This window comes from Macaca nemestrina, chromosome 4 (genome assembly GCF_043159975.1).
Source record: "Macaca nemestrina isolate mMacNem1 chromosome 4, mMacNem.hap1, whole genome shotgun sequence".
Classification (NCBI taxonomy): domain Eukaryota; kingdom Metazoa; phylum Chordata; class Mammalia; order Primates; family Cercopithecidae; genus Macaca; species Macaca nemestrina.
The window spans coordinates 167,411,541-167,655,333 of NC_092128.1; the positions used below are offsets into that span (position 1 = coordinate 167,411,541).

The 243,793-nt window shown below is 35.7% G+C and overlaps 4 long non-coding RNA genes across 8 annotated transcripts; 2 read left to right on the top strand and 2 right to left on the bottom strand.

Moving 5' to 3' along the window:
* Positions 1–92,927: 92,927 nt before the first annotated feature.
* On the bottom strand, positions 92,928–173,040 carry LOC105472823 (uncharacterized). The gene is made up of 5 exons (XR_011621762.1): positions 172,984–173,040; positions 169,201–169,299; positions 139,236–139,386; positions 95,001–95,189; positions 92,928–93,042 (listed from the first exon to the last, which is right to left on the bottom strand). It is a non-coding gene; the product is annotated as an uncharacterized lncRNA (long non-coding RNA).
* A 2,662-nt stretch (positions 173,041–175,702) lies between these two features.
* On the top strand, positions 175,703–187,821 carry LOC105472824 (uncharacterized). 2 transcript variants are annotated; one of them, XR_981836.3, is made up of 3 exons: positions 175,703–175,875; positions 186,387–186,626; positions 187,635–187,821. It is a non-coding gene; the product is annotated as an uncharacterized lncRNA (long non-coding RNA). The 2 variants fall into 2 exon arrangements; XR_981835.3 differs by lacking the exon at positions 175,703–175,875 and adding an exon at positions 177,560–178,133.
* A 9,304-nt stretch (positions 187,822–197,125) lies between these two features.
* Positions 197,126–221,820, bottom strand: LOC105472826 (uncharacterized). Its single transcript, XR_981843.2, has 4 exons — positions 221,719–221,820; positions 210,444–210,494; positions 200,372–200,422; positions 197,126–198,103 (listed from the first exon to the last, which is right to left on the bottom strand). It is a non-coding gene; the product is annotated as an uncharacterized lncRNA (long non-coding RNA).
* LOC105472825 (uncharacterized) lies at positions 198,704–232,127 on the top strand. 4 transcript variants are annotated; one of them, XR_011621764.1, is made up of 6 exons: positions 198,704–199,003; positions 200,333–200,424; positions 201,432–201,564; positions 205,813–205,882; positions 230,364–230,657; positions 231,866–232,127. It is a non-coding gene; the product is annotated as an uncharacterized lncRNA (long non-coding RNA). The 4 variants fall into 4 exon arrangements; XR_011621763.1 differs by lacking the exon at positions 205,813–205,882; XR_011621765.1 differs by lacking the exons at positions 201,432–201,564; positions 205,813–205,882.
* Positions 232,128–243,793: the final 11,666 nt, after the last annotated feature.

Here is a 243,793-nt window from a genome sequence, read left to right on the forward strand (position 1 = left end):
GTTTACAATAGCAAAATAACATTTTTGTGACAATTGCAATGACTTTTTGTGAATTCTGCCTGTACCTTATATCTGGGAACTATGTACCAACATGGAAATGTAGAGAAACCCAACAATTTTCTTAGAAAGACAGACCTATTCCTGTGACAGTGAAGGTCACACATAGTCTCAGGCCTGTTGAACATCTGAAAAGCAGAGATTTTAAAGAGAGATTGCTTTTTTCCCCCTGTGTAGCATTTTGAAATCTTTCTAAGTGAGGAAAAAATATGACAGGCACAGAAGTGATTTCAAAAAAAAAATGGTGGCGTAGGCAGCTCTAAGCTCCTTTTCTCAGAACTAAAACATTTAAAAAACAATGAAAAACCGTCAGAACCAACTTTGTCAGAACTCTGAAAAACAGCCAAAGATTTATAGCAACCAAGTGAACACTGAATCAACAAAAAGGCAACTTTAAAATGAGAGAGAGGATCTGTGGCATTGTTACTTGCTCTTGTCACACCTCTTCCCCAGTTTGGTGACAGTCCTAGTCCTGAAAACAATTGTCCATGTTGCTAGGGTGCCGTCGTGGTCCTTGGATTCAGATAGAAAAAAAAAAAAAAAAAAAAAAAAACATGCCTTATTCATAAATTATCGTGTAAATCTGTTCTTACCTACCTGGAGACAAGCTGAAGGACTAAGAAAATGTGCTCATCGCTGTTTCACTGAACTCACCTAAGGCCAGAAAAGTAAGCATTTTTTTTGAAAACATTGGTGAATGACAAACCACAGATATCTGGGGCAAAAAATCATGGCTGAGATACACATACAACAGAATTCCTAAAACCAGAGAGGAAAACCTGCTAGACCGTTCTTTGGGAAATGAGGGTGTTCAAAGTCACCTGTGTGGAAGGGGGACCTTAGAAAGCTATACACATGATGAGGACAAGATGCATGATCAAAAAGTTTTGCAAAGATCAGGGACTCTCACATTTGGCCAATCTCTAGATTCAGTGCAAATCTGGCGAAAAGTGTTGAAGGAGAGATGCAGCATGAAATCCATTGGCAAAAAGTAAGAGATACAAGTTTTGTTAGTTTGTTTTCTAGCTCCTAGTGTTCATAGAAATGTATATTGAAACACTACATGAATACAGTTACAGAACAAAGGCTTCAGTAACCAACACACAGCAATGAATACAATCTCTGCAAAATAGATGGGAAAAGTTACTAGACAAATAGATTAGGAAAGCCTTCAAAATAAAAACAAACAAAAAACACACCCTGGGAAAAGCAAAGAACCTGATTTCCAGAGTTACCGTATTTTAATATTCAAATGTGCTGTTTTCAACAAATAACCACAGGGAATACAAAAACACAAAACTATGTGTCATTTAATGGAACAAAGTAAATCAACACGAGCATTAGATTAAATAGACAGATTAAATAGACATTAGATTAAATAGACAGAGATTGTCTTGGTCCATTTTGTGCTGCTGTAACAGAATACCTGAAACTGGGTAATTTATAAACTCTAGAAATGTATTTTTCAAAGTTATGGAGGCTAGGAAGTCTAAGATCAAGTCACCGGCTGGTTAATTATCTGATGAGGGTCCTGTCCTTGCTTCCAAGATGGCACCTGTAATGCTTCATCTTCTAAAGGAGAGGAATGTTATGTCTTCATGTGGCAGAAGATAGAAGACTGAATTCCCTCATTATATAAGAGCACCTAGGCCTGGGTGCGGTGGCTCACACCTGTAATCCCAGCACTTTGGGAGGCTGAGGCAGGCGGATCACGAGGTCAAGAGGTCACCTGACCAACAAGGTGAAACACTGTCTCACAAAAATTAGCTGGGCGTGGTGGTGGGCACCTGTAGTCCCAGCTACTCGAGAGGCTGAGGGAGGAGAATCGCTTGAACCCGGGAGGTGGAGGTTGCAGTGAGCCGAGAAGGCATCACTGCACTCCAGCCTAACAACAGAGCAAGACTCCGTTTCAAAAAATAAATAAATAACAATAAAAATAAATAAATAAGGGCACCTAATCCCGTTCATGAAGGTGGAGCTTTCTTGACTCAATCACCTCTCAAGGCCATACCTCCCAATACTGTTGGATGGAGGATTATCTTTCAACATGAATTTTGGAGGTGACAAAAACATTCAAACCATAGCGCTCTGTCCCTAGGCCCCCCAAATTCAGGTCCTTCTCAAATAAAAAATACATTCTTTTCATCCCAAATGTTAACTCACTTTTGTACCAACATAAAAGTCTAAAATATAGAATCTCATGTAAATCAGATATTGATGACTTATTTTATAAGATTGTATAAGATTTATCTTGAGGCAAATTCCCTCTACAACTGAGAAGCCTGTGAAAATAAATTACGTGCCTCTAAACTTCAGTGGTGGAACAGGCACAGGATAGATTTTCCCATTACAAAATGGAAAACCAGAAAAGAAGAACGGGACAATAGATCTCAAATAAGCCAAAAACCCAACAGGGCAATCAAAATTAAATCTTTAGGTTTGTGAATAATGTTTGACTCCATGGCTTACCTCCTCAACACACTGGGCTACGAATTGAGTCTCCAAGGTCCAAAAGCATACAACTTTCATGACTTTGTTAGGCATAGCCCACAGCGCAGCTCTTGTGTGCTGGAGTTGGGTGCCTGTGGCTCTTTATGAGTGGCATTGCATGCTGGTGGCTCCATAGTCACTGGATACTGGGGACATCCCATCCACCAAGACACTACTAGATATAGGTTTAGTGGACACTTGCTGCAGTGGCTCTGCCCCTGTGGCAGGTCTATTCCTGAACCTCAAGGCTCTCTGAGGCATACTTTGAAATGTACGTTGAGGCAGCCTGCCTCCACAGCTCCTGTACTCTGCATTCCTGCAAAATTAGCACCATATGGACTCTGCCAATGTTAATGGCTCTACCTTCTACAGGTGCAGCTCTTGACTCACTCGGGCCTACTTGAGACATAGCTAGGATAGTTAAGGAGCACTGTGTAGGAATGTGGGGAGCAGAGATTTGAGATGGCCATGGATGTGATAGGAAGAGTATCCTTAAAGATCTTCAAGATGTGTTCAAATCATTCTCCTAATGTCTTGATAAGTAGCAAGTAGCTTCCTTCTGTCCACATTAATCTCCTTACCAAACAGGCACTTGGCCACCCCCTTTCTTTTCCCTCTGAAACATGCTTTTATATTCTTTACATAGCCTGGCTGAGAATTTTCCATATCTGTATGTTAAGCATTCCTTTTCATTACAAAGGTTATCTTTAAATCCTTTCTCTCTTCTCAAATTTTACTATAAGCAGTTAAGAGAAGCCACACAGCATTCTAAATACTTTGCAGTTTAGAGATTTCTTCTGGTCAATATCCTAGTTCACTGTCCCTAAGTTCTGCTTTCCACAAAGTCCTAGGATATGGATATAATTCAGCAAAGTACTTTGCCATTTTGTAACAAGGATGGTCTTTCATCCAGCTTCTAATGATATATTCTTCATTTCCATATAAGACCACATCAGAATGGCCTTTACTGTCCATATTTCCCACAAGATTTTATTTACAACTACTTAAACAAAATCTAAGAATGATTCAGTCTCTATTTGAAGTTTTCTCTTTTCTATGCCCTCATCAGAATCACCCTTCATTTTCCATTTATGGCAAAACAAGCTTCTCAAGAATTCACTTCAAAACTTTTCTAAGTTCTACTTATTACCCAGTTCAAAAGCTGCTTTAACATTTTTAGGTATTTGTTATAGCAGCACCTCACTTCTCTGGTATCAATTTTTTCTTAGTCAATTTTATGCTGATATATGAAAATACCTGACACTGGATAATTTATGAAAAACAGAAATTTATTTATCACAATCTGGCAGTTGGGATGTCCAATACGAAGGCTCTGGCAGGATTCTTGTTTGGTGAGTGTTCAGTCTCAGCTTCCAAGATTGCACCTTGAATGCTGCATCCATGGATGGGAAGAGCACTGTGTCTTCACATGGCAGAAGGTGGAAGGGCAAAAGAAGAATAAAGAATAAGAATAAACTCCTCCCCATCAACTCCCTTCACACTTGTTATAAAGGTCCCTACTCCCTTTTATAAGGGCAGAACCTCTAGACTCAATCAACTTTAAATGGTCACATCTGCCAATAATGTCACCTTGGAGGTGGTTTCAACATAAATTTTGGAGGTGAAAATGCATTGTAACTATAGGAAATATATTACAATAACTTTAAAATGTGTTCAAAGAGTTATATAAAGCATGGTCGAAGGATTAAAAGAAATAAGGGAAGCGTGGTATAAACACAATGACTATATGAAAGACATAGAAATCACAAAAAGGAACAAAACAAAAATTCTGGTAATAAAATATAATTACTTAAATAAAATTTTATTAGAGGGGTACAAAAGCAGATTTGAACAAACACAAATCTTCAAATTAATCTTGAGTTGATTGAATATAAAAACATTTGAATTTTGAGAGCAGAAAAAAAGAATAAAATTGAACAGAACCTAAGGAACTGTGAAACACTATCTAGTAGAACGAGACACACACTACCAGAGTTCCTGAAAGTAAATCAAGAGATAAAAAGAAAGAATATTTAAAGAAACAATGACAAAAACCTCCAAAATTTGTTGAAAGACATAAACTTACAAATCTAAGAAATTCAATAAACTCCAAGTAGGAAATAACTCACATAGACACATACTGAGACTTATTATAATCACTCCATTGAATGACAAAGATGAAAGAAACGTCTTGAAAAGAGCAATAAAGAAGTGACTCACCCTTTATAAGGGAATCTCAATAGAACGAACAGTTTCTCTTCAGAAACTATGGGAGTAGAAGAAGTAGTAGGGCATATTTAAAGTATTTAAAGAAAAAAAATTAAGTAAATGAGAAAGACCTTTATCAGATAAACAAAAGACAAAAAGGTTTATAACTACTAGACCTGCACTATAAGAAATATTAAAGGGAGTTAATATGAAGTTCGGATGAAAGAACCCTTGACAGTAACTTGAAGTCACTTGAAGAAACAAAAATCTCCAGTAAAGGTAATTGTATCGGCAAACATAAAATCCAGTATTATAAAATTTTTGTTTGGTCACTCCACTTTTTTATGTCCTACATAATTTCAAAACTAAATATATAAAAGTAATTATAAATATATATTATTGAGCAAAAAAATATTAACATGTAATTTCTGATAACAACAACATAAAGGATAAGGAGACAGAACTGTGTAAAGTTAGAGTTTTTTTATGTTATTGAAACTTATAAATGTAACGTTTAGTGCAATCCCCATGGTAATCACAAAGGCAACTTCTAAAATATATACAGTAAAGGAAATCAGAAGGATATTGTGATAGACAATTTCTTGTGTCAATTTGACTAGACTATGGAGTGCACAGATACTTTGTGAAACATTATTCTAGGTGTTTCTGTGAGGGTGTTTGGATGAGACTGACATTTAAATTGATAGACTGAGTGAAGCAGATTGCACTCCCTAATGTGGCTGTGCCTCATCCAATCAGTTGAATGTTTGAATAAAGTAAAAAGGCTGACCCTCCACTGGGTAACAGAGAATTCCTCTTTCCTAATCGTATTGACTCTTCCTTAATCTGAGCCTTCCAGACTTTGGACTGGTAGAGCCTGACAATAAGCCTCAAGATCCTCAACTCTTATCAATGAAGTAGGTCCCAGTAGTAAAAGTTGAAAATAAATTTGGCATCTGCTTTAATTGATTAAATAGCAAAATAAAGATGGACACTAATTCACTAATTCTCTTCTCTATTCAATAAGACTATATATATATATATATGTATATACATACACATTTTTTTTTTTTTGATGTAGGGTTTCACTTTGTCACCCAGACTGGAGTGCAGCAGTGTGAACACAGCACACTGCAGCCTCAACCTCCCAAACTGAAGCAATCCTTCTGCCTTGGCACCTCAAGTAGCTGGAACCACAGGTGTGCAACACTATGACCAGCTGACTTTTCTATTTTTCTGAAGAGATGGGTTTTCCCATGTTTCCCAGGCTCCAATTCCTGGGCTCAAGCAATCCGCCCATCTCAGCCTCCCAATGTGGTCGGATTACAGGCATAAGCCACCACGCTGGGCTGAGGACCAAATATGCATTTCATTGTCAAGAAGAGTAGATTTTCCACAGTCTTCCTTTAGTATCATGAAAAAGAGAACCAATTCCAGTGTTCTAGAAGTACAGTTCTGAATTTCTGGTGTACATAAAAAAGTTAATTCCTTAAGTATCAGAAATAATTACCTGTGGTAGTAACATTTTTATATATTTCGGCTAATTTAGTAATGCTATTTTTATCCTGAATGTTCACAATTCAATGTGTTATAATTTTATTCTAAATTTATAAAAGTTTTGGGTCTCTGTGTGTGTGCGTGTGTGTGAATGTGTGTGCATGTGTGTGCAGGTGCACATTATTGACGTCTAATGTGAAGATATTTCAAAAATAAAGCAAGTAAAAGTAGCATAAGTTCTGTGTTTTTCATTTTGTGGACACTAGAATATCAGAATTTATAATATTTTTCTCTGTGATGCCTTTCTTAAGAAATGCATCAACATTGGTTGCTCCACTGCATATGCAAACAGATATATAAAGTCACTTCAAAAAGAGGCTTAAAAATGTCAGAATTTTAATGTGAAGTTGAGAGTGTTAGAGAAAAGTCAGTTTGGTATAAACTCTAGGTTTTCTCTCACATTTGAATATCGTCCTATCTTTCATTCAGGTTAACTTCCTACATCACACTACATGGTACAGCCTGACAACATGCCTCAAAATCCTCTACTTTTACCAATGGAATAGGTCCCAGTTGTAACAATTGAAAATAAATTTGGCATTTGATTGAATTTCTCTTCATTTAAAATTAGATTACATAATAACTATTTTTGAGGCAACTTACCTTATATTTTCTGAGATGCTTGTGTTGCTTTAGCTGAAAGTCTGGGGAGAAAAATAGGCAGATAGGAGTGTGATAATGAAGGAGATATTGGGATCCTGTTGGATCAGAGACCATACAGAAAACAAAATAACTGAAATAAATATACCAGAATTCTTCTTAAGTATATATTTGCTAATCTTTTCAAATCACTATGAGTCTTTGTTTGTTATGGATGAAAAAGGGTATTTTGTGGAATTAAGTTTTGATATTGTGTTTCTTTTTCCTCTTATATCAGTTAGAGGCTTATGCACTCCTTTCTGTAGGAAGAGTACTCTGGAAGAGAAGATCAATTAATATGTAAATTTTTGCAGGTGGTATTGATTGGAACAATATTTTATACGAAATATAAAGTTGTCATTCCATTACAAGTTAGAATATGCTGCTTTTCTTTAAAATATGAAATATGTTTTAAAATGAAGACAAGGATGAGGTAGCATCATATTGAGATGGCATTATCTGCAGATTTTCCTATAAATCTATAGATCATGCTTCAACTCTATGCATTTAACACATTCCAGTGCTCCCTTTATATTTAAATGATGGAGAAAAATCACAGATTTCTACTGATGCATTGTGTTTTTTTTTTGAAAGAAATAAATTTGAAAAATAACTGGCTTGCAATGCATACAATTTTATGTAAAAACCTTATTTAATCCATCAAATAGAATATTTTCAGCTGGAACAAAAATAGTTCCTTCTTAAGCTCCTAAAGATGCCACCTTAAAAATTATTCAGGTAAGAGTGATATGTGAGAAACTTCACTCTTTGACAATTTATCAGAACAACTGATTATGTACTTACGCATGCATAAATATACTTTCTATACACATTTAACCTAACCTGATAACTTTTAACCCATAAACCAATTAAATTAAATCATTCCAAAGTGATCTTACATTGCTCGTGTTATAATAAGCAAGTTTTTCCTAGCATAACTATTTTTCAAAATTTTGATTGCATAGAGACTCGAAGTAAATAACAATATAATCCATAATAAAACGTATCTAAAACATAAAGTCCAAAGTTGACTTGCTCTGTATTTGTTGATTTTCATGTATTCATTGCACTCCTTGTTATTGATAATGGTGTGGCATTATTCAGACACAAGTAGTTTCACTTAATGGATTCACTGATAAATATCCGAGTGATTTCATTAGTGATTTATGCTATTTAAATCACTCAGATATTTATCAGAGAATCCACTAATAATTGTATAATTATTGGATCATAAATTTTGCTAAAATACAAAGTTTTTTATCATCTTTTATTCCTTTCATTCATTCTCTCATTTATTCAACAAATAGTGACTTGGTGCTTCCTATGTGTCAGCATCGCTCTGGACTCTGATTCTAGCAGTGAGGCAAATACACAATTGTTCTTAGAACTTCTATTTTTAGTGATAATGGACAAATATTAAACCAAGTAAATATTCTAACTACTTTTAAGTTTTCAAATACTTCAGAACTAAGGCAGGGAAGGAGAAAAGGTTTCCAAAAGTTGCAGACTCTAATATTAAGTAGCGTTATAAGAGAATATCTACTAAGAAGATAATATTTAATCAAAAAACAAGGAAAAATGGTAGTAATGTTGTGTTCTAGGACAAGAATGTTGAAAGTATATAAAAAAGAAAGTGCAAAGTTTCAGGGCTGAGGTCATATCTTTCCATTATGGCTTCAACAGAAGAGCAAGAGAGAGAATAGTAGGATATAAGTAAGAAAACTAATGCAGGGTCAAATTATGCTGGACATTTCAGGCCTCCATATAGTTTGTATGTTGCCATTAAACATATTGCAAAAAAAAGTAAATTACTTTTAATGGCAAAAACCGCGATTGCTTCTGCACCAACCTAATACAAGGGCGATGAAATTTATTGGTTGTTGCTATAATCATTAATGCCTTTAACAGAGAAAATGATAGACTCAAATCAGCCAATTGTTAATTGAATGCGTGGTAGGAAAGTTACAATACATCCATGGAATTATTTAAAGAGACCATAATTTCCTGGAAGTGGAATGTAATTGATGCTGATGCTCTGGCCCAAGATCTGATTATAAGAGGAGCAGAATTTCAAATTGAACTGTTTTCTCAGCAAGTCAAAATCAGGGTCATAAAGGGAAAGGACAGGACCCAGAGACTGTCCTGGGTCCTGAGATAAGTGATTCAGGAACATTAAAGGACCAGATCTCCTCGAGCCCTCTAAGCCTGAAGAAGTGGTTCACTTTTCCTTTTTAGACTGTAACAGACCCCTGGAGAATTTCCACTGGACTCCCCTGAGGCAGATATTTTGCAGAAGAAAACTTCCCTCCATGAGATCTTCTCCCACATTCCCTCTTGGCAACTTAACCAGAAGATATGGTTAAGTTCATTTCTGTGGGCTTTAGAACTTCTGGACCTTATACATGAGAAAAGAGATCATTCATGGTTGGAGTCACCAGACCTGGTTAATATGTGCCAAAAGGAAACAGAAAAAGCAGTCCTGGTGGCCACATCTTGCAATTACTAGACCAGAATATAAAGCTGGATGAGAGAGACTTTGATGATATGAAGTATTAGGGTTTAAAAGGAACACCAAACTCAGTGGATTTCAAGAGCATCTGACATCAGTCCCAGTATGCCTTAGGCATGGCTCTTGGAAGCACTACGGATCACATTACATAGTGTCAAGTTTCCAGACCTGCCCTGATAGACTGTTGTGGAACCAATATAAAGGCTGAGGCACTGGACAAGCTGGAGTGACTGTGCACTTCATGATTCCCAATAATATTAGTTTCAGTAAGTTTATAAAGATTGCACTTTTTACAGGCTTAACTAGTGGCTGTTGTCCATAGACCAAGAAGGATTAGCAAGTAATGATGTTATGAAACAAATGTTGAAGATGATATACAGTTCTAGAGGAGCAAAGGAAAGGTGGTAGCATGTAATCAGTACAGAGAGATAAGGATCAACATAATTTCCATGCCAGTTATCAGCAACTCAACAACTAAGGAACTCTATTATGTAGGAATCTAAGACAATGGATAAGCTATCATCACAGTTTTTAGGGGAACTATAGAAAGGCTGCCAATAAGGATTTTTGTATGTGTACATATATATTCAGAAAGCAGCTAATGTGGAGAAGCAGAAGGTCAATGTCAGCCACTCCAGTGGAAATTTCAATCACTCATCTACTTTCCAAGCCTGAACCAACTTTCAGACTGAGAGTCCAACGATTAAAGCAGAAGTTGTGTTTTTCGGAGAAATGACCTGATGCCAGAGCAAATATATACTGTAAAGATAATTTTCTTCCTCCACTCACAAAGAATCTATAGGTACATATGGAAAAGGGAGCACCCACATTTTTTGTATAGTGTGTGAATTGAAGGAAAGTCAACTTTTACCATAGCCTCCCTTCAAGAGTAGGTACGTATGAAAATCAGGTAATACATTTAGTTTAACCACAAATTCATTTCACAGTGGATCCAAGGAGTCCATATATGCACAATAAAACTTTACTTCCTGAATTCATAATCTAGATGTACATACATAGTAACCGGCAGTAGACTCACTCTAGCTCCTTGCAATGTGAATGAATAATAATTGTCATAGGAAAGGTCAAGGAAAAGACTGAAAAATTCTTTAAACCGCAGCCAAGAGACTTCATAAGAGCAATATTGCCTTCCAGATATAATAGGAGAGATCAGTGCCATTTTAAAAAACCTAAAAAGTTGCAGAGGCACAGTTTCTACTGTATTGTCATTTAAGTCACTTGCTTGGCCATATAAAAATCAAATACGTGATGACAGATTGCAGTGAACTACAGGACACATACCCAAATGGCAGTCAAATACAAAGCTGTTCTGACAAGTGTGATATTGCTGGAGTGGGTAGACTTGGGTATGTGATACTTGTTCATTTTTATTTTTAGTTGCAGAATTTTAATTAGATACTTTTTATAAATTTAAGTTTTTGATTGAAAATAATATATTTTCTTAAACATAAAACACAGTATGTTTGTTTTACAGGTGACAGTGTTTCTCAAGTTTATAGTGATTAAATTTGGTTATCCACTGAGTTCTAGGAAAGTCTTGAATTTTAATAGTTTTAGACAGAAAGTTTCAAAGGCTTCTTTACTGTCAATAAGCTCTTCAGCTTGCATAAAAATAAAAACTAATAAAGGATTCCATTTCCATTTGTTATGTCTCACAATTTGTATTTTCTTGGATCTAGATAAAATGTTTTAAAATCTAACAAAACCCGTTACATAAATTAACACATAACATTTTTTCTAACTTTGCTTGTCAAGAAAATCTTATAAACAATGTGTAAATAAAATATAATGTACTAATTTCTGGAATTGATATCCTGAAAATATTAGCTGAAATTAACTGGAAATAAATGTGCAAAGTTCCATGCATTACAAAAAGAAACATGTTTAGATGAAATTAACTAGGTTGTTATAAATACTATCTTCAAAATTATTGTTAACCCTACTAAAGGTTATGAAATATTTTTATTAAAATTTATTCAATCATTTGCCAAAGTAATAACCAAAGTAATTGTCATACACAAAATATAGAATTTACATAATTAAATATTCAAAATATGAAAATGAAACATTAACTGCAAATTGCATAGCATTCTTTCATTTATTTAACCTCCCTGATCAAAGCAAGCTCATTCATATTTGTCACGCAATTGTTCTTGACTTTTTTTGAACTTGGTTAAAATGACATTTTAATGAAATAATGTGGGTATAAAATGGAAAACAGTAATTAAAGGCTTTTCTTCAATTATACATTATTAGTGCCTAGTTTTTCCTTCACTTAATGTTTACCTTTCCAAGGCTAAGACCAGAAGACATCTGGAGATTCTAAGGAGAGTGCTAGATCTGTCAAATATTTCAATATACACAGCTCCCATTCTTCTTTTTCCAATAACCTAGTGTAATTTCAGTAAAATAAAATTAATAGTACTCAATGATAGACATTTTAAGCCTACTGGGGTGTGTGTGTATGTCTGTGTGTGTGTGTGCGCGTGCATTTTGAGTCTTCTTTTAGAGAAAGGAGAGGTAAGAGTTGGTTTATGCTGTGTTTGGTCATGTGCTTACTTAATACATTTTGTTTGAAACAACAGCCAAATAAATAGATAAATTAATTAAAATAACTTCAGCTAAATTGTCACACAAACTATATATATAAAGTTAAAACATGCATCAACATTCTATTCTCTTTTAGGTATTTATGAAGAATAAGCACTCTGTCTCATGGCACATTTTTGGGAAAAAAATAAAAAAGAATTTTAGTTTTCTAAATTCTGAGCTTCAAATTCCTGCCCCTGTGCACAACTACATTATTCCAAAGAAAAACATCTGAAATATTATATATTGTTAGGTCATTATTGATTTAATGATGGCACTGGTCAAGACGTAAAGAGCATTCTGTAAACTAGCGCACACAGCTCACAGCTTTCGATGTATTTTTTAAAATAATATCTGTTTTCGTTTCTTTCTTTCTGAGACAGAGTCCTACTTTGTCACCCAGGCTGGAGTGCAGTGGTGTGATTATGGCTCACTGCAGCCTCGACATCCCAGGCTCAAGCAATTCTCCTGCCCCAGCCTCCCGAGTATCCGAAACTACAGACATGCGCCACCATGCCTGGCTAATTTTCCTGTTTTTGTTTTTGTAGAGATGGAGTTTCGCCATGTTGCCTAGGCTGGTCTTTCGCTCCTGGGCTCAAGCCATCTGCTGGCTTCATCCTCCCAAAGTGCTGGGACTATAGGCTTAAGCCACTGTGGCCTGTCTATCTCTTTTCTTACTCTGAGCAGAAAACAAGAAAGCAACCGTGGCAAGGTCTGTGACATGGTAAACAAGTGCCGACGGTAAACTTAGACATATCGAGATAATCTGTATTCTAATGCTCCAGAAGCTCCATTGTTTTTATCCTGGCCCTGCCCCAATCTTGATGCTCCCTTTTATTCTGGACTCTTCTCTGGAATGAATAGATATATTTATGGAGTTTTTGTCAAAGTTCTTGTCAACTATATTTTATGATAAAAAATTGCATTAAATTTTCTGTAAGGTATGCAGATACAGCTAAACATAACAAAACTGTACATTTTAAAGTTGAATTGATCCCTGCTAAGCTACATTGCATCTGTTTCTGTTTCTTTTCATTCTTATTTGAAGAAGCGGTGACTGAGGAAGAAATATTTCATTGTTGTGGTAGTTCCTTGAACACTAGCTTCTTATATTACTTGTAATATGTCAGTCCTAGAGCCATTTTTCTGCACGGGAGTTGGCTTCATACACATTTATAATGGCAGCAGGAAGCCTGAGTGTGGATGCTGAACTACATACCACTTCCCAGCAAAGAAGGGAATACAACCACAAGAGGAATCTTCTTGACAAAACAAATGCTTCACATTGAAGTTATTTAAGATGTAGATTTAATTTCCATGGGGAAAGGCTGTATCGACATCAACAGCAGAATTTCAACCTGAAATGATGCAGAAATTCACTGCAAGCCAAAATCTGAAAAAGAAAATGTGTAGGTCCTTAGTGAGTTATATTTTGCTTTTAGATAAAGATAAAAAGAACCCATGAACTTTTTAATGAATGTAAAAAGTTGAATTCACATTAATGTCATACTTTGGAAGACCTTGGGTATACTTTCAAGTTGGATAAATTATTGTTTTGATTCATTTAAGAATTAGCCTCTGGATATTTCCAAACCTGTGTTCTTTCTAATGTCATTCAAATAATGTGTAGTAGTTTTCATACAGTCCTGGTTTAGAGGTGGTTGTCTAATTTCTTAGTGGCTTTTCCTGAATGTTTTTATATCGAAAGCTACTGAAAAATGTATTTTATGCATTACAACAAAGCTAAACTTTAGTAATGACCCTGAAAATAGTTGTAGAGTGAATTTAAACATTTGAGAAATATTTTAAGGAAGCAACAGCAGAATAAATAAATAGTACAAAATATTTTTGATGTGAAATTCAATATTACTCTATATATGTATGGTATCTATCTATCAATACTCTCATGAAACTGCCTATCAAAACAAAAAGGACATAGCTCATACATTACAAGAATCAGTGAAAAAGATAGAATTGTTGAGCCCAGTTAAAAGTCTGTAAGTTAATATTTGAGAATAAAACATTTCTTGAAAATCATATTGAAATATTTTTTGGATGAAGGTTTCTTAGTCTTAGAATATATATACTCTAAAAAGCAAATAGATGTTTAAAAACTGTATTAGTTTCCAAGCACACTAAGGTGTTTCTGAAGAAATATAAAAAATTTTATTATGACATAGATTTATTTTGAGTTAGCATATTATAGAGTGAACTGGAAGAGGGAGTAAAATTATAGAGTAAAGGGATGTTCATATGTAATGCGTAATGTTTTCCACACTAGTTATTGCAACTTGTTATGGGCTGAATATTTGTACCCTCCAAAAGTCATATGTTGAAATCTTAACTCCCAATATGATGTATTAGGAGGGAGGGCTTTCAGAGGTAATTAGATCATGAGGGCTGAGCCATCTTATACAACATTGGTGTCCTTATAGAAGGAATCCCAGAGAGCTCTCTCATTTGCTTTCTGCTTTGAGAGTACCTAATAAAAAGGCAGACATTTGAAAACCAAAAAGCAAGTCCTCATCAGAGCTCCATTATTTGGCACTCTGATTTAGATTTTCACGCTCTAGAACTGTGGAAAGTAAATTCTTGTTGTTTATAAATCATTCAATTTATGGCTTACAACAACCCAAACTGATTAACTTAACAAAGAAGATAATTCTCTTATCATATTTGATGCATAATGAAAACAGAGAGTTGAGAAAAAATCCAAAATAAATGACGATTTGTGTGTATTGATCTGTATGATGATGAACAAAAATATAACTCTGATATGTACACTGCAATGCCATATACATAGTTCAGAATCATGGACAGTCATTGAAAGGATGAATTATCAGAAAGGTAGAAATCTGAACAGTGAAAGAGAAAAAGATATATAAATATATATATGAGGAAATCCAAAGGGAATAAACATGAGTTAAAACAAAACAAAGTATATGTATCAGTCCATTTTCACATTGCTGTGAAGAAATGCCTGAGACTGGGTAATTTATAAAGAAAAGATGCTTAATTGACTCACAGTGCCGCATGGCTGGGGAAGCCTCAGGAAACTTACAATTACGGTGGAAGGCATCCCTTCACAGGGCAGCAGGAGAGAGAATGAGTGCAAGTAGGGGCAATACCAGATACTTATAAAATCATCAGATCTCCTGAAACTCACTTACCATCATGAGAACAGCATGGTGGAAACTGCTCCATGATAAATTACCTGGCCCTACCCTTGACCTGTGAGGATTATGGGGATTATAGTTTAAGACGAGATTTGGGTGGTTGCACAAAGCCTAACCATATCAGTATAATAAATAACAACAACAAAAAAGAACGATATCTCCTGGTTATAGAAATATGCCTAAAGTGTCAAAGGACTGACTGGTGCAAATACAGTAGATTGATGACATGAATAATGCACATGAGAAGGCAAGGGATCAAGGACCACCAACACAAAAAAATATATTCTGAATCTACTCTGTCAGATCATCATTTTTGTTGTTGCTGTGAGCAGCCTATAGCTAAATCTGCAAACAAAGAAAACCACTGACCACATTTTTTATGCCTAGCCTTGATTTTCAGGTCATCTTCCTTTGTTTATTCACCCATCCATGGCATAAATATTTGTTGATGTTTCATCTTGCATCCATTCTTGTAAGTGTCAGTCAATTAATGTCAATAAGGAGTTAGAGTAAAAATTACTTTTTAGTGAAGGAGACAAACATTAAAATCCCATGTGTTATAAGCAACTGCAGGCAAATGCGCACGGTGCCACCAAACGAACACAAAGGAAAGGTATATGAAGTCCCAGAGAAGCAAGAGCATTTTTTCATAATATTTACTTTTAATTGAGTTTTGAAAAAGAAGTAAAGGCATGATAAATTTAGCTTACTAGGTATATAAAGGTTAACATTTATTCTATGTAACCAGCCATTTATAAAATACGTTTATAATGTCATGTCAGGAAACCACAATGATGTCTATAAGATATAATTTAATTTTAGCGTAACATTCAGTAAGCTCTAGGTATATGTTTACATTACTTAGGCAGATACCCTGTCCATTTATAAAGGCATTTTTATTGTGTGATATGAAATTGCACATTAAGCATACACACAGAGACATACAAACACGTACACATGGGAAAATTTACTTGCCAAAAAATTTTAATCTAGATAGTAATATTTTGCTATTAGCCTATTCTTATAATATTCTCAGATATAAACAGAAAACGTAAGGTTATTTGAAGTTAGCAAATAATTTGAAGTATTAAAACAATAGTAAACTAAGACATGATGAGAAAGAAGCCAAAGACAAAATGTATGTAAAGAATGATTTGGAAATAGTGACTGCTGAAACTGAAAGCCAAATACATTAAACCCTTACTATTTTAAAATATCACATTTAAATATGACTTTCTTTTTAATTTGAATTAACTATGGAAGGAAGATTAGAAGAATGATCAAGAAATATTTTCTGGGCTTTCCAAAAAATGACAAACGACATATTTGGCAGAATGTCAAGTGTCTTATAAATATCACCATGTCTTCTCAAAAAAGTAAAGAAAATTAGTAAAACAACTAATGAACTCTGAAAAAAAAAATCACCAAACACAGCATTGCCATGAAAGAATGTTTCAAGATAATTTAATCAATTGGTATATTGGATTCAGTCTGATAGGATCACAAGGTAAAGATTGCAACACCTAGGCAGTCAGATTTTTTTTTTTTTTTTTTTTTTTTTTTTTTTTGAGACAGAGTCTCGCTCTGTCGCCCGGGCTGGAGTGCAGTGGCCGGATCTCAGCTCACTGCAAGCTCCGCCTCCCGGGTTCACGCCATTCTCCTGCCTCAGCCTCCCGAGTAGCTGGGACTACAGGCGCCCACCACCGCGCCCGGCTAATTTTTTTTTTGTATTTTTTAGTAGAGACGGGGTTTCACCGTGTTAACCAGGATGGTCTCGATCTCCTGACCTCGTGATCCGCCCGTCTCGGCCTCCCAAAGTGCTGGGATTACAGGCTTGAGCCACCGCACCCGGCCACGGCAGTCAGATTTTATAGGTTAATTTGACAGGGAGAATATCTCTTAAAAGATAACCAACCAACCCTGTGTTGTTGGGTGCACCATATTAATAAAGAATGAGCCTTGAAGCCGTTTGCCCTTAAAAGATTCATGTGACCAGCAATTGTCAGAATTTCATAGATTATAGAAATCTCCCTTCCCAATGACCTTGATATCAGTGGAGGTCATAGTGATGGTGACTCACATTTTGTTTTGTTTTGTCATTCAATAATTGTGAACCAAGATTTTCAGTGTTCTATGCTCAGAAAGCCTGGACCAGGCAGAAATATGATACTATTCACGAAGAATAGTTTTCAAAAGGTAGCATGAAACTGGCACCAACTGCATTTGTTGGAAGTTTCTTAGATGTTTTATTCTATGTGAAAACACAAACACACACCTTACAGAGAAGAATGTTTGAAGTCCTATCTGGTTTCAATCACGCTCTGCTCCATTCATACTTCTAAATAACAACCTTCTTCCCCGCTACCCACAAAAGAAATTTGTATGTATGCCCAAATTCAGTATGTACTTATTTTTGTTCCTCATCAATCTTTGAGCCCTATGCAGTATTAAACACACTTGACTATCCAACCTAAAACCACGATACTCTCTGCACTTAACCTACAAGAAATTGCACTCTCTTGGTTTTACTTATACAGATGGAATTGGACTATTTCAGTGTATGTTACTGATTTGTTCTTCCATACCTGGCATCTCCAATCGGAAGTTCCTGTGTGTTCTTGGGATCTACTTTACTTCAAGGTCCAAACAGTTTCCCGAGGAGATTTCCTCCTTGCCAGTGACTACATCCTTCTAAGAATAGATGTTCTGCTAATGTATTTCTTCTGAGTGTTATACATAACTCAATCTATACCAATTATCTATCTATCTATCTATCTAGTCATTTCCAGAGACAGAACAAATTAGATATAGACATATTTATAAATACACAGATTTATTTTTTATTTATTTTATTTTATTTTCATTTTTTTTGAGACGGAGTCTCGCTCTGTCACCCAGGCTGGAGTGCAGTGGCGCGATCTCGGCTCAGTGCAAGCTCCGCCTCCCGGGTTCCCGCCATTCTCCTGCCTCAGCCTCCCGAGTAGCTGGGAGTACAGGCGCCGCCACCACGCCCGGCTAATTTTTTCTATTTTTAGTAGAGACGGGTTTTCACCGTGTTAGCCAGGATGGTCTCCATCTCCTGACCTCGTGACCCGCCCACCTCTGTCTCCCAAAGTGCTGGGATTACTGGCGTGAGCCATCGCGCCCGGCCAGGAGATTTATTATGGAAATTATATCAGATGGTTATGGAGGCTACAAAGTCCCACAATTGGTTGTCTGCAAGCTGGAGAAACAGAGAAGTTGGTGTGGCTCAGTCCAAGCCTGAAGTTCTCAGAACCATGAAAGACAATGGAGTAGCTCTTATTTTGAGGCCAAAAGCCTGAGAAACTGGAGAGTGAGGGGTTGCTGGTCCATGTCCCAGAGTCCAAAGTTCAGAGAACCTAGAGATCAGATGTCCAAAGTCAGGAGAAGAAAGGTGTCCCAGCTCCAGAAGAGAGAGAGAATTTGCCTTTTCTCTGCCTTTTTGTTATTTCTGGGCCTTCAGTTGATTGACTGGTGCTCACTCACATCGCCTGAAGGCCAATCTTGCTTATTCAGCACACTGATTCAAATTCCAGTCTCCCCTGGTGACACCTTCATGTACAGACTTGGAAAAAATGCTTTATCAACTCTGGGTATCCCTCAATCCAGCCAAGTTGACAGTTCTAATTAACCATTTTGCTATCTCTCTACAAACTGAAAGTCAAATACTGAGTTCTTCATCTTCCTCTGTGTTCTCACTCAGTCTTTCCAATCTCATTATATGATACCACTATTTATTTGGGTGCTCTAAACAAAAATCAGAACATTATGTTTCGTTCCTCCTTCTTTCTTAATCCTCACATCCAAACTATCACTAAATGTTGTTTCCAATGTTACCTCCTCCCTATCTTTATTTCCAAAATCATCGTAGTATCATCACTTACCTGAAATACTGGAATAGCTTCCTAAATATTTTACCTGCTGTATTAGTCTGTTCTCACATTGCTAATTAAGACATACCTGACAGTGGGTAATTTATAAAGGAAAGAAGTTTAATGGACTCACAGTTCCACATGTCTGGGGAGGCCTCACAATGATGGTAGAAGGCAAAGGAGGAGCAAAGGGATGTCTTACACGGCGGCAGGCATTGAGGACGTGTGCAGGGGAAGTGCCCTTTATGGAACCATCAGTTCTCCCGAGACATATGCACTATCAGGAGAACAGCACAGAGACAAAACCATCCCCATGATTGGGTTACCTCCCACCAGGTCCCTCCCAAAACACGTGGGGATTATGAGAGCTACAATTCAAGATGAGATTTGGGTGGGGACACCACTAAACCACATCATTTGCTACCAGCTTGCTGCAAGGATGTTACTTTCTCTTTCATCTAAAATACTTTAATCACACTAGACTTCAAGTTCCTTTAATGAAATAACAATTCCTCTTTGAAGACATTTACACATTATTTATTCAATGAGAAAACTCTCCTTGGCATACTTTGCCCATCTAACTTATGCTCATTTTTAAAGCATCAACTTAATCAATTATTCCTTAGCAGAAACTGAAGTGGCCCCAGTGAGATACTCTTCTCAGCAACAGTTCACCTATATTGTCCACTGCCTCAGAGCTGTGGTTTGATAGTTGATTTTGCTAACTGAATATAATAGAAGTGACACTGCATGGCCCTTGAGGTGAGATAATAAGAAGTCTTACAGATTCCTACCTGGTCTTTTAATGTGCTCTGTGGATCCACTTACTATAATCTAAAGGAGCATATGAAACCTCAGGAAGAAGCTCACATGAAGAGGAAAAAAATATTCTGATCAAAAGCCTCGTTGAGCTTACAATTAAAAAACAGCCTTACCCATTAGGGATGTGAGGGAGCAATATTGGAAAACACTCCAATCCCAGCTGGGATCTTCCTGCTGACATTATGTTGAGAAGCAATAAGTTTATTTCTAACAAGCATTACCCAATCTGAGAATCATAAGCACAAGAAATGATTGTTATTTTAAGCATTGGAGTCATTGGAGCATTTGTTTTAGAAAATTATTTAAACAGTAGTTAAAAAACAAAAAAAAATTTAAAAAAACAAGAATAATCTCAAACACACTTTTTTTTTTTTTTTTTTTTTTGAGACAGGGTCTTGCTCTGTCACCTAGGCTGGAGTGCAGTGGTGCAATCTTGGCTCACTGCAGCCTTGACCACCTGGGCTCCAGCAATTCTTCCTCAGCTTCCAGAGAGCTAGGACTACAAGCGTAAACCACAATACCTGCATTTTTTTTTAAATATAGAGACAGATCACTTTGTTGCCCATGCTGGTCTCAAATTTTGGGGCTCAAGCAATTGTCCCACCTCAACCTCCCATGGTGGGATTACAGGTGTGCACCACAATGCCCAATTCTAATATACTTATTTCATAGCAACATATACTTATCTGTCATAGAACTTTTTAAAGATTAAAATGTGTACTTTTATGTGAACATGATTAGGACATGGATATTTTTTGGAGAGGAAGGAATTATTCAGCTTACCACAATAGGGTCTGTATTTCATTGGAAAAGTAATTAAGAAATTCTTTAAAATTCTGGCTGCATATGGTGGCTCATGCCTGTAATCCCAGCACCTTGGGAGGCCGAGGTGGGCGGATCACCTGTGGTCAGGAGTTTGAGACCAGCCTGGTCAACATGGTGGAACCTCTCTCTAATAAAAATTTAAAAAACACTAGCCAAGTGTGGTGGCGGGCGCCTGTAGTGCCAGCTACTTGGGAGGCTGGGGCGAAAGAATTGCTTGAACCTGGAAGGGGGATGTTGCAGTGAGCCAAGATCACTCCACTGAACTACAGCATGGACGACAGAGAAACACTCCATAAAAAAATATATATATTCTTTAAAATTCTATCTATTACCAAGAAGTCTTGCTGTACCTGCAACACTCAGTACTCAGGAAATATCAAGGGATGGATAGCACATTTGAAATGATACTTGCAAACCTATTTGAGAAACACTGGTTTTCAAGGTCAAAGGCTTTGCTTTGAGTTCTCATGGCCAATATGTCCACTCCATCAGAAACAAACATTCCCATAGGATCGCATTACTAAGTATACTCTGCATCTGGACTTCTCACTCCCTAACCTTGATTCTGCTCTTTAAATAGTCTGATAAAGCCAAATAATATAGAAATGTGTTGCTCTATGCCTACATTTATCAACAATAGGTTCTGTGGCCTTTTTCAAATATAAAACTAAAAACACTCTGCATGATTTTCAGCCCAGAGATCCAGTTTACTAGAAACAACAGCCTGTAAGGATGCTCTTGAGGCTCATTGGAGGGACCTTACTGTTAACCACAAACACTCAGAAAACTCCACTAAATTTATGTTTCCCAATTAAAACTTCACCTATTTACCTCCAAGATTTCCCTGCTGATGGTAGATCTAAAATGCAGATTTCTTCAGGTATTCCCAGAAGTACAAGTCATAACTAGGGAAAAACCTCTTCCAAGTAACTCAGAAAGTAGGAGATTATTAGAAATGAACATTTTCTGCCCAAGATCTTCAGATAGAGACAGATATGCGGGTATTTACTGATAATTAGATTCTCCTTTGTTTCTTTATCCTCTTTTCTATGTTCATTTTTCCATCTTTCTATTCATTTAATGTTTTTGAGGGTTACATTGATACTCTTAAGAGCTTTACCCTTAAACTTGTTACTTTGTATATCAGGGGGATATGCTGTATTAAATAGACCTACTAATATCAAAGCTGTTTTTCTGACAGACTTTTTATCGGGATCGAATATGTTCTCTTTGATGATTTCAGGTTGGAAAGAATCTTGGCTTAAAGACATTATTCAAAACTTTCTAATAATTCTAATTTTCATTCTTGTTGTATTCATAGGGCTTTTTAAAGTTCACTTTCTCCAGCATCTTAAAGTATTCCATATAACAACTCTTTTGATAACTTATGGAAATTCAACTACAATGAGTACAAGTCATGAGAAGTGTGATGGCAGCTTTCACCAATAAATCTGAAAGTTCAATTGACCCTAGTGGTACAGATTTGAAGGAATTAACAATATTTGTCAAATGATAAGACTCAATCCCTTCTCTGATCAAAAGGAGTTATTGTAGGAAACTCTGGAAGACTGAAAAATTACCACTTGGCCACCTACCTGCTTCCTCTTGACTTTGGTCCACACAGCTCATCCTCCCACTCTGATATTTGCATAATCTTAACCTCTAACCCAATCTTCTTGCTAAAACTATATTACCCAAACAAACAGCAGTTAAAGCCCAAAATAATTCTTTCTTCTGAGACCCATATTTTACCAAACATTCCCCCAAAGTAGTTTAACATCTGCTGAAACCATTGGCAAAGCCCCAAGAACATTTTAACCACCCTCTCCCAAGTTAGTACACACCTTTGAGGTATTTTGCAAGCTGCATTATTCTGAAAAAAGGGCTTACAGTTAATGACTTGTCAGTTTCTTTTTTTCCATGAATCTCAACTTTTACAGCCTTAAAGAGCACACATGACACACAACTAAACGAGGACATTATCTTTTATTGTGTGTCTAGACTGAAAATAATTTTTAATTAAACTGTTTCAGATGTTTGAGGATGAGTAATAGAAAATTTGTATGTTTAACTTGAATAACTAAATATATCTAATAAATTCACATTTCTTTCCATTAATATAAATCAGGAGCAATTTAGGGCAAGCACAAAACTAACCACAAATTTAGTAATAAGAAAAGTTCACTTTTTTTAACTGAGCTTTTGCTGTGAGTTGGGTCCTACGCTATCTGAACATACAATTTCTCATTTAATTACCTTAATGCAAAGTATCACAGGGTCATTTTTCCCCAAAGTGATAAAAATGCCATGATGACAATTTGCACTAAGCATGTTTGCAAACATTTGCTTGGCATTTTAGCCAACATGGCATTTGTATAGTGTCATTGTATTGGTTTGTATCAATATGTGCTGAGAGATCTGGCAAGATGGCCGAATAGGAACAGCTCCAGTCCACAGCTCCCAGCCAGGCCAACGCAGAAGGCTGGTGATCTCTGCATTTGGCACTGAGGTACCCAATTCATCTCACTGGGACTGGCTAGAGAGTGGGTGCAGCCCATGGAAGGCAAGCATATGCAGGGTGCGGTGTCACCTCACCCAGGATGTGTAAGGGATTGGGAAACTCCCTCCGCAAGCCAGGGGAAGCCATGAGGGAATGTGCCTTGAGAGACAGTGCTATCTGGCCCAGATACTACACTTTTCCAATGGTTTCTGCAACCCACAGACCAGGAGATTCCCTTGGGTGCCTACACCACCAGGGCCCTGGGCTTCAGGCGCAAAACTGGGCCGCCATATGGACAGACACTGTGCTAGCTGCAGGAGTTTTGTTTTTTTTTTTTTTTTGTATCGCAGTGGCACCTGGAATGCCAATGATACAGAACCATTCACCCCCTGGAAGACCTAGAAGAAATGGACAAATTCCTGGAGGGTGTATGTACACCCTCCCAAGACTAAACCAGGAAGAAGTCAAATCCCTGAATAGACCAGTAACAAGTTCTGAAATTGAGACAGAAATTAATAGCCTACCAATGAAAAAAAGACCAGGACCAGACAGATTCACAGCTGAATTCTCCCAGAGGTACAAAGAGGAGCCTGTATCATTCCTTTTGAAATTTTTCAAACAATAGAAAAAGAGAGACTCCTTCCTAACTCATTTTATGAGGCCAGCACAATCCTGAGACCACAACCTGACAGAGACACACACAAAAAAAGAAAATTTTAGGCCAATATCCATAATGAACATTGATGTGAAAATCCTCAATAAAATATTGGCAAAACAAATCCAGTAGCACAAAGCTTATCCACCACGATCAAGTTGGTTTCATACCTGTGATGCAAGGCTGGTTCGACGTATGAAAATCAATAAACATAATCCATCACATAAACAGAATCAATGACAAAAACAACATGATTATCACAATAGATGCAGAAAAGGCCTTCGATAAAATTCAACACTCCTTCATGCTAAACAAACTCAGTAAACTAGGTATTGAAGGGATGTATCTCAAAATAATAAGAGCTATTTATGACAGACACACAGCCAATATCATACTGAATGCACAAAAGCTAGAAGCATTTCTTTTGAAAACTGGCACCAGACAAGTATGGCTTCTCTTACTACTCCTATTCAACACTGTATTGGAAATTCTGGCCAGGGCAATCAGGAAAGAGAAAGAAATAAAGGATATTCAAATAGGAAAAGAGGAAGTCAAATTGTATCTGTTTGCAGATGACATGATTGTATATTTAGAAAACAACATCATCTGAAAACCCCTTAAGCTGATAAGCATCTTAAGCAAAGTTTCCGGATACAAAATCAATGTGCAAAAATCACAAGCATTCTTATACACCAATAATAGATAAACAGAGAGCCAAGTCATGAATGAACTCTCATTCACAGTTGCTACAAAGAGAATAAAATACCTAGGAATACAACTTACAAGGAATGTGAAGGACCTCTTCAAGGAGAGCTACAAACCACTGCTCAAGGAAATAAGAGAGGATACAAACAAATGGAAAAACATTCCATGCTCATGGATAGGAAGAATCAATATCGTGAAAATGGCCGTACGGTCCAAAGTAATTTATAGATTCAATGCTATTCACCTGAAGCTACTATTGACTTTCTTCACAGAATTAAAAAAAACTACTTTAAATTTTATACGGAACCAAAATGAGCCTGTATAGCCAAGACAATCCTAAGCAAAATAACAAAGTTGGAGGCATTATGCTACCTGACTTTAAACTATACTACAAGTCTACATTAACCAAAATTGCATGGTCCTGGTACCAAAACAGATATATAGACCAATGGAACAGAACAGATGCCTCAGATATAACACCACACATATATAACCATCTGATATTTGACAAACCTGACACAAACGAACAATTGGGAAAGGATTCCCTATTTAATAAATGGTGTTGGGGAAACTGGCTAGCCATATGCAAAAAACTAAAGCTGGACCCCTTCCTTACACCTTATACAAAAATTAACTCAAGATGGATTAAAGACTTAAATGTAAGACCTAAAACCATAAAAGCCCTAGAAGAAAACCTAGGCAATACCATTCAGGACATAGGCATGGGCAAAGGCTTCATGTCTAAAACACAAAAAGCAATGACAACTAAAGCCAAAATTGACAAATGAGATCTAATGAAACTAAAGAGTTTCTGCACAGCAAAAGAAACTAGCATCAGAGTGAACAGGCAACCTAGAGAATGGGAAAAAATGTTTGGAATCTACCCAACTGACAAAGGGCTAGTATCCAGAATCTACAAGGAACTTAAACAAATTTACAAGAATAAAACAACCCCATCAAAAAGTGGGCAAACGATATAAACAGACACTTCTGAAAAGAAGACATTCATACAGCCAGCAGACATAAGAAAAAACGCTCATCATCACTGGTCATTAGAGAAATGCAAATCAAAACCATGATGAGATGCCATCTCATGCCAGTTAGAATGGCGATCAATAAAAAGTCAGAAAACAACCAGATGCTGGAGAGGATGTGGAGAAACAGGAATGCTTTTATACTTTTGCTGGGAGTGTAAATTAGTTCAACCATTGTGAAAGACAGTGTGGCAAGCCCTCAAGGATCTGGAACCAGAAATACCATTTAACCTATACCCAAAGATTATAAATCATTCTACTATAAAGACACACTCACACATATGTTTATTGCAGCATTATTTACAATAGCAAAGACTTGGAGCCAACCCAAATGCCCATCAATAATAGACTGGATAAAGAAAATGTGGCACATATACAGCATGGAATACTATACAGCCATAAAAAAGGATGAGTTCATGTCCTTTGCAGGGACATGGATGAAGCTGGAAACCATCATTCTCAGCAAACTAACACAGGAACAGAAAACCAAATACTGCAAATTCTCACTCATAAGTGGGAGTTGAACAATGAGAACACATGGACACAGGGAGGGGAACATCACACACTGGGGCCTGTTGAGGGGTGGGGGCTAACGGGAGGGAGAGCATTAGGACAAATACCTAACATAGACAACAGGTTGATGGGTGCAACAAACCACCATGGCACATGTATACCTATGTTACAAACCTTCGTGTTCTGCTCATGTATCGCAGAATTTAAAGTGTATTAAAAAAATATGTCAAGTGCTTATTATCAGAATGTTAACAGAAAATATAGACAGAAAAAATAACTTTGTGTATATAGTCTGTCATAAACAGTGCAGTCACCAAATTTTAGTCATACTGTGCTCTTAAATCATATCTGATGTTTCTAAATGTTTGGAGTATTGTGCTTCTTTTAAACAAATATCCACATACAAATGTTGAGATAGCCTGCAGCCTTTAAGTTGCAAAAAGGTGCTCTAAGTGGAAATTGTGTATAATTTTAAGATAACTAAGCAGTATACCTAGACAATAAAACAAGACAATTTCAGTAGCATAAGTCTTAGTGGCAGGTATTATAAATTACTTAAAAATTATATTCACTTTTAAAGAAACACTGATGAATTCACTAATAAGGGAAATATTTTACACATTTTTTTAAACATACTGTTAAACAGACACTATTGTAATGCTATAATGATATGCTATAATGATATCCTAGTAGGCGGCACATATTACACACCATTTACCGTGACAAGGAGCATGAGAGCCTTTGTATAACTGGCTACAGGAGGATAAAGTGGCAAATCGTAGCAACACTGAAGCATGAATGTAGCCTAATTAACAAAACTGAAGCTTCTACACTCATGCTGTCCTTACACGTGTCTTCATTCACTTGCACGGTCTATGCCTTTGTGTTCAGTAGAATGTTGCTTCTCATTGGCATGCTGCAGTGTTTCTTGTCTACCTACTACATCTTGCGTGATATCTTAAGGTGCTGTGCATGCAATTATCTTTTGCTTAGTAGTATTCTAATTAAAATCTACCATTTAACTGAGCTTCTTCTATTAAAAGCATGTAGAAATCTCCCAGGTCTGGAATCACATTTAGAAACATATTTCTTAATTTCTTATAGTTATGCGTGTAATTCCATTTATTTCAGCAAAATCCTAGCTAAATTCTTTTCCACAATTTTTAATACCCAAGGATATTAACTTACATTGGAGAGTAATACAGAAGAAAACAAATGAGGCTTACCTTTCTCGATGATAGGCAAAGTACTCATCTCTGAATACTTTGGTTAGCCTCTCCGTCTTCAAAATATGCATCAACCTTTCTCTTCTCTCTCCATTCAATAGAATGAAAAACTGTTTAGTTTTATATAGTTGCACTGTTGTAAGTCATACAAATAATATTATCTATATGAAATAGTGAAAGATCAGTTGATAGAACATCTTAAGTCCTGTTGTTTAATGACTGAAACCCGTTTAAATCTTCTGTGGCATAATTTGCTCTTTGAATCATGAGAGAGTGATTGATTACTTTTGGAATGTTACTGAATCTGAAGTTTATTTGATTCAATTTATCTTCATCTCTTATCAAGGAACAAATCTGAAGCACAATATATTTATGTGTTTGAATACCATAAAGCCAAAATAAAGTCTCATTAACCAATTCTTTCAGTGGCGTTGTCACTGATTTTTGTTTATGAGTTTCAGTAAAGGAGCCTAAACAACAATGCCAGGTCTCTAGATATGTGGCATGATATAATAAAGTCACGTGAGTTATTCTTATTCCACAATATCTTATCTACAACATGTAATGATGAACAAAATTCAATATATTGAACACACCTATGTATATATAAAATTCACTACATATGTACATGATATATTCAAGCATAAACAGATGCACTGAGTTATTATTGATGACAGTAAAATGAACACATTTAAATTGTTCAGTGTAATAATTCTGATATCTGTATACACTAATGGCACTATGATTATAATCAAAACAATAAGTATACCTTAACTTCAAAAGCTTTCTGTGATCCTTAAAGTCCTCTCTGTTGTTTATTTTTCAAGGTAGTGGTTCAATACAACTTAAAAAATAAAAAAGATATGAAATACAGAAGAATAATTGAAATATATTTTCACCAGAGCCCATAACTGATCATTGTATCTTTCCTCCACCACCCATTACAGCACCTCAGGCGATGAGGTTGCTTGATTGATGGGGTAATCAAGAAGAGCCTCACCCTGAGGGAGATGAGGCACTAATTTTCTTGCCCTATTGAGGTTTTCATTATTGCAATTGCTAATTTATTGTTATAACTTGGCAGAGAATCAACAATAAAATCCCTGTGCTCTAGACATATTTCATTTTGTAGCAGGAAGTGTAACTCCTTTGATTAACTTTTTTTTTTTTTTTTTTTTTTGCTTTTGCCTGTTATTCTGTGGTCATGAGAATTCCAAAGTTGACCATGAGGCAGTCTTAGCTTCTCATTTCATGGAAACCCTACTTTCACATGGTAAAACCATCCCTGCCTAGGAATAAGAGCTCTAGTGGAAATTGACTCACATAATTATGGAAGCTGTGAAGTTCCATGATACGAATTCTGCAAGCTAGAGTATCAGGAAAGCTGGTGGTATAATTGAGTCTGGTTCTGAATACCTGAGAACCAGGGAAACCAACAAAGAAAAATCACAATCTGAGGCCAAAGGCCTGAAAAATAGGGAAGTGAGGAGTGTCACTGGTGTAAGTCCTAAAGTACTAAGCCCAAGTACCAGGGGTGCTGATGTCCAAGGGCAGGAGAAGATGGATGCTCCAGCTCAAGGAGACAGAGAGATTAAGACCTTGCCTTCCTCCACTTCTTTGGTTCTACTTAAACCCTTCATAAATTGAATGATGTCTGAGTTAATTGGTGAGGGCTGATCTTTCTTACTCAGTGTATTGATTCAAAAGCTAATCTCTTCTGGAAGCACTCTCACAGACACATGCAGAAATAGCATTTTATTAGCTGTCTGGGCATCCTTCAACCCAATCAAGTTGACACATAAAATTAACCATCAAAGAGAAGGAGAAGAAAGCTTGAGGGACACGGGAAGATTATGATAAGAAGGACAAATGCCAGTGCTTAGCAGTGAGTTATTGATAACAGCTTCGTGGCTGCTGCAGAAAAGTTGTATTGGAAATGGCTCCAAGTATATGGTGCCCTACTTACCCTATTATCTTCCAGATACCTTTTCAAGTAAGAAGATATGAGCAGAACCCTTTACAATTTTGCTCTTCTTTCTTTCTTTCAAAAGCATTTAACCCTGTGATTCTGTTTTCTCTTTGACTTAATTCAAATTATAACTGCTAGATATTTTCATTATTAAGAATGTGAGTTTAAAATATTTTCCTAATTTTGATAAAGGTATTGTTTCTCATTTGATCCATTATTTTCTTTTCTTTTTTTTTTAAATTTATTTATTATTATACTTTAAGTTGTAGGGTACATGTGCATAACGTGCAGGTTTGTTACATATGTATACTTGTGCCATGTTGGTGTGCTGCACCCATCAACTCATCATTTACATCAGGTATAACACCCAATGCAATCCCTCCCCCCTCCGCCCTCCCCATGATAGGCCCCGGTGTGTGATGTTCCCCTTCCTGAGTCCAAGTGATCTCATTGTTCAGTTCCCACCTATGAGTGAGAACATGCGGTGTTTGGTTTTCTGTTCTTGTGATAGTTTGCTAAGAATGATGGTTTCCAGCTGCATCCATGTCCCTACAAAGGACACAAACTCATCCTTTTTGATGGCTGCATAGTATTCCATGGTGTATATGTGCCACATTTTCTTAATCCAATCTGTCACTGATGGACATTTGGGTTGATTCCAAGTCTTTGCTATTGTGAATAGTGCCGCAATAAACATACATGTGCATGTGTCTTTATAGCAGCATGATTTATAATCCTTTGGGTATATACCCAGTAATGGGATGGCTGGGTCATATGGTACATCTAGTTCTAGATCCTTGAGGAATCGCCATACTGTTATCCATAATGGTTGAACTAGTTTACAATCCCACCAATAGTGTAAAAGTGTTCCTATTTCTCCACATCCTCTCCAGCACCTGTTGTTTCCTGACTTTTGAATGATCGCCATTCTAACTGGTGTGAGATGGTATCTCATTGTGGTTTTGATTTGCATTTCTCTGATGGCCAGTGATGATGAGCATTTTTTCATGTGTCTGTTGGCTGTATGAATGTCTTCTTTTGAGAAATGTCTGTTCATATCCTTTGCCCACTTTTTGATGGGGTTGTTTGTTTTTTTCTTGTAAATTTGTTTGAGTTCTTTGTAGGTTCTGGATATTAGCCCTTTGTCAGATGAGTAGACTGCAAAAATTTTCTCCCATTCTGTAGGTTGCCTGTTCACTCTGATGGTAGTTTCTTTTGCTGTGCAGAAGCTCTTTAGTTTAATGAGATCCCATTTGTCAATTTTGGCTTTTGCTGCCGTTGCTTTTGGTGTTTTAGACATGAAGTCTTTGCCCATGCCTATGTCCTGAATGGTACTACCTAGGTTTTCCTCTAGGATTCTTATGGTATTAGGTCTAACATTTAAGTCTCTAATCCATCTTGAATTAATTTTCGTATAAGGAGTAAGGAAAGGATCCAGTTTCAGCTTTCTACTTATGACTAGCCAATTTTCCCAGCACCATCTATTAAATAGGGAATCCTTTCCCCATTTCTTATTTCTCTCAGGTTTGTCAAAGATCAGATGGCTGTAGATGTGTGGTATTATTTCTGAGGACTCTGTTCTGTTCCATTGGTCTATGTCTCTGTTTTGGTACCAGTACCATGATGTTTTGGTTACTGTAGCCTTGTAGTATAGTTTGAAGTCAGGTAGCGTGATGCCTCCAGCTTTGTTCTTTTGACTTAGGATTGCCTTGGAGATGCAGGCTCTTTTTTGGTTCCATATGAACTTTAAAGCAGTTTTTTCCAATTCTGTGAAGAAACTCATTGGTAGCTTGATGGGGATGGCATTGAATCTATAAATTACCTTGGGCAGTATGGCCATTTTCACGATATTGATTCTTCCTATTCATGAGCATGGTATGTTCTTCCATTTGTTTGTGTCCTCTTTGATTTCACTGAGCAGTGGTTTGTAGTTCTCCTTGAAGAGGTCCTTTACATCCCTTGTAAGTTGGATTCCTAGGTATTTTATTCTCTTTGAAGCAATTGTGAATGGAAGTTCATTCCTGATTTGGCTCTCTGTTTGTCTGTTACTGGTGTATAAGAATGCTTGTGATTTTTGCACATTAATTTTGTATCCTGAGACTTTGCTGAAGTTGCTTATCAGCTTAAGGAGATTTTGGGCTGAGACAATGGGGTTTTCTAAATATACAATCATGTCATCTGCAAACAGGGACAATTTGACTTCTTCTTTTCCTAACTGAATACCCTTGATTTCTTTCTCTTGCCTAATTGCCCTAGCCAGAACTTCCAAAACTATGTTGAAAAGGAGTGGTGAGAGAGGGCATCCCTGCCTTGTGCCAGTTTTCAAAGGGAATTTTTCCAGTTTTTGCCCATTCGGTATGATATTGGCTGTGGGTTTGTCATAAATAGCTCTTATTATTTTGAGGTACGTTCCATCAATACCGAATTTATTGAGCGTTTTTAGCATGAAGGGCTGTTGAATTTTGTCAAAAGCCTTTTCTGCATCTATTGAGATCATCATGTGGTTCTTGTCTTTGGTTCTGTTTATATGCTGGATTATGTTTATTGATTTGCGAATGTTGAACCAGCCTTGCATCCCAGGGATGAAGCCCACTTGATCATGGTGGATAAGCTTTTTGATGTGTTGCTGAATCCAGTTTGCCAGTATTTTATTGGGATTTTTGCATCGATGTTCATCAGGGATATTGGTCTAAAATTCTCTTTTTTTGTTGTGTCTCTGCCAGGCTTTGGTATCAGGATGATGTTGGCCTCATAAAATGAGTTAGGGAGGATTCCCTCTTTTCCTATTGATTGGAATAGTTTCAGAAGGAATGGTACCGACTCCTCCTTGTACCTCTGGTAGAATTCAGCTGTGAATCCATCTGGTCCTGGACTTTTTTTGGTTGGTAGGCTATTAATTATTGCCTCAATTTCAGAGCCTGCTATTGGTCTATTCAGGGATTCAACTTCTTCCTGGTTTAGTCTTGGAAGAGTATAAGTGTCCAGGAAATTATCCATTTCTTCTAGATTTTCCAGTTTATTTGCGTAGAGGTGTTTATAGTATTCTCTGATGGTAGTTTGTATTTCTGTGGGGTCGGTGGTGATATCCCCTTTATCATTTTTAATTGCGTCGATTTGATTCTTCTCTCTTTTCTTCTTTATTAGTCTGGCTAGTGGTCTGTCGATTTTGTTGATCTTTTCAAAAAACCAACTCCTGGATTCATTGATTTTTTGGAGGGTTTTTTGTGTCTCTATCTCCTTCAGTTCTGCTCTGATCTTAGTTATTTCTTGCCTTCTGCTAGCTTTTGAATGTGTTTGCTCTTGCTTCTCTAGTTCTTTTAATTGCGATGTTAGAGTGTCAATTTTAGATCTTTCCTGCTTTCTCTTGTGGGCATTTAGTGCTATAAATTTCCCTCTACACACTGCTTTAAATGTGTCCCAGAGATTCTGGTATGTTGTATCTTTGTTCTCATTGGTTTCAAAGAACATCTTTATTTCTGCCTTCATTTCGTGATGTACCCAGTAGTCATTCAGGAGCAGGTTGTTCAGTTTCCATGTAGTTGAGCGGTTTTGATTGAGTTTCTTAGTCCTGAGTTCTAGTTTGATTGCACTGTGGTCTGAGAGACAGTTTGTTATAATTTCTGTTCTTGTACATTTGCTGAGGAGTGCTTTACTTCCAATTACGTGGTCGATTTTGGAGTAAGTACGATGTGGTGCTGAGAAGAATGTATATTCTGTTGATTTGGGGTGGAGAGCTCTATAGATGTCTATTAGGTCTGCTTGCTGCAGAGATGAGTTCAATTCCTGGATATCCTTGTTAACTTTCTGTCTCGTTGATCTGTCTAATGTTGACAGTGGAGTGTTGAAGTCTCCCATTACTATTGTATGGGAGTCTAAGTCTCTTTGTAAGTCTCTAAGGACTTGCTTTATGAATCTGGGTGCTCCTGTATTGGGTGCATATATATTTAGGATAGTTAGCTCTTCCTGTTGAATTGATCCCTTTACCATTATGTAATGGCCTTCTTTGTCTCTTTTGATCTTTGATGGTTTAAAGTCTGTTTTATCAGAGACTAGTATTGCAACCCCCGCTTTTTTTTGTTCTCCATTTGCTTGGTAAATCTTCCTCCATCCCTTTATTTTGAGCCTATGTATGTCTCTGCGTGTGAGATGGGTCTCCTGAATACAGCAGACTGATGGGTCTTGACTCTTTATCCAGTTTGCCAGTCTGTGTCTTTTAATTGGAGCATTTAGTCCATTTACATTTAAGGTTAAGATTGTTATGTGTGAACTTGATCCTGCCATTATGATATTAACTGGTTATTTTGCTCGTTAGTTGATGCAGTTTCTTCCTAGCCTCGATGGTCTTTACATTTTGGCATGTTTTTGCAATGGCTGGTACCGGTTGTTCCTTTCCATGTTTAGTGCTTCCTTCAGGGTCTCTTGTAAGGCAGGCCTAGTGGTGACAAAATCTCTAAGCATTTGCTTATCTGTAAAGGATTTTATTTCTCCTTCACTTATGAAACTTAGTTTGGCTGGATATGAAATTCTGGGTTTAAAATTCTTTTCTTTAAGAATGTTGAATATTGGCCCCCACTCTCTTCTGGCTTGGAGAGTTTCTGCCGAGAGATCTGCTGTTAGTCTGATGGGCTTCCCTTTGTGGGTAACCCGACCTTTCTCTCTGGCTGCCCTTAAGATTTTTTCCTTCATTTCAACTTTGGTGAATCTGGCAATTATGTGTCTTGGAGTTGCTCTTCTCGAGGAGTATCTTTGTGGTGTTCTCTGTATTTCCTGGATTTGAATGTTGGCCTGCCCTACTAGGTTGGGGAAGTTCTCCTGGATGATATCCTGAAGAGTGTTTTCCAACTTGGTTCCATTTTCCCCCTCACTTTCAGGCACCCCAATCAGACGTAGATTTGGTCTTTTTACATAATCCCATACTTCTTGCAGGCTTTGTTCATTTCTTTTTCTTCTTTTTTCTTTTGGTTTCTCTTCTCGCTTCATTTCATTCATTTGATCCTCAATCGCTGACACTCTTTCTTCCAGTTGATCGAGTCGGTTACTGAAGCTTGTGCATTTGTCACGTATTTCTCGTTTCATGGTTTTCATCTCTTTCATTTCGTTTAGGACCTTCTCTGCATTAATTACTCTAGCCATCAATTCTTCCACTTTTTTTTCAAGATTTTTAGTTTCTTTACGCTGGGTACGTAATTCCTCCTTTAGCTCTGAGAAATTTGATGGACTGAAGCCTTCTTCTCTCATCTCGTCAAAGTCATTCTCCGTCCAGCTTTGATCCGTTGCTGGCGATGAGCTGCGCTCCTTTGCCGGGGGAGATGCGCTCTTATTTTTGGAATTTCCAGCTTTTCTGCCCTGCTTTTTCCCCATCTTTGTGGTTTTATCTGCCTCTGGTCTTTGATGATGGTGATGTACTGATGGGGTTTTGGTGTAGGTGTCCTTCCTGTTTGATAGTTTTCCTTCTAACAGTCAGGACCCTCAGCTGTAGGTCTGTTGGAGATTGCTTGAGGTCCATTCCAGACCCTGTTTGCCTGGGTATCAGCAGCAGAGGCTGCAGAAGATAGAATATTTCTGAACAGCGAGTGTACCTGTCTGATTCTTGCTTTGGAAGCTTCCTCTCAGGGGTGTACTCCACCCTGTGAGGTGTGGGGTGTCAGACTGCCCCTAGTGGGGGATGTCTCCCAGTTAGGCTACTCAGGGGTCAGGGACCCACTTGAGCAGGGAGTCTGTCCCTTCTCAGATCTCAACCTCCGTGTTGGGAGATCCACTGCTCTCTTCAAAGCTGTCAGACAGAGTCGTTTGCGTCTGCAGAGGCTTCTGCTGTGTTTGTTATTGTTTACTGTGCCCTGTCCCCAGAGGTGGAGTCTACAGAGACAGGCAGGTTTCCTTGAGCTGCTGTGAGCTCCACCCAGTTCGAGCTTCCCAGCGGCTTTGTTTACCTACTTAAGCCTCATCAATGGCGGGTGCCCCTCCCCCAGCCTCGCTGCTGCCTGCCGGTAGATCACAGACTGCTGTGCTAGCAATGAGGGAGGCTCCGTGGGCGTGGGACCCTCCCGGCCAGGTGTGGGATATGATCTCCTGGTGTGCCTGTTTGCTTAAAGCGCAGCCGAGCAGCACCGATCGTCTGGCACTCCCCAGTGAGATGAACCCAGTACCTCAGTTGAAAATGCAGAAATCACCGGTCTTCTGTGTCGCTCGCGCTGGGAGTTGGAGACTGGAGCTGTTCTTATTCGGCCATCTTGCTCTGCCCCCCTGATCCATTATTTTCATTGTTTAAGTTAATTTAAGTATAAAATAAGGGTGTGATTCCAGTTAAATAATTTGGTTGAATCCAACACTCAATCATAGTATACACAAACTAGTTAAATAAGAAGGATGACCTATGAATGACTAAGGCAATGAAAGTTAATTTACAGATAATTGTTATTAACAAAATATTCAATAATTTTAATTTTGTGAAGAAGTAATATTTATAAGTTATATAAACTTCATTCTACATAGGCATCAAATCTTAATTTATTTTTTAAAAGTCTGGACTAATTAAATTTTGTGTTTTGTAATGAATTAGACATCTTAAAATATTTTCAATTGAAAGAGCTATATAGAAGTGTAATAATTAAATGCAGAAGTAACTATTAACTATTTTATGATATAATCCTGCAAGAATTTCCTGTTTCTTGAGAAATTATTGCACCTAAAACTAAGAAGTTGAATTAAATATTTTTAAAAGTTGAATATCAATAATTACTATAATTGAGATTTCCATATACTCGATTTTATACAATATAGTTTTTTTTTCTTACTTGTAAGTAGAAATGCATTTAACTTTAACCATCCCAGGCATCCAATTTGGTTTCTTTTTATTAGAATTTCTTATTTTCTTTTTTAGCAATGAACACTCTAGGGTTAGGCATTTGCCTTAATTAGAGCATTTTAAATATGTAAATCCTGAGTAAAAACAAGCAAGATGTTAAAGCAAGATGCTTACAACAAATTTCAATAACCCCAAAATATCTCAGATATACAATAGACTATATTATAATCTAGAGTATACTAATAGGAGAGAAATTATGCTTCATTTCCCTAATTAATTGCATTACATTGATACAAAATGCCAAACACTAAATAGTAAATATTAAGACAGCATTTTTAAGTAGTTTAAAGTAATTTAAACTTAATTAAATGGGAATGACATTCAATGAACACAATTATTCTGTTCATTGTGACATTTAAATGGTAACATTCACTATAAAAGTAATAAGTTAGATGAATATTTTCCAACTAAATTATGTTTTTAAATTTTAAATAGGCCTATAAGCATTCAAAATGAAGGTTATATTTGTAATTATCCATTTCAATGTATTTGTTTTATTTTTTCCTCATTTTTGAAAATGAGTGGTATGTTCTCACATTTGTTACAACAATCTGAAAATAAATACTTTTAAATTATTTGAATAGATATAAATTTTATCTTTGCACTTGCTGAACGCATTGTATCATTCAATTTAACTCTCTAAATCTTATAACAAAGATATGTAAAGTAAGGACACTCAACAGATTTCCTAAATACAAATTACAAATGTAATTCATGTTAATTCACAAATATTAATTCATGTTAAATTAAAAATTCAGAAATTATAAAATTATTTTATCCTACAAAAAAATTCTACATAATAAAATAATAACCTGCATTGAGTTATTGTTTTTACTCCTAATATTCCTTCTAAATAAGCCGAACCCAAGCATAGTAAGGGACCCAGAGAAAAACATAAAGGTCGGGTGCAAACAACTAAAGTGAGTCTCCAGGATAAAAATTTCCAGATATTCCCAACACAAAGTGCTTCCCAGGCTGTAATGCCAACTGCTATGTGCTGAATTATTCCCACCTTTCAAATTCATATGTTAGTCCTAACCCTTAGGACCTCGGAATGTGACTGTATTTGGAGATAGGGTCTTCAATTAGGTAACTAAGTTAAAACGAGGTTATTAGTATAAGCCTTCATTCAATAGGACTGGTGTCCTTATAAGAAGAGAAAAATAGGACACAGACTGATACAGAGAGAAGATCATATGAAGAAAAGAAGGAGACAGCCATCTTACAGCCAAGGAGGGAGGTCTCAGTGGAAATAAACCTTGCTGACACCTTGATCTTAGGCTTCTAGCCTACAGAACTGTGAAAAAATAAACTTCTGTTGTTTAAGCTACTTAATCGGTGATACTTTGTTAAGAAAGCCCGAGAAAACTAATACAATAATGCATAAAAAACTAGATAATATAGACAATTGACTACAGTGTTATCTATAAGGAATCCAGCCAAAGTCAGAGGGGTAATACCAGGATACTCCATCCTCAGAAACTACCAGGTAGGATGATTTGAATCCAGCTCTACGTAATTGAAATGTGTTCACTAATGAAATAAATATTATATATTATTTATATACACCTACATTATACACACACACAAGCACACATGTAGCAAATACATAATTTTATATACAAAAGTAATACATACCTATACATTTATATGTTTTGTTTATATTTCATTTATATTTTTCAAATACATATTAAAATACAAACTTCCTTTTTTTACCCAATTCCACATTCTCTTTATTTTTTTTCACAGGATCTTGATGATTTCTAATATTTCCCCTGAATTTATTGGCTTTAAATATTCTATCACTATGAACCAACCTTGATACTTTTCTCCCTTCCATTTCAATAATCATCCTTATAAGCAATTCTGCCATCTCAATACTTTTCTGTTTTTTTCTTTTCTTATATCAGCATTTTGAATTATCTAAACATTACTGGTTTTCCACAAACTGTGATGTAAGCTTTCTTCTTTTCTCTCTTTTTACATTTCTTTTAAAAAGGATATCTACTTTAAAATTTTAACAGTATAATTTTCCCTCAGCTCTTCATTTTAATCAAACACTGCAAGATAACACTTCTAAGAGTGAATCCTACATTTTTAAGCAAAACTATTTTTGAAAATATAAAATATCATCCATTTTTATTCAGACTTTAAGTTCACGGCCAATGGAACCATTTTTTTTTTTTCATATTTGACTACTGTAGATGAATATGTGAGAAAAACCTGAAGCCAGGGTCAAAAACAGTTATCCAATATGGCAGAAGTTTGGAGATAAACTGAAGAACGAAAGCTAAGATTTCCTGAGACAGACAGGACTGTTTATCACTGAAGATGAATACAGTGTTAAAATATCCTAGGAGAAACAGGCATTTGGAAAATATTTTATCTTTAACTGTTCAGTATTTTGATGCATACATAGGACCCAAATACACAGACAAGTAATTAGTCATGAGTGAAACAGGGATCTTTGAAATTCATCATTGTACTGAATAGGTGGAAGACATTTAAAATTGTTTAGAGACACTCAACTACTGCATCCTGTGACACACGAGTTTGTGACTGTTTTTGTGTTTCAAATTGATTTTAATTTCAATTCTTATGTGGAAACTTAGTGCATAAAAACATTAATTCTCTCCATAAGGAATAGTTAGTGAAGAATACTCTTAAAACATCTACTGTTTTCTAAACAATGCCTTAAGCTCAGTATTATAGTCATCAATGGAAGTACTTATATAATTTCAATTTTTTTTCTTAAAAATAAGCAGAAATAGTATGATTCCAAAATCAACTTTGTTCTGCCATTAAATGTCTGATTGTTAATTAGTACCATTTAACTGTGACTTGGTGTATGTTCTGTTTGTATCTGCAGTCAAATAATTTAATTATCTTCTAAATACTTGTGGGTTTTTTTTTACTACAAATTCTAATGCATAAAATGTAATTTTTTTATTATACTTTAAGTTCTAGGGTACATGTGCATAACGTGCAGGTTTGTTACATATGTATACTTGTGCCATGTTGGTGTGCTGCACCCATCAATTCGTCAGCACCCATCAACTCGTCATTTACATCAGGTTTAACTCCCAATGCAATCCTTCCCCCCTCATCCCTCCCCGTGATAGGCCCCGGTGTGTGATGTTCCCCTTCCCGAGTCCAAGTGATCTCATTGTTCAGTTCCCACCTATGAGTGAGAACATGCGGTGTTTGGTTTTCTGTTCTTGCGATAGTTTGCTGAGAATGATGGTTTCCAGCTGCATCCATGTCCCTACAAAGGACACAAACTCATCCTTTTTGATGGCTGCATAGTATTCCATGGTGTATATGTGCCACATTTTCTTAATCCAGTCTGTCACTGATGGACATTTGGGTTGATTCCAAGTCTTTGCTATTGTGAATAGTGCCGCAATAAACATACGTGTGCATGTGTCTTTATAGCAGCATGATTTATAATCCTTTGGGTATATACCCAGTAATGGGATGGCTGGGTTATATGGTACTTCTAGTTGTAGATCCTTGAGGAATCGCCATACTGTTTTCCATAATGGTTGAACTAGTTTACAATCCCACCAACAGTGTAAAAGCGTTCCTATTTCTCCACATCCTCTCCAGCACCTGTTGTTTCCTGACTTTTGAATGATCGCCATTCTAACTGGTGTGAGATGGTATCTCATTGTGGTTTTGAATCAAATAAAATGTAATTTTGCTTGAGAAAGTTTGTAATAAACTGGAATATATTCATAATCCTAGAAGAACTAAAAGACCTTTTAAAAAACATTCTATTAATACTAATTATAAAATGCTTACCTTTAAAAACATGGAAATTTGAAATTACTTTTGCAAAAGTTATTATTGTTAAAGGAAGCAAATTTTTCAGGTAATTTAGTCCCCTTGACAAGGATCATTATCACATCATTTAAAGTAGAAAAAATTATCTAAGCCTTTTAAAATAAAACAATTACTTGCTATTTTTACTAAAACATTGTGCTGTCATGATACCATATACCAGTTCCATATTCCAAATATATAAAAATGATATTTAAGTTTGCTGTGCCTATCATTAAAGCACTTTTGCTTCACTCTATTTCACTTCTTTCAGTCTGTAAGAAGCTTTAGTTATGCTCAGCATATGTGTAAATCAAGTTTGGAATAATTATTCATGTCTTTTTTTAATTCTCTACTAAACATTATATATGTTATATTGCTTCATACACCATACACACAACACATGTAGCATGGGCAATTTTCTTACTTGTAGCCCTTGTGAAGACTGATGCAAATCAAACTCCCAACCCATACTACGGTTAAATGCTTCCCATTGAAACCAACTGGGAGTAGAGCACAAACAATAATGTCACTGCTTTACATTTGTGTCTCATTTCTCATCTACTTTGTTCTGCCACAAACACATTCCTGTTAAGCCAACCAATCAAGAGCTACAGGAAAAAAAGTATAATTTATTTATTACAGGCACCCACCAAGCATCCTCCTCACCCTTTAAAACAAATAACTTTGAACAAAATATGTATACACTAATGATCCACTGCCTAGACATTAAACATAGTGTCTTATAATTAAATATTCTCCTTGATGTTTTTCATGAAATCTGAGCGAGGACAAATATCTTGACGAAGGCTACTGATCATAGCATCAATTATGTGCCTTACTGCATGACAAGTTGGTCTGTTATAAAATTATTTCTACTGAAATCAACTGCTTAAATGACCTTACCTCCAAGACAGTTCTGCCATTTATGTAAAACTATTTATATCTAAAAATTCCAATTGGGATCGAAAATAGCAATTTAACTGGATTGTCTCCCTTTCATTCTTTAAAATACTCTAGTGTCATCATGAAAATTACAATTACGTTTAAGCCATTTTTATTATCACTATCTTTTTTAGTAAGTAGTGACAAATCGAAAGCACTCACAGGAAATTGAAATGCTGAAATGAATTGAAAAGAGTAAGCCAAGGCATTTTAAGAAAATGCTAACACAGAGGGAAATAAATCCCTTTTCTAAAAGAAGGATAGTGAATAAATTACATTGCCTTCATATTGGCTTTCAGATTGGCTTTTTAGCCTCCCACATACCCTTTTAGAGAATATAGCATATAAAATTCAGCTGCATTTCTTTTTATCATTTTAATTTGAGCAACAATAACTGCTAGTCATTATTATTTTAATTTTAGTAAAATTAACCATTATGTTTCCTCAAGATAAAGTGGCAGTAAATTACTAGAATAGTCTTCCTTTCATGATGAAATTACTCTATTTAATTGTTTAGGTTTAAAAGTTCATCATCTTTATCAAAGGGTCTCTTGTAGTAAAAGTTAAAGCAGACCTTAATTACTAATTAATCTTTTCTGTGATTATGAAAAAATGCTGTCATTCATATTTAAATTATAGTTACTTAATGAAAACATTAAGATTTTAATTCTGATTCTTTTTGGCTTGAGGTCAGAACAAAATATCTGTGGAGTGGAGAGAATATGACAATTTTCGAGCTATATTTGTGGCATGACCTCTCATTATTCTCAATATAAAATAATCATGCCATTATCTTCTCACTTTATGTAATATTGAAATAACTCATTGATAAACAAATGTAAAATAAACCTTATGACCTCAAATCTCATACTTATTATTTGTGTTAAATTTATCTTATGGTCAAAATTCCCTTAAAACCTCTCCTCTATTGCAAAGGCTTTGAAAGGTGTTGATTTCTCCACGCCAACCTATAGGACAAATGATCCAGGTTTGGATTCATTGATGGATAATTGGACCAATCAGAATCCTCACTATTAACAATCTATTCTTATCGGTAAGTTTTATGAGCCTCCGCTTATCATATGGAACTAGCTTTTTGCAGTAGATGAACATGAGAAAAAGGGACAAAGAGAGGCTGTTGGATGTGAGAAAAAAAATGAAGATTAAAAACTCTGACAATATTGCCAAAGCTCTGTATCTAATCGTTTCTGAAACTAATTTATATATTTGTTATATTAGAATTGTATTGTGTTATTTATTATTATTTTATATTTATGCCTGAAACGTTTAATAGCCTGATAGCATTTAACATCATCTATATTAGATTTTACTGTTTGCTTTGCAAATGATTTTGCTATGTTGAATGTCTTCTCTAAAAGTCATGTTAAAGCTTAATTGTCATTGTAACAGTGTTAAGAAGCATGACCTTTAAGAAGTCATTTAGTCATAAGGCTCTGCCCTCATAAATGGATTAATGCTGTCATGCGGGAGTGAGTTCCTGATGAAAGGCAGGAGGCAGAGGGCTAGGGGAAAAGGCCATGGTTCTCAAGTCCCCTTCAAAATTCATATTAAAACTTAATTGACATCATAACAGTGTTGACAGGTGGTACCTTTAAGAGATGATTAAGTCATGAAGGCTCTGCCCTATAAATGGATGAATGTGATATCACCGAAGTGGATTAGTTATGTCAGGAGTGAGTTACTTTTGAAAGGATGAAGTGCGTTTGCTTGCCTTCTGCTATGAGAAGCCACAGCATGAAGGCCCTTTCAAGACTCCAACACCTTCATATTAGACTTTCCATCCTCTAAAACTGTGAGAAATAAATTCATTTTCTTTATAAATCACCCAGTCTATGGTATTCTGTTATGGCAGCAGAAAACAAATTAGAACAGATATAAACAAAACTACAAAAATTTATAATTTTCAATTCAAACAGTGAAATTGTTCATGGATGGTGATACTTGACATAGGCTTTTTCAAGTGACAGACCCTATAAACATGAACATAGTTGATTCAACATAAGAACTAAGATGGACAGCCTTTCTTTATCAAGAGGAATTGTTGAAAATCCTTTTTGTACTGAAGATAAGCCACTAATTAAACTGCTATTTTCTGGGCTTTGGGAGTCATAGTTAGGTAAACAAGACTTAAGGAACTATGGTAGAGAACTGTGAATGTTGATGTGGGCTGGCTACTTCTTGTGGTCTTCAGTACTATGAAAAAGAAAGAATCCCATAGTCCAACTATGAAAATAGTCAGGTAAACAGTTGAAATTCATTTTAATATGTGTCATAGAGGTACATTTCTGAACATTAATGGTGAGAATTCTGCTTCTCACTGTGTTATTCCTACTCCCCTTTTCATTCGTTTCAACTCTTAATACAACAGGAAGGATAAAATGTGATTATTGTTTCCGTGCCCTTAAAATTTAAGACAGAAAGCAACTCTATTCTTATACATATAAAAGAATAGCATTATTAAGTATTTTTTCCAATTCACAAGATAAATACAATTCAATGACTGTATAACCAGATATCAGAAACACAAAAGTTTAAATAAAAGTTCTTCAGTGGAAAACAAAAATAGTATTACACTGTGTATTTTTAGAATCCAAGAACTGACTTCAGTATTGACATATTTGTGGCTTAATACTTCCTAAATTTTATCTCAGTAACATCTCTCATTGAATTCTGGCAGAATATAACAGTATGAATGGACATCAAGATCATAGGTCCTTTTCGTAATGAAGTGATGAATTGCCTTATCTCTTTTTACTTCCTTCTTCAGTATATCACTTTCAGTAAATGTTGAAGACTGTAATAAATTGACATCGTATTTCCAAACTCTCTTCTTTATACCAAAGGTCATTTTGTTATGAGTTTGCTAGTAATTTCCAATAAGAGGCTATCGTCTAGATAATACTTAAAGTAAAATTTGTCACAGAGCTTTATTGGAGGTTGAATTAATGTTAATTATGCACAAAATACATGGCAGCTTTGAAGTGCACTTTAAAAAAATTAAGAATTGCATTATTTAAGGCATGAGTTTATTGTAATTAAGTATATATTTTAATTTAATATTAAATATTCTGTGCAGCCATAAAAAAGGAACGTGATCATATCCTTTGCAGGGACATGGATGGAGCTGGAAGCCAATATCCTCAGCAAGTTAACATAGGAACAGGAAACCAAACACTGCATGTTCTCACTTGTAAGTGGGAGCTGAAGAATGGGAATACAAGGAGGTGAACTACACACACTGGGACTTGTCAGGGAGGCAGAGGGAGGGAGAACAACAGAATAAAGAGCTAATGCATGCTTAATACTTAAGTAATGGGTTGATAGGTGTGGTAAACCACCACGGCACATGTATAATTATGTAACAAACCTGAACGTCCTGCACATGTATCCTGGAACTTAAAATAGAATTAAATTAAATTTTAAAACAATTCTGAAGTATATAAGTAATACACAGTTTAACTGGATCACACCTGAAGTTTTAAAAAAGTTTGAGACAACAGTGAATACTGAATTATCCTTAGAAAATGAGAATAACTATCTAAAATATATAATAAAAAGTTAGCAAACTTGCATAAAATTACAGGTTTGTGGCCGGGCGCGGTGGCTCATGCCTGTAATCCCAGCACTTTGGGAGGCCGAGGTGGATGGATCATGAGGTCAGGAGATCGAGACCATCCTGGCTAACACGGTGAAACCCCGTCTCTGCTAAAAATACAGAAAATTAGCCGGGCGTGGTGGTGGGCGCCTGTAGTCCCAGCTACTCGGGAGGCTGAGGCAGGAGAATGGCTGGAACCCGGGAGGCGGAGCTTGCAGTGAGCCGAGATCGCGCGGCTGCACTCCAGCCTGGGAGACAGCGAGACTCCTTAAAAAAAAAAAAAAAAAAAAAAAAAAAAAAAAAAAAATGACAGGTTTGTACATTTAGCAAATCCATTTACACAAGTAGTAGTTGCTGTCTCTCTCCCAGCCACTCCAAACCAGCAAGGCCTTAATACAAGAATGAGAATGAGCCTCTAAAAACAAGCAAGGATTTTAATCTTGACTCCATCACGAAACAGCTGTATGAACATGGGCAAGCTGCTTTACTTCTGCAGCTTTGTCGGAATAATGGTAATATAATTAGGAAGAATAAATGAGATAGATCATATAAAGCCAGTTTTACTTTTTGCCTTTGCCTTTGCCTAATATATACCCTTACATATTTGCTGTTCCAGTTTCTAATATGGTCATTATTATAGTTACTGTTATAAACATATACCCGTTACTACACAAACCTACATACATTCCAGTGATATACCATTGATTTTCAATTTCGGTAAAGGTACGTTTATTAAATATATGATTTCATGAAGCCACATGCAGTTTATGGATTGTTTACTAATATTACTCTGTTAGTTAAGGTTTAATGCCCTTTTCAAACTTACATGTTCAAAACCAGAAACATTTGTAAATATATGTGAAATAATGTATAAGGAAAAAGACTTAAAATGTGTTTGGAATCCTGACTTTACCACTTCCTAGCTATGTGAGCTTAAGCAATCACCTGAATTCTTTGAGCTTGGGGCACTCTATACCTACACCTGAGTGTAGAGATGACAGGCATTCCTTGTTTGTTTGTTTGTTTTCAGAAACCCTGTTTAGATAAGTAATCTGAGTGCTTCAAACCCAGCATGGGTACCACATTGTGGCCGCCCGGTCTTGCACTGTTTTATGCATGAAATGGCATACTAGTCATTGATAGTGATCAGTTTGCCAGGCTGCCCTCCTGAAATCAGGGACCAGTCATCAGGCCCTGGGATACCCCTAGAGGTATGAATCTCAAAGCCTATGAGAGCATCTGAGATGTGTTGAGAGAGGATGTGCGGGAGTCAGAGTGCCTTCGAAGGAGAGACATGGAGACTGGAGACTGGGCCCGAATAGGAGTCAGCCTGGGCTCGGGACTCTCTACCCACAAAATACCCTGGTCTCCAACTCTGTCAGGTACCAAAAAGGACTTTCAATAGTTTACAAGAAGACACTTATAAATACGAAACTCTGTGAGGCTTGCGGCCCAAAGTAGGAATCTTACTTTCTCAGGTATGTGATCAGTAATGCTCCTCAGCTATAAAATGATAAATTAGTATCTCATTGGATAGTACAAAATTGTGGGTTTTAAAGATGCTGTCTGCATAATGCTCAACACAGCTCTTGACATACAGCTGTATAGTGATAAGAAGAAATAGTTTCAAAGCATGCAGCTATTTCCAGAATCAAAAGTAGAAGCCAAACCACAAGTTCACAGTTCTTGCATATGATCTCTTGCTGGACTGTAGCTCTGTACTGATTTATTTATAAAGAGCTCTAATGGCTGAAAACTCCCCATGGACTCTGTCAATACCCAAATACATTTTTTTTTTTTTTTTTTGAGACGGAGTCTCGCTCTACCGCCCAGGCTGGAGTGCAGTGGCCGGATCTCAGCTCACTGCAAGCTCCGCCTCCCAGGTTCACGCCATTCTCCTGCCTCAGCCTCCCGAGTAGCTGGGACTACAGGCGTCTGCCACCTCGCCCTGCTAGTTTTTTGTATTTTTTAGTAGAGACGGGGTTTCCCCGTGTTAGCCAGGATGGTCTCGATCTCCTGACCTCGTGATCCGCCCGTCTCGGCCTCCCAAAGTGCTGGGATTACAGGCTTGAGCCACCGCGCCCAGCCCCAAATACATTTTTTAAATAAACTCCAAATATTTTTCTGAAAAAAAAAAAAAAAAAAAACTTGAGAATTTGGAAATTGTAAGTCATTAGTTCTTGAACTGAATGTGTACCCAAATCATCTGAAGAGATGGTTAAAACATAGATTGTTAAGACTTAATTCCAGATTAAGTCTTAATCTGGAATTCTTTTCTGTAGGTGGGACTGAAATTTCTAACAAATCATTAAGTGATTCTGATCCTGCTGGTACAGGAATCACAGTTTTATGAATTATTCTGATGATTGTACCATGACCCTGAACTGTCTTTTCTGTTTGTTAGGTCAAGTCTAAATTTATATTCTATTCAAGGAATTCAGGGAAGGCATATGCCCACGTAGCAGACCTCCAAAATGTTTTAGAAGGTAATCGTCTCTGGCCCATGCCCATCATCATTCTTATTTTATTGCTTTTATTTCCAGTATATATTTGTTGTTATGTAACATTTCACGCATACAAAACAAATGTGACCATTATTCCTCTTTCTTAAATTAGATGGACTGTAAAAAGGGCATGATAGTTGAAGGAGATCAATTGATCAGGAGAATATGACTCCTAAATTTATCAATACAACTCACTGCTATGGGAGTTCTGATTTGCTGACCTTTCTCTCATAACTTCAATTATATTATGATCATTATTATTCTATGCCCCTTTATTAATTTTGTGATATAGTTTGGATAGTGTCCACTCCCAAATTTCATGTTGAATCATAATCCACAGAATTGAAGGTGGTGCTTTGGGAGATGATTGAATCATGGAGGTGGGTTTCTTATGAATGGTTTAGCACCATTCTTTTGGTGCTGTCCTCGTGCTAGTGAGTGACTTTCATGAGATCTGGCTATTTAAACGTGTGTAACATTTTGCTGTCTCTCTCTTGCTCCTGTTTTCGCCATGCATCATACCTGTTCTCTTTGCCTTCCACCAAGATTGGAAGCTTCCTGAGGCCTCCTCAGAAGCAGATACCACTATGCTTCCTGTACAACCTTCAAAACCATGAGCTAATAAAACTTCTTATAAGTTACCCAGTCTCAAATGTTTATTTCAATGCAAGAATGGCCTAATACATTTTGTAATCATAAGTAAATAAATATAAGTAAGACTATTACGAAATATTTTCAAAGAAAATAACTTTTCCACTAATATTGTGACAAACATTTGGGATCATAGATGTTTTTAAGCCAATATATTCCATTACTATATGTGTCATGCTAAAAACATATTTTACTTAAATGAAATAAATATGCATATGTTTCCAATCATAATATGAGATTTTTGGGGGGGTAGTTAAGTAATAAGTTGAAAATACTATAACTATTTTGTTGCGATATTTTGTATAAAAATATTTTTCTTGAGAACCTGAATAGTTGGATTATTTTAAAACAAAATAAAACAAAACCTTGGTATTTCTTATAACAAATGAAATTTGAGAGAGCATTTTATGCTGGGCATGGTGGCTCACACCTGCAATCCCAGCACTTTGGGAAGCTGAGGCAAACAGATTGCTTGCATTCAGGACTTTGACATCAGCCTGGGCAACATGACAAAACCCATCTCTACAAAAAATACAAAAATTAGCCTAGTGAGGTGGTGCGTGCCTGTGTACCAGACACTCGGGAGAAAGGCTGAGTTGGGAGGACAGCTTGAGCCCAGGAGGCTTAAGCCCAGGAGGCAGAGGTTGCAGTAAGCCCAGATCTTGCCACTGCACCCCAGTCAGTGTGACAGAATGAAACGCTGTCTTAAACAACAACAACAACAACAACAAAATAAATAAATAAATAAACTCGTTTTATTTAATAACTTTGTTACAGAATTAAAATACTCAGTGGATATTTGGGGATGCCTTTCCAATTGTCTGCTCCCTTTTACCTTCTCCCAGATCTCCAGATTCTTTTTGAGGTTCATGTAAGTCTGGAATACTGATAACCATCCATCACACACCAGCTTTGAGTATGTAGTTTACTCAGCCTAATCACCATATTTCATCCTTCTGGCTATATGAACTATATCCTGATTCTGAGAGACATGGATCTAGAGAAGCAAATAGATAACATGCTGATTATTTTAGCAGATCTGATGCCAAGGTTCATTCCGTCAACTTATAATTTCATTTCATTTCATTTATTTGCAAATATAAATATATGTACATGTAAAAAGAAGGATACAGGCCAGGTGTGGTGGTTCATGCCTGTGATCTCAGCACTCTGGGAGGCCAAGGACGGGCAGATCAATGAGGTCAAGAGATCGAGACCATCCTGGCTAACACGGTGAAACCCCGTCTCTACTAAAAATACAAAAAATTAGCCGGGCATGGTGGCAGGCGCCTGTAGTCACAGCTGCTACTCGGGGGCTGAGGCAGGAGAATGGTGTGAATCCGGGAGGTGGAGTCTGCAGTGAGTTGAGATTGCACCACTGCACTCCAGCCTGGGTGACAGAGCAAGACTCCGTCTCAAAAAAAAAAAAAAAAGAAGGCTTCAGTAAAAAGTCATGGCAATCACTTCAGTCCTTCACAGATACAATCATTATTGATAAATTTCTGTGTACATTTTGGAAATCTACTATGCATATAAACTCAACACTCTCACTTCTGTAAGTGATTAAGAAACTACATCAGGGTGAAACATTCTTATTCTTAAGATGAAGGCAGAAATAAACTAGCAGCTTGCCTTTGACTGCAGGGTACACTTACCAACCTGACATCTATAACAGTAGCCATTTCCTCTCAATTATAATTATCAATATTCATTGCTTCACTGAACAGAGTTCCCAACTAATCATGACTGACTGCAGTTAAAATACCAGTTTCTAGAATGGAAACTTAGATTGATATTTGAAATGTCAGCTTCTATTTGAAGAAATGACAGTTGACAAATACAAGTAATGCATGGAGAGTAGATGATGAAAATTACTTAAATATATACAGTAGACAAGAGATAATGACTCCTTTTGCTATTTACACTAGATAGCATTGGGAGGTGAACTAATAGAAAAGTTTTTAATTTTATTCTTATCTTCTCATGATTAATAGTGGATTCATTCTAAAGAAGCTAAGGAAGCACTTGTCAGAAAGTCCGTAGAATCATCTCTTCAAATTGACTTTGAACCTCACCAGTCATGTAATCGTGACCAAGCCACTTAAATGCATAGTTCTGTAGCATCCTTACCTACAAAATAAAACTAATCATCACTGACACAATTTCTAACTAAAAACTTGTTTGTTACTGTTTATCCTGAAATAGGTCTGTGTTTGTCTCTTCTCATATTGTGTTCGTATCCCTCACAAACTTTGAGTTGGCATCTAGCCCCTCTTCTCATTTCACGTTTTTGTGAATTCTCTGGCAGAAAAGCTCTTGACATTTTACTGGGGCATTAAACTGTGGGTGAATATGTGCTCAGGAAGAGAGGGATTTATAGATCAAAGCTGGATAATTTTTAAAATAGCTTTATTAAGACATAATTCACACAGTATACAATAAGCCCATCTAAAGTACAAAAGTTATTGTTTTTAAAAATATATTCACAGAGTTTTGTAATCATTGTCAAGATCTATTTTAGAACTGTCTTAGTCCTGTGAGGCTGCTATAACAAAATACCATAAGCAAAGTGACTTATAAACAACAGAAATGTACTTCTTACAGTTCTGCACCATTCAATATTCATACCAGAAGTGGAGGTTTCCAGTTTCCAATATCTCCATATCTGTGGGTTAGGCCATTCTTGCATTGCTATAAGTACCTGAGGCTGGGTAATTTATAAAGAAAAGAGGTTTAATTGGCTCACAATTCTGCAGGCTTTAAAGGAAGTGTAGTGTTGGCATCTGCTTGACTTCTGAGGAGGCCTCAGGGAGCTTCTACTCATGGCAGAAGGTGAAGTGGGAGCAGGCATGTCATGTGACAAAAGCAGGATCAAGAGAGAGCAACATGGGGGGTGGAAACTACCACACACTTTTTTTTTTTTTTTTTTTTTTGAGACAGTTTCCCTCTTGTCCAGGCTGGAGTGCAATGGCGCCATCTCTGCTCAGTGCAACCTCTGCCTCCTGGGTTCAAGCAATTCTCCTGCCTCAGCCTCCCGATTAGCTGGCTTTACAGGTGTATGCCACCACACCTAGCTAATTTTGTATTTTTAGTAGAGACGGGTTGTCTCCCTGTTGGGCAGGCTGGTCTCGAACTCTGACCTCAGGTGATCCACCTGCCTTGGCCTCCCAAAGTGCTGGGATTACAGGTGTGAGCCACCGCGTCCGGCACTACCACACACTTTTAAACCAACAGATCTGTTTTTTTGTTTGTTTTTTGTTTTTGTTTGTTTGTTTTTGATATGGAGTCTCACTCTATGGCTCAGGCTGGAGTGTAGTGGTAACCTCCCCCACCCTCCCCACCCCCGCGTTCAAGCGATTCTCTTGCCTCAGCCTCCTGAGTAGCTGGAATTACAGGCACCCACCACCATGCCTGGCCAATTTTTGTGTTTTCAGTGGAGACAGGGTTTCACCATGTTGGCCGGGCTGGTCTTGGAAGTCCTGACCTCAAATGATCTGCCTGCCTTGGCCTCCCAGAGTGCTGGGGTTACAGGCGTGAGCCACAGTGCCAGACTAAAGCAACAGATCTTGTATGAACTCAGTGCAAGAGCTCACTTATCACCAAGGAGACGGCCCAAGCCATTCATGAGGAATCTGTCCCCATGATCCAAACATCTCCCACTAGGCCCCGCCTCTAAGATTGGGGATTACATTTCAACATGAGATTTAGGCAGGGACATACATTCAAACTATATCAACACATTCACCAATACTTTTAATTACCTTGCTGCTCTTTAAAAAAAAAAAAAAAAAAAAATCATAGGCTCCCTCGTGGGTATGTATGAGATGAAATCTCATTGTGGTTTTAATTTACATTTCCTCATGTGTCTGGTATTGAGCATCTTTTAATGTTTTGGCTATAAATGCTTATATATCATTTGTGGAAAAATGTGTATTTAGACCCTTTGCCCATTTAAAAATATCAGATTGTTTTTTCTTTTTTCTTTTTTTTTTTTTTTTTTGAGACGGAATCTTACTCTGTTGCCAGGCTGGAGTACATACAGTATTGCAATCTTGGCTCACTGCAACCTCTGCCTCCCAGGTTCAAGCAATTCTCCTGCCTCAGCCTCCTGAGTAGCTAGGACTATAGGAACACACCATCACGCCCTGCAAATTTTTGTATTTTTCTTTTTTAGTGGAGACGGAGTTTCCCCATGTTGGCCAGGATGGTCTCGATCTCTTGGGGTTGTCTTTTTATTATTGAGTTGCAGAAATATTTTTATACAATGTGGAAAGAAGCTTCTTATCAGATAGATACATGACTTGCAAACATTTTCTCCCATTCTCTGGGGTATCTTTTCACTTTCTTGATAATGACCTTTGATGATATCCAACCTATTTTATTTTTTGTTACTGTTACTTTAGATGTCATATCTTCAAATCTATAATCTAAAAATTCATAAATATTTCACCCTATATTTTCTGCTAATAATTTTATAGATTAAGCACATATATTAATAATTTTTACTCCTTTTGAACAAAATTTTATATATGCTATATGGAACGTGCCCAACTTTGTTCTTCTACGTATGGATGTCCAAAATACTATTCTTTCCCTTATTGATTTGTCTTAGAACGCTTGTCTAAAATCAGATGACTGAAAATGTGACATTTTATTTCAGAAATCTCAATTCTGTTCCATTCATCTCTAGGTTTACCGTCTGTCAGTGAAATACTGTGTCGCTTAAAGTGGCTTTGTCCTAAGTTTCAAAATTAGGAATTGTGAGTTCTCTAATATTGTTCTTTTTCAAAATTGCTTTGGCTATTCTGAGTAGATTGAATTTCCATATACATTTTAGGATTAGTTTTAATTTTTGCAACTAAGATGACTGGAATTTTAATATGTATTTTTCAATTTAGAGATTATTTCTATTTTAACAATACTGAGTCTTTTGATCTATGAACATGGAATATTTTTCAAATTACTTAAGTCATCTTTAATATTTTTTCCACTACATATCTTAGTTTTCATAATATAAGTTTAATACTTCTTTTGTTAAATTTATTCCTAAGTGTTTAATGCTTTTTTCATTATTACAATTAAATTGTTTTAATTGCATTTTTATTGGTATTGTATAAAAGCACAATCGGTTTTTGTACACTGATTTGGTATCCTGCAACCTTGTTAAATTTATTTATTGGTTCTATCTAGTACATTCTTAAATTAACTACTTAGAATTTTCTACATACAAGATTATACCATCTACAATAGAAATAGTTTTATATCTTTTCCAATCTGAATGCCTTTTTAGATAGTCTCTTACCAGCCTCAAAAAGTTTACTTCTATTTCTAGTTTACTTAAATAGTTTTTTAAATCACAAAAGGATGTCAAAAGTTGTCAAATATTTTTTGTCTTATATGATCCCTTATATTGTACTCTTTATTTTATTGATATAATGAATTATATTAAATGATTTTCAGATACTAAACCACCCTTGCATTCTTGGAAGAAATTCAACTTGGTCGTGGTATAAAATCCTTTTTATTTATTACTAGATTGCTGGTATTTTTTTGAGTATAATTTTGTTTGTTTATATTTATAAGTAATATTGGTCTGTAGGGTTTTTTTCTTGTGATATCTTTGGTTCTGACATTAAAAGCTTCTGCAAAATTGTTCTGTTTGTAATTGACAGTGCGCTGTTAATTATTATTTTTGAGTTGCCTATTCTTCCCTTCAGTTTGTTAGGTATTTTATGCATTCAGGGGCTCTCTGAGGTGCATATGTGTTTCTAATTGCTATACCTTCAATTGTGGTGATTTTTAAATCTTTATAAAATGTTCTTCTTTATCTCTAGTATCATGCTTTTCTCTAAAGTCTATTTTATATGAAATTTGTAAAGTGACTCCAAATGTTTTAAGGTTGCTGTTTGCATGACAAATCATTTTCCATACTGCTACTTTCAATTTATTTCTTTATTTCAATATAAATTTTGCATCATATAGACAGAATATAGTTGGAGCTTTTTAATCCTCTAGTCTGACAATTTCTACATTTTGATGAGATTGTTTAATTTGTTTTCATCTACTGTTATTATATAGTTGGATTTGCCTTTGCATTTTACAGCCGTTCTATATTTTCCATATCTTTTTTTTTGCCTGTCTATTCCTCTTTAAAGCTTTCTTTTTTCCATTAAGAGAATAGCTGCTAATGTTACATGTTAATTATTTCAACAATTTTTTCACTATATTCTTGAGTTAACTTCTTAGTGGTTATACTATAACTTACAATATACTTTTTTTGAGATAGAGTCTCACTCTGTCGCCCAGGCTGGAGTGCAATGGTGCAATCTCGGCTCACTGCAAGCTCCGCCTCCTGGGTTCACCCTATTCTCCTTCCTCAGCCTCCCAAGTAGCTGGGACTACAGATGCCCGCCACCACGCCTGGCTAATTTTTTATATATTTTTCAGTAGAGACGGGGTTTCACCGTGTTAGCCAGGATGGTCTCGATCTCTTGACCTCGTGATCCGCCCACCTCTGCCTTCCAAAGTGCTGGGATTACAGGCGTGAGCCACTGTGCCTGGCCTACAATATACTTCTTAATTTAAGATAAACTACTTCAGTTTTACACTAACTTTATTCTTGTGAGACATAGAAAATGTGTTCCTCTATAGCCCTATCTTTTGTACTGTCTTTTTGTGTTATTCCTTTTACACATATTGCATCTATATATGTTATAAACCGAAAATATATTATTATAATTATTACTTTATAATTTTATATCTGCTAAAGAAGTTAAGAAATAAGAGAACAAGAACATATGCATAGTGTTTGTTATCTTAATCTTCTTATGTATTTTCTTTCTCCTCATTTGTTTCTGTGGATTTAAGTAGTCATGTGAAGTCATTTTCTTAACTCAAATGTAACTTTGCTCCCACCTGTCTTAGTTATGCTGCTATTGCCAAATATATTAACTTTTTATATGTTCTGGGCCCAGCAATACAGTTATATACATATTGTTTTATACCATTGATTTTTAAATCAGTTGAGAGAAGAAAGTGTGATAAATACCTATCTGTATAGTGTTTTGTAGTTATATAGTTGCTATGACTATTACTTGATTGTCTGGTATGAATTGAAATTACCATCTATGGTCACTTAAAGAACTTCTTTTACTATTTATTTTAGGGTATATCTGCTAGCAACAAATTCTCTCAGACCAACAAGATCCTGTGACTCTGGCCTGCTAGTCCCATCTTGGGGCAGGTGAACTCTGATTTGATGAATAAAAGCGTGGGACACGTTTAACATCTCTCACTTGTCAAATGAGGATGGTATATTCAAGAATATTGAAAGCATAGGTCCAGTGACATTTGAGCTTTTCATGAAAAACTAAAACTTTTTTTCAGTTTTTTGTTTTGTTGTTGTTGTTTTTTGGAGATGGAGTCTCGCTCTGCCGCCCAGGCTGGAGTGCAGTAGCGTGATCTCAGCTCACTGCAAGCTCCGCCTCCTGGGTTCCTGCCATTCTCCTGCCTCAGCCTCCAGAGTAGCTGGGACTACAGGTGCCGCCACCTCGCCCGGCTGATTTTTTGTATTTTTAGTGGAGACGGGGTTTCACCATGTTAGCCAGGATGGTCTCGATCTCCTGACCTTGTGATCCGCCCGCCTCGGCCTCCCAACGTGCTGGGATTACAGGCGTGAGCCACTGCGCCAGGCCTCTTTTGTTTTCACTTTTTGGAGAGACTCTGTACTCCTCTGTGTAGTCTTCAGCAGCATCAGGTTGGAAGCTAAGCGGGGAATTCCTACTTTACCCAGTGGGTAAAATTCAAGGTCACTGTCAAAACCCCGTCAATAATCCTCTTGATGAATCTTGTGTTGTTTTTAGTGATGGTGTTGGGGCTCCCACTTGGAAAACCACGGACGGGCAGCTGGTGAAGGTGCGCTGCTCAATTCCTCTCGCTGCTTCTGGGATCCATCACTGTTCCAAACATGTCAGCGTATCTACGCTCACAGACCAGACGCAAAGCACAGGACTGTTTCTGATGCAGAATCTACTACTGCTTTCCAGCTTTGTAAATCCAATCACAGACCAGACGCAAAGCACAGGACTGTTTCTGATGCAGAATCTACTACTGCTTACCAGCTTTGTAAATCCAATCACAGACCAGACGCAAAGCACAGGACTGTTTCTGATGCAGAATCTACTACTGCTTACCAGCTTTGTAAATCCAATCACAGACCAGAGGCAGAGCACAAGACTGTTTCTGATGCAGAATCTACTACTGCTTAGCAGCTTTGTAAATCCAAAAGATGAACTGTTTGTTTCCTGGAAGAATGCAGTTTGAACAGAGTGGAAAATGTATGAAACATTTGTGAAGGGTAATTTTTTGCCCTCCCTCTATGACGAAACTGGGAACATTAACATTTCAGATTCCAACTTTGAGCATAGTGGGGGGCAAAAACTTCAGGATATTAATAATTTTTATCTGGCATGTTGCGTATGAACAGAGAGAATGAAATAGAAGAGAATATTGGGGAAATGTAATCATATGTCATGCATCATAAAGCCTGCTAATAGTAGAATCTTAGAATTATAATTAAGTAGCTTTCTTCTTCTCCTCTAGCCCTCTCCTGTCCCTTGCTTCAGGATTCTAAAGCAAGAGTATATTTAGCATAGGAACTTCCTCTGAACTATGTGCTGTATGAGTTGGTGGTTTTATATATACAGATTCACCCTGACCCCTCCAAAAATGGTATCAATAGCATTAATTTTATTTTCTTAAAATCTTGTTATGACTTTTCATAAGCACAGTTGTGTTATGCTCTTAAATATATAAGATCAATTCTTAAATCATATCAAGATGTAACATAATATAGTTCTTTCGTAATAGATCCTCACTAATTTTTCACAAGTATTCTCTATTGCCCCTGCCATAAATATTTTGGCCTAAAAACAATGCACAGGTGTTGTGATGGTAAGAAGCCATGTGGGTGTTAATGTGTCTTTGCTTTCTGCAGAGAAAGAGAAAGTGCTTTCAAAATTTCAGGCTGCCAATCGATTTAGCTGGCACCTGCAGACTACACTGTCACAGTATTTTAAGAGCAGGCACGTTGCCATCATAACAGATGGTTATGCGTATTGATAGCCAAGTGATCATGTATGTACATTGGTTATGAGTGTTGGAGGCAAGCTACTCAGTTAAGAAGGTCAAATGTTAGTTTGTCCAGAGCTTCCACAATTAATATTAACAGGGATAGCTGCCTACTCATCATATCTCATTAGCTATTTCCTTATTTACTTCTTGAATAATTATAGAGATACACCAATGAGATCTTTATATTGTAATGAACAGATTACAATCCAATGGCATAGCAGATGCCCTGAATCCAGTACAGAAATAATTTCAATAGCAGAAAAATTAGAAGTGCATATATAAAGTGAATGGATATTTTGGTCATATATTTAGGTTTTTTATTTTTTATAAAAAGGGACTTGATGGGAAACATTTCTCTCCAAACTCTCTTTCAAATTTTAAACAAGGCTGTCTAGCTACCTCTTATATAAATAAAAATTGCTTATTAATTTTGCAAAGTCACTACATGGTTAAGAATCTAATTCAAAGTAGGCAATGCGTGATTCTTACCGGTCATTTTTTCCATTCACATAAGCTAACTTCAAATTACACCGGCTTAACCTGACCTCTTTCAATCTCTCAAATTTAAATATGACACTAGTATATAATTGTGTATTTATTTTGCTTCAAAAAATTTGCTAAAAATCAGGGGAAATAACAAAACAAAATAAAATACTTATTTTTCTCCTGGTTTTTAGTAGCTTGCAACCAAAGAAACTAAAACGTTTTTAGTGAAGAAAAAAAATGAATGTACAACAATGTGGTGTTGAGCTCATAAAATGAAACCACAAGTATGGTGTTTTGGCACACTTAGTGCTTTCAACTAAAGGAGACTGACCGGAAGGGCCTCAGATGCAAGAGGTTATCTCTGATCTTTTCTCATCCTCCTTTCTTCTTCCCCCATTGCTTCCTCAAGCTGGTCATAGAACTAGAACTCCTCTTCCCCAAAGCAAGCCATAAAGGCAAGAGAGGATACTTTCTGATCTGCTTCCCCTGAAAATGGGCCATAAGACCCTCATTCCAGTCGTGGCCTGCTCCATGCCTGGGGGGAAGAAGTGCCACACAAAGACGCCAAGAAGAATTCCAACAAACCGGCCTTGGTAAGTCTTCCCTAGTCTATTTCCCTTAGAGCATAGCCTTTTTGTTCAATCACATTTCTACATGGCTCTCTATTCTTCATCAAACCTACACATAAAAATACAATGTCCGAAGGCTCCCATGTCACATAAAACTTTTATTAAATAAACGTAGGCCGGACGCAGTTTCTCACACCTGTAATCCCAACACTTTGGAAAACCAACACGAACGGATCACTTGAGCTCAGGGAGACCAGCCTGGGCAACATGGTGAAACCCCATGTCTACAAAAAAAAATACAAAAATTAGCTGGTGTGGGGGCACACACCTGTAGTCCCAGCTACTCGAGAGGCTGAGGTGGGAGGATTGCTTGAACCCAGGAGGTGGAAGTTGCAGTGAGCTGAGATTGCACCACTGCACTCCAGGCTGGGCAACAAGCAAGATCCTATCTCAAAAAAAAAAAAAATTGAAAAGTTTTTAAAAATTAAAAAATAAATAAATGTGTTATGCTGTTCTCTTGTTAATGTCTTCTGTTACAAGGGTGTTGGCTCTGTACCTTAAAATGGATGAGGAAAAGGTATTACACCTTTTCACCCCCACATTGTTTTAGTGATAAACTTAATAAAAACTCGGAAAACAAGGGGAGTATGTGGACTCTCTAGAAAAGGTAGAATTTGCAAATGAAAATGGAAGAACTTTTTAATCAGATGAAGGGAAAGGGAGTATTTTCTAGGGAAGGAAAACAGCATAAAGGTCCAATGAGCTAAATGTAATATGAGTTTAAGATAAAAAGAAAACAGAAAAAACTTTACCCAAATGAACCTACACTCCTATATTTTGTTTTTTGAATGACTGAAATCTAATCAGCTTTCTAAAAGACTGGCATTTGATAGATTGCCTAATAAATCTTAGAAACAATATCTACATATGCATGGAAGGGGTTATATAAGGATATACATGTGAAAGAAGATACTAGTCTGCCTCATCAGATAAAATATGGTAATAATATTGGTTAAATAAGTTTGAATACATTATGATAGTGGTAATTACATAATAGTTGACATTTATTTGGAACAATCAGTATGCTAATTGCTTCATATGCATCATTGCACTTAATACCCATAGCAAACCTACAAGATACTCAGTATTTTAATAACAGCATGGCACAGCTTAAAGAAGTTAAACTACTGGTACAGAGCCTTACTTAAATGAAAGAATGGACTGTGGATTCAACCTTAAGATTGCTTAATTTCAATGTTCATGTTCTTAACTACTACATGAAGCTGGAGAAATAAGGACAAAATTCAAAACTAAGTAAAACAGTTTTAAACTAACAATCATGGAAGGATAGAAACTAAAGGATTGAAATATCCGAATTTTAATCATAGATCTGCCACTTTCTAACTTTGAATCTTTTCCTAGCATTGATTTTGACATTTCTAAAATAAGGGTTGTTTATTTCAGGGTCTGTTTCTTCCCTGTAAAATTCTACAATTCTTGAAGGACATCTGAGGTTGACTTTCTGAGAGTGGTATATTAGGAATTTATGTATCAGAGTTTTAGTTTATGTTATAGATTGAATTAGAGGTTACCCACTATGTGATATTACATGATGATTTCTTTAACCACTAGATTTTAAAAACTAGTTTGTAGAATGTGAAGAGGCTCACATATATATGTATGCTGATGTGAGCATAGAAGACAGGAGCTCGAAGTTGCAGAACAAACAAGAAGAAGGGATAGCTCTGTTCTGAAATGTAAGGGGGCTCAGAGGGACATCGCATTTTTTTTTTCTTTTGAGACGGAGTCTCGCTCTGTCGCCCAGGCTGGAGTGCAGTGATGCGATCTCAGCTCACTGCAACCTCGGCCTCCCAGGTTCAAGTGAGTCTCATGCCTCAGCCTCCTGAGTAGCTGAGATTACAGGTGCATGCCACCACGCCTGGCTAATTTTTTGCATCTTTAGTAGAGACAAGGTTTCACTATGTTGACCAGGCTGATCTCAAACTCCTGACCTCATGATCCCTCGAGGCCTCCCAAAGTGCTGGGATTGCAGATGTGAGCCACCACGCCTGGCCAGGAACAGGGATGTTGTATTTTTACAGAAGAGGAAAAATAAAATAAAAAAGACATTTTTACCTGGTTACCCAGAACTAGAATTCTTAATCAAATTATTGTTATTAAAAATAATGTGGCCACTACCAATGCTTATGTAATGTCATTGCAATTTTGGCTGCTCTATAAAAAGTCAGCATTATATTAAGAAGTGGAGAAACTAACAAGAGAATAGAATAGAGAGAGGCAGGCTAGGAGAAGGTTTTTCAAAATTTAAGGTGCGTAGAGGTCATGTGGGAACCTTGCTAAAGTCTATACTCTGATTCAGGAGAACTCGGGTGGGGTCTAAGATTCCGTATTTTTAAGGAGCTCCTAGGTGACCCTCATGTTGCTGCTGTTGAACCACACTTTGGGCAGCAAACTGCTAGGAGTCTACTACAGCCATCCAACACTGAGATGCGAAGGGCTTGAACAGGGTGATAGGATTAGAGTGAAGAGTTGTGGGTAAGGCTGAAAGGAAGAGGAATGATGGTGTTTTAAAAATATAAAATAAAGTTAACCTATGGTGTCAGAAATGTTTGTTTACAAGAACCCATGCAGCAAAATTATAACTCTAGATTTTAAAACACATATGTGTATTTGCTGTTTTTGAGAATGACATCCACTGAGTACAACTGAAAGTGTACATAGGAGATGGGTTTTACTCATGGTTGCACTGAATTCGAAATATCCTAAGATGATGTGGCTTGGCTCTGTGTCTCCTCCCAAATCTCATGTTCAATTATGATCTTCAGTGTTGGAGGAAAAGCCTGGTGGGAGGTGATTGGATCATGAGGGTGGATTTCCCCCTTGCTGTTCTCATGATAGTGAGTGAGTTCTCACGAGATCTGGTTGCTTTAAACGTGTGTAGCACCTTCCCCTTTATTCTCGCTGTCTCTCCTACCACCCTGTGAAATGTGCTTGCTCTCCCTTTGACCTTCGGCCATGATTGTATGTTTCTTGAGACCTCCCAGCCCTGCTTCTTATATCTTATACAGCCTGTGAAACTGAGCCATTTAAACCTCTTTTCTTTAAAATTACCCAGTCTCAAATAGTTCTTTGTAGCAGTGTGAGAACAGACTAACATATAAGGTATATTATTAAAAAAAATATATATATGAGTATGCCAATGATCTTTAGATTCCTTGGACATGAAACATGAATTTTCTGTGTGTGTCAACCAGGCCCTGTTTTTCTAGGGAGGCTCAGCACAGTCAGTTTTTTCAGCCTTCCACTTGGAATAATGTGTTTGCTCTCTATTTAGACTCACAGGCAATTTTGTTAGTTTCTGTGAGATTCCTGTCCACATTTACTTAACATTTGAATCTGCACAGCTAGTCCTGCTATTTCTTCCTAAATACTAGATCTACAATCTTGGTAACATTAACCAGGTGAAGGGGTAATATGTATTCTTAGGGATCAACAAGCTAGATTTCTATAATAATTTAACATTTAACAGGAAATAAACCATTGAATCAATGATACTATTCTTGTGCATAAAATAACTCCTCATCAAAATAACAAAATGTAACATACAATAGTTAATTCATCATCAAAAACCGATATTGTATAGTTTGGTGAACAGTCACACATTTGGGAGGACTTAAGAAACTCAGAATGATGGACATGCTGGACTTTGCATATTAAACACAAATTTTAAATAACTTTCGCCAAAATAAAACTTTATTTCTCTGCCTCAAGCAGATAATACTAATGTTTCCTAACATATAAAGTTGTTGGTGTTTACATAACATTAACTGTTGCATTACTTCTTGTCTATCTCATTTCCTTTTTCTTAGAGCACTTAGTTTAGGACACGTGTAATGTTAAATTCTTTCTGCATCCCTTTGAAATGTAAATCTTTTGAAAACCTCTTGCCAGTTTTACAACCCGGGACTGTCTTTCTCAAGGACCTGGGAGCTATTCCTTTGAAAGTCATCATCAGGGAAAAAATAGCATCCTAGCTCCCTGGCTCTGTGGGAGGGTAGGAGCTGACAGTCAGCCTAACTTGGAGCTTAACCACCTCCTTTCAAGAAGTTAGGAGAAAGTTTACCTTTCTGGTTTTTAATTAATTAATTAATTTTAAATTAAAAAATAAAAATTACATGTATGTATCATGTACAACTTGAAGTTTTTAAAATATGTATACACTGTGAATGACTAAAATGAGCTATGTTATGTTAGCATATAGATTAACATATGCATTATCTCACAAACATTTTTGTGGTGAGAAAATGCATCACAATTGCACTTGTAATCTACTCTTCTATCAACTTTCTAAAGTATGATACACTGTAATTATATAATAACTCTATATAAATATATATAAATATAGTCACTGTGTTGTAGAGTGGAGTTCTTGAAATTATTCTTCTTGTCTAACTGAAATTTTGTATCCTATAACCAATATCTCCTCACTCCAGCACCAACCCCCAAGTCCCTGGTAACCACCATTGTATTCTCTACTTTTATGAGATCAACTTTCTAGATTCTACTTATGAGAGAGATGGTGTGGCATTTGTCTATTTGTGTCTGTTTTTTTTTTTATATACTTAGCATAATGTCCTCCAAGTTCATCCATGTTGTCACAAATGATTAGATCTGCTTCTTTTTTTAAGGTTGAATAGTATTATTCCCTTGTGTACTTTTCCTTTGGGTAAAACCAATTAGCAAACATAGAGAAAACGCATTTGCAAACTCAGGAATAACTTAGTGTGCTGGATACATCTCATTGATCAACCTCCTGCCAAAGGTCCTCCAATACTTTTCCACTAGCTCAGCTCAGCATTTACAAATGCTCCCGCCTTTTGTGTTTCAGAACTGAGTATCCAGACCTGCTGTGTGCTCTCTTCCCTATTGCTGGCAATAGTGTGGGAATAATATAAATTTGTTTGCTCATCTTGTTCTATTTTTTTTAACATACCAGATAATGTGACATTAAAAAAAAATATATTCATGTAAGGTTTCTCTGATAACAAAATCTAAAGAATACAAGAGATTATATTAATTCTACATCCTGATATTGTGAATATTCTACCAATGAGACATATTTTTTCTTATAAATGATCTCTATCTGAGATATTTCTGTATTTCTTATAGATATTGTCTATTTTTGCATTTTACTAATATAGAGCGTAAACTAATACACATAAAAAGGTATGAAAGTTTAAAAAAAGATATTCTGTTTCCACTATGGATAAAAAGTAAAGTAGAGCATAAATATCAGGCTATATTTCTGGGGTCTCCATTTTATTGCATGAATCTATATGTCACTCATATGCTAATACCATACTGTCTTGGTTATTGCATTTTTTATAAGCTTCCAAATTGTGAAATGTGAGTCTTGCAGCTTTTTTCTAGTATTCCAGGATTGTTTTTCTTTTTTCTTTGAGACAGGCTCTCTCTGTCACCCAGGCTGGAGTGCAGTGGGGCAATGTCCACTCACTGCAACCTCCATCGCCCAGGTTCAAGTGATTCTTGTGCCTCAGCCTCCAAAGCAGCTGGGATTACAGGCAAGCACCACCATGCCTGGCTAATTCTTGAATCTTTAGTAGGGATGGGTTTTTGCCATGTTGGCCAGGCTGGTCTGGAACTCCTGGCCTCAAGTAATCTGCCCGCCTTGGCCTCCCAAAGTGCTGGGATTACAGGGGTGAGCCACCACACCTGGTCTCCATATGAAATTAAAGATAAGTTTCTATGAAGGCATCTGAGGTTTTGATAGAGATTAAATTGAATCAGTAATCAAGCAGAGGAATATTATCAATTTAACTATATTAAATCTCCTTTCCATGAATATGGATTTTTTTTCCATTTATTTAGGTCACCTTTAATTTATGTAAAAATTTGTTTTTAGTTTTCAGTGTGCAAGTTTTGCAATTCTGTTAAATGTGTCTTAAATACAGCAGATTCCCTTGAATAAGTTTTTCTTCATTTTCTATATGTCTTTAGGACAGTTTTCATAGACTTTGAATGTTTTTAATTTTTAATAACTTTTACCAGTTGTCATATCATTGAAAAGGGTCTGGGAACAGAATGCTGTTACTTTTTGTTTTATTTACCAAAGTTCCATCCTATAATGGATAATTTCAAAGGTCAGCAAATGCATTAAAGCTAAATTTCGTTCACAATTTGGGTCTCACAGCACTTGTGATCTCTCTACCCTCTGAAATTGCATTAGTTTAGTCAACTTTCTCTTCAGTACAGAAAGACACTCATATCATTTTCTTTTTCATGTCTGTGCCCTTTTCTGTAAATTGAAAATTCCAGAAAGTTCACTTCAAAGATACGGCTATTCATGTTCAGCCTTTCTTGATTGTTTTCCATGTAGCTCTCTTTTTCTTCCTCTTGTTCCTCTTCCTTATCTTTGTTAATTTCAATATATTTCCCAAATTACACAATCTAGTTTCAAGGGTGGTATGAATAACTTATCTTTTTGAACTATTTGAGTGTACCTGTCCAACATAATGTCTGATCACTCCCTGGAACAAATAAGGACATTCTCCTATATAACCACAATGTCACTGCCTCTTTCTGTCACAGGCTTATATTTCAGGTGACCTTGAGCCTTCAAAGAGCTCTGGGTAAGATATGTACTAAGCTGCTTATCCTTAGTGGATAATATTCTCAAACACTTCGTATATAACTAAGCAAGATAATAAAACAATGAAAGTAAACATTTAGGGCCACGTATCATAGAGAATAGTGAAAAAGATAACTCCTTGAAGAGAAAATCAGTATAAACAAAGAACATTCAAGTGAGAACATTAATTACATTGGCCTTTCCCTGTCCCATCATTGCACATTGGATGTGAGTAGGCCAAAAACATTGGTTTTGTATGATCTAACCTTACTTATCAGCCTTTTGTGGATACTACTACATACAATCCAGACTCTCTGGATTTTAATTTCAAGATCAAGCATAATTTAAACTTTGTGTTATCTCTCATGGGACAGGGTTCATGTAGTCTACATGGAGAAAGAAAGAAGAAACTTGCCCCCCCCCACCACCAACAGGTGTGACGATTAATATTGAATGTCAATTTGATTGGATTGAAACATGCAAAGTATTGTTCTGGGTGTGTGTGTGAGGGTGTTGCCAAAGGAGATTAACATTTGAGTCACTGGACTAGGAGAGGCAGACCCAACCTCAATCTGGGTGGACACCATCTAACCAGCTGCCAGTGTGGATAGGATAAAAGCATGCACAAAATGTGGAAAGACTAGACTGGCCTGAGTCTTCTGGTCTCCATCTTTCTCCTGTGCTGGATGCTTCCTGACCTCAAACATTGGACTCCAAGCACTTCAGCTTTTGAACTCTTGGACCTAAACCGGTGACTTGCCAGGGGCTCTCGGACCTTTGGCCACAGACTGAAGGCTGCGCTGTCTGCTTCCCTACTTTTGAGGTTTGGGATCTTGGACAGACTTCCTTGCTCCTCAGCTTGCAGATGGCCTACTGTGGGACTTCACCTTCTTATCATGTGAGTCAGTACTCCTTAATATATTCCCTTTCTTTCTATCTATCTCTCCCATCTATCCTATTAGTTCTATCCCTCTAGAGAACCCTAACTAAGACAACAGGAAAGGTGAATTACAGCTTAGAAACTGTACCCTGCAAATATGTCATCTGTTTTTTCACATTACTCAGCCCTTTTCCACTTAGAAGGCCAAGTGAATAGTTATGGGTTCAAGTGACATATGTTAATTTGGGAAGCCTAGAGTAATCAGCACCTATTTCTTAAACAGTTTTTTTCTCACCTTCACAATTAAAAAATGCATGTATTCCAGGTGATGCTACTACAAAATAATGGAATATTTATCAGCCTGAGTATAAGAGATTTCGTTTCTATTGCTGTGTAACATATTTCCACAAACTTCATGGCTTATAGCAACACACGTATATTTTGTTTATTTGTTATTTTGTGTATATGTTAATTTGTGGTTTTTGTTTGTTTGTTTTTTGTTGTTTTTTTTTTTTTGAGACAGAGTCTTGCTCTGTCGCCCAGGCTGGAGTGTAGTGGCCGGATCTCAGCTCACTGCAAGCTCTGCCTCCTGGGTTTACGCCATTCTCCTGCCTCAGCCTCCCGAGTAGCTGGGACTACAGGCGCCCGCCACCTCGCCCAGCTAGTTTTTTGTATTTTTTTAGTAGAGATGGGGTTTCACTGTGTTAGCCAGAATGGTCTCGATCTCCTGACCTCGTGATCCGCCCATCTCGGCCTCCCAAAGTGCTGGGATTACAGGCTTGAGCCGCTGCGCCCAGCCCATTTGTTTTATTTTTATATCATAGCATCCATAGGTGAAAAGCTTCCATTGGTCTTACCTGAGTCCTCTACTCAGTATATCACTCTGGCTATGCTGAATTTTATCACACACTTTTTCAGCATCTATTGAGATAATCATGTAGTTTTGTTCTTAATTCTACTAATATGTTATATCACATTAATTGATGTTTGCATATTGAACCATCCTTGCATCACAGGAATGAATCCCAAGGGTAAATAAATGGCCATGGTATGTGATCCTTTTAATGTGCTGTTGGAATTTGTTTTCTAAGATTTTGTTGAGGATGTTCACATCTATATACATCAGGGTTATTGGCCAATGGTTTCCTTTTCTTGTGGTACCTTGAGCTTTAGAATCAAGGAAATGCTGACCTCATAAAACAAGTTGGAAGTATTTTTTCCTCTTTAATTTTTAAGAGTTTGAGAAGGATTGCCATCAATTCTTTAAGTAGTTGGTAGAATTTATCAGTGAATTCATGCAGTCCTGGACTTTTTTTTTTTTTTAGAGATTTTTGATAACTGATTCAATTTTTATACTAATTGTAGGTATATTCATGTGTTCTATTTCTTCGGAACTTAATAGCAATCTACAGATTCAATGTAATCTCTATTAGGCTACCAATGTACCAATAACATTTTTTTCAGAAATACACACAATAATTCTAGAACTCTTATGGAACCACAACAGACCATAAGTAGTCAAATCAAAGTAGATATCCACATGCAAAAAAGAAAATAATTTAAAAAAGAAATTAGACCCTTATCTTACACCATGCATAAAAATCAACTCAAAATGGATAAAATACTTAAACATAAGATCTGGCACTGTAAAACTCCTAAAATAACACCTATGGAAAAAGCTTCTCAACACTGATCTTAGTAACGATTTCCACACACCAGAAATAAAAGAACTACTACAAATCAATTGCAAAAATCAAACAACTTGACTAAAAATTGAGCAAAGCAGTTGAATCTACATTTCTCCAAAAACATACAAATGTCCAACAGGTATATGAAATGATGCCCAACGTCACTAATCATCAGGAAATGAAAGCAAAACCACAATGAGGTATCTCCTCATTTATGTCAAGATTGTTATTATCAAAAAAGTATGGCAAGAATGTGGAGATACTGGAGCCCTGCACACTGTTGGTAGAAATGCAAAATGATGCAGCTTTTATGGAAAACAATATGGAGGTTCCTCAAAAAATGAAAAATACAACTACAATATGATACAGCAGTCCCATTTCTGTCTATTTATCTGAAACAATTGAAAGCAGTGTCTCAAAGAGATATTAGACTTTCACATTCTTTGCAGCACTACTCACAATAGCCAAGATGTAGAAACAACTTAAAATTCTCACATATGCAACAACATGGATAAACTTTGAGGACATTATACTAAGTGAAACAAGCCAGTCGTAAAAAGACAAATACTGCATGATTTCAATTCATGATTCTATAAATCTGAAATAGTCAAATTTATAGAATCGAAGACTGAAATGATGGTTGCCAGGGACTGGGGGATGGGGAAAAAGAGGAGTTATTAATCAATGGATATAATGTTCAATTAATGAAGACGAGAAATTCTAGAGATCTGTTGTACAACATTTCTATCTATAGTCCACAATATTGTAATATACAATCAGAAATTTAAGAGTGTATATCTCATGTTATGTTCTTACACAAGAAAATAAAATAAAATAAAAAGCTTTGCACTTTGATGGATTATTTTAAAGAGAGATTAAGTGATATTCTCATTTGGGTTGGGTGCTGTCAGAACAATGGGCACATTTCTTGAAGGTGCACCATATTTATTTATTTTTTTTAATTGGGATTAAAGTGAAGCTAGAGTTATCATACGTAAAGGAAATTTTGTGAGCCAGGAAAACATTTTTCATTTGTGACAGTCAGTTTGTACTAAATAATCAGTAAAATGAAGTTTGTATTTTTACTACATTGATAAGTATGGCTGACTGTCTTTTTTTTATTTTCAAAAATTGTTTACTAGTATATTTGTGGTTTATAATTACATGTATTTTATCATATAAAATAGTAAGCCAGCCATTTAATTTTATTGCTAAAATGAAAAGAAATAACAAAAATGATGACAAAAACTAAAAACTATGTTCAAAATTCAAGGAATCAAGTCAAAAATTTGTTGACTCAATTATATAAATTGAGTCATTTTTGTCATACTAAACTAAATCAGTCAACTGGCCAGTGGAAAAAGCACTCCAGACACACAGCACCTGTTCCAAGAATTAAATTTTCTCCAAGTCCAGATGCTGAAACTACCTGTCAGAACTTGAATTTTATCTAATAGCAACTGAACCAACATGTTGTGACTCCAAGGCTAGTTTTACCCACTGCTGTCACTCACAAATCAGAGCTTGCCAGTTCCCCAAAACATTACTGGTGATGATCAACTTTCTTTCGAAACAATACATAACATTTCTTTCTTTTTCTTTTTTGTTTGTTTGTTTCTTGTTTTTTTTTTGTTTGTTTGTTTACTTGTTTTTGAGACAGAATCTTGCTCTGTTGCCCACGCTGGAGTGCAATGGCGCAATCTCGGCTCACTGCAACCTCCACCTCCTAGGTTCAAGCAATTCTCCTACCTCAGCCTCCTCAGTAGCTAGGATTACAGGCATCTGCCACCACGCCCATCTAATTTTTGTATTTTTAGTAGAGACTTGGTTTCATCATGTTGGTCAGGCTGGTCTCCAACTCTTGACCTCAGGTGATCCACTCACCTCGGCCTCCCAAAGTGCTGGGATTACAGGCATTTCTCCTTTTTATAAAGCCTCCAACCTTCCTTTTGCTCCTCAGACACACCAAAGAACACCTGGTTTGTGTATATCCCAAATTGCAATTCTTTCTTTGAAGTAAAACATTAAATGTAGAGGTGTATCACAATATTTTCTTTTGACTTCAACATAGTAAAATACAAAATAAATGTTTTCTGAAATACATTTCTCTTTTTATTGTTTAAGCTCTTAAGGTGTAAGTCTTGACATACATTATATAGTTGGAAGAATATTTCAGCTGCCTATTTGTTTGATGTGCCACATGCATAAGTGACTAAAACACAGTGATACAAAACAAATAAAACACCTTCCATGCGTTAAATTAGGTAAACGAGTATTTGGAAGAAAGCTGGATAAAGTATGGTGACTTTTACAGTGTCCTTCAACTCTAACTTTGAGAAGCAGAGCACATTGTGTGGGCCTAGGTTTCTGGGGGAAGACCAGAAGGTTGAAATATATCAGGGAGCTGTCACACACATTTATCATTAGATATCCAAGCAATACAAATCTTGGTGATTATTCACTGGGGAACTTTGGGACCTTGGCCCCTTTACCCTCTCACTATAACTCTGGATTTCAATATTGAGATGACTTCATGGAATGACTTGGTATATAGGCCTGGGGTCACCTCATGAAAATTCCTCAAGTAGCCCATGTGGACAGTTCTGAATCCTACACCTTAGGTAGGAAAGGAGCTTGATCCTGCAGCAGACTGCTTACACTTGGATATTTAGTAAGACAGTGTAACATCCTTCTTTTTATAGAATACAGTGCTCAAAATTAGTTAAGTTGCTGCCATCATGGAGAATTATCAGTTTTTGTTCAGGTTAACTAAAATCATTTAGTTTTTTTTTTCCAAATTTTTTCATTAAAAAATATTTTAGGGCCAGATGCAGTGGCTTACACCTGTAATCCCATCACTTTGGGAGTCCGAGGCAGAAGGATCACTTGGGCCCAGGAGTATGTGAACAGCCTGGGCAAGATAGTGAAACACCGTCTCTACTAACAATTAGGAAAAATAATAGCCCAGTGTGATAGAGCACAACTGTAGTCCCAGCTACTAGGGAGGCTGAGGCAGGAGGATCACTTTAGCCTAGGAAGCTGAGGCTGCAGTAAGCCATGATGGGGCCATTGCACTCCAGCCTGGGTGACAGATCGAGACCCTGTCTCAAAAAAAACCTTTTTTTTTTACATGTGAAAACAGTTTTAATTTAATACTGTTAGATTTTCTCCAATAAGTATCATTTTTCATAATTTCATGTAAGTAATGAAACCATATTAGAAAGGAACAATGTTCTACCATTTACTTGAAATAAATATTTTTCTTAAAATTTTAAAATATATTGTATTTATTTCTTTGCTATCCTGGCAGATATTTTGAAAATATTTTATAGTTTATGTAAATACTATCGGTCAGATTCTGAGTACTGTGTTACCATAAAAATTTATGGTGATTTTTAAGTTAGATTAAGCCTCCCACTCCAACCCTGTGTAGGCATGTGTGATCAAGGCAGCATTTCTACTACAAAGAGGTAGAATTAGTAAATCTAATTCTTCCAAACACAGTTTATGTTAAGTGACACTTTAGATTTACTCACATCAGTTCTTTTTATTATCAATTTTGGTATGGTTATTAAGACTAGATTTTTGAATTCTAACGTTTTGTTTTTTATTTTTATTTTCTATCACCAGTATTGTGGCCTGTATCCAATCACCAAAGTCATATTAAGCAATTTTTCATTATCTATAAATGTCAAAAAAGAGACTTCTAGCCTAATTTGTGGCTAAGATTCATAAGCAACCTGCCTACTAATAAGCAATTGTGCTTTAGAAAGTGACTTTAGAGGAAATTGATTATTTATGAAAACGGACTAATGTCTGGAGCTAAAAAAAAATCCATGAAAGAGAAATAATCCATTTATATATAGCTACTCTAATAACAGAATTATTTTATAAAGAAATTATTTCTTATTTACTTGGTTATCAGTTTATTAGTAACAGAAAATGCCAACTGAATCAAACCTTTTGTGTGTGGAAGTTTATGACAAAATATAAAAAATAAATAAATAAGAGACTTTCAAACATGTAAACAATAGGAATAGCATTTCCTTTTCTGAATATTTTTAATATTTTTCACTTATTCCAAACTTAAAAAAATCCTTAATATAATTTACAGGGTCCTAAATAATTGTGTATATATCCATTATCCCCTCATGTTTGCTGGGCCATAGCCTTATAGATCATTACAACTCTTGAACGTGGTGTGCTCATTGCTGTCTCAGGATTCTGAATACTGCTACCTTAAAGTAGAAACGCCTGTCATTTTCTCCATTTGAATGACTCCCATTCATCCAATTACATTACAAATAATTATTTTAATGTCATACCCTTAGAAAAGACTTGTCTGAGGCCTTGGGCTAGTTAACTCTCCCTAATATATTTGACATTGTACTCTATTTCAAGTAATATGTATGTATTATTATGTAGTATGTATGAATAGGGCAAGATAAAAAGACAGTAAATTATTTTGGAGACCAAATAATCTGGAAAACATAAGATAAGCATCCGATAAATATTTAAGGAATTATTGATTTTGCACATTTTATTCCCACTAGTCTATGACTCTAAAACACAAGGGCAATGTCTTCCTTGTTCACTAATACAGATACCACTTCCATACCAGTATTTTACACATAGTAGGCTTTAAATTATAACTCATTGAATGAAAGAATGAAAGAAATGGGTATGTAAAACGAAGTTTCTGGTTTTCAATCTGCTAAGCAAAAATAAGAGTTTGAAAATCAAAAGAAACATAGATTACTTAATTGACCCACACACAGTATACCAAGTAATCCATTTTTAATACCTAGATCAAATTAATAGTTTTATAATAAATGAGTTATTAAAACAGTTACCCACTATTTTCTGTTTTAAAATAAAGATAAATCAGTGATATAGGTACAACATGTTACACAAATACATTGTCTTTACATGTTATATAAATGCAATCTTTTACACACCAACTGAACAAAAAAAAATTAGGCTGGTGTTAAAACATATTGAAATTCAAGTTAGAATTCCTCCACATTGCATGTTTTAAAAAATGTATTTACAATAATTCAATATTGACAGCCAACCTTAAATTGTCAAACAGGAAAATTATTTTTTGATTTGTTAAAAAAACTTTATTGTTAAATTCAAAGATGATAAATATGTATAGAATCTCTTAATCTCTATGATTAATGCAATAAATGTTTATAGCCTTTTATGTAGTTAAATAATATGTTCAAAAACAATTGACCTATGACACATTCAACATAATTTATACCATAGAATTCAAATATATGATTAAACACCGTAACTTAAGCATCTTAAAGTTTATTGATCCATTATTTTATAGCCTTGCCTTTGTCTAGGGAGATTTCATTTCAACAGCTAAAATATAGCAGTGATCATGAATTAGATGTTTACCAGAAAAACCTCTGCTCAGTTGTTCCCAGAGGATTGTTCATTTTTCCCTCATTGTGCTCTAGTTCACACACAGAGGAATTAACCAACCTGCCACACATGTCAGTAATAAGATCTGAGAGGCCCCAGAGAGAGAGAGAACCAGATTTGGAGCTAGGGACAGAAATATCTTCATCATCATTTATGACCAAAACTTCTATATTACTTTACTATCGGGGGGACTAATGATCATGAATGCTTCGGAATATTTATAAATACCACAAGGAAATGAATGTTTTTATTATATTGAGAAAAATACTTTTTAAAGTAAATTTATTTATCTTTTAATATCAGCTGTTTGTTTGCAACATGGAAAAAGTTTAGTTTTGTGTATAATGTTGTGTTGAGTATAGGTAGAGATCATAAGATGATCTCTTACAAAATAACTCTGGAAATTAAACTGTTTTAAATATGCAAAGGAAAATTAGCATATATCAGTGCAATTTCCTAGTATGTGATACGTATTAAGGTTACACTTACATAAACACCTGTTGTGAGTGTACTCCCCCATTTAATTGCTTTTAAAGGTTTATGTCTCTGCACTGAAAATAGTTCTATAGTCTTGACATTTAATTTTGTTTCTCTTTTATAAGTGTCTTATAAAAAAGAGAATCAGTCGTGTTCTTATTTTTTGTCTAAAATCTGTCCTTGTTAGACACTACAAGAAAACTACATGGATTGATTTAATTTTTGCTGTGGAGTTCTCACCTACATATATTTTTAATAAAATTTCAATGAACAAATTTATATAAACTTCATACTTCATCCATAATGTAACATCAATTTACATAATAATTCTAAATATATACAGAGAAATTAAACTGGCAGCATGAACAAATTAATCAAGAAAGTTAAAAGGTGTTCTTTCTATTAGAAAGAAACAAAAAGATGTACTTTCATCTTTTGTGTTATGTCTTAAATATCCATCTCAATCAATTCATGATAGGTTTCTAGATATGTAATCGATCTTGCCTAAACTAACACAACTTACATGTATTTTAGTCCAATACTCTATATTTTATATAATCTTTCTGCTCGGAAGGTTTTTTATTTTTTATTTTAAAGATAACTGATTAAATAAAAAATCAGCTAATGGCATTTAGAAACCTAAATCATCAGCTTAATGTCTTCCTTAATTCACATGCTTCAAAACATACAGTCTATAGGATTAACAACCTATACACAACAAATATGTAATGAGCCAAATTTCTGCCACTCAGTATAATTTACACGAGTTTTTGATTGGGAAGTAAGCTGCTCAAGAAGTGAAATTCCAACACAATAAAAGTAACCTTCGGGTCCTGATTTCAAGAACAGCCTGGCTGCAAAGATGACCTCCTGGCACAAAAGCTTCAACAACAGAGACTGTGGCCATGGCTGCATCACATCTAATGTTCGGTGAGGCAGTGGCGACCCCAACAGAGTCCAGATGGCCAATTTTTCTTCATGCTTTTGAGCATTGTACCTGGAAGACTAGCTTGAAATTGTTCTGGAAATTCAGTAGCATATGACTGTCATTTCTGGGAAATTTTCTTTCATTATTATCTTGACATTTTCTCCTCAGTTTCGTTCATCCTCTCTTTTAGTAATTCTATTAGCTGGAAGTTTGATTTTCTTGAGTGATCATCTAAGGATTTTATATCTTCACTTTTACCTACTCCTATTGAATGACTTTTGTCCCATTTTGAAGGCTTTCTGAATTTTAACTCCAAAATATCTATTTAAAAAATTGTAATTTTGAGGCCAGGCATGATGGCTTATGCCTATAATCCCAGCACCTTGGGAGGCCGAGGCAGGCCAATAGCTTGAGCCCAGGAGTTTGAGACTAGCCTGGGCAACATGGCGAAACCCCATCTCTACAAAAACTAAAATATTAGCCAGGCATGATGAGGCATAGTCCCAGCTACTTGAGGGTTTGAGGTGGAAGGACTGCTTGAGCCCAGGAGGTCCAGGTTGCAGTGAGCCATGACTGAACCAATGACTGAGCAAGACTCTGTCTCAAATAACAATAATATAATAATAAATAATAATAACAATGACATCATATTATTGATGTCATTTTCATGCATGGTATTTATCTCAGAACATCGTATTTCATACTTTTGCATATTGGTTTATGTAGTAAAATTTACATAAAATGAAATGCATGTGGTTTAACTGTACAATGTAATAAATCTAAATAAATGTGTACACCTTTGTAATCCATATTCAAATCAAGATATAAAATACTTCCAATAGACTACCACTTCCTTCCAGTCAATCCTGCATTCCAAAAGAAAAATCTGTCCCAATTCGTATCACCATGAAATGGTTTTGTCTATTTTTGAACTTTATAAAAAATAAGTCATACAATGTGTATGTTATTGGGCTTGGCTTGGTTTCCTCGATAAAATGTTTTTGAGATTTGTGTTATTTCAGTTATCAGTATGTATTGTAATTTTTTATACTACTGAGTAGTATCCATTGTACGAATCTAATACAATTTTTATCTATTTTTCCTTAAACTTTTGTGTAGTTTCCTTGTTTTTTAAAAAATAATTTTGGGGTTGGGCGTAGTGACTCACATGTATAATCCCAGCACTTTGGGAGGCCAAGGTGGATGGATTGCTTGAACTCAGCAGTTTGAGACCAGCCTGAGAAACATGGCAAAACCTCGTTTCTGCAAAAAATACAAAAATTAGCCAGGTTTGGTGACACATGCCTGTGGTCCCAGCTACTTTGGAGGCTGAGGTGGGAGGATCACTTGAACCTAGGATGTGAAGGCTGCAGTGAGCAGTGACTGTGCCATTGCACCTCAGCCTGTGTGACAGAGGGAGAGCTTGTCTCAAAAATAAAAATAAAAAATAAAATTAATTTTGAGGTGTCTCTTATGAATAAAGCTGCTGTAAATATTCCTCTACCAGTTATTATTTGGGTATTCTTTTTTATTTATCTGAAGGAAATTATTAGAAATAGAATGGTTGAGTCAGCAACTAGGTAACTGGACAATTTTTCTAAAATTGTTTAAACATTATATACTCCCATTAGCTGTGTATGACAGCTCCAAATCCCATTTATCTGCAACAGATTTGAGATAGAGATTGTAATTTTAGTCATTCCAGTGAGTGTGTAGTGATACCACTTTTTGGATTTAATTAGAGTATTCCTGAAAATTAGTGATGTGAAGTATTTTGTCTTGGTTTAGTTGTAGAGTAGTAACTAGAGGGAGGGGGATCTAGGGTGTCCTCGATTACACCTATGCAGAGTAGAGCCTCCAAAACATGGAGGTGGAAGGCAGTGAGATGGTGCGATCTTGGCTCACTGCAAACTCCGCCTCCGGCTTCAAAAGATTCTCTTGCCTCAGCCTCCCAAGTAGCTGGGATTACAGGTGCACACCATCACATTTAGCTATTTTTTATATTTTTAGTCAAGACGGATTTCATTATGTTGGCCAGGTGGGTTTTGAATGCCTGACCTCAGGCATCCACCCGCCTCAACCTCAGCCTCCTTAAGCACTGAGATTACAAGCTCAAGCCACTGCAATCAGCCTGGTTAGATTTTTTTAAAAATATAATTCTTACAAGTAAATGACTGTTTTGCTAAGGAGAGGGCCTGTCATCCTCTTCACACAGCCATTCCAGAAATCCCACATTCTCCCCTTCCTTTTTGAAGGACATCTTTTTGAGATATAAAAATCTTAGTTTATAGGATATGTTATTTTTGTGTATTTTTTCCACTAATTTGTTTGCTTTCAACATTTTAAATATGTCATTCTTTTAGTGTATGGCTCAAGTTGTTTTTTTTTTTTCTTTCTATTTATGTAATGTGGTTTGCTTATTTCCTAAAGTGTGCATACACATTTCTCTGTCTGATAGGGTAAGAGTGATTGGTGATTCACATTCCTTCTGTAAGTCAATTTGAGCTTTAATAGGTTTTGTGCATTGGTTCTTATTCCAACTCTTCACCTCCAGTGGCACCAGAACCTTTTGGTTTGAAATATTTGAATTGTGAGTGAGTTGAAGTTTTGGGTTTTTCAGTTTACAGTTGATTCAACTAAATGCCCCCAAGATGGACCACACTGTGTTTTTTTCTGCCTTCTAGCCCCTCATCCAATGCCCCATTTTAAGCAAAATTGGAAGAGACAGCAAACCGAGTGCAAATCTGGAAGTATGAACCTACCACAGCCCTCTTCTCAATTCTGCAAAGCTTGATTTTAATCTAGAATTTTTGTTGCTGAGGCTCCCCTAAATCCACTGTTATTTAACAGCTCTGAGACTTTGCTTCCTGGGTAAACCACACGTCCTTATGTCCTATGTTGTTTGAGATAAATCAATATTTGTAAAATCTAATTTAAAATATTTTAAATGACTCATTTTTAATGTGAAAGAATCAAAACAAAATTTGGCTGTATAGATTTTCTTTATGTCATTTTATTTTATTTCAATGAGATAGGGTCTTACTCTGTTGCCCAGGCTAAGTGCAGTGGCATGATCAGGGCTCACTGCAGCCTTGACTTCCTGGGTTCAAGCAACCCTCCCACTTCAGCCTCTTGAGTAGATGAAACTACCGGCATCCACTACCATGCCTGGTTAAATTTTTCTTTAAATTGTTTTGATAGAGACATGGCCTTGCTTTTTTGCCCAGGCTGTTTTTACATTATTTTAAACTCAATGTTTTGAATGTCTCTAAGTATACATACATTTTTTGTTAATATATCCATATTACAAAAGATATATGCATGGATACACATACATGCATACACACATAATCACAAAAAATGTGTGTATGTATAGTGTGTATATGTGCATGTATATATATAGTATACACACATGCATTAAAATGTATATGTATTTTAATTATACCACTGAAGAAAAGAAGTAGAGGGAAAATACATATGTATTCATTAAACATGTATACTTAGAATATATTATGGTCTTGTCTTTATTGCTAGATTAATTTTTATGTATGACTGTGTCTCACTTTCAGTTCTGAAAACCTGGAATTAACTGATTAACAATGCCAGTGCAAATATATTTTCTTACTGTATAATTATAGCTTAAAATTAGAAGTTCCATTTGTTATTTTTAAATGCAGAAATTAGAGTGTGCCAAAAGAAAATCATTAAATATCAATTCAATTAAAACAGAGATCAGTAAAGAAGAATTTCCTTATATCACAGAAATAAGGCAGTGCTGATAGAAAACATACACAGAAGAAACCCAAGTAACTCTTAATACATTAAAACAAACAAACAAGAATGTAACTCTCCTTTTGATCTTCAGATAAAAGACCCCCTTCTGTGATTGAAAGGAGAGATACATTTTTAACTAAAGTCAATTATAGATGATAATTCATCATTATAATTGAGTTTTTGATGAGAGGCAATGCATTAGTTTTCTATGGCTGCTGTAACTAATTACCACAAACTGGGGACTTAATAGAACAGAAATGTATTCTCTCTAGCCGTGGAGACTAGAAGTCTGAAATCAGTATCACCGGACCAAAACCAAAATGTCAGCGGGGCCATACTGCCTCTAGAGGATCTAGGGGTAGACCCATTTATTGCTTTTTTTTTTGTTTTAAGCAAAAGAAGGAGGATTAATGGACTTACAGTTACACGTGGCTGGGGAGGCCTCACAATCATGGAGGAAGGCAAGGAGGAGTAACTCACATCTTACATAGATGGCAGCAGGTAAAGAGAGAGCTTGTGCAGGGAAACTCCCATTTTTAAAACCATCAGATCGTGCGATTTCTTGCTCTTTTTGGCTTGTAGTGAGTACAGACATTATACTACTCTGGTATCTATCCCTGTGGTCATGTTGTCTTCTCCTCCTCTGTCTATATCAAATCTTCCTCTGCATTCCTCTTATTAGTGTAAATGTGATTGTACTTAGGACCCACCTTCATAATCAAGGATAATCTCCCCCATCTCAAAATCCTTAATTTAGTAACACCTGTAAAATCATTTTTTTCCATATAAAGTAACATTCAAAGGTCCTAGAAATTAGTATGTGAATATCTTTTGGGAGGTCATTGTTTCAATAATAATGGGTAAGAATCAATTCTAGAACATATATTGTAAAAAGGGACTATTTTTTCAAAAAACTTTGATTCACAAAGAAAGTGAATATTTTTCCTTTCTCACATGTATAACAAAAAGTGGACAATACTGAAATAAATATCAATTTTGTTTAAAAGGCTAACATGAGAACCATTCATATTTTTCACTTTTTTATGTAAATTGGAATGTTTAGATGGCAATGCTCATGCCTATTAAGATGCAATTTGAAGGAGTATATTATGATGCTATGTTGGAGAATTATGGGACTTCTTTAACACAGTGTTCCAAAGTGAACATCATTGCTATTTCGAGTTTCTATATCTTTGCTGTTGTGCTACATAGACAAGGTTGTTAATATACATTTTAATATTAATAAACTGCTTAGCTTGCATTTGTAATGGGTACAGTGTCAAGCACTGTAGTTCAGAGCACTTAAAATATCACTGATTGATTCACAAATGCTAGCCAGTTTCGGGCTTGCATGTAGTGTCTGTGTGTGCATGTAAACAAATCAGATGCCATAATTTTATTCTTTATCTTAAGTCTGGCTAGGAATCTTCCCCCTTTTAAATACTATTCTAATATGAATTGCCTGAGACTTCTCTTAGAGGAAAAAAGTACCATGTTTATTCATTACGGAACATTCTGTTTTCACATTTTGAGCTTAAGAAAAAAAGTACTAAAAATAATTTGAAAGAACACATTTGACAGGGGACTAATATCCAGAATTTACAAGAAACTCAACCAGTTCAAAAATAAAAACAATAACAATGAAAACAAATAACACCATTAAAAAATGGGCAAAGGACCTGAGGAGACATTTTTCAAACAAAGATATACTTCTTAAAAAGGCAAAACACAGCAAATTTTGGAAAGGAACTGAAATAACAGCAAAATAACAAATAATCCACTTTTTTAAATGGGCATTTGATCTGAATAGACATTTCTCAAAAGAAGACATGTAAATGACCAACGAGTATATGAAAAAATGTTCAACATCATTAACCATCAGGGAAAGGCAAATCAAAGCCACAATGAGAGATGATCTCACACCAAATAGAATGTCTATTACAAAAAAGACAAAAAATAACACATGCTGGTGATATGGTCTGGCTGTGTTCCCACTCAAATCTCATCTTGAAATCCCACATGCTGTGAGAGGGACCTGGTGGGAGGTAATTGAATCATGGGGGCAGGTCTTTCTCATGCTCTCTCTTTGCCTGCTGCCATCCATGTAAGATGTGACTTGCTCCTCCTTGCCTTCCACCACTATTGTGAGGCTTCCCCAGCCATATGGAACTGTAAGTCCAACTAAACCTCTTTGCTTTTTAAATTGCCCAGTCTCAGGTATGTCTTCATCAGCAGCATGAAAACGGACTAATACAACTGGAAAGATGTAGAGAAAAGGGAACTCTTACATACTTGTTGATGGAAATGTAAGTTAGTACAACTGTCAATAGTATGAAAATCAGTATGGAGATGCCTCAAAAGCTAAAAATAGAACTACTATATGATCTAACAATCCAACTACTGGGTATATATCCAAATGAAAGGAAATCAATATGTTGAGGAGATATCTGCACTGCCACATTAATTACAGCAATATTCACAGTAACCAGTATATGGAATCAACCTAAGTGCCTGTCAACAAATGAATAAATAAAATTGTGTGTGTATATACACATATATGCATATATATGCATATATACATATGTGCATATATATATGTATATATGTGTGTGAATACTATTCAACCATAAAAAATGAATCATGTTTTTTGCAGCAACATGAATATAGCTGGAATTTATCATATTAAGTGAAACAACTCAGAAACAGAAAAACAAATACTACATGTTCTCACTTATGAGTGAGAGCTAAATAATATGTTTACATGGATATAGAGTCTGGAATAATAGACACTGGAGACTCAGAAGGGTGGAAGTGTGAGAGGGAAGTGGATAATGGTAAATTACTTAATGGGTACAATGTTAATTATAGATACACTGAAAGACAAACATATCTATGTCACAAAATTACAGTTGTACCCCTTGACTTTATAGAAATAATAAAAAAAGAACCTGAGGTAATGGTGCATTTGAATCGGAAAGTTTACTGCAGTCAGTATAATTTCCAAAGATGAAAAGTTTAATGGAGTGTGTTTCTTCATTGTAGTGCAGTAGCTCTGTTCTTTTTTTTATTGAAACACTTAAAACCTTTCTCTACTTTGACCTAAAAAAGTACATTTAAAAGAAAAATGTAATCATTTCATTATAAATCTATGTTAGAATATACAAATCACAAATCTTAGACTGTATAATGTTGAGTTTCTGTCTCATAATGTGAACATAACATAATGTTAAACATTGTTATTTTCTAAGTGAAACATTGTCATGGCTTCAATCTAAATATATTTAATGAGAGACCACAAACAATGTATTTTGACAAGTGGTACTTAGTCTATTCCATTATAGCCATGAACAAAAAGGGAAGAATTTTAAATCCGGCTTCTCTCTAGATTGAATTGGAACAGTGATTCCAAATCATGTCAATGGCCACTTATTAACCCCAATACATGTTAAAAAATCAGATGACCAGAAAATGGAGTGTTAATGTTTGCAAACTGAATCTTGACAGGGCAATTTATAAAAAACTTATTCTCTTCTGCCTAATGTAGCTATTGGTAATGTAGAATTGAAAAAGAAACTAATTACACCTTAGGAATTAGAGGAAATAGCAAAATATCAACTTTTTATGTACATCTTTTTAAGAGTTAAATACTGCTTTCTGATTTCAATATTTTAAAGTCATTTGTAATTTTCTAATTGAAAAAGTAATATGACTTCATTATTTGTATTTTTTATTTGACAAAATTTATGATACACCTCTGAGTATCAGGTACTGTCATAGGCCCTTAATATGTCATGAACATAAATATTCATTTTCCTGAAAATTTCTTAAGTTACAGTTGATATACTCTACTAAGTGAAATAGAGAATAAACATAACAAACAAATAAACATATAACTGGCTAGATAGTGGTAATTTTAATTCAGTTTAATCAATTCAGTTGGATCCACAAACAATTTTTTGGCATTCTTGTCAGGAAGCACATTCACTAATTTAAATATGCAGAGAAAAAATACAGTCTTCAAACAATTTTAAATATTTTTATTTAATCTTATGGGACAAAAAGCATGGCAATCCTAAGATTTTGCATTACCTTCTCCAACGCAAAAAAAACAAAAACAAACAAAAAAACCAAAAAAAAAACCCACTCTTTTTCCTATGATAATGTATAAAATACATAAAATATAATTCAATTATTTTGCTAGACTTAATATTTAATATAAGAAAATGCACTGTGTGCAATGTTGAAATAAGGTTACCATGGCAACCATGTGCTTTGTGAAATACAAAAATTATTTATGTTGTAAAATTCCATAAAACATAGACCTTAATTAGAAGCTTCCCAAGAATTTCTATGTTGTGCAACTTCTTATTATTAAATTTATTTTTTATTATGATGATATACATTAAATTAGTGCCATCTCTTCAGTGTTTACAGCATTTATAGTATATTTATTCTCTAAGGAAGAACCCAAGGCACAAGAAGAAGTAAACACATTAGAAGCAATAAGTTAAAAAAAGTTTCTTTATACAGGAGTTGCTTTTATAATAATTTTTTCTATATATTTTTAGATTATTTTCTAGCACATCCATAGATAATATTAAAAAAATTAGTCATCTCAAACAACATGCCTAATATTAACACAAGTAATAGTATAATTCACTTTTAAAAAATTTAATGGAGGTAAGTAATATAACTGTGATGTAAGTCACATGAATTCATTTTACAAAATTTTATAATCTCACATAGAGGTGGCTGGTGCTTGTTGATAATTTGTAAAAATGAACTATTAAGGTTTTTATGACAGTGCTTAAAGATAATGTTTTTCTACTTAAACTGTGGAAAGACTGTCTTATTTAATAAAATAATCCAAATCTGAAGACTTCCATATATTTCCAAAACATACTTTCTTGAAAACCTCCATTACATTTCTTATAATGTGACAATTTTCTTGAAAAGGGGTGTGTTCACTCCTTTTTATGATTCTAACTACTTAAGTGGAACAGTTTTCAAAATTTTCTTTGCATTGTTAATAATTGTATGTGTATAATTTTAAATACAAGATCAGTTTCTCTCACTACTTTGACCACAGTGGCGACTAGAAAAAAATGTAAATAGATCATGACTCTAATTTGCAAAGAGTAGGCTTAACATATTCCTAGATAATTTCATGTATATTTTATTAGTAAAGTAACTTGATAATATCTTGTCTTTTTTTTTTTTTTGAGACGGAGTCTCGCTCTGTCGCCCAGGCTGGAGTGCAGTGGCGCGATCTCAGCTCACTGCAAGCGCCGCCTCCCAGGTTCATGCCATTCTCCTGTCTCAGCCTCCCGAGTAGCTGGGACTACAGGCGCACGCTACCACGCCCAGCTAATTTTTGTATTTTTAGTAGAGACTGGGTTTCGCCATATTGACCAGGATGGTCTCGATCTCTTGACTTCGTGATCTGCCCACCTCCGCCTTCCAACGTGCCGGGATTACAGGCTTGAGCCACCGCACCCGGCCCCAAATTTTTAGCATAAGCAGTTTTAGCTTTATGGACTTCAGAGGGTGGTTGTTAGATACAAAAAGTGATTAGTACAGCATGACTATAATTTTATTATTATTATTATTTTGAACACAATGGCTCTAAAATTCTCAAAATTTTAAAGCGTATCTTGTTGCTTAAGAGCACATGACATGGACTATTTGTCCTATATGCATTTAGGGCATTTATACGCAATTTTCAGGGCAACGAATACCCTCTCCTTAATCGCTTTCTGGAAACTTCTATCCCAATAAAATGGTCAATTTTTAAAAGAAGTAACAATTATTTTATAAATTGAGATTTCCTGTGAGTCGAGTTATTTTGAAATAAAAACTTAAAATTAGAATTTTAAGTGCACAGTCTTAAAAATACTAATGTACAGTTTTTAAAAGCTCTCCTATGTAAAGTTAAAAGAAAATATTTTATGTGGCATCAAAAGGTATTAGAAGCAATTTGATTTATTTTGTATTTTCATTTATTTTGTGCTTATATTTTTGTTCTGCTTTTAATGTACCATGATAATCTAACATACAAAATACTCATATCCTTATAGAGAATTCAATAGTAATAACGAAATATTTTACTAAAATTAAAAAAAAAATACAGACCAACAAGAGCCTAATCTGACCATGTTATTTTATGAATAATTCATAAATGTGGCACTTTGAGAGGTGTACTTTTCTGAAATGACAGTTATTGTTATCCTCTGACGTGGTTCATGAATGTGATCAAGGATTCATTTACTTAAGAAGCCTTTTAGAATTTACTAAAATAACAGAAACCTGCGTTATAGCTCTAAATTCATGGAACGTTTCTTCTTTTTTATTCTAGTTTTCTTGTTTTTATTCTAAGTTTATAGCAATAATTTTTCTAAATGTCACAGTGACATTATCCATCTCTCTCTAGAAGAAACTCCAGGCTCCATGAAAAAGTGCTCTGTCGATTTCTCTCATCATTGTACTCAGATGACTAACGCAATGCCAGGCAAATAGGAATAAGCAATAAATATTGTTGAATGAATGACTGAGTATTCTCATTACTGCAAACAAATTAAGTTGATTTTTCACAGAATTCTTCAGGTATGGAAATCATTCTATTTTAAGGTCAGAAACCAATCAGGAAAACAAAATCTAATAAAGTCTTAGTTATATTTCTCATTAAGGTATAAAACTCAGAAACGTGTTTTCAGTTCTACAGTTACTTCATTTTAGAATTTATTGTGATTCAAAATTTTAGCATTTGCACATTTGTACAATATTGCCTTCTGCACAATCACTGTAAATGCATTTAATTACATTCAAATCATAACATTAAAAAGTATTATATTATAAGTGTATGGTAGTATGTTAGAGAAAAAACATAATGAACTGACTGGAAATTGTTAGGAACAATGTAGATTACATTTTAACTAATCTATTATTAAAATTCGTTTTCTCTCACGATATATTGTGAAACACTGCTATGTATTTACCTTATATTGGAATTACAATTTGCTCATGATTTCAAGTCTATTATTACATGTGTTACATGAGAATATTTAAACGGTGCAATCTACCTTAATTATTTATTGTCCTGTATGCATACTGCAGAAGATCCAAAAATACTTCATTTTTTACATATGTAAAAAAATCTCTAAGTTAGATAAACAGCCATCCTGGGTAGCTTGAGGAGTGATAAAAATAAAACAATCACCTACCAACAGCAACAATAAAAGCCTATTTGTTTTTAAAGTAAATTCCAGTTTAGATAAAATAATTGAAGGGGTCGTGTCACATGGCTATGAACAATCTTGCTTTTGAAATTACTGCTGTTTTATAAAACTGAATCTATATGTGAGTAAGGACTGTTGTAACAGCTTAGATAATGGGCTCATTTAGTGATAAAATGTTTCTGTAGTTCGAATATTTAGTATTTTACATAATATCTGTTTTGTTACATAAAGGTTCCCCAGTCATTAATGTACGTACTGGACATAAACATTTCTTTCTTGGGATTATATTACTTGATTGTTATTAAGGTCTTTAGTTAATATGTGCCCTGTGAATTTGTTAATATTATCTCAAGCCATAGAGCAAGTCAGCCAAGCTAAATCCTAAGCACGATACTAAATCCTTCTCATGTTTAACCCCCATATTCAGTCATATTCCTATTTAATATTCAATATTCATTCTAGCACATTCATTATATGTCACAAATTGCTGCATGTCTCTCCATATCAACTGTGACTGCCTTAGTTAAATTTCTCATTGTTTAAACTAGATCATTCAATAATCTGATAGAGTCATACCTTACTTTATTGTGCTTTGCTTGATGTGCTTCACAGACACCATGTTTCTTTTTTACAAAATGAAGGTTTGTGGCAACTTTGTGTTAAACAAGTCTATGGGTACCAATTATTTCAATAGTACGTGTTCACATCATGGCTCTTGTGAAATTTTGGTAATTCTCCCAATAATTTAACCTTTTTAATTATTATTGCATCTATTCTGGTAATCTGTGATCAGTGATCTTTGATGCTACAATTATAATTGCTTTGGGGCGCCATGAACTGTGCCTATAAAAAACAGCAAACATAATTTATAAATGTTATATGTGTTCTGACTGCTCCACTGACCAGCCGTTCCCCAATCTCTCTCTCTTTCATCGGGCCTCTCTGTTCCCTGAGACACAACAATATTGAAACTAGACCAATTAGGCCGGGTGTAGTGGCTCACGCCTGTGATCCCAGCACTTTGGGAGGCTGAGGCGGGTGGATCACGAGGTCAGGGGTTCGAGACCAGCCTGACCAACATGGGGAAACCCTGTCTCTATTAAAAATACAAATAAATAAATAAATAAATATTAGCCTGGCGTGGTGGCGGGCGCCTGTAGTCCCAGCTACTCAGGAAGCTGAGGCAGTAGAATTACTTGATCCCTGGTGGCGGAGGTTGCAGTGAGCCGAGATCTCGCCACTGCACTCCAGCCTGGGCAACAGAGCAAGACTCTGTCTCAAAAGAAAAAGAAAGAAAGAAAGAAACTAGACCAATTAACAACCTTACAATGGCCTCTAAGTGATCAAGTGAAAGAACAGACTGGTATGTCCCTCACTTTAAATTAAAAGCTAAAAATGATTACGTGTAATGAGGACGACACATTGAAAGTCAAGATTGATGCGTGCTAGACTTTGGCCAGTTAGCAAAGTTGTCAGTGTAAAGGAAAAGTTACTGAAGGAAATTAAAAGTACTACTGCAGTAAACACATGAATAATATCAGCCTCGTTGCTAATACGGAGAAAGTTTGAGTAGTCTGGATAGATGATCAAACCACCGTAACATTCCCTTATGTCAAAGCCTAATCCAGAGCAAGGCCCTAAACCCTCTTGAATTCTGTGAAGGCTGAGAGATGGAAGGGAGCTTCAGCAGAAACGTTTGTAGCTAGATGAGATTGGTTAATAGATTTAAGAAAAGAATCTAAATTCTTTATGCAATCTCCATAACATAAAAGTACCAGGTGAACTAGTGTAGCAAGGGCTGATGTAGAAGCTCAGCACATTATCCAAAAGATAATGAAGGGGGCTACAGTTAACAATAGATTTTCAATGTGAATGAAACATTCTTCTATTGGAAGAAGATGCCATCTAGTACTGTCATAGCTAGAGCGAAGTCAATGCCTGGCTTCTAAACTTCAAAGGACAGGCTAACTTTCTAGTTAGGAGCTAATACGGAAAGAAAACAGGCACATTCCTCAAACCTGGACTCAACACAAACAGGCCCAGTACAAACACATCCCACCATATATCTCTCAACTTCCTGAGCCCAGTAAAAACACCACCTGGAAAGTCTCCGATAAGGACACAGCCGTTCGTGGTTTTACTGAAAGCACGGGAACCAATGGAAAACTGCTAAATGTATAACTTAAAATGTTAACCAATTGTAGTGCTGTAACCAAAAGAATTCCCTTGCTCCTCTGTAACTTTACGTATCCTATTTACATCGGGCTATAAAAGGCAAGCACTCGCATTGTTCGAGGCCCTCTTGTATGCTGTGGAATGGAGGGACCAAGTTCGAACTTGCAGTAAAAGATCCTTGCTGCTTGGCTTTGACTCTGGACTCTGGTGGTCTTCTTTGGGGAACAAACGGTCTGGGCATTACAATACTGCTAATTAAGTTGAAGCCAATGTTCATTTATCATTCTGAAAATCCTAGGGCCTTTAAGAGTTATGCTAAATCTGCTCTGCCTGTGCTCTACAAATGGAACAACAAAGCCTGGGTGACAGTACTCCTCTTTACAGCAATGGTTTACTGAGTATTTTAAGTCCACTGTTGAGACTTGCTGCTCAGAAATAAACAATTGCTTGCAAAATATTACTGCTTATTCACAATGCACCTATTCACTAAGGAGATACCAGGAGTTTAAGGTTGTTTTCACATCTGCTAATACAACATCCATTTTGTAGCCCATTGATCAAAGGTTAATTTCAAATCTCAAGTTTTATTATTTAAGAAATACATTTACGAGGCTATAACTGGCATAGGCAGTGATTCCTCTGTTGGCACAGTACATTGAGAAGCTTTTGAAAGGAATTCATCATACTAAATGCCTTTAAGAACATTTGTGATTCATGGAAAGAGGTCAAAATATCAACATTAATAGGAGCTGGAACAAGTTTGATTGCAACATTCCCACATGACTTTGTGGGGTTCACAACTTTAAAGGAGGAAGTAACTGCAGATTTGGTGAAAACAGCAAACCAACGAGAATTCAAAGTGGAGCATGAAAATGTAACTGCATTGCTACAATCTCATGATAAAACTTGTACAGATGAGGAGTTATTTCTTACTTTGGGTAAAATACTATCAAAAAGCACTGCATGCTACAGAGAATTTTTTATAAAAGGAAGTGTCAATTAATGCGGCAAACTTAATTGTTGTCTTGTTTTAAGAAATTTCTACAACTACCCCAGTGTTCAGCAACCATTGTCCCTATCAGTCAGCAGCCATCATCACTGAGGAAAGACTCTCCACCAGCCAAATTGTTAAGACTAACTGAAGGGTCAAATGATTGTTAGCATTTTTTAGTAATACATTATTTTTCTTTAAGATATATCCATTATTTTTGCAGACATAATGCTATTGCACACATAATAGATTATAGTATAGTGTAAATACAACTTTAATATGCACTGGGAAACCAAACATTTGTGTTACTCTGTTGCGGTATTTACTTTGTTGCAGTGGTGTGGAACAGAACCTGCAATACCTTCTGGGTATGCTTGTAATTGATTCTTCAACCTGAAGTTTGTCCTAATTCCATTCTATACTCCTCCATGCTTTCAAATTTACATGCACATACTGAAGTGCGAAATTATCATCTGAAGAGAAGAAGGACATTTAAAATCATCATCACAACAATAACAGTTGACAACCTGGCAAGATTGAGATCATTGAAATCAACGAGTTGATTGCAAAGAGGATCAAGCCAATTATAAAGCAAGTTTAGAAAGAGGAGATTGTTTTGAGTGTGTGTGTGGAGACTAACAGTTGCCTCCTAGAGGAGTAAAATAGAAAAATAAACCAGGCATGGTGGCTCACTCCTGTAATCTCAGAACTTTGGGAGGTGGAGGTGGGAGGATCACTTGAGATCAGGAGTTCAAGACTAGTCTGGACCACATAGTGAGACCTAATCTCTGCCAAAAACAAGCAAACAAACAAACAAATAAGCAGGATGTAATGGCATGTGCATGCACTTGTAGTCCCAGCTACTGGGGAGGCTGAAGTGGGAGAATCGCTTGGGTTTGAGGCTACAGTGAGTTATGATCACCACTGCACTCCAGCTTTGGTGACAGAGTGAGACTATTTCTTTAAAAAGAAAAGGAAAAATAATTCAATTTCCCAGGAAAAGACATGGATTTTTTTCTTTTAAGAAAGAGGAAGTCAGTACAACTATTGTCATACTTTAATTTCACCACTTGCTAGCAAGTATTATCTCAGGTGAGTTAATTGCCTTATTTATTTAGCTAATATATATTGAATTTCTACTATGTATCAGTCCAGACCCTGGTCTAAGATCTGGAGATTCAAAGATAGATTTCTTTAGTTTGGAGTATTTTTCTCACTTAAAATGTTTAGTTTGATTATTTCCATTAATGGAATATCAAATACTATATACTTCCCTCAAATATAGTGAGGTCAAGTCATATATGTGTATACATCTATATCTATCTATCTATCTATATACACACACACGTATATATGAATTTTTAAAATTTTCATTATACAAAAGTTGTTTTCTCCTTTCGAGTTGTTCTTTCTTTCATATGGCCAAACTATAAGATTGAATGAGGCAATCAAAACCTGTGTGCTTAAAGGATAATGGTAAGAAATCACTGTTCTTAACCCTGGCTTTTGGGGGATATGTTGGTATGTTTAAGATCTCATGAGAATGAACTGGCATAATCAACTTTAATTATCAATTTTTTGTCAGGTATCCCAGGTCTTGTAAAAGGCTTCAGTACCTAAGAAAACCAGAGGGAAAGAAGCGTGGAAACAAATGCCCTGCCCAGCTCTAATCTTGCCTCCCAGGTGAAAGGGTGGAGGGGGAAAATGATTAAAGTGCCTCGGAATCTTTTAAATATCAGTTTGTTCACCCAAATTAGAAAAATGATAAATAGGTTATTGAGACTAGATCCTTCATCTGAAAATGAACACACATTTTCTTGGAATATACCTTATTCTACAGATTAGTTAACTATTCAATCTGAGGTTACAGATTTTGTGAACATGAGGTATGGTGAAAGGGAAGAAGCAAACCAGAGCTTCAATCTAACTGGTTGTGGTTTAAATGTATGCAAATTTGATTTACTTTTGTTTAGGTGTTTTCTTTCAGTTCTTTGTAATATGTGATACAATCCTAAAAGTAATCTTTACAATCTCTCCATAGTGCCTCAAGCCTTCCCAATCAGCAGATGATCTTGTCTTCTATGTCAGATATTGTTGCAAACTTCTTAAAAAACTTTGGGATCACATGGGCCTGTATTAAAACTCCCATCTTTGGTGTTGTAATATAAGATCTAGGGCAAGTTATTTAAACCATGTGTGGCTTAATTTCCTTGTTCTCTTAACCCAAGCACAAAAAGTTCTAAAAATTATTATTTGTTCTTCCATTTGTATTTCTATATATATCTTTACATTTTCTTTTTATTATAGAAAAAAAATGTGGAGATAATTGTGGACTTGGGCAGTGGGCAGAGGCTAGAAAATCTTGAGAAACATGATGGTAAAAGCCTAGATTGCCTTAAACAGATTATTTGTAGAAATGGTTCACAAATCTTCTGAAGTGCTCAATGTGAGAAGCATAGTAAAAGTAAGTACATAAGAAAATAAATAAATGTGTGTGTGTGTGTCTGTGTGTGTGTGTGTGTGTGTGTGTAGATATAAACCGACTGTAGAAATACGAACATGAAAGTAACCACTGGTGAGGGCTAGAAGAAATGACGATCATGGTATTGGAAATTGGATGAAAGGAAATCTTTGCTATACAGTTGCAGAAACTTTGGAGAATTGGGTCTTACAGCTATGTGGAAAGGAGAAATTTTTCACAGTGAAATTGTATATTTAGCTAAAGAGACTTCCAAGCAAAGTGCTGAATGTGCAGACTGGTTTATTCTTGCTGCTTCTGTGAGAATGTGAAAGGACAGAGGTCGTTTGAGGAAAGAACTAAAAAGAAAAACAAGAAACAGAGGTTTGACAATTTGGGTAATTTTCACATTGCAAAAGACACTGTAATTAGAAAACTCACTGTCAAGAAAGTCGGCTGTGAAGAGAAAGCCAGGGTGTGGCTCTACAACCTTTTGATAATGTGTGGAAAGAATCAAAAGGCCAGAATATTCCATCACACAGAGGTTTCTCTGAAGAAATTAGACATGTGACTTACAGACCCCTCAGCCACCTAAGCAGAAACCAAGAACAGAGATGATCTTATGCAGAAATACCTGTAATGGAGCCTATTGTCCAGTGGAGTGAATCCCCAAAACACTTATTGGAAAAACAAATGGTTCTTAAGGCTGTTGTATTAGAAACATTGCCAGCTTAAGCTAGAAGGAAAAGAGAGAAGAAACAATGAAAGAAGGCTGTTGAACTCTCAAAGTTCTGTAGACGGTAAATAGGTAGGTAAAATTACTTAACTTTCATTTAAAAGGAAGGATGACTCACAGGATGGAGCATCAGACCCAAAGGCTCAGAGAAGAAGCTGAGACTTAAAGAGGATTATTTCTAGACCATGAAACCTAATGAAGTTTTCCCTGCTGGATTTTGAAAATGCGTAAGAACTATGATTCCTTCCCCCTTCCCCCATTTTCTTCTCTTTTGAAAAGAGAATGTCTATAACGGTATCCTGTGCTAGACCAAGCACTGGATTTTGGAAGACAACTTGTTTTCTAATTTTATAAATCCACAAGAAAAGAGAAATTTTGTTCCAAGATGGAACATATCCAATATCGCACATATTTCATATTTAGATAATTTACATGACGAAGTTTGAAACTTTTGAGTGAGTGAGATCTAGATGAAATTTTGCACCTATAGTTGATGTTGTAATAGGTTGAGACTTTTGAATATGTTTGGAGAGGTGAATATAGTTTCTGTGTGGGATGAATGTGACTGTTTGGAGGTCAGAAGGCTACGTGTGATAGAAAAGTGCCCCTTTCCCCCCCAAAAGATCTCCCTGTTATAATCCTTGACATTTTTTAATACGTTTACTTACATGGCAAAATGGACTTTGCAGATATGAATAAGAAAGTATCTTGAGATGGGAAGATTATCCTGGATTATCTGGGTGTGCACAGTATGATAGAAAACCCAGTGTCAACAAAAGAGGGTGGCAGAAGGATGACAATCAATAGATGTGAAGATGGAAGCAGAGATCAGAATGATAAGAGAAAGAACACAGGAGGCTAGGAATGCAAGTGACTTTTAAAATCTAGAAAAAGCAAGTACATTAATTCTTCCCTACATATTGTAGAAGAAATAAAACTGCTTACTGATTTTAAACTTCTGACCTTCAGAACTGTAAGATGATAAATATTAATATGTTTAGTTTCAATATAAAGAGTTTATAATTTGCTATAGCTGCAATAGGACACGAATACAACTTACACTAATACATGAGGTATAATTACTTATACCTCATTGTTGTGATGACAACCTGTCAATCATAAGACTACATTAGCTAAAGCATTAGTCCAAATTTGCTCACCTATACCCCAAGTGTAAAGACAGGTCTTACCCGCTCAGCGTACATTTTAATTTATAAGGCCAACCTACAACCTACCCATGAGAGAGAGCAAAAGTTAATAAGATCAGTAGTAATTACCGTAAATTTTATTAAGAAATTTCTATGAAGTTGAAATGACTAATTCCATTAAGTGAAAATTATTCTAAAAGGAATTGAGTCAAGGGTTGTCTTTTTTACCCATGTTGCAGAAAATGGATGATTATAAAGATGTCCATTTTACAAATTACTTAGGTATACTTATACATATATATACTGCATCCTGTAAGTCATTCTTCCTTTTTAATGGAAGATAGTATGTGTTCACAGTTAAATAATTTTACCTACCTATTTCTTGTCTACAGAACTTTGAGAGTTCAACAGCCTTTTTTCATTGTTTCTTCTCTCTGTTCCTTTTAGCTTAAGCTGGCAATGTTTCTGCTAAAACAACAGCCTTAATAACCATATATGTGTACATGTATACATACATAAGTATACATGTATATTTTAAATACATATATATGTATAATTGTACATAAATATTGTACAAGATATAATATTTATGTACAATTATACATACAAGTATACTTATGCATGTATACTTATACATATTACTTATGTATACTTATACATAAAATACTTGTAATATACATAAAATACTTATACATAAAATACTTGTAATATACATAAAATACTTATACATAAAATAGTTGTAATTATGTATAATACTTAATTATGTAATTATGTAAAATACTTATACAAGTATTTTATCATACATAAGTAACATATATAACATTTATTACAAAAGTATATTTTATAACAGTATAAAAGTATATTCTATAACATATTATAAAAATAATTTATACATTACATAAGTAACATATATAACACTTATACATTATATAAGTAACATGTGTGTGTTATTATATATGCTATAACATATAATAAGTGTCATATATGTTACTTATATAATGTATACATTTATAATATGTATATAACTTTTAATATGTATATAACTTTATATACAATATGTATATGACTTCATGTTTAACTATTTTATTTTGGGGATGCTAATATAAATAAATTTTTTCTCCATTTATAAGTTTTGATTAGAATGATAGGGATAAAGAAACCAACATCTTCTGTGAAAGTTTCTTTGATTAATATCCCTTTGGAATAAGAAAAAATTAATTCATATTAGAATTTCTCAGTTATTTTTAATCTATTACATCTTCATATAATATGTAATTTAATTTAAAAAAATAAGTCCCAAAGGTTTTGGAGCCAATCAGGCACATACTCAGCATCCAAATTCTTAAAAGAAAACAAAATGGTTTCATATTTCGCTGGTTGTTTAATCAGGGGAATTAGGAATGTCTGTCAAAACGACACATGCATGCATCCTCTGATCACAAAATGTAAGTTATAGGATTTTATATCAAACATACACACTATTATTAAATGCAACATTATTTGCAATAACAAAATATAGAAAATAAAATAAGAATTCATTTCTGTAAAGTATTAGTCAGGGTTCTGTGGAGACTGGAGAAACAATAGGATGTGTGTCCGTGTGTGTGTTTGTGTGTGTGTATTAAGAAACTGAGTTACATAATTATGGAGGCTAAATCCAAATCTTCAGTGTTACACAGATAGGCTAGAGACCTAGAACATCCAATGGTATAAATGAAGTCCACAGGTAGTCTGCTGGAAAATTCCCTTTCTTGGGGAAGCCCCAGTCTTTGTGTTTTGTTTACACCTTAAACTAAATGAGGCCCACCCAAATTAAGAAGGGAAATGGGTACTCAAAGTTTAGAGGTCAGGGAACCAGTGGCAGAGTCTGCCGGTTGCCGAGCCTATCTGTTCTAATTATATGCTCTGGAACCAGAGAAATAACCACAGATGGGCTCAAGGACAATTAAACCGACTGTGAGACAGACCTTAGCTGAAACTCCATTGATCACCCAAGCTCTTTAAACATGTTAACTCTGACTAGTGGACCACAGTAACATTCTGGGTCTCTTAAAATTTGTGTTAGTTCAGAGCCAGTGTCTAGGGGGCCCTGAAAGTTCTGATTAATTCCTTTTCCAAAAGGTGCAATTAACCCACAAAAAAGTCTTAGATCCCTTTGGATAAAGATAGGAGAAATAGTACAAATTTTTGGCAGTATACTGAGGTCATTCGTCCAAACAATTTGGCCTTCCGTTCATTTAAAGGGATCTGGGTCTGAAAGCTGGCTCAAGTCTGGGAATTGATTGACAGGTTGTTGTGACTCTATTTTATGATTCAGATTAGACTATTTTTCACTTGATCTAAAAATTTTCTGCCTATACAGATCAAGTAAGAATGTAGTAAGCCTCCTATTTCTTTCATTTCTAGAGGCACCATGATTAACTTACCAGAGCTCTAGGTCTGCTCAAGTCGGATTATTCTGATTGTTGCTTTGACTCTGCTTTCCATTATGGTAACAACAACTGCCATTTGCAGTTGAGAGCTACAGCTTTGCTCTTGTGACACTGGTATCCAATTACTCCAGTCACATTTACATTCCCAAATTAGTGAATGCATGTCCCACTGTAAGGTCTGACCTACAGAGAAGGACAATAACAGAGCTTTACAGTGGAGCTAGAACACCCCTCAAATATTTGTTTTTTACAATTGTAATGAAAGGTATGTTATGATGGACAAATGGGTCTTAAATAACCAAAGTGGGAAGACAGGTCTTAAATGGCAAATCCACTCTAATGTTCCAATCTCGTTAAGTCCTTGAATCTCTCCTCTCTGTTAGACCAAGGCAGATCTGGCCATTTCTCAGTTAATTACTGGGGGCTACCTTTTGATCTATGTTTTATCTAATCGACATCCCCCCAAAAAATAAAATCTGGTGGAGCCTCTTGTTAATTCCTTGAGCCGCAACACTAAATGCAGAATCTCTGGTTAGTGGGCCCATAGCAATAAGGTCGGCCTGATCCAACCGTAGGTTTCCCCCACCATTATCCCACACTCTTAATATCCACTTTCACACCTACATCCCAGATTTCTGTCTGTATCAATTAGAAAACTCAGATAGTTCTTTTGAAGTGTAGCATACTTCTTCGTACGTCATACTTTTTACCTCACTTTTAGGGCACTGCTGGAAACTGAGTCTAGGTGTAGGTGAAGGTGCAAAAGAAATGTTGAATTAAGTCTCGAGGAGAATAGCATGTCTTGCCAGGTAATAGCCTCAACAAAGGTCATTACCATTTTCTCAGGCATTGCAGAGTTAATACCCTGACATGCAGGTTAAGAGACTGCTTCTATTGGAAAAAGAAGACCAAACAAATTTTAGGGGGTAAATGTCACCTGCTTTATCACTGTCTTTCCACATGTCCCCATTCCAACTTTTAAGATCCCATTTCTTTTCTTCTTTCTTTCTTTTTTTTTTTTTTTTTTTGTCAAGATAGAGTCTCGCTCTGTAGCCCAGGCTAGAGTGAAGTGGCGTGATCTCAGATTACTGCAACCTCTGCCTCCTGAGTTCAAGCAATTTTCTTGTCTCAGCCTCCCAAGTAGCTGGGACTACCATCATGCTTGAACTCAGGAGGTAGATACAATGTACACTATTTGTGTCTTGGTTACAGTAAAAGGCCAGAGTTCATCACTGTACAATTTATTCATGTAACCAAAAACCACTCATACCCCTAAATCTATTGAATTTATTTTTTAAATTCTATTTCTTTAAAAAAAATTATGGATACCAAATAGTTTTATGAGGCACATAGGATATTTTAATACAAGTATGCAATGTATAATAATCAAATAAAGTAATTGGGATGTCTATCACCTCAAACATTTATCATCTCTCTGTGCTAGAAACATACCTCATGATATCAAAATCTGTATTAACAAGGATTCTCCAGAGAAACAGAACTAATAGGATGTGCATATATAGAAAGAGAATATAAAAAAATCTTGCTCATGGGAGTGTGAGCAAGCAAACCCAGGAGACCTAATATGCAGTTCCAAAGGCTGGCAGTTTGGAGACCCAGAAAAGCAGATGGTGCAGACAAAGTCTGAAGGTAGTGTGTTAAGAAATTGAATGACTAGGGAGATGCTAAGTTTTTTTGTTGTTCTATTCAGGCCTTTAATTGATCTGATGAGGCCCAACTACATTAAGGAGTGCAATCTGCTTTATTCAAAGTTTACTCACTAAAATGATAATCTCATATAAATACACATCCCAATTAATCACATAAAATTCACTGCCATAGGAAGAAGATGGATGCTAAAAGAGTTGGGTGAATATTTGTTGAATATTCACCCCGTATGTTGAATACAACTTGTTGAATACAAGGTCAATGTGTCTACATGTAAATTACTTCCTAAATACAAAAGAAAAGCAATGATATCAGAAAAATTTAAATTATCTCATCCAAGTGACCAGAATATAATAATACAGTAATAAATTATACTGGCTGCGTGTGGTTGCTCACTCCTGTAATCCCAGCACTTCGGGAGGCTGAGGCGGGTGGATCACCTGAGGTCAGGAGTTTGAGATCAGCCTGGTCAAAATGGTGAGACACCATCTCTACTAAAAATACAAATACAAAAAAAAAGTATATGGGCATAGTGACACATCACAGTAGCTGTAGTCCCAGCTACTCAGGAAGCTGAGGTAGGTGAATTGCTTGAACCGGGAGGTTGAGGTTGCAGTGAGCCGAGATCACGCCATTGAACTCCAACCTGGGTGACAAAGCAGGGAGCAAGACTCTGCCTCAGTAAAATAAAATAAAATAAAATAATAAATTATACTGACAATGTGTGTCACCGGATGTGACAGAAGATCATCTAGGTATTACTCCTGGTAGTTATATATAGCCTAGAGTGAATCATGGGACAAGAATCAGACAAACTCAACTACCGTCTATTATTCTTCAATAATACTGCTGAGACAATGTTGCCAAATTAAGGAATAGTACAATATATGACAAGTATGAATAAATGCAATGAAGTTTCCTGGGTTTGAGAATAGATAAGAAAATATGAATATTACAAATATTGCCTTTGGACACAAACATAAAGGGTCTTAATGAAACTGCCTTTGCAAAATTAGAACTGAGACAGTGACAGAGATCTGACCTAACCAACGCCATCTTGCCTGTAACCTCCAAGCTGTCCTTGTTCATTGCTGGACCTAGGCTGAACTAACTTTAGGAGGAACTTAGTTTACAGTGTGTAGGTTAAAACAAAGATAATAACAGCCCTCTCCCAAAACAAACTTCCTTCTTGTTGGGGGACTAGACTGCCTTTGTAGGACTAATAAATTAACCAAAAAAAAAAATAGAAATTAGGATTTAGGAGTCATGCAGCTGAAGGCTAAAAGATTCTGAACCTTCCCAAATTGTTCCTGGGAATAACATCACTTTTTTTTTTTTTTTTTTTTTTGAGATGGAGTCTGGCTCTGTCACCCAGGCTGGAGTGCAGTGGCGCAATCTAGGTTCACTGCAACCTCTGCCTCCTGGGTTCACACCATTCTCCCGCCTCAGCCTCCCCAGTAGCTGGGACTACAGGCACCCGCCACTACACCCAGCTAATTTTTATTTTTAGTAGAGACGGGGTTTCACCGTGTTAGCCAGGATGGTCTCGATCTCCTGACCTCATGGATCCGCCCGCCTCGGCCTCCCAAAGTGCTGGGATTACAGGCGTGAGCCACCGCGCCCAGCACATCATTATTTATTGCAAAGGTGAAAATCAGTGCTTGAGATATTTTGCAGGCCCTGCATTTGAGGAATCAGCTGGCACCACTTGGATGGATAAATGGGCTCATCTGGTCTTGTGTCCTCCACCCAGGAACTGACTTAAGTGCAAGACAGCTGTAATTCCCTGTAATTTCGTCTTCGACTCAGCCAATTGGCACTCCTGACTCACTGGCTGTCTCCCCCGCACCCACCAAATTATCCTTAACAACTCTGATCCTCAAATGACTGGGGAGACTGATTTGAGTAATAATAAAACTCCAGTCTCCTGCACAGCTGGCTCTGGATGAATTACTCTTTCTCTAATGCAATTTCCGTATCTTGATAAATCGGCTCTGTCTAGGCAGAAGGCAAGGTGAACCCAGTCGATGGTTACAATGGTACCTGCAATTTATTCACAAACTATTGAGCAAATAGTCATGTTAATATTTGCGGAGTAAAGGTAAAGCAAGCATGGAAAACTTAGGACAGTATGCAGGTGATCAACCCTAGGGCTTGAAAAAGAGGGTCTTAACATTTCCGCCAGCTAGACCAAATTCTAGGCAGACTTCCTCCTGCACCCAGGTCCCTGACCTCTTATCCCTTAAATGATTTATAAAAAAAAAAAATACTTGTAATTATACTTTTTTTTTTTTTTTTTTTTTTTTGCTCTTTTGAGATGTAAATCTTTTTAAAAGCCTCTTGCCAGTTTTAAAACCCAGGAATGTCTTTCTCTAGATCTGGGACCTGTCCCTTCGAAGTGTAATCATCAGGAAAAAGCAGTCCTAATTCTTAGTCCCTGCGGGAGTGTGGGCACATATCACTTCAGTGTAACTTGGAGCAAAGCTAGAAGACATTCCGTCATAAAGATAGAAGAAAATTTACTTTTTGCTGGAGTAAAGCCAATTAGCCAATACGCATGACTCGTTTACAGAAAAATAAAACACATTTGCAAATAATGCAAACATAAAGTGCTGGACATATCCCCAGGATCAACTTCCCATCTCACGTCCTCCACGACTTTTCCACTAGCTCACCCCAGAGTTTAAAAACCCTTCTCTCCTGACTTTTCCGGGAAAGACTGACACTTAGAGTGAGAGAAATCACTAGAAAGTATTCTGTGATCATAATGAGGAAATCCATTGTGAGGGCCAAGGGAGAGCTTTCTCCTTAGTCCTATGAAGATTTACTTTAAAAAAAAAAAAAAAAATCAACTCCCAAATGGCGGGTTTATACATGAAAATGCACACAGATTCTATTTGGCATGTACACACGGAAGCCTTCAGAATGAAGACCCAAACACTCAACAAGGTACAGAAATTTATATACCATCCTGAGGTTATAGAAAGAATGCAGGCTCAGAGCATGACCCAAAACAGGTTCTAGTGGTAAGGCAGTTTAAGGGAGGGAGAAAAGAAAAGGTTTGGCTAGCAAATCTCTTCTTGTTGTGTAGCCTCACGGTAGTAGCCCTCAGAGAGAATAGATGATAAATGTTTCTTTTCAGACTTTTGAAAGTGTCAAACTGTCAATCTCTCCTAGATGTGGAAAAGGCCCTGAAAAGGAAGACCTGGCTGCATTAATGGAGATTCTCTATAAGGCAAATTTTCCCCACAAAAGATACGTCTTCAAGGCCACTCTGTCTGGTGGCTCTCCAGCAGCCTTTTAAAAATATGTCAAAAAATGCATTTGGGGGTAAAACATTTTGATTTTCTTCACCATCATGATTTTAGTCTTTATTTTTGGTAGCTCACCTAGCAGCAACATCTCAACAGATTTAGACCAAAAAAATAAAAAAAGGCAGCATTTCAACAATTGCTATATATTCATATTATAACTCTGAAAAAGCAGTCGTTTGCCTCCTGGGGAAGTTTACTGACTGTATATTGTGTATTACAAAATGTTTTTATTTTTTATTTCTTTCAAGTTATTTCGAAGATATATTTTTTGTTTAATGTATTCAGTTAGCTCCTCAATTTTTCTCTTACCATATTTCCATTTCTTTTCTTTCCCCATGTATAGTTATTTTATATATTAACTTTGCCTGGAGCCTTGACCGGTGGCTAATCTATATTTTTTTAATTCAATCAATGTTTAAGAACACTGCCCCCAAGCTACTCTAACACAAAACCTTTTGATGTAATCTAATCCATAATCACCATCTGGAAAGAAATTAACAGTTCTGATAAAATTCTTAAAGAGTCAGGTGAAATTATATTGCATTGAAATTATATCAATGATCAAGAAATTTAAAATGTGATAATTGTTTTCTATTTATTCACTATTAACATTTGAGAGGATTGCTTTAGTTTGACTTTTTAGTTCTGTCTACATGAATCAGAAAGGGATAGGGTTTCTTCTTTCTTCTCTTAGAAAATATAGGAAGAAATTTAAGAAAGAGAATATCTTATATTTTAATATCAAATACTAAAATCTGGACATTCACACCATACATAGTCTGCTTTATCTTAGCTACCAGCACTTGGAGTAAAAATTTAAAAGCATTTTGACATTCTTCTCCTGGTCAGGGATTCTGTGGTAGTATTAGCCTATCAGGGGACACTGGAGCAACATAACTGTCAATCATCCCTAGTTCTGAACAATCAAATCCATTTTCACAAAAGTTAAAGAGTTACCAAGTACCCCAGAGCAGTTCCACTATTCAGCTGGCTTTTTCACTGTTCTTTTTCCATAACCCCATCTTCCCCCCATGTATTCTCATTTTGCATTTTAACTTTACCTGGCGTCCTGACCTTGGCTACTCTATAGTTCATGATCCAATCAATGTTTTAAAAAAAAGGCCCCCAAGCTAATCTAACACAAAACTTTTGGTGTGATCTAATCCATAATCACCATCTGGAAAGAAGTTAACCCTTCTGATAAATACATTAAGATTGTTCTTAAAATTTTTAAAGCTATTTAAACTTTTTTTGTGGTAATACCACAATCTACTCTATCTGCTGTCTGTCAAGAATTCAATGACTATTTATTGGTCAATAGTTTCTTTTTTGATGTAACCTAAAAATGAATACTTTTTTCCTGTGAAATGTCCCTTTCAAGAGTAGATTGCAGAACTGGCTTATTAGATGTCATTTCCTTTAAAGCAAAATTATAATAATTTTTTATATATTTATAAAGTATTTGAATGCTTTTGTATGATATGATGCAGATACTCTATTTCATTTTAAATCTCATTTCAATTACTTTTTTCAGATTAAGGCTATCAACCTGAGTGAGTATGTGTGTATGAATACATTTATGCAATGCATTTATCCCAAGTTCTTCCCTGCCTTCTTCCTTCTAAAGAAGATTTAGAATCTTGACTTCTTCAAAATCCAACTCCTAGAGGCATTCTTCTCAACTCCTATTGTAGCAGAACGAGCTGCGAGCTGCGGACAAAACCTCTCAGACACCAAGATAGTGAAGGGAGTGGCTTTAATCAGCTGGGAGCATCGGCAGGCTAGCATCTTAAAATCCGAGCTCCTCAGGTGCTCAACTTCTGTCCCTTTTAAGGGTTCACAACTCTGAGGGGGTCCGCGTGAGAGGGTCGTGATCGACTGAGCAAGCCAGGGGGTACCTGACAGGGGCTGCAAGCACCCATGGTCAGGGTGAAACAGAACGGGAGGTTTCACAATGTCCTTCCGTACAATGTCTGGAATCTATAGATAACAACAGTTGCTAGGTCAGGGGTCGAATTTTAACTACCAGGCTTAGGTCAGGCAGGCCCAGGCCTGGTTTTGGGTCTGGTTCCTTGGTTTCGGGTCTGGTTCCTGGGCACTGGGCTATCTGCCTTTAGTTTCGTTTCTCTGTCTTTTCTGAGTATAAAACAATATGAGAGGGTCTCTCTCCTCCCTCACTATAACAATAGAATAAAAATTGGGTGTAAGAGAATAGAAATGTCAATTAGGGGAAGAAGTGTTTTCTTTTATAAGACTAAATTCATTCTGAGTGCAGGATGATTACAGACAGCAAATTCCACACAGCTTGGGGTTGGGGCTGAGCAGAGGTATGCTGGAACAACCAAGGCTTTAAAGAAAAGATGACAGATGTGGGGGAAAGAAGGGCTAATTAAGAATTAGAATTTGTATGCCTTTCGTGTTTTAGGGGAAATACAAGAAAGAAATTGTTTTCTTTTGAAATTAGTTCAAGAGACATAAATTTTCCAGTAGATGTAAGCATTTGATATACACAGAGACAGACATTTTTTAAGAAGGGTGTACATCAAAAGTAAAATTCTGTGCCCTCCAACAGACTCAGTGGATCCTCCTCTTGGCCAAGGTGATCTCAAACCTGAAAAACATGTTTAGTTCACGATGGAAAGTGCCTCATTGGAACCGCTACCTTTTGGAATTTAGGCACAATTAACCAGCATTAATATTAAAAGACAGATGATGACACTGACAAAATGGATTATTTATAGTAATAAGATACCAAATTCCAATCTGACTCTGGTATAACATCCCATGACAGATAAAAGACCGTGAACAAAATCAGAGTATTTTACCCCAAAATATATTTCTTTGAAATATGTTGAAATTGCCCTGCAAAGGCATCCCTCATGTGGGAAATTGCATTCTATAGAGACTCTACTTCCCTTTCTTGGTCTTTTCTGAATCCAAGAGAGATTTAACCAAGGCTTTAACACCTTTTAAGATCCAATAAGAGAAATTTACCATTTATTCTCTCTGAAGCTCCAAGAGAGATTTAACCAAGGCTTTAACACCTTTTAAGATCCAATAAGAGAAATTTACCATTTATTCTCTCTGAAGCCGGCTACTTAAAGGCTTCATCTACATAACAACAACCTTGGCTTCTACTTAAAGGCTTCATCTACATAACAACAACCTTGGTTTCCACAACCTCTCTAATCTTAATCTAATCACATTTCTTTCTGCTGACTTCAATGAGGCAAAGCTTAATTCGTTGAACCAATTGCCAATCCAAAAGTCTTCAAACCTGCCTGTGTCCCGTAGCCCCTTTCAGTTTGAGACGTCCCCCCATTCCAGGCTGAACCAATGGATCACTTACATGTATTGATTTATGTCTACCTGTAACTCCTTTCTCTCAAAAATGTATAAAACCAAGTTGTAACCCATCCACCTCCAACACATGTTCTCAAGACCTCTTGGGACTTGAGAGGTCTGGGCCATAAGTCACTCATATGTGGCTCAGGATAAATCTCTTTAAATATTTTACAGAGTTTGACTTTTTTTTGTCAACAATGGATTTTCTAAATTAATTAATTGCTACTTTCATAAATAAAAGTTTAAATATTGAAAACTAATAACTGACTTATTTCAAGATATAAACAAGCTCATACATTCATGGAGGAATCCCTCTTGTGAGCACTGTTATTTTATGGTAGATTTGGGGTCAAGTAAAGAGAAGATGACTCACCCACTCTGAGTGGAGGACTTTATTGAATGTAAATGAGAGAATGTAAAGGAGCCAGTTCAGACAAACTTTAAGAATACGCAGGATATTTTAGGAAGAACAGAGGCAAACACACACAGAAATAGGTAGTATGAGAACATGATTCTTCTCTGCCTTGTAATCAGTGTGTTTGGGTTGTATTGTTAGGGGGAAAGGGTCCTGATCCAGATCCCAAGCCATGGTTCTTGGATCATGAGCAAGAAAGAATTCAGGACGAGTCCATAGAGTAGAGTGAATGCAAATTTATTAAGAAAGTAGAGGAATAAGACAATTGCTATTCTATAGACAGAGTAGATCCGAAGGCTGCCGGTTGCCCATTTTTGTGGTTATTTCTTGATTATATGCTAAACAAGGGGTGGATTATTCATGCCTTCCCTTTTTAGACCATATAGGGTAACTTTCTGACATTGCCATGACATCTGCAACTGTCATGGTGCTGGTGGAAGTGTAGCAGTGAGGACAACCAGAGAACACTCTCATTGCCATCTTGATTTTGGTGGGTTTTAGCCGGCTTCTTTACTGCAATCTGTTTTATCAGCAAGGTCTTTATGACCTGTATCTTGTGCTGACCTCCTATCTCATCCTGTAAGTTAGAATGCCTAATCATCTGAGACTGCAGCCCAGAAGGTTTCAACCTCATTTTACCCAACCCTTACTCAAGATATTTGTTACTCTGGTTCAAAGGTCTCTGACAGTACTAGTTTGTTTCTGTTTTTGTATTTTTTTTCTATTCGTATTGATTTTAGAATTAGTTCATAGATTTCTACAAAAAAAGTCTGCTGGGATATTGCTTGGGATTGTGTTGAAGCTATAATATATATCACATTTTGACAAATAGAGCTCTTAACAATATTATGAATTCTTATCCATAAACATATTTATTAATACTTAAATCTTTAATTTTTCTTTGTAACATTTTATTTGTAGTGTGTGATTCTTTCACACCATATGTACAATCTCTCAGTATGTATTTTATATTGTTGGTGCAGTTATAAATGCATTTTTTCAATTTCTGATTGTTCATTGCTAGTATGTAGATATATACAATGTTTGCACATTGATTATTAATTTTGATACTATGCTAGTAGGTTTCTAAAATAGAATTTCTAGGATTTCTTATATAAATGATCAAGCCGTTTGCAAGCAAAAACCATATTGATGTATATTACATCTCACAAGCTTTTCCCATTGAGATATTGGCACACCCCATTGAGTGCAGGGTCAGTATTTTCAGCCTTTAAATATATGAAACTTTTCTAATGCATTGACCAAAAGTTAACTAAATGATAATTTCTGTTTTTAAGAATCTTAAGATCTGTGGTAGTTTGTGATACAGTAATATCAGAACAGATTGAAAACAAATTGTTTTATCTGATTCCATACCGCACTCTTCAGAAGGCATGACACGATGCACATTTAAAAAATAGAGAGTTAGCTCTACTTTCTTCAAGGAAGAATATCTACATAAATTATTCAGAACTTTTTACATGGGGGATTTGTTTATTCTGACTCTCCTTATTCAACGATTTTAATGTCAGTGTGGACTTAAGGTTATTTATTTTATACTTGGTGTAACACCTGCTAATCCATCTGCTCGTAACTAAAGGCAGGCAACATATGCTTTTAATTGATTTGATAAATATATTTTAAAGAATGTCTTTAAATGTGCACTTATCATGTATGTTCTCATGATTATATTCTGGTGATGCATCCCCCCACACACATATACATAAATTCCTGATAATTAAGAAATTTACCTTTCTTGCCCTTATCTAATGAATTTTGACTTGAAATATTAAGGAGGTAAGGAAAGAAGGAGTGATGGAGAAAGATAAAGGAAGCCAACACCATAGCATTTAATTGGTCCATTAAGTAACCCATTCCTGCACCAATTTCTTAGCAAACCCAGGTGATAAATAGTTGAATTATAACTTATGAGATATATTACTTAAAACAAAAATCCGGGCCAGGCGTAGTGGCTCACGGCTGTAATCCCAGCACTTTGTGAGGCCAAGGTGGGCGGATCATGAGGTCAGGAGTTCAAGACCAGCCTGACCAACATGGTGAAACCCTGTCTCTCCTAAAAATACAAAAATTAGCCAGGCGTGGTTGCTGAAGCAGGAGAATCACTTGAACCCGGGAGGCGGAAGTTGCAACTAGCCAAGATCGCACCACTGCATTCCAGCCTGGGTGACAGAGCAAGACTCTGTCTCAAAAAAACAAAAAACAAAAACAAAAATCTCTAACCCAAATTAATCTTTTGACTTTTAAGCAAGTCAAGGTTTATCAAGCTAATAATAAATTCAACTTCAGTCATACTTGGAATTCGTTGTCCCTGTCTTTTCTAGAAATAATTAAGAATGTTATTTATATTCACACATTTATTTTTTTTTAATGGCTCTTCTGTTTCCATACATGATGGGTTTTTATGTCAAAATAAAATTACTACAAAATTTTGATATGCTAAATATAGACTCTTTATAAGCACCTGAAATTTTTAGTTCTTAGTTCTGTGTCTTTGTTTCATCGAACATTTTTAATCCGTAGTTCTGTGTCTCTGTGGATTTTGCTTAAAGTTATGTGCTTTAGATGACATCAATTACTTTTACTTTTATGTTTGTGTAAACTAAGGTTTTAGTTGTATTTAGCAGTAGTCTCTAACATTTCTCCTGCTACAAAGACAATATCTTTTTATACTCCCTGCAAGGGTCAAACGAACTCAAACTTAACTAAACTAAATTAAACAACATGGAACATAGGTTTTTTTTTTTTTTTTTTTTTTTTTTTTTTTTTATCTACCACACAATGCCTTCCTTTTAAAATAGGTCTTTTAGTGTTGTTTCTCTTTTTTTTTTTTTGTTTGAGATGGAGCCTTGCTCTGTAGCCCAGGCTGGAGTGCAGTGGTACGATCTTGGCTCACTGCAACCTCTGCCTCCCAGGTTCAGACAATTCTCCTGCCTCAGCCTCCTGAGTAGCTGGTACTACAGGCCCCCACCACCATGCCTGGCTAATTTTTGTATTCTTAGTAGAGAAGGCGTTTCACTATATTGGCCAAGTTGGTCTCGAACTCTTGACCTGGTGATCCACCCACCTCAACTTCCCAAAGTTCTGGGATTAGAGGTGTGAGCCACCGCGCCCGGCCCTCTCTTCTTTTTATAATAATATTTGCTTTTTATAGTTGGGTTAATAAAATTGAAATTCAAAATAAGAACTATTTATGTAAAACCTCACCCCTTTTTCCCTCTCTGATAACCAAGAGATTGTGTTCTCTGATAAAGTAGTAGCATGCACATTTTATCCCCAGGCTGTGTCCTCAGAGGTTTAGTGCTAATTTCTAAGGTTGCTACATAATAGGAAAGAGCACAGGACTCCCCAGCCCAGACGACCAATTATGTTATATAATATTAATACAAAAAATTAATTAGCTTACTATCCTCACCTTCAAAACTGTAGGATCTCAATTCCATCCTACTTCCCAATGTTTCCTCTTATCTCTTTGTGTTCACAAATGAGAATCTCACACACATTCTATTTTTAGATGTCTTTTGTATTCCATTTTCTTTAGGCTGTTGTGCCACTGCTTTGTACCACTCTAGTTCTGTTGTGACACTAGATGCTGCTGCCATGCTCTAGGCAAATACGGGAATAAATACCTGTTCCAAAAGAAGTACTTTCTGTGACTTAAATCTTATAGCACATTGTGTAACTTAAACCTCACTTCAAAAAAAGGGGCATCTTTCAGCCTGAGCAACATAGTGAGAACCCATTTCTAAAAAAAAAAAAAAAAAAATAGAGCAGTGGTACATGCCTGTCGTCCCAGCTGCTCAGGAGGGTGAGATGTGAGGATCGCTTGAGCCCAGTAGATCAAGGCTGCAATGAGCTATAATTGTCCCACTGCTCTCCAGCCTGGGCAAAAGAACTAGAAAAAAATAGAATGATATATTTAATTTATGCCTCCACACATAATTTTAAAAGGATCTGAGACAGTCAAGATTTGGTTTACCTGGGATAGGTGGCAAAGGCTAAGTCATGTGGCTTAAAAAAATATAGAATACATGTTTGTATCGTGTAAAAGATGTCTGAAGGGAGATGTTCCAGGGCAGATACATCCTTCTGTCTTGGTATTCTGCCATCCTGTTCTCAGCAATGACCTCATAGTCTAGATAGGCAAAGGTGACACCCTGAATTCAAGCCATCATATCCACACACAAGTTAGCAAGAGTACGATAGTGTACACGTGGACATAGAAAGTGGAATAATAGACACTGTTGACTTGGAAGGGTGGGAGAGTGGTGGGAGGAGGGATGAGAAATGTAATTTAATGGGTACCATGTACACTATTCCAGTGAGGGCGCCACTGAAAGTCCAGACTTCACCACTATATGATATATCTATATAACAAAACTTTACTTGTACCCCCTAAATATATAAAAAATATAAATACAAATGTAAAATTAAAAAGACACACACATACAAAATAAAAGCATTGAACTACACTCTTAAAAAAGAAGAAGAAGAAGAAGAAGAAGAAGAAGACAGGCCAGGCGCCTTGGCTCTGGTCTGTAATCCCAGCACTTTGGGAGGCCAAGATGGACGGATCGCGAGGTCAGGAGACCGAGACCATCCTGGCTAAGACGGTGAAACCCCGTCTCTACTAAAAAAATACAAAAAAATTAGCCGGGCGTGGTGGCGGGCACCCGTAGTCCCAGCTACTCGGGAGGCTGAGGCAGGAGAACGGCGTGAACCCGGGAGGTGGAGCTTGCAGTGAGCCGAGATCACGCCACTGCACTCCAGCCTGGGCGACAGAGTGAGACTCCATCTCAAAAAAAAAAAAAAAAAGACAAAGTGTTCAGTAAATGTTCATTCTACCATGGTGCCCACCACATTGATGCTAGGTTAGGCAGTAGAATGTGCTTTGGTCAATGGAATTGTAGTAGATGTGAAGACCAGCCTCAGATGGCCTCTGGTCTGAGCTTGGCCCCCAGAATAAATAGATGTGTAGCAGAAAACCATAATATCTAGCCCAGAGCTAGGACCAACTGAAGAACAAACACCTAAATGGGCCCAGCCCAGACGAAATGAAGTGCAGACCTCCGGTGAAAAGAAAATTTCTCCTTTTAAATATCATGAAGACTTTGAAGTTGTCAATTATAGACAGAGGTAGCTGACTAACGCAGATTATTCTGCCTCCAACAGCCTGCATAGATTTACTTCATCCAACATTACGCTGGTAATACCACCAAGTAGTAAGTTTATCCACAACCATAAACCCAAAGCAGTTCCCAAGTCCTCTCACATAAGATACATTTCACATAATTCAAATTGCAAATTTCAGAATCATCATCCACCAGGAACTTAAATTTCTTTAGGAGGATATGCATTTTACCCGCAGAAGGAACTTTAGTATACCAAATATGTACTTATAAGCCTTTATTTTATTTTCTGTGCTTTTATTCATGATCAACTTTTACACCTAATCTTTTTTTCCCTTACATTTCTAAATTTGTCTGTGCAAAGGTTCAAGTTTTGTAAACAAGATGGCCTTACAACTTGAACTGTTTACTGAACATCCTTATCTTTATTATTGTTGCTGTGTCCCTAACCAAAAAACACCACTTCCTTTACAGCTTCTTTACTATGGCTCTCTCGTTGTGTCTGTCTGCTACTGTCTATGTTATTAATGATGCTCTCTGGATGGTCAGATTAGGGATAATTAATATCTGTCTCCTTTATATGTTTTTCTGTACTTTCCACATTTTCTACAATGCATATGCTTTGCTTATTATTGAAAAAAGTTCCTAAATATTTTGGAAAACTATGCAAAAATGGTATAGCCTTCTCTATTTATTGAGGTCATAAAGTTACTATTGGAATTACTTTATTGGCATTAACAGGCAAATTGATTAAGGCTTTAAAATAGCTTTTGCTAAATCTGTCATGGCATTTTAATATTTTTAGATTAAAAAATAAAGCCCAATAGGATCAGTAAAAATTATTGGGTTTTAATTTCTAGTATCATCAAATTTGCTGAAGGCAAATTAGAACGCCAACTTAAAAAGCTGAACTTTTAAGAGTTAGTAAAAGATATATTAATTAGGAATGTTCAGTTCTTGACCCATTAATGCTATTCTTTATAAATGCATTGGGAAATATTCATTTAATACTTCAGCAGTTTTACCGTCCTTGCGATCTCATTTCTCGTTTCATGCTGAAGGGCTCTAATTTCTTCCTTGATTAAACTTTTGCTATGATAATAATGAAAAATTATTTTAATTATGAGAAAACTTCATCCATAAGGATTTGATGTCTTTCTTATTGTGATCTTTATTGCCTTTCTGGATCACTCCATCACGTTTTTGCCATATCTTAGTTAGATGTTTTCTTTTCCTGAAATGGGAATTAACATTTTTTATTTTATTTTAATTTATTTAATAAAGTACATTTATTATTTTCCCTTTTCATTAAAATCAGATGTACAATAATTTATCAATTTAGTTTATAATTAATGGCTATGCAGTGATATACAGAACCCGAAATTCAAATCACATGGTTGCAAATAAGGACGTTTGAGTTTCCTCAATCTAATGTTCAATCATATAATAAAATTGTTTGTATATCTACACAGTCATCTCCTTTTTATACATGTTATTTTGTGTCAATTGTTATAAATTAGATATGCATCTATTAGTCTGTATGAACAAGAACATTCTCAAATTAATTTTTAGTGCCCAATAAGACAGAATGTGGAAGAAAAAATCAGGACAATTTAATTCTACTATTTCCTAGCTCTTTCATTTGCTCTTTAAGCCCCGACCCTTGGCCCCTGCCTCTATTGCCAGCCTCAGTTTCTTGTTTTTCAATATAGGTATTAAGTGATAGTTACTTTAATATGGATAATTTTCCTTCCTTCCTTCCTTCCTTCTTTCCTTCCTTTTTTTTTCTTTCTTTTCTTTCTTTCTTTCTTTCTTTCTTTCTTTCTTTCTTTCTTTCTTTTCTTTCTTTCTTTCTTTTCTTTCTCTTTCTTTCTTTCTTTCTCTTTCTCTTTCTTCTTTCTCTCTCTCTTTCTTTTCTTCTTTCTCTTTCTTTCTTTCTTCTTTCTCTCTTTCTTTTTCTTTCTTCAGATCACTTGTTCAAGTTTGTTGTTCAATGTTGGGAATATCATTCTTTTTTTATTCTATACTCTCATCCATGGCTATGGCCCCAATACTATACACCAATGATTCTACATTTATATCTTGAGTGTAGACCTTTAGTTTTTCAGATACATATATGAAATTGCTTGAAGTTGTTCTTCAGTGATGCCATGAAGCCATCTTAACTCAAATGCAAGTTAACCCTCTCCCTCCCCTCTACCCTTAATATTAGTGAATGACATCACCCTCCAAATCTTGAGCAGCCTTGTAAGTTTCTCTTTCTGACGCCTATTTCAATCCATCAAATCTTTTCACAGGTGCCATCTGAAACTTAATCCACTAAGTTTTCAAAGTCTATACTTTAAACTATTGTCATCTCAAATTTGTATAAAAGGGACATTCCCCTTCAATCCATCATCTTCATTGCAGACAGAATTTTTTGATTAAAAATCAAACCAGATTATGATTTTTCCCAGCTTTAGATTACTTTGCTGGCTTTCCAGACCTCATATGCCATATAACAACTTTTTTTTTTGGTCATGGCTCCACAAACTTTGCTATATCTTCCACTGTCCACACTACACGATTATTACTCTATTGCCCTGTCTGTTCCAGATTTACTGGCCCTTTAAAATTCATATTTTACCATGCCACATCCCCTCTAGCTTCAAGTATTACCCGTAATTAACCTTTTTCTAGTTAATTTGGATTCCTTCATCAAGTCTCACCACAAATCGCTACCTTAGGGAACACAAGAGAACAGGAGAGTATGCAAGGACATGGTCGTCATAACTTTGAACTGAAATGTTAAGGAATGATATAATTTAAGTACAGCATTAATGACAGTGTAAAATTAACAATAACAATGGTCAATATTTGGAGCACACTTGTCAGGTGCTGACTTACATGCGTCAGCATGGATTATCTAGGTGATCCTTACAAAAGCCCATGAAGGCACTATAAGTAGCCTCATATTTTACAGATATTGAAAGTGCAACTTAGACATAGTAAGTAACTTGTCCAAGGTTACACAGTTAGCAGGAGGTGAAGACAAGGGGCAAATTCAAACAGCTGAATAATAGAACCTCTGTATGTATCCCACTACTATGTAGTTTCAAAATCTGGATTCCATTGCAACTCAAAAATCAAGAAAACTTGCTCTGTGTCATAAGAGCTATTTGAACTCTTGACACTGCCAAAGCTAAAATGCACTCTAAATGTTTCTTAGATCACCTCATATTTCTAAATGTCACTTCTGACTTTGATTAGGCAAACTTTTCTTGTGCAGATTTATCATCATCTTTGTGTTCTGGAATAGTAAAAATCATGTCAATTTACATCTGAGAAAAGGCATTCAATTAAAATTTAATTAGAATAACAGCATGCTCAATTTTTCTTGTAATATCTTTTGTTTAATGATGGAACAAAATGAGATATTGACAGAAAAAAATAAAGAAAGTAGTTTTGCAACTGTAAATTAAGATTAAAAATAGAAAAGACAAATATTTATATCCTCTCTTAAATGGTAGTGCTAAATCATAAAAAAAAGATGATTTAAATTGAATGTTTGTGAACAAGTTATAAAAATGCTTTCCTCAGATTATAATACATGTATACAATTAACAAACTAAACTAAAAAAAGATCCTGACCATGCATTTTTAGTACATCTCATGGAACTCATAATGTTTTTCCCTATACCCAATACAGTCTATTCAATATTCAGAGAAAGGAATCTACTGCTAATGCACTTGGGTATTGCCACAATAATATACTGACATAAAAGTATATTCTCAGCTTTTCCACTTATCACATTGTAGCCTGGTAACAAATCATATTTTGAGTAGCTCTGGTTTACTTTGTTGTGGAGTAAATCTGTTTGTGGCACAAAATTAAAGGGAGGATGGTAGTGCCTATTTACTCTGCAAATCCAGACAACTAAGACATTTTGAAAAGATTGTATGAACATAGGCTTGTATACTAAAATCTTGTAAAAAATTAAGTTGAAACCTGCAATTTTATGTGTTAGACAAGCTTCATCAATCATAACACTAGAAACAGTAGAATTATTATTCCTCTAAAAGCATCTGCTGCTCATTTAGTGATAAGGATAAGTGAGGGATTCTGACACGGTTTGAATATGGTCCCCAAAACTTCTTGTGTTGGAAACTTAATCCCCAATGCAATAGTGTTCAGAGGTGAGACCCTAAAGAGGTGATTAGGTCATGAGGGCGGAGCTCATTCTTACTCTTGATTTTACCAAGTGAGTGAGGGTAGGTTATCACAAGGGTGGGTTCCTGCTAAAAATGAGTTTAACCTTCTCCCTTTCTTGCTGTCTTTCTTGTACACGTGTGTGTGTGCTCTCTACGTCTTCTACCTTCCACCATAGGATGACACAGCAAGAAGGCCCTCACCAGATACAGGCCCCTCAACTTTGGACTTCCCAGTCTCAAGAACTGTAAGAAATAAATCTTTGTTCTTTATAAATTATCCAGTCTTAGGTATTCTGTTATAGCAGCACAAAACAGGAAAAGACACTCTCTGTAGCACTTGACAAGTTCAGTAAAGCCATGTGGTCTTAATTTCTAACAAAGTCATATTGTGCAATGGTCAAAGTGAAAAGAACAGGAGTTTATGGTTTGAAAGTAGACCGGTAGATTCACAATATACCAAAATTTTCCCTTCTCTGACATTTAGTCACAGCAACGACTCTTCAGTGTTGGGTAAATATTTAGGGTTTTGAGTCACTTTAGAGGGTCAGAGAAAGGAAATGTAGCAGTAAGAGAAGAAAATAGGGTGCTTCAAATTTTGCTAATGGGAACAAATGGGGTCACCAACAAATAATTTGGGAAAAAGTGTTATCATATTTTAATATTAATTAGTTTGATATTCTATTGACCTTTTATGTTATCAGGTAACATTCACATTACTTACTACTTACTATAGGTTGCAAATAATATTTTCTTGCATGAACCATAGGATTCAAATTCTTCAACAATTCAAGAGAGTTAGTGTTCATTTGCAACTAGAATAAATCACTTGACTTCATAAGAGTGAACAGGGAACAGACAGACACTGATGCTTATGAAGAAAAAACAGCACTATATAGAAAAACAAAAGGTATATTCCCAGGATAGCATTCTGATAGAAAGTATCTTTGAATCTCCCCATTGCAAGCGGTGAAAAACATCTTTTAAGACACATTGCAAGTAGTGCAAGTGGGAGTATATTAATTTGTTAAAAATGTTCTGTTAAGATTGTACATTTCGATGCATATACATCTTATCTCACAAAAAATAACTAGAAAGAACAATAAAACAGGGGTGGGGAATGGGTTGAAGTATAGATGAAACAAAAATGCTACGTGATTAGTAATTGCCAAGGCTGGGTGTCAGGTCTATTATACTATTTTGTTGATTTTATATATGTTTAAAACGTTCTGTTAAAAAACACTTGTATAAAAAGACAAAGTTTATCTACAACATTAGTTCTTAAGATTGTGGTTACCTTTGGGAAGAAAGAGGGAGGGAGGAAATGGTTGTCAGGGGCAGAACAGAGCTCATTCTATTTTCATCGTTGCACAAATGTATTTCCCTTGTAATAATTCATCAAATTTTACATTAATGCTTTGTGCATGTACCCCTGTATGCACATTACACATCAATAAATATTTAAATACAAATAAATTAAATTAAATCAAAATGCCAAACCATTATTTATAAATGCCTGGAATTTTAGATAATGTTAAAATATTGATTAAAATACTTTTACACATCTTCAAACATCTTTTATGGAGTTATGGGTTTTTTTGACATGAGTATTCAGTTTGACAAAGACTATAGTAAAATGACTAAGTTGATGAAATGATATATAACTGAAAAGTCTATATTTGTAGATGATTCAGATAAATTTAAATGATGGCATGTTTTGATATAGCGATATATTGAAGGTCTCACAGTCTTTGCCAAGGCTTCTTCTGTCTTCATGTCAGAACAATCTCCCAACCCCAAGCACCCCCACATGGTTTCTTGATGTACAATCAAGATGTGCTTTCATTTGTAATCCACTGCTCTTCTGCCTACCATACGTAGTTTCAAGAGATCCCCACACACCTGCCTCAGTGATCCTCCCAGAATAGAATGAGCGCCTGAGTGAGGAACTCTGGTGTATGCTGAGTTATTTGTGTATTTCTACTGAGTTTCTATATCCACCCTTGAAAAGGGCTGTGGATACAGAGTAAAGGAGGAGACACTGAAATTCCATTGTCCAGGGTTGCTTTCAGCCCCCCAAGTTTCTTGCCTTTGCCTTCATTTCTCCTGTCAGTCTTGGTAAAGAGCCCTGGGGTCTGGAGTTGTTGGGGTTTCCTTGGTTCCAGGTTATGCTTCTCTTTCTTTCTTTTTTTTTCTTTTTTTTTTTTTTTTTATTGCAGCACTATTCACAATAGTAAAGACTTGGAATCAACCCAAATGTCCATCAGTGACAGACTGGATTAAGAAAATGTGGCACATATACACCATGGAATACTATGCAGCCATAAAAAAGAATGAGTTCGTGTCCTTTGTAGAAACATGGATGCAGCTGGAAACCATCATTCTCAGCAAACTATCGCAAAAACAGAAAATCAAACACCGCATGTTCTCACTCATAGGTGGGAATTGAACAATGAGAACACTTGGACATGGGAAGGGGAACATCACACACCTGGGCCTATTGTGGGGAGCAGGGAGGGATGGCATTGGGAGTTATAACTGATGTAAATGACGAGTTGATGGGTGCTGACAAGTTGATGGGTGCAGCACACCAACATGGCACAGGTATACATATGTAACAAACCCGCACGTTGTGCACATGTACCCTAGAACTTAAAGTATATTTTTAAAAAAATGCTTCTCTTTCTTATTTGGCCCAAGGGTTATGGGAAAGGATCCCATCCCAGCACTTCACTGAGCATCTTCTGGTCCTGGCCTTGTGTTCTAAGACCTGATAGTTCTTGTACTTTCTCTGTGGGTTGAAAAGGAGGAAGGTCAGTGGGTCAGTATTATCACAGGCAGCTGCACAGTATACAGATGAAGAGATGTGTAGGGCAAGAAATAGGGAAAGAGGTGTGGAGCTTCCATGCCCTCCCTGGACATTGCAGGAAATTTCATGTTTTCAGATATGCAAGAAGCTCTCTTTTTTTCTTTTCTTTTTTGTTGTTGCTGTTGTTGTTCGAAGCAAGGTCTCCCTCTATCACCCTGGCTGGGGTGCAGTGGTGCAATCAAGACTCACCACAGCCTTGTTCTCCCGGGCTCAAGTGATCTTCCCACCTCAAGCTTTCTAGTAGCTAGGACTAAAGCTGTGTGCAACCACACCTGGCTAATTTTTAAATTTGTTGCCCAGATGCAGGTCTCACTATGTTGCCCAGGTTAGTCTTGAACTTCTGGGATCCAGATATCCACCTTCCTTGGCCTTCCAAAGTGCTGGGATTACAGGTGTGTGCCACTGTCCAGCTGCATTTTAAATAGAAGAAAGTTCTTTTTATATTTGTGTTTTAATGTTTTGAATGTGTTCAGTATTTAATTTTATATCATATTACATAGCTGTATTGTGAGAAATAATGAGAACCAAGGAATAATGCACAATTTGGGGGAAGTAATATTTCCTTTTCAGATTAATTTGTGTAATCATATAGAGTGAATAAATATTTATGTAATGGTTACAATGACAAAGAAGGTAACATTAAGAGTAACAAAATAACTTTGATTTTTTTTTTGGTCCCATTTGTCCTTTTTGGGTTTATCACCTACTTCTAAATCTCTTTGCACCATATTCAGATAATTCACTGTGAGTTCTGTTGCCCACTGTCCAAAGTTTTGTTTTTTTTTTTTGAGACAGAGTCTCACTCTGTTACCTAGCCTGGAATATAGCGGTGTGATCTTGGCTCACTGCAACTTCCACCTCCCGGGTTCAAGTGATTCTCCTGCCTCAGCCTCCTGAGTAGCTGGGACTACAGGTGCACACCACCACGCCTGGCTAATTTTTGTATTTTTAGTAGAGACGGGGTTTCACCATGTTGGCCAGGCTGGTCTCGAACTCCTGACCTCATGATTCACCTGCCTCAGCCTCCCAAAGTGTTGGGATTACAGGCGTGAGCCACAGCACCCGGCCCAAAGTTTTTTATATGTGCAATAGTCACTCATACCTTCTGCTCTCAAAATTACTGTCCTTTGAGTTTGATATAGCCAATGTTGCTTCATCATGCTACTGAAACCTATGCCATTAAGTGATGTTCTTGGAGTTGTAGCTGACCACTGTCATAGCTTTTACAAGCACTAGCTCTAGGTATATAGCTATGACAGGCCTGGGCCTGGAGTTTTGCTTTTCTGTTTTTGTTTTTTGAGACAGGGTCTGGCTCTGTCACCCTGTCACTCAGACTGGAGCAATGGCAAGATCATAGATCCTTGTAACCTTGATCTCCTGAGCTCAAGCAATCCTCCTGCCTCAGCCTGCTGAGTAGCTGGGACCATGGGCATGCTACACTATGACCAGCTGTGTTTTTTATGTTATATTTTATATGATATTTTTTATACTTTTATAGAGATAAGGTCTTGCCGTATTGCCTAGGCTTGTCTTTAACTCCTGACCTCAAGCGATAGTCCCACCTCAGCCTCCCAGAGTACTTGGATTTTTGGTGTAAAACATTAGCCCCAGCTTGAAGTGTTCTTAATACTGATGAAACCTAGCATATATTTACCAACTGGGCTCAGTTTCTTGGAATTGCAGTGTGCAGAGACTATTCTGTGTCTTGTGCTTAATAAGAAATAATCCCACTCTCCTTTAACTGTATTTCTCTTTGACCTTATTCTCAAAACAATGCTACCATTCAATCTTAAATTTTCTAAACAATTTTTTCAATTGTTGGTCTTTTATTTTCTGGAGCCCCAAACCCCAGGTTCCACCACCAAGTCAGATAAAAGTTCATTCAGGCTGGTCTTGGGAACAATTTTAGTGACATTTTTAAACTTGTTACTTCCCTCTGATGGCCAAGTTAATATTAATGAAAAAATTGGTAAGTCTTATTCACTCTTTTCTAAGATGATTTATTACCCAAGAAACATTCTCTTAAAGCTCTAGACATTTATTATCCTGTGAATTATCCATCTATTGTCAAAGAAAAAAGTATAAATACCAGTGACTGTTAGAAAAATGAAATTCCTAGGCAGTATTGAGACACAGCTGAGATGACTAAACATGAAATAATAAAAGAGGAAACATCTCCATTTTTACCAGATTTTTGTTTTATCAGCCCATCATTTTTTTTTTTAATATGAAGTACATACTTTGGTTAATCTAGATCTGAATTTTTTTTTTTTTTTTTTTTTTTTTTTTGAGACAGGGTCTCACTCTGTTTTCCAGGCTGGAGGGCAGTGGCGCCACCTCGGCTCACTGCAACCTTCACCTCCCTGGTTCAAGCAATTGCCCTGCCTTAGCCTCCTGAGTAGCGGGGATTACAGGCACAAGCCACCACACCTGGGTAATTTTTTTGTATTTTTAGTAGAGACGGGGTTTCACCGTGTTGGCCAGACTGGTCTCAAACTCCTGACCTCAGGTAATCCGCCTGCCTAGGCTTCTCAAAATGCTGTGATTACAGGCATGAGTGACTGTGCCCAGCTACCTGAAATTTTTTTCAGGTAGTTTTGACAAAGGAAAACAGAAAAAGCAGTCGAATGTTGGCAAAAGATTGCTTGAAACAATGCATCACAGAATTTAAAATATCAGATGCATAAAACATAAGAAAGCAAATTCAGTATTGTCTTGCTAGGTAAGGAGTAAGTACTTCAGTGTTTAATAAACCAGACAAATTGAGAGATTTCAGCAGAAAAGATGGAGTGTTAGGAAGATATGGTGAGATATTTATACTGAAAGTTTTACAGTTTCAAATTATGCCAAGGTTTATGGTGTACAGACAGTAACTGTCAGATGTGGATAAAAAATCATATTTGATAACTAGAATGATCACAGATGTTCAAAACTGTAGAAGGGTTCACAGAGTCCACAGAGGATACTCACATAAAACTTCTAACAAAGGCAAAGAATGTGTTAGAGCTAGAGGAAGAGATGACAGGTAAACGTCTGAGACGTTAGAGATAACCAGGACTAATCCATCTCAGAGTGTCTGTATTCACACAAGAACGTACACAAGCTCTGAAATTAATTGTCAGGGTGAGTTGAAAAGTTGAAAAGGGTTGGTTTCAGAGGACTTCTGGCAAAAGCTTCCAGCTGACTCTTTTATGTGCCTCTTGTCTAATTTCTAGGTGAAAACTATCCATAAACATAGTGGGCCTGAGAGTCACCAAGAGAATTTTGGACTTTAAGCAGAACATGATGACTCATTAATCAATTAGTGACTTAATTAAACTACTTCCCCTTATTTTAGCCAAGTATCAAATTCTGATGAGAAATTCTGAGAGATAAGGATAAATATCTTCCAGCCCAACTGTTAAATAACTGGCTTACACAATATTCTGCCCCCATAATGTGAATTTGTTGAAGTCATTTGTTAGACAAAGAGTTGAGTAAAGTTGTGTTAAAGTTGTGTCAGCTGCTAAATTCGGGAAGGTAATGCCTAGAACTTGGTGATGAAATTAACAAGGAGACATTAGGATTAACAGATGGCAGTGGACTCAAAGATGCCAGTATTTTTATGCAGGCATGTAGTCATATATTGATTCACAAGAAGTTGAGGAAAGTGACAAGAAGGCTTATTCTAACTTCCAACCTTAAAGCTTATTTCGAACCTGAATCTGCCTTTGTAAGGATTATTACAGTGAGATTAGTTTAATTGCCTGACTCCGTCTTGCTTCCGGCCTTGTAGGCCGATTGTCCTCCCTCATTCCTGGGCATAGCGCAAGCTAACCATGGAAGGAATTTAGTTTATGATTTAATGTTGAAGCAAGAATGATAATATTCCCTTCCTAAAACTGATTCTCTCCTTGTTTGGGGACTGAGACTCTTTTTGTAAGACTATTGAAAGCTACAAGGTTGGGATTACAAGAGGAGCCTGAATTCAACTAAAATGTAGATATGCAATCATCAGCTATTGCACTCCAGCTTGCTTTTCTATAACTCCTTACTGCTCAGGCGTCATGTGGCCAGAGGTCTCAAGTTTGTGACGTCTCCAGTTGCTCTTGTAGATAGCATCATTACTGTGGAAGCTAACATTGATCTTTTGAGATGTTTTTCACACTTTTGTGCTCTGGCTCACTGATTCCACCTGGATCCAGGACTCATGACTCGACTGGTTCTGTGGCCCCATCCAGAGGCTGACTCAGCCACAAGGATTGTTTTCCACAACCCTAGGACTTCATCCCCCATCAACCAGCAGCACCCATTTCCTAGCCCCCTGCTAGGCAAATTATCCATGAAAACCCTACACTCTGAGTTCTTGGGGAGATGAATTTGAAAATTAACTTCCATTCTTCTGCTTGGCTGGTTCTGTGATTATTAAACTTTATCTTTGCTGCCAAAAACCTGCTATTCTCAGTGCGTTGGCTTTTCTAAACAGTGGGCAAGATGAACCCATCAGGTAATTATACTTCCTAGTCAATCATTCATTTGTGAATGTAATACTCTCCTTACAATTATTCAAAACAAAAAAACCAGCTAAAAAATTCCCTCTTCACAAAAAATGTATGCCCTTGAGTTAGAAATCATCAAGATTATTCTAAACAGTTGCTTTATGTAGAATTGCCAATATTAAATCATGAGCTTTCAGTAAACTACTTTGTAATCTAAAACCTACTTTGATAATTGCAATTTTATAAATACAGGCAGGCAACAGTCACAAGTTTGGAAACTAAGTGGCAAATACAGTGTGCTTTATATTTGGTTACTTAAAGTATGAGCTCAATGTCTATAGCTTAATAAAATCTGAAATTTAACTTACAGTTCAAGTATACCTTCTCCATGTTATGGATGATGCACTGCTCACCAATACACTTCGCTTAAATCACAAAAGATTAGGTAATATTAATGCCATGAGACTTTCCAAATAAAGAATTTCCCATATATATGTTGATTGATAGCCATGAATTCATTCAAAGCTCAGGGAAAGGCTGAGTGATGTCAAGCAGTTGGCAACTATGCAGATTGATCAAAGTAATACCTCATTGCTCTGGAGACAATGACAGGAACTCATGTTGAATTTGACAGGTTCACTGACATTACCTCTAATAAGACCACATTTCAGAGCAGTTGTATTAGGCTACAAACTGAGCTGCTCCCTGCCAGTAGTCCTGGAACAGGAGAAATGATTCATGCTATCAGATACTGCACAGACAAGCAATGAGTATTTACTGCTTGAATGAGATAGAGTAGACATGCTTTATTTCCTCCATAATCTTCCTTGAATTGCATTTGCCCAAAACATCCCACTATTTCAAACAAATAAATACTATCCAAAGTATGTCTCCATGCTCACGGATCTTGTGGAGCTATTTGTGTCCAGGCCTTATCTGTTATGGCCCCAGAGCTTTAGCCTTTAGACCCATGACCCAAGATAGCATTGGATACTCATAATTAAGTACACAACTTAATCAAATTAATATGCTCAAATGTGTGATGTCCAAAGAAAACAGTAGACAGAATTCTGAGAACAAAGATTCCTGTGTAAATGCTGCATAGTGAAGGTTGTCATTGAGTTCAGCCTTAATTTGATGATTTGATTGGAGAAGGGGCAATAAAAGGAGCAGAATATTTCAAGCAATGGAAAATGAAACAAAATCATGAAAATATTAAAGACTGTGATGTGTTAAATGTTCTAAGTGATGCCTGCTCCCAAAGGAGTTGCTTGCAATTTAAGGCTACAAATCATATTTAGGGAGGAATAGAGCTGGATGACTCAAACAATGAGAGTTTGTTAAAGCCTTGAAAAGCAGGAGGAAAATCCTAATCTCAGCAATGCATACATTAAAAAAAAACTGTGAATATTTTTAAATTATGGTATGAAATAAGAGAAAAGCTTATTTTTAGGGAAAGTTGATCATTTAGTATTATGAAAAACCGATTGGAGATTAATGAGCCAGGAGGAGTTAAGATGACTATGACAAAGCCAGTTTGCCAGCCTGCTGCCTTTGGGTAAGTTTTTATTCCAGTCTAAGAAATTATTGGTAAAAATGGAAATTATGCAAGAGACATAAATGAAATGTCAATGAATAAGTAATGTTTGATGATCTATTTAGCAAAGAAGAGACTAATAAGGGAACTTTATTTTTATTTTCTCAAGGGGGTTTTAATTATGAAACAAGTATTAGCAAAACCTGAAATGATTTTTTTTCTTAAGTTGGAAAATGTTGAGAAACATGTTTACTTTTGTTATTGAAAGGCTGCACATGTCTTCAGCTTAAAAAGTCTATCCGGGATTTTTTTTTTTTTGTCAGATTTTTAATCTATATTTTGTACAATTTATTTCAGATCAAATATTTAATAATACTGTTTTTCTATGCTACCTTTTTGGCAAATTTAGGTATATATTGTAGAAATTCTAAAGAGAAGAGTATCATAAATCTTAATTTCTCTATCATATAGCTTCAATAATTACATATATTTTGCCTTTTTGTATATCTCCACTCAATCCTCTCTCCCTATCTTAATTATTAATATTTTAGAGGTTTTTCTAGGTGAAATTTATTAAATTAATTAATTAATTAATTAAGTAGTTTTTGAGACAGGGTCTCACTCTGTCTCGCACACTGTAGTGCAGGGTGTGATCTCAGTTCAGGTTCAAGTTATTCTTCCACCTCAACTTGCTAAGCAGTTGGGATTACAAGCATTAGCCACCGTGCCTAGATTATTTTTTTTTGGTATTTTTATTAGAGTCGGGGTTTCACCACGTTGGCCAGGCTGGTCTCGAACTCCTGGTCTCAAGTGATCTGTCCGCCTCAGCCTCCCAAAGTGCTGGGATTACGGGCGTGAGCCACCACCCCTGGCCCCAGATGAAATGTAAACATCGTATCTCTTCCATCAACTTTTAGCCTTCTATGATGATTTTTATTTATCTGGCATATTTTTATATATTATGGATAGTGAAAGAGGAGATAAGTTGTATTAAATTTTGGCAAGGAGGAAAATAAGATGTGGAACACCAGAGATTCTCTGAGGAGAAAGTCTACTGATAAATTAAGAAAACTTTAAGGTGAAAAGATGTTGTAATCAAATATCTGTATCTTTTCATTTAACATTCGTTCATTAATAAACCATCTATTTTATGTTTGGCCTTTCTGGATGACATTCATTGTGGGGTTATCTCACTCATTTTTAAACCTCAAGATCTAATGTGATTTATCTAATAGCTTCTAAATACATCTATGCTTAATGAATATATTAAAAATAGATTATACTGGGAAAATTTAAATAAAATTTAAAATCATTCTCAATTTTGGCTTCATAAATTGGTAGATCTTAGGTAAGAATGAACTTTTGTAAGTTTTAATTTATTTGTAGATGATGAAAATTAAATTCACCATAGCACTCACACACCCTTCGATGCATACTCATTTCATCTTTATCTTTGATTATGATTATTATCCCATCTTTATCTTTAACTCAAGGCTCCTTCTCAGAAATTGACTGAAAAGAATAAGTGGACACATTCTCATCATTAAAATAAGAGGAGAAATCTATTCTGTCCTGGAAAACAACTTGGGGGTTTCTTTTTAAGTAGAGACCTCTGAAGTTATCACCTAAGTTGGCAATTTTTGAAATTAGAGGTAATATATTCTCTATATTTGAAGCCAATTCTCTACATTTTAAGCCAAAGTGAGTCATTTTTGTTACATCTCAAAGTCTATAAAAATATACTTCTCACCTTTTTTCATGAAAATTTAACATGGCTTAAAAAATATTTCAATGCTTAAGCAGGCCACACATCCAGTAAGTACTCAAGATTTTACATAGAGAAAGCAAGATTATTACTATATTCTTTCAAAATCTTTTAAAGTTTCCCTGACCTAAACATTCAGAAGATTGAATAACTAAGAAGATTTGTATGTTAAAGACTGCGTTAGAACCTGAGGGAGCAGTGGAAACACTGAATGCCTTTTCATTTGATGGCAAACTAATGGGTGTTTGTTGCAGCTGGCATGTCTTCTAATGAATATCATACTGCCTCACAATTTGAGTGGCTTAAATGTTAGTTTGCAGGCTATCATCTTAAATTAGAGAAGACCTTCACATGTATCCACCACAGATTTTTTTTTTTTTCTGAACAGTGCTGCATTATAAATTAATGAAAGTAGATTTTTATTCTGTCCTTATATTGCTCTTTTTCTTAATTTGCTAGTAGTGGTAATGCTAGATTCTCTCCTAGGAATCACTGAGGTGCATAAAAGTTCTACTAGGAAAATATAATGCTACCTACCTAATTACCTCCACTAGGTCTAAACCACCAGGAGTGGCTTATGCAGGCAGCATTATATTTTATATCAACCGTCAAATAGGAACATATGAGGAGAACAATACAAGCAGTGAAGAAGGGGCTAGTCCTGGGTCTTATAGTGAACAATCAAGACTGAGGGCTGGCCGGGCGCGGTGGCTCACGCCTGTAATCCCAGCACTTTGGGAAGCCGAGGCGGGCAGATCACGAGGTCAGGAGATTGAGACCATCCTGGCTAAGACGGTGAAACCCCGTCTCTACTAAAAATACAAAAAATTAGCTGGGTGTGGTGGCGGGAGCCTGTAGTCCCAGCTACTCGGGAGGCTGAGGCAGGAGAATGGCGTGAACCCGGGAGTCGGAGCTTGCAGTGAGCCGAGATCGCACCTCTGCAATCCAGCCTGGGGCACAGAGAGAGACTCTGTCTCAAAAAAAAAAAAAAAGAAAAGAAAAAAAAAGAAAGAAAAGACTTAGAGCCATCATACAACCTCAAAGACAGAAATAGCAACAGGAAAGAAATTGAGTCCTCTGGTTACCTTGGAAATAGGCAAATACTGGCAATTTATTTTAACGATCCATAATTCTGTAAGTAGACTGGCCTGTCTTAAATTACCTAGGTAGAGGATGAATACCAGTATATTTTAGTGACATTTTGAAGAGGATGGGATAATAATCATAATCAAAGATAAAGATGAAATGAGTATGCATCGAAGGGTGTGTGAGTGCTATGGTGAATTTAATTTTCATCATCTACAAATAAATTAAAACTTACAAAAGTTCATTCTTACCTAAGATCTACCAATTTATGAAGCCAAAATTGAGAATGATTTTAAATTTTATTTAAATTTTCCCAGTATAATCTATTTTTAATATATTCATTAAGCATAGATGTATTTAGAAGCTATTAGATAAATCACATTAGATCTTGAGGTTTAAAAATGAGTGAGATAACCCCACAATGAATGTCATCCAGAAAGGCCAAACATAAAATAGATGGTTTATTAATGAACGAATGTTAAATGAAAAGATACAGATATGCCTTTGCATGAGACTGCATAGGGGAGATGTTAGCAGTGGTAAATCCATACAGGTATGCAGCAACTCAGTTCTAGTCTCCTCAAAGGAAATAATTCGTCCAACGGGCATAAGGCAGAGTGAGAGACTGAGGCAAGTTTTTGAGCAGGAGTGAGAGTTTATTTAAAAGTTGTAGAGTGGGCCGGGCACGGTGGCTCACGCCTGTAATCCCAGCACTTTGGGAGGCCGAGGCGGGCAGATCATGAGGGCAGGAGTTCGAGACCAGCCTGGCTAACACGGTGAAACCCTGTCTCTACTAAAAACACAAAAAATTAGCCAGGCGTGGTGGCGGGCACCTGTAGTCCCAGCTGCTCAGGAGGCTGAGGCAGGATAATCGCTTGAACCCGGGAGGTGGAGGTTGCAGTGAGCCGAGATCCTGCCACTGCACTCCAGGCTGGGCGACAAAGCGAGACTCTGTCTCGGAAAAAGAAAAAAAAAAGTTGTAGAGCAAAAACAAAAGGAAATAAAGTACACTTGAAAGAAGGCGAAGTGAGCAACTTTAGAGATCCAAGATCCAAATGCCTCGTCTGATCCTTGACTTGACTTGAGGTTTTATACATTGGCATCATTCTGGGGTTTGCAGTTCTTCCCCACTGATTCTTCCCTTGGAGTGGGCTGTCCACATGCACAGTGGCCTGCCAGCATTTGGGAGGGGCTCCATGCACAGTGGGTTTACTGAAGTTCTGCACATGCTCATTTCAGACGTTTTTCCCTTACCAGCCAAGCGTTCCTAGAGGAAGGTTATCTACTAGCTAAGCTCTGCCATTTTGCCTCTTAGTGCACATGCTTGAGCTCCCTCACCCAGCTCCTGCAGTCTTATCAGGAAGCGGCTAATCACCAGCTTCAGTTGCTTTCTTTTTTCTTTCTCTTTTTCTTTTTTTATTTTATTTTATTTTATTTATTTATTTTTTGACGGAGTCTGGCTCTATCGCCCAGGCTGGAGTGCAAGTGGCGCGATCTCGGCTCCCTGCAAGTTCCGCCTCCTGGGTTCACACCATTCTCCTGCCTCAGCCTCCGGAGGATGTTTCCTATCTATTGAGAGACTGCCTTTCCCTGGAGCTGGCTACGACCAATTATTATTTTAGAAGGACAATTTAACAACGGACTGACCATCACCTGACGATCACCGGACACTCCTGGAGGAGCCCTTTCCCCCGTGCTCATATCTGCCTAGCTACCTACTCTAACAGAGGGGCATATCTCAAAGTGCAGTGGGACTTGAGGGAAAGGAGACAGATGACCTGAATCACAAAGAATGGGACTCCACATTTATTGAAGTCACTGGGAATCATTTAACAGAAGAACGTGTGCATCTACAGCTAACGAAAATGTTATTTTCTTTCTCTATCCCTATCCTGATTTTATGTACTTTTGTTATTCATTGTTCTTAATATTTGGTTTCGTTTCTTTTGAGACTTACATAGGAGCTGGGTTTTACGGCTTTAAAATCTCTAAATTAACCATGGACATTTATATAAATTTATCATATGCATAAAATCTGAAGAAGAAAATTTATGTACTAATGAAAATGAATGATCTATTTAAAAAGAAAGCAAATTGAAGATGGAAATGGCTATAAAATTATTTCATTGGTCAACTGGCAAAATACTCTCAGCAATTTTTCTGACCTATGAATGTAAGCATTTTTAAGTATCATTGTACTATTATATAAATTCTACTGATATTATGCTAGCAGATTTCAAAAGCCTGTCTCTTTTTTGCCTATTATGAAGGTAGGAATAAGACGTTGTGCCAGAAATCCACAGTTGTTTCTGTAGGGAAAGAAAACAAATCTTTTTTCTCTACCCATTTTAGTTTCAAGTTCGAGGCTCTGTAATGTAGACTAACAAAATGCAGATTAACAAGAAAAATCCACCATGAAGTTTATTAGTGTGCACATTGCAGTTACACACAGGAACACTTAGTGATAAGTAGCTCAAAGGGTGATTATAATTGGAGTTTATATAGCATCTTAACGACAACAAAAAATTGTAAATTTTTAGGGAAGTGACAAGATAAAAAAAAAAAAAAACCAGGACTGAGTTTTTAGGGTAGCAAAGAGTAGAAAGGTAAATACATGGAGGAAACTAATGGAAGAAAGGGCTTGTTATGCAGGTTCTGGTAGTGCTATATCTGGGCTGATAGGGTTTAGAGTTGTCGCAGATGACTGGTGATTGGTGATTAACTTCTTTCCTTCTACATAGAGAGCAGGGGACACCTTTATAAATTTTCATCCTGCTTTTAAGCAAATGGGGGAAGGCAGACTTTTCTTGTATCTATGTCTCAATGACCTTTAGCTCAAAATAAACCTATGTCAAAGTGGTATATTTTAGGATGGCATATTCTGTTTCTCTTCACTTGAAACTATTCAATAATCAATTACAAAACCAGTTAGAAATTGAGAGTAAGTTTTCGTTATAGACCTTTCCAAATATAACAGGGCATAAATCAGCTAATAATATTTATCTGTGTTATACATTATCTGGTACAGTTAACTCTTTTTTCAGAATCCTGTTCATTCAAATAATTTATTTAGAAGTAAACAAAACTAAAAATTTCAAAGAAAAGTCAAACAAAAGAAAAGGAAGAAGAATTTTCTCCTGGGATATATAACTAAATTATTTATAAAACCATTCTCTCTAAGTCCTAGGATTCTTGAAAGACCTTGTTTTGCTTTCTTTGTTTGAAGCGAAGAGCTGGAAATAAAATCAATAGGATTACTCCTCCTCAAATTATTCTTGGAAGAGGCAAATAAGTTCTGCCCACTCTTCAGCCTTAATGAAGAATTGAAAGCATCACAAAGTAGCCAAAGTTTGAGGCATGAATCTCTAAAGAATGTTCTGGCACAGATAGTTCATATTCACAAGTTCCTATTGTACGGTTTTATTTTAAAATGGTGAAAATTATTGAAACTCAGATGATTAAACAGTCTTCAAAGCATGAGTAGCTTATACACTTTATATAACTGCTATGAACATTCCCTTGAATGCTAGTGGAGGAAGGGTTATTCACAGCTACTGTAGAAGTTTTAGAGAATCACATTCTAAGGAATGCACAAAAGAAAATTAACTGCCAGAAATATAGCCACATCTTAAGAACAATCTGACAGAAGGGAGAGTCTCCCAACAATTGATGTAGAATATCTAAAAAGGGAATAAAACTATAGGACATAGATCTTGGGAAAACAGTATTTCTCAATTAGCAAGATCCAGGGAATAGGCAGCTTCATTCTTTTATTTTAACATGAGGTCTTCTTAGCAGGCATATATTCCCAAATCAGAGACAGAGGCATTTAGCACCATTGACAGCCAAATGTTGTTAAATGTTATATTAATATAATTTATTTCCTTTAACCTGATGTCATCCCCCCCAGGCAAACTTCTGCTTAAAATGTATCTTTCATTTGCTTTCTGTAATTAAGACATTTGCTGGTTACCCTAATGGATTTTGTACTGCTCATTATAATTCAGCAAACTGATAGACAGGTTTTACATCAATTTTTGAATTTTACTAATATGAGTCAACTTTTGAGAGACTGAAACTATCTCAACAGTGCCAGAACAGTAGAGCTAAAAAAAACAAAACAAACAAAACAACAACAACAACAACAACAAAACCCACCCAGACTATGAATACTGATAACCACTTTTACATCAAACCAGACTATTCAGTAAACTTCTGCCAGGAAAAAAACAAGATCACAGTCCCCTTTCAAATCACGTTATTTACACAACGGACAAATCAAGAGGAAGGATTAGGCAGAGTATAAGTATACATTATGGCAGTCAAAAACACTCTTTATGAATGCTTTATTTCTCCCTAAAGTTAATGTATAAAGTCATACACAAAGACACACCCTCTCTCATCATCCCCATGTGATTAACGGAGATGTTCATTACAACAGTATTATCTTTTATTTTTAAAACGCAAGTAGATTATCTGATCTTTACTAAGGAAAATTGTCATAGAATAGCAGAAGGAATTTCAGTTTGATTAAAAGATGAAGCAGGTCCAAATGAATGAGAAATATATAAGAGGTAGATTGGGAAATTGGAGAGAGCAGGTTCAACTTCGTAGCTGTCAAAACCTGCCCCAGTTCTGACATAAATTTAATCATTCATAGACTAATAGAGCCATGGCTTCAAGCACTGAAAAACAGCTAAGACTTTATCCAGCTTCTAAGCTAACAAGGTAATTTTCACAGCTTCATACATGTCGGCAGAGGACACAAGACTCCTGGGTTAGACACAATGGCCTTTTTTACAGTAAAGCACAGCACGTAGCATGAGTTTCACATTCTGGTTGACTCCTGTTATCCCCAAGTCCCACTAAGCAACACAGAGCAACCCAGGTAGATCCTGCAGACAAAATAGGCTTACATTACTAATAAGAAACCGCCAATCTTTCAAAAGCAGATGCTAGCAAACGTGCTCAGCCCACGTGCCTTAAAGAAAGACGTTTTCTTTTTTATTCTGGAGGAAAAAAACTAAAAACAAAAACATCTTTCCTCTGTCCTGAAGGAAAATACCATTTCTATCCTCTAAGGCTGTTTGCTGTATGAGCGTATTTGAACATATGTAATGGGATAAATGCCATCAATGACTGTGTTTAGAAGACAAGCAGAAACACAAGACCCATTGAGATTTGTCTCTCAACTCATAGACAATGCTCATTGACCTTCATTGGAATGTAGGCATACAATTCAAGCGGAATAATAAATATGTAAGGGAGGTTCTGCAGAAAAACTTCATGTATAATGATATGTTTGCCTTCGGTGGTCTTTTTTATTTTCTATCTTCTAATATATACATATATTAAATACATATTAAATATATGTATATTCACTAAAAAACTGTGAGATATATATTTCTATATGTCTTTATATATATTTATATATATTATTTATATATATTTTATACATATATATAAAATTTGGCAATGCTATCTCTGTTTTCTTCTTAGAAAAATATTTAGAAATCAAAGTTTCAAGTCCATAGACTTCAAGTGAGTCTTCATATCGCAGGCATCAATGGCTAGTTTCATGACTCCTGTTCTTGTAAAAATACACGGAACCATGCCATCAAGGCATAATTATTAGCAAAGAGAAATAACACCATATGTGTCAAACGGATTATCACAAACTCATGCCTGCATCCAAAAAGTTATTTAACTTCAGTTTTCAGGATCTCCTGTACCTGAACATGGCTCTGTGTCATAGAGTGCCTTAACCTTGGTCTTTTTTTGTCACAAATATACAATGTTTAAGATGAGATAGTTTTGACGGCAGTTGTCAAAAATTTTGGGTCAGCTAAGATGCGATGATATTCTTCATGATGTCTACTATTCCACTACATCCCTTCTGTTTCTCTTCCCCATATCCTATGTTCTCTATTTCCAACACCATACTTTTACAGTCAAACTTATTGTTGGCTTCTTTAAAATCCAAACTCTTAAATGTCAGGGGCTGTAAAATTTGTTTGAGAAGACCTAGCTCCATAAAGTTGGGTCAGTGTTCATTAAATTCAACCTAATGATTACACAGTTTTTAAGTATAGCTGTTTTCCATAGTAACTTGAACACTTGACTAGCAGGAAGGCAAACATATTCTATTTGATTTATGTTTATTTAAACTTGACCCTTGTTTTACTTTATAATCAAAACAGTACAAGGCTAAGTTATTGTCCTTTCAATTTGTAATAGAGCAATTTTACCTACCAATATTAAACTAAGTATTTGACTGCAAAATAACAAGGAAAGATCTTTGCTTCCCTACAAACTGCAGGAGGCTGTTGGCTGAAAGCTCAGCACAAGAGAAGTTTGATAGCATTGATCACTGCCTATCCGCATATCATTCCAAGAGTCATGGTAACCAGCAACTAAAACAGTAGGGGATGTCCAAACTGTACCTTTTCTCCTACTTAACTTATCTTATTTTATGTCCCTAATAGGATATTGCAGTCATTGTGGTCCAGACGAAATCTGATGTTACTGAGGGTCTCTCTTCGTGTATCTGCAGGTGTGTTGTAACTGAGAGAAAATGGGAAGCATTTCTTGTCATTGCTCTTTTAATTGGATCTCTCTGGGTGAACTATCAGTAAGCCAAAACCATTGAAAAGTCTCAAGGCAGAATATGTATTATGAAATAGAAAACCAATGTCTTTATTGTGCAGAGTATTTTCACTAAAAACTTTGTAATTAGAAGGAACATAGTGATTATCTAATGAAGTTAACCCATTTTGTAAATATAAGGGATTAGCTCATGAACTTAATCAATTTTTAAATCTGAATTAAATGATTAATAAAATAGTTACCTCACCAAAAATTTAAAAAAAAAACAGCAAATGCCATCTGAATCCTTTACTATTCCACAAAAATTGTTTTTCTGACTTATTTCCATGAACAGTTACCTGACTGCATTAATTTTTAAGCATTAATATACTTGGACAAGATAATATACTTATATATGTTAAAAACATTAAAAAGTTAAATGGCGAAAGATCTGTTTTGGATCTATACTTTTCATTTATTCTGGTTCTATTCACATACATTAGCCAGTGTAGCAGCAGCTCACTTTACTAGTTTCCTTGTGTTTCTTCAGAATTTCTATGTAACATATTTGATGTTCCCATTCTTCTATGCTTACAATGCCTAAAGTTCTGGACACTTACACCCCTACCAAAATATGGTGGAAATGATTCCTTAATTCACAGACTGCATGTGTAAAATATATACATATATATGTATTATGTATCAGATATCAGTATATATGTGTTATGTAACACACACTCTATCTCTAACTCCCTCCAGCATATCATTTAATTGTATAGATATCTATATTTTATATAATTATTCAACAAATCTTAGATTTGTAAATGGTTTTCACTTTTTTGCTATTACTGTTTTGAACATCTTTGCACGCATATTACTTTCTTTGTGTGTACATATTAACCTTAGGGCAAATTATCACAAGTGAGGGTGGTAAATCAGTTTTAATATATTTGTAATTTGGTTTTATACTTCCAAATTGCCCTTCACATGGTCAGTTTTTGCATCACAGAGGTGTGTGTGTGTGTGTGTGTGTGTGCACGCATGTGTACATACATGTTTCAGTTTCTCATTGTATCAGCTCTAAGTTTGGGTTTAGAATGTTTCTGGATTGTTAGTTTTTGCACAGACTTTCTTGACCATACATTTCCTTTGTGAATTTCCCCATATTTCTTTATGAATTCTCCCTTATAAAGCTCCTTATAAAACCATCAGATCTCGTGAGAACTCATTCACTATCACGAAAACAGCATGGAGGTAACCACCCCCATGATTCAGTTACCTCCTACAGGGTCCCTCCCACAACATATAGGGATTACGGGAACTACAATTCAAGATGAGATTTGGGTGGACACATCAAAGCATATCACCCAGGTTTTCTGAATCAACTTTTTAAAGAAGTGTCCTTATATTCAATGCATAGTTAAGTTTGGCTTTTTGATTCAATCTGAAAATACTGTTAATTTAATGAGTTAAACCACATCATAGTGACTGAAAAGAAAGTTATAGTTAGCTTGAGTTGTGTCATATTGTTATGAATTACGTTTTCTGTTTATGTCTATCATGTAAGGTATGTTCGATTTTTCATTTGTTTGTTATTGTGTATAGTTCTTTCCTGATATCTAAGAAAGTTTAAAAGTTTGATCTAGTGGTTACATTTATAATTATAATTTTAATAATACCATTAGTTACTTTTTTAGAAGATATTTATTAAACCTTATTATAATTAATAAATACATTTTCTCTTTTTTCTTCTTCCTCATTTTTCTCTACTATATGATTTTAGTGGATTTAATTATCTTTATATACTAATAAATATGATTATATTACTTTACTTTTCAACTGTAAATATTCTTCAATTTCCTATTCTATCAGAGAAAGCAGGAAATTATTTACCCATTAGCCTTTTTTTTCCTTCACCAATAACTTTTACAGTTATATTTACACTCTTATTCTTAATTCAATGGTAATGCTTAGTTCCACGGTAACTTATTCTTAGTTCAATGGTAAATACATATGTATATTTGTGTGTGTGTGTGTATATATATATATATAAAAATATATATACACACATATATATACACACACACACACATATATATATTAAACTTACTACCAGCATTTTTGCCTTGTTTCTACAGATATTCCTTGTTTGTCTTACTTAGAATTTTAGAAATTTCTAGGAACCCGAAAAAATATATATATATATACACATATTATTTGAGGCAAAGTTGCTTTATTTGAGACGAAGTTTCACTCTTGTTGCCCAGGCTGGAGTGCAATGGCACAATCTAGGCTCACTGCAACCTCTGTCTCCCAGGTTCAAGCAATTATCTCCTGCCTCAGTCTCCCAGCTAATAGAAAAAAAATATTTTCTGTATGCTCACATTTTTAAATCACTTTTTCCCTGTGATTTATACCGGAAGAGCAGTTTATTTTGATGAAAAATTATTGACTTATACTTACTATTTTTGTGTCTTTTTTTGGTAACCGTGTCTTTGAAGAAATATGTGAGTGTATTTTATTTCAAGGGAATTTTTATGAATAATTTTAAATGATCATTTTCTGCCATTTCTGCCCTATTTTCTTCATCTGGGACTCTGTACATTCAATCTTTTTTGTCTGTCTTCTGTAGACTCTGTTTGATATTAAATGCCTGTGTTTCAGGTTACAGTACATTATATGACTAATAATCTGAGCTTTTTATTAATGTAAAACAAATTATACTTTTTTTTACATTCTGTTAGCTCTTCCTTTTTCAAGTAGTTTTATCTTGTCTTTGAATTTTTTAATTTCTGGTTTGCTATGCTCTTTCAAAGCTGTAATTTTATACATACATAAACACACACATATAATATATATTGTATAATTAATTAAATATACATTGTACACATATGTATATGTATATACACATATGTGAATTCATATACACATATAGAGCCATGTATATTCATACATGGCTATTTTCATATATATACAGATATTAATACTGAATTGTATATGGCTCTATACATATGTACGTATGTGTATGTATGTATATACACATTTATGAGTTTATTTCACATCCACAGAAATGTATATGTGTGTGTGTAGCTTACATACCTTAAACGTGTGTATATTTATACAAACACACATGCACACACTAATACTGTTTCATCTCCTCTGATACATGATAGAAATAATTTGTAAGTACACTTTGCCCCCTTTTTTCCTGAATGCCTCTCTGTGTCAGCACAGTTCAAGTTCCTTTCATATTGCTCATTAGTGACCAAGATTCAATTTGTCAGACTAGCAAAATGCGGAAGACTCCTGGAGTATGAGCAAGGGTCATGTTAACCTTCCAATCTTCACAACCTAAACACTCCTTTGTTCTCGGTTGCACAGAGATTGCTTTCAATAAACTTGGCCTGTGAGATTGATTGAGTGGCTCCATCTTCCTGCTTCTTGAACCAAAACAAATGTAGGAAGCCACTTCCGCTAGCACAATTCACCCCAGTTTCTACAGTCAGTTTTGCAAGAGAGATTGCACTCTAAAGCCTTCATCTCCAAGACCGTCTTATCAATTTTCAAATTGTGTATGTGTGTAAGCAAAGTCTTTTTCTGTAAGGGTTTCTCTTAATATCTTAGTTCTGGCAATCTTTATTTGTATTCTGCTTATTGTATTTTGTACATTGTATTAATCTTTTGATAACTGATAAATTCTACTTTTTTTGCATTGTAATAGTAACAAAACTTGGTCATGGAACATTTCTTCCCACAACCCTAACTGTATATTATTATTTAAAAAAACTTTATATTCTGTCATAATTTTAGTTTTCAGAAAAGTTGCAAAGATAATCCATAGAATTCCCAAATACTTCTCCTCATCTCCCTTAATATTAACATTTTATGTTACTATGAGAAATTTATCACGACCAAGAAATAAATATTGGAAAATTGCTATTAACAAAAGTTCAGACTTTATTAGAGCTTCACCAGTTTTTCAATGATTATGTTTTTCTATTCCAGTATCCAGTCCAGGATACCACATCTTGTCTCCATAATTTACTGTACCTTTGACATTTCCTCAGTCCTTACTTGTTTTCAAAGGCCTTGACAATTTTTAGAATCACTGGTCAGGTATTTTGAAGAAGTCTTCTAAATTTGAGTTTGAGAAATTTTTTTTCATAGACTACATTTATGGAATTTTGTGACAAATATCACAGGAAGAAAGTGCCAATTTTATCCCATCTTATCAGGTACACATTATATCAAAATGATTTAACACAGATTATGTTCCTCTCAGTCACTTGGTTAAGGCAGTGTTTGTCAGGTTTTTTCCAATATAAAGCAACCTATTTTATCCCATTACTCTACAGAAGCAAATAAGCAAGTCCAGCCTATACTCCAGAGTGGGAGGGATTATAGTCAACCCCCTGGAGGAGAAAGAATCTACACATGTTATTTGGAATTTTCTGTAAGGATCATGTATCCTTTATCTTGATTTATTCCTTAGTCAATCATATATTTATAACACTATAGACTTATAGATCTTAATTTTTTTATACTGGGTTATAATCTTATACTTCTTTATTTATTTTGTTGTTCAAATTTCTCACTCTTTTGGCATTGGGAGCTTTTCAGGTTGACTCTGGTGCCCGTTTGACATACTCTCATCCTTCTGTCTCTTGATTACTGCCTTCCCTTCTGCCATTACGGGATATGACATGTTCATTCTGTATGTTGTCTTCCCTAACTATAGATTTGACTACTTCTCATAAGCATCCTTGTTTCTTTGACTGAAAAGGTATTAGAATCAAGATCTGGTGTCCGGGTTGGACTGTTGAGCAGTTTATAAAATAGGGACAGAGGTCTGGTTCAGATGATCTTGGCTTTTCCTAGAAATCTCAGTCTTCAAAGATAAAGATTAAAAATATCCTCTTATTGGCCAGGCGCGGTGGCTCAAGCCTGTAATCCCAGCACTTAGGGAGGCCGAGACGGGCGGATCACGAGGTCAGGAGATCGAGACCGTCCTGGATAACACGGTGAAACCCCGTCTCTACTAAAAGATACAAAAAACTAGCCGGGCGAGGTGGTGGGCGTCTGTGGTCCCAGCTACTCGGGAGGCTGAGGCAGGAGAATGGCGGGAACCCGGGAGGCGGAGCTTGCAGTGAGCTGAGACCTGGCCACTGCACTCCAGCCTGGGCGACAGAGCGAGACTCCGTCTCAAAGAAAAAAAAAAATCCTCTTATTGTGGAAGTTACATTAAGTATGTTAATCTGCTTGGGCTGCCACAAGATACCATAGATATGGTGGCTTACAAAAGCAGGAATGTATTTTCTTGTAGTTCTGGAGGCTAGAAGTTCCGAGTTCAAGGTGCCAGCAGGGTTTCTCCTGAGGCCTCTCTCTTTAGTTTGCAGACTTCTTGCTATGTCCTCAGATGGACTTTCCTTTGTGTAGTCGCACATGGAGAGAGAGAGGGAGATCTCTGGTGTCCTTTCTTCTGATTAGAACACCAGTCCTACTGGATCAGGGCCCAGTATTACAACCTCCTTTAATCTTATCTCCTTAAAGATTCCATGTGTAAATGCAATCTCAGTGGGATAAGCATTCAATATATGAACTCTAGGCAACATAATTCAATCCAACATAATAGGGAGAGAAGGCAGGGAAATTCTGCGCAGAAGAGGGCAGGTCCCCAGCAAGGGCCCCACCCTCAAGCTGAAAAGCCTGGAACCATGGCCCAAAGTGAGAACTTAACAGCCCTGCTTTTATCCTTTAATCTTGTATTTTCCAAAACCACCCATGGCCCTGCCTTGCCCCCATTCTGTGCCTATAAAATCCCCGAGCTCGGCCAACATGGAGAGGGGAAGCAACTGGACATCAGAAACTACAGTCGGATGTCAGAGAGAAGCATCTTGACTTCAGAGGGACAGCTTCACAGTGTAGCTTCGAAGAGGAGCCGGACTGGTGAGGGCAGGACGTCAGGGGAAGATTACCTTCCAGTTCCATCCTCTTTTCAGCTCCCCTTCCTGCTGAGGGCCAGTTTCACTGGCAATAAAATACCCTGAAATTACCATCTTCAGTTTGTTCGTGTGACCTCATTCCTCCTGGACACTGGGCAAGAACTCAGGGGCCACAAGTGTGGGTGCTAATGGCTGTCACACTGACTCTCTCCGCTGAGCTGTTAACACTGAAGCCATCTGTGGACACCAAAGCTAAAGGGGCAATGTAACACTTCCTCTGGGGCGTCAGGGTTGGTGGACACTCTCCCCCAGACACTGCCATGGGGCCACGATGGAGTTCACTTTTGCCAGTGCCCAAAAGCGCTTGGTTTGGCTCCTGCACCTGCTCACCTGCACTCCCCACTCCCGCGAGGGATGGAGCAGCGAGTGAGTGGAGTTCACCCCTGTGGGTGCCCGTGCATTTCAGTTCTTGCCTGCGAAGGGGTCAGGGAAATATTCTGTTTCATCAACATTGGGAAAAGCATTAAAGAGTTGAAGAGCAATGCACTTTTCCATGCCCTGCAATACACCATCTACAGAGGAATTCATAACCAGGGAATTTGGCTGTTTCAGCAGCAGAAAAAACTACCAAATGATCTGAGTTGAAAATATGACTTTAACCTTTTCTTCTTGTTTTACGTCAGGCCCTTAATACATTAACCATAGTTTGACATGTATGACCAAAACCTTATTTTATATTTTTACTTTTTGAGGAAACTTACCTCTGATACATCAATGCTACTGTAGGAAATTGAAAATATGAATGAAAAATTAAACATCATCTACCACCAGGGGCCTTGAAAATACTTTGAAACACATTATCAGCCTATTTAAAGAAATTATGAAAAAAAAATCAAGTCATTTCTGTTTTCTTTGGCAAATATATTGTATTATATGTGCTCTTCAAAATACCAGTAGAAGTGCTTGCCTTTCCCTGCTACAGTTGGTAAGAAAGGCACCAAATTGAATATAAAATGTGATCACTTTTTCTTTTACTCTACTTCTTTCCACAGACTTTCCAGTAAAGTCAAAACAAACAAATACATGTTTCATTAATAATTTTATGAGTGCTTCTGTAAAATCTGATAAACATTTAGAAACAAATTAAGGGAAACGAACAAATAATGAGACCAACAGATGCACACAACAATAAAAGCAATCAACATTGATTCTAGTTTTGCATGATGGTCCTTGGTGTCTTGTCTGTGTTTTCTGATGATTAGTGCCTCAGGAAAACAATTTACAGAAATCAGTGTTGCAATTATTTTCTGTGTCTTTTTAAGGGTTGGAGACACTGCTAAAACTGTAACTGACAAAGAGATACATCTGCACATTTTACAAATCGATCAATTCTTGTGTTTTATTTAACTATTTTCAAATGCAGCGTTGTGTGAAAGCTACTGCAATAAACATTTTATTGGAAAAAATCCAAACACTTAAAATATGTGCTATATTTTAAGAAATAATTCAGTGACACATGTAAATCAACTGATTATTTTCTGTTAAAAAGTTATATACAGTATAGTATGTACTTATTCTACTAGTAGTCTTATTTTTATTACTTACTATTATTTATTAATCTATTCTTTTTTACTTAATTTATTATTGAAGACATTTAAATGTCCTAATCTATCTGCATTTACAATTGAGTATAAAGATACATCACTCAAACATAACTAAGGTATGTTGTATTTAGTTACCAATTTATCTGCTTTCCATTATAGTAGCCCTTGATGCATTGTGATTCTTGGACACTTAAAATAAGAAACACATGAGGCAAATTACATTTTGATGTTCCCAGTTGTACAGTACCGTATTTCGTGGGCTTGTACCAAATAACAAAGTACCTACCTGCTGGGATATCCTCTCCAGATAAACATGGTATCTTCCGGCCTGGCGCGGTGGCTCATGCCTGTAATCCCAGCACTTTGGGAGGCCAAGGTGGAGGATCACGAGGTCAGGAGATGGAGACCATCCTGGTTAACACGGTGAAATCCCGTCTCTAGTAAAAACAAAAGAAATTTAGCCGGGCGTGGTGACGGCGCCTGTGGTCGCAGCTACTCAGGAGGCTGAGGCGGGAGAATGGCGGGAACCCGGGAGGCGGAGCTTGCAGTGAGCCGAGATGGCGCCACTGCACTCCAGGCTGGGTGACAGAGCGAGACTCCCTCTCAAAAAACAAACAAACAAACAAACAAACAAACAAAAATTGTATCTTCTCACTCTACAGGAAAAATGGACTGAGAAAGAAAAGAAACTTTCTGTCTGAGGAATGTGATTGCCCTTTAATTATCAGGCCTAGAATGGAATTGAAATATGATAGTGTGTAACAGCAGTGGAGTCTCTCTGAGACCTTGAGCTAAATAATTACCTTGTGAAGCCACTTGTTATTGGGCTTTCAACTAAATAACACCAAGTAGTCATAAAATGCCACATATTAGACACCATAACTAATACCGAACAGTTCAACAATGTCTAGTCAACCACTAATAAATGTTATGTCTGTACACCAGTGAGAATTCCTCCCAAACAATTGTGTGTCAGCCCACTCATTGTTCCTCTTTACCTTTAAAAACCTGCTTGCAACAACTGCTGAACAGAACACTCCCCAAAGCAACTTGGAATTGTGTCCCCAGCAGCTGTGCTCAACCTTGAATCAAAGAAACTCTCTCTATAAACCTTGTCTCAGTTTCTTTCTTTAGGTCAACAAGGAAAACGATATTAACTCTGACTAGGTGATAGTCAAGTGGTCAAGAACAGCAACATTGTTGTTAAAGCAAAGTTTCCCATAGACAAATGGGTTCTTTGATTTTAAACAAACATTGATGCACTTCATAAATATGGCAATGTCTGTTCGAAAATGATAGCAATGTTTTAGAATGAAAAAAATCGACATTTTTATTCAGTAACTAATTTTCTTTCCTACTATAACACAAAATTTTAAAATTACAGGTAACAAAGCAGAATGGTATACTTGAAGTATTGAAATTTATGATTCACAGGGAGATAAAAGTAAAGCAGTAAAGCACTAAAGCATGTAATTCTATAACCCATTATCTTTAACTGAGCAGGTTAGGATTTATTTAAATAAATTATCTGTTATCTATTTTTATATTTCTCTGAACTATAATTGGGAAAATTCTCTATCAGTAATTAACTGACTTTGCAATGGGATACATCATCAATCACTCAAAAACAATTTATTAATTACCTTGCCTACCTCATACATTTGGATATATATTAAAAGTCATTAAAGTTATCATTATAACAGTTGACAACAGACGCAGATACAGGTGTCACCATTTGTATCTCTTGCTAGCTGATGTAATAAATCTCAAAACGCCAGGTGTGGTGTAATCCCAGCCCTTTGGGAGGCTGAGGCCGGTGGATCACCTGAGGTCAGGAGATCAAGATCAGCCTGACCAACATAGTGAAGCACTGTCTCTACTAAAAATACAAAAAAACTAGCTGGGCGTGGTGGTGGGCACCTGTAATCCCAGCTACTCGGCAGGCTGAAGCAGGAGAACTGCTTGAACCCAGGAGTCAGAGGTTGCAGTGATCCTAGATAACGCCATTGCATCCAGCCTGGGCAACAAGAGTGAAACTCTGTCTCAAACAAAACAAAACAAAACAAAACAAAACAAAAAATATTAAAAGACACACAGTAGGGATAGGGGAGAGGAAAATGAGTTAGAAGGCAAAAGAGATATAAAGGTTGCCACATGTTTCAGGACAAATTCCATTAGAATATCTTCAAGGCCTAGAGTCTGATTAGTAAATTAAAGGACACTTATTTATAAATGTTTATAATATGATATCTGCATATTTTCTTTCACATGAAATTTGAATTATTTTGAAAGCAAAACTCAGATAAAGTTATTTCATGCATACACTATTTAGGAAATTTGCTTTGCTTTATAGCATCTCTTTTAAAGACAGTATACTACACATTTTGAGAGACTGAATATATGTAGGACACATAATCTATCCTCAAATTTGTGAAGCTTCCAAACAAGTTGGGTAAGGTCGTGTATTTCACAATACATTACAAACTGAGTGTATGGTAAACACATGTGCTTATAATTTGTCAGACATTATCGTATACAGTTTACATCTATGCCTTTAAAATGACCTACACAAAGGGACAAAGACATGGAGTCACAAAGCTAGGATGTAAACTCAGATAAACAGCTGAGCCTGCTTTCTTAACTCAATACTATTGTTCAAAATCTACTCCAGAATAGGCATTATAATGGGAATATATAAAACATAAGGTATTTTTCATTGATCACTAGAATTATCAATGGAACCATACACAGAAAATAAGACTGGAAAGATAGTGTTTTCATAGCTATGAAAGTCAAAGAAAAGAATTTGATTTGAATCTGTCATCACTAATAAAAATTTGGGGGGGAGAAAAAATATACAAGATGATTTATTATCACATTATTGGTGTAAATTTATTCGATTAATTACATACTTGCTCATTAGCAAACTATGTATTAAATGCCTATCATATGTTCAGGCTTTGGGGTGAACCATGCAATAAAAATGAGAAACAAACAAAACACACTGGAAACTATGGAATACTAAATATAAGTAATATTGGGAATCATTTGTGCTCCTGGCACAGAGAAGAAGAAAACTGTTACGTAACCATCTTGCCCAGGATGAAGTTTACATTTATATTCATATTCTGACAGGACACATGAGTTATCTGGATCAGAAAACAGATGTTTTATTACTCCCAGCAACATAAGTAGCTAGAGTAGTATCTTGCATTGCATTGATTCTTTACACTCAAGTTTCTCATTAGATGAAAAAAAAATGAAGATATTCTCCTGTGTATGTTGTGGGTTTTGCACTACGGGGAGAAAATTTGATATTATGAGGCCTGGAGTTTATCTAGGGAATCTAGGACAGGCACATCGGCCTGTCCTCACATCTAAAGAAAGAAGGACAAAGACCTTTGAAAAAAATAATCTCTGTGAGGGAAAGAGATAATCCCTGGGTTTAATTAATCTCATAATATAAACAAATGTCTCCAAAGAAGACTGGGAAGACATCTATGGGTTTATTACCTTAGAATATGATATCAGGAGCTCCAGGATTTTTCATAGACAGAATCCCTGTGGATCTTTGGCTCAATATTAATCTGTATATGCATAGAATAGAACTATGTGGCAATGAAGGAAATACAGAACTACTATAAACTGGAAATTCTCAGCATTCACACATTGGTAGGTATTTGACTTTTCCCAGGCAGAGAAGAGAGAATATTTAGAATAAATGGAACAGGCTGGGCCCAGTAGCTTATGCCTGTAATCCCAGCACTTTGAGAGGTCAAAGCTGGTGGACTGCTTGAGTCCAAAAGTTTTGAGACCAACCTGGGCAACATGCTGAAATCCCTTCTCTACCAAAAATACAAAAATCAGCTACATGTGGCATCATTTGCCTGTGATCCCAGCTACTTGGGAGGCTGAAGCGAGAGGATCACTTGAGTCTGGGATGTTGAGGCTGCAATGAGCCATGATCACACCATTGTACTCCAGCCTAGATGACATAGCAAGACCCTGCCTCAAAAGAAAAAGAAAAAGAAGAGATTAGAATAAATGGGACGGTCAATAAGGAGGCTAAAGGGATCTAGTCTTCATAATAAAGCTAAACAATTGCTAGAATTAAAATCACCTTATAGTTCTAAGTAAAAATCAAATTGCTATGAACTGAATGTTTGTGTTCCTCCAAATTGTGCACACTGGTGCTTAAATCCCCAATGCAATGGTATTTGGAAGTGCAGCCTTTGGAAGATAATTATGTCATGAAGGTGAAGCCTTAATAAATAGACTAGTGACATTATATGATAAGACCAAACAGAAATGATCTCTCTCTCTCTCTACTCCCTGCCATGTCGAGATACAAGAAGATGGCTATGTGCAAACGAGGAATGGGGTCCTCATCAGTTACTGAGTGCCTTGATCTTGGCATTCAAATATCCAGAACTGTGAGAAATACATTTCTGTGGTTTAAGCCATCTAGTCTATGGTATTCTGTTACTGTGGCCCAAACTAAAACACAAACTGATCTGCAAGAAATTTAATCGACTGACAAGATAAACATGAACACTTCTTAAAGGAAGACAGTTAAATCTAAAAACTCAACAAAGTAACACTCATAATGTCTGGCATGGAATAAAGATTAGTTGACATGTGAAGAAGCAACAGTGTTATCCATAATTGGGAGAAAAATCTGTCAATAGAAATTGACACAGAAATGTCAGAGATGAAGGAATTAACACACAAACTCATTAAAAACTTTTTAACGCAAAGCTTTTAAGGAAACACTGAACATGATAAGAAATAAATTTAAATTATTTTAAATTTAAATTATTTTTAAATAGAAGTTTGCGATAAGAAAATAAATCATCAGAATAATTTATAAGCAGATGTACAAAGGAGAATAAAATGTTAGTAAAGTTAGAGACATAACAATAGAAATCACAGAGAAAAAAATATTTTTTTACAAATGAAAGAGCCTGATGGTATGTAAAGGAATATTATAACGCTGAGTGTAAACAGAAACTGGGAAAGAGATGGATGTCAGAAAATATTTGAATGAACAATGGCAAAACATTTCAAATTTGAGGGGAATTATAAAACCATGAAAATTATTAAATCTATGAAGCTTAAAAAACAAGCAAATACTAGAAATATATTAAAAAATCAAATCAAGACACATCAAAATCAAATTGCTGAATTCCAGTATCAGTGAGAAAATTTTATGATCATGGCTAGGAGGAAAACACATATATTCCGTGAAAAATAAATTCAAGTCAGATCAGAAACATTGTTGCAACATGTTAAAACAGAAGACAATGAAGCAGCATTTAAAAGAACAGAAGTGAAAGACTGATTCATGGAGATTGCATTGCAATTAAAATATATTTCAAAAAGGAAAGAGACAACAAGACTTTTAATAATATGGAAACACTCCTAAAACCGGACACTAGAAAACTTTCACATCAACAAGAGTAAGTTCTTCAGATGAAGAAAATAATATAAGGCAATCTATGCAGAAGGGAAACACAAAGTCAATAGTAAATAGGTAACCAAATATAAATTTTTTTTTCACAATTTTGTTTCTTTAGACAAGAAAGAAACAAATGTATTACAGGATTTTAAACAAATTTAGAAATTAAATATATAATAAAAACGTCAAAAAGGATGAAAGGGATGTTTGTATCCATTAAGTTGTATAATATTATTTGAAAGTAGATGATAATATGTTAAAGATGAAGCTGCAATCTGTAGACAAACCACTAAAATGTTATATAAAGAGATATCTCTAATAAGGCATTAGTGGATATGAAATGAAATCCTAAAGAAAATAAAACAAATGCTGGAAGAGAGTTGAAGACAGAAATATGACAGAAAATAGATTTTTTGGTAATAGATATTGGAAAATAGATTTTATGTCAGAATAGATTTTTTTTAAATGAGAGAAAGATGCCCAACTATTTATTGTCTACAAGAAGCTCACTTAAATATAAAGATTCAGACAGGCAAAAATGAAGCAATAGAGAAAAATGTACATCCTTACATTAACTTCAAGAAAACTGGAGAATCTGTATTAATTTCAGAGAAAACAACTTCAGAAAAGGAAAAATTATGAGGGATGAAGAGAGACATTGTATGACAAAATGATTAATTCTTAAAAAAACATAATTCATAATGTGATTGCACTTGAACAAAGCATCAATAATTATGATGCAAAAGCTAATTAAAAAATGGAGAAGTAGATAAAACCAGTATTGCAACTGGAGACTTCAACAGCCCTTTAGTAGTAATTGATAGACAAGCAAGCATAAAATGGGGATACAGTTAACCTGAAAAGCACTATTATCAACTTACTTTAATTGATACATTTAGAACATTCCACCACAGCAAAAGCAGAATGCACATTCTTCTGAAGTTCACCTGGAACATTAGTTAAGACAGACTAGTTTCTTGGCCATAATACACACTTTAACAATTTTTTATAAAAATAGAAGCCACACAACGTATTTTCTCAAATCTTAATGCAATTTAACTAGAAATCTATAATGAAAGCTAGCTGAAAATTCCCCAGGCATTGGAAGTTAAACAGTTAAACACTTCTAAATAATACATGGATCAAGGAAAAGGTCTCAAGATAAATTTTAAAATATTCTGAACTAAGTTAAGATAAACTACAACTTAGATTTGTGGAATGCGGCAAAATCAGTACTTTGAGGTAAAGTTAAAGCATTAAATGGCTGTATCAAAAAAGAAGAAAATCAAATAAACAGTCTAAGCTTCTGTCTAGGAAAAATAGAGAAAGAAGATAAATTTAAGCATAAAGCAAACAGAAAAATAGAATACAAATAAATTAGAGCCTGGGCTATAAATGCAGATATATATATATGTGTGTGTGTGTGTATGCGTGTGTGCACGCGCATGCGTGTGTGTTTGAGCATGGCTGGCTGTTTTTTGTCCTGACTGCAAATCTTTTCCAAGACTACGCTGTCCTGGCTATACATCAAGTCAAGTGTGGGGACAGTCCCTCCCTCATGAGGATTGTCAGGAAGAGCCTTTGTAATTGCCTTTGGTCAGGGCTTAAAACAAAACAAAACATGCAAACATAAACTTTTGGTCATATACTGGATTCCTCACAGATCTTAGAAAAAAATGAATAACCGTAAATATTCATTTTAGAAAAAATTAAGAAACCTAAAATTGATATGCTAAGAATATAACTCAAGGAGTGATCAAAATTAAAATAAAATAATCTAAAGACTGTAGGAAGAAAGATATAAGTGTAGAAGTTAATTGAAAAGAAATGGACCCAAAACATAAAATATTTGGAAACACTGAAACATGAAAAAATCTCTTGCTAAGGGTTCAGTGTTCTACTCCAATGAGTTTGTATTTTTGCAGTAACAAAAGAAGAAAAAATCACTTTAGAAATAAATACATATATGAACGTAAAACATACATACTATTAAAATATGTCCGTGAAGAAGTAGAAAATCTGGATAATCTTTTAGCTGACAAAATTTTGAAATCATTAAAAAGCTTCCCACCAAAAAAAAAAAAAAAAAAAAGATAATGCATAGATGGCTTTCTAAATGAATTTTAGCCAATACTTAAGGTCTAAGAGGTTTTTAAAAATTTTGGGGGAACACGTGGTATTTGGTTACATGAGTAAGCTCTTTAGTGGTGATTTGTGAGATTTTGGTGCACACATCACCTGAGCAGTGTACACTGAATGCATGTATTAGTCCGTTTTCATGCTGCTGATAAAGTCACGCCCAAAACTGGGTGGAAAAAGAGATTTAATTGGACTTAAGAGTTACACACGTCTGGGGAGGCCTCAGAATCATGGGGGGAGGTGAAAGCATTTCTTACATGTCAGTGGCAAGAGAGAAATGAGGAGGAAGCAACATCAGAAACCCCTGATAAACCCATCAGATCTCAAGACTTATTCACCATCATGAGAATAGCACAGGAAAGACAGGCCCCCATGATTCAATTACCTCCCCCTGGGTCCCTCTCACAACACGTGGCAATTCTGGAGATACCATTATAAGTTTAGATTTGGGTGGGGACTCAGCCAAACCATATCAACCCAATTTGTAGTCTTTTATCTGTCACCTCTCCCAACCTGTCCCCTGAGGAAAAGAAGTTATTATACAAAAAAAGATAATTGCACATGCATGTTTATAGCAGCACAATTCACAATTGTAAAAACATGGAACCAACCCAAATGCCTATTAATCAACAAATCAAAAATTGTGGTATACACATGCACACACACACACACACACACACACACACACACACAGAGGATGGAATACTACTCAGCCATAAAAAGGTCTAGAGAATTTTAAGTTCTGTAAAATGCAGTAGAGAATAAAACAAGAAGGGGAAGCCTCAACTAATTTTGTAAAACTAGTCCAACATTGTTATCAAAATAAGCCAAGAACACTATGACTTAATAAAATTACAGATCATTATCATTTAAGACCATATAATTAGATTGGACTATTTTATAGAAATAAAATATTAATGCACTTTTTAAAAAATTAGTAAGTTAATCTGATAAACAGAATATATAAAGAGCCATATGGTTATCTTAATAAATACCATATAGTTCTATAAAATCCAATATCTATCAAAATTTTAAAAATATAAAATAAATATTTTTCAATTTAGTAATAAAAGATAACAGTCTGAATCTTCTGAAAGGTATCTGTAAAACCAACAGTAAATGTCATACTGCTGAAATATTAAGAACATTGCTGTTATGATCAGATAGAAAATAAAATGCATGCTGTCACCTATTCAATATTCTTCTACGATAATTTTGTATTGTTGTAGTCATTTCAGAGGAAAGAAAATATAAATTCCATATGGATAATTAAACAAAATGTGATTTAGGAACGCAAAGTGAACTCTAATGAAATAAAATAATGTGATTAGCACAAAGTCGGAATATTGGCTTTCCTGGGGGTCAGAGAGGAAAAGAGATGTGATGATACAATCAGGAATCAAGACAGGAGATTTTAGAAACATGGTAACATTCTGCTTCCTAAATTGGGTGGTGAATATGCTAGTATGTATTTTATTGTTTTAAACTGGATATAGAAGTTATCTGTACATTTGTGTGAATAATATATTCAGTAATAAAATTTTTCATTAAACTAGGAGACAAAAATAAGTTTAAGGTTACTCAATGTCCAGTTCTGGACTTTCTTCATCTGAATTGTATTGCCTATAAATGATAATATAATTCCAATCATTATTCTCTTGCTCATCACAATATTTCATTCAAAGATAAAACCTTTTTAGATAATCCATCCTTCAATATAGCTAAAACCTGCTCTTATCTATTATACAGAACCTGACGTTTTCAGCCCAATCATAGGAGTTGAACCAACTCATTCCAGGTCAGAATTAGTGAACATTGTGTATATCCCTCTAATTACCATTTTTAAAAATCTCATTAGGGTAAATTTTTCAGAAGTCGTGAATACTGCTTTTAGAAACAATAATTTTAATTTAAATTCTGGTATGATAGGATGAAGGGGAGTGAAAATACGGTCAAAGAATATGTAAATTGCCCACAATACTATTTTAAAATTAAGTAAATGTCTTTACTAAAATGCAACAAAATCTTAAAATATCTTAATGGTATTTTTTAATATTTGGCTAGAAAAATCACTAAGCATTCTGTTGACTAGATCAGTATTTAATTTTTAACCATTTTCCAAAGACAAACATCTGTCTTAAACTTTAAGTACTGAAGTTAACATGATGTTAAAACAATTTTAGGAGAAATAATGTCTACCTTTAAAAGGTACTTAAGCATGTTCTTATAGTATTCATTATATTCAAATTAATTTATACTCAGTATATCTCAAAGATTGAAATTGAAAAACGTATGTGGATCTATATTAGTGAAGACATACTGCCCTCTTTTGAACAAAGTAAAATTTCAGGGAAACATAGTTTTTTACAAAGCAAAATCAGAGTGCATAGAAAAAATAAATGCAGAGATGATGGTAAACAAAGAAGATTACCTTTCTCATTTTATAAAGACTTTAAGAATGCTGAATTTGATTTTATTTTCTCAAACTTTTTTGTACAGTGTTTGTTTAATTTCATGATAATTCTTAAATGCATTTGAACACAGATTGCAGTTTGAAGAATATATCTATACATATGGAAACCCTTGTCTTAAAGATATCTAATGATTGTTTTAAGTAATAACTCTGATACTCCCTGCAGATTCCACCTGAAGTAATTTATTACCATTTTGTTATAGCTATTATTCACCTCTATGAATGCTTTTTTTCTTGACAAGTCTGTATCCATAGTTTAGCAAAAAGGCCAGAACAATAAACCTGTCACTGTGTGGTAAACTGTGGGTACAAGTTTATGAGATTGTCTCCATGTAGATGGTGACCTAAAATGTATTCCAGAATGTCATAACTCTATTAACTTTTTCTCTAATTTTGTAATATTTGAATATTCTCTGTTAAAAGAACAAATGTGGACATTTTATAATTTTCATGTTTTTTTAAAGAAAAACTGACACTCAGCATGACAAAGGGAGCTAAATCCTCATTCTCTATTCAATATTATTGCTATAGATGTTTTAATACCTGATTTTTTTAGTGAAAGTAGATGAACAGAGAATTTGATAGTCCTGTAATAAATAAATTTCTTGCAATCACTAGCTTAAATAGATATAGTACTCACTTAAATTAATTTTAAAGATGAATTTAATTATTTCCGTTCATTAAGCCCTGTTCTGTGATGTCAAACTGTTTCTCTGTGAAGAGTGAAAAACATAGTTTTTTCTGCCCTTTGATTTTTGACCACGCTGGTAATGGAAAGTTAGAAAAGCATATCCCTTTTTGTGGTCAAGTGTGAATGACTTACTAAGATAGTCAACAATTAAGAAGTTTCATTGGTAAATAAGAATGAAAATGAGATTTCAATGTACAATGAATCATCACTACTTCTATTGAACAATGCTGGGCACCTTCAGTTCCTGAGCAGGATGGTCAGGAGAATCATCAACGGGTTGGGCATTTCAGAAAGAAGATGGAGCGTGTGTTAGTGGAGCTGGCCAAGAAAGCAACAATCTAGTATAATTAGGAAGAGGCTTTAGAAAAGATGGGAATGGAGACAGAGTTCAAAGACACAAATAGGAGCTAGGGTAGAAATTGGTTATTTATCATGCCCTCTAGAGAAGAAGACGACTATACTTAGTGCATATTCCCTCACAATTTACCCATATCTCCAAGAAAATCAAAACAAAATAAAACTTAATATGACGATGACAACAACTACAACAAACTCTAATATCCGTAATTTAGGGCATGACCTACCCAACAAGATAAAAATAGTTCCTCCTGACAGACTAAAGACTCCAACTTTACATCAGACCCCTCACAAAATGACAATCAAAAGATTCCTAGGTTTAACTGGATATTGTGGACAAGAAGGTCAGTATTTTTCTGCAATTCTAAAAACCCCTTTTTTCCATTGACTAAGTTCTCAGTATGAGACTCTCTTTTTTTTGAAATCCAAACATAAACAGGCCCATTAGAACCTGGAGAAAGCTCTTCAACAGCCTTCTTTTCTAGTCGTCTCTACCAAAAAAAGAAGCTTTTTTTTTTTCTGTTTATACATATGTGATCTGGAATCCTTGAAACTTTAACTCAACTTCATGGGAAACATAAAAACACATTTTTTTTTTATTCTAACTCCATCTTTGACCAGATTGCAAAGGTTCATACCCCTTGCTTTAGGGCAAGAGCTGCCACTGCAAAACCTATTGATGCTCTTACGTACTTAGTCCTAGGCTCCCCATTGACTTCACAGCTCCTCATGCAGTACATATGTTATTGATACTTCTAACTGAGAAAATATTACACTTTCAAGCCAGTAGATTAATGTCTTCTCAGAATCTCTTATCCTCTCTCTTCCACATCACTATTCCTGCTATAACACCCAAAATCCTGCCACACTGGGCCTTACCGGAAGGGAATTCTCACTGTTTTCTTACTCAGGGAAGTTTCTTTATTGTACTCAAATGTATTAAAGATTCCCATTGAGAACCTTGACCTAATATTTTTTTGTTGAGGGATCATGCCTCAAAATTGAAATTGGAGGTTAACCAAAAGGATATGGTATCACTAATAAAAGTTCTCCTCTATTTTACAGTACTTTACATCAGGTAAAATCAGCCCAGATGGCAGATATTATTGCACCTACTAGGGACTATCAACTAGTCAACAGTCATAGACCAAGCCTATATACAAATCACAGATAACCTTCTCAAGTAGTACTTGGCTTTGTTATGTTTTGGAAACAGCGGATGTTACTTTCTTTTGCTGGGAACTCCATCAGAAATAGACAAGTTAAGAAACTTTAAAATTCATGTCTACTTCTTAGTGAGGGGGTTATTATAGAAGTTGAGACCAATGCAGCACATTACTGACACAAGTTGTAGTGGACAATCTCATTGTTCTCTGTTTTCTGATGTCTAACTATGGTAGCTTCTGAACTGTTAATAATATGTCATGCTATATTTGGAGGTACAGAGATAAGGCGCAAAGTAGAATAGGCTACACATTTTCTTTAAAAAAAAGTTACCTGACTCTCTACAATGGGACTTGCCATCATGGCTTGTATTGGGCAGTTGGGTTTCTTGTTCCAAATTATCTTTGAGGATCTACTTGTTATTCTCATTTTTGCCATAGTGGTCATGATGTTAGCTCATTGCTTTACATCCAGAGTCTTAAGTGCTCCTCTGTAGCTGCCCTCTTATCAGAAAATCACCATCATAATACAATCGCAAAAAGCTCAAGATCTATTGATGCAGTTGATTATGGAGACAACTGAATGATCTCAAGCAGTAAAGACCTGGATCCCTAACCTTCCATTTATTGGTAAATCTCTTACAAATGAGGGCAACAAAAAGGGAGACTGAGAGACTGAATATACAATGGGCAATTATGAAATACTGTAGGGTAATCGATCTTTGACCCACAATTTCTGCAGCAACCACCCAGGAAGGCAAAGCCTATCCTCGTTAGCAGTCAGCACAGAAGGATTAAGAACCCTTGCCAATGACTACTACCTTCCCTATTTTTATTCCACTTCCAGCTCAGAGCCAATCATAGAGAGCCAAATATGCTTTCCAAACTAATGGTATATTTCAAGTTAGCCCTCTTCAGCTTCTCCAGGCCAGAAACCTCCCATCAGAGCATTCCTGAAACTTTCTCTTGTGTCTATTATAGTGCTTTCCCACTCCTCTCCTTGCACTTGGGTCTCCACCAAAGGCAAATGATGGCAGCTGAATCCCTTGTTGCATGAAGTTATGACTCCACGGCTTTTGTGTTTCCTTATTTACATAGACTTCATTTATTGCTATATCTGCATTCAGTAGCATCTCTTTCTATTCTTCTCTCAGGATACAATTTCTTTTTTTTTAAATAAGTGTCTTATTTTCACGGATCACTCTCTTATAATTCCCTACTCATAGATAAGAGAAGTCTTCATCTATGTCCCATTTAGTATTAAGGATTCACAATTCATTATTTGATCATCAGTCACAAGAATAGTGGCTGGCTACATTATTTCTGGGGCCCAAGTTCCCACCCTCATTAACTGTGTGATCTTAGGTCAATGACAACTCGTCTATGCTTTATTTTACTTACTTATATTTATTCATCTATGCCTTATTGTGTAATGGGAATAATGACTCTATTTTCTTGATAGTCTTGAGATAATTAAATGAGATATTCTTGAGATATTAAATGAGATAATTAAATGAGATACAGAATATAACATGATTCTCTAATGCACAAAAAGCATGTAAAATACAGCTATTAAAACGCTTATAAAAAGTAGCTATTTTATTGGCTATTATTATCAAGTTTAAATATCTGACAACAGATATCTAACATTACAAGAGGTTTCTCTTCCAGCTAAAAGCATTACATTTAATCATTTCATGAATCAATTTACTTTTACTGAAAATATTAAAAAATAAACTCATATAATTCAAATACTTTCTGCTTGAATTAAGTACCTATGGGTAATGATTAAGATTTGAAAGTAGAAAACCAAAGCATTAGTTTTCTGTTGTGCTAATTACATAAAATCCCCTTGAAAACCAAGTCTAATTTACATATTGTCATTGCATCAGTGACTTCGGTTTCAATACAATGGACAACTTATTTTTTTATAATCCACCCTGTCCTGTACTTTCCCCACCTAACTAACTAATCTACAGAAAAAGTACATATCATAAAGTGCATTCTAATAATATGCATCTCACCTATCTTACCTTCAATTTTGTGTCTCTGTTCATTTTCATTTTCTGCAGTTACCAAGTACTACTTAAGAAACTTTGAAACTGTGCATACCAAAACCCTTTCAAGAACCAATTTTAGTGTTTACTAAACACTAACCTGTGGTTAGTTAATAATAACCACAGCTATACTGAACATTTCTCTTGATCATAATATCTTTTTTAAACAAGTAGAGCAAAAGTCTTATTGAAAATACTCACTGGAGGGAGACCCCCTGAAACTATTGCTACAGAATAAAAGATGAAATGCTCCTGATTATTGTAAATACAAAGTTGTATGCAGGATTGTGTCAAGACGATGCCAGGATGGACTCCCAGAATGAGCCAACAGCGTGTGATGTGCTTCCCCCTGCAGAGAGCCTATGAATGGACGTGCAGTCAGGGAGGTTTCACATCACCAAGATTCCTATTCCAGAAAAGCAGATGTTCATAGCTCTGGGTATGGAATGCGACCCTTGTGGAGAGCCTATAAACGAATGTATGAGGGGCGCCTGTTAACATGGATAACATGGGGTTATAGATGCCCTTATCTTGCCACGGCTCTTCTAGGTCTCTTTAGGGTTAAGGCATACTCCTTTCTAAGAATTTGTGATCTAATCGGTTGTCTGGTTTCACATCCTGTTTCTATTGACTGTTTGCAACCAGCTTTGGTTGCAACTGTTACTGCTGATTAATATCTTGCTAAACATAAGTTATGGATAGACTGTGTTTCTGTTTTAAGGCTTTGCTAAAAATTGCTGATGCACGCACTATATTGTAAATTCTCATCTCTGTATACTGTACTTCTGCATACCGATGTTACATTAAAGAATTACTTCATCCCCATGTGACCATCTCACCTCATAATCAAATGACCCTAAATCCCTCACTAACCTACCCCCGCCCTCACTAAACCTAATAATAAATGCTGGTATATCCAGTGCATTGACGGCATCACAGGACCAGAAGGCAGTGAATCCCCTGGACCCAGCTTTCTCTATCTCATGTGTGTCTTTTATTTCTCAACCTGCCGATCCACCTGGAAACAAAGAGTGAGCCCTGTTGCATTGTAGGCTGCTGGCCAGATTCTGCAATATAACTCACTAATTTTTAGAACTTACCATAATCTTCAGGGATGTTTGTGCATAAATTTTAAATCACATCACCATCATAGTTTCTTGACAGTTACTAAATGAAAATATGAGAGACAGGAGTATTTCTACCTTAATACATTTATTTCATTATTAAACTGGCAACTACTGTGTAGGGCTTGTTATTTGCTTCACTGCAGAGTGAAAAAGTAGTTACATTAAAGAAAAAAGAGTATACACTGAAAGTTTAGTGTATTACAGAAATGTTTGATGACTGACACCAGCAAAATCCAGGGTGACTCTATCTATACAATAAAAATAGGCACTTGCTTTATATTATCATCCCCAATAATTTTGGTTCTTATTAAGTGATACAAGAGTATGCTCCTTTCTGTTACCTGGAATCAATGGTTATTTCCAGTTGTCATCATTAGTCTTTTGAATAGAACTGTATATCATAAGTGCTTTCTCAAAAAAGAATATATTTTACATATGAATATAAAATTATACTAAATTTAAATGTAATAAGATAATATAAAAGGGCAGATGGGTCTGGGAGAAGTGGCTCACACCTGTAATCCCAGCACTTTGGGAGGCCTAGGCGGGTGGATCACCTAAAGTCAGGAATTCAAGACCAGCCTGGCCAACATGGTAAAACTCTGTCTCTACTAAAAATACAAAAAAATTAGCCAGGCATGGTGGCAGGTGCACCTGTAATCCCAGGTATGCGGGAGGCTGAGGGAGGAGATTTGCTTGAACCCGGGAGGCAGAGGTTGCCGTGTATCAAGATCATACCATTGCACTCCAGCCTGGGCAACAAGAGTGAGACTCTGTCTCAAAAAAAAAAAAAAAAGAAAAAAGAAAAAAAGACAGATGGAAGTCAGGAAATTTTACATGCAGAATTTTTTACCTAAAATTAAAAAAAATGAATGATGTCAGGATTTATATCATTTTGAATTATATCTATTTCCACTTAAGTGTATTAAATAAAAGAGAAAGATCAAAAACTTAAGCAAGGAAACACAAAATTTATATTCAGAAAGGTAAACTACAGCTATCTTTGACAATTTAACTACAAAATTTTATAATAACCACATTTTCAAAAGAGTAGGTATAATTTTATATAATACTAACATAATTTATTAGTCACGATTTATAGGCTATTAGAAGTTTGACATGGATAAGTGTACTAAAAGCATTTTGAAGTTGCTAAAATCAAAATATCATGTCCACTTTATATTTTTATCATAGTAATAAGAAAATAGGTTCTTTAGGTAATGGAAAGAAATCATAAGTGTGTTATAGGTTAAAACGAGAAAATGTATACATTGTGGATATAAGTAGGAAAGTATCTTTCCAGTATTATTTCTATTCCATAATATCTCAAAAAGTTTTGCCCAGTTATTTGAGTTTCTCTTTCATAAAACAATAAACTGGATAGTTTTATTGGTTGTTTGTTGATTTTGTTCTTATATGACTAGTAGAGAATATACTGTACTAAAAAGTTTGAGAGAGAGGCAAGCTCAATTGGAGGTTGATGTTATCGTGTAGCCTCTATTTCCAATAATTCACACAAATATTTATAATTGTTGGTGCTATAGTGCAGTCTGTATTTATTTCTAATAACTCATAAAAATATTTATAAGTATTATGTTTTCTTTCCAAGCTTGAGGAAATTATACTTTACTATTTAATTGATTAAGTGAATAAAATACAATACATAAACTTCCGTTCAAATCATGAGTTGTATGTTTGTTTAAATGCCAATAAACCAAATTATCAGACCACAATAACTCAGTAGGTAATAAATTTTTTATAACTAATGAATAACTGAAGTTTATTATAATTTTAATTTAACTGATTTACATTTGAATCATATAGATTTGTCACTTTTTAATGGGTCCTGCTGTTTTGAATAGAGCTCACTATTCTCAAAAGTTTATCTGAAAATGTCCATATTTGAATCATAGAAAAATGTAATGCTATTTTTGAAGTGTATTTAATGTGTCTGTTCATAAGCTTCGCTGAGTTAAATTGCGAATGGATTAAAAAATATTCCCTTTACATTAATTTTTGGGGGATTGTTGAGTGCAATTTTCAAAGTATTTAACTTGTGTAATTTTTTGTAGCTGTTGATTAGTGCATTTTTTATGATATCAGAAAAGTTGTTCATCGTAATATACAAACCCTGTCTTCAGCCCTGTGTCAGAAGTGCGCTTCCCCAATCAACACTAGGGATTGAACAAAATGGAGAAAGGACAAGGAAACAGAAAAAGAGATTGTTGCTCAACTGAAGACTTTAAAGGTGCGACCTTCAATAGATGAAATTAGAAACAAATTGCTATGGACTGAACTGAAAATTGCTGTCCTCCCAGAATGCATGCATTGAACCCTTAATCCCCAGTGTGGTAAGGTTTGGAGATGGGGCCATTGGAAGGTAATTGGGGGTATAAATGGGATCATAGAGGTGAAGCCCCCATCTGGGATTAGTGTTTTTATAAGGAAATGAAGAGACCAGAGTGCTCTCTCTTTGTGCCATATGAGGATACAAGAAGAAAGCCAGCTGGACCACCAGATCTGCCAGTACATTGATCTTGTATTTACCAGCCTTCCAACCTGAAAGTAATAAATGTTTGTTGTTTAAACACCCAATATATGGTATCCTGGAATAGCGCATCCAAGTGACTATGTCACAAAGAAATCAAACATATAAATCAATATTTTGATTAAAAACAAAAACAAAAATGTGAACCCTTATAATTCTGTCAAAAGTTCCATCATCACTAAATAAATGTATTTTTTCACCAATAAAAATAGGATAATTAAATTACTTTAAGACTCTAAGTCATAAACCACATTTAATTTTTGATAATATAAATCTAGAAAGCAATATATTTAGTCTAATAATTTAACTATGTCAAAATGTTATGAACTTGGATTAAAATTGAATTTAATAATACAATTTTTAAGGTAATCTGGAAAAAACTTGCACAATATTTACTTTTTGTAATTTTCTAATTTTTAAGTCAGATTAACTCTAATAAAGCTAGATATAACAGCCTAATGAATGTCAATAAAATATGACGCTGTAAATACAAGATACTGTTAACACTTAAAATAACAAATGGTAACAGTAGAATATATAGTTGCCTAGATTCATCATTTAAGTCAGATTTTAGAAAATTTGAATATCTCAAGTTCCTAAAATAAATCTTATACTTGGGATTAGCAGTAGTGATTCTAACAATCCATGCTAAATGAAAACATTATATTGTAAATAAAACCATATAATTTTGGTTTGGATAAAGGAGCTAATATTTGCACAAAATATTATTTCCTACATTAGCAACATGGAAAGAAAAACTGGAATTATGTTTTTCTAGACTAGCAGTATTGGTTAACTTGTAACAGCTTAGGTCTTAATGGGATGTTGTCAACTTCATTTAGCTGTTTTATTTTGCCATTGTTACTGGAGTCCACTACTCTTCCTGGATTTCTTCCTGTCAATTTTTTTTCATGAAAAACAAACTAAGAAATATGTGAGATATTTAAGCAAAGCACAGGATGTACCTCTTTGCACATGAACCTAATACTGTAATAATATAATTTCTCTAATGATTATTTTAATAAATCAATCATCTAGAGTTATCTATAATGAATATATTTTAGGTTTGCAAGAAGGTGATGTGTAGGGAGACCCCCTGAAACTATTGCTACGGAATAAAAGATAAAATGCTCCTGATTATAGTAAATACAAAATTGCATGCAGGATTGTGTAAAGACAATGCCAGGTTGGGCTCCCAGAATGAGCCAACAGCGTGTGATGTGCTTCCCCCTGCAGAGAGCCTATGAATGGACGTGCAGTCAGGGAGGTTTCACATCACCAAGACTCCTATTCCAGAAAAGCAGATGTTCATAGCTCTGGGAATGGAAATCGACCCTTGTGCAGGGTCTATAAATGGACGCATGGGGGCGCCTGTCCACATGGATAAGGTAGGGCTATAATTGCCCTCATCTTGCCACCGCTCTTCTAGGCCTCTTTAGGGTTAAGTCATACTCCCTTCTGAGAATTTCTGGTCTAATCCATTGTCTAGCTTCACCTCCTGTTTCTATGGATTGTTTGTAACCAGCTTTTGCTGCAACTGTTACTGCTGATTAATATCTGGATAATCATAGGTTATGGAAAGACTGTTTCTGTCTTGAGGCTCTGTTAGAAATTACTGATGCACATAATATTTTATAAATTCTTATCTCTGTATATTGTACTTCTGCATACAGATGTTATGTTAAAGAATTACTTCATCCCCATGTGACCATCTCACCTCATAATCAAATGGCCCTAAATCCCTCACTAACCTACCCCTGCCCTCACTAAACTTAATAATAAATGCTGATATATCCAGTGCATTGGCGGCACCACGGGACCAGAAGGCGGTGACGCCCCCTGGACCCAGCTTTCACTATCTTGTGTGTGTCTATTATTTCTCGACCTGCCGATCTGCCTGGGAACAAAGAGAGAGCCCCGTTGCACTGTGGGCTGCTGGCCAGATCCCACAATAGTGATGATGAACCATTATGCAACAGTGAGTATCTCACTTTAAAATTTAAAGACACTGCCTGGACAAATTTAAAATGCAAATTTCACATCCTAGGAATTTAGCTCATGGTTAGCTTTCCTGAAATAATTACTTCCAAAAGTACTGAATAACTTACTGAAATATTTTTTCCTAGGCAAGTATTATATTCTCTTTTAATTTCAAAGCATTATTATTTATGTGTTTTAAAAGCTATTTAATTTACCGAAGTTGGATTACTCACCAGCAAGCTTCTAGAAGGTGTTAAATAAACTAACGCATCTAAAGCTCTTACTGCAATGACTAGCCAATAATGACCATTCATTACACATTAGCCATTATTAAAATTACTCATTCATTTGTAATTTAAAATATTCTGAAGCCTGACTATAATAGAGCCAATTTTGCCTTCATTTTTTCCTCCACCTTCCTCCACGTACTTCTATTGCAACATTCTCAAAATGGCATCATATTCAGAGATTATTTTAAACTCTGAGATATTCATCACTTCACTTCTAAAATTGTCAGGTCTTTTATATCTCCTCTGGGTTAACAGTTAATGAAGATTCTCAGCAGGGTGTTAAGGTAGCAATTACAGCAGAAGTTTTGAGCTGCAAGAGCTGAGTTGAAAAGCAAATTCTAAGTCAATCAAATCCCTATCAAGAAAGCAAAAGCAAAGGAAAGTGTAGTTGCTACACTGGAAGGGTATCTGTAAAGAAAAGATTTAATACTGCTGGTCTTATACCCCTGGAAACCCCTATTCTCAAAAAATTTTGGCTTGCATATATATATCTATTTATATATATATTTATATATATATTTATCCATTCTTAGATTTCCTATGTATTCTGTTCTTGGGATATGATCTACTGTACTTAACATTTGAATAAGATGAGATGGGTAAGATTATTCTTTTTGTTTTAATTTTTCTAATCACTACAGTAAGTATAGTTGCCATATACAATTTGAACACGACTGAAGGTTATAAATAAAGCAGTAAAAACAGGTTGTATATTACATGCTATAGGATGATATACTTATTCCAGCTAAGAGCAAAGTCCTCTTAAAATGTATGTTTAGATTTTGCTTGTATCTAAATGTTTTACAATACTCATCAGGATCTTACAGATGAATAAGCCGACTTCCATCAGTTAAATAGCTTCCGAAAATCTGAGTGGCAAAAATACCAACGCACAAATTGTACTGATTCTAAGACTGATTTATACAATGTGAAAATTATTTTTCAAATGGAGAATAATAGAAATAACTATAAGAATAAATAATTAAAAAAGACAGCCTTCTACATAGATGCCCTCTAAAGTAGAATTTACCTTTCCCAGATGTCTCATTCACAGGCCAAATATTGGACAAGCTTTAGCATGTGAATCACTCATTGACTTAATAACATTTTTAGTTACAATTCAAATTGAAGTAGTTTAATTTTTAATAAGATAATAACAACCAGGTAACATTTTCCTTAATACAAAACGAAAGTTATGAAGACTCCGGAATGAACTACTTGATTATCTCCAGACTTGTAACTGGAGCAAACTATACAATGTAGTTTTATTGATATTTTCATTTATTTTCAAAGAAATTAATTTAACACTTAAAACTTCAATTTTTCAAATAAAAAAAGACTTTCATGATGTTGAAACTGTTTCTATGCTTTAATGTTAAAATGAGAAATACTTACATCAAATTCATATCCAAAGAGACTTTGAATAACACGTCTGAAAGGTGTTCATAAATGATGCAAAGTCATGAAGCAGCGTGCAGCAGGTGCCATTTGGGCAGGCGAAAGTTCTGGAAGTTAAGCTTTTTTTTTTTTTTTTTTTCAGATGGAGTCTCATATTGTCACCCAGGCTGGAGTATGGTGGCCCAGTCTTGGCTCACTGCAACCTCCACCTCCTGAGTTCAAGTGATTCTTCTGCCTCAGCCTCCTGAGTAGCTGGGATTGTAGGCACCTGCCACCATGCCTGGCTAATTTTTGTATTGTTAGGAAAGATGGGGTTTTGCTATGTTGGCCAGGCTGGCTTCCAATTCCTGACCTCAGGTGATCCACCCACCTCGCCCTCCCAAAGTGCTGGGATTACAGGTGAGAGCTACTGCAACCAGCCAACATTTTTCATGAATATATTAATGAACTAAACTGTAAAGTAAAATTTCCATGGCACACAGATTTGTTTGGAACTCATCCCTGCTGCTGCTTTTTCCAGATATTTATTCAAAATAGTTATATCATTTGTAATATCAGTTGGTCATTGAAAACTGCTGCATTGTACTGAATACAGGGAATATTCAGTACTCATCTATAAATTTTCCCTTAGAAGGTATAATTCATATTACATTAGATAAATTTCTAAATATTGAGAAAACTTGGCTGTTAAGATGTCATTCTTATCTATTTGTAAAATTGGATTCTTTCTCAGTATTTATTTCCTCATCTACAGGCATGGTCAACAATAACAAAACACAATCGGATTTTTAAAACTGAGCAAAAGGACTTAAATAGACATTTATCCAAAGAAGATACACAAATGACCAACAGACACATGAAAAGATGTTCAATGTCACTACTTATTAAGGTAAAGCAAATCAAAATCACAGTGAAAGCAATTTGGTGATTCCTCAAAATATTCATATGATTCAGCAATTCTACTTACGGTTACATAAGATTATTCATAATGGGCAAAAGAGTGAAACAATCCAATGGACAAAAGGTAGAAACAACCCAAGTGTCCACTGAGGAATGAATGGGTGAACAAAATGTGCTACATATAATACATTAATGTTGAACCAAATGTATTATTACACAGAGATGTTATATATTATATATATGTACATATATACATGTATTTATATTTAAATTATATAAATATATATAATTTAATATAATTTATATATAAATATTAAATTACATATGATTTATACATATAAGTTTAATATTTATATATAACTCTTCAATTTATATATAAATTGTTATATAACATATATAACAATTTATATACAAATACATGTATATATGTACATATGCATATATATACACATATATGTATTTTTTTCCTGAGACGGAGTCTTTCTCTGTCGCCCAGGCTGGAGTGCAATGACACGATCTCAGCTCACTGCAACCTTCACCTCCCGGGTTAAAGTGATTCTCCTGTCTCAGCCTCTTAAGTAGCTGGGATTACAGGCATGCACCACCACACCCAGCTAATTTTTATATTTTTAGTAGAGACGGGGTTTTACCACATTGGCCAGGCTGGTCTCGAACTCCTGACCTCAGGTGATCCTCCCACCTCGGCCTCCCAAAGTGCTGGGATTACAGGTGTGAGCCACCGCGCCTGGCCAACATACGTGATTCAGCCTTAAAAAGGTAGACAAATTCTGACACACGTGATAACATGGATGAACCCTGATGACATGCCAAGTGAAATAAACCTGTTAGAAAAGGACAAACACTGCGTGATTCCGCTTGTATGAGGTTCCTTGAGTAGTCAAATTCATAGAAACAGATAGAATGGTGGTTGCCAGAAGCTGGGAGGAGAAATACATGGGCTTAGTGTTTGACAGGTACAGAGTTTCAGTTGGGGAAAATGAAAAAGTTCTGGAGGCGGATGGCAGTAATGGTTTTACAACGATGTGCATGTACGCAATGTCACAGAATGGTACACTTAAACATTATTAAAATGGGATATTTAATTTTGTGTATATTTTAACACTGCACATACACACAGAGGCATCGACTCTGCATGACTTTAATTTACAGTATAATTTCACCCCCTCCAAAACCACAATATTTTCGGTTTTATTCTAAGAATCAGCAAAAACTATTCAGCAGGCAAATGTATTTATTTTTTCCATGAAGAAAAACTACATAAAATTATAATATGGGAATAATTGTCCTGCAAAGTCCCAAAAAGAGTCCATCCAATTGTCCTCTCTTGAAAAGGATTTCAATGAGCATTAGCATCTTTATAAACCAAAGCAATTAGTATCCGTGCGGTTTTGTCCTTTCCTCAATATGTGATTAAAGCTACATTTATATTCTTTCAGCTGGTCACATTTCTTAGTCAAATGAAATTTTTCATGTAAATGATTCTCCAACTTGAATTGGACCCACTCAAAAAAATTTTCTTGTCAGAAATGCAAATCGAACAGCATCTTAAACAGAAGCACTATCTTGGGGAAAAAAAAAAAACTCATAATGTATATTGAAATCTAAATGGCCGCCTCTTTTTACAAATAAGCTCATTCAAATGTCATTCAAATGTCTTTCAAAACTTGTTGCTTTATCTGTGAAAAAGATACCTGTGCTAGCTGGTTAACACTAGAGTTTTCCTAATGTTTTGCCCTGTCAGTATTTCCTTATCAACAAATGAACTCGTGTGATGGTAGATGCAGAACTGAAATACTGCAGTGATTATACATTACCATCTAATATAGTTTTATTTTTCTAATTTTAGCTTCATTAAAGTAATGTCACACCTAATTTTTTTTAAATATTTGACTCAAAATAAAAGGATCTGAATTCAGGAATTATTGTCCAAAAAAAGATTGTCCTAATACTAACATGACATAATGGGAACAGCAGTGGCCTGGAAGTAGAGACGTATAGATTCTTTTTGTCATAATGAGCTTTGTGGTCTTGAGAGTGGCACCCTAATATCTCACAATGGCAGTGAAACTTGTTAAATAAGAAGAAATTGAATGAAAGAGTGTAAATTTAATAGCAAGACTTTCTGGTTTTGGCACTTATAACACCTTTTAAATATAAGAACTTGAGGAAGAATCTTAAAGTCTCTCAGCCATTTTATATAATTAGGTAAAGGTGCACAGTTGAAATAGACAAATCTGACCCATTTTTTCACAGCTCGAGAGGTTATACACTATTTCTACATCAAATGTTCTAGACAGAATACCCTGTAGGAACAAGCAGGGAGAAAATATTTCTAAGCATTTTAAAGGTCTGGGTTTAATCTGTGGAATAAGATGAAGGCCTTAGTTGCACTGCCCAAAAGATGGCCCTAGCCTTGCCAGGGAAACCTTGCAGGTCAGCACTAATATTCCCTGAGATGTAATCAGAGTCGGGACTAATAAATTGCCCTAGTGCCTTACCCAGTTAAATATTACTTGAAACCCAAGGTTGGAGTTACTGTTACAATAAGCACGCAAAGAAAGAAATAAAGTCAGAGAAAGTGAAAGAAAACAAGTTTAAAGGGATGTGATGATATTTTTTCCTCACAGAGTTTATTCCCATAAAACCTACATTTCCAAGTACTATAAAGTAAATTAAACAGTGGAAAAATAAAAAAGGTCTTTCTCTAAAACTTTGTGGCAAAGCTATAAAACAATTTTAGGCCTAAGATTTCTTGCAGCTAAACCTGATGAGAGAGAGATGTCAGTCAAGGTGAACACTTTTTCTGTCTCCACTGGGAATCTGAGTGAGATAGTCAACTAATCAGGATAAAAACCAATAACCAGCAATAGGGTAGAATGATCTTATAAAAAGCTTGGTTCATTAAGGAAAGCAAATACATTTCTTGCTGTTATTTTCTTCTTTTTTAAAATTATTGTACTTTAAGTTCCGGGGTACATGTGCAGAATGTGCGTGTTTGTAACATAGGTATACACGTGCCACGGTGGTTTGCTGCACCCACCAACCGATCACCTACATTAGGTATTTCTCCTAATGCTATCCCTCCCTTACCTCCCACCACCCAACAGGCCACAGGATGTGATATTCCCCTCCCTGTGCCCATATGTTCTCATTGTTCAACTCCCATTTATAAGTGAGAACATGTGGTGTTTGATTTTCTATTCCTGTGTTAGTTTGCCAAGAATGATGGTTTCCAGCTTCATCCATGTCCCTGCAAAGGACATGAACTCATTCTTTTTCATGGCTGCATAGTATTCCAAGGTATACATGTGCCACATTTTCTTTATCCATTCTATCATTAATGGGCATTTGGGTTTGCTCCAAGTTTTTACTATTGTAAATAGTATTGCAATAAACATATGTGTGTATGTGTCTTTATAATAGAATGATTTATAATCCTTTGTGTATATACCTAGTAATGAGATTGCTGGGTCAAATGGTGTTTCTGGTTCTGGATCTTGAGGAATCACCACACTGTCTTCCACAATGGCTGAACTAATATACACTCCCACCAACAGTGTAAAAGCATTTCTATTTCTCCACATCCTCTCCAGCATCTGTTGTTACCTGACTTTTTGATGATCACCATTCTAACTGGTGCGAGATGGCATCTCATTTTGGTTTTGATTTGCATTTCTCTAATGACCAGTGATGATCAGTTTTTTTCATGTTTGTTGGCCACATAAATGTCTTCTTTTGAAAAATGTCTGCTTAGATACTTCACCTAATTTTTGATGGGTTTGTTTCTTGTGAATTTGTTTAAGTTCCTTGAAAATTCTCGATATTAGCCCTTTGTCAGATGGATAGATTGCAAAAATTTTCTCCCATTCTGTAGGTTGCCTGGTCACTTTGATGATAGTTTCTTTTGCTGTGCAGAAGCTCTTTAGTTTAATTAGATCCCATTTGTCAGTTTTGGCTTTTTTTGCCATTGCTTTTGGTGTTTTAGTTATGAAGTCTTTGCCCATGCCTATGTCCTGAATGGTATTGCCTAGGTTTTCTCCTAGGGTTTTATGGTTTTAGGTCTCACGTTTAAGTCTTTAATCCATCTTGAGTTAAATTTTGTATAAGGTGCAAGGAAGGGATCCAATTTCAATATTCTGCATATGGCTAACCTGTTTTCCTAATAGCATTTATTAAATAAGGAATCCTATCCCCATTGCTTGTGCAAAATTACCAGCTAGCATCATAATGATAGGATCAAATTCACACATAACACTATTAACCTTAAATGTAAATAATCTAAATACCCCAATTAAAAGATACAGACAGGCAAATTGGATAAAGAGCCAAGACCCATTGGTGTGCTGTATTCAGGAGACCCATCTCACGTGCAAAGATACACATAGGCTCAAAATAAAGGGATGGAGGAATATTTATCATGCAAATGGAAAGCAAAAAAAAAAAAAAAAAAAAAAAGGCAGCAGTTGCAATCCTACTCTCTGATAAAACAGACTTTAAACCAAAAAAGATCAAAAGAGACAAAGAAGACCATTACTTAATGGTAAAGGGATCAATGCAAGGAGAAGAGCTAACTATCCTAAATGTAGATGCACCCAATACAGGAGCACCCAGATTCATCAAGCAAGTTCTTAGAAACCTACAAAGAGACTTAGACTCTCACATAATAATAGTGGGAGACTTTGATACCCACTGTCAGTATTAGATCAACTTGCTGTTATTTTCTATCTGTGCTACCACTGGACGAGCTTCTTTTTTTCAGAAATAGAAATTAGAAAGTACTAACTCTTTCCACTGAGATTATGCTCAGTTCTAGGTCATGTGTCTTTTGGCCCTTTTGTCTAACACGAGAAAAGTCTGTTTTAATGCACTTGGCATCAAGTTTTCACAAAACAACATTGTGATTTCACAAATGCTTTACTAGGAAGCTAAAAATGAAGTAGTGTGATGGTATTTTATTTTAGGTCAATTCATGCAAGCATAACATTACATGGTAGACTAAAGCTTCATGAAGTCTAGTTTGATTTCTATAATCTGGATATTTAGAGCTGCTGATTTATGAAGACTGATTAGAAACCTGAATTTTAGCTATTTTCCCGTCAGGCATTTTGTGATGTACTTGTTTCTTGCAGTTGATGTTCCCTCCTTTGAGAAGTGCAGAAATAAATACCGATCAGTCAAACAGATAACCATGGGACAATGATATAGGTATTTCTCACATAGAGAACAGTGGCAATTGGGTTCCTGTCCATTACTGTGTCACAGGTTTTCTGAAATGACTTCCTATGCTGCTGTACCACCAATGACAGTTATAATTGTCTCTATTCTTTCTGAAGGAAGATGCCTGGAGGATGTGAGTTCTTTGATTAGAAGAAGCTCACAGTACTCTGTAAGATTCTAACTATAAACACAAAACATTAAAATGTTTGCCCATTATTTTCCACTATTTTCACTCCTGTTTATTGAAAACTAATGAGATAATGCATTTTCAAAGCACACTTAAATTATTGAACTTTAAAATACATAACCAAATTATCATACTCCTAAAGCAATTTTCAATCTTTTTAAAGTATAAAATAGTACCTGAAAAAACCATAATGCTTTTTTAAATTTAATTTTTATTTTTAATTAGCACATGGTATTATACATATTTATAGGGTACAGTATGATATTTCAATGCATGTTTATATAGTGTAATGGAATCCAGAAATTCTATTACTGGGTATATCCAAAGGAAATGAAATTGGTAGGTCTAGCAGACAATAGCACACCCATGTTTATTGCAGCACTATTCACAATAACCAATATATTGTATAAACTTAAATGCCCATCTAATGATGAATGGATTAAGAAAATGTCATACATATACACAATGAAATACTATTCTCCACAAAACAGATTGAAATCCTGTCATTTGCAGCAACATGGGTAAATGTGGAGGACATGAAATGAGCCAGGCACAGAAAGACAAACACTGTATCATCTCACTCATAGGTTGAATGTAACCTGTTACTTCTTAGGCAATAAATAAATGGAGATATTTTTTGACTTAAAGCTTTGTTAGAGCATCAATGTCGAGTCATTGAAAAATCTGATGGAATAGAAGGTTTAATACTAAATCTAACCTCCAGCAGATATTTAGGACAAAACACCCAGGGTCCTTGGGCTACTTTGGTCTCATAGTGAAATTATAGAGTTAACATTCTTGAAAAACGGATTTCAGATATCATGTTTCCTTTCTTTGTCTGATATAGAAAGTTATAGGCCAGGTATGGTGGCTCATGCCTGTAATCCCAGCACTTTGGGAGGCTGAGGTGGGCAGATCATGAGGTCAAGAGATTGAGACCATCCTGGCCAACACGGTGAAATCCCGTCTCCACTAAAAATACAAAAGTTAGCTGGGCGTGGTGGCTACCACCTGTAGTCCCAGCTACTCGGGAGGCTAAGACAGGAAAACTGCTTGAATCTGGGAGGCGGCAGTTGTAGTGAGCCGAGATCAGGCCACTGCACTCCGGCCTGGTGGCAGAGCAAGACTCCATCTAAAAAAAAAAAGAAAAAAGAAATAAAGAAAACTATATAGGTGGTTAAACTCTCTCATCCTGCTCGACATATTAATTAAATCCTCCTCGTCCTCATTTTATACATCAGCTATCAGTCAAGTTGGGAATGACATGGTTATGCTTTCACTATACCATGCTCATGATGACTATATGATTACTGGGTCATTTTGTAAGGGAAATTACAATCAGTAAGGGACAAAGATTCATCTTAAATAAACTCTTATGTTATTATTTCAGATATTGGTAATAAGCATTCCAAATCCGGTCATTCTGTGTTTGTGTGTGTACCATCCCCTAATATAATAGATTTCTGTTCTAATTATATAGTTAGGTATAATTTTGACAGTGTTCACCATAAAAATATATTTTTAGGTATTTTAAACTAAAATATTTATATGAATACTGTTACAGCTGGAGGAATCAGGGGGATAAATCACTTAAATCCTACAAGAAATATATAGGCATAAAGAATAGAAAGTGGGGCCGGGCGCGGTGGCTCAAGCCTGTAATCCCAGCACTTTGGGAGGCCGAGACGGGCGGATCACGAGGTCAGGAGATCGAGACCATCCTGGCTAACACGGTGAAACCCCGTCTCTACTAAAAAATACAAAAAACTAGCCGGGCGAGGTGGCGGGCGCCTGTAGTCCCAGCTACTTGGGAGGCTGAGGCAGGAGAATGGCGTAAACCCGGGAGGCGGAGCTTGCAGTGAGCTGAGATCCGGTCACTGCACTCCAGCTCGGGTGACAGAGCGAGACTCCGTCTCAAAAAAAAAAAAAAAAAAAAAAAAAAAAAGAATAGAAAGTGGGGACAATGAAGGCTACTTCCCGGCTCCTTCCAACTCCAAACAAATATTTATAAATGCATTATCATAATATATTGTAAACATCATATATGACATTATAAATAAAACGCACGTTAAAAAACATATCTATATATACAGTATACAATACATAATAAAACACAAAATTATGTGTGTGTCTTTATATATATTTATAATTCTTGATAGGACAGTGAATTTTGAGGATCTAAATTAGTGAGGTAAGGATTGTAAGCTATGAAAGGACCTACTCTACACAGAATAACAAAACATACCTTTGAGAGGCCTTGAAAGTGTTTACTTTTTATGGAATGACATTATAGTGGATTGCTCAGACTCAGAAACTGATGCGATGAGAACTTGCCCAATTATATCTAAAAAGGATAAAGAAAATTAAAGGACAAATATAAGACCTCTAGAATAGATATATTTTATAGTCTTCTTATGGCAGAAGTGGTATCAAATGCCAAAAAGTGACTGATCTTTTGAAACTTTTGTCATTTTTACTAATTTTCACTTTTAGATAAAAATTTCATAACAAAACATTTTGAACTTGACTTTGAGGAAGACAAAGTTTGTCAAAAAGCCATATATTTTGCAACTTATTTTCAATCCATGACAGAAAAATAAAAAATAATGACTGTGATATTAAATAAACTTAAGGAGAATCTTTGTGATTGTAGGTGAATATGATTCAAAATATTTAAGCCACATGTCTTCAAAAGAAGATTGTAAAATAAAAGATTTAATAAATTAATAAAGTATTAAGTAAATAAAATTCAAACAAGAATGTATTTTCAGTTTTTTTCTGTAAGAAGACAAATTAGAATTGATTAGTGTATTTTGTTGGAGGTTTATTTAACAGGTGTTGGAGTATTGGAAGAGAAATAATATGACCCAGTCCCCAAATAAATATTTTTCTATATTAAGTCTGAAATTAGCTTATCTCTGTGTTAATAATGGAATAGATAACTAGAGGTTCCTAGTTCATCAAGCATATGTAAGAAAGAGAAATCAGAAAAATTATATTTAACAACAGCATAATCACAGCAGAAACTACGCCAAATGCATTTTACTTTGGACACATTATAATTTTCTATAACCTCACTGGATGAAATCATACTCATTGTTTGTTGCTTTTTTGAAACCCCGTATGTTGAATTTGCATATGCTAATTCAATACTGAACACACATTTCTTCATAATATATAAATATGATTTCAATATTTTGAAGACAACACATATTTTTGATTAATATTGGCATTTGTCCAATGAGCTGGAAACTTGACATCTGACAAATGTGAAAACTCTATTAAGAAAAAGTAGGAAGCATGTGTGCCAACAACACACAAAATAATTTATTTAGAACTGAATATATGTTAGTCACTATAAGAAGTACCTTATCTATGGTATCACATTAATCTTCAAACAATTCCACGGTGTACTGCAAAACCCATTCTGAGAAACTAGCACTAACAAACTTGAATTCAGATGAACAATCAGGCTAAGCCCATCAACACAGTAGACTTACCCCACCACCATATTTCCTTAGATTCGTGAGAAATATAGGTCAGTCAACAACACAGCAGAGCGAGAGCTCAGGATTTACAAACCCAGTTTCAGATTCCCCAGTCACTCCTAATTTGGGATCTAAGTGAGCACAAGAAAGTGGCCAGAATGGGCATGGGTGAAATAGAGTAGTCATCCTTTCTAAGCCTTTGCTGCTTTCAAAAATCCCTAATCACTTAGTTCTCCCTTAGTTCTCCCACTGGTACTGGGCCAGTTCTTATCTTCTAGGGCAGCTGCAGCTCAACATTAGAATCTTGCAATGAAGTTCTGGTGTTTGATCCTAAGCATAGTAACATAAGCTGGATTCTTATTTATTTTGGGTCAGATATGATGATGTTCTTATAAAATAAAATCTGTAAATAAAAACATAATAATATGCAATGCAGATATTATAGAAATATTAAAGCAGTGTTTAGCACACCAAATATCAGTAAATATCATTGTGTCAACCATGCCGAGAAAAAACAGCCTTTTCCAGGTACCTTAAAGGAAGACAGGAAGTATATATCGCAGTCCTTCCAATGCAAAAGGAAAGCAAACTTTTCTTCCTCCCAACATGGGAATGGTAATAAAAAGCAAGAATCAAGTTGTTTTAATCACCTCCTATTCCAACTGTTGCCGAGTGGGACTCCTACCCTGGGTTTTTGGTGAGAGCAGAACACGTGACCACCCAACTCTGGACAGGGAGGTTGACAGCAGTTTATTAGGCACTGATAACTCACAGCCCTCTGGAGGAGGATGTCCCATGCATGCAGGACCACAGAGGACTTGTGCCCAGGAATAGAATAACAACCAGGGGCTGTGAGAGGCAGGCTTTGTAGAATCAAGAGAGTGAGATTTCCTCTGGTTTCTGCAGGAGAATGTGAAGACCTGGCTTTAGTGACGCTGTAGGCTGGCAGGGAGCCAAAAACTGCTACTTGACAATAAGCTAGAACTGTGCCTGATCACCCTGGTGAGGAGAGTCATTTGACTAGAAGACCTTATCCATGGAAGCAGAGTGGAGAGGGAAACCTGTGGTGAAGCCATCCAAAGCCTTTCCAATTTTACCAGATGTCAACACAGCACATGTATGGAGCTTTACTTTTAGACTTTACATCACACAAGTTTATGATGGCACATCTGTCCCATAATCCCATTGGACATCATGAACAGCTCTCACCATATGTGGTACAACAGAGGCTGTTGGTGGAACCAGATTATTCAAGTCATAATAATCAACTTAGCATCCAGGATCCATCTGCTTTTCTCATAAGTGAAGCATGGTTGCTGACAATTAATTTTCCTCATTGAATCATTAGTGTTATTAATAATGTTTGATATTCATTATGGAAGAGATTTTGGGCTATTCTATAGCTTCCTAATTACACATGATCAATTAAAATTGGCAAAAGATGTAAGTATTCACTATCTAACTGTAGGTCAGCTGCAGTGAAGTCCTCTATTCTAACATCTATTTCATTTATGAATCTATGTACAGATTTTTTTTCTGATTTTCTAAATTTTTGTTTTACCATAACTATTACTTTCTACCACACAATTACTACACCTTGCATTTTGACTTTCAGCCCTCTATTATTACTTCATGTCCTTCTAGAGATATTGCAGTTCATCATGCCCCAGTTTCTGATTCTCCCAACAGGCTGTGTTACCGTCCTTCTACCATTCAATTGCATTCATTTTAGAAGCTTTGGCTCCTCTGCTGAGAATCAGCAGTTATATTCTCCAACTTCTACTTAAAAATACATCTATATTTATATATTTTTTAATTGTCAAATAATAATTGCATGTCTTTATGGTATACAACATGATGTTTTGATAGATGTATACATTGTGGAATGGTTAAATCCAACTTCTCTTTTTAATATGATCTCCAGAAATTTTCAACAGAACTTTCCCTACAACTAACCGAGAATGATTTATTCAATATCCTTGCATCAGAATTTTGTCAGAACCTCTCTCTCCAAACTTTCCCTTATGCAAAGTTGCTTTTGACATATTGACATGAGGATGTGGCGGTCACTCCTGCTTCTGACATCCCTCTGCAACAGGCTCTTCACTCTACCAGCATCAGTGGTCTTTACTTGAAACTGACAAACTAACTAAACAAAGTAGGTTTCATCTAGTACCAATTTATTTATTTATTTATCTTATGAAAGCATATAGAATAGGAAGAAAAATGCATTATCCACAGCAATGGTATATTTTAATTTCTGTAATTTTCAAACAAAGTTTCCAAATGTTCCCAAATTATTAAGGTTGGGACACACATCATCAAGACGGAAACTGAGTGAGTTCCCAGAGATCAACACAGAGAACTCAAGAGACATTTTGGCTTTTGAACCTCGCTAGTTATGAAGTCTTTCAGTTATATTGACTATCTCCTGTTTTCTGATGCAGATGTATATTATTAATATGAGTGATGTATCATTTGATTAAAAAAATCGCAACAATGGGCACGTTTATAGTAACCTAGACTAGATTCTCACTTACCTTGGATCCCTTAATTAAGAGTTGAAAGAAATATTTCTTCAAGGACCTTTTTTTTTTTGGCATCTGAAAGAAAAAACATAAAAGTATCAGAAATATTTGTTAGTCACTCCCCTCCTATAACTTGCTTGGCAGTTTTTAATCTTATTTTTGTTGCTTAAGAATTTCCTAAAATAAAATTAAATATATGTATACGTTTTCCCTGAATAATTCTGTCTGAAACTCAAAAAAATCTTTCAATCTACTATTCAAATCTATTATTTGCCGAAAAGCCAATCAGAAAACACATCTTCTGGTACTTTTTTTACTCATTGCCTCTCCCCATCTGATCTACTTTCTTTCTTGATCTTTCAACACGCACATATTAGATCTATAACACCATTTGTTTTCCAATTATTTCCTCTACACAATTGCCTCTTTTTGTATTTTTTACTTCAAATTGTTTCCTTTGTTTGGTTTTCATCTCTTTATTCAGATCTCAACACTGGCCATTTCCTTAGTTCATCTACAAAAATCTCCTTCCACGATTTATTTACTTATTTATTTTTGGAGATGGAGCCTTGCTCTGTTGCCCAGGCTGGAGTACCATAGAGTAATCTTGGCTCACTGCAACCTCCACCTCTGGGGAATTCTCCTGCCTCAGCCTCCCGAGTAGCTGGGACTGCAGGCGCACACCACCATGCCTGGCTAATTTTTTGTACTTTTAGTAGAGGCGGGATTTTAACCATGTTGGCCAGGCTGCTCTCGAACTCCTGACCACGTAATTCACCCACCTCAGCCTCCCAAAGTGCTGGAAGTACAGGTGTGAGCCACTGCGCCTGGCCTTCCTTTCATGATTTATTAACCTACTCTTGACAAAATTGATCTGTTACTCCAAGAAAAGCTGAAATAGTCAGCATCTCCCTGTAATTGTGAGAGACCTAATTCTGAAGTCCATAATTCAGGATCTTTCCAGAGTCTCATGCAGAGCTTCTTGCTACATCTCCCCAGTTTCCCCTCTGGCCCAGAGAAGATAGTTTCTGCACTGATCTTCTTTTTCAAAGCTTTTCCTTATCATGAAACTCAATGAAACAGTCATCTGGCTTCAGAGACTTCCTCTGTTTGAAGCAGAAAAGTGATTAAGTGATGTGTGCTTTAAAGAGAATTTTATATCTCTCCTTTTATTTACAAAGTATAAGAACAGTGATAGATGTTGTTTGTTATTGTTGCTTATGTGCTTATTTACATCCTTGGGCCTTTTATTTTCTCTCCTTAAACATCATGTATTTACATCGAGTAAACCAGGTACCTACCTTCTGGTAGTATTGTAACATAATATTTAATTTTTAATTTATGGAATATAAAAAGAATCTCCACCAAAATCTCGATCACTAGTTGACCTAATGGATACAATTATCTTAAGAAGCTAACTTGATCAATTATTTAACCATATCATTATTTTTACAGATAACTGAGGTATGGCATTTTAATAATCAGGAAAGATACATATAATTTAATATCTATTTTGGAAAAAAGCTTTCATTTGGGTCTAAAGATCATTAAACAACAAAATGTTTAAGTTGAATTGGCACAACACAAATACACATACACGCTTCAAAAGAGATGGATGAATTTTTACAATACAGTGAAAAGAGGAACTGAACTAAGGAATATATAATGTTTTTCAGCTAAAGAAGGTTATTTGGGCCGGGCGCGGTGGCTCAAGCCTGTAATCCCAGCACTTTGGGAGGCTGAGACGGGTGGATCACGAGGTCAGGAGATCGAGACCATCCTGGCTAACACGGTGAAACCCCGTCTCTACTAAAAAATACAAAAAACTAGCCGGGCGAGGTAGTGGGCACCTGTAGTCCCAGCTACTCCGGAGGCTGAGGCAGGAGAATGGCGTAAACCCGGGAGGCGGAGTTTGCAGCGAGCTGAGATCCGGCCACTGCACCCCAGCCTGGGCGACAGAGCCAGACTCCGCCTCAAAAAAAAAAAAAAAAAAAAAGAAAGTTATTTGGTTCCTATACCCAGAAATACCCCATAGCTCTATCTGTCATGAAGGCATTTCATCTCTTACTGAGAAATCTCAAAGCAGCATGTTACATTCCCATCAAATTAAAGGAAAGATCAGAGCTTCATTGACTCAAGAGAGAATCTATACCTGGTCCATGAACTGCCATTTGTATCTTCTAGAGCATATTAAAAGAAAATAAAGATTCCAATGTGTAGACATTTCATAGATTTGTGGTTTTTGCTATAAGATATGTAGATTGTATGAGTTTTGTGTACATTGTTTAACATATGCTTTGGAACATTGCATTAATTCTGAATTTTAAAATCAGACGACATGGCAATGGATAAAACATTTATATGCCTTTAAATCATGAAGACATAGTTTCAGCTTTGTAATTTTGGTGACAAATAAGTAATAACTTTTTAAGTCAGTAAAAATATTTCACCTCTTTAGTCGGTGTTTGTGAAATAGAATGATAGAGAGAGACAGAGAGATACAGAGAGAGAGAGAGAGAGAGAGAGAGAGAGAGAGAGAGACAGGGCAGAGAGACGGAGAGGGAGTGCTGTGTTGCTGTATAACTTACTGTTTCATATATACCATCTGGGTTTCTCATAACTACCAATAGCTTCCATGGAAATTTACTTTATTGGTTAGTGATGTCAGACCACTGCAGTGTGACAGTTTTCACTCCCAAATTATTACATGACACACTAGAATTTTCACTTGTAGATGTTATAGTTTAAGTCAGTATTGATTGTTCTATCCTTTTAAAGATCAATTTCTTTTTCAATTTTTATTACAGGCTCAGGCAGTACATGTGCAAATTTGTTACAAAAGTATATTGTGTGATGCTGAGATTTAAAGTATAAACGAATCCATCTCCTAGGTAGTGAGCACAGGTAATTTTTTAGTTCTTTCCTCTCTCATTCTCTCCCCACTCTTGTTTTCCCCAGTGTTTATTGTTCTCATCTTTATGTCCATGTATAATCAATGTTTAGTTCTCACTTATAAATAAGAACATACAGTATTTGCTTTTCTGTTTCTGCATTAGTTTTTTGTTATAAATGTAATAATTATTTATTAAAACTATACTGATATACCTGTAAACATATTTTTAAGTAATTAAAGCCTTACTCTCCCCACCACACAGACTAAGAAAGAATTACTGTTAAAAGTTTGGTGAATATTTGTACAAACTTTATATAGCTAGTCACCAAGAGAACTAGAGACACAGACATAGAATGACTAGGTAGTTTTAAGACATACACACAACACACATTTGGGATATGAATAAGTTAACACTTCGGCCCATAACATGGACCATTTGAGGAGAATTTTAGGCCATTGTTGCCAACACACACAGAATGAATACCAGATGAATTAACAATTTTAAAATAGTAACCCTAATAATACAATAAAAAGTTAATAGCAGCTAACATTTATTTTCTTCTAGATATTATTGTATCGTATATGTATTAACTCATTTAATATAAACCCATTATGTTTTAAGTGCAATTATCTTGATGCCATATTTAGTAGAGAAAACTAGGACATGTTAAGTAACTGGTCTAAGTTCGTATAGCTTATAGAGGATGAAAGAATGGATTTAAGAGTGATTAAGAAGAAAGGATTTACGAATGATGATACCACAGAAAATTTGGTTCCCCTAGTTTTTGGCCCAAGGGAGAGCTTCTATGATGGCTTGCATTTCCCTTTTTGCAACATTCGTAACACTTACAGATATTTTACTATATCAGGTCAGCACCTATTGTACATATGGTCCAAACTCTGACACTCAGAACAATTTCTAACTTATTTTTGATCCCTAATAGTAAGTGAATGATTTTCTTAGTCCCCCACCCCCTGCGCCAAAATTGACTTGCTAACTTGCCAATCAAACATTCACCAGTATCTGTTCGGCTATTTATGATTACTCTTATTTTTTACTTTAAATAATGTCTTCTTTTTCTCTCATTATTTTTTTTCATAGCAATATGATTTTTCTTCACATATGAATCAGGCTTAGGAATCTTACTAATAAAATATTTACTTCATGTTAAAACTACTTTCCTTTCTTAAAATCCTTTTCGCTCTAATAACTTAAAACTTTTCCCATCACATTTTTTGGTATGTGAGCAAATGTTACATGATGTAGTGGAGTCAGTATTTGCAGCCTGTGGAGTACACCTGGGGATTGTGAAACTCACTGAATGAACTTCTGGAAGATTCCAAATCCTGCCTCACCATCCCTTAGCGTAAACTTAGTGAGATGGGGAGCTCTGGTGATCCAAGGGAAGACTTTATCCTTTAAGAGGCGGACAGTTGGTAATGGAGATCATGCTGACTTCTTTTGCTTCCATAACAAAGCCATAAGATTCAGGGCATGTGGGTGCATCCAGTGTGGCATGTACTGCCAACTTCATAAATACTGATTATTTCCCAACAGCATCAGAGAGTTGATGTTCCAGTCATGTCGTCTGGGGAGAGAACTCTGATGAAATTCCAGAAGTCCTTTGTGCTGTGTGTTCTCTTGTCCCTAATTCACCTCTTCATCAGCCTCTGCCAGTGAGGTCTCCGGATAACTGTGCCTTAGAGCTACAATTGCCTGTGGGAAACAGAAAAGGGTTATCATTGAAGGAGCATCTGTTAGAGGGGCGTTCTTGTTCTGTTTTTGTTTTCTCGGTTTCTCTATTTGGTATCCATTCCACAAGACCAACTGTATTAACTATGTCTTCTTAATTTCTACATTCTTTATGCTCTGGCATTTCGGAGCCTCAGACCCATTATAGACGCAGGGAGAGGCTGCCCCTTCCAGGGCTAGCTTATTCTTAAATATAGCAATTTTCCTACAAGCATGCCTTTCATATGCCAGCCAACCACTCTCTTTATCTCACCCTCACACACCAAGCCAGTATTCCTCTGGTCTAAATCATCCCAAGCCTAGGTGTCAGACAACTAAGGACAGCCCCTATCCCCCAGAGTCCATCAGAATGACCGAATCTAGCCAATCCTAACCCATGCACCTTGTCCTGTCCTGCCTTTTCCACGGGAACCCCAATACAGACTCCGACTAAGGCTTCCCTTTTATTCTTGCCTTCTGTCTCTGGACCATCTTGTGTCCCTCTGAAGCACGGGATGTACCCTTCCTTTGTGAAATGTAAGTAGTAAGTTCTTCTGTTAATGGAATTGGCCTCTTCATGTTGTCACTCAGTCATACTTCTATAAATTAACACCTGGGTGTAATTTTAGAATGGTTGTTTTGTGTGGCTTCCTCAGAACACTTTGCAGGGTATATTTGCTTGCTTCTAGCAACATAATACAGTCCTCGGCATTTTATTGATTTGGAATATTCAACATTGTGTTGTGGTCCTGGTATGACTAGGGCTGGACTGACTTTTCCTAAAACTTGCTATCTAATAAAGATTGCTGTTTTGGAGGAGAGTTTATATATACTAAGTTTGTAACTAATTCAAATACAATATGTCTAATGTCAAATTTTGCGCAGAAAGCTACTTCCTTAGGGTGTCCCTGGCTGTCTCCAGGGTTGCAGCATATGTGAGTTCCTCATCTGGACATTCTTATACTGTCTTCTTGGAAGGAAACCCAGCCTCCCAGCCAGAAAACTTCTCTCTTAACTGGTCTCCCTCACTTCTCCCAATGAGTTAGTCTCTGCTTCTCACCTCAATAGCCATCCCTGATGTGGAGAGCCTGGGCGTCAATTTCAAATATAACAATTACCAGACCTGACAGCAGTTAGCACAATAAAGTACAAGCACAGACTGGTACTAAATTGATGAAGGAGAAGCAAGATCAGGAGGAGACATGTATGGGCCTGTGGTTCTTCAGGAAATGTAGCTGAACTTAGTTAGTTTCAGGGTGAAAGGAAAGTGGTAGTCAATGTGAGGAAAAAATTTAGGCTAAGATTAGAAATTTGAGCAAATCAGTGTTTAAGTTAATATTTTTAAATAAGTCTCATTATTTTGAGTTCCCTAGTCCCTAGGATTGCAAAAATTTTTTGAAAGCATGAAATAGAATAGCTTGGGCTGGCCACGGTGGCTCGCGCTTGTAATTGCAGCACTTTGGGAGGCCAAAATGGGTGGATTTCTTGAGTCCAGGAGTTCCAGACCAGCCTGGGCAACATGTCGAAACCATGTCTCTAAAAAAAATACCACAAGTAGTGGAGTATGGTGGCCTGTGCTTGTAGTCCCAGCTACCAGGAAAACTGAGGGAAGAGGAACACCCAAGCCTGGGGGACACAGAGGTTACAGGGATCCCTGATGGTGTCACTGCACTCCTGCCTGGGTAAGAGACTGAGACCCTGTCTCAAAAAAAAAAAAAAAAAAAAAAGAGAGAGAGAGAATAGCTTGGACTGTATTTTTTTAATGTTAAGAAAGCACATTTTCCTTGTTTTATTGTCTCTGAGGTTTATCATCATCGAAGGACCTACTGAGACTCTGTTAAATGCATATTTGATTGAGCAGCACTGAATTTAAAAATCAGGAAAAATCTCCCTTCACTAAGAAATATCTTGTTGTCTGAGCAAAGTCAATTATGGTATATCATTCTAATTTATTTTTTACCAAGTTTATTTTTGTTTTCTTTTGGTGTTAATTATACTTCTGATCCATCCCTTTTATTTACATTTATATTTAAAATCAATGTTGCATATCATTTTAAATTGCATGTTTTACAACATCTGGTTTAATTACGCTTTCTCTCTTAGTACCGTCTTTGCTGCAGCTGTTTCTAATTCACTGCTTGCTACCAGAAGTTTATTTTGCCTTATTTCTCAATTTCATCTACATGATGTATGCAAGATTTTTTTTCACATTAGAGAAACTATTGTTTATTTATTTCATTTTTAAAATAACTAACTAATTGTGCTACAAGAAACACAGTGTTGACAAAGACCCACAGGGACAAACCAACAGTGTGTGAACTCCACACAGAGCATAGCTTTGCATGTTCAGTTCCAGAGTCTGAATTTGGCTGAGTTTCCAGCTTGCATGACATCTCCAGAGGCAGGACTCAGGGGATAGAAGGTTTAAAATTGTGGGCACAAGAGATAGTGAAAATCTTCCTCATCTAACATTTCCCAGTATCCCTCAAGGAGTCCCATAATAGCATTGAGAAATACTTTGGAAACTGACAGACATAGAGGTTTCCATCTTTAGAGGAATAATTTTTTATTTTGCTCAGTCGAAAATCTAATGCTTAAGAAGAAGCAAAGAAGTCGAACAGCAGGTTATTATCTCTTCCAGCTCCAATAAGATACAGTGTTTAAATCTTAATACAAAGTTCAGTTTTAAGCCTATGATAACTAATATGATTTTGAGATATACATAGATCACATGACCTACCACTACACTGATAAATCTAAAATTAATTAAATAAAGCACTGAGCAATACTTTCATATTTTAACTGTATATGAGAAACATATACAACAGAAGAATATTCATAAAATTGAAGCAATGGATTCTTAATGGAACAGTTTAAAAGCAGTTTCATATATTTTAAACCACCAGATATCCATGACAACACTAAAGTAATTACTGCTATACCCACTAAGTAAATGAGAAAGCTAAAATTCACAAAATATAATAGACTTGCTTCAGTTACAAATATATTAAAGATCAGAAGTGGGACTGGAATTTGAGTCTTTCTTCAATTTTAGGTTTCTTTTCTCCTACGATATATATAAAAACAAGCAAATAAACAAAAAACAGGTCAGGTGCGATGGCTCACGTCTGTAATCCCAGCACTTTGGGAGGCCGAGGTGGGTGGATCACTTGAGGTCAGGAGTTCAAGACCAGCCTGACCAACAGGGTGAAATCCCGTCTCTACTAAAAACACAAAAATTAGCCACCTGTGGTGGCACATGCCTGTAATCCCAGGTACTGGGGAGGCCAAGGCAGGAGAATTACTTGAACCTGGGAGGCAGAGGCTGCAGTGAGCTGAGATCGCACCATTGCACTCCAGCCTGGGTGAAGAAGCGAGACATTGTCTCAAAACAAACAAGCAAACAACAAACAACAAATTTCACCAGTCTAAGGTTCAGAAGATTGAGGTTATAACTTCACTCACACTCTGCATTCACATCGTCATTCACAACATACTTGAATGATGGACTGTTATTTTGCCTCTTTGGAATTTGGATCCAGAGATTTGGATGTAAGGTAAGGAATATAGGGTTGAAAATATCTCAACTTCTCTCTCTCTCTCTGTGTCTCTATCACACACACACACACACAGACACACACACACACAAACTGTATTGAGTTATGCATTAACATAAATAAGCTCCAGTGTTTTCTTTTTTAACAGTAATAGAAAATAATCTAACAATATTAATATGTTGCAAAAAACTCCACAGGGCCATGAGGACCATATACATTTAATATTTGTGGTAAAATAGCAAATACTATAATTCTGTGATAATCAAAATTCCAAAAACACATTTATTTCACCTTACCTGCCATATAGATGAATAGATTAAACCATTTATTTTATTTCAAAAAATGATAACTTCAAGAAGAGGGAAATATTTAACTGGAGATAATGAAATGTTCAAACTGGATATATTTTATTCACTTATTTTATACCAAGCCAGTAAGTGTTCAAACTTTAATAATAACTGTTGTAGAAACAGAGTTCTCAAATGCATTTTCAATTGGGATTATTTTGGTTGTAATTGATTTTTTTATATTCAACACTTTTTGTTACCATGTTTTTGTGCTGCTGGAGTTTTAATATGGATTTCAATATGAGAACAAAGTTTAGAGAAATATGGTTTTAATTGTCAGCTTATTGATGAGAAGGATGTTGAAGAAAAATAAAGCTACTCTCCTACTATATAAATATATATCTACATATGGGTATATATATATATGTGTGTGTGTGTATTTGGATGGTTAGCATATTAGAAACAATACATCCATTTATTTATCTTCACAAGTATAGAAATCCAGTTAGAACAGCAAATCATTCCACTTTAGACAGTATGAAATTCATTTTATCATTCATATAGGACCATATCTTGAGGTTTATGTTTATGAATTCTGAAGATAAATAATTCCTCTTATAAAAGTAAGAAGGAAAGTAAAAGAAATTTATCTCATAACATAATATTAAAATAGAACTAGAAAAATTTTACTTGAATACCTACAGTAATTGTTAGGGTAATTCCTTCCCAAAAGAGCTATTAATCAAATACACAATGACAAAATTGGTATTGCTTTAAAATTCTTTTGAAAATATTAAAATGAATTTTTATATCATAACCAAATAGCAAAATGTAAAAAGAAGTCAGTTTTTTTAACTGAGCCCAATTTCACTGAACTAAATACATATTTCATTTTTATATGAAATACTGGGATGATGAACATTTTAACAATTTTAGGTGTGAAAGTACTGAGAAATCTTGGTAATAAATTCTATTAAAAATTTAGGGCAAGTTTAAAGGTACAATTTATAAAAGCATCATATTTGATATTATGATTTTGTGGCTGTACAGTAGAAATGTGCCAAATGTTTATAAATAAAAATCAGATCATTTTACATTCTTTCAATATTTGACATGGGGTTATTAAAGGTTTCCATTGTTTTTAGTTTCCCTGGTTGCAAGTAGTCAAATGTTCTTGAATTAGAGCAGTTTTCAATAGAAACAAAAATTATCGTATTGATGGCTTATTTTCTTTTTTGTTTCATTTTATTTACACTCAACAAAAAATTCCGGTAGGTAGTGAACCGCAGGTCTGTTATATAGTCTCTTAGGACATTAACATTGATTAAGTGATAATATTCATGTTGATGTTTCCGAAATAAAAGCAAAATGATGGGGTGAAATTTACTAAACAGAGACAAATGTGTTAAAAGCTGCCACTGTCGTAAATATGTTTTAGGATTTATCATTTGCAATCTTACCTCTTTTTTTTTTTTTTTTTTACAGTTTCTCTGTTATTATTTTTAACTCTTTGCCTTTATACAAGCACATTGTTTACAAATTATATTCTAAACACAGGAGACAATGAAGTCATTTTGTTTTTGTGTGATTTTTTTGGGTAGTAAATAGAACTAATGCAGGAGAGACTTCAGGTAGGACTAAAATCTGAACCTGGTAGGAATATACAATATTCAAGAAATTGTCTTTGAGAGACAGACATTCAGTTTAGCCATTTTAGCACAGAGATAATATCTAAAAGCCAAGCGTCTTCATCCAAGCTGCTATGACAAAATACCTTCTCCTGGGTAGTTTATAAACAACAGAACTCTATTTCTCACCATTCTGGGGACTCAAAAGTCTAAGACCAAGGTGTAGGCACATTTGGTGTCTGGCAAAGACCCCCATTATTGCTGCATCTTCACATGGTGGAAGGCAAACAAATTCCGTTGGGTCTCTATTACAAGGGCACTAATCTCACTCGTGAGGACTCTGCCTTCAAGACTTAATCACTTCCCAAAGGCCACAGCTCTTAATACTATCACAATGGGGATTAGGTTTCAACATGATAGTTTAAGGGGCATGCAAATATTCAGACCATCGCAAGCAGCATAAATGAATGAGGCAACTGCACTGCTGTTAGATGTAGGTGTTTTGGGCTCTGATCTCTGATTAGAGCCTCCTCAACCACTTTCATATAATTCCCATTAGAAAATGATCTTGATCTTCTGGTTGTGATAATAAGCTCAGAAAAGTTCAAGAACATATTATTAGTCATGAATCATTCAACAACCTCAGGAAAGATCCATTAATGAATCTGAATTGACTGGGACTAAAACCTTTATTCCCTTTACCTTGAGCTGATTGGAAGAATAAGAAACTATTTTTAATAAATAATTGCTTTTGAGATATAGGACAGGCTTATTACAATGACACTGATGGTCCCTCATAGGACAGGCTCAGAATTGCATCAATAAATATACTGTTAAAAACACACATGCTGAATTATTTTTCCAGACCAGCAGTGTGTACATAATAGGCTGCATGGGAAATGGGTCTGCCTAACTAACTGCAGTACTGGAGCTAAGATTGTGTAGGAGTTGTGGATGGGGTTGGCCCATGATTGAAAAAACTGAACAAGGGAGCCCCCCAAAGCCTTCATTGTGATGAGGGTCACCTCTTGAAACGGAACAAAATAAGAGTATAGCAATAGATCAAAAACCAGATGATAGGAAATCAAAAGTAGGAGAGTTGTTGAGGATCACAGCATTCAGCTGCTGGGAGTGAGGGAAAAGACAAACTGAACACGTTGCTAAGATTCTAGCTTACTATACTTAATAAAAGGGAATGTCTTGAACCAAAATTACATGATAAGAAGTGCTCTTTAAGAGACGTTGATGAGAATGAGCTTACTTTCTGAGCATATAAAATAGAACATTTTCTTCTAAATCAGTCAGGATACCACAGTTAAACACATGCTGTATTCACATTGAGAATCTTGCGGAGAATTTAATGTTCAGACTACTTACAATGTGTCGGAATGTTTAGAGAAGCCACAGAGAATAGCGCAGTACTTGGAGGAATGTAGGATGGGTTAGGGCAATATTCAGAAAACAGAAATAAAGATTGTCTTATTATTATTATTATTTTTTGTCTGGCCTTGAAGTTAATTGTCAGTACTAAGTACTCGGAGGAAGAAGGCACACAAAAAGATTTAAAAGTGATATGTGCATGCATGTGTGTGTGTATGGGTGTGTATGCGCATGTGTGCATGTGTGTTCCCTATGTCCTAGGGCAGAATTTAAAATATTATGCCTTTGCTATGATTTAAATGTTTTTCACCTCCAAAACTTATGCTGAAATTTAACTGCCATTGTTACAGCAGTAAGCGGAAGGACCTTTAAGAGGTGATTAGGCCATGCATGCTCCACCCTCATGAATGGGTTAATGCAGTTATCATGGGACTGGATTCATTACAAAAACAAAAGCTTGGGCCACCTTTTTTCCTTCCCTCATTCTATCTTACTCTTCCTCCACATGAAGACACAGCAACAAGGTACCATCTAGGAAGCAGAAAGCATCCCTCACCAGGCACTGAACCTGCTGACACCTTGGTTTTGGACTTCCAAGTCTCTAGAACCACGAAAAAGAAATTTGTATTGTTTTTAAATTACTCAGACTCAAGTATTCTGTTATAGCAGCAAAAATAGACTAAGAAACCCTCTAAAAAAATGAATATTAGAAATTAGCTGCTCCAGACCATTTTTACATATAATTCTTATAGAAACATTTTATATAAATTACAAATCTTAATATGTTTACCTAGGTCTGTTCTCAATAGTTGATTTTATGTTATTTTTTGTTCTTATCTCATATGCAAATTCTCACTTAAAGGAAGCATACAAAATATACTTTTGTGTGTGTGTGCCTGTGTTTGTGCGTGTCTGTGTGTGAGGCTGTGTGTGTGTGTCTGTGTGTGTGTGTGTGTTTGGGGGAATACAAAGGTTTGAAGTTCTAGAGTTTTAACTTACAGTATAAAATGTATGGCTTACTCCTCAGAACATTCTTCTGTATTTTAATTGACTGTTTAACTTGTATATTTCCTCAATATGAACACATTATTTGTTATATTTCCTGTGTGTCTCATAGTTCCTAGAATACATTTGTCTATGTTGAGATAATTAATGAATTAATTAAATAGACGTTTATGAAGAAGATTGACCATGAGGACAAATGTGTACATACTATTAAGTAGCATGTGCAAATAAAATGGTAGACTTTTAGATTAATCAACATCATTTATCACTAAATTTACCAACATAGCTAAAGTTTAATTTTACCCAATTTTGTCAAACTCAGTTTATAAACAAGAAATTGGCATGCATTTTGTTGAGTTATCTAAAGATTTATCTTTAACTTCTAGGCATCACCCCAGTACCAACAATATGAAATTTGAAGCTTTCGTTTTTTTGAACACTTTGTAATAAAATCTAAATTCCTCCTTTAAAAATTACTGACTTGGTTATATTTCCACTCCAAAGTGCACACTTCCGTTTCAACCAGTGATTTATCTTTGTCATCTTTTAAAGTAAATATCCTTGCTTTGTGTCCTCTAATGATAACCAAGAAGCAGTAATATGTAAATAGCTATAGACATTATCTCAGGTGAAACAAATATGTGAAAGCCGTCATGCATGGATTGAACACAAACGAACCTTATACACCACTCTAGGTAATTTTTCCTGCAGGATTAGCAAAGACATAATGCAGGAAAATATCAGTAAAGAGGTTCAAGAACACTTTAGGGTGACCTCTTATCAACCAGTTCTTTGCCATTTTACGAGAACACACTCCACTCTCATCTATAATAGAACAACTATTATGGATTATAATTTGAGTGTTTCTTTTGGAATATAAATGAACGGATTCCTACCCTACTGAAATTGAATGTTGTTTTCCTCTTCTCACAGGGTGAATGTATATACGCAGCAGTTAAACAAGTCTGAAGAAAACATTTCAAGATTTTAGTCCAGGTGACATTTGTCGATGGCCTGCTAGCCTTTCATCATATGTAGCAGTGGAGCCTCTTCCTGATGTGGATCACAAATGAGGAGAACTAAGACAGTGCACTATGTGCAAGAATCAGGCCACAGGAAATCATGCCATCTGGAACTGCTAAATGGCCAGCAGAAACTTCACAGATAAGCAAGGTAATACCTTACAGAAAAAAGAAAAAAGAAACCCACAACCTCAGTAGAATGACACTTTTTAAACACTAAATAAGTATAAGGTGTAGATTATGCCTGTGCTCATGATTATGCAGTAGGTCAAGTTTCTAGAAAATATGTATGAGAAAAAATATTTGCTTCCAAAAACCTGAAGTCTTTAAGTTGTTTTTTTTTTTTTTTTTTTTTTTTTTTTTGAGACAGAGTCTCGCTCTGTCACTCAGGCTGGAGTGCAGTGGCGACAACTCGGCTCACTGCAAGCTCCGCCTCCCGGGTTCCTGCCATTCTCCTGCCTCAGCCTCCCGAATAGCTGGGACTACAGGCACCCGCCACCTCGCCCGGCTAATTTTTTGTATTTTTATTAGAGACAGTGTTTCACCGTGTTAACCAGGATGGTCTCAATCTCCTGACCTCGTGATCTACCCACGTCAGCCTCCCAAAGTGCTGGGATTACAGGTGTGAGCCACCGCCCCTGGCCTAAGTCATTTTAATTATAACAAAATCTTATTCATATATATAGAAAGGTGATTATTATTGTGATAATTTCATTGTTTTGACTTTAAAGATATAATGATAAAAATTTTATGATTTGAATTGATTATGTATAAGTTATGAGCCACATACTCTAGAGATATTTTCCCTAGGTTTTAAAACATCTTTGAAAGGTAGCTTTTATTGTCACTATATTACCAATGAGAATGTAGATCCAACATCTAGATCCAAAAGTTTGCTCGACAACAAATATAAATAACTGACAGAACAATAATTCAAACTTTGAAAAGGAACTTGCTTCCAAAAGTTTAAGTTGTATCACAATACATTATACAATCTTCATTTTTCAATATCAGACATAAATATGTCATGTATATTTTTGTCTAAATTATGTTGTATTATTTGCTTCACAAGTTCTTGTTGCCATCTGGATCATTAACATAACAGAAAACATAAGACATTTGCACAAGCAAATTATAATAGTTTTGAATTGATTTGCAGATTCAGTGATATGCTTTGGATCACCATGTAAAATAAGTCCGATGCCACCAAAAAGCAAGAGAGAAATGGAACACTAAGCTGGAATTTTCACAGGAAATTATAATTATAATCTTAAAAAACCACTGTGTACTTTTCCTTGTTCTACTGAAATATATTAACTCTAAATAAACAAACCAAACTGAATGAGACAAGAGTAAATTCTGTGATACAGATATACTACTTGATTTCCATTTGTTTATTTATTCCTTTATCTATTTTTTATTTTTATAGATGTAAGGGGTACAAGTGCAGTTTTCTTACATGGATATATTGCATACTGGTGAAGTCTGGGCTTTTAGTGTTGATTCCTATTTAAATTAAGTGTATATATTAATGATGGCACCAAAGCTCTAAGACTCAGGTAATACAACTGGCTTTTATTTATGCCATATCATCACCATCATTATCATTCATGCAAAGCACTGACATTAAGACAGATTCAGCAACAGCAAGACAAAGAACAGAATTATTTTGCCAGTGTCACATATTAATCACATATAGTGATATTGATCGCATAGTTGATGCTCAATTGGTAAGGCACAGTAAAGCGGCTATTTAGAAGATGGAGTAAAATGGGAAGACTAAAGACAGAGTGGAGGGATTGGTGGAAATATGCCCTGAAATACAACTTAAAGTAATGCCACACATCCCCAGCCTGCCAGAAAACTGCAGGTAGAAAGGAGCTGGGTTATTATCAGATTAAGGTGACGTCAACAAAAGCTCTCAAGGCAATTTTGTGTTTTGCAGTCTTTAGCTATGGAAGAAAGAGTGCTGAGAACACATTCTTTTTTGGCTCTAACTGCACAGATAGGTGGGACTCATTGTCAAAGGAAAGTGGCTATTTTATTCTCACCACAGCCAATGGAGAAAAGAATGAGACTGTGCATGGGACAAAGCCTCATAATGGAAGTTGTTCCCATCCTGATCGATCACTGTGACAAACTGTAGCGCTGGTTAACCATATAGATTTATGCCACCCACCTCCCCTACTCTAAGATGGGAGATGGTAGCGAGGGTACTGTGTCCCAGTTCTGATAATGTGTCCCCTTGATCTATATTTTTTAAGTCCTCAAAAACGATTTTAATAAAGATCTAGGTTTCAAGAACACTAGTTTATTCTACTTCTACTTTCCCCTAACTCCCATCACTTTACACACCTGAAATATTGATATTTCAGATCAATGGAGGCCAATTTTGCCCAGAGAAGACTCTAATAAAGAAAAAATAGAGGGAAATAGAAAAATTGCATTATATACCTAGCAACAATTACAGTAGTGAAGCTGTGTTTCTTTGGCATCATAGACATTTTTTTTTTAATTCTCTACCACCTCATATAAACTGTCCCTCTTCAATGCCTTGTTTTCCCATTTAAAAAATCTCTTCTATTTCTAGTATCCTTTTCTTATATCAAGCAATTTGGTCTTAGTTTCCAGGAAACCACGTGCACACATGCGCACATACAAACACACACAAAAGCATACACACATTATGGAACATTCAGATAATCTACAGTCAATCCTACTAATCAAAACTCAATCTTATGGATTTTTGGAAATCCATGAGAGAATGTAAGTAAGAAAATGTCTAAGCTACTTATTAAGCTCACATAAACAAATGGAACAGAAACTAATGTGACAGATCAGATATTGGTTTGGGATGAGGTAAACCGGATAGTATATACTTGACCTGGATTATTCTTGATTCACTATCATGCTTCGTGAAACAAAACTTGGCCTATGGTTCTACCTAAGGCAGCAGATAGTCTGGGCATAAAGAAAACATGCTACCAAAGAGAATTGCTGGAGGAGATGCTCAACATCACAAGGACTTGAGGATGATGAGACATTATCCTCCCTGATGGTAAGCCTAAATCAAAGTTTTACATACCCCTTCATAACAATACATTGCCTCAGCATTTTTCTTATTTCTGGTTGTCTATGTTTTCCTAAGATCCTAAGTACCACATATTGCATATTGTTTGCTACCTCCAATTACTATAATATGTTAATTTTACTTCTAAAAGTTTGAAACCAATAACCCCACAACCATCACTAAGAAGCTCCACAAAACAAAAAATAAAAACCCTGAACCAATTTCCTGATATTGCATAATCTCTATTCTGTATCAAAAAACATATCAGCTATTTAACCAACTGTTTTGCCAAATTTGTACACAAAAATGTTGGATAAAACAGTGAACCTATCTACCTGTATAAACTGAATCTGGAACGTAGCTACTATCTATCGTCCCTCTACAATGCAGGAGTAATAATAAAACCCAACTCCTTGGGCTTCTGAAAGGAACAAATCAATCAGTTCAAACACGGCCTACAAAAATCATAGCCATCATACATAATATTATAGTTCACATGATTTGTGTTGAAGGTCATTATTTCATGTTATAATTACTTTAGGTCTTACTTACATTTTATTAAGACTAATTAATCTATTTCTTCCATTTATCTATTACTTACACAAATACCAGTTGAATATGCCCTGTATTTCAATATTCTAAACACTGGAAATTTTACAGTGACTAAGGTAAAGATCCCACCCTCATGAAGATTACTCTCTAATTAGGGGTAAGAGATACACATTCCCAAGAAACGAAATATGTGTATTTTCTCAAGAATGATGCACATTTTTAAGAAAATAAGACAGGACAAAGGCAGAGTAAATCAGGGTTTCTTGTTAGGTAGGGTGACCTGGAAAGGGGTGTTTGATGATTTGACATTTTAGAAGAATCCTGAATATACTGAGGGAACACTGCACATGTCTGATAGAGATGGTTTCAGTGAAATCAGCAAATGCAAAGGCTGAGTCTGTTACATTCTTGACGTATCTGAGAAGAAAGTGAGCCAGTAAGGAGGAGTAAGCTGAGGTCAAGAGGCAAGACATGTTACTGCAGTTACGCTACAGCCCAATCACGTAGAACTTTGAAGAAAGTTGTAAAAAGTCTGGAGATGCATATAGTAATTTCTTTAAATGTTTCTCTTTCTTCTAAAGACATAAATTGGAGGCTATATCTGTTTTCAAATTAGTATATGCAGAATGTTAACTAATTAGAGTTAAAAGCATTTCAAATAATAGAATAAAAAAGTGATAAAACACATTTGATAATGTACTATATATTTAGAACAGATGAAATGAAGCTAATTTAAAAATATAATATGCACAGTAAATTATAATTTTATAATTTTAAAGAGAGACTAACAGTATATAAATGATTAACATTTTTATTAAAATGACATAGAACATTTAATTTTCCTTTTAATTCAATTTCATTTAATTCACATTTACTAGAGCATTCTTTGTACTCGTCACTGAGTAAGGCAAAATAATAACACTTATGTCAGTTTGTTTGAAAGAAAGTAACTTAAAACATAGAGGTGCAGTCAATGCCACAACTATATACCCCATTCAGAGACAGCACAGCTCATACAACTCATATCTTCCAAGATGCTCTTTCTCACCTACAAAAGTTGATCCTCAAATGTTCAGCTTAAAGTTCTGTAGCAGTACATATGATGTGAGAATTAGAGGGTGTGCAACGCAGATTATGCCATTTCCTGAACTTCCTGAAGTTCATGCAATGAGTATAGTAATGCTTTCAACTGGGGCTTTGAGACTGAATTTATCTTGCTTGCAGATGATTTTTTATCTGAAAGGAAATGTAATGATTCATATAATCACAAATTCTTTATATTTTTGTTGTATATATATTCATTGACATACATTTTATGAATGCATGTATACATATATATGCATGTGTGTGTGTGTATAATTAAGGGCATTTTATTGTATATGTATATATATTCATGGTAGATTCTCTGCCCATATTTTCATTTTCCAGAATTTCCAAAAGCAGTGTCTCTTTCGCTCTGTCAAGGAGATGTTTCTTACTAACAGAACCCTCAATCTTGTACGTGGGGCAGGCTAGAAGTACCAGGGAACTAATGTCCTCAGCCAGTGTTGGACAGAAGCACTGAAGTGGTTCATTTCCTTGAGATTTCTGTTCCTGATTTTGAGGCCTGTGTTTTATGCTGAGTCCCAGAGTTCCTAGGCGGAAGTAAGCTATAGAATTCCACAACTGCGACTTGCTTTATAGTTGAAGCTATGTTTTCCTTTCATCCCTTACCTGTTTAAACTCCCATTTCCCCTAGCAGTGATTCCTGTGTTCACTGCCTGAATAAACTACTCACACTTAATTCCTTGTCTTAGTATCTGCTTTAGGGTGAACTCAATCTGAGACAAATGGCATATAATATAAAATGCCTGTAAGATTTAAAAATCTGTGTCCACACTGTGTGACAGAAATCACACTCACCAGCTATGCACATGTTGCCTGGTATTTTCCATTCTCCCTTGCTGTTGGATTAAAACTGTAAACATTCTTCAGGCCAAAGGAGTATGAGTGGTAGTAATTCGTGTTTCTGTTCCAGGTCAACGCAGTTCAGAGCCAGTCAACTCTTTTCACTTTTCTCTTTCACTGTCACATCAACTTTGGAAAACAAATGTTCCACATGGCATAAAGGGGAGCCACTTGCCTATCTGAATATTTTATTATTGAGAGATACATGATTTTTCAGTGTTGGACTACTGAGGTTTTAAAATTCATTTTACACTAACACAGCCTAACATCATTATGACCATTCCAAAACTGGGTAGCAAAATGTTGCTGTCTGATGAAAAAAATTCCCCATACGTGGGATTATCTTTGTTGTTCAGGAATGAGAAATAAGAAAAATTAAAATTGTTTCCAATCCCATCTCCACTCCAGCTTTTAGTAGGTGTGTTGTGGTATGCAAGTGAGTTTACTGCCTTAATTTATAAAACATGACTACCTACATTTACAAAACATGTATATATAGTACTGTACCGATTTCAACAGCCATTTGAAAATTCAATGAGACAATTCACGTAGTGTTCTTGGTATAGTTTTGGATATATATAGTATTTCTATAGATATTAGTTATTAGGATAACTTTTTGTCTATACGTGTACCTGTAATAGATACACATACCTAATGTGTTTATGTACTTATTCTGTGAGTTGTTCGTATCCCATCATTTTATATTTCTCTCATCAACATATTCAAATTATAGATATTCCACCAACAAAAAACGTCTACCCCACCCAATTTGATTTCCCCAAATGCCAAAGGAATCTTCCTTTTGCTCATCATTACTGTTTGACCTGCTTCAGAAATGTATATATCATAGTATGCTACAAATTCGGTCTTTATCTTCCATTCAGATTTCCTGCTAATAACATAAGCTAAGAATTCCAATTAGTTGATTAAATAAAAAATTAAGGCTATTTAATGATGCTAAGCATCTATGGACTAAATGTTGCTTTGTATATAATGTATAATATACATAAGGCAATGCAGCAGGGATACACACACACACACACACACACACACACACACACACACACACAAGTATATACAGCTAGACCACCATTGACCTGACTTGAGAACATTGTTAAAAATGCACAATTTTATTTCCCATCCAGGCCAGGGCTGTTGAATCAGAATCTACACTTTAAACAAGATCTTCAGGTGACCCATATATGCGCATTATGGGTTGAGAAGCATTGGTTCATCTTACATAGCATGATGCATATTTATCCTTTGATAAACTGATCATGACAAATTCATATTTTTGTAATGAAGTCATATTTCCCAGGTGAAATTGTGAGAAGAAAAATGTGCGTGGAATTTTTAAAACTAAGTGTGTGGGGGAAAGCCTCTGAACATTCTCATCTCCAAATCTCATAAAGAATTATGGGCATTTAATTATGTTCCAAGGATATTTCTTATGGCAATAAAATATTAATTAAATTGTAAAGATTAATTATCACAAATTTCTAAATACCGGTTTTAATTAGTAGTATAACCCTGAAAAAGCATATGTTGTTTTAGATTATGCATGAGAATAAAATTGATATAGAAGAGAAGACAAGAAAGACTTTCTCATTTATAAGCAGGATACCTATTTACTAGTGCACTGGGGAAAAACTAGGCTAATATGTTTGTGATATTATGCTAACATATTGTGCACAATATGCTGTTTATTTGAGTATGCTTTCCCTATCAATTGGATAAATCAGAGTTTTGTTTTCGTTGCATAGGGAATGATTCCCATAAAAACATTTTCTGTAAAAAAGTTGAAATAGCTGATTATGCAAGACAAGTAGGATTTTGTCTGAATATAATTGTATTGGACTAAATAATATGTTCCATGTTCCATTTGCCATTCAAGCTCTAAAAATACAAAATATTGGTTTGCAGAAGTGGAAAAGTGCCTTAGAGAACAATAGGAGATGACGAAAATCATTCTGTGTGCACCAAAGAAATTTGCTCTGATTTGGACTATCCCTTCTGACACTCATTTGTAAGGTAGTCTTAAAATTGGTTTGTAGATGAACACAAACATTTTTGGAAAAACTTATGAAATTGGAAAATGTTCTTTTAATATTACAAATCAGCATGCAAATTTAACTGTATTATTAGAGATACACTTCCATTAGAATTACTTAGTTTAAAACAACCACAAATATAATTGCAACCATTGTGCTGTATCCAATAATGTAGTGTGTGACATACTAAACTATATTTTCCCACTGTGTAAACTACACCAGGGAGACTAAGAAACACTTCTGGAAGTTGTGTTCTATTAGGCCAGTTGGATATTATTTAGGAAATTAGCATCATTGTATAAAAATGATGCACTTGGGGCTTGGAAGGTCAACATAATTTTCAAAAATTAGAACTTGTTGACATTATGGCTCCAAAGTGGTCGTATTACTTCAACTACATATTATTAAGAATTTGAAAATAAGAATCTTATTTAGTGATAAGAAAAGTAAATATGCTTGGATTCAATGACCTCAATTGCTGTAAAGAAGATGGAACATATCTAATTATGTGAAGAAAATAAAATAAATGACATACAACACTAATCTTTGCACAGAAATAGATTACTATACACACTACAAGAAAACTCATTAACTCATTACTGTTTGGCCATATATGTTTAATGGAAACGTAGAATCATTTATTATTTCATCAGCGCTATCATGAGTCCTATTATAGCCCAATTCTATGCTTATTTTGTAGAGTCAGAAAATTTTTGAATATTCAAACTCTTAGAAAATTATATATTATTACAACTGCCCTATACAGACATGTAATACATGTCCGGTTTATGAATATTTTAAACATATAAAAGCTTTAATGCAGATTTAATTATCTATATTTGATAACGCAAGATAATTTGCTTAGAATGTTTAATGTAGCAGACTGCTTAAGAATCTGAAGTTATTTCTTTATATCTATGCATGCCCCCTTTTAATGTGACTTTATGATTTCACCCATAGTGGTAACGAGTTTTATGTGTTAACTTGACTGGGTCACAGGCTGCCCAGACATTTATTCAAACATTATGCTGGTTGTGTCTGTGAAGGTGTTTCTGGATAAGATTAACATTCGAAACAGTTGACTGAGTAGAGCAGATGGTTTTTCTAAATGTGAGTAGGCCTTATCCAATCAGTTGATATGAATACAACAAAAAAGGCTGGGTAAGAGAGAACTCCTTCTGCCTGACTGCCTTGAGCTGGGACATTGAGCTCTTTCTTCCTTCATACTCGAACTGAAACATTAACTCTTCTTGGTTCTCAAGCCTGCAGACTTTTGGGCTGGAACTTCCATCATCAGCTCTCCTGGTTTTCAGACCTTTAAACTCAAACTGGAACTGCCCCATCATTTCTCCTGGGTGTCCAACTTAATGACATTAGATCCTGGAACTTCTCAGCCTCCATAATTGCATAAAACAAATTCTTATAATGAATCTCAATCTCTCTCTCTCCACGTGTGTGTGTGTGTATATATATATCTTTATGTATAATATATATAATACATCAGCATTCATGATAGTGCTGATTATATATATCTTTATATATATACACACACACATGTGTGTTTGTATATTCATATCTATATACACATATATATACCTTCATATATGTGTGTGTGTGTGTGTATATATATGTATAAAAAATCCTATTGGTGTTTCTTTTTCTCTGAAGAATTCTAATACGCCCCTCTAGAAGTGAACTTGATTGACACCTTGAATCTGCATTTGATCACGGACTTACTTTGGACAATGGTACAACAGCAAATATAACACAATAAATATTTGAAAAGACTTGCACATCCGTGCTGACTCATTACCACTGGAAGCCCTCAATTATTATTTGAAGATGCCCAGGTTAGTTTGTTGGAAGATGAGACAATGTGGAAAAAAAAGAGTCATTGATGAAGGCTTGGATAACCTGTTGGAATGTTAGGCAATATAGATCAGAAAACATTCATCCTGGATAAGTTCCTCTAAACTAACCAACGTGCCGCCTGCCAGAAATAATTGAAGTCAACATTGTTCATCCAGTCATTGATCAACCAGGTGCAGCCATCCTGCCAGGCAATATAATTCTAATCATTATTGGTTAAATTGAAATGATTGATTTTTTTACATAATAGAACATTGTTTATATAAACCAATATATAAAACTGTATATATTATATACAGTATAGCAGACAACATGGGTTCCATGTTCACATTGGTTTCTGACTATACGGCCATATAAAAGTTGCATGCAAGTCTTATCTTGAAAATTTTGATATGCTTTATAATTTTTTAATATCCATATGTAGCAAAATATAACATTTATTTGATTAAAGCAATGAAACAACTCTTTTCTGCAGCTCTATTTGTTATTTACCTACAAATAATCCTACAAAATTAAAAATAATTCCACTTAAATGCCCAATATACAAATTCATTAACACTGTCAAAAATAAGATCAATATCCTTTCTGACTATAAGGCCACATAAAAATTATATACAAGTCTTACATTGAATATTTTGGCATACTGTATAATTTTTTAGCATCCATAAGAAAAATATACTGATAGAAATAACAAGAGTTTTATTTTACAATTTTTAAATATTTAAAAAAATATTTATTTTTTTAATATTTAAAAAAATACATTGCAATTTGATAGTTACTAGATATATTGGGTTTTAATTACTAAATATCTTAATTTATAAGTTGATGTTACCTAATATTTTAAGATTATAATTAATAATATAACTTACAATAAGTATACATTTCGTATGTTGCTATTTGAGTAAATGTTGTGTTGTTGTGGTGTTGTTGGCAAGACTGTAAACTAATAAATACTTTAACTTAAATCTCAGTCACTCTCTTTTTGTAATTGCCTTTGAGGGATTTCATGTGGGCTGGAATATATTCAGTGCATGAACTCATTCTCCTTCCTCACATGCTTCCAGCACGAATCACATTTTTTTCTACGCAATTTTTCTACACAGATTCATCAACGCTGGAAGAGCACATGAAACACCGGGCTCAGAGACAAATGGCTTTATTCCTCAAAATAGAGCAGACAACACGAGCTCCATGTTCACAGTGGTTTCCGACTATATGGCCAAATAAAAGTTGCATACAAGTCTTATCTTTAATATTTTGATATACCTTATAATTTTTTAGTATCCATAATAAAAATGTATTGGGAGAAATAACAATAGACTTTTATTTTACTAATTTTTTTCTGGTCCCTCCAAGACTCAGGGGGCAGTGAGGAATGTCCCAGTGAATGCCATACACAGTGGGTTTGGTCACACCCGAGGGACCCATAGCTAAGAACACCACCCAAATTTTAAAGGGGCTACTAGAAGGTCTGTTCAACCTTTGTTCCACATAGAGACAATATTTTCACTTTCCTGATCAGGAAACAAATCCCTCTCCAGCAGGAGGGTGCTGCCTCTGTTCAAAGATTGCTAATCGAAGATTCAGGATAGTTCTCTGGGTGACTTTGGACAACTCAGTTCCCCTTCCTTTTTCATTTGTAATTCTCAAGAATAACTGATATGTGCTGGGAATGCAACATCTTGAGACAGGGAAGACTGGCTGGAATAGATCAGGGTCCGTTCCAGTCCCCACTAGAACAAGAGATCCTTCAGTGTTTTACACAGCAGGTCCAGGGTCCCTCAGCTGCAGTGCAAGTGAGGCACACACAGACAAGCACAGACTAGACTTCATTTGTTCCAGACAGCTTTCCTGAGCTTTTCAGGATGGATCAGAGTGAATCCCAGGCTCTTGTTGTTCCTACAAGTGATAAACCTGCCACATGTAGCTTGTTACCTGTATGCATGTTCTGTCTCATCAAATTCAAACAAACCGGTAATCAGTGCATGGTGAACCTTCTTCAAAAAGATCCTCGGATACAGAATTCAGAAGAAAATTTGCTAATGTATTTTCATAAGACACGCAGAAATGCAAGTGATCCACGGAGAACGGTCTTCCAATGTGAAATGTCTCCCACATCCTGGGTCCCAGAATGACTGACTACATAGAACAGAATAGTGATTAAGTCATAACTACTACCAGATGTAAAACCCGATGAAGAAACAAAACTTTTTGGCAATATTGTCTAGTCTAAGCTAACTAATATTTACTTTGAGGTGGGAATTATTCATAACAATGTGGGATAATATTTATATTGGTGATAATTTTCTTCTACACATTAGAATTGCCACAGAAGTAAGAGGGACGCTGATGGATGTGAGAAATGAATCCAACATCCTGCAAGAAATCCACATGGAGAAAAAGATGGTTTGGTCTTACTATGTGCTGATGCCAGCAACCTAGTATAGAAGAGGTAACTATGTCAAGATTTAGGCTAAGGTAATATTTTTGGTTGTATTTTCTCTCTTCTCCCATTTTTTGGGGGTTAATCACAGCCTTCAATGTTAAATAAGCAAGCACAGAGTAAAGAACAAATAAAATCTTGCTTCTGCTCACAATCTAATTGTATATACTAAGTAGGAAACAATACAATCCTAAAGTTATCTAGCGTTATTTATTTTGAATATGGTTGGGTATGCAAATTTAGAGTCATTCCATTTCTATTATTGCAAAATTCTATATTGGAATGTAAGTAGAAATCAATGAAAACATGGCTCTATCAGTCTAATATATGGATTTCTCTTTCAGATCAATCTAAGATCAAGACTGAGAGGCTAAGGCCCAGCTTGAAGAGATTTAACAAAGTATGTACACACCACAAGTAACATGATGTAGAGAGAAATTCATGAGCAGTTTCCTATTAAGACGTTTCAAAGAGTTTCATCCAACTAGTAACCTCTATGTGACCTGGTGAAACTACTTACTGCTTTCTGCTGAATTCAACGAAATCTCCATAATCAGTGTCTCGAAATCGGAATCAAGGCTACTGTGAGAAAACTGGTAAATATTTATCTACTGGTGGAAAATCAAATACAAAATAATCCTCAGCTCATATTTATTTTGATTTTGTATTATGCATCAGATTTACACAGCAACTAGAAACTGGGTACATGGCAAGAAATTAAGAAACTGCCACACACACACACTCAGGAGAATTTTGTTTTTAGCACATAGAAATAAAATTAGAAAACATCTTTTTTAATTGGAAAGCTTGGTGGCTCTAGAATATTTATATACTCTGCAGCTGCAATATGGCTCATAATTCAAATTCTGTATAAAATTCCCAGGTCTCCATGAGGATTCTAGAAATTCATATAAGAAAGAGAAATGTGTTCCAGGGCAACAGAATTTTTTTCATTTTTTTACTTAGTTCTGAAGTTATATCTAAAATACACACACACAAAGTGTGTAGCTAAACGTAACTAGAAAGACTTGATATGAAGAGGCGAGCCCTGCCTTCTCCAGACAGGTTTCTCAGGAAGCTCCACATTTAACTTGCCTTCTGGCATAAGCAAATAAATCGTTAGATATGAAAATCTTGAACTATTTAATTCAAGTATATTTTTACATTAAAAAAACAAGAAGGAAAATCTCTTTAAGTAGATAGTGAAAATTTATCTGGAAAATTACATTTTCATATGGAAGGAGAAACAAATGAGTATGTGAAAATGTAATTCACAGCCTGAAGATTAGAAGAGTTAAACATTCTTTCTTTTTTAAAGACATGGATCTTGTTTTGCTGCTCAAAGCTGGAATGCAGTGGCATGATCACAGCTCAGCCACTGCGGCCTTGAACTCCTGGGCTCAAGGGATACTCCCACCTAAGCCTCCAGAGTGGCTGGGATTACAGGCATGAACCATCATGCCCAGCTAATTTTTACTTTTTGTAGAACTGGGGTCTTGCTCTGTTACCCAGGCTGGTCTCAAACTCTTGGGCTCATGCAATCCTCCCACCTCGGCCTCCCAAAACACTAGAAGAAGAGTTACTCATTCTAAAATTCTATGGAAGGATTCTCTATTAGAAACAGAAGCAGTTTTAAGGCCTGAGGAGTAAATACAAAGACAGTGTAAGAAAGAAGCTGAAGTTTCCCAGGGCTTAAGGGAATTAAATGCATTGTGTTAGGGAGCTACACGTTTATGCTTACCCCACCTTAAATTCATTTATTTAAATCTTAACTCCCTCTGTGACGGTAGTAGGGGTGATTTCAGAGGTGATTGGGTCTTGAGGGTGGAGCACGCATATTGGGATTAGTATTCTTACATTAGTACTGTTAGAAGACAGATAAGAGCTTGCTTCCACTCTCCGCTCTCTGCTTTGTGAAAATACAGCAAGAAGATGGTCATCTGTAAACCAGGAAGCAAACTCACCAGACACTGCATCTGCCAGCACTTTAATCTTGGACTTCTAGGCCTCTAGAACTGTAAGAAATAAATATTTGTTGTTTAAGCCATCCAGTCAATACTAATTTATTACAGTAGCCTGAACCGACTAGGACACGTTGTAATAGAATGGAATGAAAAAGATAAAAGGAGAGTTATATGTTTTCCTAGCTAGATTAAAGAATAGTGTCCATGAACCAGTACGATATAAATAATTGATACCAGGATGTGAGCTCTTGGAGGACAGGGGGGTTTGTTAAGTTTTGTTTGCTGTTGTAAACAGGCATTTATAGTGGCATCTGGCCAATAATGCCTATTGATGAATATCTGCTAGAGATTTGAATGCACAAATTAAATTGAAACAGAAAAAAAAGAATAACCACAAAAGATAAAAATACAAGTTTTAGTTGTAGCAGGAATTAATCTGAAGGCCTTGGATATTTGAAAGAAGCCTTTCAAAAGTGTACAAGGAGTCTGAGCAGACCTTAGAGGTGGTAGTCACTGAGAGATATTCGCAACAGAATAGGATGAGCCAAATAACATACTATTATTTTCTCATTGTCCAACAGAGTCCCTTGCATATGTTGCCTTGCAGGGTGCCTTGTATATGAGCCTGCATTTAGCATTTTCTTAAAAGACAAAATAACTTTTTAAAGGATCATTCTAAGATACTGTTTTTATTACCTGTTGCTACAAGATATAGCAGATACTCATCACTGTTTCACAAGAACCAGGTGGCACATGCACAAAGCATAATTCCAGAAAGTTTCGTTTACATGCTATTCACAAACATTTTAGCAGGGTATAGGAAAACCACAAGGAATAACGCATCAATCCAGAGTTAGAAGGATCCAAGTGTCGTCTCTCATATGTCCTAAATAGAAGGAGGCGAGTGAGCATCACCTAGACCCAGAGGAAAGTCTTGGAAACATGCCACCTAAAGGGAAGCACTAATCTTAGTTGAAAGACACCATGGGCCCCAGATGAAAAAACAAGGGAAATACTTATTTCAGCCTCCTTCTCTCTTCTGACCACTGGGCAAACACAGCTGGAATTCAGAGGGCAATACATCAATCTAATCTTGCCTGTGAAGAATTTCCCCTCACATTTGGAAGAATTCTCACCTTTAATATTTAGCCTCACGCTGGGAAAGGTGAAACAGCTTTAGGAGCCAATGGATGGTAAGGAAGCCTATAGCCCCACACTCCTCACAGTGAAGGATTGGTAATTATATGCACCATGTTTGTTTTTTTCTAAAGTGTTTGATTACATTACCTTAATAGATTGCTTATTGGCATTCTATAGAAGAGACTCATTAGTGTTTTGATTGTTTTAAAAATGTTTTGCTTTTCCATAAATCTGAATCTACTCACTTTAGAGTAGATTCAGATTTAGCATAGGCTAGTGATTGAGTCAGACTATTCATAATGAACAGAACATTACATCACATACTTTGAAAATTAAAAAATTCAACTGACACACAAGAAAATTCAAAACCTACTTCACTTTGCCCTGAGAACTTCCCTATCTTTTGTTCTTTTCTGCCTCTACACAAAGAACCCAGGAAAAAAGAACACTAGGTGCTTAACATGCACTGCCAAGTTTTATATCTTAAAAAGAGAAATTTCTTTTCCTGTAATAGGCCATTATAAATTCATATTTATGAAGTAGTTAGAATATAATTCAATTAATATGTATCATAGCCATTGGCCATTCATCTGTTCCATTCTAGTCATTCATATTTATGATCACAGAAAGTCATAGGGGTTCTATATGCAATTTGAAATTGCTCTAAAATGTAAAGGATAAAGATTGCTTGTTATTTTAAAGTGTCTGAATGATGACTGAGAGATACACTTCCTCTGGGAACCTTATCATTTCAGATTTCAGAAATCCATTAATTGTAAACTCTTAAGAATTTCCACTTCTGTAAGTAATTAAATGTAGATCAAACACTGTAAAAATTTCAACTAGGACAGAATCTAAAAGTCATCTACTTCCTATCATCATTGCTTTATCTGAGAATGATTAAGCTGAGAGCCACAGAGACCAACATCATGCAGTCAGCTATGTAGAAGCTATATCAGGAGATAATGCTGGTCTTCTAAATTTGGAGCTGGGCCTTATTCACTATCCTAGTGGTTTTCAAAATGACTAGATAATTTCTTGGGAATCTGGGAACTCCTAGTAGGGAGTTTATTAAAAAAGAGATAAAATAGCTTAGAGACGGCCAGGCGTGGTGGCTCACACCTGTAATGCCAGCACTTTGGGAGGCTGAGGCGGGCAGATCACCTGAGGTTAAGAGTTTGAGGCCAGCCTGACCAACATGGAGAAACCCTGTCTCTACTAAAAATACAACATAAGCCGGGTGTGGTGGTACATGCCTGTAATCCCAGCTACCCAGGAGGCTGAGTCAGGATAATCACTTGAACACAGGAGGCAGAGGTTGCGGTGAGCCGAGATTGCACCATTGCACTCCTGCCTGGACAACAAGAGCAAAACTCCATCTCAAAAAAAAAAAAAAAAAAAAAAAAAAAAAAGAAAAAGAAAAAAGAAAAGAAAAAAAAGCATAGAGACTCTGGGTTCTCCTGTCTTAATTCAACCAGAGTTTCTCAATATTATTCTACTTTAGAAGTAAAGTTTATGACTTTATCCATTCATTGTATTGGTATAGTTTACTATAGTTTTGAGTAGATAACATTTTTATCTAACTAGGCAACAGAAATTTATCATCTCACAGGTCTGGAGGCTAGACATTCAACATCAAGGTGTAGGCAGGTTGCTTCTCAGGACTATGAAGTTGAATATACTCAACGCCTTTTTCTGATCTTTTAATAGCAGTAGCTTCAAACATTTTTTTTTCTAATTTCAAATTTATTTTAGATTCAGGGAGTATGTGTGTAGGTCTGTTACATGGATATATTGTGTGACACTGACATTTGGGGTACAAATAAATGATCCCATGATCCAGATAATGAGTATAGTACCCAATAAGCAGTTTTTCAGTCCTTCCCTCTCCCCTCTACTGCCCCCTCTAGTAGTTTCTCATGTCTATTGTTTCCATATTTATGTCTATGTGTACCCAATGTTTATCTCCCTCTTATAAATAAGAACATACGGTATTTGATTTTCTATTCCTGCTTTAATTTGCTTAGGATGACAGCATTCAACTGCATCTATTTTGCTGCAAAGGACGTAATTTTGTTCTTTGTAATGGCTTTGTAGTATTCCATGGTGTGTGTGTGTGTATATATATATATACACACACACATATACACACACACATTTTCTTTATCCACCATCAATGGCCACCTAAATTTATTCCGTGTCTTTGCCATTGTGAATAGTACTGTGATAAACATACAAGTACGTGTCTTTTTGGTAGAATGGTTTATTTTCCTTTGGGTATATACCCAGTAATGGGATTGCTGGATCAAATGGCAATTTTAAGATCTTTGAGAATCTCGAAACTGCTTTCCATGGTAGCTGGAAATTTACATTCCCACTAGAAATGTATAAGCATTTTCTTTTCTCTGCAGCCTCACTGGTATCTGGTTTTTTTTGTTTTTGTTTTTGTTTTTTAACTTTTTATTCCTAGTCATTCTGACTCATGTAAGGTGCAATTTTGTGGTTTTAATTAGCAACGTTGAGCAATTTTTATATGTTTGCTGGCTGCTTGTCAATTTTCTCCTAATATATGATTGCTTATGTTTTTTGCCCATTGTATTTTTAAAAAAAATTTTTTTTTTTTCTGCTGCTCAGGCTGGAGTACATGGAGTGCGGTGGTGCGCTCTCGGCTCACTGCAACCTCCAGCTCCCAGGTTCAAGCGATTCTTGTACCTCAGCCTCCCGAGTAGCTGGGATTACAGGCGTGCGTCACCGTGCTTGGCCAATTTTTGTGGTTTTAACAGAGATAGGGTTTCACCATGTTGGCCAGGCTGGTCTCCCACTTCTGGCCTCAAGTGATCTGCCTACCTCGGTCTCCCAAAGTGCTGGTATTACAGGTGTGAGCCACCTCGCCTGGCCTTGCCAACTTTTCAATAAGGTTGTTTGTTTTTTGCTTGAGTTGTTTAAGCTCCTTGAAGATTCTGGATATTAGACCTTTGTCAAATGCATAGTTTGCAAATATTTTCTGCCATCCTGTAGGTTGTCTGCTTTCTGTGTTGATAGTTTCTTTTGCTGTGCAGAAGCTATTTAGTTTAATTAGCTTCTGACTGTCAATTTTCTTAATTGTTGCAATTGCTTTTGGGGACTTAGTTAAATATTTGCTAAGGCTGATATCCAGAAGAGTATTTACTAGGTTTTCTTCTAGGATTGATATAGTTTGAGTTCTAACATTTAAGTGCTTAACCCATCTCGAGTTAATTGTTGTATGTGGTGATAGGTAATTGTCCAGTTTTATTCTCCCACATATGCATAGCCAGTTGTCCCAGCACCATTTATTGAATTGGGAATCCTTTTATTATTGCTTATTTTTGTCCACTTTATCAGAGAGAAGATTTTGGTAAGTTGTAGCTTTATGTCTGGGTTCTCTATTCCGTTCCATTGGTCTATGTGTCTCTTTTTCTACTGGTACCATGCTGTTTTGGTTACTGTAGCCTTTATAGTCTGAAGTAAGGTAATGTGATGCCTCCAGCTTTGTTCTTTTTTGCCTAGCATATGAAATCTAAGCTGTGCCAGGCGATGACTCTCCCAGGTAAGTATGCCCTGTGGCACTGCAGCTGAATCAGATGATGCAGCCAACTGTGCCAAAATATTGTATAGAGATGGTGCTGGAGTCACTGCCTGGGCCAATCAAAACTACATGTAAGGAAACATTTTGAGAAAATAGTGATTCCACAAGTAACCAAAGGCAGTGATTCTGCAGAGAGAAGCATGAGAATAGAGCAAATGCACAGAGAATAGCATGAGAGAGGTGGAAGTCCCCATCAGAGACACTGATTTCTGCTTCTGCATTCAGCTGTATTTCCTGCCACTGCATACCCATGAGATTACTGGTTTATCTGATGCACGAATACCAGCTTTCTTAAGCTAAAATCTATGCAAATCTATTATGGAAAACAATAATCCTTAATTGAGGCAAGATAATTGTCTCAAGAATTAAGTATATAAATAATTTTTGAGAGGACCTTTAAAGAAAGAAGGAAAAATATGTGAATACTTGGAATAAGTAATTTCCAAGACTTAAGATGTATCTTTAGAAAAAGTTCAGGTTGAGAAGTAAGTAAAGCTGACTATTTTTTTAATTTAAAGAATATTGAACGAATGAGCTTCAGAGCAGTGAAGAAATAATACTGATGGAGGCAACAAGGGAGCCAGTCTAATCATGCAACTTACTGTAGAGACAAAATCAAGATGGAGCAAGCTGGTCAATAACTGTTGTTTTATCTAAATCTCTATGTAATTCTAATTAATTGCATTTTAATTAGGACTCTTGAATGCAAGAAGAGAAACAACATTGACTTTTCCGGGAATGTAAAGTGCAATTTAACTATTCAGGTAAAAAAACGACAGCTATAGAACTGGGCCTCAGAGGCCATCTGAAAACTCAAAAATACAGGTTCTCTTTATCTCTAGCATTTCTCTCTTAATTGCTCCGTGTGAGTGATTCTCTCTACTGGCATATTTTCACCACATGGCAAGAAATATATCTGCCAACAGTTTCCCAATTGTAAAATTCATAGTTGTAGGCACCATGAGAGAGAATGACCAGCAGATAGTCCCAAATCTAAGTCCCATGGAGGCACTCCTTGGCCCAGATTAAATCAGGTACCCATATTTGGATTAATAATCTGCTGTTAGCAGACAGAATAGCAAATTAATTGACAAGACACTCATGATCATATGTGTGGGGGACAAGGGAAATATGATAAGCAGGATAACGACCTTAAAGATATTTCTAATCTCCAGAACCTGTGAAGGGCCAAAGAGAGAATTCTAGAAGCTGAAAAGTAATATATATATATATATATATTATGTTTATAAACATATATATGTGTATATATACATACACACATATATACATACATATATATGTTTATAAACATAATATATATATGTTTTTCTTCTTAGAGTCTTCAGAAGGGAATGAGCCCTCCCAACGCCTTCATTTTAGGTCAGTGAGGCCCATTCTGCTTTCTGACTTTCAGAATTTAAGATAATAATATTTTTAAAGCCAGCCATCTTGCAGTAATCTATTAAAACAGCAATAGGAAACCAATAAAGGGAGGAAGGGAGAGACATTGTAAAGGGATGTTGGGATGACTATAACACACATCTAATATCAACCATATTATTGTGGTTGATACCGTCAGGCTCTATTGACATGCTGTATGGTTATAAAGCCTCAGAGTTAGAGATAGAAATAGAGATAGAGATAGATGACACAAAGTTGCCTCAAAAAAATCATATCTTCAAATTATAATTCTTCATGGTTCATATAATTATTATATGTTTTCTGGTTTGTTTTAAGTGCATTAAAACTTGTTTGCATATCTATATAATATTCACGTTTAAACAAAATTAGTGAAAATTTATGCATTAATTTAATTATGCATTTTTTAAAGCAGGAAAAATTATTTTGTAACATGAAGGAATCATATTTATATTGCTTCTTTGGTATTTTTAAATTTTACTATAATGTTTTTTTAAGGGTATATTTTAATGATTTCATCTGAATTTGAAATCATTACATAGACATTTCAAAGAAAATCAATGCAAAGGCATTTGTCTATTTCTATAATAATTATGTTAATGATCAAAAGAATATACTAAATAAAATATTGCATTTTTATTTCTTTTGGTGTATATTGAAAATTGATCTGTGTTTTAGAAGGAATGAAACTATCAAACATATTATGGTAGGCATGGCATAAAACTGGGAAAAAGAAAATCTTCGTTAGTTAGTTAATGGATTTTCTGTTGCTAAGCTGAAATAATCAAAAAGTCATCTAACATCAACTTGCATTCCTTCAAAAAATAAAACAGGTATGCAAATAACATTCAAAATGAGGAAGGTTGTCTTTATTAACTACAAAAATGCTAAAGTTTGTAAATTTAGAATTGGCTACTCTCTTCATCTTATGAAAAGTGATAAAAATATATAAATGAAATAGAAATAATTTTGAGGTGTTTGTTTTCACTTACTTAGAACCATAATCACAAAATCAATTCCTAGTCTTCTTGATGACATATAGATCCTGGTCTGTAATCCCTTGACTTTGGGAGGTCAAGGCAGGCGGATCACGAGGTCAGGAGATCAAGACCATCCTGGCTAATACGGTGAAATCCCGTCTGTACTAAAAAAATACAAAAAAATTAGCTGGGCATGGTGGCGGGCACCTGTAGTCCCAGCTACTCGGGAGGCTGAGGCAGGAGAATGGCGTGAACCCGGGAGGCGGAGCTTGCAGTGAGCCAAGATCATGCCACTGCACTCGCTCTGTAAAAAAAAAAAAAAAAAAAAAAAAAAAAAAAAAAAAAAAAAAAGATCCTGGTGATGATCCAGGATCCGTTAAAAAATAAAAATAAAAGATCAAGACTGCAGGGAAAAAAAAAAAAGGATCCTGGTGATCACTCATAGCACTATGGGCTGTATGAACTGCATGGACCATTTAGGGGCACAGTGAGAAGGCGGGTACTTGCAAGTCAAGGAGAGAGGACTCAGGAGAAACCAATTCTGCCAACATCTTGATCTTGAGCTTCTAACCTTCAGAACTGTGAGAAAATAAGTGTGTGATTTAAACCACCCAGTCTGTGGTATTTTATTATGGAAATGCTGGTATACTAATATAGTGGTGTTAATCACTCATGTATTAGGATGAAAAGAAAGCATTTAAAGCAATAGATGTCTCTTATTGCATCTTGTGCAATGTTCCATAGTGCAACGTCCTTAATACAATTTCTATGGAATTAGTTTAAAACAATAGTTCAACAGCACAATTAAATATTTCATGTATTTACAAGACTCTCATCATGCCAAAAACATTGAAAATGCTTAAAACATTCACTTACGGTGCAAAAAATGCAATATTTTTATGTGCATATGTTGAGAAACAATTTGGGCATGATTAAGAGCCAGTATGAATGGGACACAGGCCTGTTTCTAAAATCTCTAAAATGCGTCATGTATTTTAAAAGCTAAACAAAAAGTAATAGACATCAATGGAAAAAAAATCATTAATTTATATTATTTAAGGACAGTGAATAGGATTCTGTTATTTCTGCTCTCCTTTATCCAAAATAAGCTTGTTTTATGTGTTTAAACTTTGTATTGCTTCTGGTTTAAGTGCATTAAAACTTTAGGTTTGCATATCTATAAAGCATTCTTTAGAAGAAAACATTTAAGAACAGTAATAATTTAAAAACTACTAATGAAGTAATATATTTGCCAGCCCAATCCATGGTTTACTTATAAAAGTTTTCAAAACTGAACATTTAAAAAAAAGAGTAGGGTTCAATTTAAGCTATTTTCTTTTCAATAAAACAACAGATGCAGAAGGCAATGTCACAGTATAACACCCAAACTATTGCAACATATCATTATTGTCAAATAAAGTACCTGTAAAGTTGATATTTTAAAGGAAAAATAAATATAAATATATAAGTTTGGGTTAGTATTTTTCTTGTTTTTAGCACAATTAGCTCACTAATTTACCCTAAAACCCTTAAGATCATTTATTCACTATGCCTTGTAAGTGAAACAGCTTTTCGGTTGAGGCTTTGTCTATCTTAGTTACTGCTAGCTGTATAGATCTAATAGATTAGTGACCATACTTTGTAAATGTGAATATTTCTTCCTCTTGACATGGTTTTTGTCCAACTTGGAGTAACATAATCCATTTATTATAAGACTGGGTGCGATGGACTAAATGTTTTTGTTCTCCCAAAATTTCTGCATTAAAATTCTGAACCCCAATATGATGGTATTAGGAAGCAGAGTCTTTGGGAGGTGACTACGTCGAGAGTGGAGCTCTAGCAATTGGACGAGTGCAAAATGCCCAAGAGCTCCGTGCTGCCACGTGAGTACCCAGCGAGAAGGCCCAGTCTATGAACCAGGATGTGGCCCCTCACCAGAACCTGACCACCTTGACACCCTGATCTTGGACTTCCAGGATCCAGAACTATGAGGAGTAAATTTCTGCTGTTTATAAGCTACACAGTTTATGGTACTTTATTATAGCAGCCCCAAACTAAGACACTGAGGAAAAATATCAGATATAAAATAGTACTACCTCATTTATGATCTTCTTTTTATAAGGCACAACAACAACAAAACCCTTTTAGGAGTGACAATAGCAATTATTCAATGATCCTTACAGGAGTGAGTTAGTGATGGGAAAGCAAGGGCTTTCTAGGAATGGGTTAATGTGAAAAATCGTAACTTGCATACTTATATGTTCCTTTTTCTGAATTTATATTATGCAAGATAAGATACTGAACCTCATTAAACGAATGAATCCTTCTTTCCCATTACATTCTGAGAAAATATTCGTAATTTCCATTGACTATTTTGGAAAAATAGAATTTTGTGCACTGCTTATAGAAATATAAATTGGCACAATATTTCTAGATGACAATTTTGTGTATACTATGCAGCTAGTAAAAAATAATAAGGTAGCTCTATATATCCTGATGTGTAGTGCTGTTTTATTAAGAGAAAACAAAACAACATTTCAAAATAAAGTGTATATTGTTATGACGACACACTTCTTTAACTTGCACACACACACACACACACTATAGACATATGCTAGCCCTATGCATGGCTTTGGTTAAGACTGTCCTGGTTTATGACTGTTTTCCTAGCTTCCTATCAAGTTTTGGGATTTGCTGTAGACTGAATGTTTACTTACCCCTTAGCATTCATATATTGAAACCTAATCCACAATGTGATGATATCTGGAGGCAGAGCCTTGGAGACGTGATTAGATTATTAGAGGCCCACCTTCTTTAAAGAGATTGGTGCCCTTATAAGAGGCCCCAGAGAGCTGTTTTGCCTTTTTCAACATACAAGAATACACCAACATGATGACTGTCTATAAATCAGAAAACAGGCCCTTACCAGATGCTGAATCTGCAGTTGACTTGACCTTGGAATTTCTAGCCGCCGGGACTGTGGAAATATAAACGTCTGTTGTTTATACACCACTCGGTCTATGGTGTTTTTGTTACAGCAGTCCAAATAGACTAAGACAGGAATTTATCAGATTTCTCATTTCTAGATAAAATGTTATGATTAATCATTGCATTAGTATTGCATTAAAATAGTTGCTTTAAAATTAATAGTTGCATTTATATAAGTTGACAAGCCTCCACTTCCCACTTCTCCCATGGTTTCAGTAGTGTGTGAGATGCTTGTGAGTGACCAGAGTCCTCACTGTAACATGTGATTAAATCTGAAAGATGACTAACAATACCCTATCTTTCCACTTACCTTTTCCAAACCTAAAGTAACTAAGACGAGCATGCAGGATGTTCACTCAGAAACTCAAGTGTGCTGGTACAAAATGGACCTGACCCAGCAAATTCTAGGCACTGATGATAATGGGAGAAGTATTCAACAAATATTCAATGAGACTTCCCTTCCAGCTATTTGGTGCTCTAGCCAGCCAAGTCACTGCTTGTGTTGAGATTTTCAAGATGTATAAAATCTCCAGGCCACCAATCATAAGCTTATAGAAAAACCTTGAGAATGATACATTAAGTATTTATGAAATGTATGCTTGAAATAGAGGCTGAGTAGCCCTGCCACTGAGGGTACAGAGGATAGTCTGAACTTGCTACAGTGTTTTTGTCATATACAATGTCATGTAAATCAACTTTTTTTTGAAAAGGTAAGGAATAAGTTTAATTTTATGATAAAATTTTTCATAAGGCATAAGCCAAAAAGTTTATATTTAATAAAAAATAAAGTGCTTTCATGAAACTTCATGAAAATGATAAATATACACAGTTTGTATACAACATTTATTGGCATTTACCATCCACTGTGAAGGCTGTGATGAGATCACTACCAACATGAATAGCACAAATGCAAATGTAATGAAGAAGCTCAAGATTCTGGCTCAAAAATTTAGCAGTTATTTTAAGGACATTTAGTGCAAAGTTGCAGAAGTTACACTTGTATATTACTCACTGAAGCATGAGGATTTTTTGTAATTTTCAGATCAAATGACTGTTCTTATAAATTGTTTTTGTTTATTTTTATCCCTAATTTTTTTTTCATGTATAATAAGAGAACTGATAGCTGATATTGTGTTGTCTTCCTTGGAGAAAAATAATATCATAAACAATTGACAGCAGCTGTGCATCATGGCATCAGGTGTTTCAAGATGAAAATCGGCTAACTTTAATAATTATCTTTCCCAATCAAATAATGGAAAAATCATCAAGTTTTTGAAGTTCATTCCACCGAAGGTGAAACGTCTATAATTATTGTGAACTATATTAAATATTTTTTAACAATCCAACACTGAATGGGCAAAAGCTGGAAGCATTCCCTTTGAAAACCAGCACAAGACAAGCATGCCCTCTCTCACCACTCCTATTCAACATAGTATTGGAAGTTCTGGCCAGGACAATCAGGCAAGAGAAAACCATAAAGGTATTCAAATAGGAAGAGAGGAAGTCAAATTGTCTCTGTTTGCAGATGACATAATTGTATATTTAGAAAACACCATCACATCAGCCTAAAATCTCCTTAAGCTGATAAGCAACTTCACCAAAGTCTCAGGATACAAAATCAGTGTGCAAAAATCACAAGCATTCCTATACACCAATAATAGACAAGCAGAGAGCCAAATCATGTGTGAACTTCCATTCACAATTACTACAAAGAGAATAAAATACCTAGGATTCAACCTGCGAGGGATGTGAAGGACCTCTTCAAGGAGAACTAAAAACCACTGCACAAGGAAATGAGAGGACACAAATGGAAAAACATTCCTCCATGCTCATGGATAGGAAGAAAAAATGTCATGAAAATGGCCATACTGCCCAAAGTAAGTTACAGATTTAATGCCATTCCCATCAAGCTGCTATTTACTTTGTAGAATTACAAAAAACTGATTTAAAAATCCTATGAAACCAAAAAAGAGCCCACACAGCCAAGACAATCCTAAGCAAAAAGAACAAAGTTGAAGGCATCATGCTACCTGTCTTCAAACTATACTACAAGGCTACAGTAAGCAAAACAGCATGGTACTGGTACCAAAAGAGATATATAGACCAATGGAACATAACAGAGACCCCAGAACACACACATCTACAACCATCTGATCTTCAACAAAACTGACAAAAACAAGCAATGGGGAAAGGATTCCCTGTTTAATAAGTGGTGCTGGGAAAACTAGCTAGCCATATGCAGAAAACAGAAACTGGATCCCTTCCTTACACCTTATACAAAAATTAACTCAAGATAGATTAAAGACTTAAATGTAAAATCTAAAACCATAAAAACCCTAGAAGAAAACCTAGGAATACCATTCAGGACATGCGCATGGGCAAAGACTTCATGGCTAAAACACCAAAAGCGATTGCAACAAAGCCAAAATTGACAAATGGGATATAATTAAACTAAAGAGCTTCTGCACAGCAAAATAAACTATCATCAGAGTGAACAGGGAACCCAGAGAATGGGAGAAAATTTTTGCAATATATCCCTCTGACAAAGGTCTAATATCCAGAAACTACCAGGAACTTAAACAAATTTACAAGAAAAAAAACAGACAACCCCATCAAAAAGTGGATGAAGCATATGAACAGACACTTCTCAAAAGAAGACATTTATGCAGCCAACAAATATATGAAACAAAGCTCATCTTCACTGGTCATTAGAGAAATGCAAATCAAAACCACAGTGAGATACCATCTTATGCCAGTTAGAATGGCGATCATTAAAAAGTCAGTACACAATATATGCTGGTGAGGCTGTGGAGAAATAGGAATGCTTTTACACTGTTTTTGGGAGTGTAAATTAGTTCAACCATTGTGGAAGACAGTGTGGCAATTCCTCAAGGATCTAGAACCAGAAATATCCTTTGACCAAGCAATCTGGTACTGGGTATATACCCAAAGGATTATAAATCATTCTACTATAAAGACACATGCACACGTATGTTTATTGCAGTACTATTTACAATAGCAAAGATTTGGAACTGACCCAAATGCCCATCAATGATAGACTGGATAAAGAAAATGTGGCACATATACAACATGGAATGCTATGCAGCCATAAAAAAAAATGAGTTTATGCCTTTTGTAGGGACACGGATGAAGCTGGACACCATCATTCTCAGCAAACTATCACAGGAACATAAAACCAAACACCGCATGTTCTCACTCAAAACTGGGAGTTGAACAATAAGAACACATAGACACAGGGAAGGGAACATCACACACCAGGGCCTGTTGGGAGGTGGAGGGCAAGGGAAAGGAGAGCATTAGGACAAATACCTAATCCATGCAGGTCTTAAAACCTAAATGATGGGTTGATAGGTGCCACCATCCACCACAGCACATGTATACCTATATAACAATCCTGCACAATTCTGCACATGTATATCAGAACTTAAAGTTAAAAAAAAAAAAAGAAAAAATCCAACACTGAAGACAAAATTGTTTGTTTTTTGTAATAAGGCATAAATTTTACTGGAGCTTGGTATTTTGGCAAAAGCACTGTTCTTAGTAAATTGATAAACCTATGAAGTAAAAATGTACTTGGAATTGGTTATGGTTCTCATATAGTTCATAACTACACCATAACTTGTTAGACCTTTTGTTCAATTGAAATAAAAACTACATGGCCGAGTGCAGTGGCTCACACCAATAATCCCAGCACTTTGAAAGGCTAATGTGGGAGAATTTCTGGAGCCCAGGAATTCAAAACCAACTGGTCAGGCCAAAATTTGAGTGAGACCCCATATCTACAATTTTTTTTTTTTTAATGGCCTGGCACAGTGGTGTGCATCTGTAGTTCCAGCTACTCAGGAGGGTGAAGTGGGAGGATCACTTGAGCCTAGAGGTTTGAGGCTACAGTGAGCCATAATCCTGCCACCACACTACAGAGTGAGCAGCATAGTGAGGCACTGTCTCTAAAAATAAAACAAAATAAAATAAGCTGTAGTTAAAAGAACAAACAAAATCATGTGTAGTTAGAGTTGCCATTTACAAATGTATACACAGTTACAATAACTGAGCAACATTCATATTACATACAAAAGTAGATTTTAGCATGACAGTAAGCTCTATCTGCTGTTCATTATTAATAAATTTTTGAAATCCTTCAGCCTTTGAAAGACAAAATAATAAACACACCAAAGTGTCTTACAATTTTGTAAATAAGTTCTGTGAATTTTAGTTGCATTTTGTTCAAATTCAATTGAGAAGCTGAAAGCAAAATATTCAAAGAGTAGAATCTAATACAATATCAGCTTTTAACGCTGTTAGCGGCTGCAAGTTTTAAAAATAGATCTTGCAAACAGAGAGACGTTAGAGTTTATCCTTTAAAAGTTAAGGGGGAGATGGGTGAACTATATAAATATTAAAAGTATTTGAGATTTTCAAACTACAAATTTTTGAAATTGTTAATTTGCATTTAGTTGTAGTTTTTATTCTTAACTGAATAAATTTTTGTATTTTAGCAGAGTAATAGGCTTGACAAAAGCTTTAATTTTCAACATCTAAGTCTGGCAAAACTTAATATATTTGATGAGATATTTCTTACAAAAATTGTTAGAATAGGTACTCTTGTGTCAGAAACATAGTGCATGGAAAAATATTGGTGTTGATATATCTATAATATAATAATGTAGGATATAATATAAAATGTAGGATCTCTTCCTTTAAGCAGAATTTTCTCTGGGATAATACTTAAAGAGTTACAATGCATTTAAAATATTTTATCTCAGAGAAAGTACTAATTGAAAGTGATAATTTTAAAATGTATTCATTGTATGTTGCATTAATAATAAAAATGCAACTTGAAGGAATATTACAGACTATTTTATGAAAATATTAAAAATAAGAAGGCCAGAGCAAGATGGCAGAGTGGAAGGCTCCACCGATCATCCTGCCTGCAAGGACACCAAGTTAACAACTCATCTACACAGAAAAACACACAGCTTCATAAGAACCAAAAATTAAGTGAGCACTCATAGTACCTGCTTATAACTCAGTATTGCTGAAGGAGGCACTGAATCACTGATACCACCCCTCCTCCATCCCCAGCAGCAGATATGTGGTGCTGAGAGCATCTCTGGGACTGGAGGAGGGAGAACACAGCAACTGTGAGCTATTGAACTCAGTGCTGTCTTGTTAGAGCAGAAGCGAAAACTGGACCAAGTGCTGCTGACGCTGGCCCACAGAGGGAGCATTTAAACCAGTACTAGCCAGAGGGGAATCTCCCATCCCAACTGTCAGAACTTGAGTGCCTGCAAAACCTCACCACAAAGGGCCAAAGTGCTCTTGGTCTCTAAGTGAACTTGAAAGATAGTTTAGGTCATAAGGACTGCAACTCTTCTGCAAGTCCTAGGACTGAACTAGGCGCCCAGAGGCAGTGGACTGTGGTGGCACATGACATACTGAGACACCAGCTGGGACAGCCAAGGGATGCTAGCATCACCCCTCCCCTAACCCTAGGCTGCACAGCTTGTGGCTCCAAAAGAGACCCCTTCCTTCTTCTTGAGGAGAGGAGAGGATTTTGTGTTGCCTCTTGGATACAAGCTCAACCATAGCAGGATAGGTCAGAGTCATGAGGACCCCGTTCCAGGCTCTATCTCCCAGACATTTCTAGACACACTCTAGGCCAGAAGGGAATCTGCTGCCTCAAAGGAAAGAAGATAAATGCTTCCAGTATTTATTATCTACTAACTGAAGCATGCTTGGGCCCTGAATAGCCAGCAGCAAAACCCAGGTACCACATTGAGGGCCTTGATGAGCCTCTGAGACTTGCCGGCTTCAGATGAGTCTCAGCACATTACCAGCTGCCATGGCTATGGGGCAAAACTTCTGCTTGAGAAAAGCAGAGGGAACATTAAAGGGAATTTGTCTTGTACCTTAGGTACCAGCATGGCCACAGTGGGGTAGAGCAAAAAGTCGGATGTTGGGGTTCCTGATTCTAGGGCTTGGCTCTTGGACAGTATTTCTGAAACTGCCTTGGGCCAGAGGGGGAGCCCACTGCTCTGAAGGGCGAGTCCCAGGCCAGGTAGCATTCACCACAAGCTGACTTAAGAGACCTTGGGATTTAAGAGAACATAGGTGGTAGTCTGGCAGTACTCCTTAAGGAGTATGTTGAGGAGCATACCTCAACATAATAAAAGCCATATAAGACAGACTCACAGCTAGTATCTTATTTAATGAGGAAAAACTGAAAGCCTTTCCTCTAAGATGTGAGACATGACAAGGATGCCCATTTTCACCACTGTTATTCAACATAATACTAGAAGTCCTGGCTAGAGCAATCAGACAAGAGAAAGATACAAAGGGCATCCAAATTGGAAAGAAGGAAGTAAAATTTTCCCTGTTTGCTGATGATATGATCTTATATTTGGAAAAACCTAAAGATGCCACAAGAAAACTATTAGAATTGATCACCAAATTCAATAAAGTTGCAGGATACAAAGTCAAAATACAAAAATCTGTAGCGTTTATATATGCCAACAGTGAACAATATGAAAAAGAAATAAAAAAGTAATTCAATTTACAATAGCCACACACAAAATATCTAGAATTAACTCAAGAAGTGAAAAACTCTATAATAAAAACTATAAAATACTGAGGAAAGAAATTGAAGAAGACATCAAAAATATGATAAGTATCCCATGTTTATAGATTGGAAGAATCAATATCATTAAAATGTCCATGTTACCCAATCTATACATTCAATACAATCCCTATCAAAGTACCAATGACATTCTTCACATAAATAGGTAAAACAATACTAAAATTTATACGGAAGCACAAAAGACCCAGAATAACCAAAGCTATCCTAAGCAAAATGAACAAAACGGGGGGAATCACATTACTTGACTTCAAATTACACTACAGAGGTATAGTAACCAAAACATCATAGTACTGGCATAGAAACAGAAACAGGGACCAGAAACAGAAACAGGGAAAAAATAGAGAACCAAGAAACAAATCCAGACACATATAGTGAACCCACTTTCAACAAAGTTCCCCAAAACATACACTGGAGAAAATAGTCTCTTTCAATAAATGGTGCTGGGGAAACAGAATACCTATATGCAGACAAATGAAACTCGACCCCTATCTTTCACTACATACAAAAATCAAATCAAAGTGGATTAAAGATTTAAATCTAAAACCTCAAACCATGAAATTACTACAAGAAAAGTGGGGAAAATCTCCAGGACATTGGTCTGGGCAAAAAATTTTCAAGCAATTACACACAAGCACAGGCAACCAAAGCAAAATGGACAAATGGGATCACATCAAGTTTCAAAGTTTCTGCCGAGCAAAGGATACACAATCAAGCAAGTGAAGAGACAACCCACAGAATGAGAGACAATATTTGCAAACTACCCATCTGATAAGGGCTTAATAACTAAAATATGTAAGGAGCTCAAACAACTATATAGGAAAAAATATAATAATCTAATCAAAAGATGGGCAAAAATTAGAACAGGCATTGCCCAAAAGAAGACATACAAATGGAAAACAGGCATATGCAAAGGCGCTCAACATTATTGATTATCAGAGAAATGCAAATCAAAACTACAATGAGATATCATTTCACCCTAGTTAAAATGGCTTATGTCCAAAAGATAGGAAATAAAAAATGCTTGTGAGGATGTAGAGAAAAGGGAGCCCTTATATACTGTTGATGGCCATGTAAACTGGTATAACCAAGATGGAGAACAGTTTGGAAGTTCCTTCAAAATACAAAAAATTGAGCCACCATATAATCCAATAATCCCACTTGGGTTATATATGCAAAAGAAAAGAAATTAGTATATTAAAGAGATACATGAACTTCTATGTTTGTCAAAGCACTGTTTACAATAACTAAGATTTGGAAGCAGCCTAAGTGTCCATCATCAGATGAATGGATAAAGAATTGTGTTACATATACACAATGGAGTACTATTCAGTCATAGACAAGAATAAGATCCAGTCATTTGCAAGAACATGGCTGGAACTGGAGATCATTTTATTTTTTTAGTTTTATTTATTTATTTATTTATTTATTTATTTGAGACAGAGTCTTGCTCTGTTGCCCAGGCTGGGGTGCAGTGGCGCAATTTCTGCTCACTCCAACCTCCACCTCCCGGGTTCACGCCATTCTCCTGCCTCAGCCTCCCAAGTAGCTGGGACTACAGGTGCCTGCCACCACGCCCGGCTAATTTTTTTTTTTTTTTGTATTTTTAGTAGAGATAATTTTATTAAGTGAAGTAAGCCAGACACAGAAAGACAAACACGGCATATTCTCTCTTATTTGTGGGTTCTAGAAATCAAAACAATTGAACTCATGGAGATAGAGAATAAAATAATAGTTACTAGAGGCTTAGAAAAGTAGTGGAAGGCTAAAGGAGAGGTGGGTATGGTTAATGGGTACAAAAAATGCTTAGAAAGAATGAGTAAGATCTACCATTTGATACACAGCAGGGTGACTATAGACAATAATAACTGTACATTTTAAAATAACTTGAAGAGTGTAATTGGATTGTTTACAATTGAATGGACAAATGCCTGACAGGATGGATACCCCCATCTACATGACATGTTTATTTCACATTGCATGTCTGTATCAAAACATCTCATGTACCCCATACATACATGCACCTACCATGTACTCACAAATGTTTAAAATAAAAGAAATTAAAAATTAAGACCATATTAAAAATAAGTATAGGCTTTTAACAATACCATTGATGCAATATAAAGACATCTACGAACAACTAAAAACACTGATTAAATTATGCTACTACACAGTGAAAATTATTATATTACATTTTGTGTTTAATCAAAATAAGCTTATTTTCCTTTCCATGTAAACAAATACATATTAGTTTACGTTTAAACTATATTTTATCTTCAGAAAAATTTAGACATTACTTAACTTACAAAACTCCCAGTTCGATAGTGGCAATTTGCTGGTTATTAAAATACATTTTTAAAAATGTATAATTTAATTTTTAGTATCTTTTGTCTCATTCAGACATGACCTAGTATTGTTGATAATTTATAGGGCCACTTTATCTAACTAAGTTACTGAAAGTACTTCTAGTTTTTTGCAATCAATAGATAAGAGCACAGAGATAATTGCAATAAATTTTGTAGCCTCTAAACATTTTCTCATTCTGTATTTACATTTTATTTGATTTTTAGTTTATATTTTAGTTATTGATACATATTAGGCCACAAGTATTAAAATTGGGTCTTGATTAGCTAGATATGATTTGCAGTTGTCAGTTCTCTTATACAATTTATTTACTTGAAAGTCCAATGCTAAATATAAGGTTTTATTTTGAGAATTTTGCTCACAACTGTGTGTATGTGTGTGGGTGTGTGTGTGTGTTTGTGTGTGTATTTCCTTTATCCTTCAGCTCTTAAAGAGTAGGGACATTTAAAAATTTTGTAGTCATCAAAGTCTTCTTTATTTGAGAAAATGTTTAAGAAATGCATTTAAATACACATATTTTGGAATTATTGCCATCAGAAGCAATATTTCACTTGGTTCCATGAACTCCCTGAAGAGCATCCACAGATGTTCAGATCATTAGCAAGACCTTGGAGATTTAGAGGCCTTTCAATAATTCTTAATAATACTATAGGTGTTTTTTTAAGATCATACTAAATAAAGACACTGACAATTTAATTTTTCAAAAAGAAAATAATAAAATATATTTGAAGGGTTTGAAGGATCCACAGGGCAGAATAGATGATGTATAAAATGAGGTTTGTGAGTTGTTCTTCTTCATTAAATTTTAGTTCACTATTTTTCATTACTCAATTCAAAGCCTCTAAGAACTTCTTTTTTATAATATAAGTAATAGAAGTTGGTACAAGTGGGACAAAAAATGGGACTTCTGATATTGGATCTTGCTGTAAAATAAAGACTGTAAGTTTATTTTCACTCTTGTTAAAGCCAAAAATGGCCATTTTGGGTTAGCATCAAGAATGTAAATTCCACCCAAATGAACATATAGGGAACGAAAAAATGTAAGTTGATAAAACATGAAACACAACAATTTAAAGAACACTTTGAAAAAATATTTAATAGTTACATTAATGAATATTTTTAAATAAATTTATAATATTTGTTTTCTTTTTCCTTACATAAGAACTAAAATAGTTTTATAATGTATGCCTCTTTGTTCTGACACTCATGCATGAAGTATTTTAAAGTGCATAGTTACTAAAACCCAACCCGTTCATAAGCTTTTGAAATATTTAATATTTATGTACAATTTTTTCATCACAAGACAATAATTTTTCTCCATTTTCATGTGTTTTGATGTTACAGGGATACATTTTTCTTTCTAGTTAATGTAATAAGAAAAGTTAATGAGAATGCATTTTTAATAAACATATCTAAGAATCAAACATTAAAATCCATCCCTAAGGGTTATAATTGTGAAATGTTCTAACTGCACACATAATCAATTTTGATACTCCAAAATAAATTTCAATATCAAAAAATAATATTGCTTAACTAGTCTCTTTTTTGTGTATATATATTATGTGCAATTAACTTTGGTAGATTGGGAAGATAGCTAGCTTCTGGTGGGAGTCTATTATAGTGAACTGGTCTCATAGGCACATTCCAGCTACCTGCACTGCCTTAAACATCAAAACCCTCAAGGGACCAATAAAACCAGGTACAGATCATAAATCCAATTACTGTTACTAAATAATAATGAGAAGCTGGCATGTCATGTCCCAACATAACTAGTGACATTCTGGTAACCAAGTATCACTTACATGTGGTTTATACATACCATAGTGTTCCTCACAGATCCCCAGAATGCTCCAGGCAGTTCTAGGGATTAGCATGTGGTCATTCCAGGCCAGCAGATACTAACTCATATGTTATAATTTCAGCTGTTTAAAGCACTTCATGATGTAGAAACACTGCAGCCGTCACAATCTCTTATCAAGTGGCCCCATCTCCCTCTCTAGTTTTGTTGGTTTACTTTCCTACTGCTCCCAGCCCTGGGGCCCACTATGCTTTACCTAGCTTTGTGATGAAGGCCTTCTAATTCTTCCTCCAAAACCTGAACCTCCCTCACCTTCAGGCCCTTGATACTCTTCACAATGCTTTCTACACAGTCTTTTTGTGAGACCGCCCCTTCTCGTCACAGATCCGTACTCACCTTCTCAGGGAGACCTTCCTTCAGCATTGTCGGGGAGGAAACCTTTCTCCCGTATCCTGCTGGAATCTCTGGCTGGGCCTAAGAATTAAACTGACATAAAACATATTAACAGGAGAACAGAATACAACTTTTTTAAGACGCTGGGTGGCATGTTCTAAACTCCTTCAACATCCTACCTGTGAGAGTCTGCCTCGTGGCAGGGCACACAGGCTGATATATTATTTCTCCTCTGTTTCTCCCATTTAAATGGAAAGCACGTGAGATCAGAAACAGTGTATTCCTAGTTCCTTAAACTATGTTTGTCACATGTTATTCTGGCTTACATCTGCCAATTTACATTTACATTTACATTTGTAAATTGATAACAATGAATTTACCTTATTAGCCTCACCACTTAGACAAGCAAAACAATTAGATTTGAAAAAATAGTTTAAATACTGAAGCCATTTTACATGTATTGGTGGATATTATGTATATTCAGAATGATCCATAAACACTCAGTGATTGTGTGATCAATGTCAGCTCTACAGAGGTCATCAAAGAATCACCTAATTTTTAATTACTGTTGATATTGAAAGGTTGATAAGATCAAACCTAGTCGTGTCTCCAGGCTTTCATGTTGTCAATGTCTCATGAAAACATATAGGCCATATCTTGCATTTTCTATTAATATGACAAACACCATGCTTTTGAAGCCATCTTTTCCTAGTTGCTGACATAGCTTAATGGCTGTAGAGAGTCTATATTTGCATCATTTTATTGTTTTTTTCTTCTTTTTAGGTTTCAAAAATATCTTGAAAAATGACATAGAAACTGAATAATACTCAAAGAAAAAGACATTCCTCACCTTCCGATTAATGTACAAATTATACATAAAAGGAACTTTTACAGTAGTTGATGTTTTTATTAGCAATAATACAGTTTATCATCTGCTTTGGGGAAAATCATTTGGAGAATTCATTTTCTTCCCCATTTTTTCAGGTTAGCCAAGCCTAACTCTTCTTTTCAAATCACACTGAAACTTGAAGAATTAATCATTTGGGGTAGATGATGCTCCAGAGTGCTTTTGAGAATACTAATCACCTTTAAACCCATGGTGTTGCTCTGAACAGGAGGCCACCAATCCTGGCCTAAGCCATAATTCAAATTTTTCTGAGCCTTGACCACTAGTTCTAGTGACAAATGGAACAGATCCTACAAACTACCTTGCACAAATAATGCTTTTGGATTGCTTGTTGTACTCACTTGCAGAGCTGAAAGACCCATTTGTCTTCTAACCCTTAAGGACAAAAATGCATTAGTCTTTCTACTTCTAATCCAATCAGTGCCATTTTTCCTCTTATGAGTGAATGGTTGTGCGGAAGCTCTGTCTGTCATTTTAACCACTGGCTTATGAAAGCTTTCAGTGTGATTCAGAACTCTATATTCTCCTGTAGCCTTCATCACAGGACTTTGGTTGAAAAGAAAAAGGTAGATGCCTCAGAATAAAGCTGTTTTTAATCTTAGTGGTGTCTTAACTTTATATAGCACATCAAAGAATAAAATCACTATGTTAAATGATCTATATGGAAGAATAACAAGTAATAATAACAAGTAATAATAAAATAATAAAATTTTACAAAATTTTAATTTGTTAAATTGAAATGTTCTAATTAGTTTGAAAGGCAGCATAGTGTATCAGTCAAGACCATGAACTCAGAACGCAGACACTTGGGTTTAAGTCTCAACCAGAGCCAAGACCTCACTGTGGGGCTGTGGGCCAATTATTTAATTATCTTGTGATGATCACCTCTGTTTCCTCAATTACAAGATGTTAATAAGAAGAGTAGGTATATAAGTGACAGATTTAGGTATCCTATGTTTCTGATTACCTCAAATATGTATCTATGTTTTACCTCGTGTAGATTTTAAATTATTTACGGAAAAATTTGATGAATCAAAATGTGCCCAATATCAATTTGCACATACTTTGTGTCTGACAAATGACAATTGAGTGCTTGATTTTTAAATTTAAAAAAGCCAAATTTATTATTGATTTTGTCATACAAATTTTGTGCTGACCATGATGGCAGAGTTTTGCTAATTGGGAAAATATTATTTAAAATTATGAGAGATGTTCTTGGTAGCCAGCCACTGCTGAACATACTTGTTATAAACTTCCAGGAAATTTTGCTATGACTGTTGCAAGTAAGGCAAGAGGGTATATAATAAAGAGCTACATTGGCAGAGTAACCCATATGTCCTCTTGGTCCCAACTTAGATGGTATCTCACAACCAGGAGTTCTGATTTTGGATCCTAGCTTAGTACCCTTCTTAGCACTGGTTACTTTCTTCTTTGGCACAGTGGCCAATACTTCAGCAAGAGGGCGTTCGACTAAGAGGCTATCATACAGTATAGAATGATAATAGCTCCTATTGAACTGCCAAGTTGGCAGGTGATTTAATGAAAGATACATTGCATCAGACAAAAAGCAGATGTAAATCAGATTAATTAAAGAGAATGTGGAATAAGTTCTAGGCAAATGTTGGCATACAACATTCTAAATTTCTCACTCTATTTTGGGGCTAAAAATGATTTCATGTTTGCTCTACTACTGTTAGATGTTACTGTTCTATAAATGTCAACAAGGACAAGTTGGTTAATAGCATCCTTCATAAAAACATATAGGCCATATCTTGCATTTTCTATTAATGTGACAAACACCATGCTTTTGAAGCCCTCTTAAGTTTCTATTTACTCTATTAACTAGAGAGGAGAGTTGAAATCTTTGAGCATGACTTTATATTTTCCTATTTTTTCCTTGCAGTTATATCAATTGTGTGCCATATACCTTGAAGCTCAGCTACTAGATTTATAAACATTTAGATGTTCATGTGTTCTTATTGAATTGATAACTTTATTGTTTTAAAATGACCCCCTAGAAATGCTCTTTATTCGAAATCTACTTTATTTTATAATAATATAGCCATTCCAGGTTTCTCTTGATTGTTGTTAGCAAAATTTTAGTTATAGTTGCTAAATAAAAAAGTTCTAATTATACTTAAAGTGAGTTTCTTGTAACAGCATATAGGTAGGCCTTGTCCTTTTTATCCAATATGACAATCTGCATTTTAATGGGCATTGAAACCACTTAATCTAATGTATTATTGACATCTTCGAGTTTAAATAAATTTACTATCTTGCTATTTCTTTTCTATTTGTCATACTTGTGGTTTGTATCCTCTTTCCTGTTTTTGTGTGTGTGTGTGTGCCTTATATGTATAAATCAATGATTTTTTTTAACTGCTCCTTGCAGAGAAGGGCTACCCCATAGGAAGTGTGCTCAGAGTAGCCCCAATGACTTTTTGTAATTATGTTTTATCAACTTTTTTGGTTTATTAGCTAGGATGTGTATATGTGTATGTATGTTTGTTATCTTAGTAGTTGCTTTATGATTTATAATATATATCTTTAACTTTTTATAATCTACATCCAATAATATTATACCATTTATGTGTAGTGAAAGAACCTTACAAAGATATGTTTTTATTTATAATTTCCTGACCTTTGTGCTGTTGTTTCCATGCTGTTGTTTCCATGTGCTGTGTGTCTATACGATCCACAATACATTATAATTATTTTTAGATAGCTATTACCCTCAAACACATTTAAATAAGAAAATTATTTTACATTTAACTATGTAATTATCATTTATGCTTTTGGATTTTCTTTATTTTCTTGTGTAGATCCAGATTTCTATCTAGTATTATTTTGCCTCCATTTCAAACACTTCCTTCTACTGGCTATAAATTCTGTCAATAACCCTTTGTTGAAAATGTCTTTATTTTATCTACATTTTAAAATACATTTCTACTGGGTAAAGAATTTTAGGTCAAGAGTTATTGTCTTCAGTACTTTAAACTTTTTGTTTCATTATCTGATGATGCTCGTATTGTATCTGATAACAAATGGTCTTTTTAAAAAATTTCCTTTGTGCATGATAGGTATGTTTTTCTGGCTGCTTTTAAGATTTTCTTAAATATTTTGTAAAGATGTTTTAGGTTTTAAAAATATTTTCTTAAAATGAATGACAAACATATTTTAAGCACTTTGGGTACGATAGGCTTTGGTCTACTTTTCTTCATTTTGTTGTGCTTCAGTTTCTTAACCTTCCTTGATTTTGGAGTTTAGTGTTCTTCAACTTGGACAAATTTCGGCTATTATTTCTTCAATTTTCTGTGTGTGTTTGGTCCTGTTTCTCTCCCTCTCCCTTGGGAACTTCAATTACATATAAATCAGACCAACAACTTGAAGTTATTCCATGTCTCACTGATGCTTTTTACCTTACTCCAATCTTCTTCTCTTTGATTTTTACCATAGTTTCTATTTATTTTCAGATCAATTAATGCTCCCTCCTTCAATGTTTAAGCTTTTGTTTTTCCAGATTAGTGCATTTTTTTACCTCAGATATTAAAGCTTTTATTTATAAATGTATGATTTGGGACTTTTTAAATATTCATGTCTTTAGTTACCATAAGCAATCTTTTTTGCTGGCTTCTTAAAAATATAATAATAACTATTTTAATAATTTTGCTCTTAATATCTTCATCATTTCTGGGTCATAATTTATTGATTTTTTTCAGTATTATGAATTATCTTTTCCTTCTTCTTTACCCTACTGGTAAATCTCAACTGAAGGACATATATTAAGAATTGGCATTTTTGGGGTCCTGGATACTTTATAGTCCTATAAAAAGTATTTAGCTTTGCTCTGGGATATGACTAAGAAACATGATGTATTACCATATTAGTTTTTAAGTTTGTTAAGGACCAGAATAACATTTATTCCATGGTCAATTTGAATAATTATCATATTTTAATAATATCAAAAATACTTTCCAATATACTCTCTATCATGGCTCATGAATTACAGGCTCAGCATCCCAAATCTAAAACAATCTGAAATCTGAAATGAGAAACATTTTTGGTCCAAAGCATTTAGACTAAGGGATATTCAAATTGTATCAGGTTTCCTCTCTAGCTTGTAAGAATAGGCACTATGCCTTATCCTGACTCCAGTTATTTTTGCATGTAATTTTTTGAGGCAGTTCCTCCCATAATTTTCTCTCTGTAAAGTACTCTACTCTCTGGAGGTCTGCCCTGGGAATTCTAACTGCCTTGGTCTCTCCGGATTCCCAACTCAGTTCCAGCTCAACTCAGTGAGATCCTTTGCTTCATCTGGATTGCTACTTCTTATGTTGCAGCCTGGAACTTGTCTCTAACCAGTAACTAAACTGGGCTTTGCTGATGGAAAATCTGGCACATTCACTCTCAGAGATCATTTATTCTTAAAAACTGTTATTGACTCAGGATCAAGTAGAACCAAAGTTTTGACAGAGCTATCATTGTACAAAGAAATTTTTAATAAAATGTATTTTCAAAATGAATTATTAAAACTAAATGAAAGCGACAGGTTCCAGAAAAAAAAGAAAAATATATTATTCTAAAAGCAAATGTAGCTTTTAATAGAAAAGAGCCAAAGATAAATTAGAATTATTCATTTAAGTCAAAGAACTGCTAGGGCAATTTTAATGGCTGTTTAATCTATTAATGGCACTAAAAGAGACTCTTGATAAGCATTAAATCAAGGTAGTCTCAATTAAACTATAAGGATGTAGAACTAAAAAGAGGTAATATGATTTGCTGCAAGGTGATATGATTTGCTGCAAGAGTGCTTAATTCTCCTTATTAATTCTGGGATCTGGTCTCTATAACCATATTACATAAATTACATAAGTAAATGATGTTAGTGAAGACATACTTAAAAATAATCACCAGAAAATATACTATATAGATGGTTACTCAATTTATTCGTATCTAGGAACTTTTACCGTATCACTGAAAACTTTTGCGCCATTTAGAACTGAATTGCCCCTCAAGTCACATATTTGAAAATGGATCTGACAAAAGAATTATCTAAAAACTGGAAGTAAATGCGGAGCTTACTATTTATGCCAGCATCAGTTCTCAAAGTATGCTATGTTCTTATTGCTAAGTCTGAGAGAGAACAGGTGTATTTAATTTGTGTTGATTTCAGGACAGAAGACAATATAATTTGTCATGCAAAATAATATCGATTATAGTGTCATTGTGTTATATAGCTGTTACATAGACTTTGTGATCTGGACTAGCTAATGAGAGTAGAAAGATTTAGCTAAAGATAGAGTCATATACATGATATGTTTCTAAAGAAACTTGACTGAGAAATGGCCTCTTTCCTTTATTACTAGAATGTATTGACATTTTTTTCATGCCACATTCAGCAATTTCATTTTTTAAAATGCAAGCTATATTCCTACACTTTATTCTGTTTTTAATAATTTGAAGAATATTTTTATGAATTTCAAAAGTTGCTCATAATTTTTATAAATTATTACCATATAGTAGTCTAGTTTTAAACAATAGACACAGAATTCTATATGGACACAAATAGTAAGTATATTTTTCTATTTATTAGGTGTTATTTCTACTTCATATGCTAACATTCTGAAAAACAGTAAATGACCTCTTTATACATTTATCTTTTTTTAACATTAAAGGTTTTCCAATAAACCTTATGCCTCTAAAAGGAGTAATTTCAACATGCTAACTAATTTTCATAATTGTAAGCTGTCCAAGATAGCAGAAAGTGCTTGTTAGATTCTCAGAATGTATCCTTTGTAGTCTCTGCCATTTATTTGTTATTTGACTTGAGGCTCTTTGAATTGATCAAACTGTATCTAGTTGTTCACAAAAGGCAATTGGAATTGCAATAACTGTGACAACTGTCTGAAAGTGTGGTTTCTAGAATAAAATTATGTAGAATGGATAAAGATGTATTGAAAGTCACAAGATTTTTTCAAATTAACACTGACTGAGAAAAATGAAGTGTCGTTGTTACTTGCTGAGGTTAGTGCATTGAAATTGGAGAGAAGAAAAATGAAAGCAATTGTCATATCACAAAGAGGACTTTGATTCTGATCATTTTATGTTATCTGGTCAAATTTGGGTATTTCAAAAGAAGAACTCTCTACAGTGTCTTAATTATGTTATAAAGTGTACAGAGCAGCTCAGCTTGTTCCCACATTAGTTGCTATTTATGGTGCATTACTGAATTCTGCCATATTATGTTGAAGATTCAAAAAGAGCATTGATAACACATCACTTAAATGTGACACCTTAATATTGCCTTCTTATTGCTAAAAGTGCTCATAAAAATTTGATGAGATTAAATTGGTACCTTTTTACTTACTTTGGCTATTAAATTCAATTGATATTTGATCTTTTTATAGAAAGAAAGGAGGCAAAGTATAACTTTCAAGGTTTTTTTTTTTCTCCCTGAGGACTAATAAAACTTGCAAGAAAGATTCAACACAACTAAACAAATTGGATGCAGCAAGAACATCGCTTTCCTTGCCTTAATATCAAACACTTCTCCTGGTGCAGCAAAAGCTTAAGTGTAGGTTTAACCCTGTAACTTCACTTCCACTCAGAATTTTTAGAGAAAAATTGTAACTGGATGACACAGTACTCATTTTCCTTATTATTCCCTTCTTTCAAAATGTACAGCTTACTTCATCACAGCCTTATTATTAGAGCCTTTTCTTATGCATTACCTGTAGTTATCTCTTCGGTCCTATGCCAAAGATGAACAGTTTACTTATCTCTACCTTATAAAATCTAGTTATTCACTGAAAAATGTTCCTTGAAAATACCTACAGGATGAATGAGAATAAGTTATATGAAAATAGATAAGCTTCATTTAACCTCAACATCAAAGGATATGCTGAAATCAAAGAAATTTTAAACGCCGAATAGGTATTATAAAATACATGTTTGAAAGCCCCTTCAGAACTTCATAAAATCAAGAAAGAAGAAATGGATGAGTCCTTTGCAATTCACAGAGCCAGTTTCACAACTTCCTGGCCTTGTGGCTTAGCTATACGAAGTAGATGAAAAATAGAAAGCTTTTATTCATCATTCTTGTTGTTCTCCAACTAAAGTCCTTTAAACAGAGAGGAAACGCAAATCCAAGTTGCCTACTTTAAAAAAAAGTCTTCAAATTGACATTTCAATGTCTTCATACATTGACCTCTAAAACAGTACAACGTAATAAAGGTTGTTGGGTGAAGGATAAAGACAAGCAATAGCTTTATAACATACTCATAAAAGATGCCACAATACTGCCATCTACAGCTTCAATATTTGCCATTTTTAGATATTACAATGTATGTTTCATGTTTTCAAATAAAAGGAACATGTGACTTATGTCCTGTCTTTAAGTGATTTTATGGAAATGTATATATCACATAGTGTTTGAATACAAATAAGAATTTCTTATATGATGTTATATAGTATGTTACATAGAAATAAGTATATGATTATCATTCAGTACGTATAATAAATTTACCAAACTGTATTTTGCTTTTTAAGGTTTATTTTTAAGATATGAGTTGAGAGTCATGCTAGGTGAACTGCTATTAATAAAAATATAAGTGGATTTCAGGATAGAGATGAAATTTTAACAACAAATCAATTTATAATTATTTACATACAACTGTAATTAAGGCTACTTATAATGTTTATAATTCATATGAAATTTACTCCACCATACTATATATTTCAGTTTTGATAATGGTCTGCTTGAAGAAAAGGAAAGAGAAAAAAGGAGACTCCAAAATATTTTTCCTGTCAAAGAGACACACCAAGAAGACTGTCACTGCTCCAGTTTCTTTCAAAAGTCATTGCTTGCCCTTGACCTTAATGCAACCTCATGTTAAGATCTATGGAGGTGAACAGACTGTATTAGAGACTAATCTACCTTCAGGATTCTAGTGTCTTCTCAGACCCTCTATCGAAGAACTGGGATCAAATCTCACCATCATTTTCAGCTCCTGGAACACCTGGGTAAAAGAGCTTGGTGAGAAATAATGCAACCAGTCTTCCAATTGTAAATCGAGCAGCCTTTTTTGTTTGATTGCTTTATTTAATGGATGTGATAGAGTAAACTTAAGAACTAGGCATATATCTATGTTCTGAATTTTGTGGTTAAATCTTATTATTTGTTTTTGTTGTTGTTGTTTTATTTTGTTTTGTTTTTGAGATGGAGTCTCGCTCTGTCACCTAGGCTGGAGTACAATCTCACTGCAAACTCCACCTCCCGGGTTCCAGGGATTCTCCTGCCTCAGCCTCCCAAGTAGTTAGGATGACAGGCATACGCCACCACGTCCAGCTAATCTTTTTGTATTTTTAGTAGAGATGGGATTTCACCATGTTGGCCAGGCTGGTTGAACTCCTGACCTCAGGTGATCTGCCCTCCTCGGCCTCCCAAAGTGCTGGGATCACAGGCATGAGCCACTGAGCCCAGCCTGTTTTTCTATTCAAAAGTAAATACTATTTTGCTATTTTATTTTTGTTTTATATTTAATGAGAATGCATATTGTACCACCCTTCCTTTGTTTTAATTGCCTGAATCTGTGGGACAGATTGGCCCATACTACCCTTTGACTGTGTTGATTCTGTCTGGTACATTGATTCTGACTTGTTACTATACAGAGAACTCACTAAGGAGAATTCTTTTAACTTTTATTGTAAGTTCAAGGCTACAAATGCAGGTTTGTTACACAGGCAAACTTGTATCATGGAGGTTTGTTGTACAAATTATTTCATCACACAGGTATCAAGCCTAGTAACTATTATTTTTCCTGATCCTCTTTCTCTTCCCACCCTCCACCCTCCAAAAGACTCGTGTGTGTTGTTTCCCTCTGTGTGTCCATGTGTTCTCATCATGTAGCTCCCACTTAAAAGTGAGAACATGTGGTATTTGGTTTCCTTTTCCTGTGTCAGTTTGTTAGGGATAATGGCCTCCAGCTTCATCCATGTCCCTGCAAAGAACATGATCTTGTTCTTTTTTATGGTTGTATAGTATGCCATGGTATGTCTACACCACATTTTCTTTATCCAATCTATTACTGATGGGCATTTAGGTTGATTCATTGTCTTTGTTATTTTGAATACCGCTGCAATGAACATATGTGTGCAAGTGTCTTTATAACAGAATGATTTATATTTCTTTGGGTATATACCCAGTAATGGGATTTCTGGGTCAAATGGTATTTCTGTCTTTAGGTCTTTGAGGTATTGCCACACTGTCTTCCACAACTACCCAGCATCTATAAGGAGCTTAAATAAATTTACAAGAAAACACACACACATTAAAAAAGTGGGCAAAGGATGTGAACAGACACTTTTCAAAAGAAGCCATACATATGGCCAACAGCCGTGTGAAAAAACTACATCACTGATCCTTAGAGAAAAGGATAACTTTTGCATATGCATCATTCTATTGAAATCCTGTAAATGTGGTTAAAATTTTGTTTTTCATTAAAGTTTCTATTGCTCTGGTGTTGTTGAAGTTGAGTAAATTTAAACACATCGAAGAGATTAATCTGACAATTTTTATGTTAAAAATTATGGAATATATTGATGGTTGATTATCCCTCCATATATTTCTGATCAAATGGTAAGAATGCCTAAAAGACAGGCAAAGTTTCAGTATAGAAAACCAGGAAAACTGATCAATGATGAAAACAATATGGCAAAGCAATAACCATAGAAATAGACCCACTGCATGTTTCTCCCTGTCAGAAATCAGTGTTTCAATAAGCACAGGGCAGCCATTACCCTCCTTTGAAGAATCAGGCTCGGCTACTTCATCCCTTCCCTACTTCACCGTTCCCCCCTCAGAGAGGATAACATGCCTCTGAAACGGTTAAGATTAAGCAAGGCAATATGCCCTTAGGAATAAATAAGCAGAAGCAAACTGCCACATACTTTGTGGCCTAAAGCAGCAAAAATAACAAATACACATTTCATTATAGTTCTGGAGGTCAGAAATTCAAAACAGGTCTCAGCCAAAATCAGGGTGTTAAGAGGCATGGGTATTTTTTAGAGGCTCTAGCAGAGAATCTAGATTTTCCTTGCCTTTTCCATTTTTTAGAGGCCACCAGCAATCATTGTCTCCTGGTGTATTCCTTCTTGAATTCAAAATGTATCACTCCACTTTGCTTCTTTTGCCGTATCTCTTTTCTCTAATCTTTATATTTTTGCCTCCATCTTATAAGGAATTTTATAATTACTTTGGGCCAATCTGGAAAATCTAGGATAAAATCTGGAGCACATTGGTTTGATCATGGCTCACTGTAGCCTCAAACTCCTAGCCTCAAGAAATCCTCTGGTCTCAGCCACTGAGTAGCTAGGACTATGGACATGCACCCCCACACCTACCTAATTTTGTGTGTTTTGTAGAGATGGGATCTCCCTATGTCACCCAGGCTGGTCTGAACTCCTGGCTTCAAGTGATCCTCCTGCCACAGCCTCTCAAATTATTGGGATTACAGACATGAACTATTGCACCCAGCCTCCAAATATTTAATGTAGTCATCTGTAAAGTACCTTTTCCATGTAAGGTAACATACTTACAGATTCTGCGGATTGGGACATAGATATTTTTGCAAGGAGTGAGCGGGGCAGTGCTGTTAGAAATATTCAGTTTGCCACAAATGCTAGTCACATGCAAGGGATGTAGCTTCCAATGCAAGTTTTGCAACACTTAATAGTTTCGGACACAGTGAACATTAAAAATCCTATTTTTTCCTTCACTATCATAATTCTGCAATAACTTCCAACACATACGAAAAGTGCCAAATAATTATGATGGAATAAAATATCTTCTGTGAACTCACAATGACTGAAATTTACAATCTTAGGTTATTCTCTTTTGCTTTCTTTGTTTCATTCACAAAAGCATTTATTTTTCCAGTTCTTGAAAAGTGCCAAGTTCTTTCCCTTCTCGGTGCCTTCACATATAATTAATTTTCTGCACCCCTAAAGTTATATAGCCAAATCCACTTTTTAATAGAATATTTAATACCTTATGGTCTTAAAGCTTTTTGTGTATGTCTGACTTTGCTTCATCACTATAAGTGGGGCAAGGGAAACATCCTGAACACTGAGTTAATTGCCGTTCCTCTAAAAATAAATAAATAAATACAAACAAACAAAAACTGTTTTGTAGTAAATAGTCAATTTGTTTTAAATTTTCAAAATGTGTAAATGCATGATTAATGTAAAACTGGCCAGGCGCAGTAGCCCACGCCTATAATCCCAGCACTTTGGGAGGCTGAGGCGGGCAGATTACCTGAGGTCAGGAGTCAGAGACCAGCCTGACCAACACGGTGAAACCTCGTTTCTGCTAAAAAATACAAAATCAGCTGGGCATGGTGGTGTACGCCTGTAATCCCAGCTACTCGGGAGGCTGAGGCAAGAGAACCACTTGAATCCGGGAGGTGGAGGTTGTGGTAAGCTGAGATTGTGCCATTGCACTCCAGCCTGGGCAAAAAGAGTGAAACTCTGTCTCCAAATAAATTAACAAATAAAAATTTAAAAAGTAAAACTTCCAAACAGTGTGAATACATTTAAATAAAAAGTGTGATATCAACATCAGCCCCTCCAATGCTAACCTCTCTTCATAGGTTTACAATTTGTAGCTCAAAGCAGGAGTCACCCAGGTATCTCACTTTTTCAGTGGGATTTTGCATTGTCTCTGCAATGCTAAGATTGGAGCCCCTGGTTGGCAAAGGGAGAATTCACCAGGAACGTGGCAAGGGTTTCCATGAACTCCGAACTATAAATGTTTGCAAAACACTGTAGAATTCTTGTAGCCGGAAAGTAGCCAGCTTGAGTAGAAATTACCATTCAGTCAGGGATAGTTGACTCTGGTCAACAGGTGGTAGTTGGTTTGCTTTTATAAAAATGGTAGCAGAGAAGAATATGTATGGAACTATTGGTCCCTCTTAGCTCTTCATTGATCCATTATAATGGTGAGTGGATATGAGCAGCGACTCCCTCCTGAAAAGAATATGGCTTCCATTGACTCAATAATGATGGCTTGTGTCACACTAATGAATAATTCACTGACAACTACTAAAGTGAAAGCTAAGGGCAAGAAGAATTTAGAATGAATAGGAGAGAGAGAGAGAGAATGAGTATCAGTTGTAAGCTGGAGACCATCTGCAGAGATAGAGCCTACAGTTCATTGTATTAACCTCCCTCTTTTAAATTTTCTTACGGAAACAGAAGTCCCCAGCAGCCATAGAGGAGCTATTCTCTAACACTGCTTAGAAAGTGGATCTGTGTGGCACAAGTGGTAGACTGTGCTCACGAGGAAAACGAGTACTCAGATCTACTGCTTCCGGGAAATCTGCGTAATTGACCAATGGCCTCAGTGCTACCCTACTGTTATAAAATGCACAAGGAGACAGGACTAGAAAGAGAAACCTTCAACATATATAAGACATGTTTTTCCTTCCAGACATTTGCCAGGTTATGAGGCCGCATGTGGTTAAAATGTAACAAACTAAACTCAAAATATGCAAAGGGTAGAACTTCCAGGAAGATGTAACAAAGATCTACCAAGTCCAGTAAAGTCGATACCTCAGGGGTCGTGGGCTGGACCTGAAAGGCAGTGTGAAATATTGACAGGCATAGTCCTCCTTAAAGGAGAACCCTGCAACACACATACCAAAGTCACACCTTCAAAGCTAACAGCTGCAACCTGTTATTGAAACAGACATTTTATTATGACATTGAGGTTACCTCTCATACCTTTCATCTGTTAACACAGGAGTGGACAGATACTCATAGGAAATAAATAACGAACTCAGTAGAAAAAAAGACCTATGAATTGAAACATAATACAATAGAAATTATATTTAGCAAAGCACAGAGAGAAAAATGAATAACAAGAAGAAAACTTTCTATATGACACATATAGAACACAGTCAAGTAGAGTCACCAGAACATAATGACAGCCTACATGTGAGAACTTCTCTATTCATTTTATTACATTACATCTGTTTGCATCCTTTAATTGTACTCTTACTTTATATCCTGTCAGCTTTATTCTTTCTGGACAGTATCATTTATTTAAAAATTAATAGGTAGGACTGACTGGGCGCGGTGGCTCATGCCTGTAATGCCACCACTTTGGGAGGCCAAGGTGGGCAGATCACCTGAGGTCAGGAGTTTGAGACCAGCCTGGCCAACATAGTGACACTCAGTCTCTACTAAAAATACAAAAAAAAAAAAAAAATAGCTGGCATAGTGGCGGGCACCTGTAATCCCAGCTACTTGTGAAGCTGAGACAGGATAATCTCTGGAACCCGGGAGGCGGAGTTGCAGTGAGCCAAGATCATGCCACTGTACTCCAGTCTGGGTGACAAAAGCAAAATTCCATCTCAAAAAAAAAAATTAATAAGTAGGACTAACCAGGTATATGTCTATTGATATCATTTTAAATATTTTTCATTTTAATCAAAATTTAAAAGTAAAAATATGCATAGGGAAAATGAGACTAATATTTATTTATTAGCTATTTAATTTCTGCCAACTCTATTAAATCTTCTGGAATGACTTAAAGTATAATTTATATTTTAATTTGGATAAAGACATAGCTATATATTAACATGAATATGAAGTTATATATTGATTTCTACTATTTTCCTATAAAATCACATAATACATAGTAAGAATGTATAAGATGATACAGGTCAAATCATGGATGCATGGTCATCTTGTGATGAAGCCTATTCCTCCCTTGGTAGCTGGGCATGATGCAGCCCATCTTCATGCTAGGCCAGCATTCCCTTGTTCCTGTATACCTTAATTTCTCCTTCTAAGATGCACTCCCAACAATGTATGCAGAAAGCTGAAAAAATGAATGAGTGCAGTTAATAAGATGCTATTGAAACTGAGCCCCAAACCTAGCTCTGAGCACAATGATATTAAAACTTAAGGAGAGGCAGATCAAATAGATTTCATCACCAAAGCAAAGAAGCATATTTGTTCAACAACAGAGCTTTGCATTTGCAACGGAGAAAAGAGCCTGTTTGGGGTAATTTATTTTGAAATTGCTCTGTCAAAAGCTAATTTCATTTTGGTTCCATGAGGCCAAATTGGCTCATATGTTTGTGCTTTGATAAAGGCATAGGAATAATATTAAAATTCTTGCAACTCTACAGAGATTATAAAACTTTCTCAAGGCAAAATTTCTTGTCTGTGGAAAGAAAGAATGGTAAATAATGAATGATGGAAATTTGAAAATGAATTCATTCAACAAACACTTACTGAGTGAATGCTGTGTGCCAGATGCGTTAGGTCTAAATCATCTAGTGCTGCAGTGAGTGAGCCAGAGTGGGAAAATAATGAATAGAACAGACAGGTTGTTATTCAAAATGTCTGTTTTCTTCTCCATGCAATGTTTCAAATTTGGTGAGTCACAGTTTGTTATAGATCCATCGAGTATTATGAACTATAAGACCCCAATATACAGTGGCTTAAAAATAGAGATGTATTTACCTCTCACCTAACACACCAGGGCATTTCTAGGTTTTATAGTAGCTTAATCATGTTAGGAAAACATACTTCTTTCATCTTCTACTCCTCTATCCCTATAGGCCTTTGCTTATCACGTGAAAAAGAGTTCTAACCAGCAGGCAAAAGAAAAAAAAGGAAGAGCAGGTTCATATCATTTGAATTAAATGACCTAGAATTTGCACACATTATTTCTGTTTCTATCCCATTAACAGAAATAGGAGGTTAGGGAACACCTACTGAAGGAGGTGGGCACAGAGTTTTCCGGGGAGCCAGGCAGGTCATTCTTCCCACAAATAAAAGCACTTATTTTTAATGAAATAATGCAGGGATCTGTGTTACAGGGTAACACGCAGATCTATTCATTCACTATCCCAAGGTAAATTCCACAATTTTTTTTTTGATAAGTAATATCCAGCAGGTTTTTTTTTTTTTTTTGGACAGAGTCTCGGTCTGTTACCCAGGCTGGAGTGCAGTGTCATGATCTTGGCTCACTGCAACCTCCTCCTCCTGGGTTCAAGTGATTCTCTGGCCTCAGCCTCCCGAGTAGCTGGGACTACAGGCATGCACCACCAAATCCTGCTAATTTTTTGTATTTTTTTTTTTTTTTAGTAGAGACGGGGTTTCATCGTATTTGCCAGGATGGTCTTGAACTCCTGACCTCGTGATCCGCCTGCCTTGGCCTCCCAAAATGCTGGGATTCCAGGCTTGAGCCACCGCGCCCAGACACCAGCAGGTTTTTAACCCATGCACTAAATTAAATCCTCTCCCGTATAAAATAAAATAGAGAACAGGAATATGATCACTGCCATAATACTCTCATTTGGAAAACGGAAGAATAAGAAACAAACATCCTCTGTTCTAACGTAAATTAATACATAAATGTGAAAAGTATCTGCTCTGGTATTCAAGGAATTTTCCTTGATGAATATTTACGGCAGTTTTGGGTTTCACTTGCTTGAACGTTTTTCTTTGCTTAGAAACTTCTTGGCCACATCTGAGATTGGACCGAGAAAGAAAAATTATGTCCTTAAAACCTGCCTAACATTTTCCCAAGAAATTGTCGTTTGTTGTTCATTTATTTAGGTAATATACTTCCTGCAAAACACACAGCAGGTTTTAAGTTTGCTTGCTTCTCATAAGTTTTGAGTGAAAATGATTAAACAAAGATTATATCTTTACATAGTCGGTTTGTTTTATTGTCTGTTAATCTTTGAAACCTTGTTTGTTTTTTGGTGTTTACTGGCCACGGAACCTGCCATTTCTCTCTATCCATATAATGACAACTACTTTAAAGCAGGGTCTCAAAATGAGAGTTAGAGGTGAGACACCACTTTGGAGGGATAGATGAGAAAAATAAACTTCCCTACTGCTGTGGCACTGCCCCAGGCATTAGTTCAGTGAGTGGATAGTACCCTTGTGAGAACTAGATGCTCCTTTCTGTAGGCACAGCCAGCTTCATTGCATGTTGAATAAAGCTGAAGCAATGTTTCAGCCCTAACCTGCTGTCTTCACTGGCAGCCTTTTACAGTGTATAGTTCGGCTGCACAGACCGGACTTGCATTAAAGCATTCCGGTGCAATAAACCCGAGTGGTTAACAAATGTCCTTAATTTGATACTTGCAGGGGACTGGCTTCCAAAGTCTAGCTGCCGAGATGGAAAAAAGCTTGAGGAAGAGTGTGGGCTTTTGATCATGCTGCCTCTTTAAAGGCAAGCCAACCCTACCTAATAAAAGTTCTTCTCTGGTAGAACTTTACTAAGCGGAAAATATTTTGTGGTTTTTCAATTATTTCTGCTCAATAATCAAACTATGTTGGTCTACCTTCCAGGGATCTCTGGCGACATTTTTGCTATGACTTCCCAAAGGTCATCAACTTCAGCAACAGCAGCTGTGAGTCCTTGTTTAGTCTTTTCCCTGTTCTACTAGGGCAACACATTGTTTGCGGGTTTTTTGTTGTTGTTGTTTTTGTTTGTTTGAGATGGAGTCTTGTTCTGTCACCCAGGCTTGAGTGCAGTGGTGTGATCTCGGCTCACTACAACCTCTGACTCCCAGGTTCAAGCAATTCTCCTGCCTCAGTCTCCTGAGTAGCTGGGATTACAGGCACGCACCACCACAACTGGCTATTTTTTGTATTTTTAGTAGAGGTGGGGTTTCGCCATGTTGGTCAGGCTGGTCTTGAACTCCTCAAGCAATCCTTGACCTCAAGCAATCCACCCACTTCGGCCTCCCAAAGTGCTGGGATTACAGGTATAAGCCATCGCGCCCGACTGTTTTTGGTCTTTGTCCAGCATTTTCCTACATCTTTGTACCAAAATCCTTATGGTTAGAATGCAGGCTAAGCTACTTGCATAAAGGACCACAAAATACAGTGACTTGAACAGTATATCAATTTGTTTCTTTTTTATATGACAGTCATGTTAGGTGGATAAAGGCAAGCAGGAAAACTTAATGTTGTTAGAGAGGAAGATTATCTGTAGAATGGGTTGGCAGTCCACCTGGTGAAGACTAACTCATCACACTATGTTGCAGTCTGTAATAGGGAAACAAAATCGGAAGATACAGCTTTTTCCTCCTTCCTAAAGACCCTTTCCAGAAGTTGCACACGTCTCTTCTGCTTCAGTGCAAGACTAGAAATTATGGTCTGTAGTATGCATTTGCATATTATGTTAAAATACTCTTACTACTAATAAAAATGCATAGATGGTGATGTAACCAACGTCTTCTTTTAATAGAGTTTTGAATGTTTATTTTAAATATTTATAAGAATACAATTGAGGAAGCTAAAGGGTAGTTCATTTTTAAGTTATTTGATAGGTTATGTTGCCAGGTATTATGTTAATAAAGTATGTAACAAAGCACTAATGACATCTTTTCTTCAAAGTTATTTTCAAATACAATTTTGAGGAAAAAGACCATTTTTCAGTAAGCATGTAAAGACATATATGTATAAACAATGAATGATATTCAACCAAATATTATGCAAAGACTTGAATAGAAATTAATGGGATGATCTGTTGGTAACTGAGTATTTCTAGGCAACCTTCTTTTTATACCTCTCCTGCATTATGCCACCTTTTGTATCCCTCCATCAGAAGAAGCTGATTATCTGATTAATGTCCCATAAATTCAAAGTTATTATTATAAATGACCTGAAATCTGGCAAAAAATATATAGACAAATTATATTAAACATACTAGCAATGAATTATCTTCTGCTACAGTTGAATATGAGTTTAAGAAAATATTAAAACATTCATAACAGAAAATAAATCTTTAATTCTTCTTGTTTCATAAAACATTTTAAGTGCTTAAACTTATAATTAAGCATGTACTTTAGCTGCAAAGAAATACTACAACTACTTGATTACAACAAAACAAAATTGTAGTTGTCTCACACTTAAATTCTGAAGCTGATTATTTTTATTGGTTACAATCAGCAAATAAGCTCAAAACGTTTTACAGGAGACTGCAGGTTAGTTTCTTCTTTGTCTAAATAAGAAATGTCTCAATGTCAAGGTCAACTTTTAAATACTTGACTGGAGTGAAGTATGGAGTGAAAGTGAAGTGAACGTCAGGTAGCGTGATGCCTCCAGCTTTGTTCTTTTGACTTAGGATTGTCTTGGAGATGCGGGCTCTTTTTTGGTTCCATATGAACTTTAAAGCAGTTTTTTCCAATTCTGTGAAGAAACTCATTGGTAGCTTGATGGGGATGGCATTGAATCTATAAATTACCTTGGGCAGTATGGCCATTTTCACGATATTGATTCTTCCTATCCATGTTCTTCCATTTGTTTGTGTCCTCTTTGATTTCACTGAGCAGTGGTTTGTAGTTCTCCTTGAAGAGGTCCTTTACATCCCTTGTCAGTTGGATTCCTAGGTATTTTATTCTCTTTGAAGCAATTGTGAATGGAAGTTCATTCCTGATTTGGCTCTCTGTTTGTCTGTTACTGGTGTATAAGAATGCTTGTGATTTTTGCACATTAATTTTGTATCCTGAGACTTTGCTGAAGTTGCTTATCAGCTTAAGGAGATTTTGGGCTGAGACAATGGGGTTTTCTAAATATACAATCATGTCATCTGCAAACAGGGACAATTTGACTTCTTCTTTTCCTAACTGAATACCCTTGATTTCTTTCTCTTGCCTAATTGCCCTAGCCAGAACTACAACACTATGTTGAATAGGAGTGGTGAGAGAGGGCATCCCTGTCTTGTGCCAGTTTTCAAAGGGAATGCTTCCAGTTTTTGCCCATTCAGTATGATATTGGCTGTGGGTTTGTCATAAATAGCTCTTATGATTTTGAGGTACGTTCCATCAATACCGAATTTATTGAGCGTTTTTAGCATGAAGGGCTGTTGAATTTTGTCAAAAGCCTTTTCTGCATCTATTGAGATAATCATGTGGTTCTTGTCTTTGGTTCTGTTTATATGCTGGATTATGTTTATTGATTTGCGAATGTTGAACCAGCCTTGCATCCCAGGGATGAAGCCCACTTGATCATGGTGGATAAGCTTTTTGATGTGTTGCTGAATCCGGTTTGCCAGTATTTTATTGAGGATTTTTGCATCGATGTTCATCAGGGATATTGGTCTAAAATTCTCTTTTTTTGTTGTGTCTCTGCCAGGCTTTGGTATCAGGATGATGTTGGCCTCATAAAATGAGTTAGGGAGGATTCCCTCTTTTTCTATTGATTGGAATAGTTTCAGAAGGAATGGTACCAACTCCTCCTTGTACCTCTGGCAGAATTCAGCTGTGAATCCATCTGGTCCTGGACTTTTTTTGGTTGGTAGGCTATTAATTATTGCCTCAATTTCAGAGCCTGCTATTGGTCTATTCAGGGATTCAACTTCTTCCTGGTTTAGTCTTGGAAGAGTGTAAGTGTCCAGGAAATTATCCATTTCTTCTAGATTTTCCAGTTTATTTGCGTAGAGGTGTTTATAGTATTCTCTGATGGTAGTTTGTATTTCTGTGGGGTCGGTGGTGATATCCCCTTTATCATTTTTAATTGCGTCGATTTGATTCCTCTCTCTTTTCTTCTTTATTAGTCTTGCTAGTGGTCTGTCAATTTTGTTGATCTTTTCAAAAAACCAACTCCTGGATTCATTGATTTTTTGGAGAGTTTTTTGTGTCTCTATCTCCTTCAGTTCTGCTCTGATCTTAGTTATTTCTTGCCTTCTGCTAGCTTTCGAATGTGTTTGCTCTTGCTTCTCTAGTTCTTTTAATTGCGATGTTAGAGTGTCAATTTTAGATCTTTCCTGCTTTCTCTTGTGGGCATTTAGTGCTATAAATTTCCCTCTACACACTGCTTTAAATGTGTCCCAGAGATTCTGGTATGTTGTATCTCTGTTCTCATTGGTTTCAAAGAACATCTTTATTTCTGCCTTCATTTCGTTATGTACCCAGTAGTCATTCAGGAGCAGGTTGCAAATCAAAACCACAATGAGATACCATCTCACACCAGTTAGAATGGCGATCATTAAAAAGTCAGGAAACAACAGGTGCTGGAGAGGATGTGGAGAAATAGGAACACTTTTACACTGTTGGTGGGATTGTAAACTAGTTCAACCATTATGGAAAACAGTATGGCGATTCCTCAAGGATCTAGAACTAGATGTACCATATGACCCAGCCATCCCATTACTGGGTATATACCCAAAGGATTATAAATTATGCTGCTATAAAGACACATGCACACGTATGTTTATTGCGGCACTATTCACAATAGCAAAGACTTGGAATCAACCCAAATGTCCATCAGCGACAGATTGGATTAAGAAAATGTGGCACATAAACACCATGGAATACTATGCAGCCATCAAAAAGGATGAGTTTGTGTCCTTTGTAGGGACATGGATGCAGCTGGAAACCATCATTCTTAGCAAACTATCACAAGAACAGAAAACCAAACACCGCATGTTCTCACTCATAGGTGGGAACTGAACAATGAGATCACTTGGACTCAGGAAGGGGAACATCACACACAGGGGCCTATCATGGGGAGGGGGGATGGGGGAGGGATTGCACTGGGAGTTATACCTGATGTAAGTGACGAGTTGATGGGTGCAGCACACCAACATGGCACAAGTATACATATATAACAAACCTGCACGTTATGCACATGTACCCTACAACTTAAAGTATAATAATAATAAATACATTAAAAAAAAAAAAAAGAAAGTGAAGTGAATGGTATCATTGGTCTGCATTGTGAACATTTAACAACACTTTTCTTTCACATTTGATTGCTAATCATATTTTCAGGTTGCAAGTTCAGTTTTAACTCTTCAGTTCAATAAATAAATAAATAAATTAGATGAGTTAATAGAGATAGAAGATTTAGAGCAGTGTCTGATACAAAACATTAAATAAATATCAGCTTTTCTGTGTATCTTATAAATGTTGCTTTATAAGGGTTTATGGAATATATTTAGAATATTTCATTTAATTTGTTTCTCATAAAAAGACAGTATGTCTGTAATTTTTTTCAATGAATTATTTTCAATATCAGTTTCAATTAATAACTTGATATTAGTCTTACAAAAATACTTCTTGTTTAGTCAATTCAAAGAGTGAAGTCTACTTTATTACCCCTCTACTTCAACTTTACTACTGTTGTCTTTTACTT